At 34.6% G+C, this 288358-nt stretch overlaps 3 protein-coding genes across 5 annotated transcripts; 2 read left to right on the top strand and 1 right to left on the bottom strand.

Annotated features, from left to right (window-relative positions):
* The first annotated feature begins 67050 nt into the window (after window positions 1-67050).
* Window positions 67051-185775, top strand: Nha1 (Na[+]/H[+] hydrogen antiporter 1). Of its 3 annotated transcripts, XM_073968164.1 has the most exons (9): window positions 67241-67625; window positions 82465-82540; window positions 116784-116802; window positions 154484-154729; window positions 158838-158949; window positions 183594-184015; window positions 184083-184850; window positions 184922-185276; window positions 185342-185759. In XM_073968164.1, the coding sequence occupies exons 4-9, from the start codon at window positions 154496-154498 to the stop codon at window positions 185500-185502; spliced, it is 2052 nt and encodes a 683-aa protein (XP_073824265.1). In that variant the 5' UTR covers window positions 67241-67625; window positions 82465-82540; window positions 116784-116802; window positions 154484-154495; the 3' UTR covers window positions 185503-185759. The 3 variants fall into 3 exon arrangements, with proteins under 3 accessions (XP_073824266.1, XP_073824265.1, XP_073824264.1); XM_073968165.1 differs by lacking the exon at window positions 116784-116802 and having other exon boundaries at window positions 67051-67625; window positions 185342-185748; XM_073968163.1 differs by lacking the exons at window positions 67241-67625; window positions 82465-82540; window positions 116784-116802 and adding an exon at window positions 147019-147500 and having other exon boundaries at window positions 185342-185775.
* A 36972-nt stretch (window positions 185776-222747) lies between these two features.
* Window positions 222748-231612, top strand: LOC141394186 (uncharacterized). Its single transcript, XM_073968159.1, has 4 exons — window positions 222748-223059; window positions 223135-223365; window positions 223425-223618; window positions 231242-231612. Exons 1-4 carry the CDS (start codon window positions 222793-222795, stop codon window positions 231567-231569), a joined length of 1020 nt encoding a protein of 339 aa, XP_073824260.1. The 5' UTR covers window positions 222748-222792; the 3' UTR covers window positions 231570-231612.
* Window positions 231600-252240, bottom strand: l(2)k09022 (HEAT repeat containing 1 homolog l(2)k09022). Its single transcript, XM_073968158.1, has 4 exons — window positions 250801-252240; window positions 250460-250734; window positions 237264-241013; window positions 231600-232820 (listed from the first exon to the last, which is right to left on the bottom strand). The coding sequence occupies exons 1-4, from the start codon at window positions 251964-251966 to the stop codon at window positions 231667-231669; spliced, it is 6345 nt and encodes a 2114-aa protein (XP_073824259.1). The 5' UTR covers window positions 251967-252240; the 3' UTR covers window positions 231600-231666.
* Between the last annotated feature and the right edge of the window lie 36118 nt (window positions 252241-288358).

Here is a 288358-nt window from a genome sequence, read left to right as displayed (position 1 = left end):
CAAGTAACGACGAGGGTGGAGAAGAATCTTTTTATTCTGATCATGATGACTATGATTATGAAAACAATCTTCTTCAATTGAAAATCAATAATAATCTGGATACTGTATACGGTCCACATAAAAATGTTAATGGGGAATGGAAATTTGGAGATAAACCTTTAGAAATAAATAATGAAAAAATTATGGTAGGAAACCAGAATTGGGCACTCACACCAGGCTTATTTGAACTCCTCTTTCATCAAAAGCCCAAAAACTACGATGAATCAGAGTTGGAGATATATAAGAAAATTTTACGGGATTCAAATGCACAAAAAGTAAACTACAACCATAATGAACGAGTAAAATCTAACAAAGGATATAAATACACTAATATAATAAAGAAGATAGTCGATGGTACTCTCACTGGTAAAGGCCTAATGAGAGTAAATCCCGAAAAACCTCAATATGAATATTGGAACGATCCCAATGTTCTTGTTGAACGACTAAAGCTGTTGGTGGAATCAAATCAAAGTGGAAAATATGACCATACAAATGAGATGGTTTCTATAATTGAAGAACTACGAGAGGCAGATATTATATATTAATCAAATTTGTACATTGCGATTACGAAATAAATGCAATCTATCTCCATCGTAATATTGTTGTTTTTATTTATTTTTTAATGCGTATTAGTCATTGATATATATTTATAATAAGGACTTTGAAACTGTGACAATCATGAGAAATATTTGCCGGACCATCAGTAAGGTAAAATCCAAACCAAATATGAACCCAACCCCACCTGAATCCAACCCAACCTGAACCCAACCCAACCTGAACCGACCCAACCTGAACCTTCCCTGATCCCAACCTGAACTCAACCTAATCTGAACCGAACCTGAATCTAATGTGAACGAAACCTGAATCTATGAATTCAGGAAGACTGGATAGAGATTTTTTCGAACTTGAGCTACCTTATTTCTTATTCCAAATTGTGATAATATGAAAAATGTAATGTCAAGCAATATACATAAATATGAAATTCACAATCTTTGGGAATTATTTGGATAGATGGCATGTTTAATCATGACCATGAATGTTAAACAGAAGATTATTCAATAACTTTGTTAAGCGCAGACATCAAGCATAATCATTTGTCCAGTCTTTTTGGCATGAAACTCTGCGCAAAGCCCCTTAACCCTATTCACATCAGTGATCCCTTTGTATTGTGATGAAATGGAGTATATTTCTGTCAGCGGTTTATTGGAAATTCCAAAAACAAAAAACCATCCTATGTCATGGATAATAAATTCCATCGTGAAGATGAACGCTTACAAACGTTTGAAAATTAGCCATTGGATTTTTAGATATCAATGAATTGGTCCGTTCTGGTATGAGGTGGAAATTGGTTTTTAGGAACATGAAGATAAACCTTACATGAACATCATCGTTGGTCACCTAATTACACATTATTGACGAGGCATACAATAATTGTCGGTATGTTGGAAAGTATTCATCTTGCTTATGATATTTTTGGAGTAAACAATAATTCCAGCTTCCATAACATCTGATATACCACAACATCTGCTGGATAAATAGACATTAAGAAAACTTTCTATTAAATATCAGATGCAAATTTATGCAAAATTTGCTATATCAACGAATGCAGTACATTGTTTTTATATTGTGGACATATTTTTGATCTTTGTCAAGTGAACCTCTTCTGGTAGAAAATGTTCCATGTGTTGCTAGCCATTTATTGATGAAGTTATATGTAGTTTTTTCTCCTCAATCCTAATTACAACCACTTTTGTTTACATTTGATTAAATGTAACCAAATTGTCTACGTTCTTGTTGACAAAAAACCCGATCATCAAGCTTAACTCTAAACGAGAAAATTAATAAAAATCATTAAAACTGATCAAGCTTAACTCTAAACGAGAAAATTAATAGAAATCATTAAAAATGATCTTCGCTCTAACATACAAAATTTAAAATAAAAAAATCTAATTATTGGGTCCATGTATCGATCTCCAACCCGCTAACATCGAGTATAGAGAGCATAACAAATGGTGACCATTGATATTTACTCCTGGTTGAAGTCATACAATAACTGAGACTCTCTCATTCCTATTTACTTAAACTCAAATTAAATTAAGTTACGAAATTTCCAAGCCTTAAACGCTTACATATACATTGACTTGTATTTTGGGGGCTTTTCCCAATTCTCTATCTATTTCATCTCCCTCTCTCACATATACGGGAGGTAAAAATATGCAACATTGTATCATATTTTGTTCCCATATATACTGGAGGTAAATTATGCAACTTTGTTTAATATTTTGTCTTGCTTATATTTTTACGCTTACATATACATTGACATGTAATTTTGATTACATTAACGTAAAAATCTGGGGGACTTTTCCAATTCTCTGTCTATCGCTCCCTCTCTCACATATATAGGATGCTAAATATGCAACATTGTTTCATATTTTGCTTCCCACACATACTGGAGATAAAATATCCAACATTGTTTCATATTTTGCCTTGCCTAAATTTAAACGCTTATATATGTATGTGTATGTTTTTGATGAGAATAATGTTATACTCTCACTCATACATATGATTTAATTTAGACTTACTCTAAATTTGGTTCAGCCTAACATTTTGGATGTTATTTTTGTTGTTTTGACCCACTGTGCAGTGTATTTAAGCTCCGTTAATAATATGTGACGTGTTAAGTTCTGATATAATTATTTAGATGAATCAAAGTATTGATTGTATTCCAGCATCAAAATCCGCCCTCAACCCAATCCCCACCTCACACTTGAACCCCCTCTCTCATCATTTGATGATCAACCTGCATAACATATACAAAATGTGTAATATCCACAAGGGCAAGATTTCCTACGAACAAAGAAATATTCTTGTAGCATTGAATACTGCAGATTTGTTTGCATTTGTCTAAATGTAAACAAATTGCCTAAATGCTCGGTGACAAAAAATCAAATTTTTGGTTAATGTATCGATCACCAGTACTCTAACATGGAGTAAAACAATGGAAAGAATTTGTACGAATCATTTCATGGTCACTTTATGTTTAATCTTGGGTTTTTGTTGCAATATGAGAAACTCTGACATTCATCTCAACTCATAGCGTTATGAAATTCAATAGACGAACGAACCTGACCATCGTCAATAATTTCACAAACTTGTGAAATTAATTGGGTATACATTGAACTTTATTTAAGATTATTTGCTTTTTATACGAAAACTGTAGTATGCTAAAACATGAATTTCACAATATTGTGAAATTAATTGGGGATACATATGTTAAGTTATGAACATGATTGAACATGCTCACAGAGAGACTGGCGGACGGACGGAAAAATCCACTTTGATTACGATCATGTTTCGGCATGCTTACGGACAGACATATATTGAAATGTATTTTGCTTACATTAGCGATCAAATGTGGTTCTCTCTCAACTTCACGGTCTGGCTCTCTCCTCAAATCTCGGTCTCGCTCTCTTCATCATATATACAGGAGGTAAAATATGCAACATTGTTTCATATTTTGCTTCACACATACAAGAGGTAAAATATGCAACATTGTTTCATATTTTGTTTCACACATACGGAGGTAAAATATGCAACATTGTTTCATATTTTGCCTCGCTTATATTTAAACGCTTACATATCTATGTATGTATTCTTGATTATATTATCGAAAAAATGTGGGTCTCTCCCACATATATACAGGTTAAGTGTGGTTCTCTCTCAACTTCTCGGTCTGGCTCCTTCCCACACATATACAGGTTAAATGTGGTTCTCTCCTCAAATCTCGGTCTCGCTCTCTTCAGCACATATACAGGAGGTAAAATATGCAACATTGTTTCATATTTTGCTTCACACATACACGAGGTAAAATATAGCTTACTCCTACACACAGGAGGTAAAATATGCAACATTGTCTCATATTTTGCTTCACACATACAGGAGGTAAAATATGCAACTTTGTTTCATATTTTGCCTCGCTTATATTTAAACGCTTACATATGTATGTATGTATTCTTGATTATATTGTCGAAAAATGTGGGTCTCTCTCAAATTCTCGAGCTCTCTCCCCCTCATCCGTTCATATAGGTGGCTTAGCCTATCATATTTCTTGTAATTTTTTGTTGTTTTGACCCACTGTGCAGTTAAATTTAACCCTCGCTCTCCAAATACTCTCTCAATCTCTCTCTCTCTCTCACACACACACACTCTCTCTCTCTCTCAATCTCTCTCACACACACACACTCTCTCTCTCACACACACACACACACACACAGACAGGAGGTAAAAAGGTATCAAATTACTGATCCAGAACTCTCATTACCCCTCTACTGAACGCTTGACCTTTCAATTGATGCCAATTATTTTATGAAATTTTGCCTGTAAGGGCGAAGATCATTTTTAATGATTTTTTATTAATTTTCTCGTTTAGAGTTAAGCTTGATGATCGGAAATTATTTGCAAGTGAAAAAGGAAAGCCAAGGACTCGAACCCACATAGTCACCAAATTATGTTACCTGGTTTCATTGGTCGTAAAGCAACTCTTCGGACGTATCGACTATGTAATGGCTTCTCTGTCCTAGAACTTATCGTTTTTCAAATGCAAATGTGTTTTGTACATTTACGCGGATACTTGCGCTGCCTTTGAAGTTATGAGTTTTGGCTTTGAACGCTAACACGCCGTGACAACATTTTTTGATATGTTTTCAAGGACGTGGGTTCAAATCCCAGCCGGACTCAGCCTGTTTTTTATTTTATGAACTTTTGCCTGTAAGGGCGAAGATCATTTTTAATGATTTTTTTATTAATTTTCTCGTTTAGAGTTAAGCTTGATGATCGGAAATTATTTGCAAGTGAAAAAGGAAAGCCAAGGACTCGAACCCACATAGTCACCAAATTACGTTACCTGGTTTCATTGGTGGTAAAGCAAATCTTCGGACGTATCGACTATGTAATGGCTTCTCTGTCCTAGAACTTATCGTTTTTCAAATGCAAATGTGTTTTGTACATTTACGCGGATACTTGGCCACAGAAATGTATTTTCTTCACGGCAAACGCTTTTTTATGTTGGTGTGCATGATCAGATAACAGAGTTACAGCCTAATATATTCCGTTATTCGTTTGTAGTGTAATAATAAACTCGCTAGAAGTCGCAATTATACATCAATAGTCAAGAAATTTTGCACCGGGTAAGAGCATAGGTCGAAAAAGATGCCTACAAACTTGAATGATGATCTGATATTCTTTAGCAGGTGAAATGGACCATTACTTTTGTATGAAAAATATAAAAATTTTATTTTTGGTCGATATTTTAATTCCTTGAGGACATATATACATATTTCGCAAAGTAGCCTACATATGGGAAAAAACTACTGACCTTTCCTCTGATGTAAATTGCAATAAAGTGTTTGCTAGATAATGGGCCTACTGCCTTATATATAATGGGTTCTGTGCAGAGAACCAAATTTTTATCCCATGCTACATATTGTCTCTCTAAAAGTTTATGTAACACCACGAAATATTCGTCCTAGACCCCTTATTTGGTATGCCAAAATTCATATCTTGACGAGATAAAGCGATTTAGCGATGTGTGTCCGTCCATTAAAAATTGTAAACAAGCTTAAGGCCGCAATTATGGACCAAAAACCAAATTTTAACCAATTTTGTAGCGGCTCTGTAGGTCAAAATAATAACCCTCAAAATTTTAAACAAAGTTTGAGTTTATGATGAAGAAGAAGTGTACAAACCAACGTGAAGATCAGATAATACTTAGCGGGTTAAATGGACTGAAACTTTTGTGTGAAATTGGTAAAAAATTCAATAACTTAGCGGTTAAACGACGGAAGTAGTAGTACTACATAAGTGGGTTTCATTACATTTTAGTTTGTGTGAACTAAATTTTCCTTTCCTGCTACAAAAATGTCTTTGTCATGCTAGATAACTTTTTGGTTTGGTTATAAGTATTATACATTACATCTCTGATATTTGATAATTAAATTTTCACAATCATTGAAAAGAAGCGATTGTCCAGGGATAGTGGTATAGGGTATCCCATGGTCGGCTCCGTCCGACTATAGACTTTTCTTACTTGTTTTATTTATGTTTTGCAGTAAACGCAGGATTATATTATATCATAGGTTATTTACATACGGATTAATGGATGTATTGGACATTCGGTGAACAGGTTTATGCTTTCAGATACTTGTAGTTGGAATTGAAAGTGTTTTTTGGTAAAATAATAAAGTTTTATTTATTTACATACACGAAGAAGAACACTCAAAAATATGGTATCTCCTACGCAAAAACACATAATTAGCGTTGAAAACTTAAGATACATCTGAAATTAATCTTACAAAAAATACACTTTGTATTAAGTTTCACTTATGTAGGCATACTTTTAAGTAGTGAATCACCGCGATCATATTTTTATACCCTCAACCATAATATCGAGGGTATAATTAAATTTGTCATTCCGTTTGTAACACATCGAAATATTCATCGGATACCCTATAAAGTATATATATTCTTGATTAGGGTAAAATTCTAAATCGATATAACCATGTCCGTCTGTCCGCCCGTCTGTTGAAATCAAGATACAGCTCGCAATTTCGAAGATAGAGCTTTTCAATTTGGTATAGAAGTTTCTACTACTCCTACGATGTTTGGTATTGCAAATGGGCTATATCGGTCCACGTTTTGATATAGCTGCCATAAAACGGTACCACCCGATGTTTAGTATTTTGAAGGTTTTAGCCACTTTATCACACCGAAGTGACTGAACTTTGGTACTTAGTCTTCGTTAGAGGCATACAAGTTTTCCTCAGAAATGTGTCGGTGCAGGTTCACGCCTTCATATAGACCCCATTGAACGGTACCTCCCGATTTTCGGTATTTGGAAGGTTTTGGCCTCGATTTTCCACCGAAATTGCTCAAATTTAGTATTTAGTCTTCTTTTTGGGTATACAACTTTCCCGAAGAAGTGAAATGGAATTATAATATCGGTCTGGATTTTTTATAATCTAACTGAATTTAGGACCGTGATGAGAGGTAAAAAACGTAGTTCTTTGCATGAAGCTTCTGGTTACTTGGTTTTCTATAAAATAATTAAATATCCGACAAATCTCATGATTTTCCTCATGTTAGGTTAGTTAAAACAGGGGTTCGGAGTCAGTGTATTTTTGGCTCGACTCCGACTGCAGACCAGTTTTTTCACGGCTCCAGCTCCGATTCCGGAGTCGACTCCGAAGGTGAATTCCTATACAACTAAAAATAAATAAAATGTGCAAACATTTTTTACTGTTGGTTTTTCCTAACATATTCTTTAGAAAGGGCATCACGGTGCGCCTTAACTAATTTTAAATGGAAGGTGCTTACACCTGGGAAGTTTTTGCAAATTCTGAAACTACAATACTCATAGAAATATCAAGAAACGAAAAAAATCGCCGGAGGGATTTTCAAATAAATCGCGATTTAAAATCACATTTTTAGGGTTCTTTAGGTTTTCACGATTTTTCTTGGAATCCGCGAGTCCTATGTAAATGGAGAATTTTCGCAGCTACAACATTTTCTTTAGGCCAGTTTACATAGGACTCGCGGTTTTTATGAAAAATCATGAAAACCTAAAGAACCCCTAAAAATGTGAACTTAAATCGCGATATATTTGAAAATCCCTCCGGCGATTTTTTTGTTTCTTGATATTTCTGATCTATGAGCATTGTAGTTTCAGAATCTGTAAAAACTTCCCAGGTGTAAGCACCTTCCATTTAAATTTGGTTAAGGCACACCGTGGCATTCGTTCGAATACAATACACAACTACAGAACATATGAAGGAAAATTCATATCTATACTGTTTCTGCTGAATCTTAAATTGAAAAGTAGCAACAAAATACAAGTTATAAAGTTTTTGTCGGTTTTACCGGTTTTTTGAAGGAATAAATTTCTTTAAGTTCCTTCCCCATGAGAAAATCTTTAAGCTTTCAAAATATGTGAAAATGTACAAATCATAAGGACTACTAAGGACTACTAATTTAGCTCCGAAAACAAATAAAACGATTGTCATATATTTCTGTGGGCTTATCAATGACATCAAAATCTTGTCCTTCGCCGATTTCAAAATGCCATTTCGAGAAAATCACGCTAGTTCCTACGTTACATACAAAACACAATAAAATGTTCCTTTCGAACGTTCATATTTCAGGTAATATTGTTCCGATTAACTTAAAAATATCACCATAAATTATACTTGTTTCTTTTTTTTCTGAAATTTACAAATGGGTGTCAACCCTTAAAGTAAAATTAAGCGCACACATTTTGAACTTTGGTGCAATTGTAACAGAATGTGTGGAGTGGACAATTTTATTGAAATATTTGAGATAGGTTTTCTCGAACCGATAAATTACCAGACGATGACATTCCTTACATGCAAATATCCTACAAAAATGTTCCTAGGAATATTGTATGTAGGGTCCACAAGGACAAGAAATCGATGTTGTCATGTTTTCGTTGTCATTTATCACTGATCCTTTCTCATTTAATTTATATTTTTAGGTATTTCAGGGCATTTGTTATATGCTATTGATTGTGTAGAAAATTCGGATACACATGAACTATATCTGCTCCTGGCGGTCAGATCGCATTTTTAAATTTCTGCATTTACAGCCTTCGTTGACTATATACTGAATCCTAGAAGAATAATTCGCCGTCTGGATTTTCATGCCCTAATTCAAAAGTGTAGCCATTCGAATTTCATACATAGTTAATAGGTTACACGAAATGTGCCAGAGGATAGTAAATATCCTCAGTCTTAGTATAATAAAGCGCTTGCTTATATGTTTTCTTATAGCTTTCTTTTAAAATTATTTTTGATTTTTTTTGGGAGGGGGCAAAAACTCCCGACTCCTTAAAAAAATTGAGCCCCCCCCCCCCCCCCCCAAAAAAAATTGTACTCTTCGATTACTCCCACTCACAGGAACTTTTCACTCGCGAGTAAAAACGAGCACATGGAACTTTTTGCTCGCGATTACATTTCATTCGCAAATCGGAGCTCTGCCCATATCAACGAAGATAATTTCGTCTACCTTCACATTTATTATTCTAGTTATTTTGTTGTCCCTGAATACAGCTTTTTTTACGTCGAGCTCTGTTCTAAACCTTTCGGACCTCTTTTGCTTTGTCACGAATTTGTACTTTTATCCAGGGTGTTTAGTAGAACAACTTTTTTGAATGACTTTTCTTAAACCTCCGTTAGGATAATGACATTTCTGTCTATATCTTCCGTGCTTAGTTATTCATAATTGTCGTACCCTTTCTTTCATTCTTTTATTAGTTTTCCAAACGTCGTCCATTTGGTTTTAGATTTATTTCGGAAAAGTAAAGGTTTCGACGGTTCAAACCTTATATACCGGTGGTTTGAGAAAGAGTGCATTTCAGAAATCCTCCAAAATCTCTTCAAGGGTATGAAAAATTTTTCTTATACATTTCCTATGTATAATCTGCTTTTATATGGTTTCCTTGTTCGTTAAGTTCCATAGCTTTATGTTACTTATGGTGTTGGGCCAGAATATTGTGCACATGATCCTGAGGCATTTTGCTTGATGGCGATAGATACAAGTCAGGTTTCACTGCCGTGTAGCAGAATTGATTTTACAGAAACTAATCGTTCCGAAATCTGTACGAAATTCAGATGCTACGTGCGATGTCGGATCTGAAATCGTAACAATTTCTTAACGAAAGTTATATGGAGTCCTTGGAAAATTCGGAAGGGACATTTTTTCTTCCCAAATATTCATAATATTCGTAAGTAGTGATATCGGATTAAATTTTTTGCCAAAGATTTTTTTATTGGCACATCACAAAACATACCCACTCAGAGACAATTTTTCTTTATAATGTTTTTTATTGGAAGATTGTTATAATTTCAAAATTAGGAAAAGAGCGTTACCTTTTTCCAGACACCCAGTGTTCACAAATGTATAATTATACCCTACACACTATGTGGAAAGGTTATAAGTTTGTTTTCGGAAAATTCATGTAACACCGCGAAATATTCGTCGTAGAACCCTCATGTGCTATACCAAAATTCATATCTCGACGAGATAAAGCGATTTTGAGATGTGTGTCCGTCCGTCCGTCAGTCAGTCCGTCCGTCCGTCTGTCAGTCCATTAAAAATTGTACGCACGCTACAGGCAGCAATTATAGACACATCGTCACAAAATTTTGAATGGAGGTCGGGTTTAGACCAGAATAGACCTCTATAGTTTTTAGTGATGATCGCAAAATATTAAGGGGATGAAATGGACCAAAAACTACATTTTTACCCGATTTTGTAGCGGATCTGTAGGCCACAATAATAATCCGCGAAATTTTAGGTAAAGTTTGAATTTAAGGAAGAAGCTTCCAATTTTATATGATGATCAGATAATATTTAGCGGGTTAAATCCGAAGACCGAAACTTTGTACAATTTTTAAATATACATCTCACATCTTCATTCCTGGAAGATACATTCCGCCGCCGTAAGTAATATTCGCAAGACGACTTTTTAACCTTTCCATTTCTGTCAATTATGCTGATGTACGTGGTCAGATAACAGAGTTTTAATTGCGTATAGTATAACCATAATCACGATAAAGGTCGAAACTATAGTTCAGAACTGACAAAATTTTGCGAAAGATAAGAATTTTAGTCGAGGAAGATGACTATAATTTTGGATAGTGATTAGATAGTATTTTGGAAGTGAAATTGACCATAACTTTTGTGGGAAAAATATCCGAATCAAAGATTTTGATATTGCTCCAATAGTATATTTGACCAATTTTAGGCAATTTGGTTTCTGTGATATGGTTCATGACAATTCACCGTTGGCCCCGTACAAATTACTGTTGAAAGTTTGAGGCCCCAGTGGCACGTGTCGACATATTCCAATTGTGCTCAACTTTGGTAATCTTAAAATCCAACAAAACTGATAATTTTTTATTGGTGCCGCATAAGAAATCCGACATCGATTTTTCCCTTCTAGTTAAAACCAGCCTAGTTATCATGTATGTATGTCAAATTATTTATGTATGGTCGGACCGCTAAGATATGTCGAAAACTAGTACCCAGTGTTAGTGGTGTAGGGTATCAAATGGTCTGCTCCGTCCGACTATAAAATACACTCTGTACTCGAGCAATTGATTCTAAACTTCCTGTTAAAAATCCCAATACCGTCATCTACATTTATTTCTTCATTTCAAGTGTTTTTATAGTTTCTCTAAATAATAAACAAATCCTAAATTATTTCATATCTCCCATTTGTATATCATACAAAACTTTGATCGATTGCCTTTTCTTTAAATATCAGCAACGTATATTTAGAATTTTAATAGAATTTGTTTTTGGGTTTAACAAGTTTACGTTGAATTGTTTCGCTTATCGTAGTTTGTGCATGGACTAGACTGGTCTATTTTGGAATTATGTTTCACATCAGTAGGCACGTGACAAACAGCCCAATAGCCAAATGCAGCAGTACGTATACATATTATTTACGACAGTGTTGACGGCAACACAATCACCATTGTATTTTAACACCCAACAATTTTCTGGATGAATTGCAACCATTGAAATTAATCCTTTGTAATTCGATTATTGCCAAAATGAGATATTGAGTATGAATTTAGTTTGGCAGAACCATTTTTCAACGTTTTGTTGAATAGTTGAAATTTATGATTTTTGCCTAATACGAAACAAGGCAATCGTTAATAATATCCAATTAGGGACTTACAAGTTTTTTCTAGGTAGGCGATAAAATAATTTAATAAATTATAGAATTTTTATAACAGTATTAAATGGATCCATGTTTGTACTATTTCCAATATAAAAGAAAACATATGAACAGTAAATAATTCGAAATGCTATTAATAGAACCACTTTATTCTGAGAGGTTGTTGGATATGTTTTACTGCTAGATATAATATAAGTGTCGTTGGTTTAACACACTATATCATTTATTGCATCGACACACTTTTTGATCTGTCATTTATACCCTACATCATATGATGGAGGGCATACTACATTTGTCATTCCGTTTGTACCACATCTAAATATTCGTCGGTGGCTCTTTAAAGAAGCTGTAATCTTGAAATTTTGAGTGAGGGTCAGTCTTGGTCCGAAGGTGTCAGATAAGGCTGGGTTTTTGGAAATTCGTACGGGGACGGTACGAAAAGTACTAAAAGCTACTAAATATGGTACCGTTTGTATTTGGGGACCTGGTACAGCTAGAACTTTGAAATTTGGAATGAGGGTCATTGATGGAGTGTATGATAGATGTACCAACGGTTTTTTAGAAATTCGAACTAAAAATGTACGAAAAATACTAAAATGTACTAAATTTGGTTCCATTTTGTATTTTATGAACAGATAGAGCTAAAAGCTTGAAATTTGGAATGACAATTAGAATTAGGTTTGATATAAGGTGGTGATTTTAGAAATGTATACACATGTGTACGAAAAGTACTACATTTTGTACAACTTGAATTTGGATGAACGGATAGAGCTGGAATTCTGAAATTTTGAAGTAAGGTTACTGTAGGAGTGTAGAATTGAGATAAAGAGGTAGTTTTGGAAAAATGTACTAAATTTGCTACAAATTGGATTTGGGCGAACGGATAGAGCTAGAATGCTGAAATTTCAAATTAAGATTACTGCTGGATTGTAGGTTTGTACAAAATGGTACTAAATTTGGAACAATTTAATTTGGGTAAATGGATAGAGCTTGAATCCTGAGATTTACAATTAAGATTATTGTTGAAATTTAGGATTAATGCAGTTTTGGAAATTCATGCTTGTTGGTAGAAAAGTATTAAATTTGGTACAATTTGGATTTGGGTGAACGGATGGAGCTGGAATCCTGAAATTTGGAATTAACATTACTGTTGGATTGTAGGTTTGATGTAGTTTTGGAAATTCGTACTTATGCCTACGAAAAGTACCAAATGGTACTAAATTTGGTACAATTTGGATTTGGGTGAACGGATAGAGTTGGAATTAAGATTACTGTTGGAGTGTAGGAGTTATGGAGTAAGTTTTGAAAATTCGTACATACCCAGCAAAATGTTAGATGCCAAAGATGTCATTCAATCATGGGTGCAAGTGATCTGGCATGTCATCTTCATCTTCATCGATGAATTTTATATGGGCGTGGACCCCAAAAGATGCTATTCATTTTTGGATCCAAAGCATGTCATTTACACCAATGATTTGACATGTTATTTTCACCAATGCTTTGGCATGTCATTTTCACCAACCCTTTGCAATGACATTATCATTACAACGAGAGTTTTTACAACGTTGGTTGCGATTTCGAGTCTCCGACCACATGAAGCCTATTGTAAATGATTAATCTTATATATTTAGAAAAATGTGTATAAATAAAAACACAAAATTCATCTCTATTGGATCGATGGAATGGGTTCAAATTCTGATGAAAAGATCGGATCTTTGCATGGGTTCAAATGCTGATGAAAAGATCGGATCTTTCACGACCTCCTTTGCATTGGTTCAAATGCTAATGAAAATATCGGATCTTTCACGACTTTGTTTGAACCAATGCAAAAGATGTCATGAAATCACGTCATCGTGAGAGATACTAAAGGACAACATGATAACCAAATGATAAACCAGTGAGCAGGGGGGGGGGGGCAAGGGGGGCGCGGGCACCCCCCCCCCCCACACCCCGAAATGGTTTGGTCCGACAAAATTTTTTGAGCTACTTTAACAAATTATTACAATTTTTTCTCTGGAATAATTTTTGTTTTTGAAATTTCAAATGAAAACTGATATTGTTCTGAAGGTTCTGTACTGAAAATGTACTTTATCAACAAGCTGTCTGAAGAAATATTTAAAATTTTTTGTTTGAATACGCTCTTTGAGAGAAACTTCCAGTAAAACTGAATTCCTTCCGTATGCCATGCCCGTGTTTTGGAATTCGTATTCAAAAGGATTAAAAAAAAACATTGTTCCACAACATCCCATACGGGACAAGGGAGATTTCTCTCAAAAGGATTACAAATTCATTATCGTGCGGATTAGAAGTACATAAAATGAAGTGTCTATTGGACAATATGTACGACATACGAGTATCAAGGGTTTTCCGTGGAGTATATCTCGACAACCAATTACAAAATGGATTTACTGCCTTAATCAATATTTTGTATTCCTATTTTATATTAACTCATTGCTAAATAGTGGGAGAAAATAATGGAGAAAAATTTATTGTTGTGAATCATAAAGTGATAATATCTGCTATAAATGGCATGCCCATCTGAATTTTTTCCTATCAGTATTTGTAGCTGAAAACAACCGTAAACGAAATTAATGCTCAAACTTTGGTTAGTTGGTATTGTATTATCTGCTGTTATTTGTATTGTATATCACGGTGCTCTTGAAACAACTTTAAACGAATGAAGCTTACATCTGGGTCCATAGTGGAAAAATAATAAAAAACGCATTTTTAGAGTATTTCAGGTTTTGACCGTTTTGCTGAAAACCACAAGCCGTATCCAAATGGAACTAAAGTGAAAATTCTTGTTCTCTTATGATATTTTCTTATGTTTTACTGTTTTTGAGATATAGAAATTCAAATTGAGACAATTCACTGACTGTATCGTCTTCTTATAAAGCAATATCATAACTGCAATTTTCCAAACCATTGTAACTCTCGAACAAATCTACAGATTTTGTCCAAAATTTGGATCTCGTAATATTTTGGACACTTTCCCTGCCCCCTTCAAACTATTTCTCTAAAATCTTGAGCAAAGCCCAATTCGATTTTTTCGAGACCTACTAGTTCGTATATAGATCGATTTACTTGAGGTCTTGTTTACAGCGATATTGTATTTTTCGTGGGTGAGTCAATGGTTATATCAGGATTGGTCCAAAAGCTCTAAATTTTACGCCGACCAACTAGTTTGACTTCCAAAATTAGGTCCACTTCCAAAATGGACTATATCAGTCTATTCTTTCAGGTATCGTCTGTACAAAAGTACAAAACGTCTGCGCACTTACCCAGCAAAATGTTTGTAGCCAAGGAAGTAGTTGAATCATGAGTGCAAGTGATTTCCGACTACATATTTTTACGTGAAAGAAGTCTTGATTTTTACAAGGGCATGGTGCAGTGAGGATACTGTCTAATTTGCTTCTTAAGCACACATTTTGCATTAGTTCTTTGTAGTGAATAAATATACATTCCATGGAATGTATTTTGAATTAATTTTTCGATTAATTTATTCGAAAGCATGCATTTTGAGGATATGGGAGAAGTTAAAATCTATTAAGCGAGGATTTTTCACTGAGTTGAGACCTCAGGGCCATTTGGAAAAGAGTATTCAAAATAGTTGTGGTAACTTCTAATTAATATTTATGGCCTCTTCTAAATCGGGCTAAATCTACACTTTTTTGCATTTATCAGGCCTTTATCTCAGAAACGAATAGGAATTTGGCTTTGCTGTCTTTAGCAATATTGTAGCCCTAAACTAGTAGAACTTATCTTTTGAGAAAACCACAAAAGAAAAACTCCATCTAGGGCATCAAAATCTATAAAATATAGAAAAATTTACATAATTGCTGAAATTCTGGTCAGTTTCGACTAAACTATTGGGAGTTGAACCAAGTAACCTTTTGCAAAAATCTTCCAAATAAAGTTCTCAACAATTCTTTAGAACATTCTGAAGCTTTAAAATGCTTACTTCATGCTGTTTAAGCGGTATTTTGCATCATATCTTTTACAACACGTATTTCAAACACAGTTCACATCAACAGTTTTTTCTCGCATTTCGGATTTCACTACATTATTGGCATTTTTATTAAATCGTCGTTGAAAAATGTACTGAAAACAAAGACATAGAGGCATTTTACAACAATGACATGTTCTGAAGAGTTGTGTATAACATTCCAGGGAATATTTTTCCAAAAGAAAATATTCAGAAAAAATTAACGGTTTTGGAGATACGGTGCGAAATGTATAAAAATTGTGTATTTTTTGTATATATTTTGAAATTTGAGGCAATAAATGTAGTTTTTCGAGTTTATTGTTTCTCCAAATATTTTATTCTTGTCCTTATCTACAAATTTGCATCAGAGTTCAGAAGAAGATTCGCATTGGTTTCCGAGATATAGCCCCGAATTTCTTTAAAAACTCAATATTTAACCATGTTTAGATGGGTCCATAAAATCCGAGCTGGATCTGACACAACAAAACCAAACTAGGGTTTCTTGTCGTTTGGGTCTGTACTTTCAAAAAATCCTGAGTTCGAATTGTTTGCACAAGATCACCTTAAAAATGTTGCACAGTGTAATATTATTAGCGAATGAAAGATGATAGTTTTTACGATAGTGGCGAAAAACATTTTTTGTGGAGTTTCTTGATGCTTCTGTTATGTACCTTTTCCGTTTTTATTTCTTTGTTATGTTTTGCAACTCGATATGTAACTGTTGATAAACATTGTTGTCTTTTGTTTGGCAACCTACCCATATGTTGTCTTTATCAACACTTATTGTCTATATTATACGTATCATTTATATCGAAATTATTTGAAAAAAGCAAATGGGAATTTTTTACAAACAACATAAAAATTTTTTTTTAAACAAAAAAATTTTCGAAGTAAAAAATGTTTCTCGAAACAATTTTTCTTGTGAAGAAAAAACATTCAGCAAATTTTCGAAAATGATATCGTTTTCGGACTTTTGACGAACAAAAGAACAACGTGCTTGCGTACACCCGAAAAATATTTGCCAATTCTTCGAATGTGATATCGTTTTCGAAAGTTGTGCCGAACATTCGAATAATATCCGCAATTGGTATGACGGGTCTTTCAAATTACTAACAAAGTCATGTTTTTTGTAGAAAATTTTTGTTTGAAAAAACAGTAGTTTGATTATAGTTCGACAGTCCTAATGAAATTGAAATATAATGCATATAAAACAATGAAATATCTCAAATAAATCATTTTAAAAAGCGACTGAGTGCAAATAAAAATCAAATAATTTTATTCTAAAAAGTTAGCTTTTATTACTTAAAAATACCCAAAAACATCTAAAAACGCTTCTTGCATAGAATCATGCAAAATAAGTGATAAACATCTAAAATTAATTGCATCCTAGCTGCACCATGCCCTTGTGAAAATCATGACTTCTTTCACTTAAAAAGACATAGTTACTTGCACTCATGATTTAACCATTTGTTTGGCTACAAATACCATGAAATAAATCGCTTCTTGTGTTCTTGAGAATTTTCTTTGCAAAAAGTTATTATAAATGTAAACATTGCTAAAATTTGAAAATTTTATGAAATGGATTCAAATCCGACATTGTCAAAATGTGAAGAACGGAATGCATTTTTAATGACTCTGCGTAGACTGCTTCTAAAAAAGCTATTCAATCACTACTTCACATAGAACAACTTCAAATAAATTTTGCTGGGTAACGCCAATAATAGAGAAGTTGTACACCCGAAATATTTCGAAGTTATTGTCGGAAAATGTATACGTCCAAAAATGGAGACGAATTTCGGAAACTTCCTGGCTTTACATTTACAGAACAAAAATTGGCTATGTAGTCGGTATTCTATATGTCTATATATGTAGACAAACCCGACTGCTACCTTTTCTTGTTTTCCAGAAATCAAAAATTTTTAGTTTTCGGAAGTGATTGGTTGTTGGAAACCATTGATGTATCAGATGGAGTTTTTCGACTCAACCTATTTTTCAGGATATAGCAAAAAGGTTGCCGAGTTTGTTTAAAAGGTTTTTTTCGATCAGGTTTTTGTGAAGCCTCAAACAGTACTACGAGTTGGATTCACAGTCTATGAGTTGCAGATTGCATCGCCCAGCTCATCAAAAACCCTTTAAAATAGCTGTGGCCTTTAATGCCACATTTTGTGTTAATTTAAAGCTCAGAATGTCTTCATTAATACGGATGGTATTCATTACTGACTATTGCGATTTCTCCGTTCTTTACCACCTACGCCAAACTACTTTGCATCAATGTAAAGGTTATATTTTCTTCCTACATTCACAGACTTTGCCGTTTTAATACACCTGCTAAAAGCCGAGATATTCGCAGAAAGAATAAAACTTTGAATTTTCCCCACGCACGTTTTACCCCATTCCGACCCGTGAATATTATCCGACCATCACCAACATAAATATCCTTCTTTCTCTGTGAGACCCTCACCCACCCCCAAAATTTCGTGAGGATCCGATCAAAATTCCGACCTGTAGTGGATTGCACAAAAATGGAAAAAAGGATGCATTACTGACTATTGCGATATCTCTTTACATCATTGTAATGGTGATGTTTTCTACTTTCCTTGAGATGTTTTGCTTTCGATATACCTCTTACAGAAGAAGAGATATTTGCTTTGAAATAAAAGGTTGACCTTTTCTCCAAATAAGTTTTTTCCCCTGAATAATATCCGACCATTACGAAAATCACGAAAACCTACTTTGCTTCATTGTAAAGATGGGATTTTCTTCTTTCATCAGCAGGTTTTGCATTTGATACACCCCTTATAGAAGCGAAGATATTCGCTTTGAAATAAAACGTTGACTTTTTCTCCAAATAAGTTTTTAGCCTATTCCGACCCCTGATAATTATCCGACCATCACCCAGATCAATAGGCTTTCTTCTCTGTAGGAACCCCATTAACTCCCAAAATTTCGTGACGATCCGATCAAAATTGCGATATCTCCGTTATTTGGTCTCCTACGCCAACCTACTTTGCATCATTGTAAAGATGCGATTTTCTTCTTTCATAGGAAGGTCTCCAACCAAAGCTATGATATTCGTCATTATTATTAAAATCACAAAAATGAAAAGTTGGGTTCTATTAGCGACTATTGCGACATCTTCGTTGTTAGACTACCTACGACAACCTACGTTACATGGTTGTAAAGGTGATATTTTTTACTTTCTTTGATATAACCTTATAGAAGCGGAGATATTCGCTTTGAAATAAAACGTTGATAATTTTTCTCCAAATAAGTTCTTTGCCCATTCCAACCCCTGAACATTATCCGACCATCACCAAAACCAATAGGCTTCTTCCCCTCCGGGACTCTCATCAACACCCAAAATTTACTTAAATTGCGACGTGTAGCGTATGTACATGGTTTAGATAGAAATAGGGACGGACTAATCGACTCAGCTCATCGAGACATTCATTTTGGTATATATATGTATGGGTCTACGACCATTATTTCGATGCGTTACAAACTTTTTGGCCAAAACCAACTTTTAATAACCTCCCCACATAGTGGTGTAGGGTATAAAAAATATAACGATTTGTACTTATAATTGTATTCTATAGCACTTTCATTCCCCATCCCATTTAATGCTGCCGTAGCGGCGAATGACAATGACTTGTCCGATCTTTATATGTGTATATCACTATATGATTTTCAAATAATCTTTGTAGTGATGGCACACATATGAAAAAATCATACTTATCTACCACCCAACAAATTTATGTTAAACCTATTTGATATCGTTATGTTAAACACAGAAATAAAATCATAGCTAAGGCAATAACATTGATTGCCTCATTAAAACACTTCTAACATAAATGCATTTGCCTAAATATACTGAAAGTATACCAAATATTAATGCAGTAAATTTGGAATTCTTCTGTTAAACAACCATATACCCCCCTACAAAATGTTTTGCTTAATTATTCGTTTACGATTTATACAATTATATTTGTCCACTTTATGATTAAACCGCACATAAAAGAATACCCACTTCTATAAATACATACATACATATCGTTATGAAAACGATTTAACTCGGAGCATGATAAACATTTATTGCATTTGCAGAAATAATACTACAAAGGTGGGATTCATGATTTTTTTATCTAACATCAGTATGCATAGTGGACAAGGGTCGCTATAAACGCTTTTTACAACCAAACCTCATAAATAAATTAAAGATAGGAACATTTAACAAGTAAGAAAAGCGTTAAGTTCGTCCGGGCCGAACTTTTTATACCCTCCACCACAAATTTCAGCCACTTCGGTGGATTAATGTGACCACAACCTTCAAAAAACCGAAATTCGGAAGGTACCGTTCTATGGGGGCTATATGATGGCGTGGACCTATACCTACAAACTTCTGGGGGAAAGTTTTATAAGCCTAAAGAAGACTAAATACCAAATTTCAGCCATCTCGGTGTGATAATGAGGGTAAAACCTTCAAAATATCGAAAATCGGGAGATATCGTATTATGGGGGCTATATCAACACGTGGACCTATATAAATATTGTATGGTAGAAATGTTTCTTAGCCTCTGGAAACACAAATACAAAGTTACAACCGATTCTTTGGTCAAATGGGTCTGATACATTCAAAATATATTAAAATGACGCGTACTTTATATGGTGCCTTATATGGGGGCTATACCAAAACATGGACCTATATAACCCAACTTTGGTAGGAATGTTTTTTGGCCTCTGGAGACACAAAATACCAAATTACAACCAATTCTGTGGTCAAATGGGACAAATATCTTAAAAATTCCTTAAAACGACGACGCGTCACGCGTCATTTTGTATGGGGGCTATACGAAAGCGTGGACCTACATAGCCCGCTTTCAATACCAAAAGTCCTACGTACATATAATATATTTTCCCAAAGTTTCATCAACCTACGTCAATCCGTTCGGACGCTAGAGTGATTTCCACAGACGGACAGACGGACAGACGGACGGACATGGCTATATCGATGTAGAATTGCACGCTGATCAAGAATATATATACTTTGTGGGGTCTACTATGATTATTTCGAGTAGTTACAAACGTAGTGACAAACTTAATATACCCCCATCCTATGGTGGAGGGTATAAAAATAGTGCGAAAAACTGACGAAATCTAAATGATTCAGGTACTGGAGTCAAAGTCAGTAAAATAGAAAAAATTTGCCTATTTTTGATGTCGATAAAATGAAAACAAACAAATACTAAAAAATTCATCATTCATTCATTGGTAAACCCTTGAATGTTTTTATCTTATTGACATCAAGAAACAATACAAATTACTTCTTTTGTTAAAAAGCCAGGGATCCAGAGTCTGGATTCCAGACGAATTGGTCCCTCTCTCTTTACATCTGTGAGCCAAGCAAACTATGCTGTGTCAAATAATGAGTTGAATGATAAGTGATATTATCTGTGAAATCATACCCAAAACATATTGGACGCGTTACCCAGCTATGAAAACTACACAACGTATTTTATAGACAACAGGATGTATATTATTATTATTTTTATTATATATTATAGAGAATTATATGTTATAGAGAACAGGATTTAGCCCTAAGCCACCACGGCGCCCAAGGGGGTTTACTGTGTGCACGATAGGGTTATGACTTTTTTACAATCTCATATCCCTATATTATAGCGTGATGGGTTCTGCATAAGATTACTAAATCTTATAAAGTGATTCGGTGATTATAAAGTGATTCGGTGAAAAACCCTCACGCACAAAATGATTTTGAAATTTGAATTTATCAGAATTATTGGGCATATTTTGAAATCACTCTAAGCAGATATATAATTGAAAATAAACTTTAGAGCCATATGAGCTAACCAAACTGACATAATATTTATTTCTCACTAATTTTCTTTAATTCTGAGAATCATAAAAATGTCGTAAACGATTTTTCAAAGATATAATTTTTCAACAAAAAAAAAAAATCAAAATTTTTCAAAGTGGTTGTGCATGACCTTTTTCGATATTTAAATGGAATACACATTATTTTAGTTATTAGTAGGCTGAAGTTTATTTATTGGTGCAACAGGAAATAATTTTTGAGAATTTTTTTTTTTCATTTCATTTAAAAGAAAAATATTTTTTAATATCGATTTGTGTGTGACCTTTTTCATATTTCACATGAGTAGACGTCATTTTAGTGATTAATAGGCAAAAGTTCATTCATCTGTGCTACAGGAAATTATTTTTTAAAAAAATGTCGAAAAGTCATAACCCTAGTGCACAAAAACAATCTCACGTCTGGTGAATTTCAAACATTACTCTCACCCGATCATCTTCCTTGTTTTCTAACCAGCGTGACCGCTGTAAAATTTCAAAAAGTATTACAAAATGTATCATTTCTGGAAAATGTGGCACATGTCTTTCGAAAAAGTGACACAAAAAGTTGCAAATTTTTTTATTACTAAAAACTGAAACTAATATAAAAGCTTAACAGAAAAAATTTGCATTTACATTTCTTTGAACTTCTAATGGCTAATAACCTAAAACTAATATTGAATCACATTTATATATTTAATAATTACTTGCAAAATGTTGGTTATTTCCCTTCTAGACCCCATATGACCCAAAATAAAAAACATTCCATATCTACACGAAGGAAACAAACGACCTCACTAACATATTTTGCAGCAAACATACATATCGCTCATTTACTCAAAGAGTGGCATAACTCAAAAAATGCATTTTCTGAGTTAGCAATTTCTATTTTTTCTACAACTTCTACTTTATCTTGTGTCAAATTTCCATGCTGATATCTCTAAAACTCAACGAGTTACAGCTCATTCACTACGAGCTTCGCATAATTCAACACAACAGTTTTTTGAGTTTATGAAGCACTAAAACAATTCAAATAATGCTTGATCTTGCACAGAAATTTAGTACTGATATCTGGCTAGCTGTTTGCAAAATATGGTCCAAGTAGTTATTTTAGTTGTTGTGTAATAATCTTTTTAAGTTGGGAAGTCAAACTCCAATCGCAAACTTAAAACACGTTTTTCTCGAAACTGGGTTTTTTGAAATGTGTCACTCTTTGAGTACATGAGCGATATGTTCTAACATAAAAATATATGTTATAACATAAAATATATTTGGATCCAAACATATTTTATGTTAGAGACTGTTGGAAACATATAATATGTTTGGATCAAAACATATTTGATGTTAAACCCTTGAATATTTTTTTCTTATTGACATCAAGAAACAATACAAATTACTTCTTTGGTTAAAAAGCCAGGGATCCATAGTCTGGATTCCAGACGCATTGGTCTCTTTACATCTGTGAGCCAAGCAAACTATGCTGTGTCAAATAATGAGTTGAATGATAAGTGATATTATTTGTGAAATCATACCCAAAACATATTGGACGCGCTACCCAGCTATGAAAACTACACAACGTATTTTATAGACAACAGGATTTATATTTTTATTATATATTATAGAGAATTACATTTTATGGAGAACACGATTTAGCCCTGAATGTAAAGCTGCCTAAGCCACCACGGCGACCAAGGGCGCTTACTGTGTGCACGATAGGGTTATGACTTTTTTGCAACCTATATCCCTGTATCATAGCGTGATGAGTTTTTAATTATAAAGTGATTCGGTGAAAAACCCTCACGCACAAAATGATTTTGAAATTTGAATTTATCAGAATTATGGGGCATTTTTTGAAATCACTCTAAGCAGATATATGATTGAAAATAAACTTTAGAGTCATATGAGATAACCAAACTGACATAATATTTATTTCTCACTAATTTTCTTTAATTCTGAGAATCATAAGAATGTCGCAAGCGATTTTTCAAAGATATAATTTTTCAACAAAAAAAAAATTCAAAATTTTTCAAAGTGGTTTGCATGACCTTTTTCAATATTTAAATGGAATAAACATTATTTTAGTTATTAGTAGGCTGAAGTTTATTCATTGGTGCAACAGGAAATAATTTTTGAGAATTTTTTTTTTTATTTCATTTAAAAAAAAAAATATTTTTTAATATCGATTTGTGTGTGACCTTTTTTATATTTCACATGAGTAGACGGCATTTTAGTGATTGATAGGCAAAAGTTCATTCATCTGTGCTACAGGAAATTATTTTTTGAGAAAAAATGTCGAAAAGTCATAACCCTAGTGCACAAAAACAATCTCACGTCTGGTGAATTTCAAACATTACTCTCACCCGATCATCTTCCTTGTTTTCTAACCAGCGCACGTTGGGGCAAGATTGAAAAAAACGGGTCTTAATTGAAAAATTGAAACACAAATTTTTGATAATCTGTCTTGACAGGGTTAACGAGTACAAAATTCTACCTCACTAGCCAAAATAGCAAAGTCGTATGCTGTTTACTTTTCGTGTAGCACAGTGTTAAAATTGAACATATTTTTAAAATTTAAGAAACAGGTGAAAAGTATTAAATTTTGCTGCTTTTAAATCGCCATAACGTAGTTTTTGCTACATAAACTTGGCATTTCAAAATAGATGTTTCAAGCAGAGGTAATTCTTAATATTTTAGAAATAAATTGTACTGAAAAAGTCTTGTAGAAATGTGTTTAAAAAATTCCTCAAAATGTGTCCAGATTTTGCATAATTTTGAAATGTATTGGAGTATAACAAAAAAGAGTGTCGAGAAGGTCGTGAGAATTTTTTTTGTATTTTTCTCTTGATTGTTTTCTTTGATATTGCGCAAACAAAACTTGCTCCTTGCTTGCTCATTTTGAGTTATGTCAAAAATGGTGGAAATAGCTGTGGGTCAAATGTTTGCATTTTGGGGTTTTTGTCTTCATTTTCCCTGTTACTGTTGTACAGTATGTCGTGTTTTGGTTTAATGTCTGTGGTCACCCTACATAACACAACTTGTGCAGGTCTACCATTATGTTATAGTTACTATATATAATGATTTATATAAAATGATGGCGATGCACAAGGGGTGAAATAGCAAAAAATGGAGATTAATTAAAATAAATTAAATTCGGTTTTTGGTATAACTGTCGTTACATGGTAATATGGTACAAAAAAATGTCAAGATCATTTATTGTTTACTTCTACAGTTACACTGTCATAAAGCTAAAGAATTTTTAATAATTTAAAGAGCACCATAAAAAGTTAAATTAAACTTTGGTATATAAAGAGTAATATTTTTTTACGCATCAAAAGTGCCCCTTTTAGAATGGAATCGTCAACTTCAGTTAGGAATCTAAGTCTTAAAAAAACATATTTATGGCAAAAGAATTTTAGAAGCATATTAAAAATTAATTTAAAATGTAGCCATTTTCCCTATTTTTGAAAAGTATTTAGAGTTAAAAAAGTAGCGGAATATTTTATATGGAGCTTATTCCAAAACGAGAATATATAGAGATGATGTTTGATAGAAATATTTTCAATCCCTTCAAAATGACAATTAACAATTTGAACCAGTTTAGTTGCAATATATGCATATAATATTCGAAAACTCCCAAATTTGACTGCACCTCTATATGGGGCCTATACCAAAACATTGACCTATATTGACAAATTTTCACACTATGAATTCTTAGGCATTCAGAACTATAAATCCTAATTTACAGATAAATGTACTAAAAAATGTGGTCAAGACCCTCGAAATACATAAAATCGGGAGATACCGTTGTATGGGAACTACACTAAAATATTGACCTAACTTAATAATTTTATGCCAAATATTAGCTTAACCAATAATTTATCATATTAGAAGATTTTGGATTCATCAAATAAGAAATGAAGGCAAAACCATAAAAACACTTCATAGTTTCTATGGTACCCATTTATGAGGGCTTCGAATATACCTCTCCAATCCCTCAATTTGCACCAAAACTGTGTTCCGTTATATTGATTGAAGTGTAAACATTCGAAAAATATTAACATTAGTTCACTCAAATGCTTCCCTGAATTAATCTCCGTTTTATGGAATCTTGCCCCAATGTGCAGCGTGACCGCTGGAAAATTTCAAAAAGTATCACAAAATGTATCATTTCTGGAAAATGTGGCACATGTCTTTCGAAAAAGTGACACAAAAAGTTGCAAATTTTTTTATTACTAAAAACTGAAACTAATATAAAAGCTTAACAGAAAAAATTTGCATATAAGTATTCGTATTTTCATTGAACTTCTAATGGCTAATAACCTAAAACTAATATTGAATCACATTTATATATTTAATAATTACTTGCAAAATGTAAAATATATATGTTATAACATAAAATATGTTTGGATCCAAACATATTTTATGTTAGAGACTGTTGCAAACATATAATATGTTTGGATCAAAACATATTTTATGTTTGCATCCAAACACATTATATGTTTGCTGAATTTGTTTTCTGCGTGTACCCACGTAGGCAATGTGGAGACTTAAGGAAAATCCCTAATATTGAACACATTAGCGACTGTATAGCCATGGTAAATTAGAGCACATATGACATTGACAGATAGTGTAAACATCTAATAAGCAAGCCACACAACTACTTTTCCAACTATACTAAGGCCATGTTTATATTATAGCCTTTTGCAGGGTTAACCTTCTTAATGGGGATTTATTTGACGTATACGTAAAGAAATTGAAACCCAGTGGGTTTGTTAAATCCGGTTATACATAAACGTACTATAAGACCCGTTATTATAACCTTTCTGTAGTTAGATGTTGACCGGTATCGGAAAGATAACAATTTTTTTTATTCTTACAAGTTTGCTTTCAAAATAAGTGTCAGATAATATAAAAGGAACTTTGTGTTCCTTTTAAAAATTAAACTTCGCCCGAGATACACCAAAACCAAGGAAAATTTGACAGCAAATTCAAATCAACCAACCAGATTTGGCTAAACTTAAAGCATACTGGATTTTTGGCTTGGTATTGCCATATTTCCACATAATATTAATGTGAAATTGAAGATGAAATAACAAATCCCTGGTAATGTAAACTTTACTCCTTACTTTTCTTAAAGTGAGAGACAACAAAAATTGACTATAAAGATATGATATAAAACGGCCCTAAATGAATTATCCCTAGAAATTGCCACAAAAGTCTTCTACGGAAAGTTAGAGTATTGAGTGTAGCCGTTATGCGGATCAAACTGTCTGATTAACATTACCAAACATTTTCGTTCATTCCTACAAATCGAAGAACTTATTTTTACAGATGCGAATATCACTTATGGCTATGTTCCACCATATTCTTTTTCACATGTCATACATGTGGTGTTCTGTATATTAGAATACCGAAAGTCACAACATACATGTGAAAAAGCATATGGTGTAATAAGCAACCTAATATGAAAACGTGTCGCATGTTACTTAAACTCCCTAATTCAATATCGTCTAGTTCGACGATTTTTCTATTGCTCTTTATTCTTTAAGTAGAGAGTTTACATTACAATGTATTTAATTTAAAAATAGTGGCATAAGGTATGAAAAAGTGGGACACATTTGGTTTTAAGATAAAAAAGTGTAAAAAATTGATACTTTAGTGCAGCATCCGGCAAAACCAGCAGAACAACCAGCACTCAGTATTCGTTCAGAAGTCAATGAAGAAGGTTCTGCTGTCGCTTATTTCAATGATTTTTAGTTTTAGCAATGCATTAACGCACACGCTGTTTGTGGAGAGAGCGAGAGAGAGTCGTATGCGTGAGACCGCAAACAATACGTTTGTATTAGTGCCGATACCTGGTTTAGTGGCACAATGGTCACTAGGGTTATGACTTTTTGACATTTTTTTCTCAAAAATGATTTCCTGTAGCAGAGATGAATGAACTTTTGCCTAATAATCACTACGCTATCGTTTATTCCATTGAAATATAAAAAAAGTTCACGCACAAATCGATTTTAAAACAAGTAAGAGAGGGCTATAGTCGGACGGGGCCAACCATGTGATACCCTACACCACTAACCCTGGGAGATAGTTTTCGACATATCTTAGCCGTCCGACCATACATAAATAATTTGACATACATACATGATAACTAGGCTGGTTTTAACTCAAAGGGAAAAATCGATGTCGGATTTCTTAGGCGGCACCAATATAAAATTAATAGTTTTTTTTTTGGATTTTAAAATTACCAAAGTTGAGCACAATTGGAATATGTTAACATATGCCACTGGAGCCTCAAAGTTTCAATTGTAATTTGTATTGGTCCAACGGTGAAATTGCTTAAATTGTCGTCCAATCGATGAGAAGTAATCCAACCAACCAACCATATCATAGGGCCCAAATTACCTAAAATTGGTCAAATATACTATTGGAGCAATATGAACATCTTTGTAGCATTTGTTTTCTAGCCACAGCAATGAATTGGTAAAAATTTCTCATTGATTGGAAATTAATGGGGGCCTTTAGGACAATTTCGTGTAAATTCACCTTTGGTCGTATACAAGTGCCCCAGTAGCACTTGTTAACATCTTCCAAACTTTGCAAACTGAAAATAAAATGCACAAGAAAATGAGATAGACCTATAGATCCTTTTAGGGATATACATAGAACAACCGTCCATATATTTTTGTAATCAAAAAAAATTGATACTTTAGTGCAGCATCCGGCAAAACCAGCAGAACAACCAGCACTCAGTATTCGTTCAGAAGTCAATGAAGAAGGTTCTGCTGTCGCTTATTTCAATGATTTTTAGTTTTAGCAATGCATTAACGCACACGCTGTTTGTGGAGAGAGCGAGAGAGAGTCGTATGCGTGAGACCGCAAACAATACGTTTGTATTAGTGCCGATACCTGGTTTAGTGGCACAATGGTCACTAGGGTTATGACTTTTTGACATTTTTTTCTCAAAAATGATTTCCTGTAGCAGAGATGAATGAACTTTTGCCTAATAATCACTACGCTATCGTTTATTCCATTGAAATATAAAAAAAGTTCACGCACAAATCGATTTTAAAACAAGTAAGAGAGGGCTATAGTCGGACGGGGCCAACCATGTGATACCCTACACCACTAACCCTGGGAGATAGTTTTCGACATATCTTAGCCGTCCGACCATACATAAATAATTTGACATACATACATGATAACTAGGCTGGTTTTAACTCAAAGGGAAAAATCGATGTCGGATTTCTTAGGCGGCACCAATATAAAATTAATAGTTTTTTTTTTGGATTTTAAAATTACCAAAGTTGAGCACAATTGGAATATGTTAACATATGCCACTGGAGCCTCAAAGTTTCAATTGTAATTTGTATTGGTCCAACGGTGAAATTGCTTAAATTGTCGTCCAATCGATGAGAAGTAATCCAACCAACCAACCATATCATAGGGCCCAAATTACCTAAAATTGGTCAAATATACTATTGGAGCAATATGAACATCTTTGTAGCATTTGTTTTCTAGCCACAGCAATGAATTGGTAAAAATTTCTCATTGATTGGAAATTAATGGGGGCCTTTAGGACAATTTCGTGTAAATTCACCTTTGGTCGTATACAAGTGCCCCAGTAGCACTTGTTAACATCTTCCAAACTTTGCAAACTGAAAATAAAATGCACAAGAAAATGAGATAGACCTATAGATCCTTTTAGGGATATACATAGAACAACCGTCCATATATTTTTGTAATCAAAAAAAATTGATACTTTAGTGCAGCATCCGGCAAAACCAGCAGAACAACCAGCACTCAGTATTCGTTCAGAAGTCAATGAAGAAGGTTCTGCTGTCGCTTATTTCAATGATTTTTAGTTTTAGCAATGCATTAACGCACACGCTGTTTGTGGAGAGAGCGAGAGAGAGTCGTATGCGTGAGACCGCAAACAATACGTTTGTATTAGTGCCGATACCTGGTTTAGTGGCACAATGGTCACTAGGGTTATGACTTTTTGACATTTTTTTCTCAAAAATGATTTCCTGTAGCAGAGATGAATGAACTTTTGCCTAATAATCACTACGCTATCGTTTATTCCATTGAAATATAAAAAAAGTTCACGCACAAATCGATTTTAAAACAAGTAAGAGAGGGCTATAGTCGGACGGGGCCAACCATGTGATACCCTACACCACTAACCCTGGGAGATAGTTTTCGACATATCTTAGCCGTCCGACCATACATAAATAATTTGACATACATACATGATAACTAGGCTGGTTTTAACTCAAAGGGAAAAATCGATGTCGGATTTCTTAGGCGGCACCAATATAAAATTAATAGTTTTTTTTTTGGATTTTAAAATTACCAAAGTTGAGCACAATTGGAATATGTTAACATATGCCACTGGAGCCTCAAAGTTTCAATTGTAATTTGTATTGGTCCAACGGTGAAATTGCTTAAATTGTCGTCCAATCGATGAGAAGTAATCCAACCAACCAACCATATCATAGGGCCCAAATTACCTAAAATTGGTCAAATATACTATTGGAGCAATATGAACATCTTTGTAGCATTTGTTTTCTAGCCACAGCAATGAATTGGTAAAAATTTCTCATTGATTGGAAATTAATGGGGGCCTTTAGGACAATTTCGTGTAAATTCACCTTTGGTCGTATACAAGTGCCCCAGTAGCACTTGTTAACATCTTCCAAACTTTGCAAACTGAAAATAAAATGCACAAGAAAATGAGATAGACCTATAGATCCTTTTAGGGATATACATAGAACAACCGTCCATATATTTTTGTAATCAAAGCAAAGGTCGCATTTGTTATCCTTTTCGAGTAAAAACTGAGTATGTTCATTGTTTTATCCAAAGGTATAACACATTTTTTTGGTCAGAATCGGTTCAGATTTGGATATAGCTCTCATTTATATTTTGGGCCGATTTGATGTATTTGATGCAACAAACACTCTATGTATATTTAATTTCGATGAAATTTTAAAAAATTTAACTGAATTCGGATTATGACTGAATTTGTCAAATTATTAGGTTTCATAAGAGAAGCCTCTCTTGTCTGTACTGGGATGTTTGTGGAAAAATATATAAATTATACATTTCTAAATAATATTCGAAAATTGGAAAATTTACATAGATTAGCCCCTCCTGCTACATCTTCAAATTGTCTTTGAGTATCAGGTTCGTCTTTGGAATACACTTAAAATAAATACATATATACCACGCAATTTGGTATATTTCATAATTGGGAAAATTGGAAGTTTATTGAAGATCTATCGTCCAAAATTGTCACTTGTACCTCACATATGCTTCGAAAATAGTTCATTGTGGGCATATATTGTGATATCTGAAATATATTTTATACCGGTAGAAATAACTAACAATGTATAGAAATTCAAAAATTTTGCATGCTAACAAATTTATAAATTCCAAAATTATTCATATTCAATTAAACAGCAAAGAAGGGAGTATAAGTCAGCGGCGCTAACGGTGATATACCTTTAGCCTCTAAAAATATATTTATTTTGTAACACGAGTTTGCTTCAGAATACGTGGAATCTGTAGGTATCGTATATGGAGATATGGGGATATACCAAATCAATTTTAGTAAGCTAAATTCTAAGTTTTGGAAATATTTGAGAATTATTTTTTGTAATGTAATTGTAATTTTAGTTGGTGCCGGCAGGGGTTTTTGGAACTTCTGAACGATTTTGTGTGGGAGGTACTCGAAGGACGGACAGATATAGCCCATATTCCGATCTGACACATGACTGGATGAAATAATACGATGTGTAAAGTTTCGACCAATCAGAAAATCCCCTTGAGAGTTAACTTGCGGATTTGCGGCGCAAGTACAATCTGCTGAAAAAATTCATAACGATTCAAAGGGACTCTTAAATTTCCCTTTTCCGAATTGAAGGTACCCTAAGGACCGATATAGTCTTATCCGATCTATATCTGCAAGGAATAATAATATATGGAAAGTTTGGAGCAAATCGATTGCTCACTTCGCCAGTTATCGTTCACACAAATTTTCGAAAACAATGTTGAACTTTTTTTGGGGGAGGTGTGGACCAACATCGCCTACATTCGAACTTAAACAAAGCTTGGGCAGAATATTACGAAGTATAAAACTTGGTTCTAATCGGTAAATCCGTCCGAGAGTTATCGTGCGCACCAGCCAGCTAGACATTAAGAGAGACAGATGAACGGACAGGGCTAAATAGACTCCAAATTGTGTGAAACGAATTTCGTCCAAATATACTTGGGGTCTAAAACCTATATTTCGATGAGACACATCTTTCGTCGTATTTGTTTGTATCCCCTTTACCCTAAATCCTGAGGTATACAATAGGTGGCGAGGCGACCCCATGTTGCAATATTTGTATAAAAATCAAATTTGACAACTGAACTGAAAATTTCTCTGTCATGATAGAGACAATTAGTAGCATGGGAGGAAATTGTGGTTCTCTACACAAAACACATTATATATCAGGCAGAAGGTGCGTTATCTAGCAGACACATTATTGCAATTTGCATCATTTTTCCATATGTAGGCTCCTTTGCCGGTATATGCCCTCCAGGAATGAAAATATGGACCAAAAATAAGACTTGTATATTTTTCATACAAAAGTAATGGTCTATGTCACCCGCTAAATAATATCAGATAATCATGCAAAATTATAGGCATTTTCTTCAACCTAAACTTTCACCTCGTGCAAAATTTCGTGACTATTGAGCTATAGTTGAGAGCTCTAGCGGGTTTATGATTACACTACAAACAAAAAACTGGATATATTAGGCTGTAACTCTGTTATCTGATCACGTACATCAACATAATTGACATCAATTGAAAGGTCAAGAGATCGTCTTCCAAATATAACTCACGATTGGGGAAGGTGTCTTTCAGGAACAAAGATATAAGTTGTGTATTAAAAATTTTCACAATTTTCACACAAAAGTTGTGGTCCATTTAACCCTCTAAATATTATCTGATCGCCGTCTCAAATTGCAAGCTTCTTCTTTGCCATATACTCTTACCTTATTTAAAATTTCGAGGCGATCGGACTATTATTGCGACCTACAGAGCAGCTACAAAATCTGATAAAAATTATGTTTTTGGTCCATTTCACCCGCTAAATATTTCACGATCATCACCATTCAAAATAGCGATCTATTCTGATGTGAAACCGACCTCCATACCAAATTTCGTGACAATCTGTCCATAATTGCGGCCTGGAGTTTGATTACAATTTATAATGGACAGACGGGCACACAGACGGACGGACACACATCTCAAAATCGCTTTATCTCGCCGAGATATGAAGATTGGTATACCACATTGGGGGTCTCCGACGAATATTTCGCGGTGTTACATGAATTTTTCCCAAAATATACTTATAATACCCTTTCCACATAGTGGTGTAGGGTATAAATAAAATTTTTTGAAAAAATGTATGAAATGAAAAAAAAAATTCAAAAATTATTTTTTGTTGCACGAATGAATAAATATAAACCTACTAATAACTATAATAATGTTTATTTCATTCAAATATTGGAAAAGGTCATGCACAAACCAATTTGAAAAAAATTTTTTTCCACCGAATCACCTTATAATTCTGATTTTATGTAATCTTATGGCAAAACTCATCACGCTATGATACAGGGATATGAGGTTGTAAAAAAGTCATAACCCTAATGGTCACGCTGTTTCTAACAAGAAATAAACAGCCAGTGGCTGAGGAGAAGGGGAGAACAAATCTCGTGCATGCGATTCACACAAACAGAGCGGTTGCATTTGTAGTGCTTGGCTATCCCTGACGTAAAGTAAAAAAAACAGTAAGGAAAGGATGAAAGTCAGGCGGGCCGCCTTTAGGATACCCTACACCACTACGATTTCAAAATAATTTGGCGTAATTTTTTAGACCAAATTGTAAAATAACACTTTTTTCAGTACATTTTCAATCAGAAAAGTACCGAAGTACCTTTGGGTGTAATAATGTAAAAACTCTCATCCGCGCTTTAGACACTTTTTGGATTGCCAAAGAAGTCAGTATGTCAAACGAAGGGTGTGAAAGTTTTACCATGCTGAATTTCATATAAACCGCACTATGTAAATTTGACGGACGCCACTGGGTCTTAATTAATTCGTGTATGCGACACGCCGTTCGGACTCCCATTCTGGGATGTTTGTTGCAACATATGTATTTTATTTATGGAAGGAAAGTACTGGAAACTGTCCGAACTCATTGTTCCCGTAGTTTTTATAACGTGAAGCTATGTCTTTCCCATACACATTTTTTCACAAGCAGAAATGTCAAAGTCTGCATATCAGCAAAGTTAGTTTCTACTCCCCGAAATTTTTCTAGCAGAAAATAGCAGAAGTGCATGTTCTGATATGCTCTGTTACGATAAGACTTTTGTAGCACAAAATTAAAATATTAGATAATACAGATTTTATTTATTTATGGAAGTCGTAAATATAATCAAGGAGGAGAGGAGATGTTATTAACTCATCTCCTTGTGCAGGAAACTGCCCGAACTCATTGTTCCCATTGTTTTTAAAACGTAAAGCTAAGATATAGTTTACACTGTCTATCAATGTCATATGACACGAAATAAAAACATTCCATATCTAACCACGCAGGCAATGTGGAGACGTAATTTTACTGCATTTTTGCTCTTGTGTCCGCAAAAAGTAAATGGCGTAAGGAAAAATCACCAATATTGCACACACTAGCGACTATATAACGATGGACAATTTCAGGTCATGTGACATTGATAGATAGTGTAAACTACCTCCAACAAATCAGCAAACTATCAAAAATATCTTTTCCACACACATTTTTTCAAAAGCAGATATGTCAAAATCTGCTTATCAACAAAGTTAGTTTCTACTCCCCGATACGAGAAGACTTTTGTAGCACAAAATTAAAATATTAGATAATAGAGATTCTCGCTTTTACTTTTTTCCCTTTTCAACGTCATGACAATCACGACTGTTATTATGAAAGATCCCTTTTTACCTTCTTAAGAATTGGATATTTTAAAAATCACATTGAATACGCTAAGAGGTGTGGTTTTGAATTAACAATTTAAGCACACCCTTAACTCGCTTCAATAAGGTTCTATCATAAATAGGTGATAGCAAACTTATCTATCAAATACATCACGAGACCGACAATTGTTATTATTTTTGTACAAGTCAAGTTCATGTCACACGTCACTGCAGACAGGACACACCTAAAATTGTATTGTTATTGTAGAGCAGTTAATGAATTGATAGCCTAGATGTTTCATGCTAATTGCTGACTTTTTATCCAATTCTGTGCAGACTTTTTATCCAATAATTGAATTGGCAAATATGTTAAAGTGTTCATAATTGAAATTGTTAACAGTTAATTGCTTGCATAATCTGAGAAGTTATGCATCGCTAAGTAATGAGATTGTTGTGTACACAACAATAACAAAATTTTATCATCTACATACTGCAACAAGTTTTGCATTGTTTTTATTTTAATGAAAGATTCATTTAACGTTATAATAAGCTTATTGCAATTAAGATATTATTCTGCTAAATGAAAGATAGTTTGACTGCAATGGTGCACACAATCTCCTTAGTAAGGTTGAGGTACGTTTAACGTATTGATATAAAATAAAACATTTTGATTGAAAACATTTTTTATTGCTAAAAAATTCGTATATTCCAATCTAACACGCAAAAAAACGGGCTCTCTAACATATGTCCCAAACATATTTTGCAGCAAACATATATATGTTTGCAACAGTCCCAAACATAATATATGTTTGGGTCTGCAAACAAATATATGTTTGGGTGGAAACAAATATATGTTTGGGTGCAAACATATATATGTTTGGGTGCAAAGATATTTATGTTTGGGTGCAAACAAAGATATGTTTGGGTGCAAACAATTTTATGTTTGGGTGCAAACATTTTATATGTTTCGGTGCAAACATTTTATATGTTTGGGTGCAAAAAAATACAAACCCAAAAGGTACAAAAAAAAACAAACATATGCACCAGTGGGCGCTTACTGAGAGCAAGGGAGCGTAAAATTCAATGTAAAACACTTTGAAATGTGTGCTCACTTGCTCTCAGTAAGAACCAGGGACGTAGCCAGGATTTCATTTCGGGGGGGGCCCACCTGACCAAAATTTTTAAAGTTAATATTAGCGAAAATTTAGTATTTAGCAATGACTTAAACTTTATTTTAGTCTTATTTTACTGATGAAATAATTTTCATTACTATTTTTTAATTAAAATGACGTAAGATTTCTTGGCCAATTTCCCCTTGTTTCACGCTTTAATTTTCCACTCCAGAGTATGGTCAATTTTTCAATTTCGGAAGTTCAGGTGTCCAATCGTTTTTATTGTCATAAAGAAACCAACTATCGTTATTTCCCTAAAGATATTTTGGTGTCCAATCGTAGATCTTATCACAAAGAATTTCTGAAGGCCGATAGTGGTTTTCGTGATAAAAAAATATTCTGAGCAATAGTGAGTCTATCAATCATGAAATTCTAGCACCTAATCGCGGGTATGTAAATGACGATTTCTATTGCCCAATCATTCATGTAAATAGACTATTTTGACGTCCAATCGTCGGACTTCTCTTATAGAAATTCTGGTTTCCGATCGTGGATCTTCTCATAAATTGACCAGGAACTAGGAAAACTCTGGCAACCAGTCTTGAATTCATTAAAAATGAAATTCTGGCGTCCAATCCAAGATCAATACATGTATACATTCTTTTAGCAAAAAATCCATGAACAAAATGTTTCCCAATCTACATTTTTTGTACTCTCAGCCTTTAGTCAAAATAAACCTCATCGAAATAATGGTTTTAGAGCCAACGCACAGTGAAAAATATGAGCACTTTAGCGGAACTTTACTAATAACTTTTAAAGGAAAAGGTGTAGATTCCTAAAATTTTGCACAAATGTTTCTTATATCAGTGGACAGTGTGGGGCTCAAATTGGGCCACATAGACCCGCGGTTTCCTGTAGCGCTCATGTAACGGTGGCTGCCGTTTTTACGTTTTACATTCATTTTTCAATCGATTTTGATGCAAATTGGTATATTGAGTTTCCAGGGGATAGAAAATTTATGTACAAAATATTTTCAATATAGGTTCGCGTTTTGGAATAGCCCCCACATGCCGGGTTCCCTCATATTGGGTATTTTAAAGGTTAAAGACAAAAATTGCAGCCGATTTTAATGCAAATGTAAATTTTAAGATGTTAGCGAATAAAAAACCTCCTCATACGAAAGCTGTCAACATAGGTCCACTTCTGGGTGAAGCCCCACAACCCTACACATCTATTAAGGAGTAAAATGTCAATATTTGTTCTTTTCATTTGTATCTACAATGTTTATTGGTCCATTCAGCAGGTCTGCACCATTAATTTTGTTAATAATGTCTTTCAGATCAAGTTCAGGTCTGCACTGCATTACAATTCTTAACGTATTTTGGTATTTGCACCGCAGCATCTAAAAATGTTGCAATATATGTAAATCACCAATATTTAGAGGTCAAAGCTATGAAAAATTGCGAGAGGTTTCTTAATTTTACAGAAATTATCATTGTTAGAATTAGTGAGTCCATTTCTTCAAAACACAGCCAACAATGGCGTTCATTGTCGCGTTTACCTTCCACTTTGGAAAAATGCAACTGAATGAAATTCCCGAAGTCTTTTTAGAAAATCTTGAATATCTCCAAAGACCGCGCGATACCGCAGCTGTTTTATAGCTTTGCGAACAGTGGAGAATCCAATCTTTCAGATTATATATATCTTAACACGTGAATGTACGGAACTCACTTTTGAAATGTCCACGGAAAATAAAAAATTATAATTTTGAAAACTTAAAAAATCACTTCTTTCCGACTAAAATTGCACGAAAACAATAAGGGTTTTTTGCATTTTTTTAAGTGTAAAATATCATAATTGTTTTGTAAATATTAAGAAAAATAAATCATGCATACTGACTTACCATTTGTCCGCGCCACTCCATTTTTTAAAATGAATCAAAAATACATTTCTTACAAAAAAAATTATTAAACAAAAGTGCAAGTTTAAGTGCATTTTTAAGTCGTTTCGTGGAGTAAATCGGCAAACTGAGTATGGACCATTTGCAGTGGAGTACTTAGCTAACGGATTCAATAAAAGTTTAATTAATTTCATGTACTTTGAAAATCCCTTAAAGTTCCACTAAACTTCCCAAATTTCGCACTGTGCAACGTGTGTTTGGAAGAAATCTGCTTCAGAAATCTTGAAGTCGACTTAGCTATGTTTGTCCGTCTTGGTGGAGGACACGATGATTCTCGAACAGATCGGTCCAAAAGTTGGCCTTCGTTTTATTTTGTCCAAATTATGATCAACTTCGAAGATGGACCATATCAATCCATTCTTTCGGTAACCTTCCAGAGAGTATTTCAAAAATGTTCAGAGATGTGCAGTTTAAGACCTCTCTCGACAATAAATAAGTGGATAAGTGTAAGCTGAAGACCTAAGTAGTCATGGCTTCACTTCCTTTTTGCCAATAATTTAGTAATAAGTAAAAATATGATATAAATTAATTAATAAATAAAAAGAGCTCTCTAGAAACGCTTTCCTTTTTTTGCAACAAGTGTTCTCGGGGCCACTATTACTACAGTACAAGTTTTTCAGGGGCAAGTCCATACTTTCAGAGAAAATGGCCCGAAAGCTGTAAAGAACACCTACGGCCGTCATGTGTAGTGACTGGTGCGCACGACAACATTCGAACCTTATACTGCGGTACATCCTTCAAAAACCATAAAAATAGTTGTTAAATGCAGTTTAAGGTCTGTTCGAGGATCCTTAGAAATGTTTACTGAAGGTATTCCTTGTGCTTAGAACGGTATTGTGTTTTTCGTGGGCAAGTCCATATTTCCTTGAAAAAAATGAAAAACATTCTGTGACGAACTGAAATGACTGGTGGGAGCAAAATCTTTTAAAAGGAATGACTTAAAAAATAAAATCTACTTCCAAAATGAACTATGTCGGTCCGGTCCATTTCTTCAGGTACCTTCTCCGCAACACTTGTGATATAATCCACATTTTTTCGCCAAGTTCATACGTCCGAAAATGGCTACGCAATTCTGAAAATCCCCTAATACATAGCTTTGGGTTAAAGGATTTTGGTTGTGTGGCCCCTATTCGATCTGTCCATAGATGAAAATTTCAGTTCACAGAGACTCAGGGTTTATTCCTGTCGGCAAAGCCGACTGATTCTTGTTGAGATTTTGACGAAGAAGAGAATCTGTTTCAGATCAGTTTTTTTTTTAGTTCGTTTGTCGTCACAAAGTCCTTTGTCAAAGCAGGAAAAAGGAACATTTCTACAAATGTGCATCCATAATTCCCAAAATACAATTCAAAGAGTAACACTATGCAACACTGAAAATGCAAACAACTTCTAGTATGAATTTTTTGAAATACATATTTAGACTACAAAACCCTAATAGGGTTTTGTCCTGTCAGATCCAGTTCGGATTTTAAGGCCACAACTAAACCGGGCTAAATCTACACGTTTTGCATTTATCAGGCCTTTATCTCAGAAACGAATAGAAACGAAAATTTGGCCTTGCTGTCTTTAGCAATATTGTAGCCCTGTACTAGTAGAACTTATCTTCTGAAAAACCCACATAAGAAAAAATCCATCTACGGCATCAAAATCTATAGAATATAGAAAATTTTACATAACTGCTGAAATTCTGGTCAGTATGGGCTAAACTATTGGGAGTTGAACCAAGTAACCTTTTGTAAAAATCTTCCAAATAATTCTCAACAACTCTTTAGAACATTCTGAAACTCTAAAATGCTTACTTTATGTTGTTTCAGCAGTATTTTGCATCATATCTTTTACAACACGTATTTCAAACACAGTTCACACCAACAGTTTATTGTCGCATTTCACCATATTATTGATATATTTTTTAAATGGTCGTTGAAAAATATGCTGAAAACAACGTTAAAGAGGTATTTTAGAACAATGACATGTTCCGAAGAGTTGTACATTAAATTCCAGCGAATATTTTTCCAAAAGAAAACATTAACAAAAAATTAACGGTTGTGGAGATACGGTGCGCAATGTATAAAAAATTGGAATTTTTGCATATATTTTGAAATTTGAGGCAATAAATGCAGTTTTTCGAGTTCATTATTTCTCCAAATATTTTATTCTTGTCCTTATCTACAAATTTGCTTTAGAGGTCAGAAGAAGATTCGCATTGGTTTCAGAGATATAGCGCCGAATTTCTTTAAAAACTCAATATTTAACCATGTTTAGATGGGGCCATAAAATCCGAGCTGGATCTCGCACAACAAAACCCAACTAAGGTTTCTTGTCGTTTGGGTCTGTACTTTCAAAAAATCATCAGTTCGAATTGTTTGCACAAGATCACATTAAAAATGTTGCACAGTGTAATCGACAGAAAAAAATCCCTGTAATTTCAATGTAATTTTGAAATATTTTAAATAATATGCAATAAATAAAATATAAATATTGACCTCAAGCTAATTAATCTTGGTTTTATTAACATTCGAAAGTAGAACAAAACATAAAAGTACGACAGAAAAATCCTTTTTTGTATAATAGACATTTACTAATTTGTAACAAGAGATCAGTTTCTAATAATCTCAACGAACGAGACTGCAGAAGTTTTAACATAAAAAATGGTTGGTATAGTTCTTTTTTTTTGCAAATTTGAAACATAATAAAGAATAAGGACCACAAGAATATTTTTTTCTAGATATTGTTTACAAGCCAGTAAACATCTTGTTCTGAACTCAACAACACTTAGAGTCAGCCTAAAATTACTATTAAACGCTTAAACAATACCTTAAAACTTACCAACAACTATGCAGAAAATTGCTCAAAAAACCTAACTTCTTCATTATTTCGTACTTTCAATAAGCAAACCAATGTAGTTGACCCAAATACTTTACATATCTCTTTAAAAATCTAAAACATTTCAAAATTTTACTCCAAAATTAAAAAATGTATAACATAAGCTAATATCCTATGGGAACGAAAATCATTTCAATTATAAAATGTATTGGGCATTTAATTTACTAAAAAGCACAATTTCTTTAAGAAAACACAAAACACTGATTTATTCACTAACTTTACCGTCTTGACTCTACAAAGGCAACTAAAACACTGAAGAAAGAAAAAACAAGTGAGCAAAGGCTATAGTCGGGACGGGGCCGACCATGTGATACCCTACACCACTACCCCTGTGCATAAACTTTTCACTGGTAAACATTTCCTTTTGGGAATATAATCCGACTACCACCAAAAATAATATGCCTCTTTCTCTCTGGGACCCCCATAAGCAACCAAAATTTCGTGACCATCCGATCAAAATTACGACCTGTACCTTGATTGCAAAAAATGGAAGAATTGGATGCACTACCGACTATTGTGGTATCTCCCTTGTTTGACCACCTTCGCCAACCTGCTTTACACCAATGTAAAGGTAATATTTTCTTCTTCCATCGACAGGCTGCCGTTGGAATACCCCTACAAGAAGCCGATATATTCACAAAGAATAAAATTTTGCATTTGTCTCCAAATGAGTTTTTCCCCATTCCGACCCCTAAATATTATCCGACTATCACCAAAATCAATAGGCTTCTTCCTCTGTGGGGCCCCCATTTGCAATATCTCGGTTTGCTCACTTACGCCAACATACTTTGCATCAATATAAACGAGATCTTTTCTTCTTCCATTGACGGGTATTCCTTTTGGAATACTCCAACCAGAAGCGGAGATATTCGCATAAAAAACGTTGACTTTTCTCCACATAAGCTTTTCGCTTATTTTGACTCCTGAATATTATCCGACCATCACCAAACTAAATAGGCTTCTTCCTCTGTGGGACCCGCATCAACTCCCAAAAAATTCGTGACGATCCAATCAAAATTGCGACCTGTAGCGTGATTACAAAAAAATCGGAAAATGGGATGCATTATCTACTATTGCGATATATCTGTTGTTTGACCACCTACGACAACCTGCTTTACATCCTTGTAAAGGTGATATTTTCTACTTTCCTTGCCAAGTTTTGCTTTAGATATACCTCTTAAAGAAACAGAGATATTGGCTTTGAAATAAAACGTTGACCTTTCTCCAAATAAGTGTTTGCCCATTCCGACCCCTGAATATTATCCGACCATCGTCAAAATCAATAGGCTTCTTTCTCTTTGGTACCCCCATTAACCCCCAAAATTTCGTGACGATCCGATCAAAATTGCGACCTGTAGCGTGATTACAAAAAAATCAGAAAATGGGATGTATTACCGACTATTGCGATATCTCCGTTATTTGGTTACCAACGCCGACCTAGTTTGCATCATTGCAAAGAGGGGATCTTCTATTTTCAGAGTCAGACTTTGCTTTTGGAAAGTTTTCAACCAAAGCTGTGATATTCGTCAATATAATTAAAATCGCAAAAATGAAAATTGGGGTTTTATTTGCTTCTATTGTGATATCTTCGTTGTTTGATCACCTACGAGCACATGGTTTACATCATTAGAAAGGTGATGTTTTCTACTTTCATTCTCAGGTTTTGCTTTTGGTATACCCCATATAGAAGCTGAGATATTCACTTTGGAAAAAAACGTTGTCATTTTATCCACCTAAGTTTTTTGCCCTTTCCGACCCCTAAATATTATCTGACCATCACCAAAATCAATAGGCTTCTTCCCCTCCGGGACCCCTATCAACATGCAAAATTTCGTGACGATCCGGTCAAAATTGCGACCTGTAGCGTGATTACAAGGTTTAGATGGACAGACGGACAGACGGACGGACGGACGGACTGACGGACGGACACACATAGCCAGATCGACTCAGCTCGTCGAGACATTCATTTTGGTATATATAAGTATGGGTCTGCGACCATTATTTCGATGCGTTACAAACTTTTTGGCCAAAACCAACTTATAATACCCTCCCCACATAGTGGTGTAGGGTATAAAAAATATAATTCATATCATTTCTTCTTTTCTTCTTCGCCTGCGTTGGTTAACAACAACAAAACAAGAAACACACGAGTTTGACGCATACACGCCACCAAAGCCCCCTTCGCTTCTACGTCTTCTATTATACAATACACACAACTCTTTCTTATAAAACAGCATTCCACAGCCGCGAGAGCACTGTTATTACTCTCGTTGACAAACATCCTCTCTCCACCCACGAAAAAAATGTTCTAACATAAAAAATATGTTTTACCCAAACATATCAAATTGAGATATGTTACAAAATGTTGCAAACATATATTTGTTTGCAACCGGTCCCAAACATATATTTGTTTGGATCCAAACATATTTCTAACATAAATTTTTCTGCGGGTATTAGAGCACTATTGCTATTAAAATGTAGTAGAGACGCATTGGATTCGGCTAGATGCACGAAACATTCACATTAATGGGTTAACCAAAGTCGCGCTTCGCAAAATATCCCATTTTGCATGAATTTTTTCGAAGAAATCTACCACTCATTTTTATACCATCCTCCATAGTATGGAGGGTATATTAAGTTTATTTTTCTGTTTGCCGAACTAATCATAGCCATGTCCGTCCGTCTTTGGAAATCACTTTAGCGTCCGAACGAATTGAAGTAGGTGGATAAAATTCTAGAAATGAAGGGTGACAAATGACACGTTTTTAGAAATAAAAAGCTTCAATTTAAAAATTCACAAATGCAAATTTGCAATGTTGTTGTGGCAAACTTTCGAAAAATATCAGCAACTGGTATGGTGGGAATTTATAGACACTTCCTATGTTTTGTTTACATAGGTCGTCCAGCAACCACAAAACATTTTATGGTTGCATGATGAATGACAAAACTGAACGGCCACACTAGCAAGCAACAAGAAAGCTGTCATTCAAAACTGACAATGTGTACCTAGCTTAACGTCGATGTAGTCTTTTAAAAGTGAAGAAATATAAGCTTTGTTCCAGAACTAAAAAGTTTTACAATCTTACCACTTTTACACATTTTACCCGAAAAAGCGTTCCCGTACACAAAAAAGTTGAAAAATGTTCATTTCTCTTTAAACAAAAATGGCGCTGAATGACGCTCTCTTTAAGAACTTTTTACACGACAAATTTGGGCGAGTAAAAAAATAGTAACATGGTTGCCGGCGTCTGATTGGCTGATACGTTGACTTTGACATTTGTACCAGCTTTTTTTGACGTATTTTCAATTTTTCCGTTCCCGAACTATTTCAAAAAACTTGTGTGTGAGAACAAATTTTTTGCAGTTCTCCCTTTTTCGATTTTTACTATTAAAAAGTACGGGAACGAAGCTATAATAAATCGCACAACGGATTGAAATTATTTGGCATATATTTCAAAGTTAAAACACTATTATAAAACCTCCAAAAGTTTGAAACCTATGCAATTTGTACTATTTGCTCATTTTTAAATTTGAAAAAAAAAAATTAATGTTCTTATGCACACTCCACGTCAGTAGAATAGAACACCTAAATTTTTGTTAATGTTAGCTTATTTATCCCAAAACCAATGAATCTACGTTTTTAATCTTCTAGGTATTTAAAGTCTATGATGTTCCGTATCAAACACAGAAAAAAATACGTTTCTAGCTCTTCGCGAAATGATTTTCTGATCAATTTACCGATAGTTCTATGAAAAATAGGCATCTATATTTGGTCATCAGGATAGAACAGTCATTTTATTTTCGCGAATTTTTGAGATATTAACGCCGAATTTTCTTTCAGTTGATAAAGCAAGACTTTCTAATAATTTTTCACCAAATAAAACCTATAAATAATTCCGCGAACACCGAAATAACAGCGTAAAGGGTTTAAAATGACAGATAATTGAAACATCTCGGAATATCAATAGGAGTCGCGCAGTAATGTCATATTTCTGCACAATAAGATAGAATATGACACAGACAACCTCGACGGATACAATAGAGTGCTTCGGATGCTGATAATATGGAATATTTTCAAAATGATTATTGAAAACGTAAAAATTTCTCATAAAAATCTAGATGTTTTCTTCAATAAAATGATTTTTCCGCGACCAAGTCTGCCGTTTAAAGGTTTGGAAATATGCTCCACATTTAGGGGAAGATAATCTGATATGAAAACAACCGCTATTTTAATACACTGAGGGAAATTTCGGCACATTTTTAAAATTGAACACAACCTTTGGACTTTGAATTTTATATGTGTTCTTATTTCGGTGTCCGCGACTGTTCTCAACAGGGTTATGTTACAATATAAATGGACCAGGTTATGCTCTCCATACCGGATTTTACGATTTAGTAGTTTTTTAACTGAACTCGCATATAAAAGCCCCGTTTTCGCGGGAAAACACAGTCATGGAAATTGAGGCTTTAGGTTTCGTATGTTGCTTTAAAAAGGTCTAAAATTTTCCTCAGTGTATTAAAATAGCGGATGTTTTCATATCAGATTATCTTCCTCTAAATGTGGAGCACATGTCTAAAGATTTAAACGGCAGACTTGGTCGCGGAAAAATCATTTTATTGAAGAAAACATCTAGGTTTTTATGAGAAATTTTTACGTTTTCAATAATTATATTCCATATTATCAGCATCCGAAGCACTCGATTGTATCCGTCGAGGTTGTCTGTGTCATATTCTATCTTATTGTGCAGAAATATGACATTACTGCGCGACTGCTATTGATATTCCGAGATGTTTCAATTATCTGTCATTTTAAAACTTTTTACGCTGTTATTTCGGTGTTCGCGGAATTATTTATAGGTTTTATTTGGTGAAAAATTATTAGAAAGTCTTGCTTTATCGACTGAAAGCAAATTCGGCGTTAGTATCTCAAAAATTCGCGAAAATAAAATGAATGTTCTATCCTGATGACCAAAAATAAATGCCTATTTTTCATAGAACTATTGGAAAATGGATCAGAAAATCATTTCGCGAAGAGCTAGAAATATGATTTTTTCTGTATTTGATACAGAACATCATAGATTTTAACTACCTACAAGATTAAAAACGTTGAAGATTAACAAAAATTGTGGTGTTCTATTCTACTGACGTCGAGTGTATATAAAATATAATAACTTCCACAACATAAAAATATTCACGAAAATAAGAATATCGTTAAGTCTCGTGATTTCAGTGCGGAATATTTTCAAAGAAGAAGAGGAAGCAATAAATATCATACCAATTGTTTATTTGTTAGGCTGTTTTATTACAAAACAAACACACCCTTTAAATAGCGAATGATTTGCGACATCAAGTCATTTATCTGTCATAATAATAAAAATTACAAACACCTAAGAATACATCAATAATTTTCGGAACAAAGTCAAAAATAATTGTCATACAGAAAAGAAAATACATATATTTTTTATTTCCTTAATTTCATTTAAATTGTTGACAATATATTGTGCTCTTGTGTACAATAACTCAAATAAAAAGGTCATACACAATATTAAACTGTGTCCACAATTATTCGCCTTTTTTGATATATTGTTTACAAGGAATAAAGCTCTTTATTTAGCTCTTCTTTAACTTTTGGTGCTTTAGTCTTTTAAATAGTTCAATATATCATTTTTAAGGTTTATAGCCTCATGTTTCTCCCTATTTTTTATAATGCCACCACACAATACTAACCTCAATTATATGGGAACAAGTGGACTCACAATAAATCTTGAATGAAATCAAGGAACAAAACACGACAAAAAAGTCACCATTATTCCTCCCAAAACACAAAATCAATTTGTATCTCGGTATTAAGAGTAGCCCACAAATACATACAACCTGTCGTTCATGGGTTTTGGGGTGTATTGCTTCTTCGTGGCAATGTTTACCAACAATGAGAAGGCAGAAACACACCATTTAGCCTATCTACAATGGGTAGTACATAGTAGACCAATAATGCAATCATGTAATAAATTCTAACAAGCGTAAACGACATTTTCTGAACGACCTGCGTTACAAGTATACATAAATTATTACTATTAGAAGGCCTTTGTGGCACAGTGTTTTAAATTTTGTAATTTAATTATGTATATCCTACCACAGCAACACTTTTTGAAAAATGCGTTCTGTCAATATTTAAAATGTTCAATTTGCGATTTTGTGCGTTCGACATACATATTTCGGTAGTATTTATTAACACATTAGCTGTTGCTGAGCCCATTTTTGGTAAAAGAAAAAAAGGATAAGGACTACCTAGTTCAAATTTCGTTTTTTAGCTACAACAATGAACTGGTATAAAAATGCCATCGATTGGACCAAAAATGTGGCTTTTAGAAATTTTTACGGTGTAGAAGAAATTTAACATATCGTCGGTGTCATCCTTAAGTGTTCCATACGACATTTTGAGATAAGGTTACCTTACAAGGTTTTGAACCATGCTCATTCAAATTTTTTGGTCGGTTTTTCTCTATATCTGTAGTTTCTGAGACATTCAGATGCCAATATGTTCCATATCCGCCTTACGACAACGGAGAGTTTGTCGTTTTTGTTCCATTTCCATAAAGCCTGGCGTATGGAACAAAACAACTTTGAACTTTTTAGTTCCATATCCATGTCGTTTGGGGTATGGAACAAAAAGAGACAAAAACGAATTGTTCCGCACCAAAAATGATGGCGTTTGGAACAAAAAATTGCCCATTTTGCCAAGTTACGAATAATGTGGCGTATGGAACAAACTGTTTTAAAGGACTTGGTTTAAAAACTGAGGAATAATAGTTTCTAAATCCAAATATTTTTGAATATTGTATTGTTATATGAAAACGAAAATTTATCAATCGTTTAAACAAGAAATCCCTAGTTTAAAGACAAGATTTTGATGTAAGTCCACAAAAAACGCGTTTAAATGTTTTATGTTACCTTAGAAATGCAAAATATCAATCCGTTTTGTCCAATTGAAATGTTTACCACAAAAAATAGTGATAAGTGGAGGCAATCCCTTAAATAAATGCTAAGGAAACCTACTCGTATAATGATGGTCCTTATTGTATTTATATGAGAAAAATAAATGTTTCATTTAAAGTCCTGATTTTTAAACTCCACAGTAGCACTTCATATAAGGGATGTGGATCACGATTGATAAAAAGTGTTTTGGTTGAAATGTGACAAAACGTGTTCCATGTGACACAAACTGCCAAAAACATGAAAAAAAGATTCCATGGAACAACTTCTAGACTATCACAGATGTCTGACTAAAATAAACTACTGATATATTCTATGAGTTTAGTTAGCTCTTAAAGTATTGGATTATTGCACCATTTTTATCCAGTATGGCCTTAAAATTAACTTGAGTTTTTCTCGAATCAGGCAAATGGCGTATGGAACACTTAAGCATGACACCGACGATATGTTGAAACTGAGGTCCTAAAAAAATTTTTAGGACCTCAATTGTACTACGTTTCCCGTGAAAGCCCGCGTGAATGTATTTTTTTTTTTTTTGCATTCTGAATCTAATCAGCCTTGGCGCGTCTAAATCCTTCAATTAAGTCGAAAAACTGCAAAAAAAAATGGTTTCGCAAATATGGCGTATTAAAACGCGTTTTGGATAAGTCATTTTTAGTTCAAACAAGTAAAAAGTCTTTAAGTTCGGCCGGGCCGAAATAATTAGGGTCCTTTCACAATTTTAGGTGGAACAACTTTTCGACAATGGATAGATTCCTACTGCCTCACACTATTGCTTAAATTACACTGTGAACACAAATATTGGGGCATAGATAATTCCTTTTGGAGATGATAGCCCTTGGTGTGTGTATAATAAAAACCCCGAAGGTCAGATGCGCCGTGAGTCGAACTTCCGCGTTATGGCGTGATGAAGTTTTTGCATGAGACCCTTAGAATTTTCTCCTGATCAAGAATATATATATACTTTATAGGGTCGCAAATGATTAGTTCGATGTGTTACAAACGGAATGACAAACTTAATATACCTTCCATACTATGGTGGAGGGTATTAAAATGTGTTCAGCTAAAATTCTCAAAATACCGAAAATCGGGAGATACCGTTATATGGGGGCTATACCAAAACATGGACCTATGTTGACGATGTTTCGTTGGAGATGTTTTATGACCACTGAGAACTTCAAATGTCAAATTACAGCTATTTCGGTTAAAAACTGTAGCTAAAATTCTCAAAATACCGAAAATCGGGAGGTACCGTTATATGGGGGCTACACCAAAACATGGACCTATGTTGACGATGTTTGGTGGAGATGTTTCATAACCACGAAGAACCTCAAATGGCAAATTATAGCTAGTTCGGTTAAAAATTGTAGCTAAAATTCTCAAAATACCGAAAATCGGGAGATACCGATATATGTATGGGGGCTATACCAAAACATGGAAATATGTTGACGATGTTTCTTGGAGATGTTTCATGACCGCTGAGAACCTCAAATGTCAAATTACAGCTAGTTCGGTTAAAAATTGTAACTAAAATGCTCAAAATACCGAAAATCGGGAGGTACGGTTATATGGGGACTATACCAAAACATGGACCTATGCTCATATCCTTTTGGGATATAAGTTTGTTGATCACTAGGAACCCTAAGTGCCAAATTATAGCTAATTCGGTCGGCAAATGTGGCGAAGAACGTCAAAATACCTCAAATCCGGAGGGACCGTTATATGGGGGCTATACCAAAGTGTGGACCGATATAGCCCATCTTCGAACTTGACCTGCCTATGGAAAAAAGACCCTCGGGTGCAAAATTTCAGCACTCTATCTCAATTATTGCGGAAGCTAGAGTGATTACAACAGACGGACAGACGGACGGACAGACGGACGGACAGACGGACAGACGGACATGGCTAGATCGTCTTAGAATTTTATCCTGATCAAGAATATATATACTTTATAGGGTCGCAAATGATTAGTTCGATGTGTTACAAACGGAATGACAAACTTAATATACCCTCCATACTATGGTGGAGGGTATAAAAAATTGACCGATATGCCTGTTTAAAATATATTTAAAAACTATCGGGAATCCAGAGATATAATATATTCTTTTAATTGAGTGATGGATGCACATAAATTGTTAATGTACTTCGTGGAAATTATGGTAATTTTTTCGACCCTAATGTGCAACTGATGCTGCATCGTGGACGCCAAATAGAATTTCACAAAGTGTATATCACATAAAAGGGATTCATTCGCTGTGTTGGAAAATTGAATGCGCATGATGTCATTTTGTATTTTGGATTAAAATAAGAAGTGATTTTCATTTGTTTTTGATTTTGTCACTTTGATTTATCAAAGTCTTTACAATTTGCCATGAAAGAAGAAATATGATCGGAACTATTGCTTCGAGACTCAAAAACGATCAAGTCTATTAACAAACCTGATTTGGAATGGCGATTTTTTAAATCTTTGTACCAAAAATCATTGATGTAGCATCAACATTTTTTGGATTTTTTTTAAAATGGAAAACTCAATTTTACAAATTTTTGCACTCAATTTTACATTTACTTTCGTTAGTAATTTTAATTGCGTATATTACGATATATAAATTTTTATATTTTTGTTACATAATAAATAATTGCAGTTTTTTAAACGCATTCAGAAATTTTGCAAACATGTGGGTACTTTTGCTCATTTACATACAAAAGTGCGTAAAAGTACAATAAATTATTGACACATTTTGCATAAAATCTTGCAACAACAAAGCTGTTGAAAATTACGCCTTTTTATGTCGCATCTTGTTTCCTTGTTCATTTTTCATCCATCTTATTTTTGGGGGCTAACCCCTAATATATTTAATTTTGTTAAATATTTGGTCTGTTCCAGCACTGCAAGAATCTACTATTTTTGAATATTTTTTCTGATAACATAAGAAAAAGTCGTAGTAAAAAATAGTAGCTTCTTGCAGGTTCTGGAACGGAACAATTAAGATTGTTGGTACCCATATATGTATCTGGAACTGTTTATATCAATTGAAGGCTATTCTAGTTTTAACATTTTATGTACATAAACAAAATACGTAAGTATTACTGAATTCGATATACTGAAGCCAATGTCCCTAAAAATATGACTTAGAGCGAAATGGTACCTATTATAAAAAAAACACGTTTTCCTTCTTATATTATCAATTTTTGGAATGAAAACAATTATGTATTTAAAATCAAGTATAATAAATGTCTTTTAATTTTATTATTATTTAAATTTATTTAAGGGACTGTCATAATGCGGCTTTGGAGGTATCTGGATACAGCTGACTGCATCTGCTATTTCCTTGGAGAACGTATTGTTTTTGTAATTCGTTGGTAGTAATCTGTGTCTGTCATGTTGTTCCAAACATTCAATTTGCACCTCTCGTTTGGCCCTCTTGTCGCCACTTGTTGTTCTGCCAAGTTGCAGGATCCTTTTCCAGAAAATCGAATTACTGTTTAACAATAGGTAAGTCTCATTCACTGGGAAACATTTTTCTACTATTTTCGGCAGTTGTACTGATTTGGGTTTGCATATTTTATCGTCCCACCGATAGCAACTGTGTTACTTTTATTAGTAATTTTCATTCATAATTTTGCGTTTTAATTTAACCTATTTTTGTCGGTAACCAAAAATGAGTTAGAGAACTCCACTACAGGACTAAGGTAATACAGGGGATTTAATTTTGTTAATTCTTTTTTCTGATACTTTTTGGGAATGTTTTTGTATTTCAATAAATTTTCAATGCGGTCTACACCTTGTTTGGTGCTAAACACATTCTGGAGACGTTAAATCAGCATCAGCACGATGAAAACACAAAGTATGGTCTAGGCCTTTGTTTTAGTGCTATACTCGCTGTGGGAACGTTAAGTCGGGATTTACAGAAGACTTGACCAATGTTCTTGTTCTTGAGAAGACAGACAGTAAATTGCCTTTGCCATCCACCTCGGATAGTGCGCTAATCCTGGAAACCTGAAGACCACATCTTTACCGTCCATATGGGCAAGATACAGTATGCCAAACTCATATTCGAAAACCCTTCAAAAATGAGTAAAATCGTTATTTATAGCAGATATGGCCAAAACAAGTGCATTAATTTATTGGATAGAGAATGTTTAAAAATAATTTACATAAAACAAAACAAGTAAGAGAGGGCTATAGTCGGACGGGCCGACCATCTGATACGCTACACCACTTGCCCTGAGCATTAGTTTTGCACGGAATTTATTTTATATTATTGCGACACTTTATATTTTGCTTTAAAATTTGCATTAAGAGTTGCATTTAAAAATAGCATTAGATGAATTTTACAGAATTGACCAAAGAACAAGTAAGAGAGCATCAGTCAGTTGTTCTGGCGATATATCCTCAGCCTCTGACCAAAGAAAAGCAAACAATAATTTTACAGTGTATAAAATATATTGACTTTGTATCGCGGATTTGCTTCAAAATTCGTGTGAATCTGTAGTACCGTAATGTGGGGCTATACCAAATCACAGAGATGTTCCAAAAATTTTTAGTAAGCAAACTTCTAATTCACAGAGAACTCTAAATACTAAATTACGTTAAACTAGGTTTGGATCCAATTTTAAAAAAAAAAAAAGTTTAAGAGTTATCTTGCATATCAGTCACTTTAGTATGTGCAGGCTGGGTTTTTTGGAGCTTTTGGCTATTTCAGGAAGTATGGACTTACTACGGAAAAAAATTGTAACGCTGTGAAAACAACCTTCTGCAAAAAAAATATAATAGATCCGAGACGAGTCCTCACACTGCACTTTTTCCAAATTTTGTGTGAGAGGTACCCGCAGGTCGGCACCGATATAGTCCATATTCCAACCTGATGCACGACTGGGTAAAATAATACAATGTGCAAAGTTTGCACAAATCAGAAACTCCCTGCGAGAGTTATCTTGCGAATTTGTCATTTTAGTTGGTGTCGTCAAGGTTTCATTATGCTTTTAGGCCATTATCTCAGGAAGTATGACTTGTACTGACGTAAAGGAGGCCGCAAGGACAAACTGCTGTAAAAAATTAAAATAGTCCGAGAGAAGCTCTTAAACTTAATTTTCTCCTAATTTTGTGTGATAGGTACCCGAAGGTGTGGACCGATATAGTCCATAATCGAACCCTACGTATGTCTAGAAGAAATAATATGATGTGCAAAGTTGGGACCAAATCGATTGCTTCCTTCAAGAGTTATCGTCCGCACCATTTTACAGAAAATTTGTGAACTTTTTATGGCCCATTTTCGAACTTAAACAAATTTCTGAAAAAACATTACGAACTTCAAAATTTGATTGCACCAGCCAGACAGACGGACAGGCAGGGCTAAATCGACTCCAAATTGTCTGAAACGAATTTCGCCAAACATATTTGGAGTTTGAAACCATATTTGGTCGAATCAAATACACATAAACCGTCGTTAGCTTAAAGGCTGAGGTATATAAATACTAATATTTCGAGGTATTGCATTGCTTTTTACCAAATGTGGTACACAAACCTCAGACCCATTTTCTTGCAAACCAAACAAAACGATAAAGGAAACCACTTATGTTCGACAATAGTAGTTTTGTTATTTAACTGGTATATTGATACAATTTGCATCAACGGATAGGTCAATTTTAATTTGTCGGGATATTCCCCAAGGATTTAAAATATGGAACAAAAACTAAATTTAAATATTTTTCCCATGAGAATTAGGGTCAATTTCACCCGCTAACTACTATTCTATTATTACCCAATATGATTGACATTCTCCTAGACCAAAACTCTTACGTCGTGCAAAAATGTTTCAGTATTGAGCTATAACTGCGATATCTAGCGTGATTATTATTACACTACACAATTAAACTGTGAGATCCCTGTATAAAATAGGCTGTAACTGACCACGCACATCAACATAATTTGTATCAATGGAAAGGTCAAGAAATCCATTTTCAAATATAACTAACGTGGGAGGAACATGTGTTCCAGCAATAAAGATATAGTCATTATACTAAAAATTTTATCAATTTTCACATAAAAGTTTTGGTTCATTTAGCCCACTAAATATTATCTGACCATTATCTACAATTGCAGGCATATGCTTTATCGTAAACCCAAACTTTACTTAAAATTTCCCGCCGATCAGACTACCAAGCGTTTTATTTGAGAGATTCCATCATGAGAAAGAATGTATTTATTGAGGCAAAGCGACAATTATTTACTAGTTTTAAGTGCATTTCTAAATAAAACACTGAAACTTAATTGTTTTAAATTATATTTTATTTTTAAGGATTTTCTATGTAAAATGTGACTTTTTTGTACTTGAATATCATTGCGGAGGCCTCTGGTTTTCAGTAACATACAATTTAGCAAATTTTCAAATTTTTTAAAAATTGAATTGATTAAGAAATATCGTAAATTATTTACAAAACTAAGTAAAATTGTTCAATAAATGAGCAACAATGGCAAATTTTGGATGGATATTGCTTATATTGCTAATCTTAGTTGTTCTATGACAAAATACGTTGTTATTAAAAATAAATGTTGCCAGCTCATGAGAATTCAAGACTGTCTAAGCTTAAGCTTAAGACATTTTTCATTTCTACGTGTGAAAACATATTTTACAAAACTTTAAATAATTTGATGTCTAAATCTGTTCAGAAAACATCAATCATTGGTAAATCTGGCCCACCATGGAACTCTCCTACATTATCGAAAATAAAAAATAAGAAAAATAAACTATAAAAAATGTTTAAAAAAACTGGCAATCCTATCGATTTCACTAACCCTGCGTTTACAAATGACAGGACAGTTGACTTCATGTATTGATTATCAAAATCCCATAACTTGCCTGTGTGACGTAGGCGTCCAGACAACTGCGAAAACAGTTGTAAAATTATGAATGAAAATCACCGATTTCTTTTTGTTTTCCGTTCACATATTTTGTTTTGTACATATTCTTTTGTTTTCAGCACATTTGAATTATCATCTCACTTCTTTTTCACAAAAATGTCAACAATTTGTCAACCCGGCTGTCTGTGAAAAACTGATGGACAGCTGAGAGACAAGCGACAAATGTATGCATGTGTTAGTAAATCAGAGTTGTATTTGAAGACAAACTGTCTGGTGTAAACGCCTAGTAACTATTCGGTTATGAGATCGAAATATACTTTACTAAACAAACAACTCTATGGAAAATATATAACAAAAATAAAAAACGATTTAATACACAATCCTAAATCCTTTTATGGATTTATAAATAGTAAGCGTCGATCTAACGTTATCCCCAAAACACTTAAATTCAAATCAATGGTTGCAACTGATGATGAAGGAATGTCTAATATATTTGCATCTTTCTTCCAAACGACATATAGTGATAAGTCACACGTTGACTCCTTTCATTATCCCTACTGTATTCCTGAATATCCCCCTATACAATTACCAACAGTTGACGTGTCTGCAGTTTTAAGTAACTTAAAAAACTTAAAATACTCTACTACTCCTGGCCCTGACGGAATACCTTCATGTATTTTAAAAAATTGTGCAGAAAATCTTGCTCTGCCTCTTTCTATCATGTTCAATAAATCTATAAATACTGGTTACTTTCCTTCAATTTGGAAACAGTCTTTCATTATTCCGTTATTTAAGTCGGGGAGTAGAACGGATGCATCCAATTACAGAGGAATAGCTAAGTTAAATGCAATTCCAAAACTATTTGAAAAAATGATAACCGACGTTTTATTATTTCGAGTTTCATCGATTTTATCCAATTTCCAACATGGCTTCCGGAAAAATAGATCCACTATCACAAATCTTTTAGAATTAACAACGATTGTAAATGATGGATTCAGAAATCGGTTTCAGACGGACTGTATTTACACTGATTTTAGTAAAGCGTTCGATAAGGTGAATCATAAACTACTATTGTTGAAGCTATATCTTATGGGCTTCTCCACATCGTCGTTAAATTGGATAGGATCATACTTATCAAACAGAGTTCAAGCTGTGAAATTGGGTAGTGCCATTTCTAACAAAATTTATGTGATATCTGGAGTTCCCCAAGGCAGCCACCTTGGCCCAGTCTTATTTACATTGTTTATCAATGACTTGCCAAATGTAGTGAGAAACTGTAAAGTATTAATGTACGCGGATGACGTTAAAATTTTCCACTCTTTTAATCATGAATTAGGCCAGTTAGTACTTCAACCTGATTTAGACAATTTTTATAACTGGTGTGACATAAATTTACTGGAACTGAACACCTTAAAATGCAAACATATGTCATTTTTCCGTCTTAGAAAGATACAAAGTAACTATTTTTTGAATTTCTCTAAAGTTGAACAAATAGATTCCATTCAGGACCTTGGTATTCTTTTAGACCACAGGTTGAACTTCAAGGATCACATCTCTTTGATCACATCTAAAGCATATAAAAACCTGGGATTTGTTAAGCGTTGGAGTAAGGAATTCTTAGATCCCTTAGTCACGAAGCAATTGTATATATCCTTTGTTCGCTCCAATCTGGAGTATGGATCTATTATTTGGAACCCTGCATATCCTATTCATGCTAAGGTCATTGAATCTGTCCAAAAGCAGTTTTTTTTGTTTTGCCTGAGAGGTCGTGGTTGGAATTCACAAACTTTACCCTCATATGAACATAGATTAAACTTAATTATGTTGCCCACGTTAAAAAGTCGTCGGACAATGCTAAATGTAACTTTTATTTTAAACGTAATTTATGGCAAAATAATTTCAGATTTTCTATTAAACAGAATCCGTTTTTATGCCCCTATTAGACCCACATGTAATTACTCACTTCTTCATATGAATTATTTTACATCCGATTATGCAAACAACGATCCACTCCGCCGTCTCCTTCTTGAATTTAACAAATTATATAATCTTATAGATCTTTCAGAAAATCGTGAGTCATTAAAAAGAAAATTAATCATATACCTTAACACATAGTTTCTACATCAACGGTTGAAATTAATTCAGTTTTTGTATATAATTAGTTAGTAGTCTAGTCTGTAAGGATTTTGTATCTATAGACTTAAGTAAATAAAAAAAAAAAATGGGCACGCATCCTTCTAAAATTCACAATTCAAAAATAGTTTTTCAAAGTCGTTATATTGGCAGAATAGAACTGAATTTTTAGGTAAGTAATGAAATGGGGTAATCTTGTCCAAAAACTCCTTAATAATGATTTTTCATCTGAAAAGTAGCTCCTTTGTAATAGAAAATTAAAAAAAATAAACATAAATGTTTCATATGGAAGAAACAAAATATCTAGGATCACAGACAGAACGAATAAGTTTAATTTAGATTGCATTTCGACATCAGGATTTCCCTAGTGAGTTTCCGTAATTATTGCAGTGACGCGAATTTCGGAGTCCTTCTCAAATATTCAAAACCTATTTACATCACTCAGTGAACGATACGTGTTCATTTTCACACATATAAATGAAAAATGTCCTACCATAAGTTTAGACAGGCTTAAATTCTCATGAGCTGGCAGCATTTGTTTTTAATAAGAACCATGTATTTTGTCATAGAACAACTATGATTAGCTAGTTTTTGCAATATCCATCCAAAATTTGCCATTACTGCTCGTTTCTTGAAAAATATTACTTAGTTTCAATTCAATTCAATTTTTAAAAAAATTTCAACGTTAACTTTGCTACGTTCTATGTTTCTGAAAACCTGAGGCCTCCGCAAGGATATTCAAGTACAAAACAAGTAAAAAAGCATTAAGTTCGGCCGGGCCGAACTTTTCATACCCTCCACCATAAAATATTCATTCCTGTCCCCAGCTTTAAGTGAGTACGTTAAAATGTCAGATAATGTACATAAAATGCTTCATTCGGGAGGCCCTTTTTTATGGTGCCTATATCTAACTGTTGACAATTTTTGGTGGGCTAGAAATTGGGAGGTACTGTTGTATAGGGGTTATAATAAAACATGGGTCTATGTTGAGAGTTTTTGATGGGAGCCTTTAATGTCAAATAACTCCTAATTCGGTTAAAAAATTTAGCTAGAATCCTCAAAATATCGAAAATCGGTACATAACGTGGGAACTTCAAATATCATTAACAGCTAGTTCGGAGGTATCTGGGCTATACGAAAATATGAACTTAAATGAACAATTTTTGTTGCAGAATTTTTGTTGACTTTTAAATTTCAAATTACAGAAAGTTCGTCCAAAAATAAAGCTAAGGTACGGAAAATCGGGAGGTTTGTTTTGGGGCTATACAAAAACATGGACCTACGTTCGGTTAAACATTTTAAGTAAAATCCTCAAAGTACCGAAAATCGGGAAGTATCGTTATATTGGGGCTATGTTGAAAAGTGTTGATGCAGATGCGTGGTGACCACTACAACCTTCAAATGTCAAATTACAGTTAGTTCGGTTAAAAATTGTAGCTAAAATTGCCAAATTACTGAAAATTGGGAGGTACCGTTACATGGGAGCTATATACGAACATGGACCTATGTTGACAATTTTTGATGGAGAGGTGTTGTGACCACTAAGAACTTCAAATGTCAAATTACTGCTAGTTCGGTTTAATATTGTAGCTAAAATCATCAAATTACTGAAAATCGGGAGGTACCGTTATATGGGGGCTTTCTTGACAATTTTTAATGGAGAGGTGTGGTGACCACTAGGAATTTCAAATGTCAAATGTTGAAATTACAGATAATTCGGTTAAAACTTGTTGGTAAAATTCTCAAAATACCTGAAATCGGGCGGTAACGCTATATGGGGGCTATTCCAAAACATGGACCTATGTCCACTAGTTATATAAGTTTATTGACATTTAAGAACCCTAAATGTCAATTGATAGCTAAATCGGTCTGAAAATGTAGATAAAAACGTCAAAATGTCGTAAATCGGGGGTACCGTTATAAGGGGGCTATACCAACACGTGGACCTAGGTCCACAACTTTTGTTATATAAGTTTAGTTACACTTAAGAACCCTAAATGTCAAATTATAGCTATATCGGTCTGAAAATGTAGCTACAAACGTCAAAATACCGCAAATCGGGGGGTACCGTTATATGGGGGCTATACCAAAACGTGGACCTATGTCCACAAGTTATGTTAAATAAGTTTAATGGCACTTAAGAACCCTAAATGTCAAAATATAGCTAAGTCGATCTGAAAATGTAGCTAAAACCGTCAAAATACCGTAAATCGGGGGTACCGTTATATGGGGGCTATACCAAAACGTGGACCTATGTCCACAACTTTTGTTATATAAGCTTATTGACATTTAAGAACCCTAAATATCAAATTATAGCTACATCGGTCTGAAAATGTAGCTAAAAACTTCAAAATACCGCAAGTCGGGGGGTACCGTTATATGGGGGCTATACCAAACCGTGGACCTATGTCCACAACTTTTGCTATATAAGTTTATTAAAACTTAAGAACCCTAAATGTCAAATTATAACTACATCGGTCTGATAATGTAGCTAAAAACGTCAAAATACCGTATATCGGGGGGTACCGTTATATGGGGCTGTACCAAAACTTGGACTTATGTCCACAACTTTTGTTATATATGTTTATTGATACTTAAGAACCCTAAATGTCAAATTATAGCTAAATCGGTCTAAAAATGTTGCTAAAAACGGTAAAATACCGCAAATCGGGGGGTACCGTTATATGGGGGCTATACCAAAACGTGGACCTATGTCCACAAGTTTTGTTATATATGTTTATTGACACTTAAGAACCCTAAATGTCAAATTATAGCCAAATCGGTCTGAAAATGTAGCTAAAACCGTCAAAATACCGTAAATCGGGGGGTACCGTTATATGGGGGCTATACCAAAACGTGGACCTATGTCCACAACTTTTGTTATATAAGTTTATTGACACTTAAGAACCCTAAATGTCAAACTATAGCTACATCGGTCTAAAAATGTTGCTAAAAACGTCAAAATACCGCAAATCGGGGGGTACCGTTATATGGGGGCTATACCAAAACGTGGACCGATATAGCCCATCATCGAACTTGACCTGCCTGCAAACAAAAGACGCATTTTCCCAAAATTTCAGCGTCCTATCTCCATTTTTGTGGATGCTAGAGTGATTACCACAGACGGACGGACGGACGGACGGACGGACGTGCTCAGATCGATTTAGAATTTTACCCTGATCAAGAATATATATACTTTATAGGGTCGCAAATGAGTATTTCAATGCGTTACAAACGGAAAAACAAACTTAATATACCCTCCATACTATGGTGGAGGGTATAAAAAGTCTCATTTTATCCAGAAAATCCTTCAAAAAAGGAAAATATAGTGCTTTATGGCGTTCGAATATGATTAAATGATGGAACTAGTTAAAATATATTTTTGTTTCATGTAAATTATTTTTAAATATTCTCTATCCAATAAATTAATGCACTTGTTTTGGCCATATCTTCTATAAAAAACAATTTTACTCATTTTTGAAGGGTGTTCAAATACGAGCTTTGCAGATATACAGTATATCAATGTCAACTGTAACAGCTCTTTGTAGTCCTCTCATGGCTGACATTCCATTGGTTTTCTTTGTAGTTCTGATATTCTCTACACCTTCTTTTGGCATTAGTTTAAAAACATTCTAGTCTACATTGAACATTGATATGTTGAATATGTCAAAAACCCCTCTCAACAAGTCTTCTGAGACGTGGTTGCACTAGGTACAGGAGCTCTCGACCCAAAACCCAAAACCACATTATGTCAGTCTCTTGAATAAATTTACAGCCTGTTTCCGTATGTCGTTAAGAAAATGAATGTGTACACGCAGAAAAATATATGTTAGAAATATGTTTGGATCCAAACAATCCAACAATCCAAACATATTTATTATGTTAGAACATATTTTGTTATGGATAGAGGGAGGATTTTTGTCAAAGGGAGTAACAACAGGGCTCTCGCTTATTTTATAGAGCTGTGTGTATGGTGTAATACAGGGATACACAAAACAATATATGTGACTGCAGCGGTAAGAGTACCAAATTTACTCTCCGATTGAGCACAAAATTTAAAAATGTTATTTTTAATAGATTTTCTTTATTTGGTTGATATGGTCAGATTAAAGAAGTCATTTTAAATAACAAACAATAAATTACAAGTGTTAATTCTTCTGTACAAACACTATTTAAATAAAACAAAGAAAACGCCCAGCAAACCAATCGTACCGATATCGTAACGAAATCGGAACAAAATTCGGACGTTACCTCCGATATTTGATCCGAAATCGTAACGATATCTTAACGAAGGTTGTATGAAGTGGTTGACATAATTTCGAAACGAAATGTCGGAGCGAAATCGGATCGATTTCGGGCAGAATTCGGAACGAAATCGGAAGAAAAGCCTTGGGAAATTCGGAATGCGATTTTTCCTCCGAAACTTCGTACAGATTTCTGAACGATTTCGGAATAATGTCGTATGAAAATCTGCGGTAACTTCCGAACTTTCGTAAAGATTTCTGAACGATTTTGGAATAATTTCGTATGATTATCGAATGAAATATTTTTTCTCTGATGCCTCTTTTTATTGATAAATTTTCTTTGTTTTGTTTTTTATTGGAAGATTATAATTTCAAAGATATCTAATGATTTTCACTGTTGTTATCATTTTGTAGTTATAGTAGAACAATGTAAACTTTGTGTACGAATATGTTGAGTCTATCAGCACTAGCTTGAATTATTATATGCTGCATTTATATTTAAAAAATGTATATGCGAATTTTATAACCAACTATTTTGTTTTTCGACAACAAACTAAAATGTTGCTTGTTAGATATATACAAGTTACTTCAATAGAGGTTGTTGTAATGATTTATTTATTTTGTAAGTGTTGATTTTATTCGACTACAATATTTTTAATTATGTTATGCGAGCAGCGTTGCTGGCTCTAATGTTGTTGACTTGCGACGGCAGAGTGAGTGTTACTTTTTGTTTTGAAAATGTTCTTCCCACCAAACTGTATTTTACTTTTTGCACCAAACTGCAAGCTCAGCGTCTGGCAATTAGTTGGTATTTTTTATGTTTATGTGTTAACTTACAAAAGCTGGTTGTTGTGCGAAGGGAAATTTGTTTCCGACATATCGATCCGAATTCGTAACGAAATCGGAAGAAAAACATTAGAATGTTTGGTTTGTTTATCGTTTGCCTTATGAATGTTGATGCTTGACGTATTGTTTGGCTATAGGCTTTTCACAAATAAAAATCGATATTGTTTGGCTATAGGCTTTTCACAAATAAAAATCATAACATCAATTTTTATTTGTGAAAAGCCTATAGCCAAACTATACGTCAAGCATCAACATTAGAATATTCGAAGGGAAATTTATTTCCGATATTTTCTCCGAAATCGGAACGAAATCTAAACGAATTCCCCTACGAAAAATCGTATAGAAATCGATACGAAATCTGAACGATTTTGCTTCCGAAATTGTTCCGATATGTCGGACATCCGACATTTGGTTTGCTGGGCAGTTCGTACGACCGTGCATTCGTTGCATTCACCTACGACTGAGCGCAAGAGAATAAAAAAACAAACGAAATGAAATTGACGAAAGAGTACTGCTTTGTTGATCATTGGTGTAATAGAAGACGCAGAAGTGAAGACGGTAGGGTAAAAAAAGTTTGCTTTGGTGGTGTGTGTGCGGTATGCAGCTTCGCGTTGTTGTTGTTGCGATTTTTTCTTCCACAAGCAGTTCTTTGTTATGTTTAGGACCGTTGCAAACATATATACGTTTGCTGCAAAATATGTTTGGGACATATGTTAGAGAGACCGTTTTTTCCTCCGTGTACGAAACACTACCAAACTCGTGTCTGTGTTAGTGTTAAAAACAGAATGGCCTTTAATTTGATGTTCAACACGAGCAAATTGTTATAGCCATTCCAGAGATATTGGTCGAGGCAACTATGACAGGTGTTAACATGCTACCATTAAAATACTTAAATGGAATAAACGCTATTTTAGTCATTAATAGGCCAAAGTTCATTCATTCTCGCAATAGGAAATCATGTTTGAGAAAAAAGGTCAAAAGTCATAACCTTGGTGTATATACCTACATATGTGTTATGTATGTATTGTTATTCATTTGTTTCTGCCAATGGAAACAATGTTATTATGTTTTAATAGCGGTTCATTGTTTTTATTGTATTTAGGTCATAACAGATTTGGGTAATACGGATACTCAAAAAGAGTTATTGGGTAGGTAGATGAGTATTTTAGTACGTCGCGTCGTTGATCAGGAATTGCTGTTAGGAATCTGAAGGAAAAATAATTTTATAGAAAAACAAAATTAAACAAGTAAGAAAATATCAGTCAGCTGTTCTGACGGATATATACCCTCAGCCTCTGACCAAAAAGAAGCAATTCAATAATTATGCCGTATATCCAATGTATTGATTTGAGTTTGCTTCAAAATACGTGGAATCTGTAGGTACCGTAAAGTGGGGCGGGGCTATACCAAATCATTGGCATATACCAATATTTTTAGTAAGAAAACTTCTGCTTCACAGAGAACTCGAAATACTTAATTACGTTAAACTAAATTTGGAAGAAATTTTTGGGAAAAATTTGAAAGTTATCTTGGACACTAGCCATTTAGCCATTTAGTATGCCTGCCAGGTTTCTTGGAGTTTTAGGCCATTATCTCATGAAGTATGGACTGTTTTTTACTGAATAAAATTTGAATTTTGTAGAAGGAGTGGACCGATATGGTCCATCTTTAACTAAGTTTGGACAAAATATTTCGAAGTGCAAAATTTGGTTCAAAATAGTTGATCCGTTCGAGAGCTATTGTGCGTACCGTATCTATGGACTAAAATTGTTTGCTTGAATTTTGATCGATTTGATATCTATAGACCAAAACTAGAGAAAAAAATTATAAAGAAAATTTGACCTTGACGATTGATGGATTTTATATGTTCACAATTTTTATTTTTTTAAGACAAAAGCTTCAAATTTGCTTCAAATGGCTAACATTTCGTATTTAGTCTTTGTTGAAGGTAAAAGCCTTTCTTACTGAAATTCCTCGGTATAGGTCCACGTTTCGGTACCTCCCGATTTTCGTACTTCTGAAGGGTGTGACGTCAATATCCCACCCAAAGACTGAAATTTGTTATTTAATCTTCCATGTGGCTACAAAAAATTTTACTTCAATACAACTCGTGATGGAGGTTATAACAAGTTCGACCTGACCGAACTTAACGCCGTTCTCACTTGTTTGTCAGTAAGAGCGTCCTTCGTTTCTTTACTGATATTTTCTGTTAAAACAGAGTTAAAAAAATAGAGCTGCAATTCTTCTAGTACCTCCCTCACACCACTTTACCACATAATTTTTCGGGAAAAAGATTTTGGTTGTGTAGTAGATGAAAGTTTCAACTCAGGCAGACTGAGGGTATATCTCTGTCGGCAAAGCCGACTGACACTTTTTATACTATGTGGGGAGGTTATTATAAGTTGGTTTAGGCCAAAAAGTTTGTAACGCATCGAAATAATGGTCGTAAACCTTACTTATATATTCCACAATGAATGTCTCGACGAGCTGAGTCGATCTGGCTATGTGTGTCCGTCCGTCCGTCTGTCCATCTAAACCTTGTCATCACGCTACAGGTCGCAACTTCGATCGGATCGTTACCACATTTTGTGTGTTGATGAGGGTCCCGCAGGGGAAGAAGTCTATTGATTTTGGTGATTGTCGGATCATATTCAGGGGTCGGAATGGGCAAAAAACTTATTTGGAGAAAAAGTCAACGTGTTATTTCAAAGCGAATATCTCCGCACCTATAAGAGGTATATCAATAGCTAATGAAAGTAGAAAATATCACCTTTACAACGATGTACAGTAGGTTGTCGTAGGTGGTCAAACAACGAAGATATCGCAATAGTCGCTAATAAAAACCAACTTTTCATTTTTGCGATTTTAATTATAATGACGAATATCACAGCTTTGCATGGAGAGCTTTCAAAAGCAAAGCCTGACTATGAAAGTAGAATATTCCACCTTTAAAATGATGCAAAGTAGATTGGCGTAGGTGGCCCAATAACGGAGATATAGCAATAGTCTGTAATACATCCCATTTTTTCAATTTTTCCAAATCGCGCTACAGGTCGCAATTTTGATAGGATCTTCATGATTTAGTGTTTAAAGGAGGTCCCACAGGGGAAGAAGCCTATTGATTTTGATGATGGTCGGATAATATTCAGGGGTCGGAATGGGCAAAAACTTATTTGGAGAAAAGTTCAACGTTTTATTTCAAAGCCAATATCTCTGTTTCTTTAAGAAGTATATACAAAACCTGCAAGGAAAGTAGAAAATATCACATTTTCAACGACGTAAAGTTGGTTATTAATCAACAGAGATATCGTCGCAATAGTCGGTAATGCATCCCATTTTCCTATGGATCGGAAATTTTTGGGGTTGATGGGGGCCCCACAGATGAAGAAGCCTATTGATGTTGATGATAGTCGGATAATATTTAGGGGTCGGAATGGGGAAAAACTCTTGTGGAGACAAATTCAAAGTTTTATTCTTTGTGAATATATCGGCTTCTAGTAGGGGTATTCCAACGGCAAAGCCCGTCAATGGAAGAAAAAAATATTACCTTTATATTGGTGTAAAGAAGGTTGGCGAAGGTGGTCAAACAAGGGAGATACAACAATAGTTGGTAATGCATCCAATTCTTCAATTTTTTTGCAATAACGCTATAGGTCGCAATTTTAATCGGATGGTCACGAAATTTTGGTTGCTTATGGGGGTCCCAGAGAGAAAGAGGCATATTATGTGTTTGGTGCAGCGAATACGTATCGGCCGAAAATATACATATATGGAAGCTGTATCCAAATCTGAACCGATTTTCACCAAAAACAATAGCGTTCTTCCTATGGCTACAAAAATGATATTCCCCAGTTTTCAACTGAAACGGACGATAAATATTACCTATACTCTGAAAAAATACGTTGTATCAATGAAATGTGTCATTAATTTTGAACCAACGTAAGACTTCATTGTATTAATGAAGAGGTTTTGTGGAGTTTCATAAAAAACATTCCTTATTTTTTCATAGTATTAATGTGAAAATTTCATAGAAATAATAAAATTGTAACTTCTTGAATTAATAAAGAAGTATCATTGCATAATTGAGGAAATTTCATTGGAATAATGAAGAAACTCAATATTGTTATTTAATGAAACTTTTCATTTATTCAATGAAACTCTACGTTGGTTCAAAATCAATGAAACATTTTTCTTTCAGTGTACGTTGCGAAAATACATGGACAGACGGACGGACGGACATGCATAAATCGACTCAAAATGTGATTATATGTACATATCGCCAAAAGAAATTATGGGTCTATTTCGTTTCTTTCTTTCATGTTACATACAAATGCACAAAGACATAATACTCCTTACCACAGTGTGGTGTAGGGTATAACTAGGGATCTGGTTCACCGTACCTGTTATTATTTTTGTTTGTACAGCCACAAGCTCAGGGTAAGTATCTGTCGGCAAAGCTGACTTATACTTGTTTAACTGGTATTTCCTTTTTGCTTGCAGTTTACAAAATATGATGGTTTAATTTTTTCTTGTAAAGTAAGGCTTTGTTTGTTACAGAGGGAGGAGGAGAAAATGCAGGGAAACAAGAATCTTCTTGTATTTATATTTGTTTGCCTTTATATGTTACACCAGTAAAATCGTAGTACCCTCAAAACATGAAAAGTAGAATTCTCATCATTTCCTGAGTATTTCAGCCATGTAAAAGTTCACTACAAGTGGTTTCGATAGACACATCTTTCAGCGATAAAGGGTAGGTCCTGATAATTTCAGAAAGAAGTATTGGTACTTCTACCACATGTTTTCGAAATAATTATATGAACAAGAAAGAACACTCTCGGTATTTGTATTTCGATAAATTATTATTAGACACATTTTGGCATCTCTTTATATCTTAGATAATATATTATTTCTAATTTATCTCTTCTATTTGGGAGTAATTAGAATTTAGAATTATCGCTGACGTTTACAACTGTTATATATATTCGTATAAGTTAATGTATAACAGTTACGTACATCCGTTTGGAGAATAACACAGAAGAAATTGCCTTAAACAGCAAACTGTCATTCATCGTTGATTCGAAGTTGATCGAACAACAGTGCAATAATGTATTATCATATGTTTTCCTTTGATTTCAGCTCTTCGACGATACTTGAAGTTGTTGTACGACGTTTAGTTCATCATGATGGCGTTTAGCGAAAAAGAAGAATACAACCAACGATTGAAAATACTAGACATTGTGTGCAATGTTTCTTTTAGCAATGCGCCTTTAGTTACCGTCTTCTTTCAGACATTTCAATGAAGTTTATCGCACGGTTATTATTGTTGTTCTTGAGGAATATTCAATATTTATTATGGCAGTTGTTAGTATAAAAACAGGAGGAGGGTGGTGAGATTGTAAAAAATTGTTTGCGAAGTGCGGTGGGCTGTGTTTGGCTAGTCGAGTTCTGACTGATCGTCAACGTAATATGTACTTAAATCACAAACATAAATCATTGGTTGAATCGTTTGTTGAATCGTCAATTCAAATAATCGTAACCTATAAAGTGTAGTACATTTTTGACAACCAATTCAGTCTTCTGTGCGACGGGGACGGAGTATTAATTCGACGACAAGCGTTATAAGTGAACGAAAGAAGAGCCGATTGCAAAAGAAATGTCAAAAATTGTTTTTGTTTTCGAAAAACTCGTAGTTTTGTGAAACGTAAAAGAATAATAAAAAACAAAAAATTATTCAAATCTAATAATTTTCTTGTGTTTGTGCAAACGTGAATTTATAAAAGATCCTCCTTTATTCACGGTCAAGTGTATTAAACGATTTACATTTAATGAAAAATTATATTTGCATTTGAAACGAATAAAAGTGAAAAAATCAAATTAATTTTAAGCCGCTTGACAGGTGCTGCAGCGTCAAACATCACATCACGCAAATAACCAACAGAGTACGTGCCACAGATTAACAATTACAAATGTTTTGTTTTTTATTTTACTGTAATGCAAAAACGTTTTAATTCATATTAAGTGTTTCACAATAGCATACCTATAATTAATTTATTTTTTGACTGTGCTTTTTATGTTTACTTTTTTAATACATACATAAATACATAAGTGTAATCAAATTCCTAACAAAAAAAATTACTATTTTTATCAATAATTGCATTAATTTATGGTCGATTCATTGTTTCGATGTTGGTTTGATGAAGATTGGATATATCATTATGATAAAGAGGAAATTGAATAAAAACAAATTATATTACTAATATATCCGCTAGACATGTAAATTCTGTTAACAAAGAATGAAATGCGTCGCGGTATACACATCGTAGCCATATATAAATCTAATCCGTTTTAAACTAAATTAAGACCATGTTTATATTATAGCCTTTCGCAGGGTTAACCTTCTTTATGAGGATTTATTTGAAATATAAGCAATGGAATTGACATTTGAAACCCAGTGGGTTTGTTAAATCCGGTTATATATAAACGTACTATAACAGATACAATGTCCCGTGCCCAGGTCCATAGAATAGCGGTTTATGGGACAGCTTAAATGACCATATCGTAACCGCGAAATTTGGCAGATATTATTTTTGGCTTCATTGGATATGTACATTAGGGCGGACCAAAAACGAAAAAAAATTTTGAAAGGCCTACCCCCTAATTTTTTTCATTTGATCCAAAAACCTTCTATATGCAATTTTATGGCGATCGGTTAAGTTAACCCGTGCCACCTTAAAGATCATTGTTTCATAGTAATTTATATGGACCAAAGGTGTATTTTCACGAAAGGGTCCGCATTTATGGCCCTATCGATGAAAAATCTTTACCAGTTCATTGTTGTGGCTAAAAAGGAAATTTCTACGAAAATTTATGATGATCGAATTTTCAGGAAATCGCACTACAAGTCAAAATTATTTTCATATCGATGGAAAAAATTTTACAAGCTTATTGTTGTAGCTAAAATATGAATCGTACAAAAAACCATTAAATTCTGCCGGGCCGAACTTTTTATACCCTTCACCATGAAATATTCTGAACTTGTAAATATGCACTATAGGTAATTTGGACAGGTTTTTAGCAAAAAGTCCATTTTTGAATTTTTAATAACGCGAGTATTCTAATTTGATTTGAAAAAAGAACGTGCCAAATTATAGGTATATGCAATTTGTTTTCAAAAATATTCAAAATTTGCGGTATAATTCGAAGACAAAGTCAAATTTCGAAGGCAAAATAAAAATATTGAAAAAAGACGAAAACTCAGAGCAGAATTTAAACACAATTTGTAAGAGTTTGGTAATAACCAAATACATATAATTTCCAAACACATACATATATAGGATACAACCTAAAAACAATTTTTGTTAAAAAATTATAGTTTTATATTTTAGACTTTTACAAAGATGTCTGACTTTGACTGAAATTCTACCACCGGGAATATCTTCAGAAAAGGGTTCTGTATCAACTACATAATATATATATTATATATATTTGTTCCACAAACATCCCAAATGGGACAAGGGAGACTTCTCTCATATCAATGAGTGCACCCCGATTCATATTAGCTTAATGATATGGGACCTACTGTCTATTGCCGAGTCCGAACGGCGTTTCCTAAGACACCACTTGCAGAGAAGTTTTACAAGGCTGAAATACTCAGGAAATGTCGCCAACATCACTGAGGGGTATTTTGCCACCGTTGAAAATTTGATTTTGCCTGGCCTGGGATTCGAACCCACGACTTTTAGCGTGCAAGGCGGGTGTGCATACCATTGCACCACGGTGGCACCCAAAACTACATAATATACCAAGTTGCAATTTTTTTTGCGTTTTTTTCATCTATATCGCTTCCTTGCAGAAAAAAATATTTTTTCATTTTTGGTTTGTTGAAGGAAGTATTAAATACTAAAAAGCATCCGCTTTGAACTAAAAGGACATTTTCTTCAAAGAAATATTCACCATGTGTTGTAAAAATGGACAAACCTTTCGTGGTCAACATTTTTGTTAATTATAGCTATCAAGGCCTACATAAGTTCGGCCAATAAGCCCAGCTGATTATTATGTTTGATGTCAAAAACATTATTGTGATTTAAAATACAAAGAAACTAAAATCACAATAATATAAAATCTATTAAGTTTGTTGTCAAATGTTGTTAACAGTACTCTGAATGGCCGACCCTCTGTAAGCCTATATATAGTACTTTCTAAATAGGGACCATGTTTACACGATTTATTTGGTCCTTTAAATTATGTAATGTTTAAAAAGATATCTTCGTGAATCAACATTTTTAATGTATCACTGTTTATAAAAATCTTTTGGCGGATCAACTTTTAGTTCTTTATATCCATAATAAGAATAGAGGTTAGGAACAACAATTTGTTTGTTATATCCGGCGTTCGTTATAAACGTGTTTGCACGTAAAATTCTTATTTCAAATTACTTTTTTATTTGGAATGATGACTTATCTTTTATTTTCAATGTACCCAGGCTTAATATTTTACTAAAACTACTTTAATTTATTAGTGGGAAAAAATGTCCAAATGTCCAAGGGGTAATGCAGGGAAGACTATAGTTTCAGATCTCGCCACAGATCTTCATCAGTTCCCTTGTTTCTTGTTTTTTCAACAAGAAACTTTTTATACCCAATTGTCAATTGCTCGCTCAAATCCTTGTTGAAAAACAAGAAGCAAGGGCACTGATGAAGATCTGTGGCGAAATCTGAAATGTAGCCTTCCCTGCTTACCCCTTGGTAAACATCGCCAATTTTTCCCACTAATAAATTAAAGTTGTTTTAATAAAATATTTAAACAACGACTTGGGGTTAAGCCTGTGTATTATTATATTAAAATATTTTAAAAAGTGATCGAATTCGTCGCTATCGGCTTGACAGCAGGCCTCTAAATACTAACAAATTGTAAGAAATTCTACTAGTGGGGTGAAATTTTTTGTTCGTTTTAATCGTGGTCGTTTTAAGAAGTTGGATGTGTGTGCAAATCTTAAGGAAATTTCTAAGAGAGCAAAAACATTGTTCGTTATAGACGTAGTTTCTTATAACCGATGTTCGCTATAACCGAATTCTACTGTATAATTCTTTGGTTTAGTCCACTTTGTTACATAAATCATTAAAAATGTATAAAAAGCCCATAAGTCCATCGTTATTAATTTTTGCCTCAAAACAGGCCAAATGACCTATAGTGCTATGGAATAATTAATTTTGACAATTTTATGTGGAGATTTTTTGAGCACTGGGAAGGAATCCCAAATACAAAATTTTATCTAATTCGGTCAGCTAAAATTGGGCGGTACCGTTATATGGGAGCTACTTATCTTTTTCATCTTCATTATTTGCCTACAATTACAATTACAATTACAATAAAAATTCGATTTTAAATAAAAATATTAGATAAATTCATAAATTTGTCACAATATCGGCAAATATGTCTCTACTTCTGGCAGCACTTAATAGGTAACCAACATCTCGTATTCCAGTCCATTCTTGAATATTCGCAATCCAACATAATTCCTTCTATTCTTGATTTTTTTCCTTCTATTCTTGATTTTAAGATATCTTGCAGGGTTTTGTATCTTGAATTTCTCATGATATGACCAAGGTAGGCTGTTTTCGTCTCTTGATGTATATCATGATCTCTCTACTTCGATTAATTTTTCGCATCACATCATTGCTTGTGGCTAAGGCAGTCCACGGTATTTTTAAAATTCGGCGGTAGACCCACGTTTCGAAGGATTGTAATTTCTTCACATCTACTGCTTTTGTTGTCCAAGTTTCCATAGGATATAATAAGGTTGACCATACCCAGCAAAATGTTCGATGACAAATCATGAGTTGCAAGCCTATTGTAAATAATAAACCTTATATAGCTTTAAACATATTTAGATAAATAAAAGAAAATATAAGGGAGTATAAATAAAAAAAACACAAACATCGTCTTTATTGGATCGATGGAATGGGTTCAAATGCTGAAGAAAAGATCGGATCTTTCCCGACTTCCTTTGCACGGGTTCAAATGCTAATGAAAAGATCGGTTTTACAGATCTATATATCGTTTCCAGATTAATATCATGGCTTGTCAGAACTTTCTTTTATTAAAAAAATGAGTCTCGTGCAATTTCAATACGCCTTTTTATTTCTTTGGAGCTATCCCATTCGCCATTTATATCTTTTCCAAGATATTTAATGTTTAGGACTCTTTTAATTGAAAAAAATTTGTATTTTTAGGGAAATATTGTTGTGGCTATTTCTCCTGTCACAATTATATATTTTTTCCTTGTATTATTGTATATTTAGTCCATATTTGTAACTGCATGTTACCAATTTCTTCATTAATTCTTGCAGGTGTGAGATACTGCCAGCTAATACTGTAGTATCACCAGCATATCGTATGTTATTGATGTATCTACCTCCAATGAATATGCCTTTAAAGGTTTTGTTGATGGATTCTTCAAAAAAAAAAGAATTCGGAGTACATATTGAATAACAATGGAGACAATATACATCCTTGTTTTACGCCTCTTGATATTAAAATAGGTTCTGTTATATCTCCATCAATTTCAATTTGTGCGGATTGAAACCAATATAAATTGTTGATACATCTGATTTTTTACTGTCAATACCAATTAAGATAAGGATATCAATTAGTTTGTAGTGTTGTAGTTTGTCGAACGCTTTTTCATAGTCGATAAAACATAAGAAAACATCTTTCTGCACTTCTCGGCATTTTTGAACAACAATTTGTAGGGAGAGTATGGCTTCATACCTTCTCTAAAAACCAAATTGAGATATGCCCATATATTTTTCGCATTTTGGATAAATTCTCTTATGTATTATCCTGAGCAATATTTTTAAAGCATGGCTCATAAGACTTATTAACCTGTAATCATTACATGATTTGGCGTAGCTTTTCTTGGGTATGGTTTCGAAAGCTGATTTTAGCCAATCTTGAAGATATATTCCTGTCTCATAAATCTCTTTGAAAAGCATTCTTAGTAGGTCAACATTGTTGGAGTCTATAATTTTAAAATTTCTGATGGAATCTCATCAGGTCTCGGCGATTTATTGTCCTTAAGTGATGTAATAGCGGACTCTATTTCACTTCTTGTTATAGGGGTTCCTGAAAGTGACAATAGTATTTGTTCACTGTTGTCTGATCGACTATTATCTGTGAACAGTTGTTCCATATATTCTTTCCATACTTTCTTCTTGTCTTCTATTGATATTATTGGTTTGTTGTCACTGTTGTATAAGACAGTTGGGGCGGTACCGTTTTATTAAGGCTATTCGAAAAACTAATAATAAAAATTTTTGGGAAGACGGACATGAATAGATCGATTCAGAATTTACCTTAATCAAGAATATACGAGTATATATGGTAAAAACCAAAATTATTTTGCAATTCCATTTGAAAAAATGTAACAACGTTTTTGCTGGCGCATCTACGGTTTTTAGTATAGAGGTTAAGGAAACAATTTTGGTTTCAAATTTGTTCGCTTTCACAATATTAGCCGATGCGCGCAAAAGTTACAGCGGTTTTTATTCTCCTATAAAGAACAAAAATATTTAAAATGTATTATTTGTTTTTATGAGAAAGTGTATGCATAAATCGTTAACAGCATTCCATATCTATTCGTAGATGTTTTTTATTTTTTGTTTTATTTCAAATATTTATTATAATAAAAAATTACAATAAAATTATATAAAAACAAGTAAAAAAGTATCAGTCGGCTTTGCCGACAGAGATATACCCTAAGCCTGTGCAAATTGAAACACTTTTTTCACAAAAACCTTATGTATTTAGTGGGTTTCAAAAATTTGGTCGTATGAACCCACAAAAATGTTGACTAGGATTAAAGTTCAAAAATTTTGCGGAAAAGATACTTAAAGGAATGAACCGACATAGATAATGGGGGTGCAATAGGGGGTTTTTACACCCTTCGGTCTATTTATTCAGGAAGTATGGACTTGCTTCTAAGGAAACTTGTACCTTCGTATAAGGGACAGTGAATACAAGATGTTACAACAAAAACCAAGGCGATTCGAGAGCAGGTCCTAAACTGAACTTTTCCGAAATTTTGTGTGGGAGGTACTCGAAGGAGTTTACCGACTGACTCCATATTGTAACCTCATCTAAGTCTGGTAGAAATTTCATAATGTGCAAAGTATGGACCAAATCGGTTACTTCCTTCAAGAGTTATCGTACTCACAACTTTTTCGAACTTTTGTGGGGGAGGTACCGGAAGGAGTGGACCGATATAATCCATCTTTGAACTTGAACTAAGTTTAGGCAAAATATTACGAAAGCCAAATTTTGGACCGAATCGGCAGATCCGTTCGAGAGTTATCTTGCGCTCCAACCTCTACACACGATGTTATAGGGTTTTTTTTTGTAACTTTCAGGCTATTTTCTCTGGAAGTATGGACTTGCCCCTAATGAAACTTACAGCGTCGTATAGAGGACAGCGAATACAACTTGCGTAAACAAAAATCAAAGCGATTCGAGACCAGATCCTAAACTGAACTTCTCCGAAATTTTGTGTGGGAGGTACCCGAAGTAGTGGACCGATTGAGTCCATATTGGAACCTCATCTCAGTTTGGTAGAAATTACACGATGTGCAAAGTATGGAGCAAATCGGTTATTCCCTACAAGATTAATCGTGTGCACAAGTTTTGCGACAATTTTTGAACATTTGTGGGGGAGGTACCTGAAGGAATGGACCTATATGGCCCATCTTCGAACTTAAATCGAATCCGGACAAAATATTTCGATACCCAAAATTTGAACCGAATCGATTGATCCGTTCGAGAGTTGTCGTGCGCACCAGCCAGCCAGACAGACAGACGGACGGACTTTCCTAGATCTACTCAAATTTGTCTGAAACGGATATCGTACAAACATACTTGGTGTCTAAAACCATTATTTCGATGAGGCACATTTTTGGTCGTATCAAAGTGTAAATACCCTCTTTAGCCTAAAGGCTGAGGGTATAAATAGCACTAGCATCTAAGGCTATCGGCTAATTTCGTAGATGTTTAAATATTTATATTTATTTATATGTGAGAGGAGCTCTTAAACTTTACTTTTTCCGATTTTTGTGTGGGAGGTACCCGAAGGAGTGGACCGATATAGTCCATATTCAAACCTGATACCAGACTGGATGAAATAATACGATGTGAAAAATTTGGACCAATCAGAAACTCCCTCCCTTTCAGTTGGTGTAGTTAGGGGTGTTTGGAGCTTTTCGGCCATTATCTCAGGTAGTATGGACCTGCCTTCGAAAAAAATTGTACCGTCATAAAGGGAGCCGCAAGGACAACCTACTGAAAAAAATTCAAACCGATCCGAGAGAAGCTCTTAAACTTCACTTTTTCGGAATTTTGTGTAGGAGGTACCCGAATGAGTGGACCGATATAGTCCATATTCAAACCTGATCTATATCTGGAGGGAATAATACGATGTGCAAAGTTTGGACCTTCGAGAGTTATCGTTCACACCATTTGACAGAAAAATTTTGAACTTTTGTGGGGGAGGTACTTGAAGGAGTGGACCGATATGGCCCATCTTCGAACTTAAAATAATTTTGGACAAAATATTACTATACCCAAAATTCTGTTCGAATCGGTTGATCCGTTCGAGAGTTATCGCGCGCAGCCAACCAGACAGACAGACGGACGGACAGGCTAAATCGACTCCAAATTGTCTGAAACGAATTTCAAAACATACTTGGGGTCTAAAACCGTTATTTCGATTAGCACATTTTTGATCGTATCAAAGTGTATATACCCTTTCTAGCCTAAAGACTGAGGGTATAAAAATATTCGCTGTCATATAATACCCAACGCTTTAGAACCTGTCATTGTTGTAAAATACCTCAATCAGGTTGTTTTTAGTATATTTTTCAACGATAATTTAATAAATACACTCCCGCACATCTGAATAGGTTTGAAAATTTTTCTTTTTATATGTTAAGGTCTCTTCATCTGTGTTTGGATTATAGGTCCGTACTATATAGTTTTTGAAAAGAAAAGTCATAACGGTATTGCCATATTTTCGGAAAATATCCTTGTTATATTAAAAATGTACCAAAAAATTGCTCAGTTTTTTTTATTGAATAAAAGAATATTGAAAAAAAGATACTACCTATGAACATTTTGTCCATTTTGTCTCATAATGAAAATTATATGTTGCTTTAATAGGTATATTCTTCATAAACTAAATGGTTGGTATTGAATTTGCAGGGCCGTAACATTTACTTGGCTGGAGTAGTTTAATGTTAATGCATAATAACTGTTTTTTTTATAACTGCTTATTTAGCGGGAATGAAACTTAGTATATATGTTTAGTTATTGGAAACTCTCTGAAAACAAGTCTAAATATTTTCAAAATATGTACATTATTTATTTTTAAATATATACAAAATATGGGTACGATTAATAACATATACAATAAATATATAAATACATACATACATGTTTTACCTCGCTACTTTCAATGGTAATTTCCATTTTAATACAAATAAGAGTTCATAATTTAAACATTAATCTACAAACGCTTAAATACTATTTCCGCTCTTAAATATTCATATGTTTATGGTGGGTAACAATATACACGTTATTTTAATATATTTAATACCTTTTATAGCACAAAAGGCAACAAGCACTTTACATATTTATGTGCATTCCATAAAATTTATGGCAAGCGGCAGCGGTAATAAATAATGTCTTTTGGTGTATCATGATTATGCAATTTATTTTATATTTATGTATTCGAAAGAAAAAAAAACGTGCCCATACTTTACTCAGAACCACATAGTAATTAAGTCATATGGTCATAGTAATGAATCAAAAAGATGTATTGTTATTATCAATGTTTATTTTGCAAAAAGAAGAAAATAATAATAGGTGTATAGTATTTAAAGTGGGCGTAATTTAAAGTTATTGAGCATTATTGAAGAGTAATATAGTTGCACAAACAAGTTTCTAAATATGAAGACTTGAAATTGAGCTTAACCCTTCTGAGGTATTTTTCAATTAATACTTTTACTTAATAGGACTAATCAGAGTAGGCTCTGGACTTGGTGTTTAACCAAATGAAGTCCGATTCGGGAGGCCTAGTACCATCCAAGAATGCATAGCTTCCAGTTTCAACATCATAATATCTGAACATGGAAATACTTGAAACAAAATTGATTTTACTCTATGTTTTCAGTTTAAATCATTTACAACCATAAATTCAACTACCAGCAGTTGTATTGTATTTCTGAGAAAACAACATCGAGGCATACTTACAGATGTGTTTGGCCTTTGTAAACCACTCTATTGTCATATTATTATTTACCAATGGATTTAACATTAAACCTGTTGCTGACATTACAGGAATTTGCTGCTACTTGAAGATAATACCAACATTCTATATAAGACGTTAGTATTGGTAACACTTGTGATTGCTTTGATTATTGGCCGTTTGCAAAAAAACCCAGAAGTCAAGAAAGCGTTATACACACATAACCAATGTCTGAACACATAAAAATGCTATGACAACGATGGCTCGCTCCTTTATAAAAATAAAAACTAATTCAAACGTTGAAATCTATTCAAACCTAAGAATGCTATCATACTCATGACAATGTGTATTGGTTTCCCTTGTATTTTTTACTATTTCGCAGAGTGATGAGGGTTATCCTCAGAGTAAAAAACGAAAAATCATTACAAAACAATAGTAGCAAATGGAAGCGAGCCAATATCAGCTATAAATTTAAGAAAAAGAAAAATACATTTACACGCTCCTGTCGACATTGCCACACAAATCTGTGGTAAAGCAACAAGACAAGAACAGCGGATAAAAAAAAAACAAGTGAAAAAGGGATAGACTAGGAAATACTGCCGATAAAGATCTGTTTAGTGGGTGATATAATTGAGTATAGATTACGACAGGGGCGATGTACAGTGATGGTATAAGCAAGAATTGTTTTTTTTCTGTAATTATTTAAAGTTAATTATTCCATCAATTATGGGTGGTAGCATAATAATTTTATAAATTCGTCTCAATACGGCGGGGGTCCATAAAGTACAAATAAAATTGGACATTTTTCAAAAAGTGGTTTTTGATTTCCCCTATTTTTTGCTGGGGTGATGCTGCTCATCATCGATTTTCTTGAAGAATACAGAAATTAAACTACGATTAATTACAAAAATTGTAAGTCCTATTTGGTAGTAGGATTCAAATAATTACCATTTTTACAGTGTTTTATTTAACTTGCTTTGGTGTCCGTTTAGTTCAAACCTAGTAACTCATTTTTAACACAGTTGCAGTCGACCAATCGAACTGAAACTTTGCACACTTTTCAGATTTGGATGACAATACATGAATATGAAACCAAAAACCAATATGGGTCAATTTTTTCCTATAGCCCCATATAGCGGTACCACCAGATTTAGTTCAAATCTAGTAACACCCTTTTAACACAGTTGCAGTTAACCAATCGAACTGAAACTTTACACACTTTTCAGATTTGTATGACAATACATGAATCTGAAACCAAAACCAATATCGGTCCATTTTTTCCTATAGCCCCCATATAGCGGTATCACCCGATTTCAGGCAGTTTAAAGTTTTTATCTACATTTTCGAACTAAATTGACTGTAATTTTGTTCTCAGTGGTCAAAAAATTTATTTACTAAAAAGTTAAACATAAAAAAATAATTGAAAAAATTAAGTTACAGTGTTTTATTTATAAATGCACTTAAAACTAGACAAGTAAGAACGGCGTTAAGTTCGGCCGGGCTGAACTTGTTATACCCTCCACCACAATAATTAGTTTCCTGTCGTGTATGAAGAAGACTTAATACTAAATTTCAGCAATTTCGGTAAAACAATGTGAGGCACCATTCTATGGGGGCTATTTCAAAACGTCGATCTATACTGACAAATTTCTAACGGAAAGTTTTTAGACTCAAAGAAGACTAAATACCAAATATCCTATATTTCGGTAAGAGAATGTGGCTAAAACTTAAAAAATACCGAAAATCAAGAAGTACGCTTCTATGGGGATATAGGAAGACGTGGACCTTACTGATAATACTCTTCTGGAATATTTTATAACTCTTGGAAGACAAAATAACGAATTTCAGCCATTTCGGTTCGATATTGACGTCACAATCTTCAGTATTACGAAAATCGGGGGTACCGTTCTATGAGGGCTATATGAAGGCATGGACCGATACCGACAAAGTTCTGGGGGAAAGTTTGATACCACCAACGTAGACTAAGTACCAAATTTCAGCCATTTCGGTGTGATAATGAAGCTAAAACCTTCAAAATACCGAAAATCGGGAGGTACCGTTCTATGGGGGCTATATGAAGGTGTGGACCGATACCGACAAAATTCTGTGGGAATGTTTTATACCCCTAAAGAAGACTACGTACCAAATGTCAGCCATTTTGAGAGGATAATGAAGCTAAAACCTTCAAAATACCGAAAATCGGGAGGTACCGTTCTATGGGGGCTATATAAAGGTGTGGACCGATACCGAAAAAATTCTGGGGGAAAGTTTTATACCCCTAAGGAAGACTACGTACCAAATTTGAGCATTTTGAAAGGATAATGAAGCTAAAACCTTAAAAATACCGAAAATCGGGAGGTAACGTTCTATGGGGGCTATATGAAGGTGTGGACCGATACCGACAAAATTCTGGGGGAAAGTTTTATACCCCTAAAAAAGACCACGTACCAAATTTCAGCCATTTTGGTAGGATAATGAAGCTAAAACCTTAAAAATACCGAAAATCGGAAGGGGGCTATATCAAAACGTGAACCGATATATCCCATTTTCAATACCAACCATCCTGCAAGTAATAAAAACTTCTGTACCAAATTTTGACTCTCTATCTTTAAAATTGCGACTGTATCTTGATTTCAACAGACAGACAGACGGACGGACAGTCGGACATGGTCAACTCGACATAGAATTTTATGCTGATCAATAATATATATATATATATACTTTATAGGGTCTCCGACGAATATTTCGATGTGTTACAAACGGAATGACAAATTTAATTATACCCTTCATATGGTGGAGGGTATAAAAATAAGTTTTCACGATAGATTCTCTCAAATAAAACGCTTGCGTTTAACATTGTCACAATTTTTTTTAAGTGCATTTATAAATAAAACATTGTAACTTAATTTTTTTATCATTTTTTATTTTATTAATTTTTTTCTTAAATTTGTCAATACAATTTATCCTTTACACCAGTGTGAAACACTTGTTATTCTACCAAAAAAATACTTTTTTATTCCACAAACCACATTGTGGAAGGGGTATTATGTCTTTGTGCATTTGTATGTAACATGGAAAAGGAAATGCCATAGACCCGTAGTTCCCTTTGGGGATATACATAAAATCACTTTCTGAGTCGATTTATGCATGTCCGTTCATCCGTCTGTCCATGTATTTTTGTTCGCAACATACAGGTCGCATTTATTATCCGATTCAGCTGAAAATTGAGGAACATATTTTTTAGCCATAGTAAGAACGCCATTGCTTTTGGTGAAAATCGGTTCAGATTTGTATATATATTCAACCGATTTGTGGCATACGGTGCACCAATGACGCTATTTGAGTCGAATTTTGAAGAAATTTGGAATGTGTGAGGGAAAAAAGTTTGCCAATTTCGATGACATTTGGAAAACTTCACCGAATTCGGACTAGAAGTAACTTTGCCAAATTATATTGAAATCGGTTCAGATTTGGATATAGCTCCCATACATCTGCTCGCCCAATTTGAGGTATATGGTGCATCAAACACGCAAATTCTGTCCAATTTTGATAAAATTTGGAAAATGATTTTTCAATAAAAATAAGTTTGCCAAATTATATTGAAATCGGCTCAGATTTGGATATGGCTCCCATATATATTTTTGCCTGATTTAAGGTATTTGGCGCACCAGACACAAAATTAGACAGACATTTTGGTGACATTTCGAAAATGTGACGCAACCTTGTCTAGAAAAAAGTTCTCCAAATTATATTGAAATCGTGGTGGTGTAGGTCATCGTATAGTCTGCCCCGCCTGACTTTGTTTTATTAAGAAATTTATCCTAATCATCCTGAAAACTGCTTCATTTTTCGATTTTGAAAATGGATTAGCAATTATTGTACCAGCCGGACAATAAACTAACTAATCAAATAACTACAGCTCGGGAATTATATGAATGGGCATCAGAGCCGAATAATCTACCAAATATTAAAGTGGTATTTTCTTCAGAAGATGATTATTAAAATACAAAAAAACGGATTTAAATTTGAGCTATGCAATGGCTAAACCAATCGCGGGCACAAACAAAATTCATCAGTAATACCCACTAAGGCAATAATACAATAATTGCTAAACCATTTTCAAAATCAAAAAATCAAGCAGATTTATTTGTAAATGTAGAATGTCCGAATTTGGTGAAGATAAATTCCCGAATAAAACAACAAAACAAATGTTAACAATTTATTTTTATTTACTAAATTTCGAAAATTGCACCCAGGCCCACTGTTTTTTACTAAACAGCTGATAAAAAATACAAAAGAAAACTTTTACTATTTGGACCAATATTAAAGAAGTTATGAGTATTTCTTTGCATATAGTTTTTACAGAATTTGACTTTTTTACAAAATTCGACTTTTTGGAACCGTTGGTAAAAAAATCTGAAAATATACTGAAATGTTTTTTCTGAGGAGCAGCATCAACACAGCAGAAAAATAAAGGAAATCAAAAACCACTTTTTGCAAAAGTATCCGATTTCACTCAGAAATCCCCACATATAACACTTTCCTTTCACATACATACATTTGCTTTAACATCATCAAAGAAACTATGGATAATTCTCAATGAATACACCCCCGATTCATATTAGTTCAATGATATGGGACATTCTATTTATGGCCTAGACCGAACGACACAATTTGTAAGAAAAGTTTTACGGGGCTAAAGAATACTCAAAAAATGTTGTTAGGTTATATTTCGAATCGCAAAGACATACAATATGATTATGTTTCAATTAAATAAACCGCGTTATTAAACGTTCTACAAACAAAATTTACATTTATTTTACATTATTATTCTGCCAATTATAAATCTACATAATTTTGATCTATTACCTTAAGTTGAAACAACACTGCTACCACTGTGCTTAAAACTTTATTGGTTTGCCACACGATTTATTATCTCGATTTTTTTATTCAACGTAGACTCAGAAAAGATAGACGGAAATTGTTGAAGGGTTGAATAATATTACATTAATCATTTGCACAGCAAACAGGCACGAAGGGTTACAGACGTTCTTTTGGACAATTCCCCTGTTGTAGTTACGTTGTTGAGAGATTATTTGCAAATGATGCAGTCCATTATTTAGATGCTTAAGATTTATTTAAAAAATGTCAAACCACAGTCTATCACACTTAGTTTCTTCAACAAACCCTCCCATAGAAATGAAAAATTAACTTTGCTTTTATATGGTTTTGTCTACATTTACATTCACTGTTCCCATAACTCCAAATAAATTTTAATTAGAACCATTATCAGAGAATGTCATCTCATGAATTTGTACCAAATTGTATTTCAATTTGATATGACTTTTGCTTTTTTGTTCATATTTTGGAAACAAAACAATCAATTTCTTAGTTCATATTTGATTTCCAAGTTAATAGTCGCCATATCAAACGAAAATATTTTGAGTATACAATTATTTTAATAACTATGTAAAATTTCTTTACAGGTTCTTATAAATTCGAGGTGTTAAACAATTAAAGTTTTTTGCCATTTACTGGACAATCCAGCTTTTCTATTTCAAGGTAAGCACGTAGACATGTACACTAACAACTAACAGTTAGGGAAATGCTGTAATCGGACTGGGTCGACAGAGTGATATCCCACATTTACAAGAACTTTAAGTAGAACAAAATTTCTGTTAGGTTATAATAAAATAATTTCTAAAAATTTTCGAAATGTAAGTATTTCATTAATGCAAGTCCATTATTTTAACAACTCTGTTCTACAGAAATAAAATGAGATTTCGATTGTCACTTTTAAATTTATTATGATACTAGCAAAATGCCCGCTACTTCGTATGTGGAAAAGAAATAAAATTCAAATAAGCAATATATAATATGGAAATGGGGAACATTGAAAATTTTGTTGTACTAATACCTATTTTAATTCATATTTAATTTTTAATTTAATTTAATATTGTTCATACCATTTTGGTTCGAATTTCCACACCAAAAACCAGTTTCCAGGTTTTATTAGAACCTTACCCCTTACCCCGTATTTTAAAGTTTTTTTCCACATTTCCAACCGGATTAGTTCAAATTTTAGGATTCCAGCTCCATTCGTTCACAAAGATCCAATTTGTACCAAATTTATTAACACTTGGTACACATAAGTATGAATTTTCAAAACTACCTTCGTATCACAATCTTCCACACCAACAATAATCTTTTCCATTTACCCAAGTGCAAATTGTACCAAATTTAGTATCATTTAGTACTTTTCGTACAAAAACAAAAAAACTATCTCAATCCTACACTCCAACTGATTACTTCTAAATTTCAAGATTCTAGCTCTATCTGTTCCCCCACATCTAAATTGTACCAAATGTTGTACCATTCATTACTTTTCATACACATAAGTACGAATTTCCAAAACTATCTCAATCCTTCACTCCAAGAGTAAACCTAATTCAAAATTTCAAGATTCCAGCTCTAGCCATTCACCTAAACCAAATTAGTACTTTGCGTACACATAAGTACGAGTTTCCAAAACCACATCCATATCTCAATCCTATACTAAAACAGTAGTCTTAATTCAAAATTTAAGGGTACCACCTTTATCCGTTCACACAAATCCAAATTGTACACAATTTAGTACCATTTCGTACTTTACGTACACATAAGTACGAATTTCCAAAACTATCTCAATCCTTTACTCCAACAGTAACCTTAATTCAAGATTTTATGATTCCAGCTCTATCCGTTCACGCAAATCTAAATTATACCAAATTTAGTACCATTTAGTACTTTTTGTGCACATAAGTACGAATTTCTCCAACAGTAACCTTAATTCAAGATTTTATGATTCTAGCTCTATCCCTTCACCCATATCCAAACTGTACCAAATTTAGCACCATGAATTACTTTTCGTACACTATGTACAAATTTCCAAACTATCTTAATTCTTCACTCCAACAGTAATCTTATTTCAAGATTTTATGATTCCAGCTCTATCCGTTCACCCAACTCAAATTTGTACCAAATTTAGTACTTTTCGTACAAATGAGTACGAATTTCCGTAACTACGTCAATCCTCCACTCCAACAGTAATCTCAATTCCAAAATCCAGGAGGATTCGTACACCAAAATCCGATTTGTACCAAATTTAGTACGATTTAGTACTTTTCATACACATAAGTAAAAAAAAAAAAAAACATTGTTCCACAACATCCCATACGGGACAAGGGAGACTTCTCTCATATCAATGAGTGCACCCCGATTCATATCTAGCTCAATGATATGGGACCTACTGTTTATCGCCGAGTCCGAACGGCGTGTCTTAAGACACCACTTGTGGAGAAGTTTTTCAAGGCTGAAATACTCAGGAAATGTCGCCAACATTACTGAGGGGTATTTTGCCACCGTTGAAAAATGTTTGATGTTGCTTGGCCGGGGAATCGAACCCCCGACCTTCTGCGTGCAAGGCGGGCGTGCATACCATTGCACCACGGTGGCACCCCATACACATAAGTACGAACTTCTAAAAGTACCTCCATGTCTGAATTCTTCACTTCAAGAGTACTCATTATTCCAAATTTCAGGATTTCAGCTCTATCCGTTCACCCAATACAAAATGGTACCAAATTTAGTACCATATAATACTTTTTGTACACATAAGTACGAATTTCAAAACCTGCCTTCACATGTCAATCCTGTTGGATAATCATAATTCCAAATTTTAGCATTCCAGCTCTATTCGTTCACCAACATCCAATTTGTACCAAGTTTAGTACCATTTAATCCTTTTCATACACCTTAGTATGAATTTCCAAAACAACCTCCATACATCTATCCTACACTCCAACAGCCATCTTAATTCCAAAGTTCTGGTTTCCAGCTCTATCCGTTCAACTAAATGCAAATTGTACCAAATTTAGTACCATTTAGTAGATATGTAAGAATTTCCAAAACCATTTCCTTATATCAACCACTTCCCAACCTTGATTTACATACCAAATTTCAGGATTCTATATCCGTTCAAAACATACAACTGGTACTAAATTTAGTAACTTTAGTACTTTTGGTTCACTTTCAGGTCGAATCTCCAAAATCCCTTTGGTACATCTTTCTAATTCTCCATCAGTGACCCTAATTCCACATTACAGAATTCTAGCTGTACCCGTTCGCCTAATACAAAGGGTACCCTATTTAGTACCTTTTAGTACCCTTCTGGTTTGAATTTCCAAAATCCCAGCCTAATCTCACCCCTACACAACTCCAACAACCCACACTCAAAATTTGATGCTTGTAGCTTCAGTCGTTTCGCCTGGGCGTTGATGAATCAGTCAGTCAGTGAGTCCCTCACCTCCCTGCTCTTTTATATTTATAGATTAGCCCTGCAATGTTTGGAAATTATTATACCTATTAAGGTAGAAGAACTAGTGTGGTAATAATAATTCAGCGAACATAATCCGATTATTGGCCAAAGGACGAACGCTGTTTATTTTGATAAGAATCGGTTCAGATTTAGTTATAGCTCCAGTATATTTTTTGCCGATTTCATATATTTGATGCACCGAACACGCCATTTATGTCCTTGTTCAATGAAATTGGAATGTGTGACGGAATTTGATCCAGAAATAAATTTGCCATTTGGAACAGGGATGATTGTCGAACCTAAGCAGCATCATTGGGCGGAAAAATCCGACAATGTCCGTTAGAGAATGGAAAGATTAGAGACAAAATCTGTTGATAAGTTTAAAATCCTCAATAAATAACTCAGTCTGCCAATTAAGCCGAAGAAATGAGGTAGAAAATATATATTTTTGAATTGCAAAGTATAAAAGGAATACAAAGTCGCCATTAAAAAACAAAACGACGGTCCAGCAACGACGACCTAGGCTCAAAAAATCGTTGGCCGCGCCTTTTTTCTTGATGCGTGGGAATAAAAAGAAGTCATTGGGTGCCAAGTCAAGTGAATAGACGTGTGAGAGCTCGCATTGTCATGGTGCGCCATGATTCCTCTTCTTCTCTTGTTCCTTTTTCGAATTTTCCAAGAGACTCCAGGCACACAAATTGTAGTGTACCACTCAGAATTAACATGGTCACTTTTACCGAAGAAACAACTTTCGTTGGATTTGGTCTTGTCCCTTATGGGATGTTTGTGGAACAATTATATATATGTATATATATATCCTTTTCTGCCATGATACCATTCCGAATTGGTGCGAATTGTCAAAATCAGTTCACCGGTTCTTGAGTTATAAGCGTATTATTTTATTTTATTTATATTTATTTTATTTACATTAACTAGTAGTAAATACAAAGTTAATAAGAAGGTAGCATATATATAATGTTTTTTTGTTTTGTTCAATATTTATTTTGAAAATTATGAGAAATTCCTTTATAGGATTTTTGTGGGGTTTTTCAGACATAAACTACTATAACTTAGCCATTTGTTGACCGATTTGAAACAATAATAGCTTATTCAAAAGACATTATTCACCCCTTTAAAAGGAAGAAGGATCAAAAGAAATCCGTTGTGGAAAAAATAAGATATGCCCGTTCAAATTTGAAAATGTAAGAAACTCAGATTTTCACTACTTTTACCGTTATAAAAAAATAAAACGAAGTGACCCAAACGAAATAAAGGGATGTGCCGTTCTATGGGTGCTATATGAAGGCCTGGACCTATACTGACATATATATGTAGAGGTGAAAGTTGAATACCCCCAACGAAGATCGAAAATCAAATTTCTGCCATTTCGATGGATTATTGTGGCCATAACCTTGAAAATATCGGGATGTACCGTCCTATGGGGGCTATATGAAGGCGTAGGCCTAAACAACAAAATTCTGGGGAAAAGTTTTATACCCTCAACGAAGACTAAGTACCAAATTTCAGTAATTTCGGTGTGATAATGATGCTAAAACCATCAAAATATCGTTCTATGGGGGCTATATCAAAAAATGGATAAATATAGCCCATTTGCAATACCAAACATCCTAGGAGTAATAGAAACTTTTATATCAAAATTACAAAGCTCGTTCTTAAAAATTGCGAGCTGTTTCTTGATTTTAACAAACGGATGGACATACGGATCGACTTAGAATATTACCCTGATCAAGAATATATATACTTTATGGGGTCCCCGATGAATATTTCGATGTGTTACAAACGGAATGACAAATTTAATGATACCCTCCATATTATGGTGGAGGGACAGACATATGTTCTGTTACAGAATCTTCAGGATTCTTAAAGCTTTGCAATTTTTACAATTTGCTTTTAAAAATTTAAAAACTTTAGAAAGATTTTGTGTTCTGCACCCACACACTTTTATAAATGAACTTTCAAATATCAAGGATTCTACGGTTAATAAATAATATAAATTCCAACCATTTTCAAAAAAAAAATATTCCAACTTTCCCCTTAGTTCTTCTAAACATGACCTAACTCACCTGACGCTGATGATCAATATTACTCAAACAAAATCTCATCCATCATTGAAAACAATCGGTATCGATTGGAGTAGGGTGTTACAAAACAAATAACTAAATGATTTCTGATAAGGCTACCAGATACTACCAATACAGCCAATACAACACTTAAGAAATCAATCAAAATTGTTTGTGTTCTTCAGTTTTCCGATTATTGTTATTATTCCCTATTTGCTAATACAATCACAACAACTACAACACCAAAAACAGCAAAATCAATGAACACTTGCAGGCAGCTATGAAAGAAAAAATAAGTGCCGCCTAACTTGGCTAGAAATGAATGAGCAGTGACTGACGTACACGTACGTCTGTGTTTTCAATATAACCGGTAGCATAACCAAGAAGAAATGAAGTTAATTTTCAATAATACCGAACATCAATGCCGCCACTTTTAAATTGAGTGGTTTCTCACAGCAGTATTGCTGAGTAGTTGAATGAATGAAGCCCCAGAGGAGCAAATGGGGAAAACGGAAAAGTACAACAAACCAATGGAATTGTTTTATTTCTAATTTGAAACGATTTTTCCGATAATTTAAACAGCGAAAGGGGGGAATATTTGATTTGCTAGCGATGACTTACATGTAAAATCAAATCATTATAAATCACACACCATATCCCAAAATAAACACCACTTCTTACTCAATGGACTGAGTGTAAAATTGGAAGGTTGAGTGATTGCTTGTAAGTGGTGTTGGGTGCTACTGCTTCTTGTTCTAATGCCCTTCGCATATAAAACAATTGACTTTATTCCCTCAGCTATAGAAAATTTATGGCTTCTTAATAACAAAAGTTTACAACACCAAAATGCCAGGCAAAGGAGTCAGTGGACGGACAAGTTTTAGATTTATTTGCACGCAGTTCCAATGTGAAAATAATATTATAGTAGGTGGGAAACCATAACCAGAAATGTTTGTATATTCACCATTTGTGAAACAACAAAATTTATGAGTAATTATTTGGATAATGAACAATTTTTATGTGGCTTTAACGTTACATTATGTTGAATTTATTTGTTAAGTCAAATGATAATTACTTATGTTAAGATGCAATTGTTTAATAGGTGTGATAAAATAAAGCTCACGTACTTATCTTAAGTGATCATAATGACATATTTGTATAATTTTTGCTTTGCCATAAACAAAGGTTTACCAAATTTTAATAGCATTTTATTGAACAAATAACATGTCATTGGAAATTTAATGAAATGAAAATTCCAGGCTATTCAATGCAATATGGGAATGTGAATGTTTGTATATTGGGCACAAACTAAAGGAAGTCCAAGAATTTTTGTTAGGCAATTATGTTTCACCAAAGAATTTGCCAAATTATTTCCAATGTTTTGTAACCACCAATTTAATTTTAACTAAATTTTGAAGTTTGTGACAAATCAATATTTTCATTCCACGACAACTGTTGTTAATTCTGTCGTTATTGATTTGTCACTTTTACGATTCTGCCAAGATGAAATAAATAAATTTGTATGTATGTATGTGCCCAGGCAAATTTGGGAGCCACATGAGCCGAATAACCCATTACAAAATTATATAAACAAGCTTACCAGTAAATATTTTTCAGTTTACTTTGCTCCTTACTATGTAATGAGCGCGGTGGCATAGAGCGTGTGTATCCGACTACAAAATCGGGAGTTGTGTGTTCAACGCTCACCGTCGTACAGTGGTTCACAAAATATTGAAATTAAGGAAACAAAAAAATGAAGACACAATATTGTAAGAAGTAGGCGCGGCGTTCTTCTAAATACGTCAGTTGTAACACCTTTGGGAAAATATTTAATTTTTGCAAACTTTGGGAAAAACTATTTCTCATAAACTATAACAGATATTGTGTTAATTTTTTATTAAATAGGTATGATTGTTAACTTTAAGAAACGTTTTAATAAATTACCGTATTTATACAAAATGAGCTATTTTATTTTTCCTCAGGTACTAAATTTTAGTGAAATTTCAAGTTTAGTGCACTAGAACTTTGAGGGAACAACATGGACCAACTTTTCGTTCTCAAAAAAAGATGCCTGAAAGTATCCTCCTTCAGTTCATATATATTTCTCCCTGTTTTTAAATTTATTATATTACATGGGTAAAATGAGTGTTTTTTCTTACTCTTTTTTCATGCGAAATATAGATTTCTACAAATATTAAAATTTTTTTGAAATGTACAATGCACTATGGGCCCAATGACAGGTTTTTGAGGCAAAAAGTCGTTGAAAGCAGCTGGACTTTTAAAAATTCGATGTTTATAATGAGCATAAAAATACATCTGCAACATTTGGTAGGAATCGGTTCAGACATAGATATAGCTTTCATATACATATATGTTTCGTCCGATTTTATATGACTTTATATTTAAGCAGCACAAAGTGCAAACTTTGCATTCGATCGCTTTAAAATTTGATATGGTAAATCATGTTCGATTTAGAATCATGTCCGCAAAATTTGGTTCTTATCGGTTCAGATATATATTGGTATATACATTAGGGTTATGACTTTTTACATTTTTCTCAAAAATGATTTCCTGTAGCAGGGATGAATGTACTTTTGCCTAATATTAACTACGCTATCGTTTATTCTATTGAAATATAAAAAAAGTTCACGCACAAATCGATATAAAAATATAATTTTTTCAAAAAATTTATGAAATGAAAAAAAAAATTTTTTCAAAAATAATTTTTTGTTGTACGAATGAATAAATATAAAACTACTAATAACTATAATAATGTTTATTTCATTGAAATATTGGAAAAGGTCATGCACAAACCACTTTGAAAAATTTTAAATTTTTTGTTTTTTGTTAAAAAATTATATCTTTAAATAAAAGCGTTGACGACATTTTTACGATTCTCAGAATTGAAGAAAATTAGTGAGAAATAAATGTTGTCAGTTTAATTATCTCATGTGACTCTAAAGTTTATTTTCAATTTTATATCTGCTTACAGTGACTTCAAAAAATTGTCCATAATTTTGATAAATTCAAATTTTAAAATCATTTTGTGCGTAAGGTTTTTTCAACGAATCACCTTATAATTATGATTTTATGTAATCTTATGGCAAAACTCATCACGCTATGATACAGGGATATGAGGTTGTAAAAAAGTCATAACCCTAATATACATATAGTAAAATTTATCAGGTATGATGTTCAAAATAGAACTCCTCTGAAATGGCAGGACCGAATTTGATAAAAGTTTGTTTGTAGATTCGTTAGGTCTGAGAATAGATCGTAAGGTAGTTTTTACACCGAAAAATGGAGGGGGCGGGGGACTCCCCCACAACGGGTTTTAGCCAAACGAGAAATTTTAGAGATTATTAGACGTGTTGGATTACAATACGTCGCGATACCGAGAGTTCTATTCCAAAAAACGTATAAACTACAATACAAACTACACAAAAATACATCACGTGTTTACACCTACAATTTCTTATACCATCTAACTTTTTTTAATTTTTAATCACTATCTTAATTAGCATGCCTTTCCACCTGTTTTCCAGGTTAATTATGTTAACGGCCTTTCATTGTCGAGCGAAACAATATTGTTCTTCTCGTGATTGAATTTTATAAAATTTTACGATATATGATGTATTATTTTTGACATCTCGGTATGCCATCATGAAGCGTTGTCAGGTTGAAATGTTTTTCTTTTTAAGTGGTCCAAAGTGCCAAAAATCTAACTCCGTTACTATTTTATTCAAATATATGACTTGAAAAATAAACTTTTTGCCTCAGAAACCTGTCATTGGGCCCATAGTGCAATGTTTCAATTTGAATGTTTCCATATCATTCCACTAAATGGATAATTTCTCGCAAAAGTATAATTCTTGAAAAATGGTTATCGTCGCTAAAAATTCATTAAAAAGGAGAAGCTGTTTCAAAATTTTAGTTTTTGAAATCTAAAAAGCACGTGTTTATTAGGGCTTTATTTTTTTTAATTTAACAAAATATCACACATATTAACAATTGTTGTACCGCCTTTATAAACGGTGTTGTAGTGTAGTGTGCGGCACCTTGTTCGGACTTGCAGGAGGTTACGTATCATTAATGTGAAGAAGTCTTTATGGGAAATGTTTTTCCTGAATTGTTACCTCAAAAATATATATTCCTAATATAAATCGAAAGTAGGAATAAAATATAAAATGTCGTACGGAATTTGACTCTAACATTACAGCCCAGTGTAGTAAAGTCGGAAACCAACAAATTAGTTATGTAGTTTTCGTTGAGACTCAACGAACGCACAGCAGTGGCAAAGATTTGGTTTTGTTTGCAAGTGAAGTTGCTCGGGTTTAGGTAGTGCCAAAAATATGCTAGATCAGAGTATTTCTTTGGAGACGTATATATTTGAGCGAGCAATTGACACTTGGGTATAAAAAGTTTCTTGTTGAAAAACAAGGGAACTGATGAGGATCTGTGGCGAAGTCCGAAACTGTAGTCTTCTTTGCCTTACCCCTTGGGAAACATCGCCAATTGTTCCCACCAATAAATGAGAGTTGTTAAATTAGAGTTGACTGTTTTGAAAAGCAAAGTAGAAGTCGTCATCTCTAATAAAAACGCGCCAATTGTTTTAAATTAAAAAATAAGTTTTTTTATACCCTACACCACTATGTGGGGAGGGTATTATAAGTTGGTTTTGGCCAAAAAGTTTGTAACGCATCGAAATAATGGTCGTAGACCCATACTTATATATATCAAAATGAATGTCTCGACGAGCTGAGTCGATCTGGCTATGTGTGTCCGTCCGTCAGTCCGTCCGTCAGTCCGTCCGTCCGTCTGTCCGTCTGTCCATCTAAACCTTGTAATCACGCCACAGGTCGCAATTTTGATCGGATCGTCACGAAATTTTGGGTGTTGATGGGGGTCCCGGAGGGGAAGAAGCCTATTGACTTTGGCGATGGTCGGATAATATTTAGGGGTCGGAATGGGCAAAAAACTTATGTGGATAAAAAGACAAAGTTTTTTTCCAAAGCGAAAATCTCAGCTTCTATATGGGGTATACCAAAAGCAAGACCTGATAATGAAAGCAGAAAATATCACCTTTCTAATGATGTAAAGTAGGTTCTTGTAGGTGATAAAACAACGAAGATATCACAATAGTCGCAAATTAACCCCAAATTTTCAAGTTTGCGATTTTAGTTATAATGACGAATATCACAGCTTTGGCTGGAGACTTTCCAAAAGCAAAGCCTGACTATGAAAGTAGAATAATCCACCTTTACAATGATGCAAACTAGGTCGGCGTAGGTGACCAAATAGCGGAGATATCACAATAGTCGGTAATTCATCCCATTTTTCCATTTTTTTGGAAATCACGCTACAGGCCGCAATTTTGATCGGATCGTCACTAAAGTTTGAGAGTTAATGGGGATCTCAAAGAGGAAGAAGCCTATTGATTTTGGTGAGGGTCGAATAATATTTAGGGGTCGGAATGGGCAAAAAACTTATTTGGATAAAAAGATAACGTTTTTTTCCAAAGCGAATATCTCAGCTTCTATATGGGGTATACCAAAAGCAAGACCTGACAATGAAAGCAGAAAATATCACCTTTCTAATGATGTAAAGTAGGTTCTTGTAGGTGATAAAACAACGAAGATATCACAATAGTCGCAAATTAACCCCAAATTTTCAAGTTTGCGATTTTAGTTATAATGACGAATATCACAGCTTTGGCTGGAGACTTTCCAAAAGCAAAGCCTGACTATGAAAGTAGAATATTCCACCTTTACAATGATGCAAACTAGGTCGGCGTAGGTGACCAAATAGCGGAGATATCACAATAGTCGGTAATTCATCCCATTTATCCATTTTTTGGAAATCACGCTACTGGGCGCAATTTTGATTGGATCGTCACTAAAGTTTGAGAGTTAATGGGGATCTCAAAGAGGAAGAAGCCTATTGATTTTGGTGAGGGTCGAATAATATTTAGGGGTCGGAATGGGCAAAAATGAATAAAACATGCACCAATTTTTATTTTTTTCTATATTTGGACCATATATGCTTATCTGTTGTTTTCCCTAAGTTATTTTGTAATGCATGTTAAATATTAATTTTGCTATATCTTACATCGAAAAGCAGAGTTGGGTCGTTCATGAACGAACCGGTTCAAAGGAACGATTCCGTGAAAAGAACGAACGGATCCGTATCCAGCTCATTGTTTTATATCGTTCATTTAGATCCCCGATGGACGAGTCATTGCTGCTTACAAAATTAGCAGCATTGGTTTTGCTCTAAACAAACGCTGCGTTAGCGGAAGCAGCACAAATTTCCACACAAAACAAACAATGATTCAGAGAGCTACTCTCGCTCAGTAACTCACCTCATTCAGTAGCACATCTCGGTCATATCTTTCTTTTGCATCATTCGTTCATCTGGTTCTTTCATATCAAAACCACCAACACTACGTTCAGAAACAAAACCCCCCCATTAGCACACAAACAAGCAAGTAACACAACAGTTGTGTCATTCGTGAACGAACATTTTCAAAAGAACGATTCGGTGAAAAGTACGACGGAGTCATATGCAGCAGAGAACGAACGACTTCAAAAGAAAATAATACAGTCAAATGTATTGTTGAACGAAAAGGAGCCAACGAACGAAGTAAATGACCCGGATCTTTTTGGTGAACGGAATGAAAAAGATCGATCCGCTCAATGAACGAGATTGCCCAACACTATCGAAAAGTAGCAACAGAAACAATTCAAAATATTCCAGATTTATTGTGAACACCAACCAGTAGGTCTTTTCAACAAATTGTTCTGATCTCTTCATTGAAGTCCAGTATGTTTCCTGATAGATCTTAGGACTCATGTAGAAAACATGTTGGTCTTTATGTTGATGATCTGTAAGATTTCTCATAGAAGATCACAAGGTCGTTCATAGTAGTCCAATAGGCCCTCTCATAGAAGATAAGATGAAAAGACCAGTAGAACTTCTAGCAAAAGGCTTGTAGGACTTATATAAAAAAAACAAGTAAGAACGGCGTTAAGTTCGGCCGGGCCGAACTTGTTATACCCTCCACCACAAGTTGTATTGAAGTAAAATGGAATAATTAGTTTCCTTTCGTGTATGAAGAAGACTTATTACTCAATTTCAGCAATTTCGGTAAAACAATGTGAGGCACCATTCTATGGGGGCTATTTCAAAACGTCGATCTATACCGACAAATTTCTGACGGAAAGTTTTTAGGCTCAAAGAACACTAAATACCAAATTTCCTATATTTCGGTAAGAGAATCAAGAAGTACGCTTCTATGGGGATATAGGAAGACGTGGGCCTATACTGATAATACTCTTCTGGAATATTTTATAACTCTTGGAAGACGAAATAACGAATTTCAGCCATTTCGGTTGGATATTGACGTAACACTCTTCAGTATTACGAAAATCGGGATGTACCGTTATATGGGGACTATATCGAAACGTGGACCTATACCGACTAATTGTAGTCAGAAATGGGGCAATATGAAAGCGTGGACCTGTACAGACATATTTCTGGTGAACAGTTTTATATCACATTGAAGACTAAATACCAAATTTCAGCCATTTTATGTGGAATATTAAAGACAGAACCTTCAAAATACGAAAAATCGGGAGATACCTTTCCATGGGGGCTATATATAGGCGTGGACCGATACCGACAAATGTAAAGGGGAAGTTTGAGTACCCCCAACGAAGTCTAAATACCAAGTTTCAGACATTTCGGTGGAATATTCAGGTCACAACGTTCAAAATACCGAAAATCGGGAGGTACCGTTCTATGGGGGCTATATGAAGGCATGAACCGTTACCGACAAAGTTCCGGGGGAAAGTTGTATACCACCAACGTCGACTAAGTACCAAATTTCAGCCATTTCGGTGTGATAATGTAGCTAAAACATTCAAAATACCGAAAATCGGGAGGTACCGTTCTATGGGGGCTATATGAAGGTGTGGACCGATACCGATAAAATTCTGGGGGAAAGTTTTATACCCCTAAAGAAGACTACGTACCAAATTTCAGCCATTTTGGTAGGATAATGAAGCTAAACCCTTAAAAATACCGAAAATCGGGAGGTACCGTTCTATGGGGGCTATATGAAGGTGTGGACCGATACCGACAAAATTCTGGGGAAAAGTTTTATACCCCTAAAGAAGACTACGTACCAAATTTCAGCCATTTTGGTAGGATAATGAAGCTAAAACCTTAAAAATACCGAAAATCGGGAGGTACCGTTCTATGGGGGCTATATGAAGGTGTGGACCGATACCGACCAAATTCTGGGGGAAAGTTTTATACCCCTACAGAAGACTACGTACCAAATTTCAGCCATTTTGGTAGGATAATGAAGCTAAAACCTTAAAAATACCGAAAATCGGGAGGTACCGTTCTATGGGGGCTATATCAAAACGTGGACCGATATATCCCATTTTCAATACCAACCATCCTGCAAGTAATAAAAACTTCTGTACCAAATTTTGACTCTCTATCTTTTAAATTGCGAGCTGTATCTTGATTTCAACAGACAGACAGACGGACGGACGGACGGACGGACAGACGGACATGGTCAAATCGACATAGAATTTTATGCTGATCAATAATATATATACTTTATAGGGTCTCCGACGAATATTTTGATGTGTTACAAACGGAATGACAAATTTAATTATACCCTCCATATGGTGGAGGGTATAAAAACAAATAAGTCAAAACAAGTGAGGCAATAGTAGGAACCGATCTTGTGATTTCCTCCACCACTACTCCTGTACACTAGCTTTCCACGAAATGTTTGGTATTATATATATTGCCCAAATAATGTCGTAGTTATATAGGAAGATACATAACGAAATCTAATAAAGGACACACCTTCAAAATGAACCACTTTAATAATATCTAATATCAAATTTGGTACTATTAATCATTCGACAGGCATACTTTTGGTTAGAAAGTTTGGGTATTATTCATTAGACATCAATTCCAAGAGATCTGTTGCATATTAGATGTGACTGCATTCGTTACAATACATGTTACAGGTCATTATTGATAAAAGATATAATATCGGCTCAATTTTTGGAACTTCAATAAGGTACCTGACGACTTCATATGATATTTTAAGCACATGTCCTAGCATTGCTGACAGATAAAGTCAACTATTTACGAAGGATTGGGTCGTAATTTTTTACATAACATTGCGATCCATATCCTGGTGTCAAAAAATTTGTATTTTCCTTTCATATGCAAATTTTTGTTTTAAAGATCGTAATTATAATTGGGGTTATTTTGAACGAACATTCCCTGTGAGTTTTTCCACTTTCTCCCTTAAGTTTAAACGGCGTAGACAAAATCTCACGGGGAATTTTCGTTTAGAATAACCCCCAATATTTCGACGTTATTCCAGGGAAGAAGTACAAATTTGTCGCTAAGTTTCCACCCATAAATTCGTAGAAGGCGATATTATTACATCAGTTTTTCATATTGGACTTGATACCTTAAGGCTGGATCTCTGAGTTTTTCAGTTTCCTCAAAATATAATAAAGTTTTGGTCAATATAAGTTAAATTCGCAATTAAAAACCGCATACAACATATACATTTTAAAAGGTTTTTGATTTTTATACCATATACATACATATATCCTTCTAACTCATCCTTAGATGCAATGACTGGATCATTTGCAGCATTTCCTGTAGACAGAACATGTATATCGTCATCATAAATGCCCGAAGACGTAACCCACAAAAACAAAACTTTACAGGAGAATCAAAAGACGCTAAAAAATGGAAAAATATTTTATAGAATATCAATCTTATGAGGAGAAGTATTTCGGGTATTTGGGGTTATTTTGAACGAACATTCCCTGTGAGTTTTTCCACTTTCTCCCTTAAGTTTAAACGGCGTAGACAAAATCTCACGGGGAATTTTCGTTCAGAATAACCCCCAATATTTCGACGTTATTCCAGGGAAGAAGTACAAATTTGTCGCTAAGTTTCCACCCATAAATTCGTAGAAGGCGATATTATTACATCAGTTTTTCATATTGGACTTGATACCTTAAGGCTGGATCTCTGAGTTTTTCAGTTTCCTCAAAATATAATAAAGTTTTGGTCAATATAAGTTAAATTCGCAATTAAAAACCGCATACAACATATACATTTTAAAAGGTTTTTGATTTTTATACCATATACATACATATATCCTTCTAACTCATCCTTAGATGCAATGACTGGATCATTTGCAGCATTTCCTGTAGACAGAACATGTATATCGTCATCATAAATGCCCGAAGACGTAACCCACAAAAACAAAACTTTACAGGAGAATCAAAAGACGCTAAAAAATGGAAAAATATTTTATAGAATATCAATCTTATGAGGAGAAGTATTTCGGGTATTATCAATCATGTACGAATGGAAGAAAGTAATGAAGCCAAACCCGCAAAAAAACTTGGTGTTGCGATCCGTCATTATAACAAAATCTGAAATGCCATTTCTATAATAGGATCGTTATTTTTGAACGTAGAAGCTTGAAATTTTGAAGGATCATGTATTTTAGCTTTATGTAACTGAATCCATCAAAAATCGAATTTCGATTTTCATGTGGGTTACGTCTTTGGGCATTTATGGTGACGATATGTAACAAAATTACTACAAAATCCCTCTTATAAAGTTGACTTTACCTATTCTTAGTCATGTGGCTAAAGTATTATGTAGTTTTCAAGCACCTAACCTCAGTAAAAATCGAAAATGTTCAATAAAATCCTTTAACGACAATATCAAGAACATTGGCTTCTCAATTCTAATATGCAACTTATCTCTTAAAATCGATGACATATGGACAATACTCAAGTTTTCTACTAGGTCTAGGACTACTATTTCGTAGTTTTAGTTGCATTTTGGTCAAAACAAATCTTTAATACACTTTCCACATTATAGTGTAGGTTGTAAATAAGTGGGATCTAAAACCAGTGTTCCAAAGTGTATATAAGTTAGCCATAAATGTGATAGTATGTTAAGAAATCGATTCAGCTTGAACACTCACGAAAAGGTGCAATTATAATTATCCCAAAAAATTCGTGACGATCCGATCAAAATTGCGACCTGTAGCGTGATTACAAAAAAATCTGAAAATGTGATGCACTACCGACTATTTCGATATCTCTGTTGTTTGACCACCCATGACAACCTACTTTACATCGTTTTAAAGGTGATATTTTCTGCTTTCCTTGCCAGGTTTTGCTTTTGATATACCTCTTAAAGAAACAGAGATATTGGCTTTGAAATATAACGTTGACCTTTTCTGCAAATAAGTGTTTGCCCATTCCAACCCCTGAATATTATCCGACCATCATCAAAATCAATAGGCTTCTTCCTCTGTGGGACCCCCATTAACCCCCAAAATTTCGTGACGATCAGATCAATTGCGACCTGTAGCGCGTTTTCGAAAAAAAAAATAAAAATGGGATGTATTACCGACTATTGCTATATCTCCGTTATTTGGTAACCTACGCCAACCTACTTTGCATCATTGTAAAGGTGAGATATTCTACTTTCATAGTCAGGCTTTACTTTTGGAAGCTCCCCAACCAAAGCTGTGATATTCATCATTATAATTAAAATCGCAAAAAAGGAAAGTTGGATTGTATTAGCGACTATTGCGCTATCTTCGTTGTTTGACCATTTACGACAACCTACTATACATCGTTGTAAAGGTGATATTTTCTACTTTCATCAGCTTTTGATATACCCCTTTATAGATGCGGAGATATTCGCTTTGAAATAAAACGTTGACTTTTTCCCCAAATAAGTTTTTTGCCATTCCGACCCCTGAATATTGTCCGACCATCACCAAAATCAATAGGCTTCTTCCCCTCCTAGATCCTCATCAACACCCAAAATTTGGTGACGATCCGCTTGCTTTTGATATACCCCTTTTAGATGCGGAGATATTCGCTTTGAAATAAAACGTTGACTTTTTCCCCAAATAAGTTTTTTGCCATTCCGACCGTTACAAACTTTTTGGCCAAAACCAACTTATAATACCCTCCCCACATAATGGTGTAGGGTATAATAAAGCCTTTGCTTAAATGTTTTCTCATAGTTGTCTTAAAAAATAAATAAAAGATTCCCAAAATTTATTAATGTTCATCCGTCTATGGTAATCACTATAACATCCAAACAAATTGAGATATGATGGTAAAATTTTCTACCGATTTGTCTTTTGTCTGCAGGTAGGCCATGGGCTATATTGGCCCCATATAACAGTACCGCCTGATTTCAATTACTTCGGATTTTTTAGCTTCAGCCCACATTGGATGGATGTAACTGGACTTTTAGGGTTCAAAAGGTTCAAGAACTTGTAAACCCCCAAAGAACGGTATCAACCAATTTCAGGTATTCTGGAGTTTTTAGCTTCATTTACTAACCAAATTGGATGTAATAGATCCGAGTTTTGGAATAGTTCCTATATAAAGGTATCGCCCGATTTCAGATATTTTGAAGTTGTTAGTTGGCTACATTTTCGAAGTGTGCATATTTTCTTCAACAATTTAGTTTATTTATTAGATATTTGGCCTAAGAAATAAAAATCCAAATAGGCGTTCTAGTTTTGTCATGTAAAAAACACAATAACAAAAATATTTTGGGCACTTGTTTCTAGAAATTATATACTTCTTATTCAGTATAGATAGATACACATGTATAAGTAAAGTCTAAATACCCAACTGAAATGTATTTTATTATTTTCTTAATTACCAACCCAATGCTATTTAATTTTAAAACGACTTACACTTAATATAACAAATGAAATTTACTTACTCTTTGTCTACTCACAAAATTAGAAATTGTTTATTAACTTTTTTTATACCTATCTACAAATATTCAATGTTTATAATTGTAAAGTACAACGCCCCTGACACTTGCATTCATTAGCATACACAAATAAAGACTTAAAAACATCCACGACCCAGTAACCTGTAATTATCGCCATGTTCTATGTATAGAGTTATGTGAGCTATGTTTGCATATTGCTCGTATTTTGTGCTTTCTCTGCATTGCCGACTATGTATTGTAGTAGTAGAATTGATATTTCTACTTTACGTAGTTCTTGTTCTCCTTGTATTTTTTGCTTTCTTTGTACAAAGAATTCTAACAATTAAGATAAACTTTAATGGGTTGAGAGTTATTGTTGGTGTCGGTATTCTTTGTTGCAAACATTCTCTGTATTTCTTCTGTGTGTCTATGTGGCTAGAAGACATATAGACAGCCTTGAAATTTAAAACTTTTGTTAGCATTAGACATACCATATAGAGGGGTAGGTACATCCGAGTGAATCGGAAAGTCCATAAAGTGGCTAACATTGTGCAAGAATGTTGCTAAAAGGATGCTGCGATGTTAGTAAATCAAAATTGCATTTATATACATACATATAGGACTTTTTTAGATTATTCTGATAGTATGCAATGTGCCTCATAGCTATTTAAAGTTCATAAGAATAAACCAATTAAAGTTTTACTTCTCATATTTAATTAGTGCGTGCGGGTGGGTGTGTAGAAAGAGTACATGTGAGCAATGGATTGAGACATATATTTCTTATATTTCCAGACGTGTGTGAGGTACGCAAATATTCATATGGGTCGAATACTTAATGAAACACACAGAAATATCGACAATATTCGAAAAATGTTTGTTGTGTAAAGACAGCATGTGAAAATATGAAAATAGTAATATTTGAATTATATTTGTTAAAATAGTGCAAGAACTATTGTGGGTATTTTTTTGCGATGTTATTCGTTCCAAATAGTATATTTAAAAACAAAGTATATTTAAAAAAAGCTTTTCAGATTCGTTACACGTTTTGTTACCATGCCTAAAGTATAGTTTCGAGTAACTTAAAATATAATACCAGACATAACGGCTTAAAATTAAAGATCACAAAAAAATCACCGTTGAATGAATTTCCATCACGACACCACCAGTTGTAAACCTAAACACATTTACTATACTTTATAAAGTACAGACTATATTTCGGAACCATCTCTTATAACTGCAAAAATTTGTAGATAAGCAAGTGTAATGCAGAAATTACATTAGTCTACCTACCATTTACATACATATTTGAACATACGATTTGGTTTATAGTGTAGAGTCAGTTAAATTACTGGGATTAGTAGAATGGAGTGCATAGTAATAAATTCAAACATATGAAAAACTAGTACAGAAATAATTGACTATAAGATAATCCTAATTCAGAATTTTAAAAATCGATGATATTTGTGCGTTTGATTCAATTCATACCTTTTCTTTTAATGTGGAAGATCAAATTTTTGTCTGATTTGAATGAATTTTTCTCGGCATTTCTTGTTGTGGGTGAACGTACATACATACATATGTATGTATTCTCATTTTTTAGATTCTGTTGTACATGTAGTACTTTTTTTGCTTCTGAAAATTGTTTAATGTCTATGGAAAGCATGATACCTTGATTATGTGTGATAATAATTTGTAATTAAAACACGTAATGTCATTACGCAAAAACCCGACAGCAACTAAGCGTTGTTCAACAAAATACTGGAAGGTAGCACAACTGACAATAACTTTGAAATTCGCCACATACAGTGTCAAGACTTTTTACTATAGTATTGTAATTTAACTTGTGTGTGATGTTTGTATTTAAAATCGAATTCCAAGCCGGTTAAAATTTTTCAGTCATCCCTAACCAGGCACGCAGCTCCCAAGTGCGTCTCTCCTCGTTTTAGTTACAAATTTATGTTTGTTTATTTAAAGCGGCAAAAACAAAATAATTCGCTTCGTCGAATGACCTTCTAAAAAGGTTGTAGCGGTAGCGGGCGTATTGTTTGTTGACGCTATTTTTATACTTTTGGCAAATACTCAGAATAAAAACATGCAATATATTGTCACTTTAATATAAAAACAAAGCAATGTAATTAAATTTCAAAAAAAAAGCAAACAATACAAATACACACATAAAAAAAGTCCGTTAAAATAAGACAAACCATTAGCATTTCGACAAAAACTGCATGCAAATATTAATTGGCAAGTGAAAGGAAATGTTATGGTTTCTCGGTACAGAAATGTCTAGAATTTAAATTGAAAATGAATAAAAATCATGTATACATATACATATTTGTCTGTCTTTTTTGGTACTGATTTAATTCATTTAGATCATCAGTAACACAATGGGACAATGATCACCTACAAAAGTGGTAAATAAAAGACACTGTTTGAGATAATATGAAAGGGTCTAAATTCGTCACTATTGTTCAAAAAATGTGAACAATTTAAAAATGGTTAGTTTCTTCATAAATACGAAATTCTAATTAATGCTGATTATAAGATAATGGATGTTCCATCTTGACATCCATTCCAGAGTGAGAGTTTTAAATACTCAAAGAAATATTATTTGTATAAGTCAAGAAATGGTTTTCTGTGTATGGAAATCACTGTAGCGTCTGAACAGAAAACTGTTGGTATTGAAAGGCAGCTATATAGGTCCACGTTTTGGTATAGACCCTATAAAATGTGACGTGCCGGCGCTATAACGAAGGTATTAGTTCCTTTTACACTCCGAATTGGGATTTGGTCCAGAACTTATAACACATTTCTACCTATATGTTTACTTTTTGGTATAGTCTCCAAATAACCCGACGCCCCACTGGTTGTAATTTGGGATCTTGTGTGTCCAGAGAAGAGAAAACATATTAAAAAAACTATCTATATAGTTCCACAATTGGGAATAGCCCTCAAATATAGGTACCACCCGATTCCAGGTATTTTGAAATTTGATTGGACGATGATAAACCAATATCTTAGTTTCGGGATATGTTGATATTTTGAATATGTTGATTTTGTGTTGAAGACCTATTTCGACTTCTTTCTTGGAATAAGCGCACAAATTTTAATAGGTTTAATTTTAGTATTTTCACCCGAGACATTTATAAGCTTAATACATATCGCTATACTACATTAGCGATTGGCATAAATAAACATATATCAAAAAATTACATTTTTATGATGAATACGCCAGCACACAAATAAAATAAGAAGTTTTGGCGAACGCTGAAACCAAAATCTTTTCATATTTTGAAAAATACCTTATCTAAAAATTTTTTTATTTGGGGCTATATTTGAGAAAAAATATATATTTTTCAGAATGGCGCAAACATGCGTAATTTTCTATGATTGAATCTGATATTCGAGACTTAAGCGCACAAAATAACGGAAAAGAAGGGAAAATAGACTTTTTAAATTTTGAAAATAGAAAATGTTAAAGGCTTATTTTGTTCGGAAACATTCCATAAACAATAAATTTTGATAAATATACATTTCCGCGAAAATAATGTAATTTAAATGTTCACCTAATTTCTTAATATTCGAACATATAATTTTTATACCATCCACCATAATATGGTGGGTATAATTAAATTTGTCATTCCGTTTGTAACACATCGAAATATTCATCGGAGACCCTATAAAGTATATATATTCTTGGTCAGGGTAAAATTCTAAGTCGATATAACCATGTCCGAATGTTCGTCTGTCCTTCCGCCGTCCGTCCGTCTGTTGAAATCAAGATAAAGCTCGCAACTTTTAATATTTGGTTTAGAAGTTTCTATTATTCCTAGGATGTTTGGTATTGCAAATGGGCTATATCGGTCCACATTCTGATATAGCCCCCATAGAATGGCACCCCCCGATTTTCGGTATTTTGAAGGTTTTAGCTTCATTATCACACCAAATGGCTGAAATTTGGTACTTAGTCTTCGTTGGGGTTATAAAACTTTCCCCCAGAATTTTGTTGGTATGGGTCCACGCCTTCATATAGCGCCCATTGGGGGTACGAAACTTTCCCCCAGAAATTTATCGGTAGAAGTCCCCGCCTTCATATAGCCCCCATACAACGGTACCTCCCGATTTTCGGTATTTTGAAGGTTATGACTACAATAATCCATTAAAATGGCTGAAATTTAGTATTTAGTCTTCGTGGGGGTATTCAACATTCAATTTTTAATTTGTCGGTATAGGCCCACGCCTTCATATAGCCCCCATAGAACGATACCTCCCGATTTCCGGTATTTTGAAGATTGTGGCCACAACAACCCACCGAAATGGCTGAGATTTGGTATTTCGTCGGTATAGGTTCACGTTTCGATATAGCCCCTATAGAACGGTACCTCTCGATTTTCGTAATTGCGAAGGATGTGACGTCAATATCTCACCGAAATGATTGAAATTTGATATACATATAATCTTTCATGGGGTTGATTTAAGGTATTTCTTAGGAAATTTGGTATTTAGTCTGCTTTGAGCCTTTACGCCAGAAATTTGTCAGTATAGATTGACGTTTTGGTATAGCCCGCATGGAATGGTACCTCCCGAATTTCAGTATTTTGAAGGTTTTAGCCTCAATATCACACCGAAATTGCTAAAATTTGGTATTTTGTTTTCGTTAAGGGTATGCAACTTTCCACCTGAAATTTGTCGGTATAGATCCACGTCTCTATATCGCCCCCATAGAACGAAACCTCCCAATTTTCGGTGTTTTTCAGGTTTTAGCCTCATTATCCCACCAAAACGTGTATCGTGTAACGTGTATCCCACCAAAACGTGTACCGATATACCCGATTTTCAATACCAAGCATACCAAACCGAGCTTTATCTTTATTAAACAGACAGTCGGGCATGGTTATATCGACTTAGAATTTTATGTTTATCATATTCGCTCTCCAACGAATATTTCAATGTGTTACAAACGGAATGGCAAATATAACACTGTGCTACAGTGAAAATTTGCAGGGGTTCTGATGCATAAATTCGGTATTGTGGGAGTCCATGGAAGACGAAAATACCGTTGGTTTCTTTGGGTCACTTCGTTTTTTCATTTTATAACGGTAAATGCAGTGAAAACGGTTTTTCTTGGATTTTCAACTTCAAAAATAGATGAGTTATGGCATTTTATGTGTTTTAACTTTTTGGGTTTTCCTTTATAAAAGTTGGTACCGTAGTGCGTATGATTGTAATTAAAATTTGTCTACTTTATAATTACGCACAAGATACCAATCTTTTATAAAGGAAAAACCGAAAATTTAAAACACTAAAGATGGCATAACTCATCAACCGATTTCATTGGTTTTCCCCATTTTGTAAAGCTTACTATATTTCCTTCTTGATAAAAGTAAATAATTACGCAGTTTGGTGTCTTTTACGCAGCCTAGAGCACGAGGTAAAGCCTTTTCCTGTTTTAATGATTTTTTATCACACTTAAATCACTATAACCTAACAATTTGTTACCCGGTTTTTAAAAGTTATGGCTTGTTCGAAAGACATGATTTTCACCTTTCAAATAAAAAATAAGCTGTAAAAGTCCGTTTTAATCTGAAAATCCAAGAAACCCCATTTTCACTACATTTACCGTTATAAAATCAAAAAACGAAGTGACCCAAAGAAACCAACGGTATTTTCGTCTTCCATGGACTCCCACAATACCGAATTTATGCATCAGAACCCCTGCAAATTTTCACTGTAGCACAGTGTTATATTTGCCATTCCGTTTGTAACACATTTTGTGTATTGGCGTAGGTGGTCACTGCACGTAGTACATTATAATCACGCAAATGTCGTAGTTATAGTTCAATGCTAACAAAATTTTGTACGAGGTATGAGTTTAGGTCAATGAAGGTACCAATAATTTTGGATGATGATCGAATGGTGCTTAGCGTGTGAAATTGATCATATCTTTTGTGTTAAAAATATTTAAATTCAAGTTTTAGTCCTTATTTCAATTTCTGGAGATACACTTCTGCCAACTAGCTTATATATTAACTCTTGATATTTTACATTGTGCTTATTGTAATAATGCATCGGTTTGATAACGGAAATGCTCCCTATCCCAGCAAAATGTTCGATGCCAAGGATGCTATTGAATCATGGGTCCAAGTGATCTGTCATGTCATCTTTTTATCATTTTCACTCATGAATTTTATATGAGCGGATCTTAAGATGACATTCATTGTCGGATCCTAAGCATGTCATTTTGACCAGTGCTTTGACATGTCATTTTCACCAACCCTTTGGCATGACATTTTCATGTCTTGTTTGGAAAATGGAAAATTCTGTATTGAAATATGATTTTCATGACAAACCAAACTCTTTATTAATTCTAACTAATTCATGAAATAACTAGAACTAATTTATCAGCATAAAGTTTACACCCAAAATTTCAATTTAATCACCGCCGCTGCACCGCAACAGAGTTTACTTCGTCCCCTCTCAGCCACTGATTTTGTTTCATCTTACAAAAGCTTTTCTATTATCTTCTCATCACCAGTTCAGATTTCGACATGGACTCCAACAGCACTCCTTTAACAATTTCTATTTTGTGAACCTACATTTAATTTGTAATTTTATAACAAAAATTTTGGAAATGTATACTCTTTTGTTTTGATGTCGCTACTTCTAGGGATGTACAAATCGACTTGTTTTTTTTTTTTCAAATGCTGATGAAAAGATCGGATCTTTCACGACTTCCTTTGCATGGGTTTAAATGCTAATCTTTCACGACTTGCGACAAAGCAAAATATGCCATGAAATCACGTTATCGCATAGAACCCCTTCCTTCAAATTTTGCTGGGATTATATAGGTGGGTTCCTTAGTTTTTTGTTGTGTGTAAAAACCTACATTTCTATTTCATCCTACAAAATGTACAAGGTGCGCCTTAACCAAATTTAAGTGGAAGGAGCTTACACCTCAGAAGTTTTTGCGGATTCTGAAACTGCAATGTTCATAGATGATAAAAATCAAAAAAAACTAAAAAAATCGCCGGAGGGCTTTTTAAATAAATCGCAGATAAAGTTCACACTTTTAGGGAAATTTTATGTCTTAACGATTTTGGTTGGAAAAAAAAAATATTGCAGCAGTGAAAATTCTGTACAAGATTGAGCTTCACGATATTTTCGTAAGTTTTACCGTTTTTGAGATATAGAAGTTCAAATTGGGACAATGTACTAACTGTATCGCCTCCTTACAACACAATGCCATGACTACAATTTCCCAACTTAAACTTATATATCTCAAAATTGGTTCAACCTAGGAAAAAATTACAAAAGTTAATCTTTTAGAGCATTTTTACAGCTATAAAATTTTCTCTGGTCCCATTTCGAGCAGACTTGCCGTCCCCAAGCAAAATCGTGAAAACCTAACAAAAAAAACCTAAAAATGTGACCTAAACTTCAATATCTCAAAAATGGTAAAACCTACGAACACATCATAACAGTCAATCCTCTAGAGAATTTTTTCAGCTACAATATTTTCTTTAGCCCTATTTCGATAGAACTTAGCGATCTCAAGCAAAATCGTGAAAACCCAAGAAAACCCTAAAAATGTGAACTTTGACCGTGATTTATTTAAAAATCCCTCCACCGATTTTTTCTTGTTTTTGGATTTATGTAATCTACAAACATAGCTGTTTCAGAATCCGTAAAAAAAAACCTAGATATAAGCGATTTTCATTTCAAGTTAGTTATGGCGCACATGCATGATATTGTTTTATAAGGAGACGATACAGTCAGTGCATTGTCCCAATTTGAACTTCCATAATTGTTCCTCAAACATCCCAGATTGGACAAGGGAGACTTCTCTCATATCAATGAGTGCACCCCGATTCATATTTAGCTCAATGATATGGGACATACTGTTTATCGCCGAATCCGAACTGCGTGTCTTACGACACCACTTGTAGAGAAGTTTTACATGGCTGAAATACTCAGGAAATGTCGCTTTTACATTGAAGAAAATCGGAATAATCTAGGTGATGCTGAGGGTCTCTGAATTTCTGTATAATTTTTTATTTTGCTCAAACATAATGTTATACCTCAAAATTCTGGTGCCTTAAGTAAGCGATCCTGATATTTCGAGTAAATAAAACATATTATGATATATAAACTATAATCATTACGACTATTACACATGGATAAAACAACTCATTCGCAAATTCTTAGTTCTGAAGAAAAGTTAATTCCATTTCTTAATATGTATCATGTCATACACCACAATGTGTTGGTTGCAATATGTTTGTTTTACCAAAAAAAAAAAAAACAAATCATGTAACACCTCGAGACATACATTTGGTGGTACCGATCTTGATATAATTTGTGTAGAATACACAATTTAGCTCTTGGACCTTCTAGAAATGACAATATACAAAATGCTATGTATATATGTATGACCGGACGGCAGCAACAAGTTGCAATCATGAAAAAGAAATTCCGCGGAGATATAGCGTCCAGATATAGTAGTATAGGGTATCACATGGCCAGTCCGTCCGTCTATAGTCGTTTCTTACTTGTTAAAGAAATATATATTTTTCTTCCATCAGACAAATTGTCATTATATGATGGCAAAGAAATTTTCGGAATCGTGGCAGAGAAAATCCTAGATTTTCATTTATCTATAGTGTCTTAAAGTTGTTATGCTACTTTTGGTTTTATTTAATACTAAATATTGGTCCCACCTGCCCGTATGTTCGTTATAAATTGTTATGAATATTCAGAACGCAATCATATACCAATCGTCAACAAATGTCGCATTTCGTATCCTTGTTTAAAACATTTATTCTTATCCGCCAAAAGATCATGCAAAAGTAGTGGAGTAGGGTATCAGATAGTCGGCCCCGTCCGACTATAGTCTTTTCTTACTTGTTTTTTTTCTAATTTAAAATCAGCAGTGGATATTTTAAAGGCTGAGGATATATTTCAGCAAATAACATATACATATGTACTAGGGTAGGGCGATTTGTGTGGAAGGAAAAAAACCTTAATGGGCACTTCGCGTTTCTGTTTCCTGGGATTGAACTGAGCAAAAAAGTCTACTGGACCATATCTCTATGATGAAAATCGAGCCTCCCGATTTTGACTTTAAGTTTTTTATCCGCGTTTTTTTGAAATTTTGGCATTTAGCAGCCAAACCATTAAGATTTTCGATCCAACACAAAGACAATAATTGTAGCCAAGAGGGTAATTAAGAACTCTCTAATACATCGCAAAAGCATTGGAATGCTCCTTCAGGCAGTTTTGGCCTTGAGAATGTGAAAACTTTTCGGAAAATGTCGATAAATGGCATTGTGCTACAAAATTTGAGCAGAAAATTATTCAAGCGTTCTGATGTGAATTTCTATCGTGTTGGGATCCATGGACAACGAAAATGCCTTTAGTTAGTTTGGGTCACTTCGATTTGTTTTTTTATAACGGTAAGGCCATGTTTATATTATAGCCTTTTGCAGGGTTAACCTTCTTTATGAGGATTTATTTGAAATATAAGCAATGGAATTGACATTTGAAACCCAGTGGGTTTGTTAAATCCGGTTATATATAAACGTACTATAAAAGTAGTGAAAATCTGGGTTTATTACATTTTCAAATTTAAAGGGGCATATGTTCTTTTTTCACAACGGATTTCTATTGATTCTTCTTCCTTTTAAAGGGGCGAATAATGTCTTTCGAATAAGTAATTATTTGTTTAAATCGGTTAACAAATGGCTAAGTTATAGTGGTTTAAGTCTGAAAACCCCCACAAACAAAACTATAACTGAATTTCTCACAATTTTCAAAATAAATATTGAACAAAACATAAAGACATTATTATATTTTTAGAAATTCACATCAGAACGCTTGAAAAATTTGAGCAGAAAATTAGCTCAAATTTTGTAGCACAATGCCATTTATCGACATTTTCCGAAAAGTTTTCACATTCTCAAGGCCAAAACTGCCTGAAGGAGCGTTCCAATGCTTTTGCGATGTATTAGAGAGTTCTTAATTACCCTCTTGGATACAATTTTTGTCCGTGTGTTGGATCGAAAATCTTAATGGTTTGGCTGCTAAATGTCAAAATGTCAAAAAAAAACGTGGATAAAAAACTTAAAGTCAAAATCGGGAGACTCGATTTTCATAATAGAGATATGGTCCAGTAGACTTTTTTGCTCAGTTCAACCCCAGGAATCTGAAACGCGAAGGGCCCATTAAGGTTTTCAAATCGCCCCGGCCTAATATGTACATATATTTTATAAATTGTTAAGTAAATATTTATCTTCTCTTTAAAGAACAAGTTTGTTGAGAATGCTTTTATTTATTTTTTATTTAAATTGTGATTAAATTAAAAAAAATACATATGTGTATGCAAATATGTACGTACATATTTATGTACGGAACATTCGTTCACCGTTCAACGGTTCATATGTATACGATTCTATTGTTCATAAACATTTTCCAAATTCTAATATGTATTATTAAAGTTATCTAGAATTTAATTAGGTTTGCATTTAAATGCTAAACAAAAGGGCTTTTATAGCAAGTGTAAAATAAAATTCAAAGCATCCCTAATTGAGTGTGTGGCAGGATAATAAATTAGACAATTTTTATTGTGTTTTTACATTTGCCTAGGTAGCATTCATTATTTCTTTGTTGTTTACCTCGCTCCCTCGTTTTGTTCTGTTTAACTACGCTGTTCTGCATTTACTGTTTTAAGTAGAATTAAATTTTATGTACAGCCATACTTAGCATAAAATGACATAAAAATAAAACAGGACCTGTGAAACATTAGTAATATTATTTACACAATAAACACATTAACACATTTATATTATCTTGTAAATTTCAGAATACATTTTAAAAGTGGTACAAAACATCAATTTCAATGTTATCAAAATAATTTACTTCCGCTAAAGTCAAAAATGTAATATTTTATTATACTTAAAGGTTTCATTGAATATTTTGCTATTTTTTACTTGTTTACGTTTGTTTGTACTGACATTGCATATTAATTCAATACAACGAAATTTGTTATGGAAATAATTTATGCGTAGTATTATTATGACGTGATTGTGAAGTCAATGATTCATTGGTTCGATGTTTGGTCACATGTACAAAAATTCATTAAATATGAGATGAGATTTATATTTGGTATGCTGTGGGCATGTAACAAATTGCAATGGGTTTTTTCTTTCGTGTGATAATCTAGTTTAAAATTCTGTACGCCATTTAACTCAGACTACTGTTTGTGCCGGGGCATTTTTTTGTTTTATTTAAACACCTTAACGGCGTGACTAATATTTAATCCAAAGGGTGTGGTTAAAAGCCGCCCGTGGCTTGAATTCGTAATTAGTTAAATATTACAATTGTATACCATTACAATTTCATGGTGAATTTTTGTTTCCTATTTTTCTTGTAATTTATATCACATTAGTAAGAACATTTTTTACTTCGACATTAAATCATTCTACCGCCACACAGTGTTGCCGCTTCCATACAAAAGTGGACAAAAATAGAAGGCGTTGACCTAGGTTCATGAATTTTTGCACAAGTACTTATGAGGGCACAGGAATGAAAAATGTCAACTTTGGTCCATATCGGTTCAGATTATATTTTTCATATATATATTTTCCCGATTTTGCTACAACTCGTTCAATTTTGATCGAATAGCCTTCAAACTTAATATGTGCTATTTTCGTAGCATATATATATTTTCCCGATTTTGCTACAACTCGTTCAATTTTGATCGAATAGCCTTCAAACTTAATATTTTCGTAGGCCCCTGAATAGCTACACCGATTTTCACAAAAATCGGTTCAGATTTGGATATAGCCCGTTATATTTAGTTGCAACCTAATGTTGGCTTATAGTTTTCCTATTTGCGAAACTGTTTAGATCATTATATTAAATCAGAAGGATTTCCAATTGTGATATAAAACTAAAATAAAGTTAAAGTAAATATTACAACACTTGAAATGCATAGAAACCGCGTAATAGTGGAAATGACATGATGTGCATCCGATTTTTCAAAACAACGAATCAATCGATTTTATTTGATATACACTTTGTGAAATTCCATTTGGCGACCACGATGTAGCATCAGCTGCATGTTAGGGTGCAAAAAACAGTAAAATTCCCATAATTTCCACGCAGTACATTTGCATTTTATGCGCATCCAATTTCAAAGATGACCATTAAAAAATACATCATTCTATGCAATTTCAGTACGACCCATCAAGAACCGTGGATGTAGCATCGCACTCAGTTTTTAGAAAAAATCTATTATATCTCCTGATTCGCGAACGTTTTTAAATATCGCACATTTTAAATAGGCGTTTCGCTCTATTTATGACACATCCAAAACGCGTCTAAAAACGCGATATTTTCAAAAACATTTTTTGCAGATTTTTGAAATTTGAGGGGTATCATATCCGCCGATCTAGTGGATGGATTTAGACGCGCAATGGCTCGTTAGATTCAGAACGTAAAAAAAAACTAAATTTACGCGGGTATCCACTGAAATCGATTGGCATTTGTAAATTTTGATTCCAAAAAAACAGATTTTTTAGACAAATTTACGCACAAGAATTTCGACTTTAAGCCCAGATTGCCGTGATCCTGTAAAGGTTACACGCCTAAGTTATACATTAAAAAATTCGAAATTGCGAGCGCTACAATCACATATTAAGATTTTAGATAAATCCGGCTGCGCGTCCCATTTAAGCAAAAACTCAAAAAACCCACGTTTTTCAGTCTTCTAAATGTCAGCATCCGTTTGAGGTATATACAATGTATATATTAAAAAATCATACATTAGAAACCTCATCTCTGAATTGTATTCTTTAGCTTTTTTAGCATTAAGTTCTACATTGTGTTGTAAGGCCACTAATTAGAAAATAACACAAAAAAAATCGTTTCCTTTTTTCATATTTTTTACATTAATACGACTACAGCTTCCGCTCAAATTATTATTTTAAGAAACCCATCGGTGAATCGGGCTAAAACAGTTTATTTTACCGAAATGCGTTCAAAAGTTATGGTATAGTACAACTATTCGCGAGTTACAATACCCCATACCTCAGTTTCAACATAAGTTAATTTTCTACAAAGAAAGTTCGATATATGGGGGCCATATCCAAATCTAAAATCTGAATTTGTAGAAATCGGTGTAGCTACTCAGTGGCCTAAGAAAATAACACATACTAAATTTGAAGGCTATTCGGAAGATATGTCCAATTAACGGAAATCAAGGTGGCTTGGAATAGTTAGCGGGGAAAGAAGACCCTGTTGAGCAATCAAAAGATATACTTTACGAAATATTAACAATTTATATTTTTTATCAAATTTAAATTTTTAATTCTTGATAACGGTACTTTGCCCATGTCTAGTTGATGACAACTTATTGTACTAAAATTGTATATTTATAGCCCCATCCAAAACATTTAATATTATCAACAAAATTTTCAAAAATATTCAGAATCGTTTTTTCCTGGTCAAAATTCTCTAACTTTTACACGGATAGACATATTTTCATAATTCTTTTCTTGTTAAACAGATACCACAATCATCTTTCAGACGAATTATAAGCGGTCACATTCGGTCTGGTTGGTTGCCACCGTGGTGCAATGGTATTCACACCCGCTTGCACGCTGAAGGTCGTGGGTTCGATTCCCCGGCCAAGCAACATCAAAAAATTTTTAGCGGTGGCAAAATACCCCTCAGTAATTTTGTCGACATTTCCTGAGTATTTCAGCCGTGTAAAACTTCTCCAGAAGTGGTGTATTAAGACACGCCGTTCGGACTCGGTGATAAACTGTAGGTCCCATATCATTGAGCTAATATAAATCAGGGTGCACTCATTGATATGAGAGAAGTCTGGGATGTCTGTGGAACAATTATATAAATTCGGTCTGGTAGTTGCAGAGAAATTCAAGGTCAAAGTTAAACTTTTGAGTTTCTTTACTATTTTTCATCAAAATATGAGTGCTTTTGTGGTTTTGATATCTTCCTATATATTAAAGAGAGTCAAACACCAATAAATAAACTATAAAATTACCAAAAAACTAAAAAAAAATATCGAAAAACATATTTTTTTCAAAATTAAAAAAAAATACAAAAAATTTAATTCTTTTCAAAAACATAAAAAATACTCCTTTTGACCTAATTTTTTTTTTTTGATTTTCTTAGTTTCAATATGTTTACTATAGAATCCTATATATAAATCAAATATCGTTGACAAAACAAAATTTTGATTTTTGGCCAGGAAAATCCATTTCTGAACCACCGTGCACCGGACGCTATTACGCATTTTTTATTCAAATTATTACGGCCTATATACCAAAAGTTATGAAAAGAATAAAATAATTATGCACCTCGACTTTGATCAATATATATTTATATTTCTAATTAACATCCCCGAATTAAAACAGCTTCTTTTGAAAAATTCAGTTGAAAAAATATTTGTTAATGCTGTCTTGACTGATAATCTAACCCGCTTATAATGCCAAAAATAACATTACCAAATTACACGCAATGAGTACGGGTAAAGTTAGTAGTTTTGCCTTTTTAAGAAAAAAACATTGTTTTTTCAGCTTACTGGTAATGCCGAAGGTAGATTGTAAGGGGTTATTCGGCACATGTGACTCTAAATGTGTGCTGTGTACCATTGTAACTTGATAATAAGTAAATTAACATTGTTTTGTCATTGTGATATGAATGTCCATTATAATAACATTGTGCGACATAAAATTGCAAAGAAAACTGAACAGAATATAAATGTTCACACCGGGAAATAACCTAAGTAAGCGAGACAAGTTCCGCCCATTTCTAGTTTCAAAATATTTATTTATTTATTTAAGTCTAACGAACAAAGTTCTTACAGACTATGAGGATTACAATTTATTATTTTTCTTTTTTACAAAGTTTCAATTCACATTTCCAATTAAAAATTGTTCAAAATTCCTTTTTGATGTATTAAATTCCAATAAGTAACCATTAGGAATACAGTTTAAATAATGTAATGCCCTATTCAATGGGCCATTATTTATAAAATTTCTATGATGTACACCCGTATAGGACAAGTTCCTATGCCGGAGAGATATTCTGGCAGGTATACCAAATGGGATTTTACTCAGAAGATAAGGACAATCAATATTTCCATTAATTAAATCATATACAAACATCATAGAATTAATTTTTCGGCGCTTTTCAAGCGAATCATAGGAAGGTCGCGGGATCATAACATTCAAATGTGGTAAAGCATAACGAACACGACCGCTTTTGTATTCTTTCAATTCGATCAATTTGAATGTTTGTACAAGGATGCCAGATCAATGAACCATATTCAAGTTTGGACAAAACAAATGAGGAGTATAGCGTTTTTAACATATAAGGATCTGAAAAATCTTTAGAATTGCGCTTAATAAATGCAAGCGTCGAATAAACTTTAGGTATCAACTGATCCAAATGCGGCTTAAAAGTAAACTTGGAATCAAATAATATACCCAAATCTAAAGCTTCATTTACCTTTTTTAAATTTGAATTTCCCAAAAAATACGGAAAGTTGAAAGGCCTTCTTAACCTTGAATATGTTACATTAAAGCACTTTTTATGTTAACTTTTAAATTATTTATCAGGCACCAATCATTAAAACAATCAAGATCTTCCTGCAATAACAAAATATCAGAAAAACATCGTATTTTGGAAAAGATTTTTAAGTCATCTGCATAGAGCAAAAACTCTGAATTTTTAAAACAGCGAAATATATCATTAACGAAAAGAGTAAACAGTAAAGGACCTAAGATACTACTCAGTCTAACACCCGAAACCTGAATATACGAGGAGAACCAGAGAAGTTTGCGGCCTATGCAACACGTAGTCTTGCCAGACGTCATTTGACATTTTTTTGAAATGTTGGGATGTTTTTAGCCTAAACGGACTCAGGATAGTTTGACATACGACCATGTCTTGTGTTTTTTAAAGAGTCTTGAAAACATAACTTTGTAAAAACTTGAATTTACTTGTGAACATTTTCGTCCGACGTAGATAATCACGGCAAGAGTCGATAAAGGACCATCCAATAGCACTATGAAAAACTGGTTGAATGAATCCAATTGTGGCCGACTCTGGCTCAAAAACGAAAGTGGCGGGATAGTCCTTTATCGACATACAAAGATTTAATTTGATCGATGCACTCTTGCCGTGATTATGCACGTCGAAAGTTGTAAAAAGTTCTTGGACGAAATTTTTCACCAGTAAATTCCAATTTTTTGCAAAGTGATTTTTTCAAGTCACTGTAAACAATACATAACATATCACATTGTCGTATGACAAACTGTCCTGAGTACCTTTAGACTAAAAACTGTCAAACTTTTCAATGGAAATGTCAAATGGCGTCTTCCAACACGGCATGTTGCCTAGGCAGGTAGTTTTCGTGCAGCCCTCACACTTTTATATAATTATTATTTTTTTATTTCTTCTAATTACAATTGTTGTACATTTGTAAATAATATTTTATTTTTTATTTCTTTTTTAGATTATTCACTCCTAATTTGGTAAGAGTTTGCTTTCAAATAAGTATGCATAGTTTGTTTGTATGTAACAGTATGTAAGTATATGTAAGTATCAAACCTTAAAATGTATTGTTAATCTATACTTCTGATGCGCTATTTTAACGTGATTTAAAACAGTTAAATCGCTAAATGGTTGATACACATAATACAGATCATGTGTTTATTTCAGGCATAAAATTAGTTAAATACATTTTCAGTTTGTATGGTAAAAAAGAGCATATTGTGTCTGTTTTTATATTACTGTAATATCATTGTTTTAACACAATCACATACAGTCTATGACGCATGAATGACATGAAGCAATGGTGACAAAGTCGTTGGTCATTCCTATTAAAAAATTCTAACGTGCAGATTGAAATAAATTAATTAGTTGTTTTTTAGACATATAAAATTAGCACAAAATTTATAAAAAAAATTGCAATGTGTTTTTAATTGACATATATATAAATACTGCTGAAAGAAGAAATAAAAAACTCCCAGGCATGATTAATTGTCACAATGCAGTCCTACCCAACTGTCTAGTTTTAAATTTATTTCTGTTTTTATATATTTATTTGTGTTTTTGCATTTTGTTAATCACGTGCTACAAACCACATACTAACATAACGCTGTATAAAAAAAATAAAGAGTCATGAAAAATAAATTACTAATTAACACTTATTATGTGTTACTGATTCGTTTATTTATTGGAATTTTAACTCGCTTTGTGAGTTGTTGTTTTCAATGTATATACATACGTCGTTCTATTAATTCACTTCTTATTGAGACATCGTACTTCGGCTGTAATTTAAATATTTAAAAATGAAATATATTTTCTATACCGGTAGCCATGGCATGTAGCCGAAGGGTTTATAATGATATAGTACCCATAGAACTGTACCTCCCGATTTTCGGTATTTTGAAATTTGTCGTTATAGGTCTACGTCTTCATATATGGCCTTATAGAACGGTACTTTCCGATTTTCGGTAATTTGTTACTTTTATCCACATTATTCAATTACTGAAATGTGGTAGAGAAAGAGCTTAAACCTGGGAAGTTTTTGCGGATTCTGAAACTACGATTTGCATAGATGAGAACAATAAAAAAACAAAAAATCTCTAGAAGGATTTTTACATAAATAGCGGTCAAAGCTCACATTTTAAGGATTAGAGAAAATGTTATAGCTGTGAAAATTCTCTACAAGATTGACCTTTTTGACTTGTCCCTAGGTTTTACCATTTTTGAGATATAGAAGTTCAAATTGGGATAATGTACTGAATGTATCGCTTCCTTATAAAACAATGTCATGCACGGTGTGCCTTAACTATCTTTAAATAAAAATTGCGTACACCTGAAAAAATTTTGCGGATTCTGAGACAGCAATGCTCATAGATGAGGAAAATCCAAAAACAAGAAAAAATCGCTGTGGCGATTTTTAAATAAATCGCGGTCAAAATTCACATTTATTTACATATATTTATAAATGAGAAAAATCAAAAAAAAACGAAAAAATTGGTCACATTTTTAGGGTTTTTTAGGTTTTCAGGATTTTGCTTGGAAACAACAAGCCCCAGCGAAGTGGGAATAAAGAAAATGTTGTAGAGAATTTTCACTGCTACAATATTTTCTTTAGTAATAACGAAAACGCGATTACTTGTGACCAAAAACAGTTTTATTGTTTTCTTAGGTAGTCTCCATCATGATTTTTACACTTCTTCATGCGCTTAAAGCAATTATTGAAGGACATTTTCTACTCCGATTGAGACACCTCCAAAACATGGTTTTTGAACGCTTTTACAGCATCTCCTGGAGAATGCTGGTATTTTTCTGGGATCCAACAAGAAAAATCCCATTTTGGCGCCAGGTATTTATGCAATATCTAGTTGGTGGAATAAATGTCCAAGGATGCCTCTATCTTACGTTATAAAACATTCGATCTGGCACGACGGCCGTTTTTGGAGCACCCTCACGACCTTCGTTTTTTATCGAATGTCGCCACGATTGAATTAATTAAACCACTTTTTCATAGTGCTGTGATCATTTATCGACATATAATCATTGTCCCACAAACATCCCATAAGGGACAATGGGGTGACTTCTCTCATATCAGTGAGTCGGGGTGCACATATTGGCTCAGTGATATGGGACCTAGGCCCGTTATTACATCCTTTCTGTAGTTAAATATTGGCCGTTTTCGGTCAGATAACCCATTTTTTATTCTTACATGTTTGCTTTAAGAATAAGTGTCAGATAAATTAACAGGAACTTTGTATTCGTTTTAAAATTTAAACTGCGCCCGAGAGTATGCTGCACCAAAATCAAGAAAAAATTGGCAGCAAATTCAAATCAACCAATCAGATTTGAGAAAACATGAGGTATACAGATTTGTTGCCATATTTGCATATTTTTACAAAATATTACATTTAGTTTAAATGGAAGATGTAATAACAGATCCCTGGTAATGCGAACTTTATTCCTTACTTTTTTTAAAGTAAGGTATAACAAAAATGGACTTTAAAGACAAGATGTAAGAACGGGCCCTAGTGTTTATCGCCGAGTCCGAACGGCGTGTGTTACGACACCACTTGTATTGAAGTTTAACAAGGCGGAAATACTCAGGAAATGTCGCCAACATTACTGAGGGGTATTTTGCCACTGTAGAAAATTTGATGTTGGCTGGCCTGGGAATCGAACCGCAGACCTTCTGAGTGCAATGCGGGGGTGCATAAAAATTTAATTTGAGCGATGCACTCTTGCCGTGATAATTCACGTCGAAAGTTTCGAAAAATTGTCGCACGAAATTTTTCACTAGTTAATTACATTTTTTTGCATATTGAGTTTTTAAGTCACTGTAAACAACTCAGCACGTGGTCGTACGTCAAATAGTACTGAGATTTCTGCTAAAAATGTCAAACTGTTCAATGAAAATGTGAAATGGCATCTGGAAACTTTTCTAGTTCCCCTCACTCGGGGGTAATCTCTGTGCATTCTCTGAAAATTTCAGTAGTTTTGTAGACGTAACATATTTAAAAAAAGGACGTGGTCGGGTGCTTAGGCCCCAAATAAGGGTCGGAGACACAACCACCGTTTTTAAAAAAATAGGATAGACGGGGCCATCCCTGTACATTCCCTGAAAATTTCTAGAAATGGGTTCAGTACTTTTGTAGATATAATATATTTCAAAATGTGAGCGTGGTCAATTTTCCTTCCGTAAAAAAACCTAATCATAAGTCATGCATTAAAACTTTTTCTAAGAGTAATCCATAGCCGAATATATCCCCAATGTGAAAAGTACATGGGCATATCACAGTTCGGATTTAAACGAACTTGCAGGTACTAGTTCAGAAATGTCGAGAAGTACAAAAGGATATATTTATATGTTTCGTTGACTACGAAAAAGCTTTCGACACAGTACGTCACGATAAAGTAATAGAAATTTTGAAAACGATTAACATAAGCGACAAGGAAATACGATGTATACGAAATTTATATTGGAAACAGGCGGCATACATCGATATAAACGGAGAAATGACGGAAGAAGTAACGATTTCAAAGGGGGTACGACAAGAAAGTATCCTTTCGTGGTTGTTATTTAATATATACTCCCAACGAATATTTATGGAGGCTATAAAGCACCAAAGAATAGGGGTACAAATACATGGGATGATTATCAACAATATCAGATACGCGGACGATACAACAATATTCGCTAGCACCATATCCGATCTACAAAAACTTATTGACAAACTCACAGATGTAAGTGAATCGTATGGATTGAAAATCAGCAAAAAGAAAACAAAATACATGACCATCAGCCGGAAAGATACCTATAACAACAGTACGTTGAAAATACAAAACACCGTAATAGAAAAAGTAAAGAACTATAAATATTTAGGAGTTACCATAAATAAACAATGGGATGTTTCGAAAGAAATAACTTGTCGTATAGAAATGGCAAGGGATGCATTTTGCAGATACAACAAGATACTGACAAGTCATGACATCGGTATTCAAACTAAAACCAGATTCATCAAATGCTACATATGGTCTGTTTTATTATATGCATCAGAAACATGGACAATAAAGGCGATAGATGAAAGAAAACTGGAATCATTTGAAATTTGGATATACCGACAAATACTTAAAATACCATGGAGAGATCGCATAAGAAATGACGAGGTACTAAGAAGAATGAATCAACATCGTCAACTCCTTAAAACAGTTAAAACTAGAAAAGTGTCATACCTGGGACATATCATGAGAAATGATAAATATATTCTTCTACAAAAAATTATCAAAGGATCGGTTGATGGAAGACCATGCACAGGAAGAAAAGAAGTTCCTTGGCTGAAAAATATTCTGACATGGGCCGGACATCAAAATGAAAGAAGTTTATTGAATGCCGCCAAAAACAGATATCTATATTTATAAAAATCCATTTTTGTTAAACATAAGAAAAATTGTAAATCAACAAATAATCTGTAATTATTATATGATCGCATATATCCGAAACACGGATGCGCAAATAAACCTAAGTTATTATCCGTAAAAAAACTCTCCAGTTATTAAAACACGAAAGAGTCACGCCATAAGTGACCAGTTTAAAACAGACCTGTCCAGGCGACTTTAAAGCGTATTACGAGTTGTGACAGTCCACCCAAAGACCTCAACAAATTTCGTGAAGGTTAGTCGTATTTTTCAGCAATAAGAATCATGTCACACCGTTTGCAAATAACGTCTTTATCATCGGAAAATGAAACTAGTATGATTTCAGAAAAAGGTCACCAATTTTCACATTAGTAAATCTAAATACAGTTTTGAGTGAACGAACCTTTCCTATGCGACATTTGATAATTTTAAATACAAATACCACGTACATGCGTCAATAAGTGTGTGCTATTGTCAATACATACCGTGGTTGGAGAACTTTTGTTGTTGAAATTATGATAAACAAACACAAATAATAAGCAATCACATAGACCAATAACAAATACTAGCAAATTGAATTTTCTGCATATTATTAAATTAAATCATTTGATAGAAAATGTAAACAAGTGTGGATTTAATTATTCAACCACTAACAATTGGTTGGTCATTTGACACTGATATGCTGGACAAATCGGGAGGTGATAATTAGAAGGCTCGTCAAAGTGTCTGCGTATTTCGAAAAAGTTTCTACCCAACAAAATCAATTATAACGAAATAGAAATAAGGAATGTGAGTATTTCTATTTAGTTGATGTAACCTTTTACTAGAGCTGTAATGTTGTGTGATCAATTCACTATATATTATTATGTAAAAAATTTAAGTATTTTCAATAGATATTGGAATTTCATATTAATGTGATTTCAATTAAAGATTTTCTGTCATGTTATATATACATAAATATTTCAAATAGGCCCTTACAAAGGCAAGTTTCATGTCAGTCTTTACATATGCAAAGAGAAACATTATGCAAATAAACACATAGGCAAACCAAAAATGTACCAATGTAAAGGAAGCCAAATGACAGTGATATACGCACATAACTAAATTAAGATTAGTTGACAGTTTGTGTAATTGTCCAATAATTGAATTTGTTACAAATAAACAAAAATCAATTATTTAATTAATATATTTTCCGGCAATTGACTGTTTAACAAAAAATAATATTTTTACTAATGTCATACATACATTAACTTAATGCCACATTCATGATATGGATCCGAAAACGTATCCAAAGACAGGTTATAGTAACGTTTTTTCAGAAAATGAATATCATATCTCATAGAAGAATTTTAATTTTTCCCTCTCGCAAAAAAACAATAATCAACACAAAACATAATTAAAAATTTGGCAATTGAAACCCCAACTTAGAAGCAGAAGAATGAATTTAAAGGAAGCGTTAATCTTGCCATGTTAAACCTTCAAACTCGTTTCAATGTTATCCCTGATGGAATTTGTGGTACTCCAGTATTATTTAGCTTATATTTCATTTTATATAAACAACAATATTAAATTATTCAACAGCTATCACCATGAACTGCAAAAATGGCTACGTTTATTCAATACAATGTCAACAACGCTGTCGTTGTCATTCTCCAAGCAACATAGGTGTCAAACATCAACATAGTCCCTCATAATAAGTAACCAAGCGACTACAATCAATATCCACCTAACATGGGCTAATGTGGGTTATGCGGTAACTGAGGTAAATCTAGAGGATGACAACAACGATGACCATCATCACATCGTCCCAATGGAGTTTTATGTTAGTAGTAGTGTTGCTTTTGATAGTGTTAATAAAGCTACAAGGAAGCGAAAAATGTATTTTATAAAAATATTTTATGGTCATGAATGATTTCCATTTGAACAAAAACAGGGTAAATGTACAAAACGACCACGAAACCGCGACAAAATCGATTACTTGTCAATAAGAGACGTACCTAAAATTTTCTCATCGACATTTTTGAAGAACATTTTGAAGCTGAAAAACGTCATCTTGTGGTATTTTATAGCAGCTCTTAAAATATAGGACGAAAAGGACATTGAAGCAAGCGAGTTAAAAGGTCGATTGATTCGATTCATTCGATTTGACTGAAGACATGTCATCTCAATAATAAGCCAAGCCAACAACGAACAAAGATATAACGCTAATTCCTTATAGCTTACAGGGTCTCTAGCAAAAACTTCATCACGCCATAACGCGGAAGTTCGACTCACGGCGGATCTGTCCTTCGGGGTTCTTAATATACTCACCAAGGCCTTTCTTCCCCAAGAGGAATTTTTCGTGCCCCAGACTTTCACCTCCATTTTGTTGCACAGTGTAATTTGGCTACATTGAACCCGAACAAAGTAGTCAAAAAACTTCTCCACCAAAAAAATGTGCTTATGTTCACCTCCATTTTGTTGCACAGTGTAATTTGGCTACATTGAACCCTAACAAAGTAGTCAAAAAACTTCCCCACCAAAAAAATGTGCCTATGTCCACAATCAATCTTCTTTTGTTTGCAGGCGGTTGAAGACTTTATCATAAAATGAAAAATTGGCCTGAGAATTCAACACCCTTTTGAGCTTTTTCTCTTCTGACCTAATACCATCACCTCCATTTGGAATTCACCACACTCTATACCGAATCCGTTCGGAACCTGGACTTAGGAGGTACTTTTATCATAAAATGAAAAATTCCACTGAGAATTCAAAACCCTTTTGAGGTTCTGCTCTGACCCAATACCATCACCTCCATTCGGAATTTACCACACCCAATACCAAATCGGTTCGGAACCTGGACTTGGGAGGTACCTTTATATAGGGACATTATCATAAAATCAAAAATTGGGATGAGAATTCAAAACGCTTTTAGGGTTTTGCTCTTCGAGTCTAATACCATTATCTTCATTTGAAATTTACCACACCCCATACCATATCCGTTCGGAATCTGCACTTGGGAACAGTGCCTCGCAAGGGAAAAAGAAAATGTTGCCTGAGAATTAAAAATCCTTTTGAGATTTTTCTTTTCTGGCCTAATACCATCACCTCCATTTGGAATTTACCACGCCCCATAACAAATCGGTTCGGAACATGGACTTCGGAGGTACCTTTATAAGAGAACTTTATCATAAAATTCAAAACCCTTTTGAGGTTTTGCTTTTCTCCATCACCTCCATTCAGAATTTACCACACCCAATACCAAATCGGTTCGGAACATGGACTTGGGAGATACCAACATTTGGCGAAACTAGTTGGAAAATATGGGTAAAACGTAAGAAATACAACAAATCGGGGTATACCCTTATATGGGGTCTATACCAAAAAGTGGACCAAAATTACCCATTTTGTTGTTTTTTTTTGTACCAATGACTCTATATGTAATACACAGGTCTCTATCAATTTTCAAAGCAATATCTTTAATCTTACGAAGTAAAGCGCATAATATTGGGGACCCATTTTTCCTTTGGTTAAGGTTGTATATAAGGGGCTCTTAAAAGTTTTGGCCTGAGAACCAAAAAACCCTTTGAGAGTTTGAACTACTAACAGAATACTACATACACCCTACATTAGCGCAAGACAATATGCAAATTTGCCTTAAAAAGAAAAAAACTGTATGACAAAATGTGGAAACTCGATTTTTATCGTAAACGCATGGTCCTGAACATTTTTTGTTCAGTATAATCCCCAGAATCGAAAAAATGTTTGGCCTGAGAACCCAAAAGGCTTTCGGGGGTTTGATTCGCACCCCCCGGTTATAAGAGGGTAAACCTAGTCTTCAGCTATGATAAATTTCCAAAAATATTGCCCATATGTATAACAGCCCTCATATAATATTCATTTTCCTGTGGTCCTTTATAGTATTCAAATCTGGCTTCCGCTGAAACTAATAAAACATTTAAATATCTACGTACATATATTCATACATATAATGGTATTGTTACTTAAAGTTGCCATAGTAGCCACACCTACACATATTTCCATATTAAGTATACAAAGAGGATGTAAATATATATTTGGACTTTGCAACAGTTATTATAAGTAGCCAAAGGCAAATATTAAATATTGTCACATTTTCAGAAGCAGGCAGAGTTTTATTCAAAATTAATTTTCACCTGAAATTAACACCTGAACGATGTACTAATATACGAGTACATACATACATACATATTTGCTAAGAAACAACAGCGACATAACACCATTATTATAAACTGTAATATGTACTTAGTATCACTGACTATGGGCAAATGTAGCAAATAAAGTTCTCATTTTCCTTTGTTATACATACATATGTGAAACGCACACATTTGCAACTGATTGAAAAATGTGAAAAAATGTGATTGATACATTATTGACAATTGCTGGATTATGATCAATTTTTTTGTGTTGTGGTCCAGCAAATATTTGCATAATTTATTTATATCCAAAAAAGTATAATAAATCAATATAAATGTGTGTCTCTTTTTTCTGTAATAACTCAACATGTGCCAAGTTTTATTTCTATATTTGTTCGTTTCAGGGATTTCGATCCGATTTGTGAATTTTTTATTAGTGTTATGCGACAATCATTTTTAGCTTTTTTCAAATATGTATATAGTTTTTCTACAACTTACAGATGTATCGAATGCCTGTTGCAATTTGGTATCTGATACCAGTTTGATTATATGATGTCCTGCAGTGTCATTACTTGCTTGTTTATTTTTATTATTTACTCAGCAGGTGTCGCAAAAGGATTGCAACAATTTTTTTATAAAAAACTTTAATGAATTGAACAAAAATGTTACAATGTGAATTTTTTTATTTTATTTGTGTAAAGTAGCATGGGTAGAAAGGGTATTCCATACAAGTTCTTAATATCTATATATTACGATACTCCATGGAATGGGCTTTTTTATTCTTGTAAAAACAACAATCTAGTTCACAAATCGGATTGGAAACGTAGACCAGATTATTCGTTTGAAATTGAAGGTGCTGAAAACTTTTTATTTTTTATATTCTACAAAACCAACGCTTTCGTTTTATGTTAATGTTTATGGATGTAAGCAAATCAAACCAGTATTCCATAAACATATTCATTTTAATTACTATAAATATGAGTAACCCTATTATTTTACCTCGTTTGACATTATACTTGTCCCATACTGGAATTATCTTGTTAATTATTTTTTATTTCAAAAAGATTTTTGAACAATTCACGTGATAAATATGAAATAATTTCGACCAGCACGTTTTAAAAGTCATTATTTCTTCTGCAGTACAGCTATTAAAGGACAATGTCATCACATGATAATACAGCAAAAGTAAAAAAGCATTAATTTTTTATTTAACACTTCAGCCTGTCACCAGTAACGAGAAAAAATCGAAATACTAACTGGTTATAACATGCACGTATACCACAGTTATTTATATAAACAAAAAATCTTTAGAAAACCACCAGTCACTCATACAACTTCCTCTTGAATAAAATAAAAAATAAACACAATATATCAAAACGGACAACAAATTTATTTATGGCTTAACTTTTTTGACAATAATCACTTTACTTGCTGTCAAACGAAAGCATACAAACAAACAAATTTTGAATTGTTGAAAACAAAGTTGGCTGAATTAAATAGTAAAAAAATATTATATCGGAACGTGTTATGTTCGCAATTGCATTTGTCAAAAAGTTTAACTGAGTTGTTTCTCATTACATAGAGAAATGATGTACAAAACAAATTGTCCCAGGAAAATAAAGGATATTCGACACCTATACTTGTTTTAATATCAATGTAAACATATTATGTGTGTTCACAAACACAAATTTTTAAGACTTTCAAAATTTATAATAGAAGGAATTTAAAACAAGTAAGTTCGACCGAGCCGAACTTTTTATACCCTCCACGACGAAGTGTATTAAAGTAAATAGAAATAATTAGTTTCCTTTCATTTATGAAAGAATATCTTAACTGATAATAAATACTCCCTTTAAAACAGTCATTAGACGTCATTGTTGTTCTTTCCAAAATATGGACCAATATTTCCAACTTTCGGTAAAAGCTTCAATATACCTGAAATCGGGCGGTACTGTTATATAAGGGCTATACCGAAACGTGGACCTATATCCACAAATTTTTATGGAGAATTTATATGATTCTTAAAGCAAAAGTTGATAAAAACTTCAAAACACTAGAGTTGAGCAATCTCGTTCAATTGAACGATCCGGATCACTATCTCGTTCAATGGACACCGGTAAAACTGCGTGTACTTAATTCCACACTTTGGTTTTTATGATGTTATTCATTCGTCTTTGAACGAGGACAATGATCCGGATCGTTCAAATGAACGAGATTGTCCAACTCTACAAAACACCCGAAAACGAAAATGGGGGCTATTTCAAAAATTGGATGTATGTTCACCACTTTTGGTATCGATTTTTTAACACTGGAAACCCTAAATACATCAATTTGAGCCGAAAATGTCGATAAAAACTTCAAAGTACCTGAAACTAGGTGGTACCGTTACATGGGGTCTGTATCAGAACGTGGACCTCTGTCCACATTTTTTAGTAGTTTTCGGACTAATAAGAACTGTAACTGCCATTGTTCGGTCTAAATATGTAGCTAAAAACTTCAAAATACCTGAAATCGAGCGGTTGTAATGAACACGAATTAATTTCGTGAGAATGCAAATTTTAATGATTTCCTAGGCATTCAGAGACTTGGGAAGAGGTAGGTCGGTGGGAGCCTTTTGATACCCGAGCTACAGTCGGGTGGGGGGTTCGTGACCTTCTCAGCCCAAACCATGTTCCCATTGCTTCCTTATTATAGACTCCCATGTTTAGTTAAATACAAAATAATATTAAGAAAAAGACAAGTGGATAAAATAATTAAAAATTGGAGGAAAAAATTTAAACAGCAGAAAATAATAGATACCCGATTATAAAGCCATGATTTTAATATGCAATATCCTAATGTTAATCGTTGACCCGAATGTTATTACTCTCTGATGATATTGAGAGCAAATGCCTCAAGACCCACACCAGCATATATTTTACGGGCATATTAGTTTATTGTAGAATCCCTATGGTTTGCAGCGTTTAGACCTGTGTATAAGAATATATCTCTGCACAATGATATATTCCCTGAGAAGGAATGCAGATTAGGACAGGCCGACTAGGGGTCAGCTTCATCGGAGGGAATTACCAATTGTACCATTAAATGTTTCGGTTTTGAGAAACAACCACAATTGTGATGATGCCAGAGATACTATGACCTTTGGAACTAAATATGCTAGAGTAAAGTGGATTAACATCAAGCGAGAAGAGCTGTTTGGTCTGCATGAGGGGAGTAGGTGGAAACTTGAAATCGTTTAAAGAAATTGAAAAATGTGTGTTTTTAGTGTGAATTTAATGCGACCTATAAAAAGTGTTTACTGCATAGACATTGTGTTATATACATTCAACTGTTGCATGGAACAAATTAGCGAAATTAACAACAAAGAAATTTTAAGTGATTATAAAAAGGTTGCCATCATACAAATTTAATAAATATACCTTTTAAAGTTTTACAAAGTTGAGAAAAAATTATGAGTTTGTATTTCGAGTTCTCACACAACGTCCACCACACGGTACCTATATAAGGGCTATTCCAAAACGTATACATATGTCTCTTGTTTCTGGTGGATAAGCATTTCGACCAATGGGAGCCCTTGATTCCAAATTATAGCTAATTTGGTTAAAAATATGTAGCTAAAAACTTCGAAATATCTGAAATCGGTTGGTGAAGTTATGTATATGGGGGCTATTACAAAACGTAGTCCTATGCCAAAATATTTAGTGTAGAAGTTTTTGTCCACTAGGAACCCTAAAAGCCAAATGTAGCTAAAAACTGAAAAATACCTGAAATTGGAAGGTATCTTTATATGGGGGCTATTCAAAATTGTGAGCCGATTTAGCTCATATTCGAATTTTACGTGCGTGTGAACAAAATACGCATCTGTCCGTTCTATCTCAATAAAAATCAAGAATATATACTACTAGGTGAACCCGGCGCGCTTTGCTACACCGACTAAGATAAAGGAACGATTTCATTATAATTAGGCAAATGTATTCTTAGACCAAATTCAATCACACATTCCAAATTTCATTGGAATTGGACATACATAGGTTGTTTTGTGCATCAAATACATGAAATCGGACGAAAATATATATGGGAGCTATATCCAAATTTAAACCGATTTCGATATATTTTGGCACATTTATTTGTAGTCCAAATTCCGTCACACTTTCCAAATTTCATTGAAATAAACCTTAGCCATCAAATACATGAAATCGGCCGAAAATATATATGGGAGCTATATCCAAATTTGAACCGATTTCGATATATTTTGGCACGTTTATTGAAATCGGGCATATATAGCGTGTTTGGTGCGTCAAATATATGAAATCGGACGAAAAATATATATGGGAGCTATATCCAAATCTGTTTATTTGCAGTCCAAATTCCGTCACACATTCCAAATTTCATTACATTCGTGTACATATAGCGTGTTTGGTGCATCAAATACATGAAATCGGCCGAAAATATATATGGGAGCTATATCCAAATCTGAACCGATTTCGATAATTTTTGGCACATTTATTTGTAGGCCAAATTCCGTCACATACCCCCCAAATTGGGCGACTGTATTTGTAGCCGTTAATCAGATATCTGCATACAAAACTAAATTTATTGGAGGTACCTCCGATCCTGAGGCTATATCTCCTTTCAGCCTATTTCACTTTCAGACGATGTTGCAATATACCCTCAAATTTTCAGGATGATCTGTTCAGTGCTTTTCGAGTCCATAAATTACAAACAAACAAACAAGCGTACAAACATTTTCCTCTTTTATAGATATAAGATAGATATAAGGTCGCAAATACTTCACGGTGCGCTTTAACTAATTTTAAATGAAAGGTGCTTACACCTGGGAAGTTTTTGCGGATTCTGAAAGTACAATGTTCATAGATGAGAAAATGAAAAACAAAAAACCGCCGGAGTATTTTTAAATCATTTTTAGGACTTTTTTTAGGTTCTCACGATTTGATCTTCAGAAATATGATGAGAAAATAGTGGGTATGGAAAAATTAATGTTTTTATTGGTGTCAGGATATTCTACATATACCCACAGACCTCGGTTTATATGATGGACCTGTTAGTTGCTGCAAATGTCCAGAAAATTTCTGTGGTAAATACATCGATATTAATGAAACTGTGTACCCATATTATCCAAGTTGTACTATCTTACCAACTTGCCGCCGGTATATAGCCACATATGGTCTGTTCCAGAACTGCAAGAATCTACTAATTTTTACTATTTTTTCCGATAACATAACGGACAAAATGTTATCGTAGTAAAAAATAGTAGCTTCTTGCAGGTTCTGGAACAGAGCAATAATGTTTCGAAATATATGGATTGCCTTCCTCAAAAAGTTCAATTCTTCTATAAACCCTTTCTAAAAGAAAAAGTGCTTCTATAGACGCTTTCTGAAAGAAAAGGTGCTTCTATAGGCCCTTTCTGAAAGAAAGAAAGAAAGAAAGAAAGAAAGAAAGAAAGAAAAAAAAAAAGAAAAAAAAAAGAAAAAAAGAAGGAAAGAAAGAAAGAATAGGTTCTTATATAAACACCTTCTTATATAATCCCTTCTTAAAGATATGATTTTTCTATAGACCCTTTCTGAAAGATGGGATTTTTCTATTGACCCTTTCTAAACGAAAGAGTGCCTATTAGGGTTATGACTTTTTTACAACCTTATATCCCTGTATCATAGCGTGATGAGTTTTGCCATAAGATTACATAAAATCTTAATTATAAGGTGATTAGGTGAAAAAACCTCACGCACAAAATGATTTTAAAACTTGAATTTATCAAAATTATGGACAATTTTTTGAAGTCACTGAAAACAGATATATAATTGAAAATAAACTTTAGAGCCACATGAGATAATTAAAATGACATAAAATTTATTTCTCACTATTTTTCTTCAATTCTGAGAATCGTAAAAATGTCGTAAACGTTTTTATTCAAAAATATATTTTTTAACAAAAAACAAAAAAATTAAAATTTTTTCAAAGTGACTTTTTTCGCGACTTTTTTCATATTTGAATGAAATAAACGTTATTATAGTTATTAGTAGGCTTATATTTATTAATTTGTGCAACAAAAAATAATTTTTTGAAAAATTTTTTTTTTTCATTTCATATATTTTTTCAAAAAATTATTTTTTTAAAATCGATTTGTGCGTGAACTTTTTTTATATTTCAATGGAACAAACGATAGCATAGTGATTAATAGGCAAAAGTTCATTAATTTCTGCTACAGGAAATCATTTTTGAGGAAAAATGTCAAAAAGTCATAACCCTAGTGCCTATACACACCTTTTCTGAAAGATAGCGTTTTTCTATAGATCATTTCTGAAAGAAAGGATTCTTCTAGAGACCTTTTCTGAAAAAAACGTTCTTCTATAGACCTTTTCTGAAAAAATCGTTCTTTTATAGACCCTTAATAAAAAATTGTTCTTCTATAGGCCTTTTCTGAAAAAATCGTTCTTTTATAGACCCTTTCCAAAAAACCGTTCTTCTATAGACCTTTTCTGAAAAAACGTTCTTTTATGGACACTTTCTGAAAAAGGACGTTTCTGTACGTTTTATAAAGGTAGATTTTTGATATTTTCAAGGAGTTAGCCGCATTATCATACTGAAGTGGCTGCAGTTTAGATTTTAGTATCCTTTGGGGCTATAAAACTTATTCCTAGAAATTTATAATTACAGATCCACGTATTGATACAGTCCCCATAGAACCTCCAGAATTTCAGTATTTTTGAAGGTTTTAGCCATATTAAATAACCGAAATTACTGAAATTTTGTATTTGGACATGGGAATAAAAAATTCTGCAGAAAGTTTTAGGTAAAAGGTACAACCGAATTTCAGCTTTTTTATACCCTACACCATTTTTGTGCATTTGTATGTAATTTACAAGAGTGAACGATAAGACTCGTGGTTACTTTTGATTATCTATGTCTGTCGATGTATTTTTGTGATCAAAGTACAGGTCGCATTTTTTGTTCGATTCGTATACAAATTGGGAAATATCGTTTATCTGGCCAAAAGACCAAATCTATATATTTCGATTTAGAATCGGTTCCGATTTTTATATAGATCCCATATATATTCCGGCCGATTTTAGGTATTTGGTGCACCAGTTTTGATGAAATTTGAAATGTGAGCGGAATTTGGTCTAAAAAAAGTTTGCCAAATTATATTGAGTCAGTCGAGATTTGGATATTGCTCCCAAATATATTCAATGGTCGACACATCAATGCAAACTTTTTCAGAAAACTGAATATAAAATTTTTTGACTAAGAAAATTTATTCCTTAGTCAAATATTCTTGCATATTAAATAAATAACTATGATATGTTTGGCAAACTATACCTCAAATGATTTTGCGAAATATCCCTTACTTCAAATGCCTTGGCAAAACAATGGAAACTTATATAACTCTATCAAATTTTTTTATAATTAAAGGTTATTTTCCAAACTTTCTTTGCATTATTAAAACAGAATAGAATCAGAGTTGAATCAATTGCACATTTGTCTCCTCTATATGATAATTTCATGGCATAGGATTGAGAGTTGAACCAAGTATTTATAAAATTAGTCCCTCAAAAAGTTCAACATTTTTCTGTAAAATTGTGGGAACGCTAACTCTCTAAGGCAGTAACCGGTTTGGAACATACTTATAGTATGATATCTACCAGATATAGATCAGGCTCGAATATGGACAATATCGGTCCACTCCGTTAGATAACTCCTACACAAAATTTTCGGAAAAGTGCAAATGTATTCGCTGCCCCTATTAGGATGGTACAAGTTTTTTAAGGGACAAGTCCATACTTCCTCGGAAAATGGCTTGAATGCTGTAAAAAACCCCTACGACACCATGTATAGTGGCTGGAGCGCACGGTTACTTTCGATCAGTCCACTCCTTCGGGTACGTCCCCCACAAAAGTTAAAAAAGTATTTAAGTATTTAACTTATTTTTAAACTTGTACAGGACGTCAATCCCGGAAGAAATTTTGGATATAACATTCCTAATATGAGCATCCTATGATAAGTTATGGGTCAAGGGAATTCCCGAATAGTGGTAAGCCATATACATGCACCGACATCTCATCATCACGTTTCAAATGTGGTTTAAATCTATTTGCGTTAAATCAACTTGCGTCTTCAAAACTGCATAAAAATTTTAATTGTAACATGGATAAACATGAATATCTAAAGGTTGAAGTAAATTTTGAAGAGTAAGGGACCAAGAATGTAACTTCCGTAACATTTTACCAAAAGCAGAGAATACAGAGGGATCGTGCAGTTTTTCGACATATACATAGTATTTTGTCAGGATTTAGCTACAAGTTTGCTGATTGTTTTCTGACATTGTCTTCTATTGTCAACAAATGGCCTTCTAATATTCGTTCGGGCATGCTTTGGTCAGAACCAAACATGAGTTTCGTAGTTTCAAACAGTGCTGGGAGTAGGATCCGGAGTCTATGAGTCGTAGTCTGCATCGTCTGACTCCGAGCAAAACCGCTTTGATTTTTTCGTAATGAAAATTTCAACAATTGTTGTAGTAGTTAGCTTGCTTGGATTCTATCACTTTTGGTAAAAAAGCGAATTTTTGGTGTTTTTGTGACATAAAATAATTTTTTCTTAGGATATCGACACAATAGATGCATAAACAACCAATTTTGGAAAGATAGGAACAGTAGAGACTTTTCAATTGGAAATATTCAATACAAGTATAATCGGCACTCGCAGATTCGATTTATTCTTCGTATTGGAGGTGTTTAATAGAAGTCGTTTAGGTAACACTTAGAAATTGTAGAAGACAATGAAGAGTCTTTTCAGATAATCCAAAAGTAATCCCAAAATCAAGTACATCCGAACTTGAACATTTTGCGATAGCAAAAACTATCGCAATGTCTCCAAGAATTTGAAACCAAAATGTAAATTAACGTCGAATGTGGTTGGAAAATTCTGGGATATACTGAAACGTGAACCTATGCTTAAAAGTTTCAAAATGGCGAAACCCCATGAATAATCTTTTTATATCTGTACCAAATTTCATAAATATTGTTAATTCTCTCTATTGCATTAAATACAGTTCGTCAATATTTCATGATCATTGCTCAAGGTGGATTGGCTGGATATAGTTCCAATATATTTATATTTTCCGCCGATTTCATGTATGTCCAATTTCAAAGAAATTTGGAATGTGTGAAAAGGTTTGTCTACAAATAAGTATGCCAAATTGTATTGAAATCGTGGTGTAGGGTATCATATAGTCGGCCCCGCCCGACTTTAATTCTTTCCTTCCTGGTTTTGAGCCTCCAAATTGAGCATGAACCTTTTTAGGATGGATTCTATGCTACGGAAATAAAAAATACTTACACGTATTTAGTTAAAACTAATCTATTATTGCGATATGTGAAGCACACGACTTATGAATAAGTTTTACATTTAAGGTTTTGTTTAATTTTAAATGTGATGTTATATTCCTAAACCATGACCTTACCAACCAATGGCCTTAATCATTGATAAGAAATTCTCCCCATACGAACGGACTTCAATTGTATTATTGCCATCTTCTTCACTATGTCCACGAGAAAACGTTCATTAAAATACACATGTTTTCATTTTTAACAATTTGAGCTACTATCCGTGCAAAAAATATTAAAACAACGTTTTTTTTTTTGCCGTAGATTAAAATTACCCACAGGTAAAGTGTTTAAATAAAGAAAAACAAAATAATTTCAAAAAGTAAACAAAAAACAAAGGTAAAAACCACAACAAGTTGTGATTACTTTACATTGTTTGCATATATAAAACCACAATGCCAGTTGCCGGATGACAAAAAAGTGTTGAACAACAAATGATCTGACAGCGAAGCCGACGGTAGTCATGTGTTTTGACATACAGCTGAGCTGAAGTGTTATATTCTTATTGTCGTTGTTTATTTTCAATAATTCCCATGTGATTTTCGTTAGTTAAACTGCTGTTTTCGATTAGGTAAGGTCATGATGAGTTATTTCGAAGTAGTTAAGAAATGTTCTACAAAAAAGAATCAAAACAAAAAATTAAAAGAAGTGGGTCGATTGATTAAGGCAAAAGGAGTGATTTAAAATGAAGAATTAAAACCAAAACAAAAGACGGGCGCACGGTGGTCGAAATCACTGATCTAGCGGCGCGAAATTAATAACTTGGAAACGAATGGAGATATCTTTCTGAAATTTTGTACGAACTCAGTCTGTGTCCGTGGGTAATAATGGACTAAATATGAACAACATCGGCTAATATTTTGGTATAGCCCCCATATAACGGTACTTCCTGATATTCGGTATTTTGAGGATTTAAACCACCCTTTCCTTCCAAATTAGTTGTAATTTGGTACTCAGGGTTTCTAGTGATCACTAAACCTTTCCATCAAAAATTGTGGACATAGGTCCACGTTTGGGTATAGGCCCCTTTCAAGGTACCTCCCGATTTTCCGTATTTCGGGGGTTTAAAGCTACATTTTCCGGCTAAATTAGCTGTTATTTGGTATTTGGGGTTCCCAGTGGACACAAACATTCTCCACCAAAAATTGTGGACATAGGTCTACGTTTTGATATTGTCCCCATATAACGGTACCTCCAATATTCGGTATTGTTAGGATTTTGTCTACATTTTCAGACAAAATAAATGACTTTTGGCATAGGAGGTTCTCGTTGGTTATACATCTTCTCCGCCAAAAATTGTAAATATAGGTCTACATTTTGATATAACTCCCATATAACTGTACTGTACCGACAGATTTTGGGTATTTTGAGGATTTAAGCTATTATTCAAGACTATTTATCAGCAAGATTTGCAGCTATTCGCAGCTAAATTGTGGTTATTCGAAATCTAGGAAGTCCAATTTAATTAGTAAAAAAATTGGACTGAACCTCAGTGGATCTTGGTAGTTACGCTCCATTCAACAAAAGTAACAAAAGTATAATGCACTAGAAACATAAAAAAATAATATTTTTCGATTGTTTGAGTGGAGTATTCCTCCATTGGCTCAACTTCATTTATTACCCTCTATTACAGAGAGTAATGTTTTTCAAAACGAACTGACAGTGTTGCAAAATTTTACTGATCGCTACCAATATCATGATTTCATCCCGGCGAAGGGAATAATCAATTGGCTTCTCAGTTTTTGAAATGATGCCTTTAAATTTTGCAACACTGTCAGTTCGTTTTGAAAAACATTACTCTCTGTAATAGAGGGTAATAAATGAAGTTGAGCCAATGGAGGAATACTCCACTCAAACAATCGAAAATGAGATTGAATCTTCAACAATAAACAAAACAAACAAAAAACAGCCGAGGCACGGGCGAATGAATGGAGCTTTGTTAAAAACAAAATTCCAATAACAACCTCACAGGCAACTGTGTTGGTGTTCTTTTCAACTCACAGAATTCGAAGAATTCTTAGTTGATACGTGCTGACATGTTGCAAAATATTTTGATTTTGGTGTTTCTTTGGAAAAGCCAAAAAGTGAGTGTGATTCTCATTCATATGAGAATACTAGACACTTAAAGAGTTCGGTTTTTCGCTAAAAAGGCATCATTTCAAAAACTGAGAAGCCAATTGATAATTCCCTTCGCCGGGATGAAATCATGATATTGGTAGCGATCAGTAAAATTTTGCAACACTGTCAGTTCGTTTTGAAAAACATTACTCTCTGTAATAGAGGGTAATAAATGAAGTTGAGCCAATGGAGGAATACTCCACTCAAACAATCGAAAATGAGATTGAATCTTCAACAATAAACAAAACAAACAAAATAATATTTTTTGAAAATTTATTGCTACATAACTATGTAACTTCAGGCCCCAAACATTTTTTTTTTAAATTTAACTTACACCCTCCTTATCAATAAAAAATAAACTTTGTTTAGTTTTATTACGAATTTATTAAACAATTAAACACATATGAAATCAGGTTTTTAGCAACAATTTTGTTAAAATCTGATGCATCAAAATTTCTTGCACTTGACAGTTAATAACTGAGTGAATATTTCCAACAACAAAAAAGTGAAAACAAAATTTTAGTCAGCAGAGTGTCTGTAATCGATACAATGGAAAACATTTCGCAATTTTATACTTTGATTTTTTGATTTTGGCGCCGCTAGATCAATGGTTTCGACCAGTGTGGGGCGGTGCCAACAATATTATTCCACTGTGAATAGATTATTTATTTATTTCAAATATTTATCATAATAAAAAATTACAATAAAGTTATATCCAAATCGGAACCGATTTCAATATGATATGGCAAACTTATTTATAGATAAACAATTGAAACTAGACATAGAAGGCGTGCAATCTGCCGAAAATATATATAGGAACTATATCCAATCTCGACCGATTTCAATATAATATGTTCAAAATTTCAACGGTGCAAATTTCAATCGAAACAACATCCAGGGCGATAACACTGTGCAACAGCTAATCTGGGATGTGAAAAATTCCAAGTGGAGGTAATAGTATTCGGTTAGTAGATCAAAACCCCAAAATGGTTTTGCGTTCTCTGGCCAAACTGTTTTCAGGGCCCTTTATATACAAACTTAACCAAAGGCAATGTGTCCACAATATTATGCGCTATACTTCGCAAAATTAAAGATAATGCTTTGAAAATAGAATTGATAGAGGCATTTGGATTATACATACATAGATTTATTGGTACAAAAATGGGTCATGTCGGTCCACTTTTTGATATAGCTACGATATAAATGTGTATCCGATTTCCATTATTTTTTACGTTTTACCCATATTTTCCAACGAATTTCTACAAATGTTAGTATTTTGAGTTCCTAGTTAATACAAACCATCTATGCAAAAAATCATCAATGTAGGTCCACGTTTTGGTATAGCCCTCATATATAGGTACACCCTGATTTTAGCTATTTCGAGGGTCTTGGCCATATTTCTAATTGATGAACCTCTAAGTTCCATACTAGAGCAATATCACGAAGTTGTTGTAGTAGGGAACTCGATCTACGAATATCTAAAACTTTCAATGAAACCACTCTAGTGTGACCTTCGACTAAGGGGTCGGCATTTTGTTACAAATTATCGGAGTACGATTTATCGGGATTCCACTGTATTTTGAACGGTAGTCTTTGTACATATGTAAGTATAAACCGGAATCTATAAATAGTAGAATTTTCTTAACGCTTAGTTGAGACTAATCCTATTAAATCGTTTGCTTTTAAATTTTATTATAACTAAGTATGTAAATATAAAACTGATTTTTTTAAATAAAACCTTACGCAAAAAAGTATTAACAAAAACTGTCAACAGTCAATAGAGATGGTCCCAACGAATACACGATAATCATTGTATTAAAAAAGACACTTCAAGTTGGTAATTAGCAGCGAACAAACAAGATACATATGTATGTAGAATTGTCACATCTATATGCGAAAGAAAATAACAACAAGAACAAACAATAACATGTTAATACCAAAAATATGCACAAGACAAATGTCATCAGCCATGATCACCACATGCATGTCGTTGACGTTTTTATGTTGATGACGACAATAATGCTACAGATGAGTAGTGTCCACGAGGAAATAAATTTATTTGAAGCACGTGACCCAGACCCCAACAAAAAGAAAATGGTAAAATTTTGCAGAACAAGAAGTTATTTATTCATTATAAAGAAATTAGTGTATGTGGTGAAAGCTAGAATGTCAAATGGACATTGTCCACACAGATGTTCATACGTACATTCGTTCGTATTAAAAATCTTATATGTAAAAGACAATGTGAGTATCTTTGTATGTCCGTATAGACTCAAAAACGGATGAACCGATTTTCCTGAAAATGTCAGTGAATGTAAAGGGAGGCTAAATATTTTGTTGAATTTCGGAGGGGGCGGGGTACCCCTCCTATGGCCTATTTTTTAAAAAACGCAATTTTAGCACGCCCTCTTTTTTAAATATGTTATATATCCAAAACTACGGAACCTAATTTCCTGGAAATTTCAGAGAATGTACAGGGAGGACCCGAGCTGAAAATAGGTTTTATATTTTGTTGAATTTCGGAGGGGGCGGGGTATCGCCAAATGCCTTTTACACTGAAAGAAAAATGTCTCATTGATTTTGAACCAACGTAGAGTTTCATTGAATAAATGAAAAGTTTCATTCAATAAAAATAATGAGTTTATTCAATATTCCAATGCAATCTCCTCAATTATGCAATGATACTTCTTTATTAATTCAAAAAAGTAGTTAGAAATTACAATTATATTATTGCTATGAAACTTTCACATTAATACTATGAAACAATAATGAAAGTCATTTTATGAAACTCAATGAAACTTTTTCATTAATACAATCAAGTCTTACGTTGGTTTAAAATCAATGACAAATTTCATTGATACAACGTAATTTTCTTTTAGGGTAAAAAACCCCAATTTTGATATAGCTATATAGGGCCTAAAATAGCCACAATAATGAACTGGTAAAGATTTTTCAACGATTGGACCATAATTGTGGCATTTAGAGAATTATCGTGAAAATGGACCTTTGGCCCCAAAGATCTCTACGTGGGCACGGGTTAACGTTTACCGATCGCCATAAAATTTCATAGAAAGGGTGATCGAACAAGAGGTACTTTTTTCAACAGCCTTTGTTGACAGATCACGCGTGAGTCGTGTCACGTGTTCATGTTATTTTTGCTTAGTACTGTTTGACATTTATCATGAAAAAGCTTACGTCTCTACAACGTTTACAAATCGTTCAAATTTATTATGAAAATTCGCGTTATGTAGGGAGTGTGTTTCGAGCCTAATAACCGTGATAACCGATTATTTGATGTCTGAAATTGAAGCTCGTAATCTCGGCGACATTTGGTTTCAATCAAACGGCACCACTTCCCACACATAGCATCAATCAAAGGATTTATTGAAAGAACACTTCGGTGAGCACCTTTTGACCACTAAGATCGTCTCATATCACTCCGTTAGACTTTTTCCTGTGAGAATATGTAAAGTGAAAATTGCATGCGGATAAAGCCGCTTCGATTTCGGTCTTGGGAGAAAACATCAGACGTGCCATTTGCCAGTTACCAGTCGAAAAGCTTGAACGAGTCATTGAAAATTGGCCAATATTTGTTAGACATAATCTGCAAAAAATAAATGTCATCGAATGTTCTTTCAAATGATAATAAACGTTCCCCATTCAATTTGATTTTACTATGTTTTTTTCTTTAAAGATTAAATTAGGAACCTCTAAATGGACCAACCTTTATAAAATTTTTGGATCAAATGGAAAAAATAGGGGGTAGGAAATCAAAAAAGAAAAGAAATTTTGTCTTTTTGGGTCATCCTAGTGTATATAGCACAATAATAGCTATATCTTCATCAGGTATATCAGACACATTATAAGAAGTTGGAAGGAGAGCACAGTCGGCTCTTAAGTTGCCACTGGACGTTCATTTAAATGAAGGGTCATCAACGCGGATGCAAGAAAAATATAAATAACTTAAAAAAATGTAACATAAAACTGTTTCTGAGGCCAGCAACGCGGACCGGTTCGGTTAGTCAGTACTATAAGTGTACGGTACACTTCCATGTTGGTGGCTAGTATTTAGATAAGGAGGTGGTTACTATAGTGGCACAAAATACTTAATGGTATCACCTATATTAGAAGGTTATAGCCACTTATTGAGCAGAAATCTACCAAACTTGTTTGAGAAGATTTTTTTCATCTGAAAGGTCACACCTTGAGTTATTTTCGGATTTTTTTTTTTTTTTTTTTGATGAAAAGTAGTTTATTATTTAAAAAAAGAAAAATAGTTTTCTGACAAATGCCCGTCTACGAAACTTTTTTTTCCCTAAAGTTGGAGGGATCATTATAGTATTGTCCTTAAGCGAACAGAATTATAAAATGGTGAACTGTCAAAGGCAAATTTGCAGATGGCTATAACCCCTTAAGGGGTCGGATATTGAGTAAAGGAATGGATCTCTAGTGGATCTCTAGTGAAAAAATGAGTTACAGAGGTTTATATAAATTGTAGGTTTTAAAAATCCACACCTAAAGTACTTAATTCGATACAAATGGTATTGGTTAAACGAACAGAGATATAGACTTAGAATTCCGTATGAGCATTACTTTTGATGTAGTTAGATTGGTATTTTTGTAAATTAGTTGTATAAGTACTATATTAGCATCATCCGTCTCTACCCAGCAAACCAAAATTCGGATGTCCGACTAAATGTGAGGTCGAAAAACAAACATAATTGTGTATCACATTTTCCCAAAATTGTACAATATTCTTAACGAAAATTCGAAAGGTATATTCGATTTCCATACGAAATTACTTCCAATATAAAAGATTAGGAAGGCACATCCGACTTCCATACGAAATTATTTCGGAATTCTGTACGAAGATTCGAACGGAAACAATTTCCCTTTAGAATTTTCAAGAGTACGAAGTGTCGACAAAAACATGAATTTTCTCTCCAACAATTTGTTCATATTTATAACTCTTAACGCGCCACCATCGGACCTTTTGTTTTGCTGGGTAGTGACGAAATAGACCTGTTGATGTGTAGGATTTTGGGAAATGCGTAACAAAAAGCTCATGAAAGTACTAAATGGTACTAAATGTTTTACAGTAGGTATAAAAATCCATATACAAAAAACGCGAGATATGAGAAATTTCAAAGTAGGAAAATAATCTAATTTTTATAAATATGGCGTATTTTAACGCTTTTTCTGCGGGCCGTTTCCACTGCAATGAAAAAACTACTACAGTCTCACTGAGCTACATTCATTTTATCCCAAAAATAGTGTGTGATTGATAGCCTTGAAATAGATTTATATCGATGTACATTTTCATGATGACACTGAAATCGGATGCGGACAAAAATTGTATGCACTTTGCGCAGATTAGCGATGTTTTATAGGTTTTTTTAATGCTAAGATGCAGCCGATGCTACAGCTTAGCCTCCAAATTATGTTTCGAAAAATATACATATACAAATTAAAAGATATGATCTTGCTGAAAATCACGTGAGGACAAAATTATTTTGATAATTACGCGATTTACATATATTTTAAAAATGCATATAAATTAAAACGGTTCATTTGAATTCTACATTTAAGAATCCTAATGATTTATCTCAACAACCCAATAATTTTCCTCAATGGAAAAACTTCTATGTGAATAAAGCAAAAATCAGCCCAGTTTCTTCGGAGTTTCAAGAAAACGTAAAAGAAGTGCTCCTAGAGATTTTTTTCTAATACTTTCAACTCTGGAATGCATGTGAAAACTACTTTTTTAAAACCAAACTTTATTTTTTGTTACCCAAATGTATGCTTATTTTGGCTATAACATCCAAACGGTTATCCCGATTATTACAATATTGGTCTCATTTGAATGTAAGAATATAGCGTAGGGTCACTTTCTGTCATTTAAGTAAAATTTAGAGTTTTGATGTATTCTGAGACCTATAGTCAAATTTTATGTCGAACTAATTTGTAAAATATTTTGATCTGATCTCCCATTTTATAGGAAGAGGGACTTAAAGGGGTCTTCAATGACAGCATGAGTGTTAAAAAATATGAAAAATTAAATCAGTGGCCCAAAAACATAAGTACCCAAAATTAGGTCTAAATCCAAACATTTTTGGAGTTTTGGCCAGGTTTTTCGTAAAATTGGTCACTGTACATTGGTACTTTCGTAACAGGAAGAAAAAGACTATGGCCTGAAGAAGACTATGGCCTAAATTCCCCTTCTGTGTCACCCGGTTGAGTTTGCCTTGGTAGGTGCAGGGTATTACTTTTTGGGGAATACGCATCCTTGATAACCTTATTCTTGAACCATTTACTTGATCAATATGAATTTCTACAATGGGTCTGTGGAAATCACACTGGATATCGAAGGGATGGATGTAGGTGTATTTTCCAACGAATTTGCCGTAAACTGATTGTTTGTGTTATTGTATGTAATCTGTTTTGGTATAAAACGTAATTAGTCATTTTTCCAGATCAATTAACTGCAACATGACATTTTGTCTCCCCAGAGGGTGGAAAACATTCTTCATCTATATAGGTCCAAGTCGAAGTACAGCCCTCATTACCATAGCCTCATTAATTACAGCCTTCATTTACCACATTACAGGTCCACGTTTTGGTATAGCCTGATTAAATCATTAACATCATTCATTTGACATATGTTAAAACTTAAAGTTTGCCTCATGGTGCAGGGTATTAAAAGTTCAGCCCCGCCGAACTAGCTGCGTTGTTTTACCTTTTATCCTTTCATTTTGGCGCCACCTATTGACTTCACTAAATATACATACATTAACAAAGCATCCACCTTCTATTTGTATTGTTCCTTTTAAATCCTCGTTAACAAAACTAACCAATCTTAATTCTAAAATCTAACAACTGAGATTCGCCCATCCTTAATAAACACCAAATTTATGTTAATTTAAGAAGCGTACGTGCGTGTGCAATGCCTATCATCAAAAACTAAGATATACACCACAGTTGTCATTCAGACCAAAAATATAGCAACAATAAAACGTACTAAGGCTCAGTTGGCAATCAAAACAAAAGCAGTTCGTGTCCCATTAGGGTCAAATGTTGGTCACTTGTATTCCACCCATTCGTTCGTTCTTCTTTCTATCTGCCTGTCTGTCAGGCTGTCTAGCTTCTGCCAACAATACCAGTTGAATAGGCAGACGGATGCTTTGTTTGTTAACAACCTGGATTTTCTCGATGCTTTGATGTCACTTTTGTTGTCATTGCTGTGGCTTCCTTTATTTCTATATAACACTTTGAACCATCAGATGTTAATAATTGTGGCAACATGAACGTAATGAGTCTTTTATTTTAACGATTAATTCCGCTTAATTGATACTGGGCGTGGAGGTGCAATGTTTTATGCGCACACATACATATTTATGTATGTAAGTACATTTGGATGATTAAAATGCAATACTATGTGCATTAAAGGTAGGCTATTTGTTTGTTCTGTATATCTTATGCAAACATGTATGTGCAAACATACATATGTTCGTACTACCACTACAAACATGTCACATTAACCGTTTCTCTACAAACTGTTAAACACATGTCCACTATCACACAATGAATTGGGATTTAATATAAATCATTTAATTAATTATTATTAGCACACGGTCATGTCCTCACTTTTAAATACATTATTTCAACATTTTGCCCATGCAAATAATAAAATTGAATTAAACAAGGGTGTTTGTTAACTTATTCCTTTGTACGCCATATATGTATAGTTGTGTTCCAGAACCTATACAGCACAATTTTTGCAATATTTTGATAGAAAATCGTAATCACTCTGGCGCCCGAACGGATTGAAGTAACTGAATAACATTTTGATTAAATCTATTGTAGGTCCGTAAAACATTTTGTGTGTTGAAAATGGTGTACGTGTTGGTATAGCCCCCAGACAATGTGAGGCGTGAAGCGTTAAGGAATTTTGAAGGTATTAGCCTCATTAGTTGCAACTTGGTATTTTGTGTTTCCAGCGGCTAAAAAACATGTCTATCAAAAATTGTTTATATAGGTCCACGTTTTAAATAGTCCCCAAATAAAGCGGTATTTTCAAGGATTTAGCGTTACTATCTCTTTGAAATTGCTGACATTTGGTATTTAGTCTTAACTTGGGATAAAAAAACTCTTCTCTACGGTGCAGACCAAAGCCTCGACTTAGCCTCCGTAGAACGGTACCTCCCGATTTTCAGTATTTGAAGGTTTTGGCCACATTATCTCATCGAAGTAGCTAAAATTTGGCTTGTTCTACAAAACTTTTCTCCAGAATTTGTCGATACAGATCATCGTTTTCATCATAGCGCCCATAGAACGGTACCTCCCAACTTTTACTATTTTCAATTTAATATTCACTTGCGCTACAAAACTCTTCTCCAAAAATTTGTCGGTGCAGGTCAACGTTTTGATATAGCCCCAATGGAACGCTACCTTCCGATTCATTCCCGAATGAGTGCACGCCGATTCATATTGGCTCAATGATATGTGACCTACTTCCCATAACCGAGTCCGAACGGCGTGTCTTACGCCACCACTTGTAGAGAAGTTTTTCATGACTGAAATACCCAGGAAATGTCGGCAAATTACGTTGAGGGGATTTTGCATATTTTGAAATTCTAGTCAGGGATTGAACCACAGACCTTTTGAGTGCAAGGCGGACATGCTTACCACTGCACCACTGTAGCTCCAAACACACTATCCAACCGAAATAGCTGAAATGTGGTATAAATTCTTCGTATGCCAATTTAAACATTCCCGCACTTTGAGGAGATTTGCCACCGCCAACAATTTTGATATTCTGGTCAGGGATTGAACCGCAGACCTTCTAAGTGCAAGGCGGACATGCTTACCACTGCACCACGGTAGCTCCAACCACACTATCCAACCGAAATAGCTGAAATGTGGCATAAAGTCTTCGTAGGGGAATTTAAACATTTCCACACAGAATAGTTTATACAGGTCCACGATTTGATATACCCCCATAGAACGGTATAAAAAGTTCGGTCCTGCCGAACTTATCGACGTTTTACTTGTTATGTCTTTGTAGAATAATTTTCCGCGTCGATTTATGCATATCCGTACATCCGTCTGTCCATGTATTTTTGTAATCAAAGTACAGATCGTATTTATTATCCGAATGAAATTTGAGGATGTTCATTCGTTTGTCCAAAGGATGAACGCTATTGCTTTTGGTTAGAATCGGTTCAGATTTGAATATAGCTCCAAAATATATTTTCGGCCGATTTAATGCACCAAACGCGCTATTTTGATGAAATTTGGAATATATGACTTGCGTCACTTCGGTCTAGAACTAAGTTTGCAAAATTATATTAAAATCCGTCGAGATTTGGATTAGCACCTATGCATATTTGGATTGGTATTGAATTGATTGTTTGCACCAAACACGCTATAACTGTAAAATATTAAAAATGAGATATGGAAAATGTGACGGAATTTGGTCTAGAAATTAATTCGCCAGCTTATTTTGGAAACTGTTCAGAGTTTGATATAACTAGTCTGCCCGCCCGACTTTGATCCTTTCCCTACTGTTTTTTTTTTAAGAAATGTTTCTGCTAGAACCCTGGCATTTTTGGTTTGCTGGGTGTATGTATGACCGTTGAGATGGCATAGCCCTGATAATAATATTACAATAGGTATCATAATTGATGCTAATTAAAAAGGGGTTTGTATTTCGCGTAGACATCGTTGTAGTTTTTTCAACTATGTTTATGTAGGTGTAAACGACGAATGAGCTCGGCGTCAATAATGTGAAAATTTTTATGACTATTTTAATATTTTTGTTGGTTTCCCGTTTATAAAATTCAGACATCCATTCCATCTGTCCATTTGTGCATCCAATGGTACGTGCTATTTATTGTCTGTCTCTAGGATATTTATTTGTTTGTTTTTTTTTTTTTTTTGAATTTTTGGCTGGAAAAATAACAACAACAATTAACCAATAATTAGTGTTAATTTTTAGCAAATAAAAATCAATTTTTATAACTCAATACAAGACAGCAATGGCAACGACAACAACAGCGACGACGACGACAACAAAAAGCGCAAACTGATATGGTAAGCTTCGCCGCGCCGACAGTACATAGTAGCAAAAACAACGACATAACCGCCACTTAACAATATCACAACAATATTTACACGAATTTATTATAAAAATTAACACAAATCCAATTCGATCGGATCACACGTCTTTCCAGTCAGTCAGTTAATCGGTCGTCTGGCTGGCAGGCAGACGAGTAAAATTCTTTTTATTTTTTTAATTATTGGATATGGAAAAAATGAATTTATTTCAATGTTAAATGACCAAAGTAATTTAGTTATAAATTTGTATTGAAAACGGACGTAACGGTCGTTACCAAAACGAAAGTATTACTTCGATAACATGTATTAAACACTTCAAAGCCATAAACATTCTTTGGTAACTGGAATTAAAAGAAAGAACAAACAGTGCAAGTTAAATTAAAAAGAAGTCGGAGTATTCACCGACAACGAATACTTACTTTGATTTATTAAAAAAAGCAACGAATAATTCTGAAAAAAATGAAGGAGACGTATAGCTTACATGTATGTGTCGTTTACTTACTAAGTGTTTTTTTATTACAAATTAACAGCAATGTGTGTTGTAACAAATTATTAAACCAAACAATAACATGAATATATTTGAATAAAATTCTTATTGCATTTAAGTTTTTTATATAGTTGAAAAAAAAGGAATATTAAAAAAGATTATATATTATGGGAAAATAAGAGTGTTTACATTTGTAAAACTTTATTTAAACATATCGAATTTATAATTTTTAGATACATCCGAGTGTTGTTCAACGTCAAAAAATCAGTACATTCTAATCGTATCCTGATAAATTATATTATAATTGTTTTTAATGTTGTTGTAGTAGCAGAATTAGTTATAGCCTACACAAATCTTACAAAATTTCATAGTAATAGAATGTAAATAGAATTATTGCGTCTGAGGAGTGATATAAATTCAGCGCCTGCTACAACATTAATCTTGACCGGTGTCATGGTAAAGTGTTTTAAATGAATATTTGTGAATTTTTAAATCACTATATTGAAAAAAATAGAATTTTTGCATCACATGTACAGTTTGTTGAAGATATACGTATCTATACCACCTCAGATAAAGGCCCTGGAGGTTAAAAAAACCCCTTCGGCAACCAACCAAACTCAGATTATTAAAATATTTTGTTTAGTTGGACAAAATTCTATGAAATATTACATAAGTGAAAGCGACAATAAGTTTGTCCGGTCGAAATTTTTATATCCTACACAATAAATTATATTGAAACCACATTTGAGCCACTTAAAAATTCCCAAAAATCGGTAGGTTCCCTTCTATGGCGGCCTATATCAAAACGTGGACCTATTCCAATAATTGTCAGCAGCAATGTTATGGACCCCAAGCGCGATTAAATAACAAATTGTAGCCATTGCGGTGGAATAATGTTACTAAAAGTTTAGAAATATCAATCGCTGTGGGAACGTTTCATTTCCCAACGTGAAGTATATACAACATTTAAGCCATTTAACCTTGAAAATAATACAAATCTAGCGGTAGCGATCTATGGGGGATATATCAAAATGTGAACCGATGTAACCCATTTTCAATAAGGGTAGTAGAAACCAGAGTTCCGGAGTCGAGGTATTTTTGGCTCGACAATTCATTTATTAGTTTTCGAGCTAGAGTTGGCACCGCACAATGCTTTAATAAAAACAGGATTTCGTAGACGGCCTCAAAACTTCGTATTATTTTTTTTTTTTTCAAAGTTAAACAGTTTTTGTCGATTTTCCTTTTTTGCACGAGAATAGTCTGGACGGAATTCTTCCGCGTGAGAAAATCTTTAAGCTTTCAAAATTATAAGCGATTCATGACCAAGTTTCAAACTGGTGTTTAGTGGGTTTAGTGTGCTTAGCCTCAAAAGGAGACCCCCAGTTGTAAAGCTCAATAAAAACCATTTTTCATGATTTTTTCGAGAAAACTACGTAGTTTTTTGGCAGATTTTTTTCTTCATCTGACAGAGTAAAATAATACGAAGTTTTGAGGCCGTCTACGAAATCCTGTTTTTATTAAAGCATTGTGCGGTGCCAACTCTAGCTCGAAAACTAATAAATGAATTGTCATATATTTATGTGGCCGATTTCGAGAAAAACACAGCTTATATGTGGCATACAAAAAAAAATTGTTCCCATCCAACGCTTATACTAAGGCAATACTGTTCCGATCAACTTAAAAATTTGACCACCTATTCTATGATATTTATACTTTCTACTTTTTTTCTGAAATTTATAAGTAGGGATCACCCCTTAAACTACAATCCAGAGCTCAAAATTTGGACTTTGGTGTGGAGTGGATAATTTTATTGAAATATATGAGATATATTGCGTATACTACCCAGCACGTAGGCAGATGGATGTTTTCACGAACTGAAAAATTAGCAGATGATGAGATTTCGTGCCTGAAAATATTCTACAAAAATGTTGCTAAAAAATGTTATGTAGGGTCGGTCCATGAGGATAAGAAATCTATATTGTCATGTTTTCATTGTCCTTTATTACTTTTACCCGATCTTTTCTCATGAAAACTCTATGATTATATATTTCATTGAATTTCGTATATGATATTGATTGTGTAGAAAACTCGGATACACATGAACTATCTCTTTCCTGGCGGACAGATCCCGTTATTTGAATGTCTACATCTAAATGAATCCTAGAAGAAGATTCGCCGTTTGTCAGACTTCTGAGATATGTCGGGATGAATCTGTCGTTGACCAACGACGAATATGATGCCCTAATTCAGTAGCGTAACCATCCGAATCTATATATATAAAAAAGGATGATGTTAGTTACTACGCTTATAACTCAAGAACGGCTGAACAGATTTTGGCAATTCGCACCAATTCGGAATGGTCTCATGGCAGAAAAGGATAAAACCTAAAAAAATCGCGAAAATCTGCGAAAAAATTGCAAAAATATTTTTTGAAGGAAGTCATTTTTTCCACACATTTCTATCGAGCTTCGCGTTTGGAGTATACCATGACACTTTTTGGATAGTTTTTTGGCGAAAATTATATTTGTATGTGAATTTTAAAAGTTGTTTAGAAATTTTTTAATTCATAATCAAATCGATTTACATTTATTTTCAAGCGTATTTTTGGGAAATTAACAACAAAGCAATGGTTAGAGGCATGGTGCAAGAAAGAACGTGATACAATAATACCAACTGATGTATTCATTTGCTGTCAAAACATATGCATTTTTAATCAACAATAAATAACAAATATTTCGCTTCTGTAAAGAATATCTGCGTACAACATCTTTATTTAAGCTTCGCGAAGAATATTTAAAAGGTTGTCTTCTACCATTTGGGGATATTTCGCGCAAAAAATTTTGACAGCAAATGAAGACTACTTGCTGAATTTGTCCGAATTCGCCTTTTGGATCACCTTATTAAATTCGATTTGGTTAAAAGGAGATAGTTTAGTTTAGAGTTTGTAAAGGTTAGTAGAAGTTTCGGTCACATTCTGATTGAAAAGATGAAGATAATAACGCCGAAAGTGGTTTCCACAGTTTGGAGGAAAAAAGTACAAAACCCATTTGAAAAATCAAGAGCTCGGAGGAAAATTCATTGGAAGTGAAGTAGCGCCATATATGTGTATTATAGAAAATCTCTGAAAATTAAAAACCTTTAGCTGGGTACACACGATCAGTTTTGACTGTCGATTTTTCGGAAGTATCGATAAATGTCAAACTGTCCAGCAACAACAAAATATTTTGTGGTTGTCTGATGACTGACAAAATTGAACGGCCACACCGGCAAGCAACCGATTATTTGAGCAAAACTGACAGTCAAAACTGGTCGTGTGTACCCTACTTTACGATCTATTCCTTCCTTCGAATTCAATTGCTTGATTAAAATCTCACGTTCAGTGGTGAAAATAAGGATTTCAGAAAATAATCGATTTTGAAACTATAGGTGCGTTATATTACTTCGCTTCAACTGTTTTAACGAATATTTTTATCTACATTGCAAAATGTGTTATTTCCTTAAATAATATATCATAGTCCCGGTTAACAATTGCCTAATTTTCTAGCGGAAATTGTCAGTGTATAGGAGAGAGATTCGAGGAAAATAGAAACACATTGCCTCTCAGCACCCTCTCTTCAATGAACAGACAATTGTCGAAAGTACAATTGTCTTATGTGCATTTGCTTCAAAAATCACTCTAAATAGTTCAAAACAAAGAAATATTTGCAATTGAATGCTACAAGGTGATAGCAATAACAGTAATATATGTAGGTTTGAACCAAAGCCATGAAGTTCAGTACCTAACAGACTGCGAGACGAAGTTCGCCGGGTCCCCTAGTTTCATATATAGTTAATAGATTATGCGAAATTTACCGAAATTCCGAACAGGAATTTTTCCAGCCCTAGATCTTGACTTCCATTTTGTGTCACAGGGTATTCAGTAAGATTTCCCATAGAGATCACAATGTCTTTAATAGAAGACAAGGATGACTTCTCATAAAAACAAGACGAGAATACTAATAGACCTTTGTGAGAAGACCAGTAAGACTTCTTAACTTTACTTTACTTAAAAAAACTTTACTTTTGTTTGCAAGACTAGACTACACTTCAGAGGATAGTAAATATCCTGTAAATTGTCCCTTAACTTAGTATAATATACCGTTTGCATATATGTTTTCTTATACATTTGTTTTAAAATAAATAAATATTTTTAAAAAATGTTCTTGTTCAAAATTTAATGTTATATTTCTATAACGTGAAAAAAAATTTGCCCGGAGTCGGAGTTGAGTTATTTTTTTCGACTCCGACTCCAGCAAAATTGCTCGACTCCGACTCGTAGACTCCGACTCCGAAGCCCAGGTAGAAACTTCTGTACCAAACTTTAAATATTTCGAGCTGTATCTTGATTTCAACAGACGGACTGACCGTGGCTGCAAGACAAGTATCCACTTCTCTGTTATGTTAAAAATGTTAAAAAAATATTTTTATTTGTAAGATGACATGTGTTTCAAAGGAAACATTTTATTGACAAATTTAAAAAAATAGTAATAATTAGAATCCAGCTAATAAATTGGACTTAACATTTTTGCAATTAATCGTAGTTCTATACAAAAAGTACAAGTACAACCTATATAAATCAGTTGGCATCAGTTGGATAATTATTTCTGTAAAATGTTCGCCATAACCCGACTTAGGTGTTTATGCAAAGAAAATTTGAACACGTCCAATTTTACGCCCACGGGATACTTCCCATATACGCTATTTCTTTAAAAAATGGTATATTTACAATAATTACGAATGTATCGGTTTAGAAATTAATTTGCGAACTACTGAACCGATTTTCTTGAAATTGTAAGGGATGGCCCCGAAACAGTCTACATATTTTACTGAATACCAGGGGGTCGCGGTTTTTAAAAAATATTGCATTGGGAAGGATATTTTTTTTAAAAAAAATGCTATATTTGCAAATATTATGAATGTATCGGTTTAAACATTTACGAATTAATCTACAATCCAATTACTTCTTTGGAGCCTAAAGATATTATATCCCCAATACTACTGAACAAATTTCCATGAAATTTGCACAAAAAGCTCAAGGTTTGCCGTTGTTATGTATATTTTATGATTTTCGGAGGAGGAGGGGTACCTTCCCCACACATTTCTTTTAAACGCTATATGTATAAGCCAAACCTATGATTATATCAGTTTCAGCATAAATTTTGGGTAGGCCATGGGGTTGTGTGTATACCAGGTTTACATTTGCAGCCAAATTTTGGACCACGCCCACTTTTTAAATATGTTATATATTGAAAAACTAATGACCACGCCCACTCTTTTCAATACATTATTTTTTTACAACATCGGAGCCTAATTGCATGCAATTTTCAGAAAATGACCTTTATTTATAGACGAATTTCCGGGGCTTATTTTTTTATAATCGCCATATTTGCTAAACTTATGAGTGCATCTGCTTGCAAATTAATTTTCGAGACAACAGTGGTTGCGCCTCCAACCAAGAAAAGCAATATATTTACAAATTTCCGTAAATGGTGAGGTTCCATCAGCCATGAAAAACTAAAACATATAAGTTTTATTAAGCGGGAGAATTCGACTTAACCATTTTATAACTTTTATAATAAGATAGTTTTGTAAAAAGATAGGGGACATGGACGATAATAAATCCTAAACAGCATCAATGGGCGAAAAAATTCGACAATGTCCTTATAAAAATAGAAAGGTTACAGACAAAATATGTAGATACATTTAAAATCCTCCTCGGTTTGACAATGGACAGAAGAAGTGAGGTAGAAAATACCAATAAAATAAAAAGTAGTCATAAAATCTCATTACGACGGGTCAGCAACGCGGACGGGGGTCTGCTAGTCATTGATAGAAATTAAATTTAAATATTAAATCGAGAAAATTTCCATCCTAGCTCACGGTAGAATTTTTTTCTATTTTTTATAAGATTGCTGATAAAAAACAAAAAATACAAAAAAAAATTATATTTGGACCAATATTAAAGAAGTTATGAGTATTTCTTTGCATATACTTTTTGAAGAATTCGACTTTTTCAAAGCGCTATATCTCTGGAACCGCTATCCAAACAAACTGAAAATATACTGAAATAGTTTGCTTAGGAGCAGCATCAACACAGCAAAAATAAAGGAAATAAAAAAACACTTTTTCAAAAAATGCCCGATTTCACTCAGAAATCCCCATATATTGTGTTATTTCTTTCAATGTTTGCATCTCATATAAGCTTTACCAACAGGATCTTGACCTCTTGTCACTTGAAAGACAGTACCCTTACCTAAAACCTCTTGCGATTGCAACTTATCGGTGCCCAATTTCCATGCTTTATTTGCTACGTTTAATCGGGTATGTACCGAGTGTATCTTTGCTCTTCGGAACGATTGTACATGCAACACACTCGATGAATGTCTTCCATCTACGTAAATGAATGTCGAGATGCTTAAATTTGGTACTGCTAACTACTTGTTGCTTCTTGTCGTCGCGGAGTCTATTAGCCTCATTGCATTGTCAGATGTTTTACTGTGGAGATTATTGAATTTCCAACTATTGAACCAAAGATATTCTCCTTTCCAATCGTAAAATGTATATATATTTGATCTGCATATCGTTATCTTCAGTGGAGACATGGACGCAAATAAATTTGATGTTGAAACATTTAGATTTCATCCGAATTGTCCAGCTGTGTGAAACTGCAGGCCAGATGCTTTAATATGCGGCAATAAGCGAGACTATAGTCTTCACTGCCGTCTCTCGAAGAATCTATGTAAAATCTTGGTTGTTTTTAAACATTTAAAACAATAACATAGGGACTTTAGCTGAAGTATGCCGATAATATGTATTTCGCTAAACACTATTACTTTTTAAGTTATTTTTCATTATTTCTTTCTTAAAGAGGTAGACTAGCTACCGCCAATTTGTAAATATTTTGTTATTATTTCATCCTTTTTTAATCTTTTATTTGTAGCATCACAAAAATATGAATGAAAATTCAGATAATCTACCAAATGGATCCTCTGGAGGTGGAGGGAATGCGGGCATTCCCAATGTTAACGATGCTACCAATGGAACAAACAAAAATACAATGGTGATAGACAATCAACCCAAACGACGCGTCAGTATTATCTCAGATCCAGCTCACGAAAGTCGCAGCAGTGTCGGAGCTTATGATAATCCAGGTTTCGAGCAAAATCCCCGAAGAAAAATATCACAGGTAAGTCCTAGATAATATTAGATATACTCTAAATAACAATGTAATAAGACTAAAAGCACAGATTGAATTCCAAAAATATAGCTCTGACCAAAAACTTCATTATTGTTAACAAATTGAATTTTGGATAATTAACACTTTAATATGGTTTTTAATAACTCTTCTAACTATGTTATCTACTCAGATATGCTAATTAAATTAAACAGTAAATACTATAAAATGATTTAAATTGAATTTATTAGTAATCTGTCATTGAAGTTATTTAGAAGTGCCATAAAATATAAAATAATCTAGAGAACTTGTCATTCGTTCAGCAAGAACATCAACATTAAAACAAGTCAACAATAAATGTTTATTAATATCCATTTAAATCACTTGAACACGCATTGATAACTCAATTCTATTTCAATGGAAACTGGCCTTATGAATCTCTGATTGATTTTAATTGACTTAGTTTTAGCGTACATACTGAGGCTATAACAAAAAAAAACTTTTTTGACAAAATAGACCCTTAATATTCTGTCAGAAAAGTTCCTTCACCGAAAGCGATTTCTAAAGGACTTTTGATAACACTGTGCAACAAAATGGAGGTGAAAGTTTGGGGCACGGAAAATTCCTCCTGGGGATGAAACGCCTTGGTGAGTATATTAAGAACCCCGAAGGACAGATCCGCCGTGAGTCGAACTTCCGCGTTATGGCGTGATGAAGTTTTTGCTAGAGACCTTGTGGGCCATCAGGAATTAGCGGTATATCATTGTTCACTGTTGCTTTAGCTTATTTTTGAGATGACATGTCTTCAGTCAAATCGAATGGGGATTATTTTCGTAGAGCACTTAGACCTTCTAACTCGCTTCCTTCATTGTCCTTTTGGTCCTTTATTTTAAGAGCCGCTATAAAAGTACCACATGATGACGTTTTTCAGCTTCGAAATCCTTAGTGTATTTTACTTAATATTGCAGGAAAACCCTACTACCGCTAGAAATAAGCGACATGTTTGCATACTAATTTGAAGCTAAAAATGTCATCTTCTGGTACTTTTTCTGAGGTTTTTGAAATAATGGGCGAAAAGCATGTTGATGGGAACGTTTTGTGGAGTTTAGGAACACTTCTCGTATTGTCCTAAATTGTGTTACAGCAGGTTGTGTTTACGGCCTGTTTTGTTTCGTATGTAAGCTATTTTATGTAAACGGAGTCAGATAGATTTGTAGTTGACCAAGAAAATATGCAGTGGCTGATCTAACTTAACTGTTAAAATTATAGGATCTTTTAAAGCCGGAAGTATGTACAGTTTTGTAGATAAACTGTGAATTTTTTTTCTTGCATGAAAAAGTGGATAATTTTATATTCGTTGTTGTGGTTGCACATTGTGCTCTTATGATGAGACGAAGGGTCCGTCTCATCACGGCCGAGGAGTCCGTCTCAATACGACCACTTTTACGACGTTACATTTTTTCCGGGGACAAGTCCATACTTCCTGAGATAATGTCCCAAAAGCACCAACTCAAATGAATGCTGAGCACGAAAACTTAGGAATTGAGTATCCGGTTTGGCCGAAACTTTTGTACATCGTAAAACTTCTCTCGGGTATCTCTCTCACAAATGTCAACATTTTTGCTTAAGTGCAGTTTCGCTGTTCGAGGATCGTTTTCATATTTGTACCGAAAGTACTTCTTGTGGTCCTGTTCACAGCGATATATTGTTTTCCGTGACAAGTCCAAGCTTCCCGACTTAATTGCCCAAAAGATCTAAAAAACCAATGAAGTGCCTGATAAGCACGATAACATTCGAAAGGAGTGATTGATATTGGTCCAACCTTCGCGCACCGTAATATTTCTTTCAAATTTAAATCTTGTTCTAATATGGACTATATCTGTTCACTATTTCGTGTAACTCCTACATAAAATTGCAACGTTTTTTGCAAATGTGCCGCTTAGGGACATCGTTTTGAAATTTTCACAGCAGCATTTTCACTCTAAAGCTATAAAAAACCTATGGATCTTAAAGGGAGCCCTCAATTAGTTCAATCTTTGCACATCGTAATCGTTTTTCCAAACTTCAAATTCAAAGATGGATTTTATCGGTAACATATTTAAACTTTATTTCGTATAGTTCTCGCAGTACTCATTACAGCAGAAACAGTTTTGAAAAACCATCCATACTGGGTTTGCTTCATTTCATTATGTCAAAGGCTGAGACAGTCACTGTGGGCAAAACCGACTTATATTTTTTACATGGCTATACCAAAAATTACCAACACATCCAAATTTTTTGAAAAAAAGTGCAACGAAAAATTGGAGAAACGTCAAAAAACTGGAAGAAATGCCATAGTCAGCGTATCAGCCAATCAGAAGCCAGCCAAAACGTTACACGTTTTTGCACGCCAAATTCGAGCAAAAAAGACAACCCTATTCAGCATCATTTTTGTTTAAAGATAAGTGAACAATTTGCAAATTTTTGGAGTACGGAAACGTTTTTAGTTAAAAATACAAACTAGTGGTGAAAATTGTAGAAGCTTTTAGTTGTGGTACACAACCATAGTCAACAACTCAATTTCTACCGGTTGCTATAATTACCGACATTTTAGGCAAATAGCAGCTTGAAATTACCCATGGTATAATAATGTTAAGGTTACAACTTTGTTCTTCCCTGATTGTCAAAAAGAGGGTTGACATTTCTTACTGTTGTTGACATCATGCAATAATAAAGCTAGATGCATCGGCGATAACTTAGCAAGTAAAAAGTAGTTGCCAAAACTTTTTCTCTCAATTCGGCCTTTTGTACTGAACAAGTTTTTTATAGAACAGCATTTGATTGCTTAAGCATTTTGTAAAAGTTTGTACAAATTTTTGAGTTATCGAATAGACATAATATCTTAACATAACAAGGACAACAAATTTAAATTCGCTTTGTGATAAATTGTCGTTTTTTTTAACTGTAATAGTGGCGAACGAACTAATTTTCAAATATTGCTTTTAATTAGAATTTGTAAAAACTCTAGCTGAAATGTCAACGTATCAGCAAATCAGATGATAGCAACCAATTCTAATTCACCCAAACTTGTCTAGTAAAAGATAAGAAAAGAGAACGTTTTTTTGTCTTCACTCTCTTAAGTTTGGATAAAAATGTTGCTATATTGGAGTACGGAAACACTTTTCTAGCAAAAATATTCTGGAGTGCAGCTAAAGTGATTAATTATGAAGTTATTACTCTATGCCGTTTTAAGCCATGGCTACGGTATCCAAACCTGGCCTAATTTAACATTATTATTGTCATCATTATCAATACGGAATCAGGACTTCAAATTCTGTTCTGTATATCCCCTCCCCACGAAAATATGTTACTGAAAAAGCTTTCAAATACACCACAAAACACGTTTTTATTTGTTATCACTTTTCCAATTCCAATAATATTTATTAAACAAATGATTTTATGCCTCCGCCACAGACTATAAATTTTATTTTAAATAATTTGATGTTTGCCTTGTTACCCGCTAGTACGAGTAGGTAAAATATATGTACATGTTAGTTTTTTTTTCCAATAAAATGACTATGTGAATTAGGAAGAGATTTTTGCAAAATTGAATTGTGAAATGTATTTTGGCACATTTGCATAGAATTGGGAATTAGTGTTTTAGTTTTTGTTGTTGTGGCGTATAGTATATGTATAGAATTGAAAACATTTGTGTGTGTTTTGTTGTTTTATACACACTTCTAAAAACATATTGTACCGCAATGTACCATTATTAAATTATTATAAACTTAATTTATTTTCTATTTGAAAACATGGATTTATACAATTTTGTTGAAATTCGATATAAAACACTGTTGAAGTGGAAAATAATAAAGAGGGAATTGAAAACAAATATGCAGTTGTTGCATGAAATGTGTGTGCAGATATTTATTCCAAGCATTATGACTAGAAGTTAATAGTAGATTTGATGTTTTATAAATAAGGTTTTGTTGTTGGCGGTCTTGATTTTGTTTTCTTGAATTTCTCAAATTTTGTTCAACATTTTTAGTTTTTGTGACTCTTTTTTTAAACAAATTTATGAAGCTAATTAAAACTTTGGAATAATAAAAATATCTTTCAAATCTAATATATTTATTTTTAGACATCTGTGCATTCACACACAGAAATTGGCCCAGTTAGGAGAAAAAGTATTCTAGTTAATCCTGGCCCTGGTTATGACGCTGAATCGGATCATGGTTCCTTACAAAGTTATGGTAAGTAAGAAATTATATCTTAGAAGTATGTATGTATGTACTAAGTAAAATCTGTTCAATAATATTTATTATTATTTTATGCGTATTTAGTAACAAAGGAACTTATCCAACAGAATGTAAAATATTTCACACGTCAGACTACATCGACTCGGTGAGATCCTTTCCATACTTGACAGACAATGTCATCCTGCACAAGTCGTATGAATTTTGCAGTAGCACTAAACTTAAAAAAGCTTAACCATTTGGGGATGTCAAAAAACAAAGGCGCATTTTCGCCAAAATTCTCTAAATGCGATCGGTGCCTGACTTGAGTAGCGGGGGGTCACCTTGCCCATTTCCAGACTTCGGCGACGATGTGAGTGGCTAGCAACAGATTGAGAACTTTATTGAGATACTCAACTCACGATATATCCAGCTGGTTCAGCATTACCATGGATATTCCATAAGGGTCCAACGCTTTTGGATGATTTAGCATTCATCCATTGTAAATTGTAGTGGTAACATCACCAAACGTGATAGGGTTCGAGAGTGTCTTAACCACTGCCCAAAATTCACTAATTCCGACTCCAAACACTTCCGGTTTTTTATCCACTTATTACGCTTAGGGTCAACGACCAACCCGTTAACTTCCGTTGGGTTGGATCGACGAAGCACACCATGCACATTTTTTAAACCCACCGCCTCTGCTGGGAAATTTGGTCCCAATTCGAGTATTTGACCAGCAGATATATAGCGGCTGCAGCAGTGATGATGTCTCTGAACGTTCTCTCGGCTACCCGAACATCAGATGGGTTGGGCAGATGCCTGAATCGGTGATCAGTGAACTTGGCCAATTAGTTTTCCTTTTAAAAAAATTATGGGGAAATGGTCTGAACCAAGAGAAACGACAGGTTGCCAGTGACCTCATTTGTTAGACCAGGTGACACTATGATTATATCCTGCGAACTGTGACACTCTCCGCTAATTCTGGTAAGGATGTGTTCATTGACCGTGCAAAACGTAGAGCCAGCACTATATCCTTCTGGTCATATATAGGAATATATTCAATACCATATATCATCTATTTCGGTTGGATAATGTGGCAATAATGTGGCGTACAAATACCGAAAAACGGGCGGTACAGTTTTATGAGGGCTATATACGCGCCGACCTTCCCACTTTTTTGGCCCTGAGATGTAAGCAAATCCTTCTATTTTTTTATTCTATTTTTAATTTTTCATTTAATTTTCAACCATAATATGAAGGATATGATTAAATTTGCCATTCCGTTTGTAACACATCGAAATATCCGTCGGAGACCCTATAGGGTATATGAACATATTCTTGATCATCTAAAAAATCTAAGTCGAAATAGCCATGTCCATCTGTCCGTTCGTCCGTCTGTCTGTTGAAATCAAGATACAGCTCGCAATTTTTAAGATAGAGCTTTATAATTTGGTACAGAAGTGTATATTACTCCCAGGATGTTTGGTATTGAAAGTGGGCTATATCGGGGTATACACCACCACCTTTTCATATAGTCCCCATATAATGATACCTCCTGATTTTCGCTATTTTAAAGGTTTTTGCCTCATTATCACACAGAAATGGCTGAAATGTGGTATTTATTCTTCGTAGAGGATGTAAAACTTTCCACCTGAAATTTTTGGATATACATAGGTCGACGTCTTCATATAGCCCCATAGAACGGTACTTCCCGATTTTCGGTATTTTAAAGGTTTTAGCTTCATTACAACACCGAATGACTGCAATCTGGTATTTAGTCTTCGTTTAGTGTATACAACTTTCCACCAGAAATGTGTCTGTATAGGTCCACGTCTTCAAATAGCCACTATAAATGGGTACCTCCGATTTTCGGTATTTTCAAGTTTTTTGACTCGATATTCCACCGAAATGACTGAAATTTGGTATTTAGTCTTTGCTGGAGGTAGAACGGCACTCACGGATTTTCGATATTTTTAAAGTTTTAGCCTGGTGTACAAAACATTATAATACGTGCAAAACATCCCTTGAGAAAAAATCAGACAGTATACGTCCACGTTTTCCTAAACCACCTTGTAAGTGTACCAACCGATTTCAGATTTTTCAAGATTTTATTCACATTTTCTAGCGAATAGCTTTTTAGTTGGAATTTAGTGTTCCAGACTAAAAAAAAACTATCCATATACAGTGGTCAACATTCGTTTAAGAGCAAGCAATATATTTGTGTATATTTGTATATACTCGCGAATAAAACAGATTTTATTGGGCCTTCCTTTATAAAACAATTAGTTTTATTATAAGTTAACAAAATAAGAGAAAACTAATGTCAATAAAAATATAACTGCGATAATTCGTGGAAAATTTGCTAAAAATCTTAAAAATTGTGCGACATTCGTTAAACGCACTCTATTTAAAAGTCAAAATATAAGCTTAATATCAAATCTAACCTAATTAACACTCAATGGACCCTTTAGAATCCTAAATGATAAAAAACGCGAATTGCAAGTGTTGTTATAAGACTGTGACTGGTTTTGATATAAACAATTGGACCATGACATATTACCCGCCGATTTTTGGCCGTTGAATGTCGAAAGTTCTCTTTCAGCCGTGTGGATGGTAGGATGTTTAAGATAATAACACTTATTATATGGTCAAAATTTCGATGTAACACATGTTTATAAAGTACAAAAAGCTAAAAAGTGTGGAGTTGTCAAAATGCACATGACAAGGACAAATTTAGGTAAAAACGGTTTAATTACATCCTACCATTATTTTGTTGATAAAAGCCCTATAGTGCGGGGTGCTTTTTCTATGGAAATACGTGGACTATTGGTTTTGTATAAACAAAGATGTATTCGGAAAGTGTCCAAGGACCTGTATATTTCCCATCATATTAAAAAATTATGGAGACGTAGTTTTCTGCTTTAATCTCAAAGCGGGTCACCATTTTATAGCAACAAATTTTATTTCGCGTTTTTTCTCCAATGAGGAAAACATAGGTCCAATTAAGAATTAATTTTCTATAAATGCTGGCTTAAACTTGATACTAAGTCCATATTTTTCACTTTTAAGTAGAGTGCACCTAAACGAATTCCTTACTATTTTAAAGGTTTTTGTAGAGAAAATTCCACGATAAATTGCAACGGACTATGTTTTTTGCTTTATACGTTAAATTGTAATATGACAAATTGTTTTATAAAGAAACCCCTTAATTAATGTACTTTAATTCGTGAATAAACATAAAAGTTGGCGTGCGCTTAAACTAATTTCGATCACTTTGTAGGTTTTAGTCTAACCCCCATGAACCGGTTTTGGTCAATTTTATGTTTTTTAGGCTTTTTTTGTCAAATTTTCGAATCGAGATTGAACAACGATGATGCCCATGTGAGCTCTTTTAAAGAGTGTTGCTACATTTTCCTTCTGAAGTGCTTATCACTTAAGATATTATTCTCCTCCAAGGAACTAAACTTAACATAGAGGAAGAGCTTAGTAGTTCGTGGTGAAGGGTATAAAAAATTCTGCCCGGCTGAGCTTAACGCCGTTCTTACATGTTTCTATTCCATGTTTTACCTATTCAACATGCCTTGTTATCGACTTTCGATGTTGTCATCAGATTTTTTTAATATTCACAAAAAATAAATGTGTTTACTTTTGAGATGAAAAACTTCTAGAGTCAATCCACTCTGTAGTAAGTATTGTACCAGCGGCTTCCAGACGTCATTACAATATGAGAATGATTATTTCTTTTTAAATGACAACACAGAATGTGACTATCTTATGTATTTTATTCATCTATATGTAATACTTAAGACTACTATTCAATATTATTTAATATTGCAGAAATATTAGTATATGCGTATACGAGTATGTATGTTTGTTTTGCCAACACTCTATTAACGTTTATCTTGTTGCTATCATACATTAATATGTGTATTTGTACATTTTGCGAAAACTTTCAATTTTTGTCTACAATCAGACATAAACATTTTATTATGCATTTAATATAAAGTATCCACTTAGTCAATTTAATAACCCCAAACATTTCGGTTATGGGCCAATTTGCGGAAATAACAATCATTTCAAAATACCACAAATACAAATATCTTTCCAATTATCTACTACTGAAAGTACTCAATTTTATTGGATCGACAATACATGCCGTTTTGTGATATCAAATGAAGAAGAAGAAGATATGAATGTAAAGAAAAACGCACAGAGTTCTAAGTAATCACAATAAAAGGTACTTTCACCTCGCCGCTACCTCTTAATCGAACCATAACTTTTCTGACGAAAAGCTTTCAACAATGCCCTCCATGTTTTGCATGTTCATTTTTACGATTTTTAAAAAGCGTTACAATTACGACGATACATTTTTACGGCTACAATGCTCCTTCAACAATTTCGTATTTTATGACTATTTATGATGGATTTTATGGCGGTTCATTGAAAGTGTTACTGGACTTGTATTTTTACTTGTTTTCAAACTGAACTCTTTTCTGCATCTGTATAAAAATAACATAAGTGGTGGCACCAAAACCAAACACAAATCTGTATAAGAGGACCATGTGATTTTACTAGGCACACTTAATAGCAAGCGAATAGATTTTTTCAAACAATCAAACTTGTTAGGGCTTATTCTTAGCTATAAGTCCAACGGCAACTATCAAGCTGTTATTCAATTGAAATGCTATAAAGATTGGTCGATAGTCGCTGGATTTTTTATGGGGTTCTTATGTTGGAAAACACTAAGCCCATTGAATGATTGATTAGACGCGACATACCAATTGTGCGATTAGTAGGCAATAGAATCGTTCATTTTATTCCTTAACTTGAAATGATTGATGACAGCAAATTGGTTGGATTATAAATCACGGGGATTACTTCAACTTAGTATTTTACGATTAACACATTTTTATAGAATTTATTATAGTACAGTAGTAATCTTATATATGACTGTCAAATTTTGACGAATCGATGAAAATTCTATTTCAATAGTATTATTCATTACTTTCACCTGATCTAAGTGGCAGTTCTGTGACAGTGCCCTTTTACGTTACATGTAAGCTGTTCCTCGAATTACACGAAATCAAATTGATTTCCAAATTTTACAAATACAACTTCTGGACAGGGACGTAGTCAGAAATGCATCTCGAGACCATTTCGTGGGGGACCCAACTGACAAAATTTGATGTTTTGTGAGTAAAATATACAAAAAATGTCAAAAAAAAATTATCATATCGGTTGGCTGGCTTCGAGTAACCCTTGGCTACCTCGGTGCTTCTGGATATTATTGTATGTTCTTTGTAAAGTCTTCTTTAGCTATAGAGAACTTTGGTAAAATTAAGGGATTCTACTCCTTCGACCAAGTTTACAGTATTACATCTTTTAATAAAACTGCACATAAGACAGTACCGTCCATATACCATACATACCCAGCAAAATGTTCGATGCCAAAGATGCCATTCAATCATGGGTGCAAGTGAACTGGCATTTCATCTTTTTAGCATCTTCATCGATAAATTTTATATGAGCGTGGACCCCAAAAGATGCTATTCATTTTTGGACCCAAACCATGTCATTTACACCAATGCTTTGGCATGTCATTTCCACCAATGCTTTGGCATGTCATTGGCACCTACCCTTTGCAATGACTTTATCATTACGACGAGAGTTTTAACAACGTTGGTTGTGATTTCGAGTCTCCGACAACATCAAGCCTATTGTAAATAATTAATCTTATCTATTTAGAAAAATGTGTATAATTAAAAACACAAAATTCTTCTCTATTGGATCGATGGAATGGATTCAAATGCTGATGAAAAGATCGGATCTTTCACGACTTCCTTTGCATGGGTTCAAATGCTGATGAAAAGATCGGATCTTTAACGACTTCCTTTGCATTGGTTCAAATGCTAATGAAAAGATCGGATCTTTCACGACTTCGTTTGAACCAATGCAAAAGATGCTATAAAATCACGTCATCGCATGGAACCCCTTCCTTCAAATTTTGCTGGGTATTTACTAAGGTGGATCGATATAGAACTTCTGTTTCTTAATCCGAACTGATGAGTTGCCAGGTGACGTCATTTGTCAGACCAGGTGACACGATGGTTATATTTGGCGAACTGTGATACTCTCCGCTAATTCTAGAAGGGCTTCCTCATTGACAATGCATAACGTAGAGCTATCAATCTGCTCGGCAAGCACTATACCAATCTGTTCATTGCAGAGGACCTACTGCTACAACTCATGAGAGCATTAAAGTTCCCCAAAACCAGACAGTTATGACCTTCCAAAAGCGGTCGAATGTTGCGCCTATTATCTAGAGTACAGCTATTTATCAGTGGGATGTATACTTTAAGCATCACTACCTCGGCAGTTCCACAACTGACTGCTACCCCATACGTTCCATACATGCGGGGCATTTGGGCCAGGCTCAAGCGAGATTAAACTGAATGTAATGTTGGCGACATTTCCTGAGGTTTTCAGCCATGTGAAACTTCTCTATAAGTGGTGTCTTAGGACAGGCTGTTCGGACACGGCGATAAACAGTAGGTCAAATGTCATTGAGCTAATATGGGGTGTACTCGTTGAAATGAGAGAAGTCTCTCTTGCCCCGTCTGGGATGTTTGTGGAACAATTATATTTAATCGCCCGCCTCCACGTCTGTACGTTGTAACTATCACAACGCTGTAAACTGCAATTGTTGTTGAGCTTGGTTTCCTGCACCGCCGCGACGTATATTCTTATTTTTCGGACGCAAAAAATCCCCTATGTCCTTGATCTTACCTCGAAGTTCATTTTAAGTCATTTGAAAACATGATGCATTTTCAGAGATTGGTTTACCTGCGCCTTGTGTGTTAATTAGGGTTATGACTTTTTGAAATTTTTTTTTCAAAAATGATTTCCTGTAGTGTGAATGAATGAAGTTTTGCCTATTAATGCCTAACTGCTAAACCTAAAAAACAGCGGGACGTACACAAATATTTCACCTTTCTACCACAACAACGCTCTCTGAGCGTACGTATTACCCAAATACGTTGAGTACAAAATCACATTTATATCCGCGACCAAAACTTATTTAAATGTTTTCATTCGTAAGTTAAATAATTTTTCTTTGCAATTACAAAATACAAAACACACACATACATGCATACAAAACCTTCTGTCATAGTTGAATTTGTTCAACTTACAAAAAGTATACGCTCGACGTATTTCGGTAATTCTCATAAGAATACATGTGTTCTACTTTTTTCACCACACACGCCCTGGGTATACGGACCAAGAAAAACATTTTTTGATTTTTTTTAAATACCATAAAATTAAAAATAATAGTATTTCCTGTTGCGCGAAAGAATGACCTTTGCATGTTCATAACTAAAATAACTATTATCCCATTTAAATATTGAAAAAGGTCCGGTACAAGCCACTTTTAATTTTTATGATATATGAAATAAAGTTATATATAATATAAAATGATAATACGATGATAAAATTAGTAAAAAACAAATGGTTATGTCCTTTTGGTTATGTCGTGTACCCTATAGCTTGTTTTCAGTTGAAAATTTGCATTCAAAAAATTATCAAAAGTTCTGAAAAATAAAAGCTTTTTTAGCAAATCTCTTTATAATTAGGATTTTATGTAATCTTAGGTAAAACTCATCAAAATATTATACATGGATACGATGTTGTAAAAAAGTCATAACCCTAGTGTTGATACTAGCAGCTTGGTCCAATTGTCGTCTACTGCAAAACGCACTTATGCAGGTACTTCTTCGACTTTTGTAAAAGTAATCTTTCAAAGTTCGACTCATGAAGTCAATGTCATTTGCATGAGCAAGATACATGAGACGTTTTGTGTATATTATGCTATCTTTATTCACTTTCGCGTCTCGTAAACCTTCTGCAGAAAGTGCCAGGAAATGCTGTCTCCTTTACTGAAACCTCATTTAGAAATTAACTGTTCGGAGAAGTTCTTTTATATTCTAACTGAGGACCGTGTACCAATTAATGAAATCTTACAAAGGTTTCTACAAGACCATAGGCATAGGATACTAAATTTCAATGAGGTGGAATAAGTTCCCCTTAAACAGCTTGAGTGGTAACCTATTGTGTAATGTTCATACACCAAAACCATTGTCTTGGTTTTTTCAATTTTTCCTTTATATTTCTCTATTTTTCTGTGGAAATACATTACAGTTCAATGATTGGATGTTTAAGGAGCGTTGCTAGTTGCGCCGACTAGTTGTACCAAAACATGGACCTTTATTGAATTTTTTGAAATAAAAAAACTAGAACTGACACCCCAATGCACAGTGGATCCACTTGTATGGAGAAAGCGGCCAAAAAAATTTAGAGTGTAAATATCAAGCCAATGCGCCGATTACAGCTTTGTGCTGCTGCGAAGAGTGTTTTAAGAGACCACGAGCGTAACATTCTCCCCCTTTCCCCTCTGGAGGGGGTATACGGTAAGAATTGTTTTATGCTGTTAATACAAAACTACATGAATAAAGGTCCCAATTATCTTATGATGCAAAAATAGGCTTTGGGAAACAAAACAATCTCCAAAACAACGTAAAATCCAACCAATTTAGCGGATTAAAAAAATCAAAATTTTTGCCTGAAAATTGGTAAAATTTTTAATATACATCTTATAGTGTTCTTCCTGGAAGGCACGTACCTCCACAGTGGATCCACTTGTATGGAGAAAGCGGCCAAAAAAATTTAGAGTGTAAAAATCAAGCCAATGCGCCGATTACAGCTTTGTGCTGCTGCGAATAGTGTTTTAAGAGACCACGAGCGTAACATTCTCCCCCTTTCCCCTCTGGAGGGGGTATACGGTAAGAATTGTTTTATGCTGTTAATACAAAACATGAATAAAGGTCCCGATTATCTTATGATGGAAAAATAGGCTTTGGGAAACAAAACAATCTCCAAAACAACGTAAAATCCAACCAATTTAGCGGATTAAAAAAATCAAAATTTTTGCCTGACAATTGGTAAAATTTTTAATATACATCTTATAGTGTTCTTCCTGGAAGGCACGTACCGCCAACGAAAGACAAATTTGGAAGAAGATTTCTTCATCTTGCCGCTGATGCCAACTATGTTAATGTGCGTGGCCAGCTAACAGAGTTATACGCCAATATATCCATAGAAACCCTATTCTATGGCAGCTTTAGTCAGCGACCCGCCATTTATAGTCTGGCACTAGATGGAAGCTGATTTTAATACTGAATAATCTTAAACCCATGACCAACTTTGGAAAATTATTCCCGAGGGGGGGGGGGGGGGGGGGGCACTGATGGGCATCATGACTAAAACCTTAGGTCAAATTTAAATATATGATCAAATTGGCATTACAAATACACTAAGAAAATATGCAGCTAACTTCAATTCCACAACACGCTAAAACACTATTTTTTAATGAAAGTTAAGCTACTACCTCCTCCTTCAAAATCCACTATAATATTTTGCTATACGTATTAGTTTCGCGATATTTTGAATATATTTACTTACACTTAAAATATAGGTTGTACTCACAACAAAAAATATTACTCAAATGTTCCGAATTTTGAAGCTATTCTTAAGAAGATCGCGTTCGAATGAAACAAAAATTAATATATTTTCAAAACGGTCCATGTCATAGCTGTTATAGTTGCTAGATGTTTTACCAAAATGTTGACATTATTTTTTTTATTTTTGGCCAATGGGTGGATCCACTGTGCAATGTGCCAAATCGAGTTATTAGTGTATTTAATTTTTGTTAAAATATTAAACTGTTTGTTGACAAACCAATGACGTTCTCATGACGTATAAGCATTTGGAATGCAAGACATTTGCACACATCACAAACGTATTTTTTACTACTTTAGATATTAATAAATTTTGCCCCTAACAAAAAAATCAAAATATTATTATCAAACTTTCAATTTTCTTTCATTTAAAATGCGTTATTCAACAAACCAATTCACTGTTCTATATTTTTTATTTTGAGTTTTTAATTAATGTTCTAAGTATATTCAATCAATTGTCAATACATAAAGATTTAACAACTGATTATGTCATATTTAACAAAATTAATACGCTTGTAGCTTGTCACTGTGGTCAGAATACAAGTACCCGTCATACATACCTACATATGTAATACAAACTGATAATACCAATTAACTACCATTTATCAGTATTAATGCAACAACAATGCACTTGGACATATCTTTTAAGAAATGTTTCCAATTTCTATTTAGGTTAAAATGGTATTATTATTATCAGTTATAGTAAAGATAATACAAGCTGCTGCTCCCCATCTCGGTACCTACTTAGTACTCAACTTAAATGCATAGATAAGCTCCAATCCCATACGAAGGGGGTAGGGGGCAAAAAGACAATCACTTGTCACTCACCTCAATTTGGTTCTTTTGTGAGTGTTTGTGTTTTTCAAGATCATTTTTGTTTATTTCTTTGTCACACTCCTTGTTAACATTAACAATTAGTGCGATTGACAAGTATTTAAAAAAATGAACAATATCAGATTATTGTTTTTCTTTTTTATTGAAATAATAACTGGGTGTGTGTACTAATTGGTTTTTCTACATTTATTTTTATTTGTTTATTTAATCTTAACAGCTTATTCGCGTCAATAACTCCAAGTTAATAAATATAATTTGTATTTTTCCATTTGGTTTAAAATGTTAAGACATTTGGGAGTTGGAAGTGTTAATTACACAGCAATTTGTGTAAATACATATTTGCTTGCAATTTATGGAAATATACCATCCGTCTATTATTACCAAAAGCGACTGAGTATGAACAGACTTAATATTATTTTTGAAGGTAGATTTTACTATTACTCCTTGTAGACCTGTTATAAAAATAAATATATATTTAGTTAATGTTATTTATGAGAGATCCTTTGATGTCCGAACGGCTTGTTTAACGACACCACTTGTACAGAAGTTCCACTTGGCTAAAATTTGAGGCAACTTTACGTTTTTGGCACCGTGAAAAATATGTTATGTTGTCTAGTCTAAGAATAAAGGCCCCGGCTATCAGCATGCAAGGCGGCCATGATAGTCATTCCACCATCCATGGATCACGTTATGAAATATAATCTTTCAAATTTTTTACAAAAACTTTCGTCTTTCTTCTTAATCAAATTCTACCAATCAGGGACGTAGCCAGGATTTCATTTCGGGGGGGGGCCCACCTGACCAAAATTTTGAAAGTTCATGTTAGCGAAAATTTCTTATTTAGCAATGATGTAAACCTTATTTTAGACATATTACTGATGAAATAATTTTCATGACCATTTTTAATTAAAATGACGTAAGACTTCTTGGCCAATTTCCCCTCGTTTTCAGAACTTTTTTGACAATATATCAGAGTTAATATATGTTCAAAACAATGGATATATTAATAATCTCATATATTTTTAGGTGTATCATTTATCAAATAATTCAGAACTACAGTGAATGTTATGTAATTCAGTGATATCACTTCGGTAATACCAAAAGAAAGAGTATACAATCGGAAAACCTTAGAAATATCTTAACATTTAATTTTTTTTTAATTAATTCTCTTTCGAGTTGAGCTGTTAGGCCTTTAACTGACATAATTTCGCATATACATTTATCTAATGAAGTTCGATATATATACCAGTTACCAAGCTTTGCCTTCGTCTGCCACAAAAACAACATCCTAATACACCTGAAGATCGGATTTACCACCCGTGAAACGTAGTGTAATGGTTGGATGCGTGGGACTTCGGTAGACTCCTAATTTTTCAATGTATCTCTAAAGGCCTAACAGCTCAACTCGAAAGAGAATTAATTAAATATCACTTTAAATGGCCTTCGCCTTAATAAGGCAAAAATAAAAAATAATTTCAGCATGAGCCAGGCTGGGATTCGAACCTGGGTCTCCGACAACTGAGTGTCAAGGTTGCCGGCGTCTCAGCGTTCTAAGCCACCATCAACTTGTCAAAACTTTAGTAGACAATAATTGATGATCAAAAAATAAAATCTTCTGATATAGAAGAGCAATTACTAATGATGTAGGAATAAAACTTACCATAGTATTTGTGAACATTGAAAAATGGGATTACCAAGCAGGACTATAGGAAAAGTTTGGAGTTTCAATTAACTGACATAATTTCGCATATACATTTCGTCTGCCACAAAAACAACATCCTAATACACCTGAAGATCGGATTTACCACCCGTGAAACGTAGTGTAATGGTTGGATGCGTGGGACTTCGGTAGACTCCTAATTTTTCAATGTATCTCTAAAGGCCTAACAGCTCAACTCGAAAGAGAATTAATTAAATATCACTATAAATGGCCTTCGCCTTAATAAGGCAAAAATAAAAAAAAAATTTAATTTTTTTGTTTACATGGAATGTTGTTAAAAATCACGGCTTAAATTTTCCACTCAAATTTTATTGAGTAATTTTTGGAAGGAAAATGACATTAGTAGAGAATTGATTTATGCATTTTTATATTTACAGGTAGAATTTTGGATTTATATAAATAAAGAAAAAAAACGTCGAGACGCTTGTCTTCTTTTTTTGTCTTTTAGCACGCAGCGGTGTCAGAATACGGTAAATTTTTCAATTTCGGAAATTCTGGTGTTCAATCGTTGTTATTGTCATAAAGAACCCAATTGTAGTTATTTCCGTAAAGATATTTTGGTGTCCAATCGTAGATCTTATCACAAAGAATTTCTGAAGGCCGATAGTGATTTCTTTGATAGAGAACTAATACTGAGCAGTAGTGAGGATGTCCATCATGAAATTCTAGCACCCAATCGCGGGTATGTAAATGACAAATTCTGTCGCCCTATCGTGCATCTTGGTATACACTAATTTTGGCGTCCAAGCGTTTGACTTCTCTTATAGAAATTCTGGTTTCCTATCGTGGTTCTTATCATAAATGAATCAGGAACAAGGAAAACTCTGGCAAACAGTCTTGATTTTTTTTAAATGAACTTCTGGCGTTCAATCCAAGGTCTATACATGTATACATTCTTTTATACTCTCAGCATTAGTCAAAATGTGTCTCATCGAAATAATGTGTTTGGAAGTAATCTGTTTCAGAAAACTTGGAGACGACTTAGCTATGATGGTCCGTCTGGGTGGCTGTCTGGAAAACACGATAATTCGAACAGATCAACCGATTCGGTCTAAAATTTGGCCTTCGTGATATTTTGTCCAAATTTTGATCAACTTCGGAGATGGACCATATCGATCTACTCTTTTGGCAACCTTCCACAGAGTATTTCAAAAATTTTCAGAGCTGTGCAGTTTAAGACCTCTCTGGATAATTAGTAAATATACCTGGGTAAGCTTAAGACCTCAGTAGTCATGGCTTCACTTTCTTTATGTGATCAATGATAAAATCCGTATTTTGTTGTCAAGATCATACGTCCGAAAATAGCTACACAATTCTGAAAATCGCCTGATGCAAAGCTTTGGGTTAAAGGATTTTGGTTCTGTAGCCACTATTCGTTCTATCCATAGATGAACGTTTCAGTTCACACAGGCTCCGGGTATATTCCTGTCCGCAAAGCCGACTGATACTTGTTGAGATTTTGACGAATAAGAATCTGTTTCCCATCAGTTTTTTATTTCCTTTGTCGTCACAAAGTCCTTTGCCGAAGAAGGAAAAAGGAACATTTCTAGAAACGTGCATCCAGTGAAAGTACTTCCCAAAACACAATTCAAAGAGTAATCGACAGAAAAATCCAGAAAAACAGAAATCTATATTTATAAAGTAGAAAAATTTTTATACATTTGTTTGTTTGAAGTTTATGAACTCAAAAACCGCTGAGCCTATCTTCCTGAAATTCTCAGAGTATATCACTACATGACCTGAAAGTAATATAGGCTACAAAAATTTCTGAAATTCCGCGTTGGTCTGGAGATATAGCATCAGAATCGGAGGTACCTCCAAAAAATTTAGATTTTTTATGCAAATATCTACAGAATTGTAACAGATAATGTCTCCAAATTTTGGCTGTGTGAAGGAATTTGGTCTACAAATAAATTTGCCAAAATAAATTAAAAACGGTTCAGATTTGGATATAGCTCCCATAAATATTTTCAGCCGATTACATGTATTTTACGCATTAAACACTAGGGTTATGACTTTTTTACAACCTCATATCCCTGTATCATATTTTGATGAACTTTTGCCTAAGATTAGATAAAATCTTAATTATAAGTTGATTCGTCAAAAAAAAAGCTCACGCTCAAAAAGCTTTCAAAGTTTTCATATATGAGCTTTTTTGAAAAAAATTTTGGAGTCACTTTAAGCACATATATGGTTCAAAAAAAGCTTTAAAACCACACGACATAACCAAAATTACATAAGCTTTTGTTTCTCACCAATTTTATCGACATATCATGACATATATATCATTTTATATCATACATAACTTTATTCCATATATCATATAAATTGAAAGTGGTTTGTGCGTGACCTTTTTTAATATTTAAATGGATTAAAAGTTATTTTAGTTATTAATAGGTCAAAGGTCATTCATTGATGCAACAGGAAATATTTTTTTTTTTTTTTTTTTTGAGAAAAACTTTTTTTTTCATAGGATTTTCCAAAAAAAACACATTTTTTTTCAAAGTGGTTTGTGCGTGACCTTTTTTAATAATTAAATGGAATTAATGTTATTTTTGGCATTAATAGGCAAAAGTTCATGCATTCTCGCTACAGGAAATCATTTTTGAGAAAAAAGGTCAAAAAGTCATAACCCTATTAAACACGCTATGATTGTTCAATTTTAATGAAATTTAGAATGTGTGACGGAATTGGGTCTAGAAATAAATTTTTTAAATTATATTGAAATCGGTTCAGGTATATATAGCTCCCATATATATTTTAGTCCGATTTAATGTATTTGATGCACCAAACAAGCTATATATACCCGACTTTAATGAAAGTTGGAATGTGTGAGGAAAATTCGCCTACAAATAAATTTGTCAAAATATATTTTACCTTATTCGGGGTAGCGAAGCGCACAAGGTTCAGCTAGTTATATCATAACAAATGGTTGATATAGTTTTTTTTTGTTGCAAATTTCAAACATAATAAAGAATTTGTAATTGTTATAATGTTCAAAATAGTTCATTATAAAAACGTGTTAGAGACTATATACAAAAGTTTAAAACCACAAAGATTAAGAGATATTATCTTTTATTGTTGAATTGCTCTTGTCAAACATTTCAAAAAATAAAAACCAGCAAGAATGTTTTTTGTTTATAAGCCAAAGAATTGGACGTAAGATGGTACCCTGTAACACTTACAGTCAGCCTAAAATTACGATTAAATGCTGTAACAACACCTTAAAACTCAACAACAGCTATGCAGAAAATTGCTCAAAAACCTAACTAGTTCATTATAGTTATAGTTTCAAATATGTTGAGCAATAATACCATTGAAGTTAAATATTTCTCTGTAAATATTTTACATATTTCTTGAAAAATTTAAAAGTTTAAAAATTTTACTCAAAAATTAAAAAAAAAATGTGTAACATAAGCTAATAGCCTATGGAAATGAAATCATTTCGGGGGGGGCCCGGGCCCCCCGGGCCCCCCCCCCCCCCTGGCTACGTCGGTGCTACCAATGTAGCATTTTCTTAACAATACCTAATGTCCTTATTGGCTGCTGGTATAAAATGTATAATATCCCTGTCGGAAATGTCAATAGTGAATCTTTACTAACTTACTACTGACATTGTCAACAGTACTACTGACCAATTGTCGACAACTCCATGTATTCTGTAGACATTATCTAGACATTTTATATGAGCGTGTCATTCGAAAGTCACTAGTCACATTGGTAGTTGTCTGTAGTAAGTCACAAGTTTCTGAGGGAATATGTTGTGACATTGGAGGTAGTAAGCCCATATAGACATTAGTGGTAGTGAGTCAATGAAACATAAGAGGTCCATATGGAGACACTGATACCAGAGTTGTTGCTCGCTTTGGAACCTTTTAGTAGATTTAAAAGCTAGAGGCATAAGACAATGAACTTAGATCCAACCCTACACTTTTGTTTAAGTTGTATACCCAGCAAAATTTGAAGGAAGAGGTTCTATGCGATGACGTGATTTCATGTCATCTTTTGCATTGGTTAAAACGAAGACGTGAAAGATCCGATCTTTTCATTAGCATTTGAACTCATGCAAAGGAAGTCGTGAAAAATCCGATCTTTTCATTAGCATTTGAACCCATTCCATGGATCCAATAAAGATGATGTTTTTGTTTTTTATTTACACACCTTTATGTTTTCTTTTATTTATCTAAATATGTTTCAAGCTATTCAAGTTTTATTATTTACAATAGGCTTGATGTTGTCGGAGAGTCGAAACCACGATCAAAGTTGTTAAAACTCTCGTCGTAATGTTGTCTTACATTTCCTGTATAATATAAAAGTACGACTTTTAAACAATTCGAAGGAAGTCCCAATTATCGAGCTAAAAATAGAATCGTACTGTACTCTTTGGTAATATAAAAATTCCCTTGTCTGTTCTAAATCTGACATAGAATGGAAACAATCAAATGTCGCTTCTCGAAATTTGAATAAAAAGTCGGAAAAGAAAAATAACAAGAATCTGAAAAGAAAGAAGTAACGACTTTTGGAAAGAAAATGTTATATCTTAAAAATAAATTAATAACGCATAAATTATGTTTTCCTGAAAAAGTCTCTCTCTCCTCTCTTATAGTTACATTTGATTCTCTAGAGCAGAGTATGGCAATGTGACTCACGTAAATTTACTCTCGTTCTCAACTTGTGGTGAGCGAGAGTAAATTTACGCTCACGTGAGTCACATTGCCCTACTCTGCTCTAGAGATCCCTAAAAGCAAATCGCTTGTAGATCCCTACATAGCGATATCATTTCTTCCCGAAATTAAAGAGTACAAATTTCCAATTTTTTATAAAACTGAAAATAATTCACGAACAAGAAATTCGTAAAGTTTGAGTCCATGTCGAAATCTGAACTGGTGTTGGGAAGATAATAGAAAAAATATGTTGTAAGATAAAACAAAATCAAAATGCGGAGAGCGGAGGATGTAAACACTGTTGCGGTACAGCGACGGTGATAAATTGCAATTTTTTTATATAATTTTTTGCTGATAAATTAGTTGTAACTATTTATTTGATTATGTATTCATTTGAATTAATAAAGATAATCATATTTAAATACAGCATTTTCCGAACAAGACATGAACATTTCATGCCAAAGCATTGGTGAAAATGACATGTCAAAGCATTGGTGAAAATGACATGTCAATGCATTGGTTAAAATGACATGTCAAAGCATTGGTGAAAATGACATGTCAACGCATTGTTTAAAATGACATGCTTAGGATCCACGCTCATATAAAATTCATGAGTGAAAATGACAAAAAGATGACATGCCAGATCACTCCCAGCAAAAATTCGGATCCATTAGTCATTACGTAACCCATTACAAAGTAATGTAAACAAGCTTCTTTTCTCATTACAAGTAATCTGAAAAGTAATGGGATACTTCTTAAAAAAATTACAAGGAAAACCTACTTACTTTGCTCCTCACTAAGTAATGAGGACGGTGGCACAGTGAGTGTGTGTCCGACTTTAAATCCTAGGGTTGTGTGTTCAACGTTCACTGTCGGCACGCGAGTTTTTTTTTTAATTAAAAAATAACAGTTCGTGGTGGACATGTGCACTGCACATTTAAGTTCTTAAGCAACCCTTAATGTTCGTGTGCGTGGCATAGTATGTAGTGTCATTGAATAGAAATCAGAGGGTTCGTTTGTTCAACTCGCACAGCGAGCGGAATAAAATAAAGTAAAATAAAAGTAAGAAGTGTGATGAAATTAAAAAAAATCTCTACATCAACTGTTCTAAAAATATAATTTTTTTCAACTTACTTTTCAACTTCTAGTGGCCACAGAATAGCTAGTTATTCTAGTGGTCATAAAATAACTATAAACTGAGTGCGACATGCCCTTGTAAAAATAATGGGGAAGAAAGGGGGTTTGCGAGTAGTTACGGCTGCCAAAAATCCCTTACAAAACCGATGATTATGGGAGGACTTTTTTTGCTGGGCTTGCACCCATGATTTAACTCATGATTTGTCATCGAACATTTTGCTGGGTATTTTATTAAAGAGAGTATAAGTGAAGATTGTTGACAAAGTCAATATACTAGTAGACAAAAGTGATGATGTGTCAACACTTAACCCGTGGCTTCCTACAGAGATTCTCCTTAGCGATATACCGTAGAATTCAAAAGCTTTGAAATTAACTTGATCTTTGTATATATATATATATATATATATGTATATATGGCGAATAACAAAATTCCTTTACAATTCCATTTGAAAAAAATTAAAATTTTTTTTTTACGAGCACATCTACGATTTTTGGTACAGAGGTAAAGGAAAAAAATTCGGTTTCAAATCTGCTCGCGTTCACGAAATTGGCCAATGCGCGCAAAAGTTATAGCGGTTTTTATTCTCATATAAAGAAAAAATATTTAAAAATATCTTTTTTGTTGTTATGAGAAAATGTACGCATAAATCGTTAACAGCAGTCCATATCTATTCGTAGATGTTTAAATAGTTATTAAATTTATTATTATTTTCGCGGAAAGTCAACAAATAATGAAAAAATTTTGAAGTAAATCCAAATTATCCTGTCCCAGAATCCGTACAAACCCTCAAAAATAAATTAAAGAATATATGCGGAATCTAGACAATGCGTAGAAAAATATGATACCAAATTTATAGAGATTGGGTACATAAATTGCATATTATAGCAACAACAAAAGAGAAAAACTTATTGTTGGAAAATATTGTTGCAAATATTTCTTTGGTTTGATTCTAAAAATTAGAAAAAAATATTTGGGAGTTCTCCAACTATTTTGCCAAAATCCCATAGAATAATGAATGTATACTGTTAAAACTTCATCAAAAAATATGGTTTACCATCGCGAGAGTTTAACTGATTACTGTGATAACTTATAAGGGTAGGAAATTAAGAGTAATATTGAAATTACAATCATTCAATTAATATTATAATTAAAAAGCCTGTTATCCGCGAATTAGTTAAAGTCGGTTGATGCGCATCCGTTTTTGGATACAGCGAATCAATCTCTGTCAAAATTTATGAATATTTCGATGTTTCACTCAGGGGCCATTGTGTGCCACCAGTTGCATCATACACTGCAAAAAACCTTAAAGTTGGTAAAAGTCGCGCAATGTGCATACGATTTTGATGCGCATCCGGTTTCGTCAGCGCCTATCAAAAATACGTCCAAATATACCAATTTTAATTAGATTCTTCTAGAACCGCGGATGTGCCTCCACATTCTATTTTTGGTGAAAACCCCATATTACACGCGAATCTCTGTAATTTATGACACGCGTTTTCGCAAATATTATAATCGCGTATAAAGGATTCCATTTACGTAAAAAAAATTCAAGAAAATCGCTGTTTAGTACGCGGATTTGTCGAAATAATTTTTTGCTGCTTTTCCTATTTTCAGGGTATCTATATCCGCGGTTTTAGTGGATGGATTCGATCGCGGAAGGTCTCATTAGATCCGTCGCGTAAAAAAACTAAATTCACGCGGGGTACAAAGGAAATTGAATGGCACTTGTAAATTTTAAACGCAAAAAATAGGTTTTTTAAAAAAAATCACGCATCAAATATTGGCCTTTAGACTCCAATTACTAGGATGCAGTAAGGAGCACACTCATGAGATATGCATTAAACGACGTAGAATCACGAGTTTTATAATCCTAATGTGAGTTTTGAATATTATCTTGTTGCGCGTCCGAATTATTAAAACAATTCAAAAAACCCCGAAATTCCGGCTTCAAAATGTCAGCATCAATTTTAGGTGGTTGCAGTGGATATATCGAAAAATGATACACTAGTATCATATTGCCCATGAAGTATTCTTTGAGTCTTTCTTTGGGCATATGTCTATAAAATGTAAGGTTAAGCCTAAAATCGGAAGGGAGCATAAAAAAACTTGTTGGCTTCAACCCATTTTTACCTATTTTTCTACATTGATGCCAACACAGCTTCGACGTAAATTAATTTTAGTGGTCGACCTTATGGGATTCCTCCTAAAACACTTCAGTTTAAAGAATGTATATCATACTATATAGAATATGTTAACAGTTCGCGAATTCTGAAAGGGTGAAACTCGGATTCATCGATTGCAAAAAATTTTTGTTTTTCGCCATATGTATTTTTCATATTTAAGTCTTATATTATTTGTCTTAAAGTTATTTAATGTTGAAAATATAGTGGAATAGCGATTATTCATGTGCCAATAATTCGTAATTCCCGATCGTTTGTAACAAACTTAGGGTCCGTAGTAAAAATCGCGATAATTTGGTACTCTCAATAATTATTGTTTTTTTCTGGAATTCGAAGTCTGTATAACCTCACATAATTCTGAACTTTTTGGAGTCGTTTCCCTGTTGTTCTAGTCCATATTTTTATTAATGGCATTCTTAAAGTACATATATTAATTTGCTAAGATATAAACTCTGTGATCGATTCGAGTTGCTGTTTTCTCCAAAATTATTGTATGTAATATTAAAAACTGTATAATGTGTAAAGGCCTGATTCTGAAATCTTTTTATTAGGTCGAACTTGGTCTTTAGTCTGTTATAAGATATGACTTCAGCAAGAATTCCGTGCTTCTTATGTGTCGAGGCCTTAAGTGGCAAATCGTGTATATTAGGAATGGAAGTCAGTAATAACTATAGTATGTATGTTCATATAAGTACGCCTCTATATCTTTGGTGCCACCGTGGTGCAATTGTGAAGCTTTGTACACAAAAGGTCAACCTTGTATAAATCCTTTATCAACGGATTTATTCTATGATCGACACTCCCTTCGAACCATAAAAAGAACTGCCCATATCATTGACCTAAAAAATAGAGTCGCACAGCAATCTTTGATATGAAGAAACCCTTTACGGTCGTGGGAAACAGCAATTTATATAATCTCCGCAAATCAGGAAGAATTGGTTGGCTTGAACAGCTGCCATATATGATGTATTGGTACTTTCAAGATTTTGGCGCATCGTCGTTAATATTGTTCCATATTGTTCCAAAGAGATAACTAATGATACAACTATACATATAAGGAGTATTTATTTCCTTTATGTTTGCTCTCTGTCACGTCTATGCCCCACAAACTCGATTTCTCATAGTCCCGGGAATTCCCGGGTTCCCGGGAATGAGAAATTTGTATTCCCGATTTCCCGGGAATGAAAAAAAGTCGGGAATTCCCAAACTCTAGTCGTAATGATAATGTCATTGCAAATGGTTGGTGAAAATGACATCCCAAAGCATTGGTGTAAATGACATGCTTTGGATCCAAAAATGAATAGCATCTTTTGGGGTCCACGCTCATATAAAATTCATCGATGAAGATGCTACTATGGAACTCGATCTAGGGACGCATAATTTCATCAAATGTTTTCAATAATATCACTCTAGTGTGGACCGGGACTTACATACTGTTGATATTACGAATTGAAACTAAAAAATCTGAATACAGTGTATCCGATTTTTCGGGATACAGAAGTATTTATAAAATATAAAAGTATTCGGATTATGGAGATACGAATTATCGGGATTCTACTGTGTAATTTCAAATAAATTATCTTGTGTTTATGACAAATCAGATCGCTAAAATGTGTGACATAGCTAATCAAAGCACAGTAGTCGACGTTGTATAGAGGCAACGGTCAAAAATATATGCAACTTACCTGTCTAATTTGATTTTTGTATTGGTATAAGGGTACTGCAAAAAATCATATATTTTTAAGGTTTTTAAATTTTTATTGTTCAGACTTCCCACAAAATCCCATATAAAAATGTGTAGTTTAGTTTATTGTGTGGAGTCTGAAGTGGAACTACCAACTACAAATCCTCAACCAAACTCATGCTTTGTGTCATGGCAGCTATAATACAGTGCGTCACCTTTAGGTGTTGTTGTGACGCCTTTCCCAGTAAAGAGGAACCAAGATATGTCCCGAACTTTGCCATGTTAAAGCTGGATAGGGCCGTTGCTTGGTATCATTAATCTCCTACGTCACCATTTAAAGATATTCATTAATAATCACTGAATATTTTTTATAGGTATCTAATTCAAGACTATAATTTTTCATTATTATCGGCCTTCTCCCGGGGCTTAAAATTTTCAAAGTGGCCAATGGCAGGAATCCCTCTGCATAATTCTACATATTCCTTGCTCGATAATACATGGAATTTGAATAAAATACATATTTTGCATACCCTCCACCATAATATGGAATTAAATTTGTCGTTCCGTTTGTAACACATCGAAATATTCATCGGATACCTTATATATATATATATATATATATATATATATATATATATATATATATATATATATATATATATATTCTTGATCCGCATAAAATTCTAAGTCGATATAACCATGTTTTCACGCCCGTCCGTCCGTCTGTTGAAATATAGATACAGCTCGTAATTTTGAAGATAGTGCTTTGTAATTTGGTGTAGAAGTTTCTATTACTCCTAGAATGTTCGGCATTGAAAATGGCCTATGTCGGTCTACGTTTTGATATAGCCCCCATAGAACGGCACCTCCCGATTTTCGGTATTTTGCAGGTTGTAGCCTCAATATTATTTAGTATTCGTTGGGGGTATAAAACTTTCCACCTGAAATTTGTCGGTATAGGCCCACGCCTTCATATATCCTCCATAAAACGGTACCTTCCGATTTTCGGCATTTTGAAGGTTGTGGACTCAATATCCCACAGAAATAGCGGAAATTTGGTGTTTAATCCTCGTTGGAGGTATGAAACTTTCCACCTGAAATTTGTCGGTATAGGTCCACGTTTTCATATTGCCCCCATAGAACGATACCCCCGATTTTCGGTATTTTGAAGGTTACGACCTCAATATCCCACCGAAATGGTTGATATTTGGTATTTTGACTTCGTTGGGGTATAACATTTGTCCACCTGAAATTTGTCGGTATAGGTCCACAACTTCAAATATCCCTTTTAGACCGGTACCTCCCGATTTTCGGTATTTTGGAGGTTGTGGACTCGAAATGGCGGAAATTTGGTATTTAGTCTTCGTTGGAGGTATACAATTTTTCACTTGACATTTTTCGGCACAGCTCCATGTTTTCATATAGGCCTCATAGAACAGTCTCACTATCCCACCAAAATGTCTGAAATTTGGTATTTAGTCTTCGTTGTGTGAAAGAAACTTTACACCTGAAATGTTTCGGTATAAGTCCACGCCTTCATGTAGCCCCATAGAAGAGTACCTCCCGATTTTTGGTATTTTAAAGGTTGCGGCCTCAGTATCCCGCTTAAATTGCTGCAATTTGGTACTTATTCCTCGTTGAGGGTAAACAACTTTCTACCAGAAATTTGCCTTTATAGGTCTTCATATAACCCCCATAGAACGGCACTCACGGATATTCGATATTTTGAAAGTTTTAGCCAGGGGTACAATTATACATTATATAATTATACATTGTAACTGGGTACAAAACATCGCTTGCAAAAAAAAAAACACACAGTATACGTGCACGGTTTCGTATAGCTCCCATTTACCACTCGACTTAAGATTTTTTGAAAATTTTATTCGCGATTTCCTACCGAACTGGTTCTTAATTGGAATTTGTGTTCCCAGAAGAAAGAAAACTTGCTCGCAAAAACTACGGGTATGTATATAGATTTATATATGTAGATTTTAGACTAACCTCCATGAAGCTGTATTACCCAATTTTATGTATTTCGAGGGGTTTTTGTCAAACCGAGATTGCTGTAATTTGGTATTATGTGTAGTCACAGAGAATAGAAAGAACAACGATGACGCCCATGGGAACTCATTTAAAGAAGGTTGCTACATTTTCCTTCTGAAGCGGATGTAACTCGATATTTTGGAATCTCAGTGCGTAGAAAAACTCCACACAGAAAATTATCAGTATAAAGAGATTATCATCAGTTAAGATATTGTTCTCCTTTAGGACTTAGACTTAAACTTAAAGTAGAAGAAGAGGTTATAATTGTTCCACAAACATCATATAAGAGACCTACAGTTTATCGCCGAGTCCGAACGGCGTGTCTAAGACACCGTATTTATAGAGAAGTTTTTCATGGCTGAAATACTCAGGAAATGTCGCCAACATTACTGAGGGGTATTTTGCCACCGTTGAAAAGTGTTTTGATGTTGCCTGGCCGGGGAATCGAACCCACGACCTTATGTGTGCATATTTACTTCAATACGTTCGTAGTTGCCTGACTGAACTTAACGCCGTTCTTACTTGTTTTCAATTATGATGATCACAAACGGAAAATATCCTGAATATGGTGGTATGCATCCTTTGCATTATTTTCGACAAATAAAACGAACAAAACAAACTCAACCAAGAAAAGATGTTCGACAAAAGCGTACAAATCAATTCCTATTAAATATATTGAATAATTGTTATACATATATAGTAGAGTTGAAAATTGTTGTTTATCATATCTGAATGAAAAAGTATTAAGGATAAGTACATTATTAAACATATGTATTCGCTTTAACAATTTGTAATATCATAGTTTCTTTTTTCATATTTTGCAGATAATCGTCCATATCGAGGTTCAGCGCTGGATACACTGAATGCCAAAATCGCTCAACATCAACAGCAAGCCCAATCCCCAAGCTATAGCAATAATGTTGAAGAGTCTTGGCTTTATACATTCTGTTTGAAATGTCGTGGCGAGGAGTCCACACCCTCGTGGGAGCCACCACATTGGCAAAAACTATTCCCCTATCCACTGTGTCCATCATTCCGACAATTTGCCCGGATAATGGTGCTAATATTGATCGGCGTATTGTTATGGATAACAGCCTATGTGATTATAGGTGATTCAGCTGCCCCTGGAGGTCAGCTTTTCAGTTTGGTGGTTCTGGCAGTTGCGGCAAATTTTGGTGGCTACTTAATATCATTGACAACGTTACCGCGTCTCATTGGTATGTTGTTAGTGGGCATACTCTTCCAGGTTCGTAATTCACAAAACACACTTTTAACGTTTTTTAATAACAAATTGTTTTTATTCTTTTACTCAGAATGTTGGCTGGACCAATTTGGAAGGTGATTTCACAAAAGTCACTGCTCACTTGCGCAAATTTGCCCTAACCATTATTTTAATTCGAGCTGGTCTCGAAATGGAACCTGAGGCTTTCAAAAAAGTCTACAAGACTATTTTAAAATTGGGCATCATTCCATGGATTGTGGAATGCATTATCATTGGCTTGACTAGTCACTTCTTTTTGGATTTACCATGGGTTTGGGCTTTTCTATTGGGTTCTATTATTGCTGCCGTTTCCCCTGCTGTGGTGGTGCCTTGCCTATTCCGTCTGCGTACTAAGGGTTATGGAGTTGCCAAGGGCATTCCCACCTTGATTATTGCTGTTGCTGGTATTGATGATGCCCTATCTGTTGCCGTTTTTGGTATCATCAGCAGTGTTATGTTTTCGGATCGCGGTATTGGCTATCAAATCTCCCAGGCTCCTGTGTGTATTATTGGTGGTTTGGCTTTTGGTGTTGTATGGGGTTATATTGCCCGATTCTTCCCTGAAAAAGGTGATCCTTACGTTGTACCCATGCGTACCATTATGTTATTTGCCGGCGGTTTGGTAGCTATTTATGGCAGCGAAGAAATTGGCTACGAAGGAGCTGGTCCATTGGCTGCCGTATTTGCCGCCTTTGTTTCGAATCTGTTTTGGTGTAAACAAGGCTGGGAAGTTGAAGATAATCCAGTTTCTACAGCTTTCGAAATCTTTTGGATGATTTTCGAACCAATTCTATTTGGTATTACTGGTGCCACTGTTAAGGTTGGTTGGTTAAAACTGCAACAATAAATTCATTTTAAATCCATTTTAACTCTTTTCCCTATATTTTTTAGATCAGTGAACTTGATCCAGATATTGTATCTGTTGGCGTCGGTTGCATCATAGGTGCAGCTGTTTTGCGTATTTTGTGTACGGCTGGTATTGCCTTCGGCGACCGTCTTAATATTAAGGAAAAATTCTTTGTTGCTCTCTCCTGGATGTCTAAAGCAACCGTTCAAGCTGCCTTGGGTCCGGTGGCTCTTAAACATTTGGATGCCAATGCCAGCGATGATGAGAAACATTATGCTTATGTAGTACAAACAATTGCAGTATTGTCTATTGTATTGACCGCTCCCTTGGGTGCTATTTTAATCTCGGTCTCGGGTACAAAACTTTTAACAAAAACAAGACAACCACAAGTTACCGAAGGTAAGTCAAAGAAGAAGGCTTTTCTACACAATAGATTCTTACAATACTTTCTTTATGATATATAGGTTGGCGCCGCAGTCATCGTCCTTCTATACGTGACATCAGTATCATTGACGAGGAAGAAGAACGTGAAGACCCTGAAATTCCAGAAGATAAGGAGACGGCCGATAACACCCATTCCAATACCCATATTCCACCATTCACATTATCTTCCTACAACAAATAAGGATTCCTTCTGCGTTTAATTGCTCTACTTTTGTTGTCTTTTGTGCGTACACTTCAGTTAAAGGCCATTACTCTGGCAATTATGTTCTTAGCTACCTATCCAGTATAAATCTTCTTGAAATTAACTCCAGTGAATTCATTCCAGATCATGTGCTTGTCTTGCATTGTTGTTATATGTATTAAATGTTAAGTTAAATGTTAATTTAAATAAATGTAAATAATTGTATAAAACAAAAAATAAAAAAAATATAATTGTAATACGAGTATGATTCTAGCGAATAACCTGGTAAGATGGTTAACCTGATAAAAAGCTATAATATAAGCATATTTGCATCCTCCAAAAAAGGTGATATGTCCGCTCATTAACTCAAAGAGTGTCACATCTCAAAAAATCAAGATTCGAAAAAACGCGTTTTAAGTTGCCGATTGAATTTTTACTTCCCAACATAAAAAGATTGTTACAACAAAAATAACCATTTCCACCATCATTTGGAAAGATCTAGACAAATAACAGTGCTAAATTTCTTTGCAAGACCAAGCATGATGTTAAGTGTTTTAGTGCTTAATAAATTAAAGAAAAACAGTAAGGAAAGGATCATAGACGGGCGTGGCCGACTATATGATACCCTACACCACTGTGAACATGTAAAATATATATAGGAGATATACATTAATTTCAACTAATTTTTATATAATATGGTAAACTTATTACTAAACAAAATTCCGTCACACATTCCAAATTTCATCAAAATCGGGCGTATATAGCGTGTTTGGTGCGGCAAAAACGTCAAATCGGCCGAAAATATATATGGGAGCTGTATCCAAATCTGAACCGATTTCGATAATTTGGCACACTTATTTCTAGACCGAGTTCAGCCACATATTACGAACTTCATCAAAATCGGACGTACATATATAGCGTGTTTGGTGCCACAAATACGTCAAATCGGTCGAAAATATATATGGGAGATATATCCAAATCTGAACCGATTTCGATGTAATTTGGCACATTTATTTTCAGACCGAATTCGGTCACATATTCCAAATTTTATCACAATCGGACTTATATAGCGTGTTTGGTGCAGAAAATACGTCAAATCGGCCGAAAATACATAAGAGAACTATATCCAAATCTAAACCGATTTACACCAAAAACAACAGCGTTCTTCCTATGGCTAAAAAAATTATATTCCCCAATTTTCACCTGAATCGGACAAAAAATACGACCTGTACGTTACGAACAAAAATACATGGACAGACGGACGGACATGCATAAATCGACTCAGAAAGTGATTATATGTATATCCCCAAAAGGAACTATGGGTCGATTTCGTTTCCTTCTGTATGTTACATACAAATGCACAAAGACATAATACCGCTTACCACAGTGTGCACGGTGCTCCTTAACCAAATTTAAATGGAAGGAGCTTACACCTGGGAAGTTTTTGCGGATTGTGAAACTGCAATGTTCATAGATGAGAAAAATCAAAAAAAAAAAAAAAACAAAAAAATCGGCAGAGGGCTATTTAAATAAATCGCGGTCAAAGTTCACACTTTTAGGGGATTTTAAAGTTTTAACGATTTTGGTTGAAAACCGCAACTCCTATGGAAATGTGACTTAAGAAAATGTTGTAGCAGTGAATTCTGTTCAAGATTGACCTTCATGATATTTTCGTAGGTTTTACCGTTTTTGAGATATAGAAGTTCAAATTAGGACAATGCACTAGCTGTATCGCCTCCTTACAAAACAATGCCATGACTGCAATTTTCCAACTTAAACATATATATCTCAAAATTGGTATAACCTAGAAAATAATTACAAAAGTCAGTCTAGTAGAGAATTTTCACAGCTATAAGATTTTCTCTGGTCCCATTTTGATAGGACGTTCTCAAGCAAAATCGAATTTTTCTTGTTTTTGGATTTCTGTCATATACAAACATAGCTGTTTCAGAATCCGCAAAAAAATTCCTAGTTATAAGCGGTTTTCATTTAAAGTTAATTATGGTGCACGTACACGATATTGTTTTATAAGGAGACGATACAGTCAGTGCATTGTCCCAATTTGAAACATCTATATCTCAAAAACTGTAAAACCTACGAAAATATCATAAAGGTCCGTAGAAACTTCTAAGGTGTAAGCTCCTTCCATTTGGTTAAGGCTTGATTTATGCCACACTCCTAGAAAGTTGTAACTCGTTGAGTTTTAGAGATATCAACATAAAACTTTGACACAAGATAAATTCGATGTCGTAACTCGAAAAACGCATTCTTTGAGATATGCTACTCTTTGAGCAAATGAACTATATGTCCACTTTAGGATATTGCCCTTATTAAGCGGTTCCGGCAGAGTTCAGGTATTTTTAAATTTCATCTACATTTTCGGCCTAAATTGGGTGTAAATTTGTATTTACGGTTCCCAGGGGTAATAAACTTCTCCATCCAGTTTTAGGTATTTTGAAGTTTTTAGCTACAATTCCTGACCTAATTTTCTATAATCTGGTATTCTGGGTTCCCACTAGACAAAATTCTTCTCCACCTAAAATTGTGGGCATTAAATGTGACCCTATATAATGAACCCACCCGATTCCTGGCATTTTGAAGTGTTAATCGACATTTTCGGCTTTAATTTGCTGTACCTAGCAAACTTTCCACTACTTCGTATGTGGAAAGCGAATAAAATATAAATAAGAAGACACTCCACAGTCTATATGTCTGATGTGCTGCTACCAACAGCGAAACCAGGTCACATAATGGTGGTTTTGTGTGTTCGAATCTTCGGCTTTCCTTTTTCACTTGCAAAAAATCTTCGGCCATTAAGCTCGGCTGCAACGAGGAATTAATTAAAATTAATATTAAAATGATCTTCGCCCTAATAGGAAAAATGTTCATATAATTTAATATCAGCTCGAGCCAGGCTGGAGTTGAAACGCACGTCCTTGAAAAACATATGAAAAAGGTGTTATCACGGGATATTAGCGTTCAGAGCCAAACTCATAACTTCCGAAGGCTGCGTCGTGGAAGCCATACAGGTTGAATTAGAAAAAAGCTCATCACCGTAAAAAACAGCTTGCATTTGAGAAATGAAAAGTCCGTTGACAGAGATGCCGATATGTCTGATGACTAATGGAGAAACATGTCACATAATGGTGGTTGTGTGGGTTCGAGTCTTCGGCTTTCCTTTTTCACTTGCAAAAAAACTTCGGTCATTAATTAATTAAAAATAAATAAACAATATGGAAATGGTAAAACTGCGGCCTTATATCACAGCTATACACCAACAATGACTCACATTGAAAATTTCAGACTTCTTGCTTTTCACCAACACAAATATACCATAGACCCAGTTGTATCTCACCACTACACACAAATAGTAACCCAAATTCAAGGTTTCAGCTTCATCAGTTTCATCTAGGCGTTGAAAAGTCAGTCAGTCACTCATCACATATTAAGTTTTGGTAGCAAATATTTTTTATACCAAAAAATACGCATTTGAAAAGTATTTTTAAGTTTACCGAGCATTTTTCCTCACCATATACATAGTTTGTCATTCCGTTTACAAGCATTTCAAATAATATATGTATATGGGGATTTATGAAACCTATATGCAAGTAAATACTCATAACATCCTTAATAGTGGTCCAAAAATAAAAAAAAAAAAACTTTTTTTATGCCCTACACCACTATGTGGGGAGGGTATTATAAGTTGGTTTTGGCCAAAAAGTTCGTAACGCATCGATATAATAGTCGTAGACCCATACTTATATATACCAAAATGTGTCCGTCTGTCCGTCCGTCCGTCGGTCCATCTAAACCTTGTACTCACGCTACAGGTCGCAATTTTGGTCGGATCGTCACGAAATTTTGTTGATGGAGGTTTCGGAGGGGAAGAAGCCTATTGATTTTGGTGATGGTCGGAAAATATTGGGAATGGCAAAAAACTGGAAAAAAGACAACGTTTTTTCCAAAGCGAATATCTCAGCTTCTGTATGGGGTATACCAAAAGTAAAACCTGACAATGAAAGTAGAAAATATCACCTTTCTAATGATGTTAAGTAGGTTGTCGTAGGTTATCAAACAACGAAGATATCACAATAGTCGCAAATAAAATCCAATTTTTCATTTTTGCGATTTTAATTATAATGACGAATATCACTGCTTTGGTTGGAGACTTTCCAAAAGCAAAGCCTGACTATGAAAGTAGAAGATCCCATCTTTACAATAATGCAAACTAGGTCGGCTTAGGTGACCAACTAACGGAGAACTCGCAACGGAGGTCGCAATTTTGATCGGATCGTCACGAAATTTCGAGGGTTAATGGAGGTCTCACAGAGGAAGAAGCCTATTGATTTTGGTGATGGTCGGATAATATTTAGGGGTCGGAATGAGCAAAAAATTTATTTGGAGAAAAAGTCAACATTTTATTCCAAAGCAAATATCTCAGCGCCTATAAAAGGTACACAAAAAGCAAAACCTGGCAATGAAAGAAAATATCACCTTTACAACGGTGTAACGTAGGTTGTCGTAGGTAGTCAAACAACGAAGATATCGCAATAGTCGCTAATAGAACCCAACTTTTCATTTTTGCGATTTTAATAATAATGACGGATATCACACCTTTGGTTGGGGACCTTCTAAAAGCAAAGCCTGACTAAGAAAGTAGAAAATCCCATCTTTTAAATTATGCAAAGTAGGTTGGCGTAGGTGGTCAAGTAATATAGATATCGCAATAGTCGGTAATGCATCCCTTTTTCCACTTTTTTTAGCAATCAAATTTTCGTATCTCCCTAAAAGAAATGATTTCGAGTGAAAAGATTATGCACAGAGGCAGTGGTGTGTGGTATCACATAGTCGGCTCCGTACCCACTATAGCCTTTTCTCACTTGTTTATTTTTTATTTAGGAAAAAATTTTGCACAGTGGGCTTGGATGCAATTTCTGCGATTTAATATTTGAAATCAATTTTTATCAATAATTGTGCTCTCGAATTTCCTGAAAATTTGTTGTATTATACTACGATTAATTACACGAATTTTAAGTCCTTTTTGGTAGTGGGATTCGAATAATTACTATATCTTTAAATTTTCTAAAATTTGTCAATAAAGTTTTTCTTATATACAACTGTGCAAAATATGTTATGTTACCAAAAAAAAAAAATAATTCGTTACATTTATTAACATTTGTTTTGTTGTTCTATTTAGGAATTTATCTTAAAAACTTTTCATTTTGCGATTTTAGAATGGTTTAGCAATTAGTGTACCAATTATGGCAGCGACAGGTTTAACCATTGCATTTTTCAAATTCAAATCCCCTTTCGTATTTAAATAATCGTCTTCTGTAGAAAATATCACTTTAATATTTGGTAGATTATTTTGCTCGGATGCCTAGTCATATAATTAGGTTAGGGGATGTGCAGCCACTAACTTGTGACTGCGTCACTCGGAGACCTTCCGGTCCATTGTGATCAAATAATTAATCATATAATTAACTACAGCTCAGTTATTAGTTCATCAGTTTAGTTAGTTGTTTGTCCGGCTGGTACAACAATTAGATTTTGATTAGATTTATATTTATTGGTACAATAATTGCTAATCCATTTTCAAGATCGAAAAATAACTCCGTTTTTACGATGTTTAAGATAAATTCCTAAATAAAGCAACAAAACAAATGTGAAAAATATATTTTTTTTAATGTTTTGGTAAAATAACAAATATTTCACATTGGTATCGAATCCCATTACCAAATAGGACTTAAAATTTTTGTAATTAATCGTAGTTTAATACAAAAAACAAAAATCAAGAAAATCGAAGAGTACAATCATTGATATAAATTGATTTTAAATATTAAATCGTGAAAATTGCATCCAAGCCCACTGTACAATATTTTTTTTTTTCTATTTTGTATTAGATAGCTGATAAAAAAATAAAAATACAAAAACGGGTTTTTCTATTTGGACCAATATTTTAGAAGTTATGAGTATGTCTTTGCATATAGTTTTTACAGAATTCAACTTTTTCAAGGCCTGATATCTCTGGAACCTTTATTATACCCTCCACCACAATATGGAGGGTATAATTAAAATTGTCATTCCGTTAGTAACACATCGAAATATTCATCGGAGACCCTATAAAGTATATATATTCTTGATCAGGGTAAAATTCTTAGTCGATATAACCATGTCCGTCGGTCCGTCCGTCCGTCTGTTGAAATCAAGATACAGCTCGCAATTTTTATGATAGAGCTTTGTAATTTGGTATAGAAGTTTATATTACTCCTAGGATGTTTGGTATTGCAAATGGGCAATATCGGTCCACATATTTATATAGCCCCCATAGAACGGAACCACCCGATTTTCGGTATTTTGAAGGTTTTAGCTTCATTATCATACCGAAATGGCTGAAATTTGGTACTTAATCTTCGTTGGGGGTATACAACTTTTCCCCAGAATTTTGTCGGTATAGGACTTCATATAGCCCCCATAGGACGGTACCTCCTCCCGGTTGTGGCCTCAATATTCCTGCGAAATGGCCGAAATTTGATATTTAGTCTTCATTTGGGGTAAACAACTTTCCATATGAAATTTGTCCGTATAGGTCCACGCCTTCATATAGCTCCCATAGAGCGGTACCTCCCGATTTTCGGTATTTTGAAGATTGTGGCCTCAATATTCCTCCAAAATGGCTGACATTTTTTTATTTAGTCTTCGTTGGTAGTATTAAACTTTCCCCAAAAATGTGTCGGTACAGGTCCACGCCTTAATATAGCCCCTATAGAACGGTATTTTCCGATTTTCAGTATTTTCAAGGTAATGGCCACAATAATGGCTGAAATTTTTTATTTAGGCTTCGCTTGGTGTATTCAACGTTCCCCTCTAAATATGTAGGTATACGTCCACGCCTTTATATAGCTCCCATAGAACGGTACTTCCCGATTTCTGGTATTTTGAAGGTTGTGGCCTCAATACACTCAATATTCCACCGAAATGGCTGAAATTTGATATTTAGTCTTACTTGGGGGTGCAGAACTTCCCCTCAAATTTGTCCGTACAGGTCCACGCCTTCATATAGCGCGCATAGAACGGTACCTCCGGAATTACGGTATTTTGAAAGTTAGCTACATTGCTTTACCGAAATTGCTGGAATTTGGTATTTAGTCTTCTTCGTAAACGAAAAGAAACTAATTGTTCAGTTTTAATTCAGTACAACTCGTGGTGGAGGGTATAACAAGTTTGGCCGGGTCGAACTTTACGCCGTTCTTACTTGTTAACAAAATCTAAAAATATACTAAAGTATATATAAAGTGAAAAAGTGTCCGATTTAACTCAGAAATCCCCAAATGTATGCTCTTGATGAAGGTGAAATCATTTGTTGCTCAAGCCATAATTGTCTGTCTTTTGAAACCAAAAACCCGAACAGTCTCGTAGAATTTGTGGTATTCAAAATGGACATAAAGATTTTAGTATAGCTCCGATATAACGGTACCCCTCGAATTAGAGTGTTTTAAAAATCGTATATGACAAATATTTTGAAAATTTTATTTTTCGGTAGAATAAAATGTTTTTGGAAGCGGCCTAAAATATTGACCCAAAAATCAACTAGTATGTCACTAGGAGTTAACGTGTTTTTTTTAGGTTTTCTCTCGATATGTGACTAAACCACAAATTTCCCGATTTTCCTGTCAAAGTAAAAGTCGAAGCATATTAGCATCCTGTCACAAATGTATAACTTTACAAAATTTGATCTTCTATCTAGAATGAAGTTTTGTGGGACAAAACTTAATAAGCTCAGATAAAGTACAACATTAACCCTAAAACGTGATTTTACTTTTGGCTGATTCCTGCCGTTTAGGTACGATTTAGAGTTTTGGTGTAGTCGGGGACCTATCCCTGCGTTTACAAATGCCAGTATTGGCAAGACAATAGCAAAAATACAAACTTTTTTCACAAATACATTTATAAATTTTTAAATATGTATAGAGAAAATTATGAATGTATTGGTGAAAATGGTTTGTAACTTTGCTATTGTCTTGCCAATATTGTCTGTGTGTAAACGCCAAGTATAGTAAAATTTTACGACAAATAATTTTGTAGAATATTTTGGTCTGAAACGATCAGATTTTAAAGAAGTTTTTAAACGTTTTTGAAAAAAGGGACCAAAAAGACCCGTTTAGTGACACGCATGAGGGTTAGTTTTTTTCATAAAAAGATACCCCGCATTGTTGTCAGTAATATTGTCAAAGACACTTTACACCTAAAATTCAAGGATTCCAAGGAATCTGATGCCGAATATTTCAAATCCTGTGGAAATGGGCGGAACTTGCCACGCCTATTTAGGTTACTTCGCGACCTATATAGTACACCGCAGACGAAACGACATTGTTTGAGCGGATGATGTCTTAAAAAAACCATCGTTCTATTGTAAAGAAGAAATTTGTAAGCAATAAAGAAAGAAAAGAAAGTATTAACTTGAGCTATTAAGCCCTCGGTACATATAAAGACTCGTCTCGCCGCCTGGCTTTCTTGTCTGCTTCATTTCTGGCATAATAAAAAATAAACAGTAATTATTTCATGGTTTTATTTTATTTTTTATGTACCGAGGCCTATAGTGGTCGGAAACTCCAAGATATCTTAAAATGTGATTTTTTCAATTGAAATTATTGACAATGTCTTTATATATTGTTTCGAAAAGTCCTTTGTTAAAAAAGACAAACATTTCATACTAGAAAATACATTTTCTAACAATTTAAAAATCATCACTTTACGCGGTGCTCTTGAACCAACATTAAATGGAAGGTGCTCACACCTGCGACATTTTTGCGGATTCTGAAACTACAATGTTCATAGATGAGAAAATTCAATAAACTACAAAAACCGCCGCACTTAGGGTTAAAATCCGAAAAATCGGCGCTTAATTGAAAAATTAAAACATATTTTCTTAATAATCTGTCTTGACAGGGTTAAAGAGGACAAAATTCTAGCTCACTATCCAAAATACTAATGCCGTATGTTGTTTACTTTTCTTGTTCCACTGTGTTAAAATTGAGAAAATTTTTCAAGTTTTCGCGAAGAGTTGAAAAAACACAAATTTGGGTGGTTGTGAACGGTGATAACGTAATTTTTAATATATAAAAGTGTCATTTTTAGTATTGATGTAGCAAGTAGAGGTATTTCTTAATATTTTGAAATAAATTTGTTCTTACAAAAGTGTTGTAGAAATATGTCTAAAAAATCTTCAAAATATATCCATATTTTCCACAACTTTGAAATGTATTAGCGTATAGAAAAAAAGAGTGTCGAGAAGGTCGTGAGAAATTTTTTTGTATTTTTCTGTTGAGTGTTCTCTTTTAATTTCTGCTAAAACCCCATGCCGTTTTTTTGCGCATTTTGAGTTATGTCTGGTTTTGTTGTACATTATGTCGTGTTTTGCATTGATGCCAGTGTTCACCCTAGATAAGACTACGTGTGCAGGTTTGCCATTACTATATATATAATAATCGGAACTTTATAGATGATTTATATGCAATGATGGGGATGGAAGTTAATGTCGACAATTTTGAGTTCATTTCGTTCTTATAAAAGTTTGTTTTAATTTTCATATAAACTTCAATAAACTTCTACGGTAATCCCTGATAATGTCTACATCTGCTATGAATACACGGAGGGACGAAATTGCATGAAAAAACAAAAGGTAAAAATGCAAAAATTTGCATAACTCTATTAATTTTCAACCAATTTCATTATTTTTTTTCATGTTGGAAAGCTAACTAGTTTTCGTTATTGCTTAAAGCAAATAATTACTCAGTTTTGTATCTTCTACGCGGACTAGTGTACAAAGAAAAGCATTTTCCTGTTTTTAATCTTTTTTTTAATGCTAAAATCACTATAACATAGCTAATATTTAACCGATTTTAGACAGTTATGGCTTGTTTGAAAGACATTGAAGTTGTGAAAAAAGAAGTTATGGCCGTTTAAAGTTTAAAATCCAAGGAACACCGTTTTTCACTTCATTTACCATTATAAAACAAGTGAGCAAAGGCTATAGTCGGGACGGGCCGACCATGTAATACCCTACACCACTACCCCTGTGCATAAGCTTTTCACTGGTAAACATTTCTTTTAGGGAGTATAATCCGACTACCACCAAACATAATATGCCTCTTCCTCTCTGGGGCCCCATAAGCAACCAAAATTTCGTTACTATCCGATCAAAATTGCCAACTGTAGCGTGATTGCAAAAAAAAATTGAAGAATTGGATGTATTACCAACTATTGTAGTATCTCCCTTGTTTGACCACCTTCGCCAACCTTATTTTACACCAATGTAACGGTAATATTCTCCTCTGTGGAGCCCCCATCAACCCCCAAAATTTCGTGACTATCCGATCACAATTCTAACCTTAGCGTGATTACAAAAAATGTAAAAATTGGATATATTACTGGCTTTTTCGATATCTCGGTTGTTTGCCCACTTACGCCAACATCAATATAAAGGAGATATTTTCTTCTTCCATTGACGGGCTTTCCTTTTGGAATATTCCTACCAGAAGCGGAGATATTCGCATAAGAAATAAAAATATGTAAAAAAAACTTTTTAAGTTAAACGGTTTTATGTTAAACATACATTGCAATGTTTAAGATAAATGTACTAAAAACCAAAAAATAATAAAATAGATACAGTCGTGGGAATTATAAACATATGCATAGACTAGACTAAAATAAAAACGTGGGGCACGTCAATTGTCTACAATCGTTGATTAAAATGTTTGTTTTGTAATGTTACACTATAATTAGGCAGTTGTTCAACCGACAACGATGGACGTGTGATAAGTAGGGCTAGAATGTGGAAACAAGCTAGCAAGCTCGATTATAAGCGAGTTTTAGGGTTTCATAGTGGTGAGCGAGTAGTACTTTGTCGATTAAAGACAAACTACGAGCAGTGAAACGATTCCTCGCCAGCCAGCAGTGTGAATGTCCAACGATAAACTAGTTGAAACATCTCTTTTATTTGCATGGAGTGTATAACTATTGGAATTTCCATGAGCAAGAAAATAGTAAGTAATTTCCCCACCGTCTGCTGGCCAACTGCCTAACGACGAATTAAACGATTCTTCTATCGCACATTAAGTCCATAATTTGTAGACAATTGACGTGCCCCACGGTTTTATTTTAGTCTAGTCTATGCATATGTTTATAATTCCCACGATTGTATCTATTTTATTATTTTTTGGTTTTTAGTACATTTATCTTAAACATTGCAATGTATGTTTAACATAAAACCGTTTAACTTAAAAAGTTTTTTTTAGCTATTTTTATACCCTACACCACTATGTGGAAAGGGTATTATAAGTTTGTTTTGGTAAAAATGCATGTAACACCGCGAAATATTCGTCGGATACCCCCAATGTGATATACCAATCTTCATATCTCGGCGAGATAAAACGATTTTGAGATGTGTGTCCGTCCGTCCGTCTGTCCATTATAAATTGTAATCAAACTCCAGGCCGCAATTATGGACCGATCGTCACGAAATTTGGTATGGAGGTCGCTTTCACATCAGAATAGATCGCTATTTTAATTGGCGATGATCGTGAAATATTTAGCGGGTGAAATGGACCAAAAACATAATTTTTATCCGATTTTGTAGCTGCTCTGTAGGTCGCAATAATAGTCCGATCGACTCGAAATTTTAAATACGGTAAGAGTATATGACAAAGAGGAAGCTTGCAATTTGAGATGGCAATCAGATAATATTTAGCGAGTTAAGTGGACCACAACTTTTGTGTGAAAATTGTGATAATTTTTAATATACAGCTTATAACTTTTTTCCTGGAAGAGACATTCTGGGCTAATAAGCTATACTTGGAAGAGGAACGCTTGACCTTTCTATTGATTTCAATTGTGTTGGGGTACATGATAATATAACAGAGTTACAGCCTAATATACCCAGTAATTTGTTTGTAGTGTTATCATAAACAAACTAGAGTACGCAATTATAGCTCAATAATCACGAAATATGCACGAGGTAAGAGGTTAGGTAGAAGAAGATGCCTACAATTTTGGATGATAATCTGATATTATTTAGCGGGTGAAATGAACCATTACTTTTGTATGAAAAATAAAAAAAATATTTTAGGTCTATATCTTATTTCCTGGAGGACATATACCGGCAAAGTAGCCTACATATGGTAAAAGAACTACTGATCTTTCCTTCTGACGCAAATTGCAATAACAAGTCTGCTAGATAACGGTCCTACTGCTTAATATATAATGCGTTTTGTGTAGAGAACCATATTTTCCTATTCCTAGTTTTTGCATTATTGCAAATTACATGATGCACTAACGTTTTAATTGTCCAATTTGATTTTTATACATACGTTGCAGCATAGGTCGCTTTGCCACATTTTTGCAAAAGGATTCACCAGCCAGGCAAAATCATTATTATTTAAGCTTGGTGTGATACTGTACCAGAATCCAAAAAGTTATTTCTTACAATAAGTTTATTTGTTCCATAAAGAAATTTTGATTTGTGAAAAGCTAATTCCCAGTGGTAAAGGTGTAGGGTATCACATGGTCGGCCCCGTCCGACTATAGCCTTGGCTTACTTATTATTTTCTAGTTTTTAGTTTTTATTTCGCATTCTGTTTAATTCATTTAGTGCTTCATTATTGCAAGGTTTCTTGCCCGTTAGTTTATTGCAGTCCAACTCCTCTATACGTAGTCCCTGCAAAGATCTTACTCTACTAAGAGACACGTAGGCTTGACCTTCTTCAAACAGTTTCGCACCTAAGTATACGACTGCGTGATCCACAGTGCTGCCCTGCATTTTATGTATTGTAGAAGCCCATGATAGTATTTAAGGCAACATTCTTCTTTCAGCCGTCCCGTAATTGTACTTAGCTAGAAACTGTATGGCTTTCGGGTGGATTAATCAGATAGCTAAATTACAGTTTCAATTTCTAAATTTAAATCTTAATTATACGCCATTTAGTGGATGCGCCCATCTTAAATATTGAGGTTGTATAGTGCACTGTATTCTTCTTGTCAAGCCCTTTTATTTGATACCCATATTGGTGGGATTGATAAAAAATAGTTATCAGCCATTTGGTAGCGGCGGCCATCTTAGATTTCAGTTTTGCATAGTAAATTGTATTCTACTTGTTGAGACCTTTCATTTGATACCCATGTTGATGGGATTGATAAAACCTAAGTTATCCGCCATTTTGTAGAGGCCGCCATCTTGGATTTTAATTTTATATAGCACATTGTATTCTACTGGTTGAGCACTTTCATTTGATACCCATATTGATGGGATTGATAAAACCTACGTTATCCGCCATTTTGTAGCGGCCGCCATCTTGGATTTAAATTTTTATAGTATTCTGCTTGTTGAGCCCTTTCATTTGATACCCATATTGATGGGATTAATAAAACAAAATAAAACAAACGGGGTGAGCTAAATAAAACCGTTTAATAAATTATCCGCCATTTTGTAGCGGCGGCCATCTTGAATTTATAATGATAATGAATAAACATAATTGTATTGTCACCAAAATCCAAAGTGTATACAAAATTTCAGATTAATCGGTTTACAGGAAGAGGGTGAAATTTGAATTACTAAATTTGAATTTATTTATTTATGTATCATAAACCCTGCAATTTTTTTCAACTTTTGTATCACAGTGTTATTACTGACCAACCAAAATAAGTTTCGGCAATCCAAATGAAATCAACACAGAAAACCCAGAAAATTTTTTAAAACCTTGAAATATCAGTAAATATTACAATAATTGAATTGAAGCTGAAATAAGAAATGGACACAATCCTAATTTTGTGTCTTTCGGATCTGAAAAAATGACTAAGATGTGAGGATTGAAAGCGAAAAATCCATTGCATTTTTCTCAAAATGGCATTTTGGAAATCGATGACCACTCTAGCTCGAAAACTAATTTGAGCTTATTTATTACATCGAAATCTAATCCCTTATCGACCAATGGATTTAAAAAAATATTAATTTTAAATTTTATGATAAAAACTTGGTCGTTTTAAGGTAAAATTTGATTTGACTGTCCACCATTTTTGTATAAACTAATATTGTATGAAGGACAAGATTTTTATATTCTAAATAAGCCCATAAACACATAGGAAGATAGGTTAATTCGTTTTCTAGTTAGAGTGGTCACCACAAATCGCTTTAATAAAAAGAGTTTCGTAGACGGTCATTCGCCACAAAACTGTGTAATATTTTTAAACAACAAAAATTTCGAATGTACGATAGCTTAAAATATGCCCTTTAAAACTAAAATTGTAATAAAAAACATTTTTTTTAACATTACGTTGTGCTTAGAAATTGTTTTTTGAGATTAATGTGACACCCTGATTCGAAAAATGCAAAGCTTTGAACCCCCAAATGATTCCCTGAAGTAATCTCCGTTTTTATGGATTTTACCCCAATGTGCGGCGGAGCGCTTTTTAAATAAATCGGGACTCAAGTTGTCATTTTTAGGGGTTTTTTTAGATTTTCACGATTTTGCTTGGACACCGCAAGTCCTATCGAAATGGGATTAGTAATATTGTAGCTGTGAAAATTCTCTACACGATTGACCTTTATGATATTTTCGTAGGTTTTACCATTTTTTAGATATAAAAGTTCAAATTGGGACAATGCACTGACTGTATCGGCTCCTTATAAAACAATGTTATGTTCGGTGCGCCTTAACTAACTTTAACTAAAAACCGCTTACACCTGACAACTTTTTGAGGATTCTGAAACAGCAATGTTCATAGATGAGAAAAATCAAAAAACAAAAAAAAATCGCTGGAAGGATTTTTAAAAAATCGCGGTGCGGCAAAATTTCGCGGTTTTCGCGATTTTGCTTGGAAACCGCAAGTCCTATCGAAATGGGGGTAAAGAAAATTTTGTAGCTGTGAAAATTCTCCAGAGGATTGATGATTTGTTTCTAGGTATTACCATTTTTGAGATATAGAAGTTCAGTAGCGGAATATCATTTTTCTGTTTTTAATGCGTTTTTGTCACATTTAAACCACTATAACATAGCCATGAGTTAACCGATTTTAGAAAACTATGGCTTGCTCGAAAGACATTATTCTCCCCTTTTAAATAAAAGTATGCTGTAGAAATCCGTTGAGGAACAAAATAAGTTATGTCCGTTTAAAGTTGAAAATCCAAGAAACCCCGTTTTTCACTACATTTCCCGTTATAAAATCAAAAAACGAAGTGACCCAAAGAAACCAAAGGTATTTTAGTCTTCCATGGACTCCATAAAACCGAATTTATACATCAGAACCCATGCAAAAAAATATGTATCATATTGTAATTAACTTTTATAATTAAAAGCAGAAATAAAATCACAATAACTTTTATCCACAACAACCAAAAATAGGCGCGGATTCGTACTGGGATATTTTCTTTAATCTATGTACATATGTATGAAAAAAAACTTTTTGTTTTGAAATGGAATATGAAAAATTGGCAACATTTCCCATATACACACATACATTTTTCAGTTGGCTGTTAATTTGGACTTTGTATTCTCAGAGGGTATAAGCCTTAATTTGAAAAATGTTCACATCAGTCCATGACGTATTTTAGTTTAGCGCTTTTTGTTTTAAGGGGATACAAATTTCTTGTAAATAGTTCTACGTTTTCAAATAAACTTACTAAAATGTTCAATAAATGAAACCATTTTCGTTGAAAATATACTCAAGCACTTGATTTCTGTAAAGCCAATATTACAATATTCAGTATAATATTTCCAAATGACTACCTTTTCTCAAATTTTACAATTCTAGCTGTCATACATGCCACACAGTGGAAAAAACGCCTCTCTAACGTATTTCCCAAACATATTTTGCAGCTAAGATATAGTTGTTTGCAATCAATACCAAACATAACATATGTTTGGGTCCTGCAAACAAATTATATGTTTGGGTGGAACCAAATAGTACGTTTGGGTGGAACCAAATTATATGTTTGGGTGCAAACAAATCATATGTTTGGAGCAAACAAATTATATGTTTGGGTGCAAACAAATACAAACACAAACGCCACAAAAAAAAACAAGCACATGCAGCAGTGGGCGCTTTCTGAGAGCAAGGGAGCGTAAATTTCAATGTAAAACACATTGAAATGTATGCTCACTTGCTCTCGGTAAGCGTTCACTGGCTATCTCAAACATATACACACATTTATAAATGGTGGTGGTTTATTGAAAGGTTTATTGAAATAGAAAAAAAGCAAAAGCAACAACAAATACATAGGTACATAAAAAATTCCAAAGAAATACATAACATACTTTAAAAAAAAAGAACTTAATGAAATAATTTATTAAAAGTCGCACTTTTATAAAAAAAAAATATATGGAAACATCGTTGAACGCTTATCCTTAGTTGTGAAATAAAACACATATTCTTCAAAGTTGAAATCATCAGCGGGAAATCGGCATCTAGAATCAAATGATTATATAATATATAATTGTTCCACAAACATCTCATGCGGGACAAGGGAGACTTCTCTCATATCAATGAGTGCATCCCGATTCATATTAGCTCAATGATACGGGACCTACTGTTTATTGCCGAGTCCGAACAGCGTGTCTTAAGACACCACTTGTAGAGAAGTTTTTTCAAATGATTATATAATGTAATAAATAGGTACATCCATATTTCAAAAATACATATGTATATGAAAAATGTATTGATGTAATTACCAATATCAAATGCGATTTCTTCCTTGTCCAATAAAATAATGGGTGATCCAACAAGAGGTACTTTTTTCAACAGCCTTTTGTTGACAGAACACGCGTGAGTCGTGTCACGTGTTCATGTTATTTTTGTTTAGTACTGTTTGGCATTTTATAGTGGAAAAGCTTACGCCACTACAACGTTTACAAATCGTTCAACTTTATTACGAAAATTCGCGTTATGTGGGGAGTGTGATGAAGCTCATTTCTGGCTTTTCTGGCTTTATAGGTATGTAAAGAAGCAAAATTGCCACATTTTGGAAGAAAGAGATTCAAGAGCTGCCACTGCATTCAGAAAAAATAACGGTTTGTGGGTCGGTCGAATCGTCGGGCCCTATTTCTTCAAAATGATGCCGGTTAGGACTTCCTCGTCAATGGCGACCGTTATTGCGCCGTGATAACCGACTATTTGATATCTGAAATTGAAGCTCGTAATCTCGGCGACATTTGGTTTCAACAAGATCGTCTCATATCTCTCCATTAGACTTTTTCCTGTGGGGTTATGTAAAGTCTAAAGAGTATACGGACAACCCCGCATCGATTCATGCCTTGGCGGAAAACATCACGCGTGTCATTCGTCAGTTACTAGTCGAAATGTTCGAATAACACTGTGCAGCAGCATTTTTGGGGGGTGGAAAATTTCATATGGAGATGAAAGCCCTTAATGAGTATACTAAGAACCCAAAAGGAAATTTTCGCCATAGGTCAAGTTTCCGAGATATCGCGCGATGAAGTTTTTAATTTTTCCCCTATAATACTTGGGAAAATAGCTCCATATCTCTGTTTGGCGTTGTTGTAGCTTCGTTTTGAGGTGACATGTCTTCTGTCAAATCGATTGGCGAATCTTTTTGTAGAACATTTCATTCTTCTAACTCAATGCCTTTCATGTCCTTTTCGTCTTTTATTTCTTGAACCGTAGTGAAAGTACCACAAGAAGAGATTTTTCAGCATCCAAATATTCTACAAAAATATTGCTCAGAAGATTTTAGGTACGGTTCTCTTTGACAACTAATTAATGTTGTCCCGTTTTCATTGTCCTTTTTGATGTTTACTCGGTCTAGGTTCAGAAAAAAACTATGTTTGGTTTTTCTGTATATTCGACATTGGTTATTTATTGGTATGTAGACTTACCAATTGGTTATTGCATATGTAGACATCTGCGGTGCTTCTGAAATATTTACCACAAAAAGCGCCTGTAATAAAGAACACGGTAATAACTATTTTCATGGAGGACAGATCCGGATATCTCAATTTTTGAACTGGATATTCCAACATTAAAACCGATTTTTGAACAGGTCTTAAGTAACCGATTAAACTTATATGTATACCATTAAAAAGCTTATAGAGTTGTCAATCAAATTAAATTAATTCGCTTATGAAAAATTTGCTAGTTGCAGTTCTCGAACAAAAAAACCGTTTTTAAGGAAAATATCAGTACGCGCAAATATGGAGATCAAAGGTTGGGGGGTGAAAAATTCTTTTTGGCGATGAATGTCGATGAAGATAGTATGATGTACCCGGACGGACAGTTTTGCCGTAGGTCAAACTTCTGAGTTATGGCGTGATCAAGTTCCGTTAGGGTTTTTGTCATGTAGGTATGTATAGTTTGTCAAGAAAGAATTCATTTCGCTATAACTCAGAAGTTTGACCTATGGCAAAACTGTCCTTCCGGGTTCATCATATTATCTTCATCGACATTCATCGCCAAAAAGAATTTTTCACCCCCCAACCTTTGATCTCCATATTTGCGCGTACTGATATTTTCCTTAAAAACGGTTTAATAAAACGGTTTTTTTGTTCGAGAACTGCAACTAGCAAATTTTTCATAAGCGAATTAATTTAATTTGATTGACAACTCTATAAGCTTTTTAATGGTATACATATAAGTTTAATCGGTTACTTAAAACCTGTTCAAAAATCGGTTTTAATGTTGGAATATCCAGTTCAAAAATTGAGATATCCGGATCTGTCCTCCATGAAAATAGTTATTACCGTGTTCTTTATTACAGGCGCTTTTTGTGGTAAATATTTCAGAAGCACCGCAGATGTCTACATATGCAATAACCAATTGGTAAGTCTACATACCAATAAATAACCAATGTCGAATATACAGAAAAACCAAACATAGTTTTTTTTCTGAACCTAGACCGAGTAAACATCAAAAAGGACAATGAAAACGGGACAACATTAATTAGTTGTCAAAGAGAACCGTACCTAAAATCTTCTGAGCAATATTTTTGTAGAATATTTGGATGCTGAAAAATCTCTTCTTGTGGTACTTTCACTACGGTTCAAGAAATAAAGGACGAAAAGGACATGAAAGGCATTGAGTTAGAAGAATGAAATGTTCTACAAAAAGATTCGCCAATCGATTTGACAGAAGACATGTCACCTCAAAGCGAAGCTACAACAACGCAAAACAGAGATATGGAGCTATTTCCCCAAGTATTATAGGGGAAAAATTAAAAACTTCATCGCGCGATATCTCGGAAACTTGACCTATGGCGAAAATTTCCTTTTGGGTTCTTAGTATACTCATCAAGGGCTTTCATCTCCAAAAGAAATTTTCCACCCCCCAGACTTTGAGTTCCATTTTGTGTCACAGTGTAATTCAGCGAAAATTGGACTCTACGGACAGACCGTTTTAGACGTGGCCTCGGCCAAAATTTGTTAGACATAATCAGCAAAAAATAAATGCCATCGAATGTTCTTTCAAATGATAATAAACATTCCCCATTCAATTTGATTTTTCTGTGTTTTTTTTTTTTTTTCTTTAAAGAAAGTAAGAACCTCTAAATGGATCACCCTTTATTTCCATTCACCTTTCTTTTCCTCTTCGCCTGCTACGTTGGTTAACAACAACCAAGCGTCTCCCATTACACCAAATTTCCGAGCGTTGGGTTTACCACTTCATTCAACAGAAGTGCTTCAATGTTTAGTACTATTTAGAACTTCTAGCACACGTCTCAATCCTATAAACCAACTGTGACCCTGATAATAAATTTCAGAATTCCAGTTCTATTCCGTAAGCCCAATACCAAATTTATTACTATTTAGTACATTTCGTACACTAATAGCCTGTTTATATTATAGCTTTTTGCGGGGAACATTTGGTTCATTAAATCCGGTTATATGTAAGCGTACTATAAGGCTGACTCCCGAAACATACCAACACAATGCAATTTTTAAATTTCGTCAAAATATTTCAGGTGCATACTAATGCATTGTTCCTTGGAAAAATAATTTTTTGTTTTTCAGTTTGTAATGCATAGAAATAATCAACCTATCTTACTTACTTACTTAGTTGGCCCATTTGAACATTTGTTCCATAAACCGAACTAAGAAAAGATCTCCATTCCTCTCTGTTTTTCGCTTGACTTTTTGGAATACCGCGCCTTTTCATTTCTTCATCCACTTGTATGCTCCATCGAAGCTTAGGCCTGCCGATTCTGCGTGCACCGCCATGTGGCATGTATTCATACGCCATTTTAGCGGGTTCATCATCGCTCATTCTCATGATACGGCCTAGCCAACGCAATCGTGGCGAGATGTGGCTTTGTTTTTAAATTGCTTACTTAAACCATAGTAGCATCTGTTGGTCAATACAATTCTTCTTCTTATTTCACAACTGATGTTGTTTGTTGTGTTTATGGCAGTGCCGAGGTAGACGAAGTCTTTAACTACCTCAAAATTGTAGGTACCAACTTCCACAGTTGGTCCGAGCTTTATGGACGCTTTGCGCGTCGACACCATCAATTTGGTCTTTTCGCCGTTTACCGCCAGACCCACTTTCGCAGATTCTGCTTCGACCTTCCTAAAGGTATCAGTTACTTTCCTTACTGATCGTCCCATGTGGCTATTGGTGTAAATTGTGCCATTTCTTTTGATATTTGCATCTCGTATTACCTTTTCCAGCAAAATGTTGAACACGTCACACGAAAGGCTGTCTCCTTGTCTGAAACCTCTTTTGGTACAAAATTCTTCGGAGAGGTTCTTTCCAATTTTAACTGAGGACCTAGTATCAGTTAAAGTCATCTTACAAAGCCGGATGAGCTTTGCGGGGATACCAAATTCAGACATTGCATGGAATACCTTTGATCGGAGGGGACTGTCGAATGCTGCTTTATAATCGACAAAAAGGTGATATGTGTCGATCTGCATCTCTTCGGTCTCTCTAGGATTTGTTTCACTCTTTGGTAGAATTTTCGGACTTCATTCTGGCTCCTGTACATCTCGATTTTTCACACTCCCGCTTTTCCATTTCTCTCTTTTTCTTGCGGAAAAGACGTTTCTCTTCTCTCCTTTTCTCCCGATATCTCTCTCGTGCGCTATGCGTTGCCACTGATTGTAAAGTAGCTCTGTATGCCGCATTTTTCTCTTCGGTATCAGCACGACACTCCTGGTCATACCATGAATTCCTTTGTGGAGGTCTCTGGAATCCAAGTATGGATTTTGCGGCTGTTTGCATGGAGTGGGAAATATTTTGCCATTGTGTTGTTATGTTATCGGGACAAGGAGTGCTCGCGTTAAGCAATTGGGCTAGTTGAGTGGAATATGCTGTTGCTATCTGTTGTGTTTGCAGCCTATCGATGTCCAACTTCCACGTTGTGTCTGTTCGTGCTTTATTTGCAACGTTTAGACGGGTACGTACCTTTGCTGCAACAAGGTAGTGATCCGAATCAATGTTTGCGCCTCGGAACGATCGTACATCCAACACGCTGGATGAATGTCTTCCATCTATCACAACATGATCAATTTGATTACTTGTTCTTTGATCTGGAGACAGCCAGGTGCCCCTATGAATATCGAGATCATTAAATCTGGTACTGCTAACTACCATGTTTTTTGCAGCTGCAAAGTCTATCAGCCTCATACCATTGTCAGATGTTTCACTGTGGAGACTGAATTTCCCGACTGTTGGGCCAAAGATATTCTCCTTTCCTAGTTTGGCATTAAAATCGCCTAGAATGATTTTAATGTCATGGGCAGGGCAACGGTCATATGTTTCTTCTAAGCGCTCGTAAAATATATCTTTGGTCTGTTCGTCCTTTTCTTCAGTGGGAGCATGAGCGCAAATAAAGCTGATGTTGAAGAATTTAGCTTTTATTCGAATTGCAGCAAGTCTTTCATTCACTGGAGTGAAACTGGATACCAGATGTTTTAGTCTCCGACCAACTACAAATCCGCAACCAAACTCATGCTTTACGTCATGGCAGCTATAATACAGTGCGTCACCTTTAGGTCTTGTTGTGACGCCTTTCCCTATCCATCGTATTTCCTGTATGGCAGTAATATCGGCTTTGTACTTTTCAAGTACGTCTGCCAATGCGAAGACTGCACCTTCTCTATAAAGAGTGCGAACATTCCAGGTGCAGATTCGCAGATCATGGTCCTTAAAACGTTTGCGGGGTTCGTCAACTTTAGAGGGGTTTGTTTTTTCTTTTCTTTCGTTTTTTCATAGTATGCTGTTTTTTCTAGGGGAGGGTTACTAACCCGACGCCCAAACCCAAGTTTTTAACGTTCTTATGGGTGAACGCGCGGCACATGTTAGCTCACTACCTTTAACGGGTGTGAAAGGCAGTTCCCCAGGTGACACCACGGGGAGGTCAGTGTCCACTTGAGATGAAAGAGGGACCAAGATAAATCCAGGACCGTTGCTATCTTCCACCCCCTACGCCACCCATAATCAACCTATCGCGGGCACAAAAAAACGTCATTCAGTAATACCCACTAATATTGGTACAATATTACAATAAACAATAAACTATTTTCAAACCCGAAAAATGAAAAAGTTTTTAGGATGTTTATATAAATTTCTAAATAAAACAACAAAAAATGTTAATAAATGTAACTTTTTATTTAATAATTTTTTTTTTTATAAAATAACAAATGTTTTATGATAAGACATTGTTTCATTCACGAACGAAACAAAATGAATAGTTCGCAAACGTTCGCTGTGCGAAAAAATCAATGACACATTCAGACACACACACATTTGATTGCTTAACAACCCTATAAGCTAGCATTACCATACATACTTGGAACATTCAAAAATGTTTTGTGCGAAATGTAGAGTTGTGCCAAATGAACTATATGAAACTATCTAGTTCACTGCGCAGTTCCAGTGTCCCACATCATTTGTATGAACAAACTGCATATACGCCATATCACACATTAGATTTTATGCCGTTACTCATACGTTTTGGAGCTAGTACAGTGAACTAGGAACTAGATAACCCAACTCCTGTCAGGGGTAACAATCTTGACGCGATACAGAGGCTTAGGTCGCAATCTCTCGGTACTCGACATGGCATCTTTGAGCGCGAGAAAGTGCGGCTGACCAAAGGTTATCCAGGTAGTGATCTCCTACCCATCAGAGATCCCCCAACACCGGGGTGTTATGCGTAATACTCGTGCCTATCGGTGTTTAAGGTTTGCAGTGGGGTACCTAAAACTGTATTCGAACGGAGGCTCGTTGACACCTGGGCGAATCAACGAGTAACGAAATTGTTCTTCTGCCAATGCCCTTACCGTGGTAAGGAGGCAATGCCACGGTTGACCTCCCATCCTTCCCTTAAACTACATAACTTATGGAAAACAGAATTTTAAAAAAAACCCCCAAAAACCAAAAACTTTCAAAAAAACAAAAACCCCCGACTGATGTTGGTGTGGATGCCTTGGCACCCTCAGTCTTCACTTCCACAAGCGCAAGTACCTCTCTCTCGTTGACGATTAGGAATATGGACCCGGAAAACTCTCAATTAATCTCCCCCTCCACTTCGCGTGGTACCCCAACCAGGGGTAAGATCGACAGCCCTACGCTGGACGTCATAAACGACAGTCTAAATAGACAGAGCAGGGTCCTCCTATCCAAGATAGATGAGAGCTTTCTCACATCAACAAATTTGGATGACGAACAGGTCGACGAGGTAAATGACTCAACCTTAACCAACGAGGAAGAAATAATGGAAACCACCATTATTCCCTCCACAGGTCAAGCTGGGTCGTCTCCTCTGTCCGACAAAATCGCTCCTCCAATTTGTTCAGGAGAAAAACCATCACAGCTTCTTAGACAAACTGCCGTTGATGAAGTTGTCGGAGAGTGCGACGCAGCCATGGAGCTCATGGATGAGTCGCAAAAACCCTCAACCTCAAAACGAGCAAGCAAAGAGGCTATGGATAGGAAAGACTATCGTTTCGCAATCTCGTATTGTGGGCGATTTGTCGATAAGGACCCCAAGACCATCGCCGAAAGGGAATTTAAATTGATTAGATAAAACCTAAAGTTTGTGAGGAGATTCGAAAGGAAATATCCTCACCTAACGAGTAAGGATTTCCAAATCCATAAAATTCCCACGTCGAGTGAGGGAGGGTATTCCGCCGTAACCCGTATGGATGTGACGACAGATCACCCCCCTACTACTATACCCGCCGGGGACCTGGCAAAATCACAGTCCATACAGACTGTGAAGAAGCCAACAAGGTCAAAAACCAGGCCCAAAAAAACCGTTGCCTCCCCAAACCCCTCTGCTGCCCCTTCTTCTAAGCCCATAAACAAGGTGATGGAGGTGGGTCGGCTGATGGGCAGGGGGAAGCTCGAAAAACGGGATGAGAAGTCAGTTCCAGTGAAGAATTCTTCAAAGACCAGTGGTACCTCAAGGACAAACTCCACCGAACCCGTAGTGGTGAAGAGGATGAGGTCCTCTGAGGAGCAACCACCAGCTGCGAAGAAGTCATCGCTCAGGAGAAAAACCATCACAGCTTCTTAGACAAACTGCCGTTGATGAAGTTGTCGGAGAGTGCGACGCAGCCATGGAGCTCATGGATGAGTCGCAAAAACCCTCAAAACGAGCAAGCAAAGAGGCTATGGATAGGAAAGACTATCGTTTCGCAATCTCGTATTGTGGGCGATTTGTCGATAAGGACCCCAAGACCATCACCGAAAGGGAATTTAAATTGATTAGGAAAAACCTAAAGTTTGTGAGGAGATTCGAAAGGAAATATCCTCACCTAACGAGTAAGGATTTCCAAATCCATAAAATTCCCACGTCGAGTGAGGGAGGGTATTCTGCCGTAACCCGTATGGATGTGACGACAGATCACCCTCCTACTACTATACCCGCCGGGGACCTGGCAAAATCACAGTCCATACAGACTTTGAAGAAGCCAACAAGGTCAAAAACCAGGCCCAAAAAAACCGTTGCCTCCCCAAACCCCTCTGCTGCCCCTTCTTCTAAGCCCATAAACAAGGTGATGGAGGTGGGTCGGCTGATGGGCAGGGGGAAGCTCGAAAAACGGGATGAGAAGTCAGTTCCAGTGAAGAATTCTTCAAAGACCAGTGGTACCTCAAGGACAAACTCCACCGAACCCGTAGTGGTGAAGAGGATGAGGTCCTCTGAGGAGAAACCACCAGCTGCGAAGAAGTCATCGCTGTCACGACCGATCATCTCGCAGACCTCTGCTGCACCGGTAATCAGCGACCGCCACCACGCAAAAACCTTGCGAGCCGAAGGTGATCAAGGAGAGTGTGAAGGACAACACAGGGAAGAGTAATACTTCCACAATCGTTGTCCCTTCACAAAAACCTTGTGAACCAGCCAGCGGGTCTCAAGAGAAACCTTGCACATCCAAGCAGGGTGACAGTGCGTTGCGACGGACAGTTCCGGATGACCTGAGAGTGGTCATCATTGACAAGGCTGACCCCAATGGAAGGATCAGCACAAGTCATTGGTTGCAAATCGAGGGTCATCTTAGAGACGTCCTCATCTCAGACGAGGTGGATCGCAGTAAAGTGAGACTCGGTCAGTCTGCCCCCTATTAGGGGGTCATGGTTGTTAACTGCGAGAATAAGGAATCTGCAGATTTCCTTAGATCTACGGTTAACAACCTTGATCCTCTTTGGGAGGGGAGTGATTTGGCTGCTGTCAGCATTGCTGAGATTCCGTGTGGGATGGTGACTTCAGAATGGATCCCCCCTCCATCTATGGAGCTGGACAAAATACTGAAGTTAGTCGAGAGGCAGAACGTCGGTCTTCAGATGGAGAACTGGAGAATTCTCAGCTCCTATCCGAAGAACGGCGGTCTTGTCATGCTTTGCAACGGATGTTAGCGGGGAAGCCTACTTACGTAGTCGAGAGGGGTTGCTTAACTTTGGATTGGGAAGGTTATGCTTCAAAATCCCAACAAAGCAACAGTAGGAGGTAGGCGACAGCAGCTCAGTGTGGTGCAGATTAATCTGCATCATTGTAAAGCTGTTGCTACCGAACTCTTACTCTCTCGACTTCCAAAATTGATATTGCTCTAGTCCAGGAGCCTTATTTATACAATAATAAGGTTGCTGGACTGAGTAATAACAACTACACTGTCCTCGCTGCCTCGAACGGAGACAAGGTGAGAACATGTGTAGTAGCAAAAAAGAACCTAAAATTAATGCTTCTCTCTAATTTCAGCAGAGGAGACATCACCACCATAAGGATGGACAGAGGGCATGGAAAACCCCTTATAATGGCCTCTGTCTATATGCCCTATGAAGACCCCGACCCACCCGGCGGTATCGTAAATAATCTAATGGACGAAATGGGGAGCACAGGCCACATCATTCTGGGATGCGATGCAAATGCTCATCACTTCCATTGGGGAAGCAGCGATACCAACACTAGGGGTGAGTCAATTTTCAAATTCATTCTGCAAAACAATTTAAGAATTTGTAATAGGGGTACCACACCCACTTTCCAAAATAGAGTTAGAGACGAAGTAATTGACATCACCCTAACTAATTTGGAAGACTCCGAAGCTATGGACTGGAAGGTATCTGAAAAGTGCTCTTTTTCAGATCACAAGATGATACTCTTCAAAGTCCCCATAAGTTCGGAGAAACAAAAACCATACAGGAATCCCAGGAGGACAGACTGGAACAATTACAGCTTACAAACGACTTCGGTGTTAAGCAATCCTCAAAGGCTGTCTACATCAAAGGAAGTCGAGGTTGCTGTAAGCGATCTAAGTAAGTCCCTCCTGAGGTGTTACGAGGATTCCTGCCCGATAACCTACCCTGGAAAGAAATCTCAGCCGGTATGGTGGAATAAAGACCTGGCCAGTCTTCGCAAGGCGGCCAGGAAATCATACAACAAAGCCAGCAAATCTTCTCTCAGTACAGATTGGGATACCTACAGGGTTAATTTCAATAAGTACAAGAGTGAAATTAAAAAGGCCAAACAGAGATCTTGGGCTTGCTTCGCTGAGTCTATAGAAGGAGTTAACGAAGCTGCCAGGTTTCGTAAGATTCTATCCAAGGATCCCAAACCCATGGGTAGCATCAAACGAGAAAACGGCACGTGGACTAACTCTGGTCTAGAGACTCTAAATCTGCTGTCTGAAGTACATTTTCCAGGCTGTACAGACCTAGAGAGTGACTCGCAACGAACGAGTCACAATCAGGGCTGTACGGTACAGGACCAGCAACTGATTGACAGCTTAACTAGCATCCCAAGAATAAAATGGGCGATAGACAGCTTCCAACCCTATAAATCTCCTGGACCGGATGGCATTATACCGGCTATGTTGCAGAATGCAGCTGACTCGGTACTGGCAACCATAAAGGAAATTTACATGGCCTGCCTGCGTCTGTCGTACATACCTAACTCATGGAAGGAGGTAACGGTGACTTACATTCCCAAAGCTGGGAAGCCTAGTCACACACTACCTAAGGACTATAGACCTATTAGTCTTTCTTCCTTCCTCCTTAGAACTCTAGAGAGACTACTCGACCACGACATACGGTCTCATCTAGATTCCAATACTATAAGCAACTCGCAGCACGCCTATATTAAAGGCAAGTCGGTGGACACCGCCTTACACGAGGTGGTTGGATATATTGAGAGGAATATGGAGGGTTCGTGCTTCACACTTGCAGCCTTCCTCGATATAGAGGGAGCCTTCAACAATGTGAAGCTGGAATCCATTCATAATTCGCTCACTAACGCAGGAGTTTCCTCTATCCTTGTTAGGTGGGTTGATAAAATGCTGAAGAGCAGAATCATCAACTCCCATCTAGGAGAAAGTTCCGTAAGGAAAAAGGTTTGCAGGGGTACGCCTCAAGGAGGAGTTTTATCACCCCTCCTCTAGCTCCTTGTAATAAACGAAATTCTTGTGAATTTCAACCAACTAAGGACGAAGGTGGTAGCCTATGCTTACGATGTTGTTATCCTCATAAGCGGCAAATTCTTGTCGACCATATCAGACCTTATGCGGTGTGCTTTAGTGCAGCTGTCTCGCTGGGCTCGCACCAATGGACTTGGTGTGAATCCAACGAAGACCGAGCTCGTACTCTACACGAAGAAGCGCAAAATTCCCGATTTCCCGCTACCAGAGCTGGATGGTGTTGCCCTAAAACTCTCATCGGAAGCCAAATACCTCGGTGTTATCCTGGACCAACGCTTAAATTGGAAAAGGAATCCAAGCAAAATTTTATGGAAGTGGTTCCATGAGATGCCATGATTTCACTGGATCTTTTGCATTGGTTCTAATGAAGTCGTGAAAGATCCGATCTTTTCATCAGCATTTGAAACCATTCGAAGGAAGTCGTGAAAGATCCGATCGTTTCATCAGCATTTGAACCAATTCAAAGGAAGTCGTGGTAGATCCGATCTTTTCCTTAGCATTTGAACCCATTCCATCGATCCAATAGAGATTAATTTTGTGTTTTTATTTTTACACATGTATTTATTCTTTTATTTATCTAAATATGTACGTTTAAAGCAATGTAAGATTTATTATGCTAGGAAGTCCCAATCATTGAGCTAAAAGTAAAGTCGGACTGCAGTCTTTGGTATTAGTCGTGTTTCTTTACATGCCTGAGGTTACCTGTTTTTACCCGCAAAGTGTTTCCTTACTTTTAAAAGCATACAATTTATTTGAGAGCAGTTCACCACTTTTACCATTTTTGCAACAATTACCATTTTTAAAAGTAAAGGAACATACCAATTATAAAAGTTTCCTTGCCTGCTCTAGAGAACCCTGCTCAACAAGTCGATTTGTAGATCCCTACAAAACAACAAAAATTTCCAAAACGTTGTAAAATAAAATTCACGAAATAGTAATCTGCAGTTGGAGTCAATGTCGAAATCTGCACTGCTCTGATGGGAAGTAAAATCCTTTTGTAAGATGAATCAAAACCTGTTGCGGAGGATGTAAACTCTGTTGCGTGCAGCGGCGGTGTTTAGACTGCAACAGCTGGGACGGCCGGAAGTCAAGTTTCTCACTTAAATTTACAACCTGTCGCTTGCCAAACACATCGTTCCCGAAGTCTGGAAAATAGGCCAGCTACTGAAGCCCGAAAAGGATGCCAGCAAAGGTGAATCTTGAAACCCGATTTTACTTTTGTCGCCCGTAGCAAGGACCCTTGTGGCTATAGTTCTTCCAACATCAGAAATAACTTTCCAGTTGCCGATCAATAGCATAGGATCCGTAAGCAGCACAACAACTGCGCTGAAGGCCATCTCCATCTCCATATTAGCAGAGGACTCACTCAGAGCAAGCCGTGCTCATAATCTAGAAAGAGAAGTGTAACGTTACAAGAGAGAACCTCTTGATCAACAAGCCTTTCAACCAGGTTTAAGTAGCATTCACAAGAATGCAGTCGCAGATGCAGTAAACAGTTATCGTGTGAATGCGGTCCTTGGAGAACATCCACCATCTATCGCAGCTGAGAAGCGCCAGCTGTCAGGACAAACCAGAGTAGTTTTGGGCAGTGTTCGAAAATAAACACTATGGAATCGTACCGTACCGTTCTGTACCGTACCAAGGTGGATAGGTACGCTACGATAATGTACCGTACCGGTACACAAACACTAAAAAATATTTTAGGGATACTGTACCGGAGCACAACGAAAATCTTACTGTACCGACTGCGGTACACAACGATTTTTAGTGTACCGACTGCGGTACGCTACGATTTTTTAGTGAACCGACTGCGTTACAGTACGATTATCGTAGTGTACCACTGGTCGGTTCACTAAAACATAACGTACCGGTAATGTACCGCACGTGTGTTTTTTGTAAATTGTGATGAAAAATTATATGTTTGATGTTTTTGAGAATAAGGGCAAAAATAGTAACTAAAATTCAAGATTATATAAATTAAATGCACGAATGTGGTAAATTCGGTCGGTATACGAATTTTGAGAAAATTAGTGTAAAATATGAAATTAGCTAAAATTTCCAACCAATACATATTTTAATAAATTCTATAAGAAGTTTTAGTGAACCACCCTCTATTATAGTATTAGGTTTAAAACCCATATTATTAAAGTATGTATTTCTATTTACTCGCTTTGAGAAAATTTTATTATGGGCTCATTAGGGTCCTTGTAGTCAATGTACATATTAAAACACTGCTTTTTAAATATTATTTGTTCCCTAGTTAAATAACACTGTGATACAAAAGTGGACAAAATTTTTTTGCAGGATTTCTGATGCACAAATTTGGTTTTGTGGGAGTCCATAGAAGACGAAAATACCTTTGGTTTCTTTGGGTCACTTCGGGTTTTGATTTTATAACGGTAAATGTAGTGAAAAGTGGGCTTTCTTGGATTTTCAAATTTAAACGGACATTACTTCTTTTTTCCACAACCGATTTGCACACACTGTTTTTCATTATAAAGGGGAGAGTAATGCCTTTCGAATAAGCCATAGATTTTTAAAATCGGTTAATAAATGGCTAAGTAATTGTGGTTTAAGTGTGACAAAAACGCATTAAAAAACAGTAAAATGTTTTTGCTTGTGCTCTAGGCTGCGTAAACGACACCTAACAGTACAATTATTTACTGTTAGCAAGTAGGAAATTTAGTTGGCTTTCCAAAATGGGAAAAACCAACAAAATCCGTTGAAAAATGAATGCGTTATGGCATTTTTTGTGTTTCGACTTTTTGGTTTTTTTCATATTTTCCTTTATAAAAGATGGGTATCTTAGCATGTATGATTCTAATTGTGATTATCCTGCTTAACAATTACGCACAAGGTATCAATGATTTATAAAGGAAAATATGAAAAAAAAACCAAAAAGTTGAAACATAAAAAATGCCATAACGCATTCATTTTTCAACGGATTTTGTTGGTTTTTCCCATTTTGGAAAGCCAACTAAATTTCCTACTTGCTAACTGTAAATAATTGTACTGTTAGGTGTCATTTACGCAGCCTAGAGCATAAGGAAAAACATTTTACTGTTTTTTAATGCGTTTTTGTCACACTTAAACCACTATTAATTAGCCATTTGTTAACCAATTTTAAAAATCTATGGCTTGTTCGAAAGTCATTACTCTCCCCTTTATAATGAAAAACAGTGTGTGCAAATCGGTTGTGGAAAAAAGAAGTAATGTCCGTTTAAAGTTGAAAATCCAAGAAACCCCGTTTTTCGCTACATTTACCGTTATAAAATGAAAAACCGAAGTGACCCAAAGAAACCAAAGGTATTTTCGTCTTCTGTGGACTCCCACAAAACCGAATTTATGCATTAGAACCCCTGCAAATTTTCACTGTAGCACAGTGTAATTAGACAGTTTTTGCAAGTAAAAAGGGGTGATAATGCATGTGTCATAAAACCATTTCTATGAATGGAAAAGAATAACGTTAATATGTTGATGTCATAAGGATGTTTATTTGCGGCAAAAGTCAATTCATAGAAAGGTTATGTTTATTGTCCAATCCACATGAACAAACAAAACAGCCACAGTCGGATAACTAAAGATTGAGTCTCCAGCTAATATATTTTAAAATTTTAATATGTTCATTCTGTTGAAGTTTTAATGTTGATATGTTTGAATTAATTAAAATAAAATTGCATAAAACATAAAATCCGTTTGTAATAGGTAACAAAAAAAAATGGTAAGAATCATGGTACAATTACACAAGTAGTGGCATCGTAAAAATTTGAATATGTTATGTCAAAACTTTCATTATGTTGCTGGGGAAATAATAATAATAATAAAAATAATTTTTTTATAAAGTGATTTTACTTTTCATATTCGATCAGCTGGTGTGATACCACTACCTGGTAGTTCTGCCATGGTAAGAATATGAGAATAATGCCTCAAAAACTCAAACTTTCTGCTGGTAGAATACGTTTACGTTTGTCCATAATTTAGATAAGAACAGCTATAGATTGACAAGTGTACTTCATTTATTAATATATTTAGTAAATATCTTCTTTTCCCATATAACTGCCGATTTTCGGTATTTTAAAGATTTCTACCACATTATCCCACCGAAATGGCTTAGATTTGGTATCTAGTGTCCGTTGGGGTTATACATGCATTCCTATAAGAATTTTCGGTACAGGTCCACGTTTTTATATAGCCCCCATAGAACGGTTCCGCCGATATTGATTATTTTGAAGGTTGTAGCCACGTTATCCAACCGAATTAGTTGAAACTTGGCATTTAGTCTACGTTGGGAGTATAAAATATTCCGACGGAGAATTGTCTGCACAGGTTCATGTTTTGATATGACCCCCATAGAAATGTACCGCCCGAATTTTGCTAATTTTAGATAGAAAATAATAATAAAAACAATTATAAAATATTTTGTTGCACTTTGTTGCAGCTAAAACTTTACAAATTTGGTAAGAACTATATGTACTAAAAATAAAATAAAAAAATGTACGCGCCATCCCGCGACACTCCCTACTAAATAGCTTTAACAAAGTACAGAATATGAAAGAAAAGCGGATGTCACGTGATTTACATATGTGTAAAATCCGAGTTATAATAAATAACATATTATATAAAATATTTTTTACTCACCTGTCTTCACGAAAAGCTTTAAAATTACTTTGTAGGAAGACTGCATACGACGATCGCAAATTTACTACTAAAATATATTATAAAAACCAGTCCATAAATTGTGAACGTTATTCCGCTTTGGCTGATGTAAAACAAATTATTTTAACTGTCGTTAGATTCTGTGGACACCTTAGATCAATATTTTTTCCACTGTTCGTTTGGCCCAAAAAACATCAATGTGACACCAACACGTGCCTTATTACTTTATACAACTATTTTGGATATACATATGTATATAACACAATTATGGGGTCAGTTTATATAGTCTTCCATAATAAAACAAAAAACCATTAAAAATTTTACATTTTCTCATAATTCATAAAAACACATGTATGTTACATTACAGATATGTATATAATTTTCATTGTTCCAACAATTCGAACTACGAATTTTTACTGCTTCGTCCTTTTCAGTAGTACCACAAAGTAACAGGCAAAATTCTCGTTGATCGTCCACATTACCTTGCTATGAATAGATTTTCTGTTATTGGTGCCGCCAATAATAATGATTTTGCACGAGGGGATTTTTAACATCCTTATGACGTCAATTAGTAACCTCATACTGGCGTTATGATAAATACATTCCATATTGAAAAAATCATATAAAAATTTGTAATTTGGCTACAAATACTTTTAAATGTGTAAATAAACATAGCTTGGAAAAAAACTTTAGTGATGAACAGTACTGTTCGCTACAAACAAAATAGATGGGTATTTTTTGTTGGTACTGGTAATATTAATGTGGATTGTATAGCAAATATTAATTTTTTCTGAATAATCTTTTTCGAAAAAATGCTAATGACATCAAAATAGTAAAATTATTCTTTACACATTCATGTAAATGATTTTATAATTCACCATTTTTTTAACAACATTATATTTTCTAGTAATTTTCTCAATATTTATAAACGATTAAAATGTAATTAATTTATACAATATTGAATTTTATTTATTATTCTTGCCTTCTTTCCCAAGAAAGCATATAACAATTCATATTTCCTCATAATTAAAAAAAAACACATGTGTGGTACATTACCGGTACGTTATTTTTTTAGTGAACCGACCAGTGGTACACTACGATATTTTAGTGTACCGACTGCGGTACGCTACGATTTTTTAGTGTACCGACTGCGGTTCACTACGATTTTAGTTGTGCTCCGGTACGGTACGCTAAAATATTTTTTAGTGGTTGCGTACCGGTACGGTACACTAAAATATTTTTTAGTGATACCGTACCTGGTTCGGTACGTTATTTTAGTGTACTGTTTCTTTTCGAACACTGGTTTTGGGTCAATACGCTCGGGATGGTGCAGACGTCAAAATTCCTATAGGGCAAGTACTGATGACACCGTGGAAAACATCTGCCCAGCATACAGCACACTGCTCCTTTTCAATTGCCCTACCAATCCTGCTAAGAAACTTAAGTTTGCAGCTTTGTGGTTACAAACCATATTAATAACGAAATAGCCACATTCTTACGACTGATAGACCCAGAGTCAGATTAAGCAGAAAAATGAGAATACAAACATATTAACTACTGTTACAACAACGAGAACAAACTGCAATTATAGATGTAAACTTTATGATGATAAATAAATTATAGTTATTTCATTAATTCCTTTGAATTAATAAAATAAAAAAAATGAAAATCATTTTTCAATACAGCATTTTCCATTTTCCGAACAAGACGTAAAAATTACATGCCAAAGGGTTGGTGAAAATGACATGCCATAGATTAGTGAAAATGCTATTCTTGTGAATTGGCATGCCAAAGGATTGGTATAGATGCCATGCCAAAGAATTGTTGAAGATGCCATTCCATCGAGTTAGTAAAGATGACATGCTTAGGATCTGAAAATGGATTGCATCTTTTGGGGTCACGTCTTGTAAAAAGAATGAGTGAAGATGCTGAAAAAATGACATTCCATTTCACTTGCACCCATTCTTGAATAGCATCTTTGGCATCGAACATTTTGCTGGGATACTGTGGAGAGGGTTAAGAGGGGTTTTATGGCACTCTATTCCTGTAAGAACTTTATTGGTAAAAGTTGGGGTCTCAAACCAAAGATCATACACTGGTTGTATGATACCGTGGTGCTCCCAATTCTTACGTATGGTGGGCTGGTCTGGTGGCATGCACTCGGGAACAGTGCACTTCTGTCCAAATTATCTAGTGTTCAAAGAGCCGCATCACTGCTAATCTCTGGTGCCATTAGAAGTACACCTAAAGCCGCCCTGAATGTAATACTTGATCTCCAACCTCTGGACATCACTATCAACTTTCAGGCGGCGAGGACGGCTTTCAGGCTCAGAGAGGCAGGTATGTGGCAGTGTTCACGATTTGGACATGCAAAGGTCCTCTTCCCCTTCACCGATTTACTTGAGTTCAGTGGATCCGATCACATCGGTGATTACATACCCACTGCACTCAACTTCAACCAAATCAACGTCACAATCCCAAGCAGAGATGCCTGGTCTAGTGGTAGCCCTCCTCTTGGTGGTCTGCCCATCTACACAGACGGTTCAAAGATGGAGGATGGCACAGGTGCCGGGGTCTTCTGCGAAAACCCACAAATTAAGCAATCCTTCAAACTCAACGATAACTGCAGCGTCTTTCAGGCAGAGATTTCAATTAGGAAAGCAGCGGAGATGGTCAAAGAACATGGGAGTATCCTTAAAGGACCGGTGACTATTTTTGTCGATAGTCAAGCGGCCCTTAAGGCTCTCAAGTCATGGACCATAAACTCAAAAGCTATCCTCGACTGCAAAAACGCTCTGCTTGAAGTACGCGACTTCGTTGGTCTTTGCTGGGTTCGAGGACACAGTGATATAAAGGGAAACGAAGAGGCGGATACTAGCACGGGGTGGCTCTCAGTCGACTGACCTACCAGTTGAGTCATCTATCAGACCACCAAAGTGCTACTACATCCGGAAACTTCGCGGTTACTTCCTTGAGAAGGCGGGGCAAAGATGGCAAATGGAAACTGGCTGTAAGGTATCCAAGGCAATCTGGCCCAGCTATTCTCAGCATAGAACCAACTCTCTTTTCTCACTAAATAAGTTAGGGATAAAGACCACTGTAGGTCTCATTACCAGTCACAACATGGTCAGGTCCCTAACTTATAGATGGGACAACAGTAGTGTAGACTACTGTAGGCTATGTCAAGATCCAGAAGAAACAGAGACGGTCGAACATCTACTATGTAGGTGCCCCTCGTTATTCACGAAGAGACATCGATTCTTCGGTAGATATGAGATAAATACTCTGACTTTCTTCTCCGACATAGACCCCATCTACTTGTACCAATATGCCAAAAATTTCACATCCATTATCGCAGCATCAACTATACACTCAACTTCACAACAAATCCGCAATAGTCCAGCATCTATCATCATCACATATAGCCCAACCAAAATACACAGTTTCTTTAAGGATGATCACAATGGACCTCAAGGTCTCCGAGTGAAGTAGCTGCCAACAACGGTAGCTGCGCGTCCTAAAACCAAACCAAACCCAACTCTAGCGAAATGATGAAAGCGACATTCAGACACACATACTTGATTGTTTAGCAACTCAATAAGCTAACATCACATACTTGGAATATACTGCGGTGGATGTTTGAATCAACTACCAAACGTTTGCTGTGTTATGGTACGGTTTCGCTTTCTATGAGTTGTTGCAAAGTTGAGAACTTTTCATTTTTCGTTTTGTACGCACTCACGAATGTAAACAAAACGAAACTAAACAACTAGTTCGGTCAACTTGGGTTATGTTTCGTTTTGTTTTGTTCTTATGGAAAATACGAAACGAAACGTTTGCAAACGTTTATAAAGTTTTTCCGTACGCTGGTTTCATCTATCTTCCATCTATGTCTATAAAATAGGAATTTGCTTGCACGGGGGATAATAGGATTCTCTTTCAGCTTATATATTCTTTTGTACAAGTCCCGTTCGGTCCGTTTAACACTTTTTTTGTTGTATTTTACAGCCAGTTTTTGTATGTCAAAAGAAGAATGTGTGCGAATGAAACACGCCCGAACTTTAGTTTTCGAAATAAGTTTACCTTTGCTTTTGCTTCAAAACAAAAAACAAATTTGAAAAACACACAAGAGTTTGGACGTATTTCTTTCGCACACATTCTTCTTTCGACATACAGAAACAGGCTGATAAATTGAACTCTTTTTAATCATTACAGGGATTCACTTTCGAGTCCCTTTCTGTAGTGCGATTCTCTAACTCATTTTTTGAGTTACCGACAAAAATAGGTAAAATAAAAACGCAAAATTATGAACGAAAAGTTCAAATAAAAGTTGACCACACTATTGCTATCGGTAGAACTTTACGACTATTTTTTATTCGTCGCTAACTTACCGAAAAATATCGTTAATTACCGAATTTATAAGCATTTTAATTTTACCGATTTATGTCGGTAACTCGAAAAATGTATTAGAGAATCGCACTACTGATCTTACAAGCGACTTAATCAGTTTTTGATCACCAAAAGGACTCTAAAAAGAATCCGCAATGTGATTTTGAAAAAAAAAACAATCTTCCAAATGTAGGGATGTGTATAAATAAACATTGCCTTGACCATAGTAGTAAAAGTAAAACTGCTTATCATATTTTCTACTTTAATTCAAATATTTTGAAAAATTTTGTTTTTTTTTATTTTTGAAAATTTATAACGAACATTTATAACCATGTCTAAATTAAGATGCAAAAAGCCACGATTGGATCTTAATCATAAATTCAATGGTGGAAAGAAATCTCCGAACATTTGTGATTTACCACCAGAAATTTTGGAAACAATTTTTGGGTATGTCAATATTTGGCACCATAACCGAATACGTGAAACATCAAGACGCCTTAGAGACATTGATGATCTCTATATCAGACATGAATTTGAAAAATCCTTTACCAAAGAGGTTGCTGCCGATCCCAACAGTTACGGAAGTGCAGTTCTAAGGGTATTAATACAACGCATATAAAATGTACGTATGTATGTATGTAATTTTATTAATTTTAAATCATTTATTTTATAGAGCATACGTCAAGCCACAGAAGTTTATGTGCATTCTGGATTTGAGTCTGTTTTCTGTGGTTGTATTTTACCAATGTTGCGTAGTTCATACAAAAACCCATTTGGCCCTCAAATTAATCTTGTGAGAAAGTTCTTAATACATTTCTATAATATAATTGAGGACAAAATTGGCGATCCTATGTCTCAAAAATCCAGACTTTTGAACAACTTAACGATGATGCGATTTTTCAAGGTTCGAAATAAGTTCAGTTGTAATTTAGAGTTTATTTTAATTCGCGCCTTTCCTAAAAGTCTTTTGATAGATGTGTCATTATATCATCCACCGATATGCCTTCACACTGGCGGGTTGTTATTGAATTGGAAGGTCCCTGGCTAGGTATGCTGTGGAATTCAAAGCATCGTACACCAGACGAATTTTGCAAAAATCATTTATTGGTTATACTCACGGAAATGCTAATAGCTAATATAACGGGCAAAGCATTCAAGTAAGTTCCAACTGTTTGTATATGTACACTAGCTAAACCTGTTGCGTTCCGCTAAAATATAAAGGATAAAATATAAAAATATAAAGGAATAACTAACTAATGCTTTAATGAACATAAGATACGAAAGCGTTCAGTGCTGTGTATGGTGCATGAAATCGACGAAAATATACAGTGACACAGAAAAGTATACATACACCCTACAAAAATGCAGTTAACGCTAAATCGTTGGGTTTTTTACAGCAACAAGTGCACTGTGTGGCTCCTTGGTGACAAAATAACCATAATTACACAAATTTATTTTAATCTAATACGTATATTTAATACAATTAAAGAAATTAAATTTTCACAACACAGAAAAGTATACATACATCCCAAGGAAATACGAGTATTATCGTAAAATTTATGGAATTAGTAGCAAAATTTATATATTTTTAGTTTTGGCGAATGTCTCTGGGTGTCTGAGATATATTTTAGAGAAAACAAATATTTTTTGGGGGTTTAATGCAGTTATTTAAGGTCGGACTTCTTGTATAGCTCATTAAACCTGACCCTTGCTTAATTCTTTGCGTTTTTAGGTATTGTACTTTATAACAAGTAAGAACGGCGTTAAGTTCGGCCGGGCCGAACTTGTTATACCCTCCACCACAAGTTGTATTGAAGTAAAATGGAATAATTAGTTTCCTTTCGTGTATGAAAATTTCAGCAAACGAAACGTGGACCTATACCGACGAATTTTAGTCAGAAATGGGGCAATATTAAAGCGTGGACCTGTACAGACATATTTCTGGCGCACAGTTTTATATCATATTGAAGACTAAATAACAAATTTCAGCCATTTTGGTGGAATATTGAAGACACAACCTTCAAAATACGAAAAATCGGGAGGTGCCTTTCCATAGGGCTATATGAAGGCGTGGACCTATACCGACAAATTTAAAGGGGAAGTTTGAGTACCCCAACGAAGTCTAAATACCAAATTTCAGCCATTTCGGTTGAATATTGAGGCCACAACGTTCAAAATACCGAAAATCGAGAGGCACCGTTCTATGGGGGCTATATGAAGGCATGGACCAATACCGACAAAATTCTGGGGGAAAGTTTTATACCACCAACGTAGACTAAGTACCAAATTTCAGCCATTTCGGTGTGATAATGAATCTGAAACCTTCAAGATACCGAAAATCGGGAGGTACCGTTCTATGGGGGCTATATGAAGGTGTGGACCGATACCGACAAAATTCTGGGGGAAAGTTTTATACCCCTAAAGAAGACTACGTACCAAATTTCAGCCATTTTGGTAGGATAATGAGGCTAAAACCTGAAAAATACCGAAAATCGGGAGGTACCGTTCTATGGGGGATATATGAAGGTGTGGACCGATACCGACAAAATTCTGGAGAAAAGTTTTTTACCCCTAAAGAAGACTACGTACCAAATTTCAGCCATTTTGATACGATAAAGAAGCAAAAACCTTCAAAATACCGAACATCGGGAGGTACCGTTCTATGGGGGCTATATGAAGGTGTGAACCGATACCGACAAAATGCTGGAGGAAAGTTTTATACCCCTAAAGAAGACTACGTACCCAATTTCAGCCATTTTGGTAGGATAATGAAGCTAAAACCTTAAAAATACCGAAAATCGGGAGGTACCGTTCTATGGGGGCTATATCAAAACGTGGACCGATATATCCCATTTTCAATACCAACCATCCTGCAAGTAATAAAAACTTCTGTACCAAATTTTGACTCTCTATCTTTAAAATTGCGAGCTGTATCTTGATTTCAACAGACAGACAGACGGACGGACGGACATGGTCAAATCGACATAGAATTTTATGCTGATCAATAATATATATCGTCTGCTCCGTCGGAAAAGGTCGTAAGTCCCTTTCAATAAATTTTTCAGCAGGAAGAAAAAACATTACAGCGCTTTCTGTATTAAAGATTTTATTATGGTGGTAAAGGCAGTATTTTTCGTTTATTTATTCCGCTTCAATACCTGCCCAGCAAAAATACTCATTACAAATTGGCCTACTTTCTCATTATTTTAACATGGGCATGTCATAGGGAGTAAGTATTTACTTTTTGGCCACTAAAAAGTAGATAAATAAGTAGTTACTCCCTGGTTACTTCAAGTCGTAACTACTTATTTAAGTAATTATGTATTTACTTTTAAGTGCCAACAAATAAGTACTTACTCCCAATGACATGCCCGTGTTAAAATAATGAGAAAGTAGGCCAATTTGTAATGAGTATTTTTGCTGGGTGTACTTTGTTTGATAAAATTCCGTTGCGTTTGGGAGATAATTGGATGTCTTTGGACTTACGACCTTTTCCTTGTACAATTTTGTATTTTTGTAGGGACTTACGACCTTTTCCTACAATTTACGGACGTTTTTAAAATAAAATATTTATACTTTACAAAACAATGTGGAAAGGGTATTATAAGGTTGTTTTGTCCAATATTCGTGTAACATCGCGAAGTATTCGCCGTAGACCCCCTCCCCTTGCCATTTTTTCATATCTGACGAGATAAAGCGATCTAGCTATGTGCTTCCGTCCAACTATTAACAATTGTAATAAAACTCCAGGCCTCAATTTTGGACCGATCGTCACGAAATTTTGTGGAGAGGTCGGATTCCGACCAGAAGTGACCCCTTTAGATGTTGGTTATGATCGAAAGGTGTGAAATGGACCAAACCCACAATTTTTACCCGACTTTGTAGCTGTTCTGTAGATCGCAGTAATATTCCGACGAAGCGAAATTTTAAGAATGATTTGAGTTTAAGACAGAGAATAAGCTTGCAATTTAACATGGTGATGAGATAATTATTAGCGCGTTTAATGGAAGAAAACTTTTGTGTGAAATCTAATATATAAAAGAAAATGTGTGTATGTTTGTATGTTCCGCATAGACTCAAAAACGGCTAAACCGATGTTTTTTGAAAATTTCAGAGAATATACAAGAAACAACCGAGGTGAAAATACGCTTTATATTTTTTGAATTTCGGAGGGGGTGGGGGCAGGTCCTATTTTTTAAAAAACGCATTTAGTCTGCTTCATAAACGAAAGGAAACTAGTTGAAGTAAAATTCAATACAACTCATGGTGGAGGGTATAAGAAGTTCGGTCTGGCCGAATTTAACGAAGTTCTTACTAGTTATTGATATTCACTTGAATATCCCAACTAATTTGCGATGCAAAAAAATTTAATTGACATAAGAAAAGGTAACATAAACTGTTACCTGTAACGTGGACCGGTTCGGCTAATATTTAATATAAAACATGACACGTTGTACTTATGACCTTGTATTTTTGCCTTACGACCTTTTCCTTCAATTAAATTTCATGATTAATTCCGTGGTACGTGGTTTCTTAGCTACATTGTAATCCCAAATAGTGTCCTTTTTGTCTTCCCAAGTATTTCTGCCCCAACTCACTGCATCTTTTGTTTTTGTCTGCAAACCATGTAGAATCTTCAGCATGTAATGCCTTCCTGCGTTAAGGAAGTTTATCATCAGAGCTTTCAGAATCACCGTGAAAACCATAGGGAACTAGACCCATGACACAATCGTCTAATTCCATTCCAAATTCATACTGCTCTTTGTTAGCAAGAACCGTGATGCCTTCTTAGTTTAATAACATTTCAATCAATTATTATTTTAGAATCATTTAATAATATAAACATTGCACTTACCCGTCCGTTAGAAGCTATTACTTTATTGAATTCAGAATACAAACTAATCTCGTTATGTGAATAAATGTCCCTAGAGAAACCACAAATTAGCAGTTGATAAAGTTATGTAAGATATACGACAGTAAAAACAGTATAAATTTTGATTTTTTTTTTACAAATTTTTCAACATATGAGGTATTTGAACACATACAGCATCCTAATTTGTATCAATGAAAATACCAGAAGTCCATCTTTCATAATCAGTTCGCTTATAGGGGAAAATAGATTTCAAATGTAAATTTTCGTTGCAATATAGAAATTATCAGATTTTTGTTCAAAAGTTTGGTCCACAGCTCCGCCAAATATCATCCGATTATCATCCAAAGGTGTAGGCTAGTTCTTTACATTGTACCCCAACCATGGATGACGTTAAACATAATATCTGAACTACATTAGCTGTAGTATTATTTTAAAGTTTCCATTTTCTTGTGGACTTACGACCTTTTCGTACTCAAATTTATACGTTTTGTGGACTTCGACCTTTTCCGACAAGGGCAAAACATATAGAAAAACGCGACATGCTACCATTTTCTTTGTATCATACGACGTGTTTTGACTTGTACTACCATCCTGTAACAAAAACGCGATTTCCAAAAAAGTGGACTTACGACCTTTTCCGACGGAGCAGACGATATACTTTATAGGGTCTCCGACGAATATTTCGATGTGTTACAAACGGAATGACAAATTTAATTATACTCTCCATATGGTGGAGGGTATAAAAAGCACAAAATTAGTTTCATATTGCAAATCTTGAGACCCTAGAAAGCTTTGGAGTTGTTATTGAGCAAAATATTCCTTCCTGGACGTCGATTAATACACGTTTTTCCTCAAATTTCTCAGGAAGTTAATATATTCCGCGTAATTCCTGGCGCAAATTACATACAAAAGGCATTGAATTACCTTGCAATATGGTCCGAAACAATCCTTGTTCATTAATTGAATCAGAAATGTGAAATATTTTGTTACAAACCTGTTCCCAAAGCTTCCAAAGCAACAAAATATAAGCACTACCAAAAAAGCATGAAATTTGTACTGTGAACAATGTCGTTTTCGTATTATGATCATTACCGTCACTATAGTGGCGAAACGTTTCGTATAATTGTACATTTCTGAGTCAATTGATGCCCAAGGATTGTATCGGACCATATTACAAGGCAATTCAACACCTTTTGTATGTAATTTGCGCCAGGAATTTCGCGGAACTTCCTGAGAAATTTTAAGGAAAAACGTGTATTAATCGACGGCCAGGAAGGAATATTTTGCTCAATAACAACTCCAAAGCTTTCTAGGGTCTCAAGATTTGCAATATGAAACTAATTTTGTGCTTGTCACCAAGGAGCCACGCAGTGCACTTGTTGCTGTAAAAACCCCAACGATTTAGCCTAAACTGCATTTTTGTAGGATGTATGTATACTTTTCTGTGTCACTGTATATGGGAGCTACATCCACATCTGAACCGATTTCAATATAATTTGGCATACTTGGGCCTAATTACGTGATTCGATATCGAGTTGTTTCGACCCGAGTACTCAAAGTTGGGATGACAACATTCGTTATCGAGTAAAATTATCGAGAAATTGAGCATAAATTTGCGAGTAATTTCTCGTAGCAAAATGGCCTATCGTAAATAAACGAAATGAAAGATTTCTTATTGTATTTTTGTTTAAAATGTAAAAAATTGTTGTTTATTGACAGTTTATAGAGGAAAAATGATATTAGTAAATAATTGTGAGCATTTTTTACACAAAATAACAAGAGAAATTGGGAAAAGTCCTTTTCAGTCGTTTTGAGAAATTGTGATAAAATTTGAATTAAAATAAATACATATGCATGCTATCATTAACCAAAAATTAGTGTTTGCAGTCGTTAAAATACAAGTTGAAAAAATATGAATTTCTGCAAAACAAAAAATTATTTAATATTAATAGCCTTCATTTTATAGGTGAACAACTTTTAATAAAGTGCATTTTAAACAGTTCATCCCCCGTTGTTTACCAAAGGAAATACTCTCTCAGAGAGGCTAAGTCAAAACACCCACCAAATTCTCTCATTTATTTTGTGAGAGAATTATTAAGGTAGATGTATTAGCAAACTGTAACAAGAATGTCAAAACAATTTTGCAAACATTACTAATTTTCATATTTTCTTAGCACAACTTCATTCCGAAATTATTATTCAATGTATTGTTCAAAAAATTCCACAAATATTTACATTTTTCATCCATAATTTTGTTTTTTAGTTTTTGCTTTGAAATAAACACATTTTTTTGACATCTACCTTCATAACATTCCCTGAAGAACACATAGTTCGATTACCGGTTACTCTCGAAACATTCGATCAACGATTTCGATTGAGTCTTATCATGCCGTTTTTTTCTCGTGTCGAAAACTTATTCACGATTAAATTCACAATCGAATCGAATCACATAATTAGGCCCCTTATTTCTGACAAAATTCCGTCATACCTTTCAAATTTCATTGAATTTTGACATAAATAGCGTGCTTGGTGCATCAAATACAAAAAATCGGCCGAATATATATATGGGAGCTATATCCAAATCTAGCCCTATTTCTTATTTCTAGACCAAATTTCGTCACACATTCCAAATTTCATGGAAATTGGACATACATAGCATGTTTAGTGCATAAAATACATGAAATTGGCCGAAAATATAATATATATATATATATATATATATACAAATCTGAACCGATTTCAATATAGTTTGGCAAATTTATTTCTAGACCAAATTTGGAGACTGTATCTGTAACCGTTCGTTAGATATCAGCATACAAAATCTACATTTTTTGGAGGTATCTCCGATCCTGAGGCTATATCTCCAGATCGACACGGAATTCCAAAAATTCATATAGGCTATTTTACTTTCGGGGGATGTTGCAATATACCCTCAAATTTTAAGGAAGATCGGTTAAGCGCTTTTAGAGTCCATAAATTACAAACAAGCAAACGTACAAACATTTTTCTATTTTATATATATAGAAGATTAGGGCGACAATATATGAAATCTTATGGCGATCGGTTAACGTTAACCCGTGCCACCCGAGCGATCTTTGTTTCCATAGTAATTTGTATGGGGCCAAAGGTGAATTTTCACGAAAATTCTCTGAAGGCCGCAATTATGGTACAATCTTTATTAACCTTGTGGCTAAAAAACTATTTCTACAAAAATGTATGATGATCGGTAACCGATAACCCGTGCCGCCTGACCGATATTTATTTCCATAGTACTTTGTAAGCAAATTTTCGGGAAATCGCTCGGCATGCCACAATTATTTTACAATCGAAGAACAAATTTTAACATTTCATTGTTGTGGCTAAAAAACGAATTCTACAAACATTTTGTAGAATTCGTCTTTTTAGCCTCAACAATGAACTGGTAAAGTTTTTAATCGATTGGCCAAATTGCAGCCTTTAGAGAATGCACCTTTGGCCCCATACAAATTACTACGGAAACAAAGATCGCTCGGGTGGCACAGGTTAACGTTAACCGATCGCCATAAAATTTTGTACGTACATATAAAGTTTTTGGATCAAATGGAAAAACATTAAAAGGTAGAAGTTCCAAAAAAATATTTTGGGTTTTTTTTTCTTGGTTCAGTCTAATGTAGATTATTTTTACCACAAAATTAAGTTTTTAAGTTATAAAGAATTATAACCCTTCTAAGGTTTGGCATATTCGTAGACGTAAATGTCGTAGAGACGCTGTCATAGTTGATATTTTTATTTGATTAGAAATGATATATGTAAGTTATTTTTAACATTATATATCTACTTACTACCAAGTCAACTCGATGTTTGACCGCTCGATTATAATTTCAATCGTATTATTGTACAATAATTAAAATTCCAATATTTTTTGCAGACGTGTCTGGGAATGTCCAAGCGAACTATATGTATTCGGCAACGATACTAGTACCGGTAAACGTATACCACATACTTTGTTCACATTTACTGTACATGGGACAAAGAAAATCCGCACATTATTTCAATCTTGTCTCGATCTCAATGAACAACAATTTGAATGGCCAACAAAATGGCCTAATGATCTATTCACGGTCTATTTGGATATTGCGTGCAAAGAAGCCACTAAATGGGGATGTTCGAAATCATTACGTTTGGAATTTAGCCCATTTCCCAGACTATCACATAGTGACGAGACTATGCAAAGTGAAAACTACGATTATCCATAATTTTGTAATATTTTATATTAATACAACAGATTAAATTTTATAACTGAAGTTTATTTAAAAAAACATAAAAGGTTTTAAAAATTCATTAAAAGATTAATTACAAATATTTTTGTAATGATTCACCTAAAATAACTTCCAATTCCTGTACCGACTTTCTGGTATTCTTCTCCACTCGAGGATTTTCGTCTTCAAACAATTCTGAAACGAATGGTACAGTTTCGGGCAGTAGAGGCGTAAAATCTTCTCCCAGTTTGCGTGCAATTTCAACACAACAATTGAAGGCAAATATACGGACTTCTGGGACAGTTGTTCGGGTTTTAAGAAGGACCTGATAGTTTAGTTGTTTCCACATCACGTCGCTAGATACATCAACAGCCAGTTGAGATATGCATTGACTAAGCACTGCTTGGAGATTTTCATCTTCCAATACTAAACGATTCTCCAATTGATCAACAATTGCGGGCATTAGATATTCAAAACGTTGGGTATTTACAAATTCCTTGCTATCATAAAGGAATATATTGTACAATGTGCTTAATATGGCCTTAAGCAGTTGAGTGATTAAATATTCGTCAGCGCTTTGTATTTCGGTTTTGATTGAATTACATTCATCTAATAAGCGGGCAGCATCTTCTACAAATTCGCTGGCAAAGAGAACAAACAAGGACTTCAGGGATTCTCCTATTTTCTGTGTCAACAGGAAATATGTTAGCATAGTTTCTTTTTCAGGCTGATCATGTTGGAAAGCCCAATTGTAGAGTTTGTGATACAGGGGCCTAAAGGAACTTTCCGAAAGTTTTAATACCCAAGCAACAAAGGCTTCTACGATTGTGGTCTCGGTGTTGGTAATAACATCGACTTCCAGATTTGCATCTTTTAGAACCAAACGGAATTCTAAAGTTTGCATAAATAGTGTAGTTAATTCTGTATGTACTGCCACCAAGTCCTTGTTTTGTGCATGTGTAATACCTTGATGCAAAAGTTTCATCAACACACTTATATCAGCAAAATTCTTTGTTGTCATTAGCTTGGCATAGGCCTTGTCACAAGAGGGAACAAGAATACGTAATGGTATGTCCGTTGATATTTTTGACCAAATTAAATTAATTTTTTGTAAAGTTGTGCTCGATCTTTGATCTTTGTCATTATTTTGTGCTTTAATTCGAGTGCCAATCGAACTGAGAGCTGTTATTATGTCTACCGTATATGGGCCCAAGAACAATGGTAGGGTTTCGAAAAGTTTTTGCATACCTATGGAAAAGAAAAAAAACAGAAACGTTATTAATACAAAGAAAATTAATACAATTAGCAAATAGATTTCATGAATACTTTAATGAAAAACTTTAATAAATAACATACTAAAATTATGCCATCTTTCTATGATATTTAAAATATTAATTAACCAAATTACATTTTTCGTTTGTACACTCCGAGTCATCGGAATGACGTATTAATCTACCCAGCAAAAATTTAAGGAAGTGTTTTATGCGTGCCATGATTTCATAGGATCTTTCGCATTGGTTCAAAGGAAGTCATGGAAGATCCGATCTTTTCATCAGCATTTAAAACAATTCCTTCGATCCAATAGAGATGGCTATTGTGTCTTTACCAGTAAAATAAATTGGAAGTAGTGCAATGTGGACTAGTTCTTTCACGGCATGTTTTGATGCAGTTCAAACGGAGTCGTGAAAAATGCACTCTCCATTCCTCACATTTAAGCCCATTTGGATGCAATCCAAAGAATCACATCCATTTGTCACATTTTAACAACATCCGGATGCAGTTCAACGGAGTCGGGAAAAAGGGACTTCAATTCCTCACATTTTACCAGCATCTGGCTACACTTCAAACTGGGTCGTGTAAAAGGCACTCCATTCCTCACATTACAACCGCATTTGCATGCAATCCAAAGAATCGCATCTATTTGTCACATTTTAACAGTATCCGGATGCAGTTTAAACGGAGTCGTAAATAAGGCAATCTGTTCGTTACATTTTATTATAACTTGCTTAGGGGTCCCTAATAAGCAATTCGGTTAGTATATCCATAAAAACACAAATTCATCCAAAAGAAAAAAAGCGTGTAAACATTTCCAAAAATTTGTTAATATAAAATAAAAAATATTTAATTTGCGAACATTTTTGCGGTAACTCACGAGAAGAAAATTTTCCAATTTAGTGCTGTTAGAGTACATGTCGAAATGATGGGAAGACAATATACAAGCCCAATTAGCAGATTAAGTAAGAACAGTTCAGCTTGGATTAAATGGAGAGCGGAGGAAACACGCATTATGAAAATTCTCCATTGAATTCAATCGCAATAATATTTTTGTTTTACACAAATAACACTGTGACACAAAATGGAACTCAAAGTCTGGGGGGTGGAAAATTTCTTTTGAAGATGAAAGCCCTTGATAAGAATACTAAGAACCCAAAAGGAAATTTTCGCCATAGGTCAAGTTTCTGAGATATAGCGCGATGAAGTTTTTGATTTTTTCCTTATAATAGTTGGGAAAATAGCTCCATATCTCTGTTTAGCGTTATTGTAGTTTCGTTTTGAGGTGACATGTCTTCAGTCAAATCGATTGGCGAATCTTTTTGTGGAACATTTCATTCTTCTAACTCAATGCCTTTCATGTCCTTTTCGTCCTTTATTTCTTGAACCGTAGTGAAAGTACCACAAGATGAGATTTTTCAGCATCCAAATATTCTACAAAAATGTTGTTCAGAAGATTTTAGGTACGGTTCTCTTTGACAGCTAATCGATTTTGTCCCGTTTTCATTGTCTTTTTCGACATTTAATCGGTTTTGGTTCGGAAATAAACTATGTTTTGTTTTTCTGTATATTCGTCATTGGTTATTTATTGGTATGTAGACATAACAATTGGTTATTGCTTATGTAGACATCTGGGGTGCTTCTGAAATATTTACCACAAATAGCTATTGTAATGGAGAACACGTTAATAAAAATTTTTCTTGGAGGATAGATCCGGTTATCTCAATTTTTGATCCGAATATTCCGACATTAAAACGGATTTTTGAACCGGTTTTAAGTAACCGATTAAACTTATATGTATACCGTTAAAAAGCATATAGAGCTGTCAATCAAATTAAATTAATTCGCTTCTGAAAACTTTGTTAGTTGTAGTTCTAGGACAAAAAAACCGATTTCTTAAACCGTTTTTAAGGAAAAATATCAGTACGCGCAAATATGGAGATCAAAGGCTGGGAGCGAAAAATTCTTTTTGGCGATGAAAGTCGATGAAGATAATATTACAAACCCGGAAGGATATTCATGCCGTAGGTCAAACTTCTGATTTATGGCGAAATGAATTCTACATGACAAAAAAACTAACGAAATTTGATCGCGCCATAACTCAGAAGTTTGACCTACGGCATGAATATCCTTCCGGGTTTGTAATATTATCTTCATCGACTTTCATCGCCAAAAAGAATTTTTCGCCCCCAGCCTTTGATCTCCATATTTGCGCGTACTGATATTTTTCCTTAAAAACGGTTTAAGAAATCGGTTTTTTTGTCCTAGAACTACAACTAACAAAGTTTTCAGAAGCGAATTAATTTAATTTGATTGACAGCTCTATATGCTTTTTAACGGTATACATATAAGTTTAATCGGTTACTTAAAACCGGTTCAAAAATCCGTTTTAATGTCGGAATATTCGGATCAAAAATTGAGATAACCGGATCTATCCTCCAAGAAAAATTTTTATTAACGTGTTCACCATTACAATAGCTATTTGTGGTAAATATTTCAGAAGCACCCCAGATGTCTACATAAGCAATAACCAATTGTTATGTCTACATACCAATAAATAACCAATGACGAATATACAGAAAAACAAAACATAGTTTATTTCCGAACCAAAACCGATTAAATGTCGAAAAGGACAATGAAAACGGGACAAAATCGATTAGCTGTCAAAGAGAACCGTACCTAAAATCTTCTGAGCAACATTTTTGTAGAATATTTGGATGCTGAAAAATCTCATCTTGTGGTACTTTCACTACGGTTCAAGAAATAAAGGACGAAAAGGATATGAAAGGCATTGAGTTAGAAGAATGAAATGTTCTACAAAAAGATTCGCCAATCGATTTGACTAAAGACATGCCACCTCAAAATGAAGCTACAACAACGCTAAACAAAGATATGGAGCCATTTTACCAAGTATTATAGGGAAAAAATCAAAAACTTCATCGCGCGATATCTCAGAAACTTGACCTATGCCGAAAATTTCCTTTTGGGTTCTTAGTATACCCATCAAGGGCTTTCATCTCCAAAAGAAATTTTCCACCCCCCAAAAATGCTGCTGCACAGTGTAATAAATGCATTTATTTGTTCTGGGATATTTTGCAGAATACCTGTATCAAAACACGTGCTTTGTATTCTATCCTATTCTACCCCAAATGGTTAGTTAAAATGCAGAGCAGTGTTTCTTTTTTGTTTGTTTGATTTTTTATTTATTATATTATGGATATTAATGAAATTGGTCGTACCATGTGTATGAATCACCAAAAATTACGATTGTATACAATTAATAAAAATTGGCTTTGCATGTGAATGCTATAGCATTCACGTCATCTAACCATGATAATGAATGCTATAGCATTCACGTCCGCGAACGTGTTAAAATGGAGTGCCAAACGGTCAGTTAAAAGGCTGTGCTAACGGAGTGCCTCTTTCCGGAATCACGCTCTTATAAAAAGAATGAGTGAAAATACATAATTTGATGAACTTCCAAATCAGTTGTACAGACGATATATGAGAAGTCTCCCTTGTCCCATCTGGGATGTTTGTGGAACAACAATTATATTATTATTATTAATGGGAGGCATGATATCACGGCCTCGACTTTAATCTGTATCAAAGGCTAGGTGAAAATGCCATGACAAATGATTGGTATAAATGACATGCCTAGGATCAGAAAATGAATACCATCTTTTGGGAGTCATGCTCTTATCATGATTCACCTAAAAAGAAGTCATCACCCATGACTGAATATGATCTTTGGCATCGAACATTTTGGTGATTTTGATCATTTTTCCAATTATTTCAGGTTACCAATTATTTGATATGTTTATTCTGGGTTATATATAGTTTATGGGGGTCACGATGAATATCCAAAAAGTATGGTATTGCTCCATAAGTAGAAAATATTGTCTAAAAATTGCCAACTCTGTCTCCCGATTTGAAGACGGTTAAAGCAGAGCTGAGCAAAATCGAGAGAGAGGCAAATTTAAGGGAGAATTAATATTTAATTTTTCTTGATGTTTCATTACTTATTTCAACATTTTTTAATCATTAATGTTGTCTAAAGTCGTCCACAATGCAAATTATTAAAAAATATAAATAAAAAATTGCATAAACTTTTAATTGTTTATGGTTCACAAAAAACTAAGAGTACGTTTTCACAATTTTCCATGCTCACCCCTAGTTTAAAGCATTGGCACTTCAGATCATCATCGAAAACTTCTTTCAATCAATTGTAAATATAATTTCACTTTTTGTCTTAACCCTCTATAAAAAGTCTTGTTCAATTTTCGATACTTTTTTGGAGGCTTTCCTTTCCATGAAACAAATTTTGGGTCGGTGGTAATTTCGTATCTTGACTCTATTAAAAATTTCTATATTTCTAAAATAAGTAAGAACTACTTTTATTAATTAAAACACACTTACCAGTTACAATTGCCACACAAATATTATCAGGTGGCTGTTGTCGCACCAATTCCGCTTGATCTTGTAATATTTCAATTAGTTGGGGCATAAATTTCGGTAAATGAGCTATGGAGTGGGCCTTTAAATTAGAAGATATTTCAATCATTGTTAAAACCACAGTGGCCAAAACTATTTTTGAAATGGCTGTACGCTGTCGTGAAATTTTCGTTAGCGTTGTTAAAATCTCCTTGAATTCAGGTATATGTTTTAGGGCGAAGGATTTCGATAGCAATTTAATGGCTATTAGAGCTGTCTGCTGTAAAAATACCAACTCATTTTGCTGAGCTGCATCTAGAGTCTCATCTCGTTCTAAAATTCCATTTATTAATTCCGATAGTGGTTTTAGTAAGTTGTCAAAATGTTTGGAATCCACATAATCAAAGAAACCATCCCTTTGTTGTAGTTTACTTATCAAGAGTTCGATAACCTTTTTTCGTATGGACAATAATGGATGATGCAATAATCCATTGACGACAACCAACAACATTTCAGCCGATAGTAAAGATATTGTATTGTCCAAAACATCATGCAAATGATGTAGTATAACTTTCCAGAATTTTTGGAGTGAAGCCTCTTCGGCCTTTTCAATAGCCGATGTGACTTGGGGCACATAGGATAGTATGCGTATAATAAACTTTTGATAGTACGATTTCATTTCCAAAATTTCTTCATCCGTTAACATGGCGATTTTCTTAAGAAAATCGTTTGACGATGTTATAGCCGAAAGGAATTGCATTATTACATATTTATAATGTCTCAGCTGTTTGGCCGAGCGAGCATTCACATCGAAGAGACTGGCTTCATGATTGTCGCTGTTGTTAAGATATTTTCTTTCTGCTTTATCTTGCTTATGCATGGGTAACTCGTGAGTATATTTCATTAGCTGAATGCAGGTTTCTAAAACCTCATCAGGTGCAAACGTGTTAGTCAGTTCTAGGACAATCTCAATCCTCTTAGACATTTGGTCAGCAGAAGCTACTGAAGGCTTGGCTGATTTCTTTTGCAATAATCTTTGTTTTTCGTCGTCAATAACATGTGCCTCAAAAACTACACACAAAAACATCCAAAGATGTTCGACGGAACCCAATGTGTTTATTAGTTTGGTATACAAAGGCAGACGTCGGTGTTCTGGAACATCAAGCATAATATCTGAGAAAACTTTAAGTACTGGAACTACAGCAGTTTTTTCCTTCACCAAAATGGGTACAATAGAGATGATGATATCATTGATGATGTGGAAACTAAAAGCATCATCATGGCGCACAACAGAAGATCCCATAAATGTAAAAATGTCGACTATATTATGTAGTACCTGTTGAGGAAACAGACCGGCACAATGGGATAGCAAAAGCAAAGCGTTGTGGTGAGTTTGTGGATTCTGTGATGCGCGAAGACACTGGACGATGTGATCCACCCGGAAAGTGGTCTTCGGTAGCGCAGTCTGCAAATTAACATCCTGTTCTATGGCCCTTTGGCAACAATTTAACAAAGCAGACAATACCAATTGTTTTGTATATTCCACTGTACTTTGCTCCTCAACTGCCAAGCAACAATTAAGCAATTCAAAAAGCACTGGTATCAAGACTGTAGAATTCTCCAATTTTTTCTTATTTTCTAAAAGTTCCATTAACACCACACCTTGTTTCCATTCAAGACCAAGGACTTGTACCACTGGCGATTGCATATTCTCCCGTTTATTTGCTCCACGACGTGGTGTTGAGGATTTACTACTATCCAAACAAGACTTATACATATTGTGAATGACTTCCTGTAATGGTTCACAATTCAAGGAGCACTTCTTCAAAAGTTTATTAGCAGCCAAGAAGATGCTATCGTTCTCAGCAATGGCCAATGTTGTGATGAGTAGTAACAAGAACTGGTCCTTATATTTGGAGGGAATTTTCTCAAAGGTGAGTTCATCTAAGCACTCCAAGAAGACACAAGTAACTGATTTGAAACTATCCTCGCTGCTGACAAATACCATGCTACTTTCAAATATGTTCTCAATTAGCGTCCATGTTTTACTATCCATTAAAATTTTATCAATTTTTTTAGTATTGAAACGTTCAGCCACTAGACGGAATATAGATGCATAGGGTTCTTTTAAATGTTGTACCGATTCATCCAATGTGTAGAGTTGTAATGCCCTTATGGCCAAAGGAACAACACTTTTTATAATTTCCTCGTCTTCGCTGATGTGGACAAGGGTGCAGAGGAGCCTTTCAACAAACACAGCCTGCTCTAATGATTCATTTTGGGCTAATATATACAAAATGCGCTTCAAAATTTTAGAACCCATTACTATGTTCTGTTTATTTCCACCTCCCTTCAATAGTCCATATAGAACCAAGGGATATTGCTGTGAATCCATTGATAATTCTTCCGAACGTTCAAGCACTGCTTTGACAAAGAGTTGTAATTCTTCTCCCAGTACAGGGCCATCATTCAATAGGACTTTTAAAGTTGCTAACGTCTCTAAACGCAGAACTTGAGAAGGACTTAACAGAGCTATAGTAATTTTGAAAATATGAGGAACTTCTAATTTTAGATCATGGTTGTTTTTCAGTAAAGTTTGGACAAGTTTAAAGGCTCTTATTCGCAATACCGGATACTCAGAAATAGTTGTTTGTTCTTCATAGACATAGAAATCAAGTAGGAAAGCCAATTTTTGCATGGGATTCTTAAAGACGGTATCAAATAACTCCTTTAATGTTTTAGACCATTCAAGTTGTTTACTATCGTCGCTAAATGATTTGTTGGTCAAAAATTCAAAAACTGTTAGAAAATATTCCAGTTCACTGCTTTTCAATCCTTCCCAGCTACAGTTGGCAATATTATCTAAATTTGTATGTCGGGTGAGCGTCAACAGGAAATCACAAAACAATTGCATTGGTATATAATTCAATTGGTTAAGAGTTCTTTCGCCTTGAGAGTAATCCAAATGTTTTATGGGAAATTTATTGATGTATTTGGCAATCTGCCTAAAGATTTGTAAACTTTTTTCAGCCGAATGGGTTTCTTTCAAACAAGCTGTAACTAGCATTAGAAAATGGTAAACTTGTACAGCATGTTTGAGATAATTATCTCCTTGTGATTCTACACTTTCGAATAGAGCAATTACCGAAGGCTTCTCCTGGCTGGCGCTTACAATATTCAAAAATTGGCGCTTGAAGTCGGCAACATTAAACGTATTTCCCTTTGGTAGACATAACTTTTTCAAAAAAGCTATTTTTGTAGCCAATGGACTTTTTAAGATTTCTTCAATAACCTCTGCTGAGGTGGCCATACTGTCTACGGGGAATATTAGTGGCATAATAGCCAGTAGTATTAAATTGTTGTCGTATTGCTGAATAACCACCTCATTTGTTAAATGTTTCACAACCACGGTGCTTAATTGTGACCATTCTTTTGAATCCATTTGTATTTTATATAAGATTGTTATTAAGGATTCTACAAACTTTTCGGCTCCCATTACTTCCAATATTTCCTCCGTTGTAAGCTTTAATAATTCGGCAACAATTTCAGATTTATCATCAACGATTCGATCACAAAGGCATTCCTTCAAAAGTTGATAATTTTGTGGTCGCTTTTGGTAATCTTTTAGATTTGTCACCAAACTTTTAATGGCCAAAAGTCGCATTTCTCCATTATGATGATAAAGACTTTCGTAAATATCGTAAGCCGCATTACCAAAAGATTGAAGACGATATCCTGAAAGGAAGAAAGGAAACATGAATAGGTAATTTTTTATTTCAGAAACATAAACAAAGTTGCACAGTAAAACAAATAAGGTAACGTAAATACTACAAAAAAATGCAACTTAACAACAACCACATAGAAATTTGTTTTTGTTTGTAATGTTAGTGTCACCGGAAAATGTAAACAAAATAAGTCGATAAATTATTCGAATTTAAAAAACTAATATTTTTCACATTTGATTGAATGTTTTGAAAAACTTGAATGAAAATTCGTTACATTTTAAGTTTGAATGTTTCCGTATCGTTCCACTAAATGCAGAATTTCTTGCAGAAAGTAGAATTGTTGCAAAAATGTGCGGGGTCGCTAAAAATTTATTGAAAAGGGAGAAGCTGTTTCAATATTTTTTTTTTTTTTTTTTTTTTTTTTTTTTTTGAAATCAAAAGAGCACATGTTTATTAGGGCTTTATTTTTTCAAATTTAACACGTATAAACAAATGTTGTACCGCCTCTGTGAGCGGTATTATAGTGAGCGGCACGTCGTTCGGACTTATAGGAGGTTACATGTCATCGATATAAAAAAGTCTTTATGGGAATAGTTTTTTTCTGAATTATATATTTTTTCCTTAAAAAATGTATATCCCTTATATACATGAACATTGAAATATACATAATGTCGTACGGAATTTGACAGCCCAGTTCAATCAGCTGGGTATTGCTGTTACCTTATATTGTTCTACCATGACAAAGTTTTAAATTAAATAATAGAAATTAACAGGAATTGGTTTTTTTTATTACAATAAATTTATATGTACATTAGCATGGTAGAACAATATAAGGTTTTTTGAGTTTATGAAGCACTAAAACACAAATCATGCTTGATATTGCACAGAAATTTAACGCTGATATCTGGCTAGCTGCTTGCAAGGTCGAGGTAATTATTTTATTTTTTGTGTAATAATCTTTTTAAGTTGGCAAGTCAAATTTCAATCACCAATTTAAAACGAGTTGTTCTCGAATTTGTATTTTTTGAGATGTGTCACTCTTTGAGTAAATGAGCGCATCATCATCTGCATCACTGCTGCTGAACTTCAAGTGATAAATGATATACTTAACCCATTTCGTACTTGGTGTTCGATTTTTCGAACAGTAAAATCACATTTTTTAAAAAAAATAGTTATGGATGAAAAAGTTTAAATTTTAAACAAGTTTTGGTATATGTATAAAGTATAATCTGTCAGCAAATAAAAAAAATTGTTCCCTTGAAAACCCCACATCCCCCTTGATGTTAGGGGTAGATTTTTAAAACCTATATTTTTGGATCTTTTTTAAATTAATTTTAAAAAATTATAAAAAAAATGAAATTAAAAAAGTAATCATGGGGAATTATTGCCAATATATGTAGCCGTTTCACAAAATATAGAGAACTTGATTTACATGCGCAAGCGCGACTTTACAGATGTGCAAAGTTGACTGTTCGAAATTTCGAACGCTGGTACTTAACCTACATATCGATGGGTATATCAAAACGTGAAAATTTACTGACAAATTGCGGGGAAAAGTTATTATAGCACCATATAAGACTAAATAATAAATTTCAGCCATTTCTAAAGGATAGTGCGGCTTAAAGCCTGAAATACCCTAAAATTGTTAGGTACAATTCAACGGAGGCTATATAAAACGTGGACCTATGCTGACAAATTTCTGGAGGAAAGTTAAGTAACCTCAAAAAAGATTGAATATGTATCAATTTACAGTCATTTCTGTAGGATAATGCGGCTAAATCCTTGAGATCTCCCGAAAATCGGGCGGTACCGTTCTATGGGGGGTAGTCCAAAACTTGGACCAGCGCTGACACATTTCGGGGAAAAGTTTTGTAGGTCCAAAGAAGTCTCAATACCAATCTTCAACCATATTTTCATACAAAAATTGTGAAATAAATCAATAAAACGGCAAATAAATCAATTTTATTTTACTTCTAAACATATAGCTTAAGTACCAGTGTTCGAAATTTCGAACACCACTTTCCGGGAAAACGAAAAATCGGAAAAATTTTTTGTGTTGATTTTTGACATCAGTGGGTTCTAATTACCCTAAAAAGTGTTTTGTTTTTAAAAAAATAAATAAAAAATTTTTCTCGGTACGATATGGGTTAAGGAATTTGATCAACTACGAGTTAAAACTATTAGAATCGTTTTTTCCTGGTCAAAACTCTGTAACTTCGGGACCGATAGAGATATTTTAATTATTTTTATTATTAATATATTTTTCTCTTCGACTGAATCAAAAACGATCAAGTTCGTTACTAGCTAAAAAAGATCAAACCCCAATGAATAAACTATAAAAATAATATTGAAAAAATTAAGCATTTTTTTCAAAAAATATAAAGTTTGTTAAAAAAATAAAATACTACTCCTCAGGAATTCATTAAGTTCATATAAAATCTCATTAATTTCAAAAAATGTCCATTTGTGTGAAACAGCTATAATTCATATGGGAAAACGGTAAAAAAAAACATCTTTACCCATGTAATTTCAAAAAATAAAAAAGTGTTAAACGGACGGAAGGTGACGGGTACAAAAGTATATACATATGGCTTGAAAGAGGACTCTCTCACGAATATTTTTTTTAAACGAAAAGTTGTTCCATGTCCTTCCCTAAAAGTTCTAGTTCACTAAAAAAATTGGAATTTCACTATAATTTAGACCTGAGGAAAAATAAAATACCTCACTACATGTAAACGCTACGAAAATTTATTAAATTACTCAACAAAAAATTTATGAATACAATATCTGTTATAGTTTCTGAGAAATAGTTATTTCTTTCTCCAGAAATATGCAAAAATTAAATATTCTCCAAACTGGAGAAAATTTTCCGTATTTAGGAGCACGCCACACCCCCTTCTTCCAATGTTTTGACCTAATTGTTTGGTTTCTTAGTTTCAATATGTTTGCTATAGAATCCCTTTTAGGTTTTGATCAGGAAAATCGATTTCTGAACCATTGTGTGACGTAGTCATCATGATAAGCGGAAAGTTCACTCATACTATATTGGAACTTTGCAATGAGCTCTAGTCAAAGTATCGAGGTGGGCACAATTATATTGGGGTGAACCAATCAAAAACTGAGCTGGTTCTGTTCACGAACAAAATAAAAATCGAAGCATTAAACTTACCAATGCTGGATGAAGTCACACTAAGACCTCCAATTAGCGTGGAAAGAAAAGAAATTCAAAGAATCGTGCCAAGAGTTAATAGCTCAGTATTTCGGCAAGAATACCTTTGACAAGAGCTGGCTACTGGGAGCACAGGTCTTCTATTGGATTTTTATCCTACGTAAATTTTATAAAGTCGAAAAAGCGGCATCAATCCTAACCACCGATGCCACAAAGCACACTCCACAGCCAACCCCTTATGTGCTAAATTTATGGCGCAATTCCGAATACGTTCACGCTGCGATCTTACGGCACTACCATTAAGCTCGGGGGTAATCAGTGATTATATATCACAACAAATGAATTTCGAGCCAATATCTCACAGGGTGGTCAGGATACCCCTCTAGACTATGTCGTCTATTTATATTGATTACTCTAAGATGGAAACTGGAACGAGAGCAAGCGTCTATAGCAACACCCAAATCGTACGACTCTTAAATAAGTTTTAGGAAAATTGTAGTGTCTTCCAATCTAAATCTATGCAATCAAAAAAGCTGTAGATCTGATAAGCAATATGAAGTAAAAAAAAGACATAGTGCGATCAGTGACAATCTAGGTCGATAGTCAAGTGGCCTTTAATTTACTCAAGTGCAGAGATGCTCCGTAACGTATATGACATACATATCCGGCGTATACAACATCGTATTGGGTATTTGACAATCGAAAAAGATGATGACCATCTCTGGTGCGAGTAACATTACTTCCCCGTCTCTTTCTATCTCTCTCTCTCTTGTGACATATTTATGAGAAAGCTTTGGTGACCAGGGTTTAAAATGCTAACGCCATATTAGCAAAAGCACCGAATATGTGCATCTTTGCCTGCTAAAATTTCTTCGAAATATTTTTAGCAACAATGAACAACGGCAACATGTAGCAACAAATTTCACAAAAATATTGCTAGAGATGCTGATGCTATTTGATATTGTCGCTTTAATAAAATAGCATCGGGCACGCATACTCATATTTTGGAGCACACATGATCAACACATATAGTTTACCTAGGAAATGTTTTCAAGCTGAGAAAACGAACACTTTTCATGCATTAGGTAGTAACAAGTAAGAAAAGCGTTAAGTTCGGCCGGGCCGAACCTTTTATACCCTCCACCACAAATTTCAGCCATTTCGGTGGGTTAATGTGACCACAACCTTCAAAAAACCGAAATTCGGAAGGTACCGTTCTATGGGGGCTATATGATGACGTGGACCTATACCTAAAAATTTCTGGGGGAAAGTTTTATAAGCCTAAAGAAGACTAAATACCAAATTTCAGCCATCTCGGTGTGATAATGAGGCTAAAATCTTCAAAATATCGAAAATCGGGAGATATCGTATTATGGGGGCTATATCAACACGTGGACCCATATAAATATTGTATGGTAGAAATGTTTCTTAGCCTCTGGAAACACAAATACAAAGTTACAACCGATTCTATGGTCAAATGGGTCTGATACATTCAAAATATATTAAAATGACGCGTAATTTATATGGTGCCTTATATGGGGGCTATACCAAAGCTTGGACCTATATAACCCAACTTTGGTAGGAATGTTTTTTGGCCTCTGGAGACACAAAATACCAAATTACAACCAATTCTGTGGTCAAATGGGTCTAATACATTCAAAGAATATTAAAATGACGCGTACTTTATATGGGGCCTTATATGGGGGCTATACCAAAACGTGGACCTATATAACCCAACTTTGGTAGGATTGTTTTTTGGCCTCTGGAGACACAAAGTACCAAATTACAACCAATTCGGTGGTAAAATAGAACAGATATCTTAAAAATTCCTTAAAACGACGACGCGTCACGCGTCATTTTGTATGGGGGCTATACGAAAGCGTGGACCTACATAGCCCGCTTTCAATACCAAAAGTCCTACGTACATATAATATATTTTCCCAAAGTTTCATCAACCTACGTCAATCCGTTCGGACGCTAGAGTGATTTCCACAGACGGACAGACGGACAGACAGACAGACGGACGGACATGGCTATATCGATGTAGAATTGCACGCTGATCAAGAATATATATACTTTGTGGGGTCTACTATGATTATTTCGAGTAGTTACAAACGTAGTGACAAACTTAATATACCCCCATCCTATGGTGGAGGGTATAAAAAATTACAAATAGTTGTGATAAAAATGTCGGGTTTTTGCAAAAAATAGTTGGTCGACTTATTTAAGACCAAATTAAATTGATAAATAAAAAATTAACCCACTTAGTTCAACAATAATAACCAAAAGAACAATAAACATGTAATGTAAGTTGCCAAGAAAATGTTTTCAAAAGTCCCAATTTACATTAGGCGAGTTTACTTGCGGCAATTGTCAGTTTGTGGGTGAGAGAGGGTGCTGAGAGGCAAAGGGTTACCATATGCCTCACCTCTCTCTCCTACAAAATGACAATTGCCGCAAGTAAACTCGCCCAATGTAAATTGGGACAAATGTAATTAAGGTTTCAAAATACCCCATGTTTTCGGTAAATGTTAAAAATCATTAAATTTTATGAATTTTATTTTTAACAAGGATTAGTTGCTAACAAGTATCAGCAATATTAGGCATGGAATATCCCCACTAAGAGGGTTACCATATGGACCAAGGTGGTACCAGATCATATTGCATGTAAGCAATGTCCTATATGTCTCAAGCAGAGAATATCTAAAAACTAAGACGTTTTATGAGTATTTTGGTTTACCAAGATGGGCTTCCATCAATTACAATGAATATTACCTACAGCAGAACTCGATCAGGAGGGTTGCCAGAGCGACTAAATAAGTACCAGGTCTTATTAAAAGTAAACGGGGCCACCTAGGCCCACAACCAGGACCGACAGGTGGTTTATTTAACTCTGAATTAATTAAGAGATAAGAATATTTTATGATAGCACATTTCGAAAATAGCACATTTGGAGACTAATATTCCTTAAAAAATTTGTGGGGTACAGATTTCTAAAAATGTTCGCAAGTTCTTAATATGACCTACTGGAGACATTTCGTTTACTCTTATGTAATACTGTGGCATAATTTTCTAGGTGACGGGAAAATAATGCTATAATGTTACCATAGTATACCATCAAAGCCAAAAAAAACTTACTAGAATTCCCCAATCTGGCTGTTAATAGATAAAATCGGATGTTTATAGCAAGCTCAGTATAATCTAGCAATATCTTCCATATGTATTTCTAAACGATTTTTGTACTTCTTGGTTATATTTTGGTTTGTTTTAGTGAATATCCTTATCCCTAAATTAAATTTCAGTTAAATAAACCACTTTTAAGATCTAATTGTGGGCCTAGGAGGTCCAGTTTACTGTTATTAACAGCGTGTTTTTGTAAAAAGTTTTTGCCCATTCGTTCGTCGATTTCATGAACGAAGACACAATTTGGTTTTCATAGCGGTTGACGTTTGTATTCGTGTGACAAACAAATGAAAGCTTTTTATTTTCGTATTTTTTTTTTAGTTTTCGTAACAAACTCAAACGAACGAATACGTCAAAAATAAACGAATGGAATAGACCCATCGTTTTGATGAAAATTAAATAATTTGAGTAATTAATGGCACAAAACACCCGAAAACTGGAAGGGAATGCAATTTTATTCATTTTCATAGAAACACGCGCGTATATGTACATCGGTTTGTTCATATTATCACAATTACACACACAATTATGTTACAAGAATAAATTATGTGCTCATTTTAATCGTAATCAAATACAGCGTTCATAAATGTTGTCTTAGTTTGTAATGATATATTGTTGCATAGCTGATTCTATTAATGATTATTTTGTTATATATTTTCATTTCTTAATTTACATGCTTTTGCTTTTATTTATGTTTAATTCTATTCATGATATGCTAAGAAATATTGTTAGATATAAGTATCTGAGAGTAGTTACTGTATAGCTGTTTTTGGAACCGCTCATGGCCCTATGGGCTAGGTTACTGTGTTTGTCAAATAAAAATTAAATTAAATTAAATTATTTTTGGAAAAATTTGATTAAATTTTTTTCTTATTTTTTGTTTTTCATCTGTTTATCGGGGTTGCCATCATGTAACACATTTTACGTGCAGATGCCTATGCAAAATTCACAAAATAAGTATCATGGAAACCCTGAAATATAAAAGCTTTTATGAAATAGATGAGAGCTTTCAGATAAAAACGAATGGTTCGTAAAATTTTACAAGAACCAAATTTTGAACGTATACGTTTTAGTACGAACGGTTCGTGTGACAGGCAAGTATTTTTACAAAAACACCCTGTAAGACCTGGTACTTTTTTAGTCGATCTGGCAACCCTCCTGATCGAGTTCTGTTGTAGGTAATATTCATTGTAATTGATGGCAGTGCATCTTGGTAAACCAAAATACTCATAAAACGTCTTAGTTTTTAGATATTCTCGGCTTGAGACATATAGGACATTGCTTACATGTAATATGATCTGGTATCCCCTTGGTCCATATAGTAACCCTCCTTGTGGGGATATTCCATGCCTAATATTGTTGATACTTGCTAGCAACTAATCCTTGTTAAGAATAAAACTCATAAAATGTCATGATTTTTTAACATTTACCGAAAACATGGGGTATTTCGGAACCTTAATTACATTTTGAAAACATTTTCTTGGCACCTTGCATTACGTGTTAATTATTCGTTTGGTTATTATTGTTGAACTAAGTGGGTTAATTTTTTATTTATCCATTCAATTTGGTCTTAAATAAGTCGACCAACTAATTTTTGTAAAAAACCCGACATGTTTATCACAACTATTTGTCATTTTTTACTAATTAATGCATGGAAAGTGTTCGTTTTCTCAGTTTGAAAACATTTCCTTGCCAAACTGTATCAGAAAAGAGAATAAGTCCCAATTTACATTGGGCGAGTTTACTTGCGGCAATTGTCATTTTGTAGGAGAGAGAGGTGAGGCATATGGTAACCCTTTGCCTCTCAGCACCCTCTCTCACCTACAAACTGACAATTGCCGCAAGTAAACTCGCCTAATGTAAATTGGGACTAAGCAATAAAGTTTTAACGGCTTAGCCATGTTTTCAGCAAACAATTGTTTTTGAGATCAGGGTTACCAGTGTAATGCATTAAAAATCACGATATAATTAATTCCACTTTTTGGTTCAAAGGACATGTGAATTTTTGGTGAAGCTGTTCAATATATATTTTTTTATTTTTAAACAATAATAATTAGTATTCTTTAGGTTCTACCATATGATGGAGGCATTTTGACATTAAATGGCACCTTTTTTATTACTGCGTTGGCAACTCTAATCAAAAAACCACCCTCGGATGCTAATTCGTTCTTACGAATGGTCAGCCGACTGCTAAATATGTAGCGTGGTTGTCGATTATGCCTAACGCAAAAAAGATTATGCGTAAAAAAACGAAATAAGCAAAAATGTACAAAAATAAATATGCGTTCGGTTGCTTATTTAGCCGTGTATGTCAATATTGTGTAGCAGTTGAAGTGTACAGCTAATGCTAATGTTTTTAGATGCTGGCTTTTAAACCCTGTTGGTGACGTTTTGGACGTTTGACAGTCGAATGTCTTACTCTATCAAGTCTGAGGTAGTTTTGGATTACAAGAACGCCTTGGCGGCCTAAAATTAATTGTAACTTTCTGTTGGGTCCCGGATGTCCCGGTCATTGTAACATCGAAGGAAATGAAATAGCGGATGAACTAGAGCGTGACGGATTTAAGTCACCCCAATGCCAATTCATGCGGCATTTGGAACAAAGCTATCGGGATAAGGATATCCAGATTTGGCACAGCGAACCAAAGGAAATCTGACTACACCTCTCCAAACTTTCACTGAAGATGACCTCAACCTGGCAAATATGAATAATCACGAGTCAGTGTAGAATCAAATTTTGCAAATGGGAAATATATGAATCAAATCGAGTACTTTTTATGTCGCTATCCAATGCTTATGACCAAAGGACTCCGAATCACAGGTGAACATATGAACAAACCAAGCCGAAAAATCTGCTTCTCCTTGCCAAGGGTCTGAGATAGCTGCAACGGGAAAAAATTACTGGAACCCGATACACGGAAAATACTACATCTTCTTAATACCTATATTTAATATTACCTTCTTTAAAATTCTTTCATTTCTTCTGTCTGTCCACAATATATATTTTCTACTCATTTTTGGAGCAAGTTGAGTTGATAAGTATACATATGCTCATGTTTAAACACAAATTTATAATGGATACAAATTTAATGAACAAAACTTACCCAATGCCATTTTAATTGCAATGCTGCGGTTGTCAGAATTGTCATTTTCTTTGCTCGACAAAGATTCCTTGATAGCCAAATCAAAAGCAGTAGGATATTGTCGTTCTAATTTATGCAAATATTTACAATACCAAGATTGAAATTTAAAATTGGCCATAGGGACATCCTCATCGTCAGAATCTAATTCAATAACATCTCCATCCATAAGGGAAGAATTATTTGGAGATGAAGAATTCGATATTGAAACTGAAGGAATATAGCTATCCAAAAATGTGCTGTCAAGAAGTAATATATATATTAAAACTTTTACATAGCGAATTATGAAAGTGTAATAAACTTACCTTATAACCTGCTGCGCAATAGTTGTTGGAAACACTACTTCGTGAATGAGATTTTCTAAAAACTCTTGATACACTTGCCATTGGGAGTTTTGTTTGTTTATGGCATGAACAGAATCCGCTATTATTGGTAAACATATTGATTGTACATCAACATTTTCACTGGCCAACTCCGATAGAATTGTCAGGAACCATTTCTGTTGTACCAAATGACGTAATGTATCTTCACTGAATTTAGGGTTTGCAGCTTTTTGGCTATCAAAAATCCATATAAGCAATAGAACAGCTGTGCGCCTTAAACGTTCAAAATATACATTTGCAACTTTTGTTATGAGAGCATTACACAATTTAGTAGTGACTAGGGTTCGGGCCACAAGTCGTGCTGTTATAATATATGCAGCTGAGGCGAAATCGATAGTGTTCGTTGTTAAACCTTTCATCAGTGACGGCAATAGCGTTGTGATATGCCATTCCTGTATGGCGGTGGCCGTTTCCAAGGCACCTACTACAACCGAACCATAAAAGTTCATCTGAGTTTGCAGCAAATGAGCCTGGGTACCCAACTCTTTTATAGCTTCCGTAGTCGTTTTGCATATGAAATTTAGAAATCCTTTATGTGTAGCTGCTCTATTTAATATGGCTGACTTGGCCAAAGGTTTGCCAGGTTTCTGCAAGGGCTTAAGCCAATACCAATCCTTATCCGACTCTTTAAGGGTAAATGTTTGTATGACCTTTACAAATGCATTTGTCTCATGATAAGGCAGTACCAAGGCCAATAATTCTTCGCAATTATATTCGTGTACCTGAAAACGCCTCACAAGCCATTCCAAACATAAAAGGGATGGCCTAAGCAGAAAGTATGGACTCAAATGTTGTAAGAACTTTTTGATATTTCGATTCAACAGGTCGTTAACTTCCTTTACTTCGACAGATCTTTCCATATGTAATGTATTTTCATCGAACAGTGTCTGCTCAAATTGTTGAAAAGTTGGATTAATAACAATTAACTCCTGTAGACCATGGATGCCCAAGTCATAGATAGTTCGTCTATCTTTACTGGCTGCTTCTTTAGGATCAAAAAGAATAGAGGCACGTCTCTTGGGATCAGCAATTACTCCAGATTGAGGAGCCTTTAATCGTTGCAATTGTTCAAATAATGACGTCGACATGTTGACTTTAGTATTAACAATTAATATTTTTATATGTTTAATAAAAATTACTACAATTTTTCTTTTATTTTCTTTCCACAAACCGCATTGTACAGAAATGTCAACAGAACAACGTGTCTGGACGTTTATTTTTCGATTCTGTTGAAAAAATAGCAAGTAATCGATTGTTGGATATTCTGTAGTAATCGAATACCCGTACAGATTCACAAGTAGAGATTTATCGCACAACTTTTTTGTAGAATAGTCCGAATTCACACGTACACATTTTTCGGTAAAGTAAAACAGCTTTCATATGGTATGTTTTATAACCCGTTTACACTTAACACATTTAGCGCCGATATATTTTTTTGCGAGAAAACTTTAACATTTTGTATGTAAATGATATTTCTGAGACTTTCTAAGCATTTTTTTAATAAATAAATTTTTTCTCTAAAAAGTATAGTTTTCCTGCAATCGGGACTTCTTTCAAAAATGCCGACAATCCCTTGGTTTTTGATTGAGAAAATACTCTTACTACATTCCTAAATCCCTGAATTTAAATGGATGTAATAGTACGGTGCCACCGTTGTGCAATGGTATGCACACCCGCCTTGCACACATAAGGTCGTGAGTTCGATTACCCGGCCAGGCAATATCAAAACACTTTTCAATGGTGGCAAAATACCTCTCTGTAATGTTGGCGACATTTCCTGAGTATTTCAGCCATGTAAAACTTCTCTACAAAAGTGGTGTCTTAAGTCCAATTTACATATGCACATTAAATGATTTCGTTTTACGAAATCCTAGAATCAAATGAAGTGCATTTACATCTGTTTTTTGCGTCATTTGCTTACGCACACAATCGCACATACACACATATACAATATCACAAACACACGCACACAATATATTCCCTGTAGGAAATGTCAATAGTGAATCTATACTGACTTACTACTGACATTGTCAACAGTACTACTGACAAACTGTAGACAACTAATGTAATTTCCTATAGACATTTTGTATGAACGTGTCATTCGAAAGTCAGTACTGACATTGGAACTAGTATGTCAGTAGTAAGTCAGTAGTTCCTGAGGAACCATGTGTTGACATTAGATGTAGTGAGTCAGTAGAGACATTGGAGGTAGTGAGTCAGTAGAGACATTGGAGGTAGTGATTCAATAGTTCATAAAGGGTCATATGGAGACTTTGGTACCAGACTTTCCTTACTAAGTTTTTTGGCTTATATGAACTTTTTATAGATTAAAAAGCTATACGGTACGTTTAATAAGACGATGATCTTACACTTTTGTTTAAATAGTATATTTTATTAAAGAAAAATACATATTATTGAAAATCCTAAACATTTGAATATTTAAATAATAACAAAGTCATCTTCATTGTCAGAAATATCATCGCCTTTTATTTTCTTGGCCATAAGACTTGGTGCGACTTGTCTGCTCAAAATATTTCTTCTTCTGCTGCACATAATCTTTTATCATGCGATTCGCTGAATGTTGATATAACATCTAGGAATTGAAAAGAATAAACATGTATAAAAAAAACAAAATGTCCTTAAATTTGCTTACCTATTACAGCTGTATAAACAGTGGACATTATAACTCATTATTATGTCGTGTTCAAATATGTATATTGGGTTCAGCATTTCCAGCAAGACGGGACATTATATTTGCCAGGCTCCACAATCTTCTGTAAAGATTCCACAAAATGTCTAATTGTCGAAGTTTCACCACACATGTTGTCAGCCGCCTCAGAATTTGTATTTTCATAATTGTCCATTTTTTCACTTGTCTTTTATAATTTCTTTTGGCCATACTTGTTATTAGAAGCCGAATCACACGTTAAATTCACGATATTTTATTGATTTTTCACAAAAATGCTTTTTTCACGAAGCGCCAAAATTATTTTACACCAAACAATCGTTGGGCTATCAGCTGTTAAAATAATCAATGCTTCTTCTTATTACGATAAAAGTATCAATAGTTGACAACATGTTGACAAAGTGTTGACTTTGTCACCATAATAGTAGACAAATGGGGTTTCTACACGGTATGTTTTTTACATATTCATACATAGCAACTGTCACTTTTTTTCGCCCATATGTAATTCCTTCTGCACGGCAAAATTTTATTTTTCATTCGTTTTCTGTTGTTTTCTTTATTTATATCGCGTACAAACAAAACAGCTGTTTACCTTTGGTTGTACAGACGAGAATAGAGCGCGTTCTATTCGAAAAATATACATATGTATGCACATAACACTTTGATGCATTGAAATTTCTGTATGGTTCACACCATGTGTACAAAATTCAGATTTGTAAAAAGTGACAGTTGGTATGCACAATTACGTAAAAAACATACCGTGTAGAACATCTTAAAGTGTTGACATGTCGACACATGTCCCCATGCTTCCTACAGGGAAATAACTTAAATTAATTCCAATAACAAAAAACATAATTTTTGCAAGTTGTTTAACCATTTATATTCTCTTTTGTCATCGTTTGAGTATTTTTGTTTTTCTACAACACACACAAACAAACAAAGACATCATAAAACAGTTGCATTTTTTGGTAGTTTACGACGAAAAAGCAGGGTTGCGTATAATAGTATGGTGTTTTCGTGCGTTGTTTAGAATAAATGACGTAGCTATCGTCATTTATTTTTGTATGATAAATGACGCAAAATGTTGCCTGTTTTAGCAAATAAATGACGAAACAGCTCTAAATGACGAAAAAGTTGCTAATGTAAATTGGACATTAGACACGCCGTTCGGACTCGGCGATAAACTGTAGGTCCCATATCATTGAGCTAATATGAATCGGGGTGCACTGATTGATATGCCCCTTAGTCCCGGTCCACACTAACGTGAATTTCATTAAAAAATTTCATGAAATTAGGTGTTCTTAAATCGAACTCCCACTACAGCAATTTCATGATTTTACCCAACTAAGGAGATCGATCTAGAGACGCATAATTTCATGCAATTTTTGCAATGAAATCACTCTAGTGTGGACCGGGACTAATGGGATGTTTGTGGAACAATTAGATTATGTATGTTCGTTTACTCAAAATTCGTACAAATTGTTATACTATGTTTACATTTACGAAATCCACTCGATTTCAACTGTCAATTCCATTGCTCAAACGTCAAATGAAATCCAATCGATTTCAGATGAGTTTTCATTTGACGTATACACAAAGGAATTGACAGATGAAATCGAGTGGATTTCGTATATGTAAACATAGTATTACTGTATGTTGTTCGTTTACTCTACAATACAATGCAAAAAACCTTAAGGTAAAAACACAATGAAATACGCCGCTTTATCACGCTCAGTTTCATGTAAAAGACTAAAGGCCAAGTACTACCTAATTCAAATGAATTAGGCAACATTGGAATAAGGTAGTACTTGGCCTTGGCCACGTCGAGAGGATTTATTTGACGTTTGTGCTATGGAATTGACATTTGAAATCCAAACCCACTGGGTTAATCCGGTTAAGTGTAACCGGGGTATAATATTTATGATTACAATTATAGCTGTGTTCCTTTAAAAGCGTTCCTTAACCCCGAAAAGTAGCAAAACTGGAAGCAATTTTTTAAAGAGTGAGAGAGAGAGGAGAGAGAGCGAAAATGGCTTTCACAGGCTACCAGCAAAATTTCTGCAGGTAAAAAATGGTTTTTCGACTTTTGCTTGACGATTATTTCACAATGAAGAATAAAATGGACGAAGAAAGAAAAAAAGTCGAACGCTGACAAAACTAAATTAAAAACTGTGAAATAGAAGACGAAAATTGATTTTTTTATGTTTCGTTTTGACATTGCTGCCAGATCTACCATTTTTCCGTTCCTTTACTTTTCTGGTAAAAATGTTCATGAGAGAGCAATTTTGACACTATTCTCTTTTACCACTCTTACCATTAAAAAGTAAAGGAACAAAGCTTATATGGCATATTTAAATCAAAGACGTATAGCAATAAAGACCCGAACAAATGCATTTTCCAAAAACATATGCTAATAGTTCCACATTTTGGTTACAGATGGCTACACAACTCACTGGAATTGATAACAGCAATGCCAATCGTTTTTGATTCCCATTTCTCGCGGCAGAAAACATTAACGTCGTGTTTTGTGGCTGAAATTTATTTCTTTTCTTTTTTTATTGTTCATTCAATGAAAAAATCAAAAGCGAATGCCGTCAAACTTGAGTTTTAATGTTTTTCTTGTCAATATTCCAATGAATAACAGTTTTCGTTTAACAGAATGTTGCTATGATGTCGTAGCAACAGAGGTTAACTCCACCTACAGTTAATTTTTCACAATTGACTTTTCCTATCTTATAATATTGACATCTTTGTTTAAATTTTTCATCAAAAGTCGAAAATTACAAAAAAGTCGATTTTTTTGAATTGCATCCCTTTTCGTCAAATGGAACTTTATACTATTTTTACATTTACGAAATCCACTCGATTTCAGCTGTCAATTCCTTTGCGTATACGTCAAATGAAAACTCATCTGAAATCGATTGGATTTCATTTGACGTTTTAGCAATGGAATTGCCAGTTCAAATCGAGTGGATTTGGTAAATGTAAACATAGTACATATTATAAGCGTGGAATGAGAGACAACAGACAATTGGTCTGTTCCAGTACTGCAAGAAGTTACTAATTTTTACCATTTTTTTCGATAACATAAAGGAAAAAATGTTATCGTAGTAAAAAATAGTAGCTTCTTGCAGGTTCTGGAACAGAGCAAATACTACCTCAATTTTTGCAAGCATTTTTTGTGGCGTTTAAACGACCAGTGGCTTTAAGTGGGTTAACCGGATTAACCCAGTGGGTTTGGGTTTCAAATGTCAATTTCATAGCGCAAACGTCAAATAAATCCTCATGAAGTGGGTTAACCCTGCAAAAAACTCTAATGTAACCGTACTATTATACATTGGTCTGTTCCTTTACTTTTAAAAAGGGTAACAGTGGCAAAAAATGGTAAAAGTGGTGAACTGGTCTCATATAAATTGTATGCTTTTTAAAGTAAAGGAACACTTTGCAGGTTAAAAATGGTAGCCTGAGGCACGTAAAGGAACAGAGCTCATGTTATGCGTAGCAACTATCACTGTTTTTTCGCCCATATGTAATACCTTGTTTGCATTACAACTTTCTGCCGAGTTTACCTCCTTCATGAGGATTTAATTGCTTAATCCGTCCAAAAGATTTACCGTACACATTAAATCCTCTCGCGACTGGACACAAATTCACCAAAAATACAGTGTGAGTTTGTATAAAAAACCAATACTACGTTTACATTTACAAAAACGACTCGATTTCACCTGTCGAATTTGTATGTGTGAATTTAAAATTTTTTTCTACGATAACAAGTTTTCCTTTATGTTATCGAACAATATAGTAAAAATTACTCTAAAGGTGTGAACAAGATCAAATACGCCGCTTTTTTCAAGCTCAGTTTCATATAAAAGATTAAAGGCCAAATACTACCTAATTCAAATGCTGCCTAATTCATTTTAATTAGGTAGTACTTGGCCTTTAGTCTTTTACATGACACTGAGCGTGAAAAAGCGGCGTATTTCATTGTGTTTCTACCTTAAAGGTGTGAACAGAATGAAATACGCCGCATTTTTTCACGCTCAGTTTCATGTACAAGATTAAAGGCCAAGTACTACCTAATACAAATGCTGCCTAATTCATTTGAATTAGGTAGTACTTGGCATTTAGTCATACATGGCCGAATAGAGCGCTCCCTAAAGCCCTCGGCACATACGGTCCGTTTAGTGACACGTTGGGACACGCGTTGTCCCAAACAGTTAAATTATGTTTAACTTTAATGCGTCAGCCATATTGTTGTTTTTCACAAAACCTGGCATCACTTACACATTTTTCATGTGGTTGTTGTAGCGCGTCGCTCAACGCACCGTATGTGCCGAGCGCTTAAATGAAAAATGTACATATGAGTTGCCACATCATTTTGATAGATGGAAATTTTCATAGTGGTCACACTTGGTCTGTTCCTTTACTTTTGAAAATGGTAAAACCGGCAAAAGTAGTAAAAGTTGTAAACTGCTCACATATGAATTGTATTCTGTCTGAAGTAAAGGAACGCTTTTCGAGTAAAAAGTGGTAAAACTTGAAGATTCTTGAACGTAAAGGAACAGAGCTACTATGTGTACAACATTCACAGGTAGCAAATTTGACATCTCATATGACATTCATAGATAGTGTAAACAACCCTCAAGCAATGGAATTGACAGTTGAAATCGAGTGGATTTCGTAAATGTAAACTAACTATTACAGCCAGTTTCTGTATGTCGAAAGAAGAATGTGTGCGAATGAAACACGCCCGAACTTTAGTTTTCGAAGTAATTTTACCTTTGCTTTTGCTTCAAAACAAAAAACCAATTTGAAAAAAAGGTAAAATTATTTCGAAAAATAAAGTTTGGGCGTGTTTCATTCGCACACATTCTTCTTTCGACATACAGAAACAGGCTGTTAGTCTTTGTACAAAAAACCAATTTTTTGTGGCGTTTAAACGACCAGTGGCTTTAAGTGGGTTAACCGGATTAACCCAGTGGGTTTGGGTTTCAAATGTCAATTTCATAGCGCAAACGTCAAATAAATCCTCATGAAGTGGGTTAACCCTGCAAAAAACTCTAATGAGGCACGTAAAGGAACAGAGCTCATGTTATGCGTAGCAACTATCAAGCGCTCGGCACATACGGTGCGTTGTGCGTTGCGTTACAACAACCACATGAAAAAAGTGAAAGTGAAGCCAAGTTTTTCGAAAAACAACAATATGGCCGACGCATTAAGCGCTCGGCACATACGGTGCGTTGTGCGTCGCGCTACAACAACCACATGAAAAAAGTGTAAGTGATGCCAAGTTTTTTGAAAAACAACAACATGGCTGACGCATTGAAGTTAAACATAATTTAACTGTTTTGGGACAACGCATGTCCCAACGTGTCACTAAACGGACCGTATGTGCCGAGGGCTTCACTGTTTTTTCGCCCATATGTAATACCTTGTTTGCATTACAACTTTCTGCCGAGTTTACCTCCTTCATGAGGATTTAATTGCTTAATCCGTCCAAAAGATTTACCGTGCACATTAAATCCTCTCGCGACTGGACACAAATTCACCAAAAATACAGTGTGAGTTTGTATAAAAAACCAATACTACGTTTACATTTACAAAAACGACTCGATTTCACCTGTCGAATTTGTATGTGTGAATTTACAATTTTTTTCTACGATAACAAGTTTTCCTTTATGTTATCGAACAATATAGTAAAAATTACTCTAAAGGTGTGAACAAGATCAAATACGCCGCTTTTTTCAAGCTCAGTTTCATATAAAAGATTAAAGGCCAAATACTACCTAATTCAAATGCTGCCTAATTCATTTTAATTAGGTAGTACTTGGCCTTTAGTCTTTTACATGACACTGAGCGTGAAAAAGCGGCGTATTTCATTGTGTTTCTACCTTAAAGGTGTGAACAGAATGAAATACGCCGCATTTTTTCACGCTCAGTTTCATGTACAAGATTAAAGGCCAAGTACTACCTAATACAAATGCTGCCTAATTCATTTGAATTAGGTAGTACTTGGCATTTAGTCATACATGGCCGAATAGAGCGCTCCCTAAAGCCCTCGGCACATACGGTCCGTTTAGTGACACGTTGGGACACGCGTTGTCCCAAACAGTTAAATTATGTTTAACTTTAATGCGTCAGCCATATTGTTGTTTTTCACAAAACCTGGCATCACTTACACATTTTTCATGTGGTTGTTGTAGCGCGTCGCTCAACGCACCGTATGTGCCGAGCGCTTAAATGAAAAATGTACATATGAGTTGCCACATCATTTTGATAGATGGAAATTTTCATAGTGGTCACACTTGGTCTGTTCCTTTACTTTTGAAAATGGTAAAACCGGCAAAAGTAGTAAAAGTTGTAAACTGCTCACATATGAATTGTATTCTGTCTGAAGTAAAGGAACGCTTTTCGAGTAAAAAGTGGTAAAACTTGAAGATTCTTGAACGTAAAGGAACAGAGCTACTATGTGTACAACATTCACAGGTAGCAAATTTGACATCTCATATGACATTCATAGATAGTGTAAACAACCCTCAAGCAATGGAATTGACAGTTGAAATCGAGTGGATTTCGTAAATGTAAACTAACTATTACAGCCAGTTTCTGTATGTCGAAAGAAGAATGTGTGCGAATGAAACACGCCCGAACTTTAGTTTTCGAAGTAATTTTACCTTTGCTTTTGCTTCAAAACAAAAAACCAATTTGAAAAAAAGGTAAAATTATTTCGAAAAATAAAGTTTGGGCGTGTTTCATTCGCACACATTCTTCTTTCGACAGGCTGTTAGTCTTTGTACAAAAAACCAATACTACGTTTACATTTACGATTATTCTATTTGTAATTCGTAACATTTTATCTGTAATTCGACAATTCTAATTCGAATTATTCTATTTGTAATTCTAATTAGTCCATTTGTAATTCGAATTATTCCATTTGAAATTCGAATTATTTCATTTGAAATTCGAATTATTCCATTTGTATTTCGAATAATTTCAAGATAAGTACATCGCTCCTGATTAAGGATATACCCGTATAACCTGCTGTGGCAAGGATTCGTTTAAACATCATGTGTAATGCCTAGCAAGGCTTGCCTTATTCCCTCAACAAGTTAATTTTTGGAAGCGTACGGTCTACTAGAGTCGTATATTTTACGCATAAGACATCCCCATACATTTTGGAGAATATTTACCATTGTAGAATATGACGGACCCTTCAGGATACCCGTATTTCTTCTCAAAATTTTATGTTTTGATGACTCGAAGTGGACAAAAGTTTACAAAATCGTGACGAAATTACCACTCCGGACATCCGAAAATGCTTCTCACTACTGGAAATCCCTGTTTTAGCGCTCCTTTGTAATTTTTCGTGCGCATTTAGGGTGAACGAAATTGCCGCCCAAGTCCTTGCATTTGCATTGTTAGCATTTGTTTTATTTAGGAATTTATCATCTTAAAAACTTCATCTTCTAAAGAAAACATCTCTTTGGGTGCTTGGGTGCCCATTCATATAATTCCCGACCTGTTGTTACTTGATCATCAGTTTAGTTAGTTTACTGTCAATAATTGCTAATCCATTTTCAAAATCGAAGAATAACTTCCTTTTTACGATGTTTAAGATAAATCTCTAAATAAAACTACAAAACAACTTATAAAAAAATAATTGTTTTTTAAATTTTTTGGTAAAATAACTAATGTTTAACATTGGTTTAAAGGAAAAATTGTATTGACAAATTTTAAAAAATTAAGAAAAAATCATGGTATAATAAGAAGGTAGTTTCATGCCCACAGCTGATTTAATTTTTTTTTAAATTTTGAATTTGAAGTACATTCATTGTCAAACTGAATTTGACGCAGAATGATTATATGTGTATGTATGTGTTTACATGTATGTAGTACAAATGTCAGTTAAAATAAATTTCCTATTTCATTTTTCAAATTGAAACAAAAAATTGGTTAAAAATAAGTTTCCTTTCCGGTGGTCAAAAAGTGCAAGCAATATTTCATTAAAATTGGTTGATATTGATTTATATGATCCCGCTGTTAGTGGTGCTATGGATATTAATCAAACTTGAAAAAAATCCTGAAGAAATCCATCCAACGATGGTCATAGTATTCACCCAGGCAGCCTGTAAAGATTTGGATAAACTTTATCGCACTGGTTTATGTATTCTGGAAGCTCGATGTTGTTCCTGCCACTAACGAAGAGATGTCGATTCCCTCAAATTGAACGTTCTGTTTGAGCAAACTCGGCATGGAAAGGAAGCCACTTACAGATTTGGCCGACTCTGCTCTTGTCAAGGATTTCGGTGAAGAAACTCGAGCTTTGGATGACGTCAAGGAACAGTTCATACAAAGCGGTTAAGATGTATTAAGATGTTCTGTTGATGATAACGGTTTTTAAACAACACCAACAAATATAATACGTACCTATGATAGATTTAAAAAAGCGAAACAACATTTGTTATGTTTAAGTTTTTTATTAATAAAAAGCCACCAAAAATTAATAAGATCTATCTATATAGAATTGTCCTAGCCAATTGTGGAATGGTGGTGAATGTTTGTATATGTGTTTGTTGTTGAAGATGATGGTTCGGTTCAAACAATATTGATCACAGGCAATTAGTTGTATTTGTTGTTTGGGAGCGAAGTCTGCTGTCGATTCTGCAAAAATACTTGGGTATCATAGAGGTGATTCAGATTTATATGACGATTGACCTTGAAGAAATAAAAAATTGTTGTTGTTGCTGCGGTTGAGAAGTTTGAAATTGATGTGGATGCTGCTGTTCAGAAATTATTGAATTCTTTGATCCAGCCTGACCTTGTGCATTCAATCTTCTTGAATCGAATGAAATGTAAGATTCCCTCTTCATTGTCTTCTGCTAAATGGCGTATTTCTTTTAAATATGTTCCGTGTTGTTGCCTATGTACATGTTCTGCTGTTATTGAGGTTTAAGGAATCGTCCACAGTATCTATAAGTTAAGATAGTTTAGACTAATTGGTGGCAAAAGTGGTTATTAAAAGAGCGCTTACCAGCTCGTAGATTTGAAGAAATGTTCAATATTTTTTCTTTCATTTTCTATATCTTTTTTTATTACCAACAAATGTATGTTTATTAAGAAATGTCATATCGTAATATTGTTGTTTTGTATTTGACACGCTCCCGTACAAACATACAGGGTTGTATTTTCCCAAATTTGACAGATGCGACTACCTTTTATTATTCTACCATGGAAAAAATAGTAATTATTCGAATCCCACTACCAAATACTTAAAATTTTTCACGACGCGATATCTCTGGAATCTTTAGTTTAAAAACTGAAAATATACTTAAATGTTAAATGTTTTGGTGATAGCAGCATCACCACAGCAAAAAATAAAGGTAATCAAAAACCTAATTTTAAAAACGTGTCCTATTTCCCTCAGAAATCCCCATATATACTTTGTGGGTTCTAAAATGATTATTTCGAAGAGTTACAAACGTAATGACAAATTTAAATTACCCTCCATAGTATGATGGAGGGTATAATAATATTAAAAATTTTTTGAAATTTTGCCTATTAGGGCGAAGATAATTTTTTAATGATTTTTTATTAATTTTCTCGTTTAGAGTTAAGGTTGATGATCGGAAATTTTTTGCAAGTGAAAAAGGAAAGCCAATGACTCGAACCCACATAGTCACCAAATTACGTTACCTGGACTGGTGGTAAAGCAGATCTTCAGACGTATCGACTATGTAATGGCTTCTCTGTCCTAGAACTTTTCGTTTTTCAAATGCAAATGTGTTTTTATACATTTACGCGGATATTTGGCCGCTGAAATGTATTTTCTTCACGACAAACGCTTTTTTGCGCTGTCTTTGAAGTTATGAGTTTTGGCTTTGAACGCTAACACGCCGTGACAACATTTTTTTTATATATTTTCAAGGACCTGGGTTCAAATCCCTGCCGGACTCAGCCTGTTTTTTTATTTTTTGAAACAGGCAAAATTACATTTTTCTTCGCTGGTCTGTATAACTTGCTAAAACGGCATGTATATTATAGTTTTTTGCTGGGTTAACCTCCTTTGGGAGTTTTTATTTGGCGTACACCCAATGGATTTGACAATTGAAACCATAGACTAAAGAAACATAGACAAATAATCGCTCTCAATTTTTATTTTCGAATTTTCGAAGATAGACAGATGGCGTTCGGGAGCAGCATTCTCTCATCATAGACTAATAATAAAAAATAATTTAAAAAATTTAAGTTTCAGTGTTTTATTTAGAGATGCACTTAAAACTAAAAAATAATTTGTCGCTTAGCCTCAATAAATATATTCTTTCTCATGATAGAAACTCTCAAATAAAACGCTTGCATTTAAATTAATAATGGTGGCAAAATTAAACGGCAAGCGGGTTATTTGAGAGATTCTATCATGAGAAAGAATATATTTATTGAGGCTAAGCGACAAATTATTTTTTAGTTTTAAGTGCATCTCTAAATAAAACACTGAAACTTAATTTTTTTTTAATTATTTTTTATTTTTAACTTTTTAGTAAATACATTTTTTTGACCACTGTGAACCCCAAATGCCGAATTACAGTCCATTTGAGCAGAAAATGTAGATTAAAATGCTTGAAATTGGGTGGTACCGTTATATGGAGGCTATATTAAACCTTGACCTACGTCCACAATTTTTAGTGGGGAAGTCCCTGGACTATTGAAAACTCCAAATGCCAAGTTACAGTAAATTCGGGCTAAAAATGAAGACAAAAATCCCCAAAATACCAAAAGTCGGGTAGTACCGTTATATGGGGGCTTTAGGACAAAATGGACCCATATTGGTTTTGGTTTCATATTCATGTATTGTCATCTAAATCTGAAAAATGTGCAAAGTTTTAGTTCGATTGGTCAACTGCAACCGTGCTAAAAATCAGTTACCAGATTTTAAAAGGGGGTCAAGTTAGGCACTTTAAAAACACTGTAAGAATGGACCAATATTAGTTTTGATTTCATATTCATGTATTGTCATCCAAATCTGAAAATTGTGCAAAGTTTAAGTACGATTGGTCAACTGCAAATGCGTGAAAAATGAGTTACCAGATTTGAAAAACAAAATACCGGAAATCGGGTGGTACCGTTATATGGGGGCTATAGGATACAATGGACCCATATTGGTTTTGGTTTAATATTCATGTATTGTCAACTAAATCTGAAAAGTGTGCAAAATTTTAGTTCGATTGGTCAACTGCAACCGTGTTAAAAATCAGTTACCAGATTTGAAAAGGGGGTCAAGTTAGACACCGTAAAAACACTGTAAGAATGGACTAATATTAGTTTTGATTTCATATTCATGTATTGTCATCCAAATCTAAAAAGTGTGCAAATTTTATGTTCGATTGGTCAACTGTAACTATGTGAAAAATGAGTTACCAGATTTGAAAAGAAAATTAGATAAAACACTGTAAAACAGTGTAATAATGGACCAATATTGCTTTTGATTTCATATTCATGTATTGTCATCCAAATCTGAAAAGTGTGCAAAGTTTTAGTTCGATTGATCAACTGCAACCGTGTTAAAAATGAGTTACCAGATTTGAACTAAACACACACCATGGCAAGTTAAATAAAACACTGTAAAAACACTGTAAAAAGATAGACGACGGAATCATAGACTAATGAAAATATAGACGACGGAATACTCAATTTTGCGCCGTAAACCTACTCAAACACGAAAACTCAAAAAAGTTCGAAGACGATTTTTGCGGAAAATGGCAATATTTTTACGGATATTTTTGTCTGAGAATATTGTTCCCATCAAAAACTAACCCCAAGTTGCCTTTTGCCAGAACAAAATATTTATTAACTTGTATTTTTTGGCATTTTATTTTGAGTTGCGCTGTCAGCATACACAGTTGCATACACAGCGCAACTCAAAATAAAATGCCAAAAAATACAAGTTAATAAATATTTTGTTCTGGCAAAAGGCAACTTGGGGTTAGTTTTTGATGGGAACAATATTCTCAGACAAAAATATCCGTAAAAATATTGCCATTTTCCGCAAAAATCGTCTTCGAACTTTTTTGAGTTTTCGTGTTTGAGTAGGTTTACGGCGCAAAATTGAGTATTCCGTCGTCTATATTTTCATTATTCTATGGTCTATGCATAGACTAATAAAAAGATAGACGACGGAATGCTCTCACCGAGTATGTTCGAATTGAGTATGCTTAAAGAGGTACTCAAAATAAAATGCCAAAACATACAAGTTAATAAATATTTTGTTCTGGCAAAAGGCAACTTGGGGTTAGTTTTTGATGGGGACAATATCCTCAGACAAAAATATCCATGAAAATATTGCCATTTTCCCCAAAAAACGTCTTCGAACTTTTTTGAGTTTTCTTGTTTGAGTAGGTTTAAGGCGCAAAATTGAGTATTCCTTCGTCTATCTTTTTATTAGTCTATCGGGCATGTTCTGGAATTCACGGTGTATCCATTTCACATCACACATGCACTTCACCTGTGAAAGCATTTGATGTTCTGTATTTCACGTGAAAAGAGCTTTCATATTTCACGAAAGAACTTTGGAAAACTTTATTGCAGCTTTCAAACTTTATCATTAACAATGAAAAAATACCAGTCTGTGTTGGCGCATCAACGAATACATATGCGTGTGTGGGTATGTACGCTTTGTTCTTTTGATTGTTTACGAAACAGACGTAAACAAAGAAACGAACTTCTACAAGAGCGCGTACATGTTGAATTTGGTACTTTAAGAAAAATACATTTTTAAGTCATATTTTGTTAAGAAAATTAAATATTTCTTTAAATGCTAATAGAAAACACATTAAATTTTAGTCCTATGCAGTTTTTTGTAGAAAATATCAATTAGTTTCTTTAAAAAATAAGGATTCACTCAGCTCTCGCCGTTAAAATTACAGCGTGAGGAATACACCCCAACTAGGTGTAAAGTGTGTTGCAGAACAGCTTTAGGTGTGTTCGATACACGTGAGGTGCAGTGGTGAATGCCAGAACATGCCCGTATGATTGAGCAACGTTCGTATGCACAGATTTATTTTTGAGTATAGTTGCTGCGTAATATCCATCTGTTGGAAACTTGCCGCATTACACATTAGATGTCTATATATTTATTAGTCTATGATTGAAACCAGCCTATCTGAGCGACTTTACAAACTACATGCATTTTTAAAGAGAACTTCATTCGCGTAAAAAGGGTTTAGGTGTATACTCTTAAAATTGGATGATATCACCATCTATTGGATAATAATATAACAATCAATGTTTAAATTGTCTTTGTTTTTATTTGCTTGTAGCAGAGACATACACTAAATAACGAAGTGTCTTGCATAAGTACTTTAGTACATGTCTATTCAAACAGATGTCGCACTAAAGTTGTTTGAGCATTTATGTTTGCGGGGGTATCAGCTGTTGTTTGTTTGGCCCCATCAAAATACATAACAAAATAATAAGTGGAGAAAAACTAATAAACTTATTTTGTGTTTCTGTTGTTTTCGTGTGCGGCAAGAGAAAGCTCTCAAGTGTTGTGGCCGTTTCGGAATAGAATAGAAAAATATGTAAAAGACTAAAGATAGACCGCACATAAGAATATCGCCAAAAAGCAAGATACAAACAAAACAAACGCAAAGGAAGATGGAAGATGATGGATATTGGAATTGTTCTGGCCGTGCATTTAATTTCGATGATGACAGTGAAGATATCGACTTAAAATCTCTCGAAATAAGTATTGATATTGGCATTGGCATTGGCGGTGTCAGAGGAAGTGGTGGTGGTATACTAAATGATGACCATGGCCCAATTATACAGGTCCTGTCTCAAGCGAATTCAAACAAAAAACAAAGATTTGAAATGTCAAAATTCATAAACAAAGGCGAACAATTTGTTTTCGCCGACACGGAATATGTTTGAGACATAACATTTTCCGAGAAAAAGTTGTTGACGCAGTTATTTTTGTTTGGCGTAACAGAAATTACCAGTTGATCGATCTTTAACTGCCAAAATAAGTTATTGTAAACTAAATTCTAATACAAAACACAACAAATGTTGACATTTTACGTGTACAACATAAAGTTGGTTTGTTTTCTTTTTTTTCGATATACATCTACCTGTTCCTCTACAGTTTGACATTTCTCTACCTCACAGCGAATTCTAATGACAAATATGAATTTTGACAGCTCAAATCAAAATCATTTGTTTTTGAGAGAGGACCTTTATAATTGGGCCATGATGATGACATACTAAATTGCTTTGTTGTAGCAATTCGCCGATGCATCTACCTTTGTAATTGTACCATGGTTTTGATTTAGGTTTTTTTTGATTTATGTTTTGATTTTAATTCTATTTACTTTTTGCTTTCAATATCGCAACTTTAGTAAATCAGTAGTGGGATTCTGTAACTCATTTTTGCTGTTACCGACAAAAATCGGTAAAATTAAATCGCAAAATTATGACTAAAAACATAAAGAAAAGTTGGCACCACTGTTGGTGTCGGTAGAGGCTAGCGACTACTTTTTATTCATCGTTAACTTACCGAAAAATTTCGTTAATTATCGAAATTATAAGCATTTTAATTTTACCGACAATTATCGATAACAGCAAAAATGAGTTACAGAATCCCACTACAGGAGAGATTGTAACGACACAAGTTCCCTCTGATCGCTGGGATAGCACTCGGGGGGCCAGAGTCTGTCACAGAAATTTATAAAAGTGACCGCGAGAGAGAAGCACGGGTTGTTTGGGTTTTTACCAATTTGTGGCTTTATTGTTTAAGATTGATTGGTGGATTTTTGATCGTATATATATTGTTGAATAAATATATGTCGGCTACGTCTTCCCAGTCAGCACTATCGGAGCGACCTAGATAAGTACGCCCAACTGATGGTCTTCTCGTCGTTCTCTGCCGTTGTGGGAGACCTGGATAAGTAATCTGGTAGATTGTTCCACGTAGCCCTGAGTAGATACTCTTTCTCGTCGTTCCCTGCCGCTGTGGGAGACCTGGATAAGTACTTCCGTAGGCCTTCCACAGTAGCCCCAGAAAGGTGCTCCAGTAGGCTGCCCGAAGGAGATCTGGATAAGTACTCCCTTCTGTTTCGGAGATATGGCCTGCCGAAAACCCGGTCCGGTGGGTCAGACGAGGGTTGACGAAGGGGAACCCGAGAGTTACGGACACTACTCAGGTCGACAAGAGGAGAATCCGAGAGTTACGGACACTACTTGGATTGGCACGAGGGAAGCCCGAGAGTTACGGACACTACTCAGATTGGCACGAGGGAAGCCCGAGAGTTATGGACACTACTCAGGTTGACACGAGGGGAATCCGAGAGTTACGGAAACTACTCAGATTGGCACGAGGGAAGCCCGAGAGTTACGGACACGACTTTCGTCGTCACACTGCCTGCCCCCGTAGACAGGCCGGCTGTTTAGCGACTGGACATCGGATTTGCAGTTGTTGATTGCCGAGTGTGATATACGTTTCAATGGCTTCCAGGACCTGACGCTGGGAGCCGTCGGCCAAGGTAACACTGGCTGTGTACGGTACACCTGGCGCATCCTCCCGGAGGGTAGAGGCTAGTTCCTGACTGATGAAGTTGCTTATGGCTCCTGTATCGACGGTAGCAGCAATTTGTCGGTTCGCGATCAGAACTGTAGCAATGATTCTGGTGCCCTCGATAGCTAATGATGTGCTAGGTTGAGGGAATTCGCTTTGGTCAAAGGATCCGCTTCCCCTCTGTTTTGGCGGACCCTGTTGGTGTTTCCCGACGGCGGCAGGCAGCAAGCTATGGTGCGGACCCTCTCCGTCCACACTGCCAGCAAAATAAAACTTGCGGGTTCCTACACTGAGACGCGAAGTGACCTTGCTGTGCGCAGCGTCTGCAGGCGGTTTTCGGGTCAATGGTACTCAGCAGATCACCCGACTCTAGCGGATCCATTAGCCGGTGATTTTCTCGGACGGGACCCGACCCCGGCGGCAAGCTCTCCAAATCCTCTGCCATTTCGAGGAGGTCCCCTAGCGTTAAGAAATCCCTACGTCGGATATACCACAGATATTCCGGCAGAGCATTACAGAATATCCGTTCCAGCTTCTGATCTTCGCTGTAGGCGGTCTGCCGCATCAAGTTCTGCATACATACATAGGGTATACGATTTGAAAGATTCACGGGGCCTTTGTTTCCTTCTCCGGCGCCGGTAGGAAGAAATGTAAAAAGTCGTCGCGGAAGAGTTTCCACCTTTGCCAATGGTGGTTATTGGCCCGGTACCAGATTAGCGCACTCTCCCGCAGAACTTCCGGCATCATCCTGGGCAGTTCATCTGTATTTACCCCGTACATAAGAGCCAGTTCCTCCATTCGCTCGATAAATTCGAGGGGACCACGTGTTCCATCGTAGCTGACATTCCACTTCCGCACCTGGTCTGCCAAAACTCGGGGATCTCCGCTGGGAACATCAGTACCTGGGTTGGCTCCGGGCGGTTTCGGAAGGTGCTCGGCACAACGGCTGTCAGGCACATAGAGGGTCGTATGCTTGGTCTTCTCCGACCCATCTTTTCCGGGTTCAGGCGTGCTGGCCCCAGTAACTAAAAGGAAAGGCGTTTTAAGGGGGGTGTGGAACTTCGCTTCCTGACTTTTCGATGCTCTTTCCTGCTCGTGTTTCTCCTGCAGTTCCATGAGTTTCTCCAGTCGTTCCGGTTCGTGCTCCTCTGCTAGATACTGGGCAAATCGGCGACGCAATTCGTCGACGGTTCCAGAGGTCGTGCGGTCGAATTTCTCCAAATAAGCTACTAAGTCCTCCCTTCGAAGCGTATTGGCCCAGGGCACCCGCAATGTGGCCGGCATTTTAGTTCCCGTTAGCCAAACACACAATCAATCTTACTAGCCGGTACTAAGGTCAGACGAGGGTTGACGAAGGGGAACCCGAGAGTTACGGACACTACTCAGGTTGACAAGAGGAGAACCCGAGAGTTACGGACACTACTCAGATTGGCACGAGGGAAGCCCGAGAGTTACGGACACTACTCAGGTTGCCCCGACTGTAAAAAGAATAAATCACCACTCTGACTCACCTGGTTTTACTTCGACTGGACACTCGGGATATATTCGCGCACTGTACACTTCGACACTTGTTCACCGGCTGATCCCCCTATTACCTATGGTACCTATTACCTCTAATAAATTCATAAATTTCTTTAAGGGTATGGATAATCTTGGTGATAGGTTCACCTGTCACCAGTTGTTCGCCAACATGTGGCCTTGTCATAAAATTTTTCATTTGAAATTTATTTCAATTTAAAAATTTTAGAACAGAACTAGACCCAAAAAGGCAAAAGCAAAATCGTTCAGAACGATTAATATACCGTGGGTATATACACTTCCTTTTTCATAAATAATTTGACATTTTGTTAAACCTAATAGTTTAAGTGAATACTGGAAGCATTTTATGCTAATAAGGGTATATTAAATGTGCCTCATCGACGAAATTCGTTTTCTATCGTAGATTTAGCCATGTCCGTCTCTGTCTTGCTTATCAAAAGTTTCAGACAATTAGGATCAATTCGGAATTTATCTCTAGAACGGATCAACCGAAACCGATTCGGTTATTCTTTAACAACTAGTGGATTTTTAAAGAATTTTTTTACAACTCCGGAGCTCAATTCTGTTTCTATGAAAATATGAAATGAACACTTTTTTAAATGAGAAAACTGTCAAATGAAAAAAATTATAATGGGAATATGTTTCATTTCAAATTTTCATAGAAAAAGAACCCAGCCCCTGGATTTTTTAAAGAATTTTTTAAAACTCATGGATTTTTTAAAAAATTTTTTACAACTCATGGATTTTTATACCCTCAGCATTTATGCTAATGGAGGGTATATACATTTTCATACGGGTAAAATGTGTCTCATCGAAATAATGGTTTTAGACCCCAAGTATGTTTGGACGAAATGTAGACAACTTGTAGTTGATTTAGCCATGGCAGTCCGTCTGTCTGTCTGGACCGCACGATAGCTCTAGAACAGATCAACCAATTCGGTCCAAATTTTGGCCCCCGTAATATTTTCACCAAACTTAGTTTAAGGGTATCGAAATATTTTGTTCGAAGATGGGTTATATCGGTCCACTCCTTCCGGTATCATTTTTAATGATTTTGTATTCATTTTCTTGTTTTCATTGATTGACAGAGTCAATTTCTTCAAAAATTTCATTGACGTTTACACACAAAATGTATTTTCATTTCAAAATTTTATATTTTATTGTCTTTACATTGGTTTTAAATTCATTGGTAATAAATACAATTTATAAATGAAATGTTAAATAAGTTTCTCATCTCAGGAACCTGAACTCGGCCCAATACATTTCCATATCCCAATCTACGTATTCAATTACGGCATCCTGTCGTGCTTTTGCATACTTCAAAGTTCGGAATGTTGGTGTACCTTGGCAATTTTCTCTTATATGATAGAAAAATTTGTCGATGTTAAAATGGGTTGTTAGGCGCATTATTTTCATATCGCCTACTTCACGCAACATCAATTTAATGGTTTGTATGGTACGTATGTAATGTTGTACATGGGTAAGTTCGAGTTTTCTTTCTATATATATATACATCCCATCTATATATACATCCCAATCTTATCTCCTCTGCAGTAGAAATATTGTCTTCTGTGAACAATTTGCAAAATGCAATCATATTTTCTAAGTATTTTCGTGTCGCACGTAGGCTTGCGATTAGTTGCATTTGTCGTTCTTGTTGTCCTTGTTGTTGCTGTTGCCGCAGCAGGACTTGTTCTGCTACCCGTTGCATATATGTAAGGTTCATTGCAATTCTTACATTGAACAATGCCGTATATTTTTCTATATCGAAAGTATCGTTAGTATAATTACTTTGTAAAAATGCAGTGCGGCGTTCGAGGTTAAATCTTTCCAAATTCACGTGGTTGAAATTTACATTTACCCTGGCGTAGCTTACTGAGTTTGTTGAAAATGCACGAGCTAGGGAGGCAAGCATGTGAGCAAGAACAGTTCCCCAATAAATATGCCTTGCTTCGTCTACGTTTAAATCTCCTTGTTGCACTTCAGAGATCAGCGTAATATTGCAAGAATATGCATCGCAGGCATTGAAAATGACAGTCAATCCTATGCTAGGTGCTATAGCGTAGCACATTGGGAAATATGGTCTAATTTCCTCAGCGGTGTAGACTGGCCGATTCACGGTACCAATATATATTTGCCATTCGCCGTGCAGTCCGGACAGCATGAAGCAGTCTGCTGTGTTCTTGTCATGCTGTATTCTTATGGCGTCGGAGGAGAGAACGCACAGTTTTTTTTTCCACTGTTTTTCCAGTAAACCATTGACGAATACATGCTAATGTTGACTCAGTGAACCCCATTTGGCGTTGTGGGTAGAGTTGTCCCTCTATGTATTCTATTTCGGGTGTAGCGAAACCCAAACGCTGCTGCTTCTTTATATAGCCGACCCTTGACGCCAATGCATCGAAGACAAGTATTTCTTTCTCGTGGATGTCGAATGGTTCACCGTGGATTCCCATTGACAAATTAAAGTATACTTGCTGGTTGGAAACCATTTCTATAATTTAATAAAAATAATAGGCCATGTTAGCTCGATTAATCCAATTAATTAAAAATAATATTAGTTATTTATTTCGCTATGATTGTATCGGGTGTCTTAACAAAAACGCAATTTTTAAATTGCATTAATGCATTTAATTTTTTTTTTTTAATTTCAGAATTTAGAATTTGAGAAATATAACAAAAGAGTAAAAAAAATTGTAAAAAAATTTACAAAACAAGAGTACGGAGAATATGTAAAAGTTTTTGCTAGTGGCAAGCAGTGTTCGAAAATAAACACTATGATATCGTACCGTACCAAGGTGGATAGGTACACTACGATAATGTACCGTACCGTTACACAAACACTAAAAAATATTTTAGTGATACTCTACCGGAGCACAACGAAAATCTTACTGTACTGACTGCGGTACACTACGATTTTTAGTGTACCGACTGCGGTACGCTACGATTTTTTAGTGAACCGACTGCGGTACAGTACGATGATCGTAATGTACCGCTGGTCGGTTCACTAAAAATAACGTACCGGTAATGTACCATACATGTGTGGTTTTTGAATTGTGACGAAAAATTGTATGTTTGATGTTTTGATAATAAGAGTAAGATTATGTAAATTAAATGCACGAATGTGGTAAATTCGGTCGGTTACGAATTTTGCGAAAATTAGTGTGAAATATGAAGATAGCTAAAATTGCCAATCAATACATATTTTTAAATAATTCTATAAGAAGTTTTAAGTGAACCACTTCCTATTATGGCATACGGGTTGAAATCCACATTATTAATGTATGTGTTTCTATTTACTCCTTTGAGAAATTTTTATTATGGGCTCATTAGGGTCCTTGTAGTCAATGTACATCAGTGTTCGAAAATAAACACTATGGTATCGTACCGTACCATTCTGTACCGTACCAAGGTGGATAGGTACACTACGATAATGTACCGTACCGGCACACAAACACTAAAAAATATTTTAGTGATACTGTAACGGAGCACAACAAAAATCTTACTGTACCGACTGCGGTACACTACGATTTTTAGTGTACCGACTGCGGTACGCTACGATTTTTTAGTGAACCGACTGCGGTACAGTACGATGATCGTAATGTACCGCTGGTCGGTTCACTAAAAATAACGTACCGGTAATGTACCATACATGTGTGGTTTGTGAATTGTGACGAAAAATTGTATGTTTGATGTTTTGATAATAAGAGTAAGATTATATAAATTAAATGCACGAATGTCGTAAATTCTGTCGGTTACGAATTTTGCGAAAATTAGTGTGAAATATGAAGATAGCTAAAATTGCCGGGTTGAAATCCACACTATTAATGTATGTGTTTCTATTTACTCCTTTGAGAAATTTTTATTATGGGCTCATTAGGGTCCTTGTAGTCAATGTACATACATATCAAAACATTATCATACCCTACACAACAATGTGGAAAAGGTATTATAAATTTGTTTTTCGAAAAATACATGTAACACCGCGAAATATGTGGTATACCAAAATTCATAGTTGGCGATGCTCGTGAAATATTTATGTGGTGAAATGGACCAAAAACAAAATTTTTATCCATATCTGTAGGTCGCAATGGCAGTTTGCGAGACGTGAAATTTTAAGTTAGTTTTGGGTATACGACAGAGAAGTAGCTTGCGATTTTACGTGATGATCAGATAATATTAAGCGGGTAAAATGAACCAAATCTTTTGTGTGAAATTTGCTACAATTTTTAATTTTATGATTATATCTTTATTGCTGGAAGGCATGTTCCTTCCTCGTAAGTTATATTTGAAAGAGGAACTCTCTATACTAATTATGTTGAAGTACGTGGTCAGATAACAGAGTTACAGCATAGTTTATACATGGATCCCACAGTTTCAATTGTGCAGTGTAATCATAATCAATCTAGATGTCGTAGTTATAGTTCAAAATTTTTCACGAGGTTAGGGTTTTGGTCAAAAAAATTACTATACCAATCATCTTGGATAATAACAGGATAGTATTTAGCGGGTGAAATCGGCCATAATATTTTTGGGAAAATATTCACATTTAGTTTTTGTTCCATATTTTGAGTTCCTACAAAATAGGAACGCGAAACTTGAAAACTAACTCTTGACCTCTCCCCCATGTAAATTATAGCAATATAGTGGTTGAATAACAGAACTACTGTAAAGCATATAAGTGGGTTCCTTGTCGTTAAGGTTTGTTTGCAAACAACTACATACAGCTAGAAAATGTCGCAATCATTATAGAAATGTTTTTAAACCATGATAGAGAAATTTATATTTTTTATACCCTCCACCATAGGATGGGGGTATATTAAGTTTGTCATTCCGTTTGTAACTACTCGAAATAATCATTGTAGACCCCACAAACTATATATATTTTTGATCAGCGTGCAATTCTACATCGATTTAGCCATGTCCGTCCGTCTGTGGAAATCACTAGCGTCCGAACGGATTGACGTAGGTGGATGAAATTTCGGGAAAATCTATTATATGTACGTAGGACTTTTGGAATTGAAAGCGGGCTATGTAGATCCATAGCTCCCATACAAAATGACGCGTCGTCGTTTTAAGGAATTTTTAAGATATTTGTCCCATTTTACCACCGAATTGGTTGTAATTTGGTATTTTGTGTCTCCAGAAGACAAAAACATTCGTACCAATGTTGGTTTATATACATAGGTTCACGTTTTGGTATAGGTTCCATATAACGCCCCATATAAAGTACGCGTCATTTTAATATATTTTGAATGTATTAGTCCCATTTGACAACAGAATCGGTTGTAACTTTGTATTTTGTGTTTCCAGAGGCTAAGAAACATTTCTACCATAAAATGTTTATATAGGTCCACGTCTTGATATAGCGCCCATAGGACGATATCTCCCGATTTTCGGTATTTTGAAGGTTTAAGCGCCATTATCACACCGAGATGGCGGAAATTTGGTATTTAGTCTTCGTTGGGGGGAAAAAACTTCCCCCTCAGAAATTTGTAGGTATAGGTCCACTCAATCATATAGCCCCCAAAAACGGTACCTTCCGATTTTCGGTATTTTGAAGGTTGTGGCGACATTAATCCACCGAAATGGCTGAAATTTGTGGTGGAGGGTAGAAAAAGTTCGGCCCGACCGAACTTAACGCTTTTCCTACTTGTTTAATTGATGCAATACTGTACGGGGTCTGAAGTTTGTGTATAAACTTTGGTAAAAAGCGATGCAATACTTCGATATATTGTTTAGTCTTCTTTTATCTCGACCAAATATGTGGCTAATAGAAATGACGGTTTTAGACCAAGTATGTTTGGAGGGGATTCTTTTATAAAATATGGACTCGATTTAGCCCTGTCTGTCTGCCTTCGAACAAAATTTTGAACTTCGTAATATTTTCCCCAAACTTCGTTAAAGTTCAAAGATGCGCCATATCGGGTCACTGCTTCCCCACAAAAGTTCAAAAAATTTCCAAAAAATGGTGTGAACGATAAATTTTGAATGGAGCTCTCTATTTGGTCCAACATCAGTACATTATGTTATTCCTCTTACATATATATACATCGGGTTCGAATATAGATTTTATCGATCCACTCTTTTGAGTACCTTCTACACTTAATTTGGAGAATGTGAAGTTTAAGAGCTCCTCTCAGATCATTTTGAATTTTTTTCAACATAAGTTTGAAGCAGATGTTTGCTAATTAAAATTGTTGGCATATTCCAGTGATTTAGTATAGTCCTACATTATTCCACTAATTTTGGAGCAAACTTGTGATACAAAATCAATATATTTTATATACGGTATAATTATGGGGTTTGCTTCTTTTTATTTTTTGGTCAGAGGCACAGCTAGCTGGTGCTTTCTTACATGTTCTTTGGTCAATTCGGTAAAAATCACATTTTTTCTTTATACGCATTCTAAAATAACTAAAACTAATGCCCAGTGCAAGTAGTGTAGGGTATCGCATGTTCGGCCCCATCTAACTATAGCCCTCTCTTACTTGTTTTTAAAATATCGTTTGTTCCTTAGTTAAATAATTAGACAATTTTTACAAGTAACAAGTTAGAACGTCGTTAAGTTCGGCCAGGCCGAACTTGTTATACCCTCCACCACGAGTTGTATTGAAGCAAAATGGAACAATTAGTTTCCTTTCGTTTATGAAGAAGACTAAATACAAAATTTCAGCAAGTTCGGCAAAACTACGTGGCTAACCTTAAAAATACCGAAATTCGGGAGATAACTACAAATTTCAAGCGGAAAGTTTTTAGACTCAAAGAAGACTAAACACCAAATTTCCAATAATCCGGTAAAACCTTCAAAATACCGAAAATCAAGTAGTACGTTTTTAATTTGGGATATAGGAACCCGCGGACCTATACTGTTAAATTTTTTCAGGAATATTAAATAACCCCACGGAAGACTAAATAACGAATTTCACTCTTTCGGTGGAATAATGACGTCACAACCTTCAGAATTACGAAAATGGGGAGGAACCGTTCTATGAACCTATACCGACGAATTTCAGTCAGGAAGGCCTTTTCATCCAACAAAGACTAATACCAAATTTCAGACATTGCGGTGGGTTGCTCCGGCCACAACCTTAAAAATACAGAAAATCGGAGGTAGCGTTCTATGAGGGCTATACTAAGGCGTGGGCCTGTACCGACAAATTTCTGGTAAAACGTTTTATACCCCCAGCGAAGAATAAGTACCAAATTTCGGCCATTTCAAAATATGGGAAATATGGTGGTACCGTTCTGTGGGGGCTATACTATATGGAACGTTTAATACCCCAAATGAAGACCAAATGCCAAATTTCAGCCATTTCGGTGTAATATTGATGCCACAACCTTCAAAATACCGAAAATTGGGAGGTACCGTTCTATGGGGGCTATATGAAGGCCTGGACTTATACCGACAAATTTCTGGGCGAAAGTTTTTTACCACCAACGAAGACTTAATATAAAAATTCAGCCATTTCGGTGTGATAATGTGGCTGAAACCTTCAAAATACCGAAAAGCGGGTGGTACCGTTCTATGGAGCTATATCAAAACGTGGACCGATATAGCAAATTTGCAATACTAAACATCCTAGGAGTAATAGAAACTTCTATACAAAATTACAACGCTCTATATTAAAAATTGCGAGCTGTATCTTGATTTCAACAGACGGACGGAGAGACGAAAATGGTTATATCGACTTAGAAGTTTACCCTAATCAAGAATATATATACTTTGTGGGATCTCCGATGAATATTTCGATGTGTTACAAATGGAATGACATATTTAATTATACCATCCATATTATGGTGGAGGGTATAAAAAGGGGATACTGTTCACTACAAACAAAATAGATGGGTATTATTTGTTGGTACAGGTAATATTAATGTGGATTGTATAGCACATATTACATTTTTTTGAATAATCTTTTTCGCAAAAAATGCTAATGACACCAAAATACTAACATTCTTCTTTACTTATTCACGCAAATGATTTTATAATTCATGAATTTTCACCCTTTTTTACATATCATAAATGTCTAAGTGCCTAACTTGGTAAACAACATTATATTTTCTAGTAATTTCTCTATATTTATAAACGATTAAAATGTAATTCATTTATATAATATTGAATTTATTTATTATACTTGCTTATAGCAATTCATATTTCCTCATAAATAAAAAACACATGTGTGGTACATTACCGGTACGTTATTTTTTTAGTGAACCGACCAGTGGTACACTACGATATTTTAGTGTACTGACTGCGGTACGCAACGATTTTTTAGTGTACCGAACCAACCAAAGGCGTAGCCAGGATCCAATCAAGGGGGGGGGTCAACTTTTTTGTTGGTGATGTGTATAGTTTTTACATACAACATTTTAAAACCTTTATTTAGGTTCTTACCTAATGAAAAACAAGTAAAAAACGTCCACCATGAAGTATTCTGAACTAATATGGAATAAATCATTTTCATTCTGTTCCGAAAGTACCATTCCTCACAATTTTAGGCGAATTTGTTTGACCACTTCGTAAACCAATTACCTACCACCTAACTTTATCTGGTCAGCTAAAAATTTGTACAATACTTGAAATTGGGCGGTATTGTTGTTTAGGGGATATACCAAAACGTGGACCTATGTCCACAACTATTGGCGGAGAAGTATTTTGATCACTATGGACCCTTTATGCTAAATTGCACCCAATTTATAGAGAACATGTAAATAAAAATAAAAATTTTGAATGGGAGGTACCCGAAGAGCGGGATTGATATGGACTATATCCGACTTGGTATATGACTGGATGAAATAATACGATGTGCAAACTGTACACCAAATCGATTGCTCCCATCGAGAGTTATCGTTCATACCATTTTATAGAATATATTCCGAAGCAAGCGAAATATACACCTAATGACATTGGATGCACATTCTCTTGAGGTTAGAGCATACTAATTTCTTAACAGATACATATAGCATACCTAGTCCCTAGTCCCAATTTACATTAGGCGAGTTTACTTGCGGCAATTGTCAGTTGTAGGTGAGAGAGGGTGCTGAGAGGAAAAGGGTTACCATATGCCTCACCTCTCTCTCCTACAAAATGACAATTGCCGCAAGTAAACTCGCCCAATGTAAATTGGGACTTACCTGTTTAACCCATTACGTACTTGGTGTTCGATTTTTTGAACAGTAAACAAATGTTAAACAAGTTTTGGTATGTATTTTAAGTATCTTCTGTCAGCAAATAAAAAATTCTTCCCTTGAAAACTCCCCCTCCTCCTAGATGATAGGGGTACATTTTTGAAACCTATATTTTTGGATACTTTTTAAATTAATTTTAAAAATAAAAAAAAAATAAATTTTCCCACTAATAAATTAAAGTTCTTTTAATAAAATATTAAAACATCGACTATGGGATTAAGCCTGAATATTTTGAAAAACAAAATAGAAGTCGTCATCCCAAATAAAAAACGCCAACACTCCTAACAAATAAATAAAATTTAAAAAGTAATCTTGGAGAATTATTGCCAATATATGGAGCCATTTCACAAAATATAAAGAAGATGATTTAGATGCTCAAGCACGGCTTTACATATGTGCAAAGTTGACTGATCGAAATTTCGAACGCTGGTACTTATCATAAATGTCAGTGGCTATATCACAACGTGGAAATGTACTGACAAATTAGGGGGAAAAGTTATTATAGCCCCATAGAAGACTAAATACAAAATTTCAGCCATTTTTGTAGGAGAGTACGGCTAAAATCCTGAAAACTCCTAAAATCGCTATAGGCTATATAAAACATGGACCAGTGCTGACAAATTTCTGAAGGGAAGTTTAGTAGCCCCACAGAAGACTAAATATGTATTAAATTACAACCATTTCTATAGGATAATGCAGATAAATCCCTGAAATAAAATAAAAAACGTGGACCAGTGCTGACACATTTCCGCGGAAAAGTTTTTTAGGCCCAAAGAAGACTCAATACCACTCTTTAATAATATTTTTCGTTCAAAAATTATAAAATATATCAATAAATAAGCATATAAATCAGTTTTTTTACTCTACACATATAGTTTTAGCGCCAATTTCGAACACCAATTTCCATTTTATTATGGTAAAATTGATAAACCACAAAAATTGAGATAGGACACTGAAGTTTTGGAAATACGGAATTAGCTATTATTTGGCAATTAGGGTGATCAAATCTGCACCAAAAATTAGGGACAATATAACATATAACAGTACCGCACGATTTCAGTTATTTTTAAGATTTTATTTACTAATATATTTGTCTAAGTTCAAGGTGGTCAAAAAATTTATCCACCGAAAAGACAATATCCCCCTCAAAATTGCGAATTGCGTTTTGGTATGGCCTTTTTATATACCCTCCATACTATGGTGGTGGGTATAAAAATTACATATCTCATCTATTCATTGGTTTTTCCAATTTTCGAAAGCTTATAATAAATTACATATTATAAAATAAGAAATACATTAGACCGTTTGGTATCTTCTAAGTAGCCTCGAGCTCGAGGAAAAGCATTTGTGGTGGACACAGTCATATTTTTCTGTAACTCGAGTATTTGAACACTTTGGTAAAAAAATAATTGCTAACAATTTAAATCTCAGAAATTTTCATCGTGTGTTGCTCTTGATATAATATCTCCAACCAAGGATGTATTATTTGTTATTACAACTAAAATCTAGTGAGATGTTCTATATTTATTGACTGGCATTTCGTTTGGATTGCCCCTAATAGAATCTGATATATTTTCATAAGAATAAACATTGGACTATGTGTCAATAGTTTTAGCACATTCCCTACATGTTATGGGGTCATCACCAAAATCATACAGGTTTTCCTTGATACTGACATTTCCACCAAAAATGGTATAAACCGATTATTACATTAGCGTAGATTGATGGACAGAAACTAAAACACACATTTTGTTCAGTTTTATTGGTTCACAAACCAATATCCAACATTTTTATTATTTTTTTAAGTTGATTTAGTTACACCGACAAAAACACATAAAAAATATTGCAATTTTTTTCCATTTTTTGTTTTGCTCTGCACAATACAAATCCAATATCTGCCCAGTTACATCTATGTCCGCCTCGGTATTATCAATTTATTAGGCCAGCAAAAAGTCGTCTTTAAATCCACGTATAACTCAATAAAATATTACACAATTCTTGGTACAAAACTGACTTAAGAAAATTGTAAAGATTTTAATAACTTTTGATTTGTTTCCAATTCACTACTTATTTTGGTTGATTCTTTTAAATAGAACAATGAGCATTGACAATGATTTAAGAACTGGAAACTATACAGTTTTTTTTCGTTTCTGTTTTGATCGTGGCCCAAATAATATACAAATGCTCTAATCTGCAAACACTTGCAGAATTGTTTCTCTGAGTTCGGAAGTACTGTACAAATATATGTTAGTAATTAGGCTATGTTAGATGCGGAAATTTATCGACATAAACTATTTCATTGAAATGAAGAAATATTAAATGAAATTCTTGAAATTAATGTCGAATTATTTCTCAAGAAAATCTTCAAACCCTTTCAAAAGGAATATATATTTATATATATATTAAGATATATTCCGATAATTATCGGTCACACCAATACGTTTTCCAACACCAAGAACAACATTTTGACATTTCATTATAGTGCCAAATTCTTGTTAAAATAAAAGGCTTGCTGATCCGCTACTCAATTATAGACCTTCCTTTTTATCAATCTTTCGTGGAGAATACATCAAGTTTTCAGTCCAAAATAAATCTTTAATATTTAAAGCCATCCTACCAAGTAAAATATTATTGTAAATCTTCAAACAATCTCAAAATTGAGCATAATATCCAGATCCAAATATTCACAAGGGTAAGAAATTTAACCATATGGAATAAGTGCAAATTTTGACAGTGCTAATTTTTAGGGACTTTGCAATAAGCATAAATCTCGAATACCCCATTCTACAACGTGAATTATATTTTTCCTTCCGGGATTGTATTTCTGTATTTGGAAACAAGTGCTGGAGTGTTTCGACGAAACGTATCAAATAGTTTAGTGTCCTACCCACAGGGTAGGCACCCGGCTATAAATCTTTGGGAAAATCAAGAATTGCGATTAATTGAGTTTCATGCAAAAATTGGGTACATGTCCCATCGAGTGGACGGCCATCAATAGCAAACCCGAAGAAACTCAAATCAGTCGATTGTCAAGTCTCTCATTCCGGAGTGCCAAATCTTCTTTTAAACAAGATTTGGTCAGCCTCGAATTTGCTTAATATATATGTGGTCACCAATTTGATTTGAGTGACATAACCTCGAGTCACACTTGCGGTCCATACCCCAAATCCCAAAAGGAAAACACCAACTCTTGTGAAACAGAAGCTAGAGCAATAGTCGAATATGAAGACGAGTAATTAGTCTGTCCTGAAACTAAATTGTGAAAACAGTATCTCAGAAAAACAATCGTTGATACTAATCCTGTTCATCTACACCAAAACTTCTGTATGTGGCTGTGCTTGGAAACCGTCCTGACCCCTATTGGCTTTTTCATCAGCATTGAGTAGGCATCTTCCGAATGTCAATCCATTACATCTCAAACTGCACAAACCAATGATAATCATATCCAACACATAATATTCAGCTTGAATCGACAAGGAAGAGTTGTAAACCATCGCGCTGGGTTAGAACGAGTTAAGCCTATCGTATCTAACAGTCTTTGTATTTCGTTCATTCTGGTTATGCCCATTTCTGGAAGTCAAATTATGCTGAAATTTTTATAGAAACAACAACCATGTTCACTTAAGATATCGTTGACGTCACTCAGACGCCACAATCTCATACGAAAGCCATAATCGCTAAGTACCCAATAGTTTAAAATAAAATATTCTGATTCATTATCTATATTTGAAAATTATGTTCATTCACACATAGCCTGATCTTGAATAATAATGGAATAAGCTTGGCTATAAATTTCTATAATCATTCCGTTATACAGATAATGAATCAAAATATTGTAATTTGTAATTATATATTAATTTAGTCTTTTACTGTGCGATCAGTACAAGGAATTCGTTGATACTAGAATTTCTTGAGCAACAAAACATCAATATCAAATGTATGAAATCCACCTCTAGCAAAACCAAATCTGCAGCATACTCATCTAATGGAGGCCTTCACTACGATCGACGTATGTTGGTAAGTGTTTAATTTTTTTGTCACCTTTATGAATGTGTTGTACTGATCAGAGAAAACATTGAGAGAGATCATCATATGTATGTAACAATGTTCAATACCTATTATTAATTATCTTTATACGTTTTTTTTTATATTGGATTAACATTCATACTCTCCTCAGCTACATACATAGCGTTGATACATACATACAATGTCTCTCTTTACTAGAATAGCTTTCATAACAGAATATGCATTGTAATTTTGTCTGCTAGTTCTGAAAATCAAAACAAACGAAAGAAATATTCTTTGGTAAACAGAAGATACTTTCACCCTTTATTAACCCTTATGATATTAGTATAACATAAAAGATACCTTTATGATAACATCAACTTCACAATTACATAAAGTTTATATGCATACTTTATACGAAAACAACTTAAGAAATTTTCAAGAATCTATAATTTTCTGTACTTTTATAAATATAATATAAAACAATGTTTTGAATAAATGTGAATTCTGGATAATTCTAAGAAATATGAATTGCTAAAAACTTAAAAAGAGGCGTTTCTCACATGATGGATTAGGGACTTTATATGAGGGAGTGAGTGTACAAATGTGGGATCCTAAAAAATATATATATGCCATTAGGATGTAGGTCGGCGAGGGTAAAGAGGCACGGTTCTCACAACATCAGAGAACCATTTGTTGCCATTGCATACGGCAATGACTCTTCATCACATTGAAGAGCAATATAAATTGTAAGTTTTATTTCGAAGAACCCTGTAGAGTTCATAACCATTGTCAAGGGGTAATTTTATAGATACTTATGTAAAACATTCTAGCTTTTGTTCAAACGATTCTATCCTTGTAGTGTAAATAAATCGGGAGTCTATAATAATTTGTGTAATCTCGACATGGCTTGAGTAGAGAAGGACACAAACCCCGCAACCGGCTGTAGCTAGTATTTAAAAGGCTCCCAAGGTCCTACCTCTGCTCCAGTTCCACGATGCTTTTAACTTCTTTGGCAATATGCATCTACAACAACTTTTAGTTGTGTACATTACATAATTTTGGCGCCCAACGTGGGGCGAAAGGATAATACCCTTTTCCTTTTAGCTCTAACCAGAAAATTTCTTGATAAGTAGATTTCAAAATAATAGAAGTTGAAAATATATATTTTGGATGGGGGTCCTATCGGCAATCTTCTGTCAAGGAACCTCTGGATATTCGGTGATTTGGGGTTTACCCCGAATTAGCTGACCAAGGATGACTTGCATTTGTTTTTGTCCGTAGATATTCCTTACTAGAATATGTATTTTTACTTCACTTTCATATATATGTTTCGTTGAGTTTAGGTATCGAAAAACTTAGATACCAGCCTTGTTCCCAAAGATGGATTTCAGTAATTTAGCGAGCGCATTGTATTGACCTATTTGGTGACAAAAACTTCTTTAGGATAAGTAAAAGTTTAGTTGGTGTGTTTTAAATACCTGGACTCTTCGGTATATGTATATGCCATAGACCAAAATTTGCATACCCTGTTTTTCGAAATAAACCTTTCTTTACTCCTTATATTTTTTTACCTTTTCTACTGAGAAACGCCCATAATATATATCCGTGATATTTTTCCTTTTTACATTTATCACTCCGTGTGATTTTACAAATTCTCTTATAAACTTGTATTTGTGAATTTTATAATGGCTTCAGAGGAATCTGTGCCTCCGGAGATACCTTCCCCAACACCGGGAGCTTCAACTAATAACGTCATCAATAAATGCGACATTTGCAATCAGCCTTTAACAGAAAGTCAAGATTGTATGATATTAAGCGAATGCTCGCATCACTTTCACAGGACCTGTATTGAGTTGCATCTAGCTTCATCCACGGAATGTCCTGTTTGCAAAAGGGTATGCGCTTTGAATGAACTAAGGACATTTACCGTTGCTTCAAAACAACCTAAAGCTCCCAAGCCTCCAAATGCTAGAGGCAAACCTAGAGGTGCTATGGCTAAGCACTACAATACACGTAGTGTCGCCAAGAACTTGTTTCAGGATAATGATCATCCTTCGGGACTTCTAGGAGAAAGTCTCGGTACTCCTCAAAGAAACCGCGACGCATCATTTTCCTTTTCCACAACCTCTCCCAGTAATAACCAGCATATTGATTATAATGATATTAATAAGATGATTGAAAATACGGTCGCCAAATTTTTTCAAAACTTAGCCCTACCTCAAACTCAGACTGTTTCCCATTTACAGAATTTTATTCAGAATCCTGCTAATCAGAATCATAGTCAAGGCCCCCAGGCATTAAATGCCTCTAATTTTATTCAGAATCCTGTTAATCAGAATCATAGTCAAGGCCCCCAGGCATTAAATGCCTCTAATTTTATTCAGAATCCTGTTAATCAGAATCATAGTCAAGGCCCCCAGGCATTAAATGCCTCTAATTTTATTCAGAATCCTGTTAATCAGAATCATAGTCAAGGCCCCCAGGCATTAAATGCATCTAATTTAAATCAGAATGCCCCAATCGTATATCCTGCTAATCAGAGTCATGGTCAGGGACCCCAGGCACCAAATGTCCCCAATTTTAATCAAAATATACCAAACGTATATCTTGATAATCAGGGCCGGATGAAAACTAGCAATACACATCATGCAATCAATACAAACAGTAGCGCAAATAATTTATTGAACACTCAACAACATCCTGGCAACTTGCCTATGCATCATGGTCAGGCTCACCAGGCACCAAATGCGCCTCATTTACCACCAAATTTTTGGTCACAAAACTCAAATTTGAATCATTTTCCCCAATCTGATCAGTGCTATTATTTCAATCCTCAAAGTGTAGGAACTTATAATTTTTTAGACCGAAATGCAGACAAAATCCCCTCCATAATTAATAATTGGAATTTAAAATTCGACGGGTCGTCAACAGGTCTGAGTGTGGATGAGTTTTTATACAGAGTAAAAACTCTCACGAAAGATACTTTCAATGGCGATTTCTCCGTGATTTGCAAAAACTTAAACACGCTCCTCACAGGCAAAGCACGCGAATGGTACTGGCGCTACCACAAGCAAGTGCCAGTCATTACATGGGATTTATTTTCCAAAGCAATTAGAAATCAATACAAAGATATGAAATCCGCTTTCGACCTCAGAGAGGAATTGCGTAATAGAAAACAAAAACCCAATGAGTCATATGATGTTTTCTTCGATGCTCTACAAATGATTGCCGATAGATTATCGACACCTATAAGCGAAGAAGAATTCATCGAGATAATTGCAAGAAACTTAAGGCCCGAGATTAGGCAGGACTTATTGTATGTTCCAATACATTCCCTTTCCCATCTTAGAAAGCTCGTACAGATGCGCGAAAACTTTCTTAGTGACGAGTATGTCCGCAGGACTCTCGTGCCCCGACCTCATCAAAACATGAATTTTCCTCAAAGAAAACAAGTGTCTGAAATTGAGGAAGAAACTCATGAATTCGAACCCGAAAGTATGGTTAATGCAGTCCAAAAGCAGGACCCCAATTTTAAATGTTGGAACTGCGATAAAACAGGGCATTCGTGGCAAGACTGTCTCGAAGACAGAAGCATTTTCTGCTACGGGTGTGGCACGAAAAACGTTTATAAGCCACAGTGCACAAAGTGTTTGTCGCGCAATTCTAATGCTTCAAAAAACTTCAAACATTTGGGCCCTCAAAAGGACCTTGTCTGAAAGTTGGCCCAATTTTGAACCCTTCAACTTCGAACCCGGACATACCTTCCACAGACTCTGATTCGTCAATACCAATTCCTGGAAATGTAACTATATTAAATAGACCACTCACAATGAATAATGCCCTTAATGTCGACCCCAATCGGGTAATATACCCCACACTACCATACCATCTGCGTTGGCAGAATTATATGAAGAAACGTAATGAAATTTTCAACGTTTCTACAATTTCTGACCACAGACCTCCTAAACGTTCTACTGCAAGGCTCCGAACATACTTTCGGCGTAGAAAAATATGTAGAAAGATACAAATTTCCTCCATAGTTTCGAATCCTAAAGATCAAAGGTATTATGCAATGGTATCGTTTTTGGACTTGCAGGAATACGGTCTATTAGATACCGGAGCTAATGTAAGTTGTATAGGTGGTGATTTAGCTCAAAAGCACTTTTCCAAATTTCCAAACTTTTCTCCGTGTAAATCCTGGGTTAAAACTGCAGACGGCCAAATGCAAAACGTTTTAGGTTGGGTAAATGTTAGTATGTCATTCCAAGGTCAAACCAAAGATATGAAACTTTTCATTATACCAACAATTTCTCACAGACTAATACTTGGTATTGAATTTTGGAAAAGTTTCAATCTTTTGGGAAATCTGTTGGGTCCATTTGATATAGTTTCGTTTAAGAATAATAACATCTGTGTACCAGATGTCGCTGAATTAAACCAGAATATTGATAATACTGCTGGGGATTCTCATATCAAATTGTCGCCTACGGAAA

This window comes from Musca autumnalis, unplaced genomic scaffold (assembly GCF_047663935.1).
Source record: "Musca autumnalis isolate F117 unplaced genomic scaffold, ASM4766393v1 scaffold_2, whole genome shotgun sequence".
NCBI classification, from domain to species: Eukaryota; Metazoa; Arthropoda; class Insecta; order Diptera; family Muscidae; genus Musca; species Musca autumnalis.
The sequence above is the reverse complement of the archived record's forward strand: the minus strand, read 5'-3'. Positions and strand labels throughout refer to the sequence as shown.

Excerpts from the sequence above, each read along its gene's own strand:
- Nha1 (XM_073968163.1), top strand. The coding sequence starts at position 147,477 with ATGAAGGAGACGTATAGCTTACAT. Across the intron at positions 147,501-154,483 it reads AGGAGACGTATAGCTTACAT|CATCACAAAAATATGAATGA; the intron begins GTATGTGTCGTT and ends TTTTATTTGTAG. Across the intron at positions 184,851-184,921 it reads TTACTGGTGCCACTGTTAAG|ATCAGTGAACTTGATCCAGA; the intron begins GTTGGTTGGTTA and ends TATATTTTTTAG.
- LOC141394186 (XM_073968159.1), top strand. The coding sequence starts at position 222,793 with ATGTCTAAATTAAGATGCAAAAAGCCACGATTGGATCTTAATCATAAA. Across the intron at positions 223,060-223,134 it reads ACGGAAGTGCAGTTCTAAGG|AGCATACGTCAAGCCACAGA; the intron begins GTATTAATACAA and ends TTTATTTTATAG. Across the intron at positions 223,366-223,424 it reads CGATGATGCGATTTTTCAAG|TCTTTTGATAGATGTGTCAT; the intron begins GTTCGAAATAAG and ends CTTTCCTAAAAG.